The following is a 288,358-nucleotide window of genomic DNA, read 5'->3' as shown; positions in this document are numbered from 1 at the left end:
TGCAGAAGATTAAAACTGGACAACTTCTTTACACTACATACAAAAACTAATTCAAGACAGATTAAAGACTTAAATGTGCAACCTGAAACTATGAAAATCCTGAAAGATAATATAGGAAATAGCACTGTGGACATAGGCCTTGGCAAAACAATTGCAACAAAAACAAAAATTGACAAATGGAAACTAATTAAACAAAAGAGCTTCTGCATAGCAAAAGAAACTATCAACAGAGTGAACCAGCAATGTAAAGAAAAGGAGAAGATATTTACAAACTATGCATCAAAAAAGGTTTAAATTTCATCATCTATAAGAAATGTAAATAAGTTTAGAAAGCAAAAAGCAAACAACTCCATTAAAAAGTGAGCAAAGGACATGAACAGACACCTTTCAAAAGAAGATATACACATGCTCAAAAAACATATGAAAAAATGCTCAACATCACTAATCATTGGAGAGATGCAAATCAAAACCACAATATCATACCATCTCAGACCAGTAAGAAAGGCTATGATTAAAATGTCTAAACATAACAGATGCTGGTGAGGTTGAGGAGAAAAAGGGAATGCTTATACACTGCTGGTGGGAATGTAAATTAGTTCAGCCATTGTGAAAAGCAGTGCAGTGATTTCTCAAAGAACTTAAAACAGAATTACCATTTGACCCAGCAATCCCATTGTTGAGTATATACCCAAAGGAATATAAATTATTCTACCCTAAAGACACATGTATATGCATGTTCTTCACAGCACTATTCACAATAGCAAAGTTATGGAATCAACCTAAATGCCCATCAATGATAGACTAAATAAAGACAATGCGGGAGATAGGGAGCAAGATGATGAAATAGAAGTCCTCCCAGATTGTCTTGCCTGCAAGGACACCAAGTTAACAACTGTTTACAGAGAAAAAAAATATCTTTATGAAAACCATAAATCAGGTGAGCCCTCGTATTACCTTCCTTTATCTTTGTATGAGTGAAAGAGGCACTGAAAAGATAGAACAAAAACAGCCTTGTATTGCTGATGCCACCCTCCCCTACGACAGGCAGTGGGGATTTGGTGCAGAGAGTCTCTCTGGGTGCTGGGGGAGAATGAACACAGCGATTGTAAGCTCTGAACTCAGTGCTATGCTGTTAGAGCAGAAAGAGAAATCAGACCAAATTCAGCTGATGTCCACCCACAGAGGGAGCACTTAAAACAGCCCTAGCTAGAAGAGAATCACTAATACCAGCAGTCTGAACTTGAGTTTCCACAAACCTCATCACCATGGGCTAAACTACTCTGGATGACTAAGTAAACTTAAAAGGCAGTCTAGGCCGAAAGGACTGCAACTCTAAGGCAAGTTCCAGTGCTGAACTGGGCCCAGAATCAGTGAACTGATGTGGTGGGGGGGGCTAGGTAACCTGCTGATACACAGGCTTGGACTGCTAAGGGAGTGCTGGCATCACTCCTACCCAAACCCCAAGCTGCACAGTTCATGGCTCCCAAAAGATTCCTTTCTTCTGCTTGAGAAGGGGAGATGTAAGAGTGTGAAGGACTTTGTCTTACATCTTGACTACCAGCCCAGCCACAGCAGGATAGGACACCAGTATGGATCATGAAACCCAGTTTCCAGGACTTATTTCCTGGATGATATTTCTAAACACACCCTGGGACACAGGGAACCTGCTGCCTTGAAGAGAAATGCCTAGTTCTAGCAGCATTTATTGTCTGCTAACTGAAAAGTTTTAAGGCCCTGAATAACCAGCAGTGATATTAACAGAAAGAGATCCCGATCCAGACACAAGAGAGGTTTTTGGACCTTGCACAAGAAAGAATTCAGGTCCATTCCATAGAGTAAAGTGAAAGCAAGTTTAAGAAAGTAAAGGAATAAACAAAGGCTACTCCACAGGCAGAGCAGCAGCATGAGCTGCTCAAGTGAGTACACTTAGTTACTTCTTGATTATATGCTAAACAAGGGGTGAATTATTCATTAGTTTTCTCGGAAAGGAATAGGCAATTCCTCTAACTGAGGGTTCTTTACCTTTTTAGAAGATATAGGGTAACTTCCAGATGTTGCTCTGGCATTGGTAAACTCTCATGGTGCTGGTGGAAGTATCTTTTGGCATGCTAATGTATTATAATTTGCATGTAATGAGCAATAAGGATGACTAGATGTCACTCTCATTTGCCATCTTGGTTTTGGCAGGTTTTGGCCAGCTTTCTGTTTTATCAGCAAGGTGTTTATGACCTGTATCTTCTGTGAACCTCTTATCTCATTCTGTGACTATGAATGCCTAGCCTCCTGGGAATTCAGCCCACTAGGTCTCAGCCTTATTTTACCCAGTCCCTATTCAAGATGGAGTCACTTTGGTTCAAACACCTTTGACACTGATACCCAGGTACTACATCAAGAATCTTGGGTGAGCCTCTGAGACATGACGACTCCAGGTGAGACTTAGCACACTATCATCTGTGGTGGCTATTCGAGGAAACTCTGCTTGAGAAAAACAAAGGGCAAATTAAAGGGGACTGTGTCTTGCACCTTGGGTATTAGCACAGCAACAGGGCAATAGAGCATCAAGTGGACTCTTGGGGTCCGGAGTTCCAGGACTTGACTCCTAGACAGAATTTCTTTCTTTTTTATTATTTCTTAAAAAAAAAAAAAAAAAAAAAAAAGGATATATGTGCAGAACGTGCAGGTTTGTTACATAGGTATATGTGTGCCATGGTGGTTTGCTGCACCTATTGACCCATCCTCTAAGTTCCCTCCCCTCACACCACCCCCCCAACAGGCCCTGGTGTGTGTTGTTCCCCTGTCTGTGTCCATGTGTTCTCAATGTTCAACCTGACTTATGAGTGAGAACATGTGGTGTTTGGTTTTCTGTTCCTGCATTAGTTTGCTGATTATAATGGCTTCCAGCTTCATCCATGTCCCTGAAAAGGACATGAACTCATTCCTTTTTATGGATGCATAGTATTTCATGGTGTATATGGACCACGTTTTCTTTATAAAGGCTATAATTGATGGGCATTTGGGTTGATTCCATGATAGGCAGCATTTCTGGACCTGCCTTGGGCCAGAGGCAAGCCCACTATCCTGAAGGATGAGTACCAGGCCAGGCAGCATTCACTACAAGCTGACTTAAAATGCCTCAGGTCTCAAAGAAACATTGGTAGTAGTCTGGAAATATTCCCCCTGGCCTGTGGTAACAGTGGCTACCAGATGAGGCTTCTCTGCCTTTGGAAAGGGGAGGGAAGAGTGGAAAGAGCTACGTCTTGTAGGTTGAGTGCCAGCTCAGCCACAGTACAATAGAACACCAGGTAGAATTCTGAAGTTTTTATTCCTAGTTCCTGATTCCTGGAAAGCATCTCTTGACCCACCTAGGGCCTAGGAGAATTCACCACCTTGAAGGGAATGACACAGGACTAGCCGGCTTTGCCCCTGGCTAATTGTAGAGACCCAGGCAAACATAGGCAGTGTCCAGGGAGTGGTTACAGCAGGCCTTGGGTGAAACCCAGTGCTGTGCTGGCTTCAGGTTTTACCCAGTGCAGTCATAGTGCTGGTGGCCACAGTGCTATTTGTGTCACTTCACTCCCAGCTATAGGTGGCTCAGAACAGAGCAAGAGAGACTCTGTTTGTGAGAAAGTAGAGGAAGAAAAAAAAGAGTCTCTGCTTGGTAATCCAGAGAATTCTCCTGGAATTTTTTCAAGATTGTCAAGGTGGTACCTCTATGAGTCTGCAGGAATCACAGTGTTACAGGGCTTGGCATGCCCCCTAAAGCAGACACAATGTAGATCACAACACCCAAGTTCTTTCAAATGTCTGGAAAGCCTTCCAAAAAAGGACAGGGATCAATAAGCCCAGACAGTGAAGACTACAATAAATAACTGAATTTTCAATGCCCACACATCCAAGAACATGTACTAGCATTAACACCAATCAGGAAACATGACCTCACCAAATGAACTAAATGAGGCAACAGGAATCAATTGTGGATAAACGGAGATATGTGACCTTTCAGACAGACAATTCAAAACAGGTGTATTGAGGAAACTCAAAGAAATTCAAGATAACAGAGAAGGAATTCAGAATTCTATCAGTTTAACTTAACAAAAAGATTAAAATAATTTAAAAGAATTAATCAGAAATTCTGGAGCTGAAAAATGTAACTCGCATATAGAAGAATGCATCAGAGTCTTTTAATAGCAGAATTGTTCAATTAGAAGAAAGAGTGAACTTGAAGACAGGTAATTTGAAAATACACAGTCAGAGGAGACAAAAGAAAAAAAGAATAAAAAACAATAGAGGATGCCTACAGAATCTAGAAGATAGCCTCAAAAGGGAAAATATAAGAATCACTGGGCCAGGCACGGTGACTCACGCCTGTAATCCCAGCATTTTGGGAGGCCAAGGCAGGTAGAGCACTTGAGATCAGGAGCTCGAGACCAGCCTGACCAACACGGTAAAACCCTGTCATTACTAAAAACACAAAAATTAGCTGGGCATGGTGGCACATGCCTGTAATCCCAGTACTTGGGAGGCTGAGGCAGGACGATCGCTTGAACCCAGGAGGTGGAGGTTGCAGTGAGCCGAGATCACACCACTGCACTCCAGCCTGGATGACAGAGCAAGACACTATCAGGGAAAAAAAGAAAAAATATTATGTGCCTTAAAGAGGAGGTAGAGAAAAATATAGGGGTAGAAATTGTATTCAAAGCGATAATAACAAAGAACTTCCCAAACCCAGAGAAAGATGTCAATATCAAAGTATAAGAAGGTTGGTTATAAAACACCAAGCAGACTTAACACAAAAAAGACTGCCTCAAGGCATTTAATAATCAAACTCCCAGAGGTCAAAGATAAAGAATCCTACAAGCTGCAAAAGAAAAGAAACAACATACAGTGGAACTCTAATATGTCTGGCAACAGACTTTTCAGTGGAAACTGTACAGACCAGGAGAGAGTGGCATGACTGGGTGCCACGGTAGCTCAGGCTGGTTGCCCTGGCACTTGGGGAGGCGAGGCTACACGTTCGAGGCCAACCTGGTCAACATCGATTTAAAAAGAGAGTGGCATGACATATTTAAAGTACTGGTTAAAAAAAAAAAAAAGAAAAACACTTTAACCCTAGAATAATATATCTGGTGAAATTATTCTTCAAACATGAAAGAAAAATAAAGATTTTGCCTCACAAACAAAAGATGAGGGATTTAATCAACACTAGACATGTCCTACAAGAAATGCTAAAGGCTGTACTTCAATCAGAAAGAAAAGGACATTAATGAGCAATAAGTGATCACTGAAGGTACAAAATTCACTGCTAATAATAAGTACACAAAAAAACTCAGAATATTAGAACACTGTAGCTATGCTGCATAAATGACTTTTATCCTATGTAAAAAGACTAAATGATGAATCAAGTAAATATAATAACTACAACAACTTTTCAATACATAGTACAGGAAGATGGAAATAGAAAAAACAAAAAGTCAAAAAGTGGCGGTGGGGGGGGCAAAGTTGAGGCATAGAGTTTTTCTTACTTTTCTTTTTGCTTGTTTGTTTATGCAAAAGGTGTTGAGTATTTATTAGGTTTAAATAATGGGCTATAAGACAAGCCTCACAGTAACTTCAAACCAAAAAACATATAAGGGATAAAAAAATTACAAGTAAATAAAAAATTAAAATTAAAATTACATTAAAGTTGCAGGTCACAAATCGACATAGAAAATTCAGTAACATTTCTGTATGCCAACAGTAAGCAATCCAAAAAAGAAATTTAAAAAAAAAGTATCCCATTTACAATAGCCATACAAAAAATTAAATACCTAGGAATTTACCAAAGAGAGAGATATCTATAATGAAAACTATAAAACGCTGATGAAAGAAATTGAAGAGAACACCAAAATATTGAAAAATATTCTGGCCAGGCACAGTGGTTCATGCCTGTAATCCCAGAACTTTGGGAAGCTGAGGAGGGTAGATCACCAGAGGTCAGGAGTTCCAGATCAGTCTGGCCAACATGGCGAAACCCCATCTCTACGAAAAATCCAGAAATTAGCCAGACATGCTGGCATGCACCTGTAATCTCAGCTACTCAGAAGGCTGAGGCAGGAGAATCACTTGAACCCATGAAGCAGAGGTTTCAGTGAGCTGAGGTCGTGCCACTACACTCCAGCCTGGGTGACAGAGCAAAACTCCATCTCTCTCTCTCTCTCTCTCTCTCTCTCTCTCTCTCTCTATATATATATATATATATATATATATATATATATATATATGTAAATATATATAAATATATATGTGTAAATATATATAAATATATATGTAAATATATATATATATTCTTTGTTCATGAATTGGAAGAATCCATATTATTAATATGTTTGTACTACCCAAAGCAATCTACAGATTTAATGCAATCTCTATCAAAATACCAATGACATTCTTCACAGAAATAAAAAAGAATCCCAAAATTTATACGGAATCAAAAAAGACCTAGAAGAGTCAAAGCTACCATAAGCAAAAAGAGCAAAACTGGAGCAATCACATTACCTGACTTGAAATGATACTACAGAGCTATAGTAATCAAAACAGCATAGTACTAGCATAAAAGCAGACAGACCAATGAAACTGAATTGAAAACCCAGAAACAAATCCACTCACCTAAAGTGAACTTATTTTCAACAAAGGTGTCAAGAATATACACTAGGGAGAAGACAGTGTCTTCAATAAGTGGTTCTGGGAAAACTAGACATGGAGAAGAGTGAATCTAGACCCCCATCTGTTGCTATATACAAAATAAAATTGAAATGGATTAAAGACTTAAATCTAAGACCTCAAACCATGAAATTCCTACAAGGAAACATTGAGAAAAATCTCCAGGACATTGGCCTGGACAAAAATTTCTTGAGCAATACCCCACAAGCACAGGCAATGAAAGCATAAATGGACAAATGGGATCACATCAAGTTAAAAAGCTGCACAGTAAAGAAAACAGTCAACAAAGAGAAAAGACAACCCATAGAATGGGAGAAAATACTTGCACACTATTTACCTGACAAGAGATTAATAACCAGAATACATAAGAAGCTCAAACAACTGTACAGAAAGAATTCTAATAATTCAATTAAAAAGTGGGCCAAAGATTTGAATAGACATACAAAAGAAAAGATACAAATGGCAAACAGGCATATTAAAAGGTGCTCAACATCATTGGTCATCAGAGAAATGCAAATAAAAACTACAATGAGATATCATCTCACCCCAGTTAAAATGGCTTATATCCAAAAAAAAAAAAAAAAAAAAAAGCAATAACAAATAGTTGCAAGGATGTGGAAGAAATAGAACCCTCATACACTGCTGGTGGGTAAGTAAACAAGTACAACCACTATGTGGTTTTAGTTTCTTTGAACGTTCCTCAAAAAAACAAAAAATAGAGCTACCAATTGATCCAGGAATCCCACTCTTAGGTGTATATTCAAAAGAAAGAAAATCAATACATGGAAGAGATAACTGCACTCCCATGTTTTTTAGAGCATTGTTCACAATACCTCAGATATGGAAGCAACCAAGTATTCATCAACAGATGAATGAATTTTAAAAAACATGGTACATATATACAATGAATTACTATTCAGCCATAAAAATGAACTAGATTTATTCATTTGCAACAATATGAATAGAACTGGAGATCATAAGTGAAATAAGTCAGGCACAGTAAGAAAGACATAGCTTGTTTTCACCTACTTGTGGTATGTAAACATCAAAACAATTTAATTTATGGAAATTGAGAGTAGAAGGATGGTTACCAGAGGCTGAAAATGGTGGTGAGGGCCGGAGGGGATGGTGAGGATTATTAATGGTTACCAAAAATATAGTTGGAAAGAATGAATACAACCTAGTATTTGGCAGCACAACAGGGTGACTATAGTCAATGATAATTTAATTGTACATTTTAAAATCACTAGAAAGAATATAATTAGATTGTTTGTAAAACAAAGAATAAATGCTTGAGGGGATGGATATCCATTTTCCATGATGTAATTATTTCACATAGCATGTCTGTATCAAAACATCTCATGTACCCCCATAAATACATACACTTACTATGTATGCTCAGAAATTTAAAAATAAAAATAAAAAAGAAAATGTGGTAGATGTATACCATGAAATATTATGCAGCCTTAGAAAAGAATGAGATCACGTCCCTTGCAGCAACATGAATAGAGCTGAAGGCCATTATCGTAAGCAAACTAACTCAGGAACACAAAACCAAATACTGCATCCTCATAGTTATAAGTGGGAACTAAACACTGAGAATACATAGACAAAAAGAAGGGAACAACAGACCCCAGGACCTACTGAAGGGTAGATGGTGGAAGGAGGTAGAGAATCAAATAATTACCTATTGGGTACTATGCTTGTTACCTAGGTGATGAAATAATCTGTACATTAAACCCCTATGACAAAATTTACCTACATAACAAACTTGCACATGTACCCCTGAAGCTAAAATAAAGTTAAAAGAAAGAATGAGAATATGCAGGAAGTTCAAACAACTCAACAGCAAAAAAACCCATCTAATCCAATTAAAAAGCGGAAAATATCTACATATACATTTCTCAAAGTTAACATTCTAAAATTGTACCTCAAGAAACTGAAAAAAAAAAAAAAAAAAAAAGAACAAATCAAGCCAACAGCTAGCAGAAGAAAACAAATAACAAAGATCGGAGCAAAGCTAAATAAAATTGTGACCCCCAAAACATCCAAAGATGAATGAAAAGTTGTTTTTTTAAAAAAAGGTAAATAAAATCCAGAGACCCCTAACTAAATTAACCCAAGAAATAAGAAGATTCAAATAAGAACAATCAAAAATGAAAAAGGAAAAATTATGACTAATACAGCAGACACATAAAAAGGTCATCAGAGGTTCGAATGAACATCTCTATGCTCACAAAGTAGTAAACATAGAGTAAATGTATAAATTCCTGAAAGCATATAACCTCCCAAGATTGAACTAGGGAAAAAAAAAGAAATTCTTAAGACAGCAATAATGAGCAGTATGATTGGATCAGGAATTAAAAAAAAAAAAAAAGTCCCCAAAAGTAATAGCCTAGGCCAGAGGAATTCACAGTTGAATTCTATCAGACATACAAAGAAATGGTACCATTCCTACTGAAACTATTCCAAAAAAAAAGTCTGAAGATCAGTAGCAAATCTATATATCAATAACAATCAAGCTGAGAACCAAATTTAAATCTCAATGTTATTTACAATAGCTGCAAAGCAAAAATACCTAGGAATACATTTAGGAAAGAAGATAAAAGAACTTTATAAGGAGAAATACAAAACACTAATGAAAGAAATCATATATGACACAAACAAATGGAAAAACATCCCAGGCTCATGAATTGGAAGAATCAATATTGTTAAAATGACCACACTGCCCAAAGTAATTTACAGATTCAATTCAGTTCCTATCAAATTATCAACATCATTTTTTCACAGAATTAGAATAAACAATCCTAAAATTCATATGGAAACAAAGAGCCCCAACAGCCTAAGCAATCCTAAGCAAAAAGAACAAAGCTGGAAGAATCACATCACCTCACTTCAATTTATACTACAGGGATATAGTAACCAAGACAGCATGGTACTGGTGTGAAAATAGACACATAAATTAATAGAACAGAATAGAGAACCCAGAAGTAAGGTCACATACCTATAACCAACTAATCTTCAACAATGTTGACAAATACATACAATGAATAGATTCTTAGTAAATGTTGCTAAGAAAAGTGAATAGCCAAATGCAGAAGAATGAAACAAACAAACAAACAAACAAACAAAAAAACTCATGACAGATTAAAGACATAAATGTAAATAAAACCATACAAAACCTAGAAACAAATTAGGGAAAGCACTTTTGGACATTGGCCTTGGCAAAGAATTTATGGCTAAGTCCTCAAAAGCTAATGCAACAAAAACAAAAATAGACAAACGGGGCTTAGTTAAACTAAAAATCTCCTACACAGCAGAAGAAACAGTCAACAGAGTAAATGGATAACCTAAAAAATGGGAGAAAATATTTGCAAAGTATCCATCTGACCCAGGACTAATATCCAGAATCTACAAAGAACTTAAGCAACACAGAAAGTAATGTAAATAATAATAATAATCCCTTAAAAAGTGAGCCAAGAACATGAACAGATGTTTTTCAAAAGAAGATATAAAAGCAGCCAACAAACAATACAAAACAAAACAAAAAATAAAATACTCAACATCACTAATCATCAAAGAAATACAAATTAAAACCACAATGATATACCATCTTACTCCAGTCAGAATGGCTATTAAAAAGTCAAAAAGGCCGGGCGCGGTGGCTCAAGCCTGTAATCCCAGCACTTTGGGAGGCCGAGACGGGCGGATCACGAGGTCAGGAGATCGAGACCATCCTGGCTAACATGGTGAAACCCCGTCTCTACTAAAAAATACAAAAAACTAGCCGGGCGAAGTGGCGGGCGCCTGTGGTCCCAGCTACTCGGGAGGCTGAGGCAGGAGAATGGCGTGAACCCGGGAGGTGGAGCTTGCAGTGAGCTGAGATCCGGCCACTGCACTCCAGCCTGGGCGACAGAGCCAGACTCAGTCTCAAAAAAAAAAAAAAAAAAAAAAAGTCAAAAAACAACAGATGTTGGCAAGGATGCTGAGGAAAAGGAACACTTACTCCATGTTGGTGAAAATGTAAATTAGAACAACCTCTCTGGAAAAAAATGCATGGAGATTTCTCAAAGAACTAAAAATAGAACTACCATTTGATACAACAATCCCACTACTGGATATATATCAAAAAGAAAAGAAGTCGTTATATCAAAATGTTACCTGTACTCATGTCTTTATTTCAGCACTATTCACAAAGTCATAGAGTAAACCTAAGTGTCCATCAATGAATAATTGGATAAAGAGAATGTGACATATATATATATACACACACATACATACATGCTATAGAATACTTCTCAGTCATAAAAGAATGAAATCCTGTCTTTTGCAGCAACATGGATAAAAATGGAGGCCATTTTCTTATGTGAAATAACCCAGAAAGTTAAATACTGCATGGACTCATTTATAAGTGGGAGTTAAATAATGAATGCACATGAATACAAGGTGCAATAATAGACAATGAAGACTCTGAAAGGTGGAAGGTTGGGAAGAGGTTAGGAATAAAAAATTACCTACCGGGTATAATGTACATTATTCAAGTGATGGCTAAAAGCCCAGACTTCATCACTACACAATACTGCACTTGTACCCTCAAATCAGTAAAAATTTTTAAATAAAAAATAGAAAATGTTGTATATACATATAATGGAATATGATTTCACCATAAAAAAGAATTAAATCCTGTTGCATATTCTCACTCATATGTGAGTGCTTTTTTAGCTTTTTTAGTATATCATGAACATAGAGGTCAGATTAGTTGTTATCAGAGGCCACAAAGGGAAGTGGAGAGGGTGGATGAAGAAAGAAAAATAATACAAATGTATTTCTGCTAGTAAAAAGTAATAAAAAAAAAAAGTATTTACATGCTGCCCAGTTTTAGCAGGTTGTAATCATTACTTCCTTGTATGGACAATTTTTTCACAAAGTTTGAAAATATAACCATAATTATTTCTAAATAGTAATTATTATAGGGAAAATGTTAAACAAGGATAACAGCATTCTTTTGAATTAGAAATTCATTTTACCATAGACTTGGCTATACTTTGTAAATAATGCACAGAATAATGTAACTCCTAAAAAGCGTTTTTCTTCATGATTAAGTTTAAAAAGCAGTTATTTTGAATTCCTTTTCAGGTAATTCACACATCTCCATTTCAGTCACTGCTATTTTTGTTTGTCCTTTTGATGATGTCATGTTTCCCTGATTGCTCTTGATCCTTGTGGCTGTTCCCTGATGTCTTCACATTTGAAGAAGTAGGTACTGACTCCAGTATTCACAGATTGGCTTTGTTTTGGAAAACCCTTCCACTATCAGCCTGTCCAGAGATTCTGGGCAGGTCATCTTGTGTTTTATTGATGCCCAGGGCCAGTTGGGTGAGCACGGTACTGGGGCATGATGAAACCCTGGAGCCGTTACAGTCAGTGTGGCACTGGGGAATGCCCAAAGCCTGGGTCTGCTCTACCTGTCATGGCACTGGAGTGAGTCAGAGAGCAAGTACACCTCACAGGCCTGAAGTCTGGAGATCTGGGGTCCCACCTGGCACCATGGCAACGCTGGAAGATCAATCTGTGGGTACTGACCTACAGTCTGCAGCCATGGGACCTGTCTTGTGCTGAGTTTTACTGTAGTGGGACTGGAACTGGTCCTAGGTAATTCCCGTACTCATTTCCCTCTCTTTCCTTCAAGCAGATGTTACATATTTTTATACTGTGCTGCCTGCAGTTTTTTTAGAGATGATGTGGATAATGTAAAACTGTCCTTCTTACCCTCTTCAATGCATCTATTCTTATTGTTGTGCTACAACCAGGTACTGTGACATCTCACCTGGTTTTCTTTGTTCTTGTGAAGATATTTTAGTTTGTAAATAGTTCAAATTGATGTTTCTGTGCGGGGACAATCACAGGAGAGCTCTGTCCCACCATCTTGCTCCACCTCTCTCCAACTTTCAGCCAATTTTTCAGCAAAAATCTTAAAGATCAGAAGGCAATTGGATGATAGACTGATGAAGAAAAAAAATCTTTCAACTGAGAATTCAATATCTGGCAAAAATGTCTTTCAAAATCGAAGGAGAAATTAAGATATTCCCGGGCAAACAAAAGTCAGGGAAGTTCATTACCACTACACCTGCCCTATAAAAAATGTTAAAAGAAGTCTTTCAGGATGACAATACTACCCAAAGCTATCTACAGATTCAATGAATTTCCTATCAAAATCTTAATAAGGTTTCAAGGTTTTTAAAGTAATTTAAACACTTTTTATAAAATTCCTATGGAACCACAAGAGACAATAGACAAACAAAAGAAAACAAATTCTTTAAAAAGAACAAAAAGGATTCACACTTCTTGATTTCAAATTTATTACAAAGCTACAGCACTAAATCAGTGTGCTGCTGGTGTAAACACACACACATATAGACCAATGGAATAAAAGAGAGCTGTGAAGTAGACTCTTGCTTATTTATGTAAGTGATTTTTGACAAGAATGCCATGACTATTAAATGAGGAAAGAAAATATTTTTAACAGTCAATGCTGGGAAAACTACATGGACACTTGCAAAAGAAAGATATTGGACCCTTACCTTACATCATATACACCATATACCTTACACTATGCTGTCTTAAATGAACCAAAGACCTAAACATAAGAGCTAAAATTGTAAAACTGTTAGAAGGAAACATGAGAGAAAGCTATTATGAAATAGGATTTTGCAACAATTTATCAGCTATGACACAAAGAGCACAGGAATGGAAACAGGAGATACATTGGACTCTATTAAAATTAAAATAAATGCATCAAGGGACATCAACAGAATGAAATGACAACTCACAGAATTAGACAAAAATTGTGAATTATATATCCAATGAGAAATTAATATCCAGAATATACAAAGAATTCCTACAACTTAATGATAATAAACAAGCACCAACGAAAAAGTGGGCAAATGGATTGAATAGGTATTTCTCAGAGATACAAATGGCCAATAAAATAATAAAAAGATGCTCAATTTCACTAATCATTAACGAAATGCAAGTCAAAAGTACAATGAGGTACCACTGTACATTCATTATGATGACTATTACAAAAATAAATACATAAAAACTGTGAATGAAGATATGGAGAATTTGGAATACTTGTGCATTGCTGATGAGAATGTAAAATGGTACAGCCACTGTGAAAAACAGTTTGGCAGCTCCTCAAAAAGTTAAATTATCATATTATCCAGTAATTCTACTTCTCAGTATATACTCGAATGAAAGGAAACCAGAGATTTGAACAAATATTTGTACACAAATGTTCATAGCATCATCATTCACATAGCCAAAATGTGGAAACAACATTTTGTCTATTGTCAGATGAATTGAAAAACAAAATGTGATATATAGGTGCAGTGGAATATTACTCAGCCTTAAAAAAGAATGAAATTGTGATAAATGCTATAACATAAATGAATCTTGAAGACAGTATGCTAAGTGAAATAAACATAAAAGAACAAATATAGTATGATTTCAGTTGTATGAGGCACCAAGGAAAAGAAGTTACCAGGGACTGAGGGAGGGAGGAATAGGGAATTATTTTTTTAATGGGTACATATTTTATGTTTGGGATAACAAAACAGTTCTGAAAATGGATAATGGTGATTGCACAACAATGTGCATGTACTTACTGCCACTAAACTGTACTCTTAAAGTGGTAATTTTATGTTATAGTATAGTTTACTCCAATTAAAAAATCTTATAAAATTAATAAAAATAATATACCTCAATAGGATGAAGGGAAAAAATGATTATCTCAATTGACACAAAAAAGCATTTGACAAAATCCAACACCCTCTAATAATAATAATAATAAACCTGTCAACAAACTGGGAATAGAAGGTAACTTCTTCAAGATAAGAGACACATGTGACTAAAAAACAGAGCTAAATTCACATTTAACAGTCAAAGGCTGAAACTTCTCCCCCTAAGTATAAGAAGAGGACAAGAATACCCCCTCACTATTTCCATTCAACATTGTACTGCAGTAGGTTCTAGACAGGGCAATTGAGCAAGAAAATAAATAAATACAAGTCACCCATATTAGAAAGGAAAATGTAAAACTATTTTTATTTGCTGATTATACCATTGTATATAGAGATGATCCTAAGGAATCCATTAGTAACTACTGAAACAATTAAAAGGATTCAGTCAAATTTCAGGATATGCTATGGATTGAATGTTTGTGGCCCTGTCCCCTAAATGTATATGTTAAAGCCTAATCTCCAGTGTGATAATATTTGAAGGTGGAGCCTTTGGGATATAATTAAGTCATTAGGGCAGAGCCCCTATGGATGGGATTAGTGCTCTTATACGAGGTGGCCAGAGAACTAGCTCTCTCTCTGCTCTCCACCATGTGAGGGTACAATGAGAAGACAGCCATTTGGAACCAGGAAGAGGGCCTATCGCCGGGAACCAAATTGGCCTGTACTTCTTATCTTGGACTTTCCAGCCTCCAGAACTGTGAGAAATATATGTTTATTATTTCAGCCACTCATTCTATGGTAATTTATTATAACAGCCTGAACTAAGACAAGATACAGTATCAATGCTTAAAAATCATGAGGGAGGAGTTTGAGTTGCTGGGCGGCCACGAGGATCTGCGTCCAAATGCATGTGCCAGTCGAGATGTCGCATCCGTCCCCCCAAGTCAAGCCCTCCAACCCCAGTAACCCTCGAGTCTTCTTTGACGTGGACATCGGAGGGGAGCGAGTTGGTCGAATTGTCTTAGAATTGTTTGCAGATATTGTACCCAAAACTGCGGAAAATTTTCGTGCACTGTGTACAGGACAAAAAGGCATTGGACCCACGACTGGGAAACCTCTCCATTTCAAAGGATGCCTTTTTCATCGAATTATTAAGAAATTTATGATTCAGGGTGGAGACTTCTCAAATCAGAATGGGACAGGTGGAGAAAGTATTTATGGTGAAAAATTTGAAGATGAAAATTTCCATTATAAGCATGATTGGGAGGGTTTACTGAGCATGGCAAACGCAGGTTGCAACACAAATGGTTCTCAGTTTTTTATAACAACAGTTCCAACTCCTCATTTGGATGGGAAACATGTGGTGTTTGGCCAAGTAGTTAAAGGAATAGGAGTGACAAGGATATTGGAAAATGTGGAAGTGAAAGGTGAAAAACCTGCTAAATTGTGCATTATTGCAGAATGTGGAGAATTGAAGGAAGGAGATGATTGGGGAATATTCCCAAAAGATGGCTCTGGCGGCAGTCATCCAGATTTCCCTGAGGATGCGGATATAGATTTAAAAGATGTAGATAAAATTTTATTAATAACAGAAGACTTAAAAAATATTGGAAATACTTTTTTCAAATCCCAGAACTGGGAGATGGCCATTAAAAAATATGCAAAAGTTTTAAGATATGTGGACAGTTCAAAGGCTGTTATTGAGACAGCAGATAGAGCCAAACTGCAACCTACAGCTTTAAGCTGTGTACTGAATATTGGTGCTTGTAAACTGAAGATGTCAAATTGGCAGGGAGCAATTGACAGTTGTTTGGAGGCTCTTGAAATAGACCCATCAAATACCAAAGCATTGTACCGCAGAGCTCAAGGATGGCAAGGATTAAAAGAATATGATCAAGCATTGGCTGATCTTAAGAAAGCAGAGGAGATAGCACCAGAAGATAAAGCTATCCAGGCAGAACTGTTGAAAGTCAAACAAAAGATAAAGTCACAGAAAGAGAAAGAGAAGGCAGTATATGCAAAAATGTTTGCTTAGAAAGCATTCAGTTTTGCTTATTGTGTGTTGTGTAAATGCAATAAGAAAATGTAAAGTTTTTTGTCTATTAATATGATCCCTAATGTGTTTCTTTTGACCCCTTAGTTCCTTATTGTTTACAGTTTAGGAGTACTGATAGGGGTTCATGCTTAATAAACGTGTCACAATACAGTCAATAAAGTGGTTTTGTTTGTTTCTTTGAGATGGAGTCTTGCTCTGTCACCCAGGCTGGAGTGCAGTGGCACGATCTCGGCTCACTGCATCCTCTGCCTCCCGGATTCAAGTGATTCTCCTGCCTCAGCTTCCCAAGTAGCTGGGATTACAAGCATATGCCACCACGCCTGGCTAATTTTTGTATTTTTAGTAGAGATGGGGTTTCACCATATTGGTCACGTCACGCTGGTCTTGAACTCCTGACCTCGTGATCTGCCCCTGCCTTGGCCTCCCAAAGTGCTGGGATTACAGGTGTGAGCCACCATGCCCGATGAAGTAAAATGTTTTTAAAAATGGTTATCTGCATTATTCATAAAGAATAATGGTGTCCAGTCTTTTTAAACTTGTAAAGACACATCTTATTGAATAAAGAGATGACAGTTTAGTTTGTAAAAAAAAAAAAAAAGAAAGAAATCATGAGGGCTCAATCCCACAAGACTGCCCTGCACTTTAGATGCCAATTACAAGTTCCAGGTTATGATCTGTACTTCTAACAGAACAACTATAAATCAGGGTTCTCGTTCAATTAATTTGCTGGAGAAGCTCACAGAACTCAGGGAAACACTTCACTTACATTTACCCATCTATTGAAAAGGATATTACAGAAGATACAGATGAACACCCAGAAGGAAAAGATATATTGGGCAAGGTATGTGGAATGGGGCACCAGGCTTCCATGCCCTGTTCAAGTGAGGCACCCTTCAGGAACCTCCAGGTGTGCAGCTATCCCAAAGCTCTCTTAACCTTGTTATTTTGGGTTCTTATGGAGGCTTCATTATGTAGACATCATTGGCCATTGGTGATCGATTCAACCTTTAACTCCTCTCTGCTCCAATCTTCTAATCATGCCCTGGTCTTTCCAGTGAACAGCCCACATCCTGAAGATATCTAGGGTCTGCCAATCATCAGTCATCTTATTAGCATACAAAAGACACTCTTATCGCTCAGGATACTTCAAGGGTTTTAGGGGCTGTATGCCAGAAAAGGAGATCAAAGAGTAAATATATATTTCACAACATCACAGTGAATAATTCCATTTACCATAGCATCAAAAAGAATAAAATAACTTAGAAATAAATCTAACCAAAACTACAAAACATTGCGGAAATAATTTAAAGAAGATCTAAATAAATTCCAAGATACCCAGTGTTCATAGGAAACTCTGTTCGTGGGAAATTATGTCCTCTGGAAACTCTGTGTTCAGGGATTGTAAGGCAATATTGTTGAGATAACAATACTCCCCAAGTTTATCTACAGAGTCAGTGCAACCCTTATCAAAATCCCAATGGCCCTTTTGTTCAGAAAAGGAAAAGACAATCCTAAAATTCATATGGAGTCGAAAGCGACCATGAAATTAGCTGGGCATGGCGGCACACGCCTGTAACCCCAGTACTCAGGATGGTGAGGCAGGAGAATCGCTTGAACCCAGGAGGCGGAGGCTGCAGTGAGCCGAGATCGTGTCACTGCACTCTAGCCTGGGCGACAGAGCAAGACTCCGTCTCAAAAAAAAAAAAAAAAAAAAAAAGGGACCATGGGTAGCTAATAAAATCGTAATAATATTTTCAGAGAAATCACACTTACTGATTTCAAACACACTGCACAGTTACAGTAATCAAAAAATAAATGTGGCTCTTGCATAAGGATAAATAAAAAACATGGTTTTCGCATACAATTCTATGAGATAGAATTAGGAGTCCAGATATAAGCCTATACATCTGTAGTAAATTGATTTTCAACAAGTATGCCAAGACAATTAAATGAGCTAAGAATTGTCTCTCCAACAGAAGGTGCTGAGACAACTGGATATCCACGTGCAAAAGAATGAATTTGGTCCCCTTTCATCACACCATGTCTTCATCACACCATATGTAATAATTAACTCAAAATGAGTCAAAGACATAAATATAAGAGCTAAAAACAAACAAAATTTTACAAGAAAATATAGGGGTACATTTTCATGAACTTGGATTTGGCAACGTTTAGTTAGATGTGACTCCAAAAGCACAACCAAGTTTTAAGCTTTTGTGCATCAAAAATACTATCAAGAAAGTGAAAAGACACCCCACAAAACGGGATAAAATATTTTCAAATCATATATCTTTTAAGGTTCTCCTATCCAGAATTTAAAAAGAACAATTAACAGCCCTGCTACAAACAATTCAATTAAAAAATGAATAAAGCACTTGAAATAGACATTTCTCCAAAGATACACAAATGTCCAACAAGCACACAAAAAGATGCTCATTCTCATTAGTCATTAGAGAAATGCAAAATAAAACCACAATAAGATACCTCTTCATACCCACTAGGATGGCTGTAACGATAAAAACGACGGAATCATTTCTATAATGTCTTTCTCCACAGATTTATGATCTCACAAAATCCTGTTTTAATTATAGCAATTGTTCTGAGTTATAAGTTTAGTGTCTAGGTTATTCTGTTCAAGTGAACAGAATAACTCATGAGAAAGCACAATTTATAGGTATTTAAAAATTAAACGTCTGAAGATAGGAGGCAACGGCAAAATTATGAAAAATCCTAATGCTGAATTTTATGAAGCTACTACAAAACATGTTCTCAGAAAATATCTAAAAAACTGAGCAAATGTTTATTCTATATGCAAATAGGCAGGGCATGAAAGTGCGTATGCAAAATTATCCAAGCTTTGTAAGAGCTTAGAAAAAAGGAAAAGGAAATCCTGAGTGTTATTATTTCACTGTGAGCCCTGGAAAATGGGAGGCCGGCTTACAGTTATTTTCTCTTCATGCCAATTTTCTGAATTTTACAGTGTCAATATTGTGCATGCAATTATTTTGCAATCAGGGGAAAAGAAAAGAAATCCTCAAGAAGTTAAGTCTGGGAATGACAAGTCAGTAAAAATTACGTAGATTGGGTCAAGATGGCAGCCTGAACACTGAGCACTAGCGCATTTCTCTTGTCCTACAACAAATCCCCTTCAATGGCGGGTGGGGGGACGCGGGGAGGGAGGGAAAAGGAAAGTGCCAATTCCGGAAGGGTGGAAAGCAGATGGGGCAGGGGCGCTGAGAGTTGAGGTGAGGTGGGGGGAGGGGGGAGTGCTAAGCCAAGGGAGGTAAACTTATGCAGTGAGAGAGAGGTGGTTGTGGGATCCCCAGCTTCTGATTTGGGGGAAGCTGAGGGACCAAGAGCCTAAGAGCACCTTCCACGCCCAGGGCTGTGGTAGAGGTTGGTGGGGGAGGAGCGCCGCGCGGTGTTTTGGCAGGAAGAGGAGGCCTCTCTACTGGCCGGAAGCTGCGCTAGAAAAAGAGGGAGGAGACTGCGGCGCGGCAGCGACTAGAGCGAGTCGGATGTGGCAGAGGGGCTGCGGCCGCCGCCACTGCCACCGCCAACAGGAAGGCGGAGGACGCAGGAGCCAAGAGCAAGGGACGCCGCCACGGTCCTCTTCGCCTGCCCCGCCGCCCTCTTAGAGACACTCCTTGCCTACGGATCATCCTCTCCCAGCTTTTGCAAGCACCGGGCTGCTAGCCCGCTGATATTCCTTCTCTATAGGCTCACTGCTGAGGCTACGGCGAGGTGTCCGATTTGGGCACTTGAGGCCCGCAATCCGGGACGGTGGGGAATCTGCGCCTCCTGGCCGGGTAGTGTTGGAAGCAGGGCGAGGGGAATGGGGAAATGCTTACTATTTTACCGAACCGCAGATCTCTTGCTCTAGCTTAGCCAGACTGAGCTGGGGAGGAAGGTTACTGCAGGCATTCAGCCAGGGTGCCTTGATTTCCAGCTTTGCTATGTAGCTTTCGGGAAAAACGGGCGTGGGTGTACGGGGTGCGCTGATTAGGAGAAAAAGGTCTCCGTGTTATGCACTGATTTTGTTAATTTCCTTTCTCGGTCCACCTGGCAACTGTGCTCCTCCACGCAGGCATGAAGACCCCGTTTGGAAAGGCAGCTGCAGGGCAGCGGTCTGGGACAGGCGCTGGCCACGGCAGCGTGTCTGTTACCATGATGAAGAGGAAGGCTGCACACAAGAAGCATAGGAGCCGACCCATCTCCCAGCCTCGGAGGAACATCGTGGGCTGTAGAATTCAGCACGGATGGAAAGATGGAGATGAACCTCTAACACAGTGGAAAGGAACCGTTCTGGATCAGGTACCTGTAAATCCCTCTCTGTATCTTATCAAATATGATGGATTTGACTGTGTTTATGGATTGGAACTTCACAGAGATGAAAGAGTGTCATCACTTGAAGTCCTTCCTAATAGAGTTGCATCATCTAGAATCAGTGATACACACTTGGCAGAAATAATGGTTGGCAAAGCAGTGGAACATATTTTTGAGACAGAGGAAGGTTCCAAAAATGAATGGAGGGGGATGGTCTTAGCTCAGGCACCTGTCATGAACACATGGTTTTACATTACCTATGAGAAAGATCCTGTATTATATATGTACCAGCTCTTAGATGATTATAAAGACGGTGACCTCCGCATCCTTCAAGATTCCAATGATTCTCCTCCCGCAGAGAGGGAGCCAGGAGAAGTCATAGACAGCCTGGTAGGCAAACAGGTGGAGTATGCCAAAGACGATGGCTCCAAGAGAACTGGCATGGTCATTCATCAGGTAGAAGCAAAACCCTCTGTTTACTTCATCAAATTTGATGATGATTTCCATATCTATGTCTACGATTTGGTAAAAACATCTTAGAGATCATCTTGAAATTTGCCAAATATATGAGACTCTAAATCTGTAGACACAAAAAGTCTTGATTGCTTTCCAGTTTGTAAGAACCATCTTCTCCCTTTTTGCACGTTTTGCTTGGCAAAAAATTGGAACTTCTGCCCTCTCATATGTTTTTGGAAGAAACCTTTTGCCCATCTGTCCAACCTTTTCACTGGTTCCTGTCCACAATTTAACTGTTTAGTGAGAAGGATGAAACCTGACATCCATTGGCTCATACTTTTTTTTTTTTTTATCTTGGGTGGTGTTAATAGATTAAAGGTAGCTGAACACCTCTCACCTCATTCTTTTTGGCACTTGGACTCTACACTCATTGAGGTGTGAAGCTTGCTGAGATACCCCATGTGACTGGCTGGGTAAGTGTCTTTGCAATCTCAAATCTCCCCCAGGTGGCTTCAAAAATCTAACTTGGGAAAGAGTGGGAAGCCCATTTTGGTCTCTTGTTCAAGTTGCATTCTCAATTCTAACTGTACTAAAAGTAAGGCTAATAATTTTGCTCTCTTTCTGGTTCTTTCACCTATTGCTCACCTGTTTTAGATTTAAGAAGGTAATTACTTTGCATTTTAGTACCTAAGCATAGGCTGAGAAACTTCGCAAAACTGATAAGAAGACAAGCATTTAGGGACCAAACTCCAAGTGGAGAGATTCAGATTTCTGGTGGAGCTTAAGTGAAAGGTTTTAGTCATCAGTGGCATTAGGGTCTCTCTTGTCTCCAATAGCTCTGGCTGGTATCTGCAGACATGGAGTGGGTTTTAACTGATACAAGCTGTGCAGGCAGACTTTAGCACAAGTAGTCTTTGCCAGCCCAGAGGAGCATTAAGCCAGGCTCTAGCTAGAATCCTCAGTCACAAGGCAAAGGCTGAGTTTGGCAAGGGTTGACAGATCTGTCCAGAACCTCAAAATGAAAGAACAGAAACCTAGAATCAAGCTGAGATACAGATTTCTTTGCTGTGCTAAGAAAGACTCAGAAGTTTTAGATTTGATTCTTAGGAGACTTCAGAGTCCCAGCATATTAAGTGGGCAAGGCACTTGTGAGAACCAAGAATGGCTGAAAGCAGGCTATACTTCCTTGCAGGGACTGGTGGGCTCATCTATTGTGGTATCCCAGCAGAACTTGGAACACAGTCAGTGGTAGGTAATCTGTAGGCTTAATCATGTTTTAAGTGCTGGCATTGGTAGATAGAAATCTAATAGATTTTTGTTAGTGTTTTGATTTTTAACTCTATCCTGTTTCTTGGCTGTCCCTAAGAAACTCATATGCACATGAGGGTGAGTTCTACTGTGGCAGAAAAGAAAACAATGGAAGGGCCTTTGAGCTTTCCATTATTAAAGAGGCATTGGTGGAGGTTAACCAAAGCCTAGGAAAGAAAAGTTGAAATATAAGTATGGTTTTTGAGAGAAGCACCTGGCCAAAACCAATGCTTTCTCACTGGGGTTCTCACAGAAGCTCCATAGGAGTAACAGCCTAATAAGGCCATGGACTTCTGCACATTTGGGGCTGGGACTCAAGGCAGTACAATCATATTGGGACTGTACTGCAAGATATCTTCCAAATTAGTTTAAGTTCACAGGTCATGGAGTCCAGACTACCGGCACAGATTGGCATCCTGCTGAGGATGAAACAAAGAAGATATTCTCTTTTCTCCTATGTTTTATCTGTCTACTTTGGTTATTAATGCCACTAAGTGTCTACTATGATGTTTGACTGACAACAGCAATGTGAGTCTGTATTGCCCTATGTTCTAAGTCCTGGGGTCATACATTTGCTTTAAAAAACTGTTCTAGTGTCTGGGGACTAGTGTGCTTTCTAATTTTTTTGATGTGAGGTTGATATTGTGATAATCTTATGTCTTATTGACCCTTTGGACTCTTTAATATGTATGATATGCAATTGTGGGGTTAGATTAATTCAACTCCTGAGGTCCTGAAGGAACTACACCCAGTCAAGAGGAAGACAGCCAAGGCTGCAGCTGCTGAAGGAACCCCATATCTGGGCAGACATCTTTGTGAGATCTATATGGCTGAAATGCGAAAAACGAGAAATTGGAAAGGCAGAATTTTGGACGTTAATTCTTTTGGACTTTGAATTAGAAATTTAATTTTGAGCAGTCCTTTTTCCCTTGGAGTTTAATAGTTGATGGGGTGGGGGCGAGGTCATACAGTTCAAACTAAGGCATTTTTATTATGTTGTTGATATTGTATTATTTGGAGTATTTTAATGCTATCTTTGGGAGTCATTGTATAATTGTTGTCAGCTATGTCAGGAAATATGGCTGGACATAATTGTAAATTAGGGCTACAATTGTGATCAAATTTTCAGCCTAGGGTGTAATGTAGCCTTGGAGTTAATTTAATTACTGTTCTATTTTGACTTATTTCAGAGCCTGTTGGGGGCAAAAACAGAACTGCTTACCAATCTTACATTGATGGGAGCAGAACTTTTCTAACATACTGTTGGACTCCCTGGAAGGGGACAGCCACAGCCCTGTTTGTTGACCAGAGTCTTGAGCGTTAACCATTGTGGCTTAAGAGAATAAAAATGTACAAGGGTGTGATGGGATCTATCCTCTTCCTCTCTCCATGCTCCTGACTCAAGAAAAGGAAAAGACTTGCATCTCTCAAAAATGTTTGGAAGAAAGTTCCACCTATCTTCTCTTACACTCATTCAATCTTATGCTTGGGAGGAGGAATAACTTGATGAGATTGAGAAAATTGTTATAATGGATAGGCAGCTTAGGCGGCTCTTGGATCTTGAGTTTGTTCCACACAGCAAGATGTGGGAAAAACTGCAGTCCTTCACTACATGGCTGGGTAAACATCTGCTTTGTAGACCCAACTATCTCTCCTTGGGGTGGGGGATCCCAAAGTCCTTAGACTTATGGTAGAAGTTCATTTCAGCCTCAGGTCCAAGCCGTATTCTCCAATCCAGCTCTATCAGCTATAAAGCTGGTATCTATTTTTATTCTTTTTTACAGTTTTAATATATAAATTGTTTTTTAGAAAAATAACACATGCCTATGGTAAAAGTCAAACAGTACAAAAGAGTATACAATTAAAAAGTAAGTTTCTTTTCCTCCTTCTCACCCCTGGCCTCAGTTCCCCTGTCCCATTTTCAAAAAGTAACAACTGTTACCAGTTACTTATGTATCATTCCAGAGATATTCCATGTATTTACAAGCATATTGTGTGTGGGTATGTGTGTATCAGGTTTTTTTTTTTACACAAATGGTGGCATACTATACATGCTGTTCTGAATTTTGCTTTTTTCACTGAACAATATATTAAAGCTGATATCTTAATCCCTATTTGATTTCTGTGTATATTTTTTAATTGGTTCATAATCTGGAAGGGAAGGAGGTATAATTAATTCAAACCTTCAAACCCTAACCCAGTTTAATGAAAACTTACATGACCCTACCAACCCACAATTTCTGCCAGTCCAATTTTTCTCGATAATAGAATGTGAAATATATGTGAACATAATATATTCTGTGAGAGGAACTTCTTGAGAGAGGCCAATATATTTTTACTGAGGGAAGTTAAAAGGAAAACCAATTTATATTGAAGCTGTGGGGAAAGTTAAGGTACTATATAATTAATCCAGAAACGAAATGAACAATTATTTATCTACTGCCATATGCAAATTCATATTTATAGCTTTGATTTGCCTTTTCTAACAGAACTTGCCTGCATGTAACAGGAAACCCATTTCAAACAGGCTTAAACAGTTACCAAGCATTGATCAATATAAATAAAAAAAAAATCCAGAGCTCAGATGGGCTTCAGGCATAGTTTGAATTGGGGCTCAGGATCAGTGTTTATGATTCTTTAGGATTTTCCTTCTGTGTGTCAGTTTCATTCTCAGGCTGTGTTTTCTTATGGTAGCAAAATTGGACCAGCAGTTCCAGGCTACAGCAGTCCAATCTAGAGAAAGATAGATAGCCTGTGTCCTATGATGTATTCTCTGCTGGCTTAGGTCAGATACTTTGACCAATCACTAAAATCTCAGGGATGAAATACACTGATTGGCTTAGCAGGTCATGTGTTCCATCCCTAAACTCTCTACGGCAGTGGTCCCCAATTGTTTTGGCACCAGGAACTGGTTTCATGGAAAACAGTTTTTCCACAGACAGGATGGGTGAGGGGAAGGGGTGGTTTGGGGATGATTCAAATGCCTTACATTTATTGTGCAATTTATTTCTATTATTATGTTCTAATGCATAATGAAATAATTATATAACTCACCATAATGTAGAATCAGTAGGAGCCCTGAGCTTGTTTTCCTGCAACTAGACCGTCCCATCTGGGGGTGATGGGAAACAGCAACAGATCATCAGGCATTATATTCTCATAAGGAACATGCAACCTAGATCCCTTGCATGCACAGTTCACAATAGGGTTCATGCTCCTATGAGAATCTAATGCCACTGCTGATCTGACAGGAGGCAGAGCCCAGGTGTTAATGCAAGTGATGGGGAGCAGCTGTAAACACAGATGAAGCTTCGCTTGCTTACCCACCTGCAGCTCACCTCCTGCTGTGCGGCCTGGTTCCTAGCAGGCCATGGACCTGTATTTGTCAGTGGCCCAGGGGTTGGGAACCCCTGCCCTAGGATGTATCTCTCTGGAACCAGGTGGATTTCCAGTAGAATCAAGGGCTTTGGGGAAATGAAGAATGAATGCTATTCACCAATCACAAATATCTAGTATAGCTTCTTCATTTGAATACCTAGCATCCATGGACACATTTCTTCCTACACATCCTCTTTCAAAAAATGCCACACATAAGTGTGATAAATTCATGTCCCCAAAGGAGAAAAACTTGAAGTCTTATCCAGTTACTGCATTTAGCAGTAAGTTCAAGATCCCTAGTTGATATGCAGCCATCTTTAGATCCATCTTCCTAGCAGTCTGGTCATCTATACTTAAATTATAAACTACTCTTCTCAACACACCCAGTATACAGTAGTGAGGAGATAACCAGAAAAATATAATCAAAACTACCATTTGAAAAAGGGAGGAAATAGGAAACAATGCATAGTAGTTTCTGGTCCAAAGCATATATCATAACCTGTTAGACAAGGACTACCTATCCTAGCAGTTGAGTGACTCTTTTGGTCAAATACCTCTTTGTGTTCTCTGAGACATTCTCCCTTGGAGGCATATCTTGGGTGGATGCCCTTTTTGGGGGTTGAACTGGTCATTCTATTTCATCTTATGCTACTTCTTGCACCTGGGGGTTGAACAATCGAAGGTTTTCTAATTATTGGCTATAATTAGAGATTATTTAGTACAGTAGCTCTCAAACTTTAGTACACATCAGAATCACCTTGAGAACTTGTTAAAATACAAATTTCTGGGGCCCTCTTACAGAGATTCTGATTTAGCAGGTCTAGGATAGGGTCCACGGGCTTATATCTATAACAAGTTCCCACATGAGACTGATGCTGCTGGTCCTGGGACCCCACATTGAAAATCACTGATTTATAGGTGGCAATTGAGTGAGGTCAGAGTTATTATTTCCTATACTTGCCTGATAAGATTTACCTGGAGCAATTGTTAAATATAAATTGCCGAGCCCTATCTTAGATGTAATGAATCAAAATCTCTTGGGAAGGGACCTGGGACAGATGTACAAGATACCCCAGGTGATTCTTTATCATCAGTAATGATTAGGAAACACTGATCTAGAAAATTAGGTTTTTCTTGCCCCTAGTCTTATTTCCTAATATGTCTTCCATCTGCTTGCCCTTGTTCTCACTAAGCTTAATTTGGGGCAAAAAACTTGGCTTTTCAAATCATACAAAGTTCCAAATTATCCATGTCTCTTTCCACTGGGATTTCACGAAACCAGTGACTAAACTAGCAAAGTTTTGTTTTCTTCTTTCACTGTTTTCAAATAAGCCCATTTCAACAATGGAGATGGTATGCTTGATCTTGACCTAAGAATCACAGATCTGAGGGCCACATGCTCCTCAAGAAAGGATGGAATAAGCGAAAAAAAACAATAAAGTCAGCTGATTCGACATTAATTCCAGCTTTTACTAGCTCTGTACTAGCAAGTTACTTAATCTTTGTGAGTCTATTCCTCTTCTTGATAGTGAGGGTAACACTCTTTACTCAGTTCTGTTTAGAGGTATATGAGAAACTATATCCTTAGCATGTAGCATTGTACAGCACAGATGCTTAATAAAGGTGAATTCCCTTTAATTCTCAAGAGGGTAAACCACATGTCCTTTTGGTTAACCTTTATATTTAGCAATGCTCCAGTGACATTTAACTAGTGAATATAGGTCTAGAAATTCTATTACTGAAATGTGAAAGAAATTATTTAAATAATTCTTTGGATGTACATAGCTCTTTTAATCTCTGCTAAGAACTGAGTTTGTTTTCCCAGAGAGCTCGTTAATCTTTATAACATTACTGGACAGTTAAGAGAGCAGGGTTATTATCCTGAATGCAATCATTCATTCATTCATTCATTCAGCTACTTTTTGATGCATTTGCCCAATAGTCACGAATGAGATAGATACTGTCCATTCTGTCAGGGAGCTTACATTCTCATAGAGGGGAGAAAAGCAACAAAGATGTAGACAAATAACCTAAATAACCTGTATGATTTCAGAGAGTGATAAGTTGTATGAAGAACAAAAAGGCAGAGCAATGGATAGAGATGAACTGAAATAAGGGAACTACTTCAGCAAAAGGTTTTCAGAGGAAGGCCTGAGTGGATTAGCAAATAACTAACGAAGCCAGCCCATGCAATGATTTGAGGAAGGAGTGTTCTAGAGAGAAAAAAACAAGTTGAAAGGCTGGAATACCTAATGTCATTTATCCATAGCTATTAATTCAGTAATGTGTTTAACATTGAAACCTAGGGCCTGTGATTCTTCTCTACTGTTCTGCACAGCTAACACTATACCTCTGTTGTTTTCTGGTATTTTTTTTTTTTTTTGGAGTTTTTAAATATGGTTTTTGTTTGTTTGTTTTTGAGTTTCGTTCTTGTTGCCCAGACTGGAATGCAATGGCCCAATCGTGGCTCATTGCAACCTCCACCTTCCGGGTTCAAGCAGTTCTTCTGCCTCAGCCTCCCTGAGTAGCTGGGATTATAGGCAGGCACCACCACACCTGGTTAATTTTGTATTTTTAATAGAGACATGGTTTCACCATGTTGGTCAGGCTGGTCTCGAACTCCTGACCTCAGGTGATCCGCCTGCCTCAGCCTACCAAAGTGCTGGGATTACAGGCATGTCCCACCGTGCCTGGCCTTAAATATGTTTTTCTGTTGCTATCCTAGAAAGCAAGTAAAGTAGCTAAGAGGTCACTGATTAAATGGAAATGGGGCAGATTTCTTCCTCTACCCCAAATCTATGAAACAGGTACATAACATAAAGTTGAAGGTCACATATAATGTAATGAATGTGTATACCTATTTTTCTGGTTACATTTTCAAGCATATACTACAAGACATTTGCATTATTAGTTTAAATCATTTGCCTTTGGAGGATGTCGGGATGTCAGTAAACATTTGTTGGACACCTAGTATGTGCTGGGCACATCTTAATCTTCACAGGATACTGGAAGCTGAGTGTTACTACCTCCATTTTTCAGATAAGGAGATTAAGCTTAAAGAGAAAAAGGAAACCAGGGTCACACAGCTAGTAAGAGTGCTGGACTGAAACTAGGTCCCTTGATGCCAAGTAATGCTCTAATTATCATTTTTTCCTAATATTTGTATAAAGAAATGGGAAAGAAACATTAGCACCAAGGGAGAAGTGATTCATAGCTGTGATTTTTCTCCATGACCCATTCATATTCTTCCCTCTCTATCACCCTCTTTCTACATACACTTTGTTCCTACTGTTAAATTTACTTTATTCATTCATTTGTTCAACAAATGTATTCAGTGCCTACTTTGTTCCAGGCACTTTAACTAGGCATTTGGGATATTTCATGAACAAAGAATTCAGTGATGCCTCGTGGAGCTTACATTCAAGCAAGGGGAGGCTAACACTAAAAAAACCCCCAAACAAACAAACAAACAAAAAACATAGTAAATTATGTGGGATGTCAAAAAGTGATAACTGTTATAAAAAAGAAAATTAGAACAAGGTAAGAGGGAAGGGAAGTGGTAGATCACCACGGTAAATAGGGAGATTGGGGTGGACTTCATGGAGAAGGTAATATTTGAGCAAAGAAATGAAGGAAGTGAGTTAGCCAAGCATATATCTAGAGAAAGAGCATTCTAGGCAAAAGGAACTACTAGAGGAAAGGGCCTAAGAGATAAGTGTGTCTTTGGCATGTTCAAAGACTAACAAGGAGGCTTATTTAGCTAGAGCTACATAGGTGAAGGAGAAAGACACAGGAGAAGTCAGAGAGGAAGTAAGGGTCTAAATAATATAAGGCATTTTTAAGACTTGACATTTACTCCGCATGAAATGGGGAGCCTGTCACAAGTTGGGTTTTCCCAGGAAACAGACCCAGAAACAAAGTTAATCTTGTAGAAAATTTATTAAGCAGTGCCCTTGGGATCAATACCTGGGGAATAAATGGGAAAGCAGCAGGAGCACAAAGAAAGTGAAGCTCTGAAAAAGACTCAGTGACAGTGTCAACCACACCCACAGGAAGCTTTGGAACTAGAATGGCCGTTCAGAGTTGGGGTAATATTTACAGGCCTTTCAACCCCTACACTAATCACTCTTTGGATGTGGGCTGCCCCAGGAAGGGATGTAGCCTTGGGCAAGGTTGCTTTCAGCACCTGAGGCAATCTCTAATGGGGGTGAGAGCTGAAGCAGCATGATAAGTCCATCACTGAAGCATAACCTGGGTGTTGCATCCCATGTCCACAAACCCACTGTGGATTTTCAGCAGATAATTGACCTGATTTATGTTTCTAAAAAATCTCTCTGCTGTTTTAAGGATGGGCTATAAAGGAGAAAGTGAGGAAGCAGGGAAACTAGTTAGAGTATCGCAGTATTCCCATATGTGAGATTATGATATCTGAGAGGTAACAATGGAGGTGGTGAGAGGTATTTAAATTGAGGGTATATTTTGAAGGAAGAGTAAGTAGAATTTTCTCACAAATGTAAGGAAAGAGAGGAGTCATGGATGGCTCCAAAAAAAAACTGGGAAGATGGAGTTGCCACTGATAGAGATGAGGAAGGCTGTGGTTTGGATGGGTTCTAGGAAGAGGAGAGGCTAGGAAATCAGTTTTGGACAAGTTGAGTTTGAAGGTGTTTTTAGGACATTAAGTGGGGCTGTTGAGCAGTTATTGGAGTTTGCAGTTCATGGGAGAGGTCTGACTAAGCTGGATACATAAGTTGGAAATTTCTCCATGTAAATGATACTTAAAACCATGGGACAGTATGAGATCACCCTAGGGAGTAGGTGTACATAGAGAACAACAGATGACCATGCACAGAGCCCTGGGTCTTAAAGAGATCAGAGAGAAGAGGAGACAAAACAAGAGACTGAGAAGTCACCATCAGTGAGGTAGGAGGTAAACGAAGAGTGTGATGTCTTGGAAGTCCTTTTTGGTTTCCCTCCTCCCCGTAAATCTCTTTGTGACAATTTTTTTTTTTTCACTTAACCTGAAATGTCAGCTCCTCCACTGTATTTTTTTGCTTTACAGCTCCTTTGAATAAACCTGCCCACCACCAAGAACCTATACATGACTTTCTTTTCATTGTATCAAAGTAATGTGTCCACCGGTGTGAGCACCAGCAACTCACTTCTTCCTCAGACATCTCTAAAGCTGGAAAGATTTTGAGGGACAGTATGGTTTCCTTCACCCCACCCCAATGTTATGAATGAGACCAGGAGACCAACAGCAAACATCTGGAAGGTAAGAGGTTATTTTTTTAATCTCCTCTTTGCACCCTATAACACAGCAGAAAGCAAATGGAATGGATGGAGCAAGTGTCACAAAACAGTGCCTTCGTGAATGAGAGAGAGGGGAGGTGGGCTCTGAAAGCCTAACTCAAAGCTTGGTTGACTAATTAAAGAAGGAAATTAGAGGGCCGCGCTGGTGTGTGCCTGTAGTTCCAGCTGCTGGGACGGCTAAAGTGAGAGGATCCCTGAGTGCAGGAGTTCAAGTCCCATCTGGGCAACATAGTGAGACCTCCATCTCTAAAAAACTAAAATAAAAGAAGGAAGTCAGGGCCAATGAAAGGAGAGCCCTAGTTAACCTACAGCTCTATTATATCAGTCCTCTATTACACATACATAGCCAAGCACCACCCAGATGCTATCATTCGGTGATCGGCCTCTTCTTACCAGCATTTAGTATGGAACACAAAATATTTCTCGTGCAGATGGCCTCAGCGGGGTCCCCAGTAGTCAAGCCCCACCCTGGCATAGTACTGACCTTGCAGAGCCTTTGCTCATCACACTCACTCAGGTCTATTGAAACTGTTGATTCCCATGGATATCTGTTGATTTATTATTTGCTGAATATTTGTTGATAACTGTGGATGTTCGTTGGCTTTAGGGCCTCCCTTGCTTAAACACTGAAGTAGACAAATCACTGCACACAAACTATCAGATTCACCCACACAGTAATTCAAATGGTACTTGGCCCACTTCTTTCCAAAACCTCAGACACTTGGCATGCTATCAGTTACCCTGTATGAGATTGTGACTGTTTCTTAGGAGATTCCATTCTGCATGGGAAGAGAGAAAAGAACTGAAGAGTAGTGGGATGGCTGGGGGAAGGGTAGAGAATCTCAAAGTTTTCTAATCCTCACCTCTTATTCCTTCTCTCTCACTCTCCTTTTTCCCCTCATTCACTAAAATGTGAGTACCCTGCACACATGAGTACCACCAGCTGGAGGGCACGAAAAGAACAGATGTCTCAAGAGTGACTGTTGAAAACTTATCACCCTGCACAAGGAAAGGCAGGTTTTGGAATAAATATTAACATATCAGTATTGTCTGAAATTGATGATGCCTTTTAAAGTGGATAGTTTCACAGAATGAAAATGCAGTTTGTAATTTTGCATGACAAATGGGGTCACTAAACTGCATGAGAGCATTACATAATTTGCCTGGAATGAAGACCACTTTTTCAGCCCAGCATTCAAGGCCCTTCATGATCTGGCTCTTTTCTACCTTTGTAGCTTAACTATTTACTACTGCATTATTTACTATGACTCCCTGGTCCTTATATTTCAGGCCATTTCCTTCAACAGTCCAAGTTGTTTCAAGTCTCTTGGTTTTTGCACTTGTTTCTCCTGCCTGGAATGCGCTTCCTCTCACTGCGTTACCTGGGTGGAAACAGGACTTACTTAAACATTTCATATCTGAAGTCTTTACTTAATTCCACAGCTTGGTCGATTGATCACTCCTTTGTACTCTTATATCTTTTATCCCTTTGTTACAGTATTTACTGGTACCTCCTGTTTCCCCAGAATGACAGCTTCTCTGTGATCTCTTCAGAGGCAACAGCTGTGTGTTGAATTCCTCTCTATATCCTAGATGTTGCCCAGCACGGACAAGGTTCTTTCTGGGGCATCAGAAAGTACTTTTTGACTAACTGATTGGCTGAGAGAAGCAATGCTGGCCCTGGGTATTTTCTTCTCAAGACAAGTAGAAGGGATTTGCCACGAGGGTCCACAGAAGCACTGGAGAAGAGAACTGAGGTGACAGTAATAATCTTATGGCCATTCTTTCAGATGATAACTTCCAGTGCTTCTGTGAGGTCAGATGTTTGCCTCTCTTTTCTCACAAGAAGAAACTGAGAAGGGAAGTGGCAGGTCTCCCAGATCCCCCAAGCCAATCAGCAGTGGGGCTGGAACTCCAACCTTGGGCTCCCAACACCAGACCCTAAACTTCCTGCTCCAGCTCCCCTGAATCTGGGCAGAAGTTATAGCTCAAGCCTGACCTGGATGCATTCAGGATAAGGGGTTTCTCCATATGTTGCTTCTGGCCCTGAGAATGCCATCATGATCCTGGGTGGTCCGTGATGCTGTCCAGGGTGAGCCCATTTACCCTGAGAGGATGTAGTACCTCTCCAAGTAACCATGGAGTCAAGTGTCCATCTCTGGACAGCCTCAGGACAACAAAGATGTTTTCTCACCTATCACTTAGCTGTACATTGTGAACAAACTCAGAGGGAAGCAACAGATAATGGAGAACCTTCTTGCTCCAATTCTATCACCTATTGCCTGTGAGACATGAGGAAGTCAGTCAACTTATCTTCCTTTTGGATCCATTAATTCCTGAAACAAAATGAAAGGCACAGGGAATTGAGGGTGGGGTATGGTACTGACAAGCCATGCACCTCACAGGCTTTTTGTGATGCTCTAGTCATGTAATGAGCAAAGAAACACTTGTGAAGTGCAATGGGATATTTAAGTGTAAAAAAATGTTACCATAAATCAGTGAGTGAATATTACTCTTGCAGGAAAATGCAGATAGGAAATAAGTATAAAATCCAGAAACCAGTTTAATATCTGCAGTGCTCATCTATGCCATGATAGGAATTATAAGAGAGTTTAGAGCTGTAGTTTTGGGGATTTGAAGCTGAGGAACTTTTTATCCATTGATAAAGTTTACCTTAATAATGTCATAAATCTGGACCTTTAGCTGGCCACCTTTGAAAGTATATAGAGAAGATATGCATAAGAATAAAGGTACCCACAGGGGGAAACCAAATCACAAAATGAAACAAACAAACAAAAACTTTATCATGATTATAACATTTGAATCTGCAGTTTTTTTTTGGTTTGTTTTTTTTTTTTTTTTGGTTTTTTTTTGAGATGGAGTCTCACTCTGTCTCCCAGACTGGAGTGCAGTGGTGTGATCTTGGCTCACTGCAACCTCCATCTTCAGGGTTCAAATGATTCTCCTGTCTCAGCCTTCCAAGTATCTGTGACTACAGATACCAGCCACCACCATGCCCGGATAATTTTTGTATTTTTAGTAGAGACGGGGTTTCACCATGTTGACCAGGCTGGTCTCCAACTCCTGACCTCGGGTGATCCGCCCACCTCGGCCTCCCAAAGTGCTGGGATTATAGGTGTGAGCCATTGTACCAGTCCTGAATCTATGGATTTAGAGAGACTTTAGGCCTCTTCTTCCCTCTGTTTGTCCAGTATTATTAGTCAATATATTGCTTTCATTTTCTGGCACTTACAAAAAAAAAAAAATTAACTAATATGTTTCTTTTTTTTTTTTTTTAATTTTTAATGCCCGTAACATTCTGTACCAGGAGAGGAAATGCCAATTTGTTACTTAGATGTACAGAAGATTGTTAACTGGGTATATGGAAATTAAGAACATAAGCATATACAGACAAGGACTGGTGGTAAGGACAGAAAAACAGAATTTAAGAGCTGTGTGGGCCTTGAGATTATCTAGTCTCCCTCCTCATTTGTACAGAGTATGAAACAGGTCCAGAGAGTGGAAAGGGTTTAAAGTAACTGTAAGGTCCTATAGGAGTCACATCTTAAATCAGTGTGTCTGACTCCCAAGCCACACTGCTACTGCTGCTGCCTCTTCTCCTTCTTTTGTCCCTTTTTTTTGTGAAGGAAATTAAAAAAGAGAGATATTTTTAGTTCTTATTTTATTCCAACCCCATTTTTTTCCATTGTCATTGAACTGTAGTTGATATGTCCTTCCTATTAGTTTATTTTTTCACTATATATGTATCCCCAAAATATATATTGTTTTTGTGTTTTGAATTTTTACCCATATCATGTACTATGCCAGTATTTTTGTATCCTGCTTTTTTCACTCTATTTTTGTGACCTTTTCATATGGATATATAAAATGCCATTTTGTGGCTGTACTACAATGTATATATTCCCAAAGAATGAATATTTAGGTAATTGTCAATTTGGGATTTTTTTTTCTTTTTTTTTTTTTTTTTTTTTTTTTTTAGTTCTTGTTCTAAAATATCCTTAAACATTTCTCCTTTTGCACATGAATTTCTGTTGTGCATATGCCTAGAATTGCTGGGTCATAGGGTGGGCACATCTTTGATTTTGCTAGAGAATACCAAACTTCTCTTCAGAATAGTTACATGGGTGTGTCAGGTGAAACCCGAATCTGCTCTGAGTACGTCACAAGATTTAGTGAGGATCCAAGCAGAACGAGAGTGTGAAAACACATGTGAAGTTGTTGACAGTGCTGTGTCATGAATCGTGAAGGGGCAATTTTAAGTCAGTGTATGGACAACAATGATCATAGGTAGACACTGGATGAATGACCAACTTTTCTTATGAATGAGGTCTTAATTTTATCTACATTAGGACCATGTCCAGAGAATCAGCAAAAATGATTACATTTAATTATGTCTTCATGTTTTGTGAGGGCTTTAGATCTGATATAAACATACAGTACAAAATCCTTTTTAGTAAAGCTGGAAGAGACATAATAGCATCAGTTTCGAAGCAGAAAATCAGCCCTATACAAATTCTAAAGGCCGGTTGTAAACTGGACATGTTTTAGCATGGTTTAGAATGTTTTCAAAGAAAACTAGCACTATGCCTTTGTCTCTGAGAAAAATAGATAAATGAGTCAATTATGTATTTACAGTTTAATTCATATTCAGTTATATTTTGCAACTTAAGAGGCCACTAACAGAAAAATAGAACATAAAAAAATAAATCTCACTTGGAATACTGGTTGTTTTGTTTGCTGGTTGGTTCTTTTAGTGTCCTTTCCTTTTTACTGTGTTTTTGTTTCTAGGTTAAGATGGTGGTAAACTGATGATGCTTCATCTACTTTTACTCTCTCACTGAATAATCCATGATGGACTGGAGAACCTCAATGATTGGTTCACCATACTCTGGCAGAAATTCCTACTGACTGCCATATAGGTAGGGCTTGACTAAGAAACTCTTGGTAACCAATGCAGACTCAGACCTCTTGAAAAAAAAAAAACCAGCAGGGCCAAGCTGGATAAAAGCCAAAATTACTATGTTTGCCAAATTACACTGTCAGGTTTTGTAGAACAGCTAGGACTCTCATATACCTAAAGATTGTGAAAAGATGTATAGAGATTGCTGAGGTTGTAAATATATGTTGTGTTTAATCTAACACTGTAATCTACAATGGCCTTTCAATGAAAGTTTAAGGAATTTGGAATCTATTCTGCAGGCAGAAGGGAAAGTATTGATGATTTTGAGCAGTGACAATAGGATCAGATGCATGCTTTAAAAGGTCTAGAAGTATAAAGGGTATATGTATATTAGGGCTGGAGTGGCTGGAGGCTGGGAGACAAACTTATTGCAAGACTCCACATAAAATCATATTTACCTCACTGAGTCCTGTCCTCAGGTAAATACTGTTAATTAAAAGGGTTTCACCATTTATAGAGCCTTCAGATGATTTATCCTTAATGTTATTACCCCCACATGTGCTCATGAACAAGCCTCTCAGATCTTCTGCTCCCGTCTTGTGATGGTAGCATGTTCCTGCTTCTGGTGGTGCTAAACCCTGGGCAATTATCTGTCCTAGGAACAGGTGTTCTTCATGGGTGACTGCTGTGAAACCAACAGGATGGCCTCTTTTCTATTTAATCCTAAGAGTGGGCATAAGGTAAGCATTTGTAAGATTTTACTGAAAGTATTGGAGTATAAGAAGGAAAATGCTACACTGAATATAATTATAACTATTCAGGCACAGACCAATCCCAGAGTCTCTTACCAAGTTGACTCTCCTGTCTGTCTTCCTTTTCTGCCTTCACTTGGCTTCAGACAGCTCACCTTCCAATCACTGGAAGTGTTTAGAGCATCTCCACATCTCTCCACAAGGTGGAGATCAAGGCCAAATTTTTCACCAGCCCCAGATACTGGAAGGAGTATTTTTTTTCTTCATTCATAATCAATGTAAGGACTGCCTTCTAGGTCTTTATTTCATATTCATACATTGAATCTGACAGTGGCAACATATTACCTTTAGAGGAAATTCTGTCTATGCCTAAAGCAGTGTGGTCTAGCTTTATGGTTTGATTAAAGACAATCACAATATCCAATATATTTCCTATATCACATGTAGGCCATCAACAGTCGGATCAAGGTTTGGCTATGTCAAGTCCAACACAGCTCCTAGGCATCAAATGATCATAAACTCTGGAGGTTCACTCTCACTCATGGCACCTGTCTTAAACCGTTTTCTGTTGCTTATAACAAAATACCTGAAATTTTATTAAAAAAATAAAGTTTATTTCTTACAGTTCTGGAGGCTGGGAAGTTCAAGATTGAGGGGCCACATGTGGTGAGGGCCTTCTTGATGGTAGAAACTCTCTGCAGTCCTGAAGTAGCGCAGGGTATCACATGGCAAGGGGACTAAGTATGCTAACATGGTAGCTTAGGTCTCTTTTTATCTTCTTATAAAGCCACCAGTTCTATTTCCATGATAATCCATCAGTGGATTAATCCATTCACAAGGGCAGAACCCTCATGTTCCAATCACCTGTTAAAGGCCATACCTCTGAATACTGCCATCTTGGAGATAAAGTTTCAACATAAGTTTTAGAGGGAATATTCAAACCATAGCATTTCCTTTCTGTGTATTTGTGTGCACACATGTACACGTTTGTAGAGACACAGAGAGAGAGGACTAGAGAGGCAGAGAACGCATATATACACCTGTACATTAAATCCATCTATGTACACATATATGAAGTTGTAAAAATGGAACCATAGTATATATCCTCCTCTATAAATTTCTCCACTTAATAGAATGTGAACATGTTTGTAGGTTCTTTTATACACAGTTACTTCTTTATATAGTATTCCGTTGTGTGAATAAAGCATAATTTATTTAGCAAATCCTTGTTCATATATATTGGAACAGTTTCCAAAATTTGGTTATTATGAACAATGTCACCAAGAACATTGTCATACACATATAATGTGTACTTATACGTGAATTTCAATAGGGTGACCTGTTAATTCAAATATTTATTTCTTATCTTTCCAGGTAAAATATTGGGTAGGTCCTTTGGAGTTCTAGACTAAGTTTGAGATTACAGAAGATATGCTCAACATCCTCCTTTGACCTGGTCCCAGTTTCACAATATTCAATAGATGCTTTATAGTCTCTGGTAAGGAGGTGTACAATTCTCTGATTTTACTACAGTTTTTAGGGAATTTTATTTTGTTCATTTCAACAAGAAAAATTACATAAATAGGTAACAGCTCCACTCAAAGCTGTGTTTTAAACAAACAAAATATTGGACTTTGTGAACAAATGTGGTACTTTTTCTTTCTGTAATTATTGGCTAGCAATCTTATTTTACTAAATCTATACTGACAAATTTAATTTGGTCCATTTATTTGAGTTTAAAGATTATTTCATACTCTCCCCAGTGAAACAGTCATGGGCCATTGCTATCCTAGCAGCTTCCCTCAAGAACGATGAGATAGTCTTCTTTTCCCTCTAGAGCATAAATTTCAGTGGCAGGTAAAACTGTTTTAGCATCAATATGCTCACGTCTTCCATGATACGTTTTTCTTCCCTACTAAACTGAAAGTTTCTCTAAGTTACCATAGCCACTCACAAGTTTTTCTCTACCTAACTGAAGTTGCCATCTTCTGCTGATCATTAGGACATTAACTTTTAGAATCATTTCTGTTTTAGCCTCTTATTTTGAAGGCAGCTTTTTAATTTCCTCAGAGAAATTGCAATGGAACGAAAATTTGTTCTCTTTTTACATATGTACCCTTTTATAAGAGATGTAATATTTTTCGATAAAATGTTTAATTAATGCAAAACCATGTCTCTAACAGTGTGAAGGTTATAAAGAGTAATAGTAGTAGAAATATCCATGTACCAATCACACAGAATAATTCTAGTCAGATATAGTTTTTGTAAGGACAAAAAAGAAAATAGATCTAAAGATTTACAGTTTAACGAAGGTTATTTAGATAGGACTCGCTCCATACTTATTCAATTCTCCATTTTCCACTGAATTTCCTTTCCAAACAATGTACAGTATTCTCAATATCTATCAAAACTCCATAAAAGTTATGATTCCCAATTTATTCAGACTGTCCACCAAGATGTTTTCTCCCAAGCATCGCATTCTTGAACCAAGCCATTAAAGACTTGGACTGTGACACAGTTTTCATTCTGAGAACTATACACATCAGTGTAATTACCCTCACCTCCCATTTACTACCCTATAAGGGGAATCCCTATGGCGTTAGACTTATATACACATCTAGGAGCTCTAAGGACTAGGAAAAGTTAAAAATGAACCACTCAATAAGGTAGCTCTTCAGACCCTTCAGTGCCTACCACGACGGGGAACAATTCCACAGGAAATGGATTAGGCAGAGTCATCCCAAACCTAAGCTGTCTCTACTGGCTACAAATAAACTGTGGAGTTCCAACCCACACTAACCAGCCAGCCATACCCCGGGCTTTCATTCTCATAAAAGACTAAACTACTGTAAACCCAAAATAAAATTTTAAGGCCCCCCCAACCATCTGAATGGACATCCTCCTCTGCCAGGGCACTCTAAAATTTAACCTGAAAAACTGGTTCAGGATATGACAGAAAGTGAGGGGGTCGGACCTGCATCATTATACCCTCCAACATTAGCATAAACACAGACCTTAAGTATGATAAGAAATATTCTAATGTATTCTCTCTGAAGCCGGGCTCCATCAGGATGATGAAACTTTGGTGTCTACAATCTCTTACTATAACCCAGACATTGCATTTTATTGATAATAACTCAACCAGTTGCCAATCAGAAAATTTTCAAATCTACCTATAAATTGAAAGCATCCCCTGCTTCCAGTTGTCCCGCCTTTCTGGACCGAATCGATGTGTATCTTAAATGTATTTAAATGTCTCATGTCTCCCTAAAATGTATAAAATCAAGCTGCACCCCAACCACCTTGGGCACATGTTCTCAGGATACCCTGAGGCCATAGTCACTCATATTTGTCTCAGAATAAATCTTTTCAAATATTTTACAGAGTTTCACTCTTTTCCTCCACACTCTGCCCCCACTCACCACAAAAGCACAATCTCCCGGCTGTTACTGGAAGGTTCCCCCAATTCCCAGATGGAAGGAGGCCAGGAGAGGCCAAAATTTGAGCTAATTTGTTAGTTCTCACCCATCTGCCCCCATCCCGACCTCTGCCCTATTGGTTGTAAGGCAAATTTTTGTTTGTTTGTTTGTTTTCCTTGTCAGCCTCCTAGAAACCCTGCCCGCTGCCTAGACAGAACCTATTTATCAAGACAAGGGAATTGCAATGCAGAAAGAGTAATTCATGCAGAGAGGCTGTATGGGACACTGGAGTTTTATTATTACTCAAATCTGTCTCCGCAAGCCTTCCCCGGGATCAGAGTTTTTAAGGATAATTTGCTGGGGAGAGGCTCGGGAAGTGGGGTGTGCTGATTGGTTGGGTTGGAGATGGAATCATAGGGGGTAAAAGTGAGTTTCTCTTGCTGTCTTCTGTTCTTGGGTGAAATCGCAGAGCTGGTTGATCCAGATTACCTGACTCAATCTAGTTGAGCCAGATTACCAGACCTGGAGTGCAGGGTCTGCAAAATATCTCAAGCACGGATGTTAGATTTTGCAGTAGTGATGTTATTCCCAGGAGCAATTTGAGGAGGTTCAGACACTTGCAGCCAGAGGCTGCATGGCCCCAAACCATAATTTCCAATCTTATAGCTAGTTTGTTAGTCCTACAAAGAGAGACTCAGACTGGTCTCTAGGCAAGAAGGGGTGATTTGTTTTGTTTTTCTTTCCCCTTCGGGAAAGCACTATTATTAATTTTGTTTCAAAGTTGAACTATAAACTAAATTCCTTCCCAAAGTTAGTTTGGCCTATGCCCAGGAATGAACAAGGCCAGCTTAAAGGTTAGAAGCAAGATGGAGTCGAGTCAGTTAGGTCTGATCTCTTTTACTGTCATAATTTCCTCAGTTACAATTTTTGCAAAGGCAGTTTCAGCCTTGCTGGAACAAAGCCTGTGATTGTTTTCAAGGTACCTGACTTACACGACATTTTTAAACTGACCTGGGCCTGCTTTTCTCCCTCCTCTCTTGTCCTAATAGTTGTATAAGGCCAGACTGTGATAACTGCATTTGCTTTTGTCTTTATCCATTGTCCTTTCTGCTTTTGTGATTAGGATGTGATGAGTAGTTCGAAGCATTCCTTCACATTTATCCAATTGGCTATGCTTACTTTTTATATAAAACCGATATTTGCTCTGCCAGTGCATCTGAAAAATCCACCCGTACATTTATATATCCATTGTGGAGGCACCCTCCGAAAAAGCTTTGACTTATTAATGTATTGGTATTATACTAATTGATATAATACTAATAACTGATGGTGTCACAAAACAGAAGAAAAGAGAAAATGCAACCTGTGAATTCAAATTTTCTAGGTGAGAATGTACCCCGGGAGGTCTCTGATCTATAGGACACTCTTAAAGTACTTCCCTCTTGAATAAAAACCACTTTTTCAGTCTGGCAACTAAAAGCTTTCATGACCTGGCTCCTTTTCCTTTTCCAACTCCACTATTTACTACTCCTGCAGCATTTACTACAGTTTCTAGCTCCTTATGCTTTAGGCCATGCCCCTCAACATCCCAAGTGTTTTAAATCTTCCTTTTGTATTTGTAGTTTCTCCTACCTGGAATTCACTTTCTCCCTTTGCATTTGCTGGGTAAAATCGTGCAGATTATTCTGAACTTACATAACTTGTGTCTGGAGCCTTTCCTTGAAACTGTAGTTAGATAAGTTATGCCCTTTTTTTTTTTCACTCACCTACGCTCTGTGAACCCCAAATATCTGAGACAGGTCTCAGTTTCTTTAGAAAGTTTATTTTGCCAAGGTTGAGGACTGGTGCCCATGACACAGCCTCAGGAGGTCCTTAAGACATGTGCCCAAGGTAGTTAGAGCACAGTTTGGTTGTTATACATTTTGTGGAGACTTGAGACATCAATCGACGTATGTAAGATAACCATTGGTTTGGTCTGAAAAGGCAGGACAACTGGAAGCTATGGCAGGATGACTTGAAGTGGGGAGGGGACTTCCAGCTGATAGGTAGATAAGAGACAAATGGTAGCATTCTTTTCAATTTCTAATTAGCCTCTCTAAAGGAGGCAATCAGATACGCATTTATTTATCTCAGTGAGCAGAGGGGTGACTTTGAATAGAATGGGAGGCACATTTACTCTAAGCAGTTCCCAGCTAGACTTTTCCATTTAGCTTCATGATTTTGGTGCCTCAAGATTTATTTTCCTTTCATATCTCCATCCCTCTGTTACTGTATTTACCACTGGTAGGGTGTGTGTGTGTGTGTGTGTGTGTGTGTGTATTTTACACATATAGTAAATCTTCATTTAATGTCACCTATAGGTCCTTGGAAACTGACTTTAAGTGAAATGATGTATGATGAAACAAATTTTACCATAGAATAATTGATATAAACAACTGTTCCGTTCCTTTGGCATATTTCTGGACAAAAACCTCGCCAAACTTCTAAATGAAGTCCTCAAACACATCTAATATTAAACATTGAAATAAACATGAAGTAACAAGTAAGATTATTATTTACCCAATATGTGGTGAATCAATGAATGATGGTGGTTATAGTGGTCATGGGTTAAATCGGGGAATAAATATTTTCCAAAGGGAAAACTGTAATGAGTACGTTCTACTGTCAGAGGTGTGTGAACCAGAGTGACTCCATCTTTAAAGCAGCTAGCTGAAATGAGGCTGAGACCTACTAGGCTGCATTCCCAGATGGTTAAGGCATTCCAAGTCACAGGATAAGATAGGAGGTCAGCATAAGATACAGGTCATAAATACCTTGCTGATAAAACAGCTTGCAGTAAAGAAGCCAGCTAAAACCCACCAAAACCAAGATGGCAACAAGAATGACCTCTGGTCATCCTCACTGCTATACTCCCACCAGCATCATGACAGTTTACAAATGTCATGGCAATGACAGGAAGTTACCCTACATGGTCTGAAAAGGAGAGGCATGAATAACCCACCCCTTGTTTAGCATATAATCAAGAAATAACAATAAAAATAGGCACCCAGCAGCCTTTTGGGCTGCTCTGTCTATGGAGTAGCTGTCTTTTTTTGTAAGTTCCAGTATACATGTGTAGAACATGCAGGTTTGTTACATAGGTATACATGTGCCATGGTGGTTTTCTGTACCTATTGACCTGTCCTCTAAGTTCCCACCCCTCTCCCCCAACCCACCAACAGGCCCTAGAGTGTGTTGTTCCCTTTCCTGTGTCTATATGTTCTTATTGTTCAATTCCCACTTACGAGTGAGAACATGTGGTGTTTGGTTTTCTGTTCCTGTGTTAGTTTGCTGAGGATGATGACTTCTAGCTTCATTTATGTCCCTGCAAAGGACGTGATCTTATTCCTTTTAATGGCTGCATACTATTCCACGGTGTATATGTACCACAGTTTCTTTATCTAGTCTATCATTAGTGGGCACTTGGGTTGATTTCATGACTTTGGTATTGTAAATAGTGCTGCAGTAAACACACATGTGCATGTGTCTTTATAGTACAATGATTTATAACCCTTTGGGTATATATCCAGTGATGGGATTGCTGGGTCAAATGGTATTTATGGATCTATATCCTTGAGGAATTGCCACACTGTCTTCCATAATGATTGAACTAATTTATACTCCCATCAACAGTGTAAAAACATTTCTATTTATCTACAGCCTCGCCAGCATCTGTTGTTTCTTGACTTTTTAATAATCGCCATTCTGACTAGCATAAGATGGTATCTCATTGTGGTTTTGATTTGCATTTCTCTAATGATTAGTGATGTTAAGCTTTTTTCATATGTATGTTGGCTGCGTAAATGTCTTCTTTTGAGAAGTGTCTGTTCATATCCTTTGCTCACTTTTTGATGCAGTTGTTTCGGTTTTTCTTGTAAATTTGTTTAAGTTCCTTGTAAATTCTGAATGTTAGACCTTTGTCAGATGGGTAGATTGCAAAATTTTTCTCCCATTCTGTAGGTTGCCTGTTCACTCTGATGAGAGTTTCTTTTGCTGTGCAGAAGCTCTTTAGTTTAATTAGACTTCATTTATGAATTTTGGTTTTTGTTGCAATTGCTTTTGGCATTTTTGTCATGAAGACTTTGCCCATGCCTGTGTTCTAAATGGTATTGCCCAAGTTTTTTCCTAGGGCTTTTAGGGTTTTGGGTTTTACATTTAAATCTTTAATCCATCTTGAGTTACTTTTTGTACAAGGTGTAAGGAAGGGATCCAGTTTTAGTTTTCTGCATATGGCTAGCCAGTTTTTCCAGCAGGAGATCCTTTCCCCATTGTTTGTTTTTGTCAGGTTTGTTGAAGATGAGATGGTTATAGATGTGTGGTGTTATTATCTGAGGTGTCTGTTCTGTTCCATTGGTCTATATGTTTTGGTACCAGTACCGTGCTGTTTTGGCTACTGTAGCCTTGTGGTATGGTTTGAAGTGAAGTAACAGGTCTTCTTTGATTTCATATGAAATTTAAAGTAGTTTTTTCTAATTCTGTGAAGAATGTTAATGGTAGTTTGATGGGAATAGCATTGAATCTATAAATTACCTTGGGCAGCATGGTGTAGCTATTCTTTTATTCCTTTACTTTCCTAATAAACTTGCATTCACTTTACTGTATGGACTCTCCTTGTATTCTTTCTTGTGTGAGATCCAAGAACCCTCTCTTGGGGTCTGGATCGGGACCACTTTCTGATAACACTACCACCATAAAGTTCAAAAGAATAACATATATGGGACTCAGTGAACATTTTCATACCTAATTGTTTACTGTCATGCACTTGTATGATTATAGTATAGTCTATAAATTTTTTATTTGCCAACAATTTGTATTCATTTATTTTCCAACTGGCTTATTCCAGTTCAGTCTTGGCTGTCCAGAGCCTATCTCAGCAGTTCAGGGCACAAGGCAGAAAGCAACCATAGACTCAATGCCATTCTATCACAGGGCACACTCACACACACCCATACTCAATCAAACTGAGACAATTTAGACACAACAATTCACCTAATGTGCACATTCTTGGGATATGAAAGGAAGCCAGAGTACCTGGAGGAAACCCATGCAGACATAAGGAGAAAGTACAATCTCCGTAGACAGTGGCCCCCAGACAGGAATTAACTTTTTGTCATCAAAATTATAACAAAAGACATTAAATGAAATGACATTAATGAAGCACCTGCTGTGTTTGCGTGTATACACTTGTCAATCCACATCAAATGGGCAGCAGGTCAGAGGTTGATATCTAGACTGAGAAACGTTTGGATACTTCAATATGGAAAGTAGTTTCCCTTTAATATTTTAAATGCTGCTATCTCGGTATCACTTTTATGTTTCTCTTAAACATTTTTCTTTAAGCCACTACCCAACATCTGCCTTACAAGCAAGGACATATATGTAGTAAAGGGGTTAGCAAGATATAACCATGGAAGCAAATTTAATGACCACTTGTTTTTACAAAGTTTGTTGAAACAGCCACGCTCATTTGCTTACATACTATCTATAGCTGCATTTGCTACCAAAACAGAGTAGTTGGCCAGGTGTGGTGGCTCACACCTATAATCCTAGTACTTTGGAAGGCCAAGACAAGAACATCGCTTGAGCCCTGGAGTTCTAGACCAGTCAGGGCAACATGGCAAAACCCCCGTCGCTACTAAAAATTCTTTAAAAATTAGCCAGGCATGGTGGCACACACTTGTGGTCCCAGATACTCGGGAGGCTGAGGTGGGAAGTTCACCTGAGCTTAGGGAAGTTGAGGCTGCAGTAAGCCAAGGTTCTGCCACTGCACTCCAGCCTGGGTGACAGAGATGCTGTCTCAGAAGTAAAAAGAAAGAAAAAGGAACAGAGTAGTTGTGATTGCAACCATATGGATTACAAAGTCTAAAATATTTACTATTTGACCTTTCACATTAAAAATCTTGCTGACTTCCTGGAACAATCCATGGTGAACACAGCCCCACAGGAGGAGTACCCCCAGATTGAGGCTTGCATGAGAGGCAGAGTCACAATTTCTCCCTACTTGGAACATCAACATTCCTACAAATGATGAGAGGTGCCTGTCTGACCTGAATAGCCAAAACACTGGGACAGGAATGAGCCTGTGGGGTGAAAAGATTTCCTGCTTGCCAGGCAGGGGAGCTGAGGTAGCTCCCACTTTTTACCCTCATAAAACCTTAGCACATCTAACTGAGAGCTCTCCCAGCCACGCTTATCAAGGCTGGGACCTTGTTCCACTGCTGGATATTACATCTACCCACCTGCCTTAGCTACAGGTATACCTTCCCTATTGGCCTAAAGCCTGAATCATCAACTCAGTAAATAAACTACCAGGGGAAAAAAAAATAAATAAATAAAATGTACACCACAAGAGAACGAGATAAACTTCAAGAGATCCCTGCCATTCCAGCCTCACAAGAGACAGTGAACTTGCCGCACGTCAAGAACATAACTACTACAACCAGCATCTGGAAATAGCCAGTGCACAAAGATTCTCTGTAACTAAGGAAATCATAAAGAGCCTTCACCACTAAAAGCACCAAAAATCAAATTAAGCTAAAATTAATGTCTGATGCTTATGAGAGGAAGAAAAAGAAATTAAAAAGAAAAAACACAGTCCAATCAAAAATTCAAGAAATTTGAAGAAAGAGTATACCCAAATGAGAAGGAACCACAAAAGTAATTATGGTAATATGACACAACAGGGTTACATGACATGCTTAAAATATCACACTAGCTCCCCAGCAATGGATCTAACACAATAAAAAATCTCTCAATAGCCACATAAAGAATTCAAAAGGTTGATTATTAAACTTCTCAAGCAGATACCAGAGAAACTTGAAGACCAACTTAAAGAAATTTTAAAAACAATCCAGGATATGGATAAAGAATTTTCCAGAGAAATAGATACCATAAAGAAATCACAATCAGAACTTCTGGAAATGAAAGAAACACGTAGGAAAATACAAAATACAGTGGAAAGTGTCAACAAAAGACTAGAACGAGTAGAAGAAAGAATTTCAGAGCTGGAAGACAAGGCTTTCAAATTAACCCAATAAGACAAGACAAAAAAGAATTTTTAAAAAATGAACAAAGTCTCAAAAAAAAAATGAGATTATATAAGATGGCTAAACCTAAGAATAATTAGTATTCCTGAGGAAGGAGATAAATCTAAAAGTTTGGAAAACTTATTTGAAGGAATAATTGAGGAAAGTTTCCCTGGTTTTGGTAGAGATCTAGACATCCAAATACATGAAGCTCACAAAACTGCTGGAAAATTCATCACAAAAAGTTTATTGCCAAGGCACATAGTCATCAGGTTATCTAAAGTCAAGATGAAGAAAAGAATCTTAAGAGCTGTGAGACAAAAGCATCATGTAACCTATAAAGGAAAACCTATAAGATTAACAGCAGATTTCTCAGCAGAAACCTTACAAACCAGAAAGGATTGGAGTACTGTCTTTACCCTTCTTAAAATAATTGTCTGCCACAAATTTTGTAGCCAGCAAAACTAAACTTCATAAAGTAAAGGAGAAATAAAGTCTTTTTCAGACAAACACTGATAGAATTTCCCAATAACAAATAAGCGCTACAAGAAATGATAAAAAGACTTCTAAATCCTTAAAAAAAAAAAACAAACTCAAAATACACCAAAACAGACACCTTAAAACATAACTCTTACAGGGCCCATAAAACAATAACACAATGAAAACAACAAGGCATTTAGGCAACAACTAACATCATAAATAGAACAGTATCTAACATCTTAATACTAACATTGAAGATCAGTGGCCTAAATTCTCCACTTTAAAAATACAGAATGCTGGCCAGGCGGAGTGGGTCACGCCTGTAATCCAGCACTTTGGAAGGCCGAGGTGGGTGGATCACCTGAGGTCAGGAGTTCAAGACCAGCCTGACCAACATGGTGAAACACCATCTCTACTAAAAATACAAAAATTAACCGGGCATGGTGGCATGCATCTGTAATCCCAGCTACTCGGGAGGCTGAGACAGGAGAATAGCTTGAACCGGGAGGTAGAGATTGCAGTGAGCTGAGATTGCACGACTGCACTCCAGCCTGGGTGACAGAGTGAGACTACATCTAAAAAACAACAACAACAACAACAACAACTACAAAACAGAATGCTTTGGGGGGCCAAGGCAGGTGGATCACCTGAGTTTGGGAGTTCAAGACTAGCCTGATCAATGTGGAGAAACCCTGTCTCTACTAAAAATACAAAATTATCCAGGCATGGTGGTGCATGCCTGTAATTCCAGCTACTCAGGAGGCTGAGGCAGGAGAATCGCTTGAAACTGGGAAGAGATTGCAGTGAGCTGAGATTGTGCCATTGCACTCCAGCCTGGGCAACAAGAGTGAAACTCTGTCTCAAAAAATAAGAAGAAGAATACAGAAAGACAGAATGGATAAAAAATTAAAAAAAAAAAAAAAAAAGTAGACCCAACTAAAACATAATGACTTACATAGACTTAAGGTAAAGGGATGGGAAAAGATATCCCATGCAAATGGAAACCAAAAGTGAGTAGGAGTCACTATTCTTATATCAGACAAAACAGACTTTAAAGCAACAACAGTAAAAATAGACAAAGAAGAATGTTACCTAATGATAAAAAGATTAGTCCAGCAAAAAGATATTACAATTCTAAATATATATGCATCCAACTGTGAAGCTTTTAAATTTATGAAACAATTACTACCAGGCCTATGAAATGAGATAAACAGCAACAATATAATGGTGGCGGACTTCAGTGCTCCACTGACAGCATGAGAAAGATCATCAAAACAGAAGGTCAACAAAGAAACAATGGACTTAACAGATATTTACAGAACATTCTACCCAACAATTGCAGAATATACATTCTTCTCATCAGCACTTGGAACATTCTCTAAGATAGACCATATTGTAGGACACAAAATAAGTCTCAATATATATTAAGAAAATCGAAATCATATCAAGTATCTTCTCAGACCACAGTGGAATAAAACTGGAAACAAACTGCAAAAGTAACCCTAAAGCTACACAAATACATGGAAATTAAATAATCTGCTCTTGAATGATCTTTGGATCAAGAATAAAATCAAAATGGAAATCTAAAAATTCTTTGAAATCAATGATAATAGTGGCACAAATTATTAAAATTTCTGGGATACAGGAAAAGCAGTGCTAAGAGGAAAATTCATAAAATTAAATGCCTACATCAAAAAGTCTGAAAGGGCACAGACGACCTAATGTCGCACCTTAAGGAACTAGACAAGAACAAACTAAATCCAAATTCGGCAAAAGAAAAATAACAAAGATCAGAACAGAGATAAATAAAATTGAAACAAAAAAAAATGCAAAATATAAATGAGACAAAAAGCTGATTCATTGAAAAGATAAACAAAATTGATAAGCCATTAGGGAGATTAACCAAGTAAATAAAAGAGAAGATCCAAATAAACTCAATTAGAAATGAAATGGGAGATATTACAACTACCACAGAAATACAAAAGATCATTCAAGGCTACTATGAACACCTTAACATGCAAAAACTAGAAAATTTAGAGAAGGTGGAAGATTTCCTGAAAATATACAACCCTCCTAGAATACATCCCATCAAAAGAGAAACTCTCAGCAGACAAATAACAAGCAGTGAGATTGAATCAATAATAACAATAATGAACAACAGAAAAAGTTTACAACCAGATGGATTCACAGCTGAATCCTATCAGACCTTCAAGGAAGAATTGGAACTAATCCTACTGAAACTATTCCAAAAGATAGAGGAAGAGGGAAACCTCCCTAAATCATTCTATGAAACCAGTATGACCCTAATACCAAAACAAGGAAATGACATAACAAAAAAATACAGAACGATGAATGTAGATGCAAAAATCCTTAATGAAATACTAGCTAACCAATCCAACGGCATATTAAAAAGATAATACATTATGATCAAGTGGGTTTTACATGAGGGATGCAGGAATGGTTTAACATACACAAGTGAATAAATGTGATATATCACATAAACAGAATTTTTTTTTTTTTTTTTTTGAGATGAAGTTTCAGTCTGTAGCCCAGGCTGGAGTGCAATGGCACGATCTTGGCTCGCTGCAACCTCTGCCTCCAGGGTTCAAGTGATTCTCCAGCCCCAGCCTCCTGAGGAGCTGGGATTACAGATGCATGCCACCACACCCGACTAATTGTTGTATTTTTAGTAGAGACTGGGTTTCACCATATTGGCCAGGCTGGTCTCAAACTCCTGACCTCAGGTGATCCACCGACCTCAGCCTCCCAAAGTGCTTGGATTACAGATGTGAGCAACCACACTTGGCCCACATAAACATAATTTTTTAAAAAATTTTATGATCATCTCAATAGATACAGAAAACACATTTGACAAGATCCAGCATCTCTTTATAACAAAAACCCTCAAGGAAACTGATATAGAGGGGACATACCTCAAAGTAATAAAAGCCATCTATGAAAAAACCACAGCCAACATCATACTGAGTAAAAGTTTAAAACATTTTTCCTGAGATCTGAAACAAGACCCACATGCTCACATTCACCACTTCTATTCAACATAGTACTGGAAGTCCAAGTCAGAGCAATCAGACAAGAGGAAGAAATAAAGGGCATCCAAGTCAGTAAAGAGAAAGTCAAAGTGTTGCTGTTTGCTGATAATATTATTGTATACCAAGGAAACCCCAAAGTATCATCTAAAAATTTCCTAGATCTGATAAATTCAGCAAAGTCTGAGGATAGAACATCAATGTACATAAATCAGTAGCACTGCTATACATCAATGATAGGTAGGCTGAGAATCAAATCAAGAACTCAATCCTTGTTACAACAGCTGCAAAAAATACATAAAATACTTAGGAATATACTTAACCAAGGAGGTGAAAGATCTCTACAAAGAAAACTACAAAATACTGCTGAAATAAGTTACAGATGTCGCAAATAAATGAAAACCCATTTCATTTTCATGGATGGTAGAATCGGTATTGTGAAAATGGCCATAGTGGCCGGGTGCGGTGGCTCACACCTGTAATCCCAGCACTTTGGGAAGCCCAGGCGAGCAGATCACAAGGTCAGGAGTTTGAGACTATCCTGGCCAATATGGTGAAACCACATCTCTATTAAAAATACAAAAATTAGCCAGGTATGGTGGTGGGCACCTGTAGTCCCAACTACTCCGGAGGCTGAGGCAGGAAAATCACTTGAACCTGGGAGGCGGAGGTTGCAGTGAGCCAAGATTGCGCCACTGCACTCCATCCTGGGCAACAGAGCAAGATTCCCTCTCAAAAAAGAAAGAAAAAGAAAAGAAGATGACTGTATTGTCAAAAGCAATCTACAGATTTGTGAAAGGAAACTATCTTGGGGCCCCAAAATCACCAAGGAAAACTCAAGCTGGGAACTGCTTAGGGCAAATCTGCCTCCTATTATATTCAAAGTCACTACTCTGCTCACTGAGATAGATGCATATCTGATTTGCCTCATGTGGAAAGACTAATCAGAAATTCAAAAGATGTAACCATTTGTATATCACCTATCTGTGACCTGGAAGCTCTCTCCCCACTTCCAGTCTTCCTACCTTTGCTTCAAGTTGTCCTGCTTTTCCAGACAAACCAATGTACTTCTTACGTATATTGATTGATGTCTCATGTCTCTCTAAATTTATAAAATTAAGCTGTGCCCTGACTATCTTGGGCACATGTCGTCAGGACTTCCTGTGGCTGTGTCACGAGCGTGTCCTCAACCTTGGCAAAATAAACTTTCTAAATTAACTGAGACCTTTCTCAGATTTTCGGATTTCATGTTTTTGGTAACCACGGGGGGAATTCTGAGTGGAGATGTCCCTGACCTTTGACAAATCTCCTATTACCAGCATGAGCTATCTTTATGGCTGGAATCAATAGGAAAATTTGCTGAGGTTTGTGAGTACCCCCTCCAGAGAATCCCTGATCTCCCAAAATTTGGTCGAGATCCAAAGTCTAATTTGCTGTGCAACTCCTCTTTTGTTTTTTGGAGATTTATTTGCTTCCAACAGGAAGGCAAGTTTTCCTGCTTCCATGACAATGGAAGGTAGGTAACTCTTTTATAGAATTTGAGCTCGCTTCCAACAGGGAAGATGAATTTTGTTTTCCTGCTTCTAGGAGAGCAGTCTACAGCCTGAGACTCATCACTAGGTAAGAAACTGCTTTGGGATTCTGTCTTGCAAATTCCTTTTAGATGACTAAAGTTAGCATTTAACAACCAGCTGGTGTTAATTTCTGCCTACACGTAGAACAGTCAGAGATTGTATAATTTGTGTAATCATTGTTAGTTTGGCAGCATTTTGTCCTAGCTGAAGTATGGTAATAAGATTTTAAAAGTTAGGCCAGGCACGGTGGCTCATGCCTGTAATGTCAGCACTTTGGGAGGCTGAGGTGGGCACATTGCCTGAGGTTGGGAGTTCGAGAGCAGCCTGACCAACACAGAGAAACCCTGACTCTGCCAAAAATACAAAATTAGCCGGGCATGGTGGAATATGCCTGTAATCCCAGCTACTCGGGAGGCTGAGGCAGGAGAATCGCTTGAACCCTGGAAGTGGAGGTTGTGGTGAGCCAAGATCGTACCATTGCGCTCCAGCCTGGGCAACAAGAGTGAAACTCAAAAAAAAAAAAAAAAAAAAAACCCAAAGATTAAAAAAATTGTTTTTAAAGGAGTTCAATGGTTAAAAAGTCAGCTTAATTAAAAGGCTAACATCCAAGAGGTATGTGGGTATGTGTGCATGTTTGTATTTGAAAGGCCTTCATGTTTTCAGGGGTTTTTTGTTTGGTTTTCTCTCCTAAGACCTTGTGTGGTTTTTTTTTTTTTTGAGCAAACTTTTTTTTTCCTTTTTCTTCTCAGTCGACCGAATTTTATGTTCACCTTAGTTTTTTTTTTTTTTTTTTTTTTTTTTTTTAATAAAATAGTTACTGCAACAGAGGCTACCCTTTGGTTTTTAAGGAAGAGCGTAATTTAATTCTGTGTTTAATTTGGCTCAAAGAAAAATAAAAATATCTCCCTCTAGCACCACCAGACTTTTCCTCTCTGTAGTTTATGATGTAAATTTTTTTTTATTTTATTTGCATTTGAGTTGTTTATTTTAATGTGCAAATTTAAGGATATTTAGCTGACAACTGTCTAGGGTTGTGAAACAGGTTATCAAGAATCTGAAAGTCTAAGATTGGAAAAAAAAAGAAGGAGGTAGGCCGGGCGCGGTGGCTCAAGCCTGTAATCCCAGCACTTTGGGAGGCCGAGACGGGCGGATCACGAGGTCAGGAGATCGAGACCATCCTGGCTAACACAGTGAAACCCCGTCTCTACTAAAAATACAAAAAATTAGCCGGGCGTGGTGGCGGCGCCTGTAGTCCCAGCTACACGGGAGGCTGAGGCAGGAGAATGGCGGGAACCCGGGAGGCGGAGCTTGCAGTGAGCTGAGATCCGGCCACTGCACTCCAGCCTGGGCGACAGAGCAAGACTCCGCCTCAAAAAAAAAAAAAAAAAAAAAAAAAAAAAAAAAAGAAGGAGGTCATTATAAATCTGTAAAATGTACTTCCCTCGGCATGTCTAATACATTTTTATGTGTGTTTAGGTATTGTGTACAGAATGTTTCACTACTAAAAATATATAAAAGAACTCTAATTGATTGTCTTTAATAAGTGCTTAAATTAGATACTAAAAAAGAAATGATGAGTTAAATGCTTTTTCAAGTTTACATAACTTAAGTAAAATCTTTAATAAATAAGTTAGTTTTTAAATTATTGGTAAAGTAATATTGGAAGTATCTTAAGAATTGCCCAGCATACATTCTTGTTTGCATTTATCAATCAAGCAATTTTATACTTATCCCTGACAAATAATATAAGGTGTCAACATTTTGGCATAGGGGTTACAAAACTATACACCCAGCCCAAAACAGAATGATCTTTGCTTGTGCAATTTTTAATAAATCAGGCATTGATATGGATTTAATGAAAATAGCTGCATCTTGAATTTAGTAAAATTACCATAACTTCTAATCCTGTGGCTTTAGGCAGTCTAGTTCACAGACAATAAGAAGGTTAGTTTTGGGAAAGGACTGTTACTGTCTTTGTTTCAAAGCTAAACTATAAACTAAGTTTTGCCCAAAGTTAGTTTGGCCTATGCTGAGGAATAAACAAAGACAGCTTGGAAGTTAAGAGCAATATGGAGTCAGGTCAAATCTTTTTTGTTGTCTCAATCATAATTTTGCAATGGTGGTTGTATAACTTTATATCATGACGGTTGCAGTTTTCATAAATAATCTAGGTAAACAATTAAAAAAATTGATAAATGTAATGGGATAAATACATGTAAAACAAACTGGTCATAATTTAGAATATAAAGTTATATTAAATAGTAGATATTTTATTATTTCAGTATTTTTCAATAAATATAGTAGGAAAACATCCTTACTAAAGAAAAAAAAGTGTGTCCTTTAAAAAAAAAAAAAAAAGTGAGATGTTGTTAGAAGATGGCCGAATAGGAACAGCTCCAGTCTCCAACTCCCAGCGTGAGCGACACAGAAGACTGGTGATTTCTGCATTTTCAACTGAGGTACTGGGTTCATCTCACTGGGGAGTGCTGGACGATCGGTGCTGGTCAGCTGCTGCAGCCCGACCAGCGAGAGCTGAAGCAGGGCGAGGCATCGCCTCACCTGGGAAGCGCAAGGGGGAAGGGAATCCCTTTTCCTAGCCAGGGGAACTGAGACACACAACACCTGGAAAATCGGGTAACTCCCACCCCAATACTGCACTTTAAGCAAACAGGCACACCAGGAGATCATATCCCACACCTGGCCGGGAGGGTCCCACACACACGGAGCCTCCCTCATTGCTAGCACAGCAGTCTGTGATCTACCGGCAAGGCAGCAGCGAGGCTGGAGGAGGGGCGCCCGCCATCGCTGAGGCTTAAGTAGGTAAACAAAGCTGCTGGGAAGCTCGAAGTGGGTGGAGCTCACAGCAGCTCAAGGAAACCTGCCTGTCTCTGTAGACTCCACCTCTGGGGACAGGGCAATAACAAACACAGCGGAAACCTCTGCAGACGCAAACGACTCTCTCTGACAGCTTTGAAGAGAGCAGTGGATCTCCCAACACAGAGGTTGAGATGTGAGAAGGGACAGACTCCCTGCTCAAGTGGGTCCCTGACCCCTGAGTAGCCTAACTGGGAGACATCCCCCACTAGGGGCAGTCTGACACCCCACACCTCATAGGGTGGAGTACACCCCTGAGAGGAAGCTTCCAAAGCAAGAATCAGACAGGTACACTCGCTGTTCAGAAATATTCTATCTTCTGCAGCCTCTGCTGCTGATACCCAGGCAAACAGGGTCTGGAGTGAACCTCAAGCAATCTCCAACAGACCTACAGCTGAGGGTCCTGACTGTTAGAAGGAAAACTATCAAACAGGAAGGACACCTACACCAAAACCCCATCAGTACATCACCATCATCAAAGACCAGAGGCAGATAAAACCACAAAGATGGGGAAAAAGCAGGGCAGAAAAGCTGGAAATTCAAAAAATAAGAGCGCATCTCCCCCGGCAAAGGAGCGCAGCTCATCGCCAGCAACGGATCAAAGCTGGATGGAGAATGACTTTGACAACATGAGAGAAGAAGGCTTCAGTCCATCAAATTTCTCAGAGCTAAAGGAGGAATTACGTACCCAGCGCAAAGAAACTAAAAATCTTGAAAAAAAAGTGGAAGAATTGATGGCTAGAGTAATTAATGCAGAGAAGGTCAAAAACGAAATGAAAGAGATGAAAACCATGACACGAGAAATACGTGACAAAGGCACAAGCTTCAGTAACCGACTCGATCAACTGGAAGAAAGAGTATCAGAGATTGAGGATCAAATGAATGAAATGAAGCGAGAAGAGAAACCAAAAGAAAAAAGAAGAAAAAGAAATGAACAAAGCCTGCAAGAAGTATGGGATTATGTAAAAAGACCAAATCTACGTCTGATTGGGGTGCCTGAAAGTGAGGGGGAAAATGGAACCAAGTTGGAAAACACTCTTCAGGATATCATCCAGGAGAACTTCCCCAACCTAGTAGGGCAGGCCAACATTCAAATCCAGGAAATACAGAGAACGCCACAAAGATACTCCTCGAGAAGGGCAACTCCAAGACACATAATTGCCAGATTCACCAAAGCTGAAATGAAGGAAAAAAATCTTAAGGGCAGCCAGAGAGAAAGGTCGGGTTACCCACAAAGGGAAGCCCATCAGACTAACAGCAGATCTCTCGGCAGAAACTCTCCAAGCCAGAAGAGAGTGGGGGCCAATATTCAACATTCTTAAAGAAAAGAATTTTAAACCCAGAATTTCATATCCAGCTAAACTAAGTTTCATCAGTGAGGGAGAAATAAAATCCTTTACAGATAAGCAAATGCTTAGAGATTTTGTCACCACTAGGCCTGCCTTACAAGAGACCCTGAAGGAAGCACTAAACATGGAAAGGAACAACCCGTACCAGCCATTGCAAAAACATGCCAAAATGTAAAGACCATCGAGGCTAGGAAGAAACTGCATCAACTAAAGAGCAAAATAACCAGTTAATATCATAATGGCAGGATCAAGTTCACACATAACAATCTTAACCTTAAATGTAAATGGACTAAATGCTCCAATTAAAAGACACAGACTGGCAAACTGGATCAAGAGTCAAGACCCATCAGTCTGCTGTATTCAGGAGACCCATCTCACACGCAGAGACATACATAGGCTCAAAATAAAGGGATGGAGGAAGATTTACCAAGCAAATGGAGAACAAAAGAAAGCAGGGTTTGCAATACTAGTCTCTGATAAAACAGACTTTAAACCATCAAAGATCAAAAGAGACAAAGAAGGCCATTACATAATGGTAAAGGGATCAATTCAATGGGAAGAGCTAACTATCCTAACTATATATGCACCCAATACAGGAGCACCCAGATTCATAAAGCAAGTCCTTAGAGACTTACAAAGAGACTTAGACTCCCATACAATAATAATGGGAGACTTCAACACTCCACTGTCAACATTAGACAGATCAACGAGACAGAAAGTTAACAAGGATATCCAGGAATTGAACTCATCTCTGCAGCAAGCAGACCTAATAGACATCTATAGAACTCTCCACCCCAAATCAACAGAATATACATTCTTCTCAGCACCACATCGTACTTACTCCAAAATTGACCACGTAATTGGAAGTAAAGCACTCCTCAGCAAATGTACAAGAACAGAAATTATAACAAACTGTCTCTCAGACCACAGTGCAATCAAACTAGAACTCAGGACTAAGAAACTCAATCAAAACCGCTCAACTACATGGAAACTGAACAACCTGCTCCTGAATGACTACTGGGTACATAACGAAATGAAGGCAGAAATAAAGATGTTCTTTGAAACCAATGAGAACAAACATACAACATACCAGAATCTCTGGGACACATTTAAAGCAGTGTGTAGAGGGAAATTTATAGCACTAAATGCCCACAAGAGAAAGCGGGAAAGATCTAAAATTGACACTCTAACATCACAATTAAAAGAACTAGAGAAGCAAGAGCAAACACTTTCGAAAGCTATCAGAAGGCTAGAAATAACTAAGATCAGAGCAGAACTGAAGGAGATAGAGACACAAAAAACTCTCCAAAAAATCAATGAATCCAGGAGTTGGTTTTTTGAAGAGATCAACAAAATTGACAGACCACTAGCAAGACTAATAAAGAAGAAAAGAGAGAAGAATCAAATCGACGCAATTAAAAATGATAAAGGGGATATCACCACCGACCCCACAGAAATACAAACTACCATCAGAGAATACTATAAACACCTCTACGCAAATAAACTGGAAAATCTAAAGAAATGGATAATTTCCTGGACACACACTCTTCCAAGACTAAACCAGGAAGAAGTTGAATCCCTGAATAGACCAATAACAGGCTCTGAAATTGAGGCAATAATTAATAGCCTACCAATGAAAAAAAGTCCAGGACCAGATGGATTCACAGCTGAATTCTACCAGAGGTACAAGGAGGAGTTGGTACCATTCCTTCTGAAACTATTCCAATCAATAGAAAAAGAGGGAATCTTCCCTAACTCATTTTATGAGGCCAACATCATCCTGATACCAAAGCCTGGCAGAGACACAACAAAAAAAAGAGAATTTTAGACCAATATCCCTGATGAACATCGATGCAAAAATCCTCAATAAAATACTGGCAAACCGGATTCAGCAACACATCAAAAAGCTTATCCACCATGATCAAGTGGGCTTCATCCCTGGGATGCAAGGCTGGTTCAACATTCGCAAATCAATAAACATAATCCAGCATATAAACAGAACCAAAGACAAGAACCACATGATTATCTCAATAGATGCAGAAAAGGCTTTTGACAAAATTCAACAGCCCGTTATGCTAAAAACCCTCAATAAATATGGTATTGATGGAACGTATCTCAAAATCATAAGAGCTATTTATGACAAACCCACAGCCAATATCATACTGAATGGGCAAAAACTGGAAAAATTCCCTTTGAAAACTGGCACAAGACAGGGATGCCCTCTCTCACCACTCCTATTCAACATAGTGTTGGAAGTTCTGGCTAGGGCAATCAGGCAAGAGAAAGAAATCAAGGGTATTTAGTTAGGAAAAGAAGAAGTCAAACTGTCCCTGTTTGCAGATGACATTATTGTATATTTAAAAAACCCCATTGTCTCAGCCCAAAATCTCCTTAAGCTGATAAGCAACTTCAGCAAAGTCTCAGGATACAAAATTAATGTGCAAAAATCACAAGCATTCTTATACACCAGTAACAGACAAACAGAGAGCCAAATCAGGAATGAACTTCCATTCACAATTGCTTCAAAGAGAATAAAATACCTAGGAATCCAACTGACAAGAGATGTAAAGGACCTCTTCAAGGAGAACTACAAACCACTGCTCAGTGAAATAAAAGAGGACACAAACAAATGGAAGAACATACCATGCTCATGGATAGGAAGAATCAATATAGTGAAAATGGCCATAGTGTCCAAGGTAATTTATAGATTCAATGCCATCCCCATCAAGCTACCAATGAGTTTCTTCACAGAATTGGAAAAAACTGCTTTAAAGTTCATATGGAACCAAAAAAGAGCCCGCATCTCCAAGACAATCCTAAGTCAAAAGAACAAAGCTGGAGGCATCACGCTACCTGACTTCAAACTATACTACAAGGCTACAGTAACCAAAACAGCATGGTACTGGTACCAAAACAGAGATATAGACCAATGGAACAGAACAGAGTCCTCAGAAATAATACCACACATCTACAGCCATCTGATCTTTGACAAACCTGAGAGAAACAAGAAATGGGGAAAGGATTCCCTATTTAATAAATGGTGCTGGGAAAATTGGCTAGCCATAAGTAGAAAGCTGAAACTGGATCCTTTCCTTACTCCTTATACGAAAATTAATTCAAGATGGATTAGAGACTTAAATGTTAGACCTAATACCATAAAAATCCTAGAGGAAAACCTAGGTAGTACCATTCAGGACATAGGCATGGGCAAAGACTTCATGTCTAAAACACAAAAAGCAACGGCAGCAAAAGCCAAAATTGACAAATGGGATCTCATTAAACTAAAGAGCTTCTGCACAGCAAAAGAAACTACCATCAGAGTGAACAGGCAACCTACAGAATGGGAGAAAATTTTTGCAGTCTACTCATCTGACAAAGGGCTAATATCCAGAACCTACAAAGAACTCAAACAAATTTACAAGCAAAAAACAAACAACCCCATCAAAAAGTGGCAAAGGATATGAACAGACATTTCTCAAAAGAAGACATTCATACAGCCAACAGACACATGAAAAAATGCTCATCATCACTGGCCATCAGAGAAATGCAAATCAAAAGCACAATGAGATACCATCTCACACCAGTTAGAATGGCGATCATTAAAAAGTCAGGAAACAACAGGTGCTGGAGAGGATGTGGAGAAATAGGAACACTTTTACACTGTTGGTGGGATTGTAAGCTAGTTCAACCATTATGGAAAACAGTATGGCGATTCCTCAAGGATCTAGAACTAGAAGTACCATATGACCCAGCCATCCCATTACTTGGTATATACCCAAGGGATTATAAATTATGCTGCTATAAAGACACATGCACACGTATGTTTATTGCAGCACTGTTCACAGTAGCAAAGACTTGGAATCAACCCAAATGTCCCTCAGTGACAGATTGGATTAAGAAAATGTGGCACATATACACCATGGAATACTATGCAGCCATCAAAAAGGATGAGTTTGTGTCCTTTGTAGGGACATGGATGCAGCTGGAAACCATCATTCTTAGCAAACTATCACAAGAACAGAAAACCAAACACCGCATGTTCTCACTCATAGGTGGGAACTGAACAATAAGATCACTTGGACTCAGGAAGGGGAACATCACACACAGGGGCTTATCATGGGGAGGGGGGAGAGGGGAGGGATTGCATTGGGAGTTATACCTGATGTAAATGATGAGTTGATGGGTGCAGCACACCAACATGGCACAAGTATACATATGTAACAAACATGCATGTTCTGCACATGTACCCTACAACATAAAGTATAATAATAATAAATAAATTTTTTTAAAAAGTGAATAAGTTTTGTGTAATTCAAACCTTATTTAAAGGTTATGTATAAAACAAGGTGAAAGAATCCAGGAATAAAAAAAAAGATGTAAAGAAAGTTATAAAAGTAAAGAAGTATTTTTTGAGGTAAAAAAGCTAAACATAAATTATTTTTATGAGAATCTTGTGTGGTAACATTAGTCCTAAAATAAAACAACTGGTTGTTTAAAAAGGAGCGATGTTGTGAACAAATCAGAAAGTCCGACCATGTCATGAACAGTCAGTGTAAGTCACAATAAGAGGATTTATATATATTAAAAAAAAAAAAACTTTTATATAATCAAGTTGTCATACTATTAAGTTTTGCTTTACTTAGGAAAACAAAATGATATATTTCTCTCTCTCTCTCTCTCTTTTGAGACAGTCTCACTCTGTCACCCAGGCTGGAGTACAGCGGCACGATCTCAGCTCACTGCAACATCCATATCCCGGATTCAAGCAATTCTCTGCCTCGGCCTCCCAAAGTGCTGGGATTACAGGCGTGAGCCACCATGTCCGGCCAACTTTTTTTTAATTAAGGTTATTATATTCATGTTCTGTATGTGCTTTTAAAGTCCTTGTAACATTGAGTTACAGGGCGTTAACTCCTGCATTAAAGACACCAAGTCGTGCTAAATCTCAAACACTGACAGCAATTAAAGCCTCCTCAAAGTACACCCCACAGTGTGGGAGTGGGCCTGAGCATAGGGGCTCAAAGGCCCTGTTACAGAGTTTTTGTGAGTTTAAATACCTACACTGGGGTACACCCTATGTAAGTGAAAAGGAGGAAGTAAAGTTACAAAGTCATTTACTCAGTGTACGAACTATGGAGAGGATATTTCCTGTTATAGCTCAAGTGTGAATCAGCCTTATGTTCCCTGCCTCCAGACCCTATTTTCCTGCCTCATCTCTACTATACATTTCGGGGAAACATATAGTGAAATTACAAACATTTCACTATACCAACCTCAGTTCGGGGGCAAAGAGGAATAAATGGGGAAGGGACACAATAAGGGCTACAAATTCATATTGAATATTTTATTTCCTCTGAAAAAAACAGAAGGATATAGTCCCAGCTACTTGGGAGACAGGGGAAGGAGGACCCCTTGAGCCCAGGAGTTTGAGTCCAGCCTAGGCAACATAACCAGATCCCAGTGTCAATCAATTAATCAATGACTGAAAGACAAAAGGAAGAGCAGCAACAGTAGCAACCTGGCCTGAGAATGAGAAAATATTACTTTAGGGCCTGACTTACAGGACATTACTGTAGTACTTTAAATCCCTTCTCTCTCTGGATCTGATTCACACTCTATACAAATGAGAAAGTAGATTAGATAATCTTCAGGCCCACACAGCTCTGGAATTCTATTAATCTGTGTAATCAAAGACCATGGCTTATATAGGTTAAAACCTTAATATGTCATATACCTAGTTAACAATTTTCTATGTATCCAATCAACAAATTGACATTTCACTTACAGGTGCAGAATGAGACAGGGAATTACACAAAAAACAAAAAGGGCCAGACACAATGACTTACACCTGTAATACCAGCTACTCGAGAATTTGAGGTGGAAGGATCACTTGAGGTCAGGATTTTGAGACCAGCCTGGACAACATAGCAAGACACCTGCCTCTAAACACACATACAAGCACACACACACTATGTATCACTATGTAGGTGTGTGCATGTGGGTGTGCATTTGCAGGACAAATCAGCTACGAGATCGACTCTATATATATACACACACATATGTATGTTGAAAATGAGAGTACCCTCCACAGTGTGGGTGTGTCTATATATAGACACACACACATACATATATGTACACATATACATGTATACTTATGCATGCACATATATATGTATACATGTATATACACATATACATATGTGTATAGATATATATATGAAATAAAACCATTGAAACAAAAAGGGATGTTGAGGGACATGACCTGAAGCATAATGAGCTGGAAATTGTACTAAATGCTATAGGAGTAGTAAACAGTGAAGCTGGAAAAGAACCCAGTGTTGCAGAACTTTTCCTTAGTTCAGCTAAAGAAAGAGTCCTTTGTCCTATGGCCATGAAAATTCAGGTTTGCAGACAATTTAAGTGGTGAGTAAAACAGGGTTTTATTGAGTGAAAAAAAGGAAGAAGAGGGGGAAACAGGGACTCTCGAGAGGCCAGAGGCCCTCCGCTAGAGTGCTTCCTGCCCACCATAAATCCCAGGTTCTACCCAGGAAGAGGAGGAGCCTGGCTCCTCCCACTACAAAGGGCGGGAAATTCTGTGGTTCCACTCCAGTGGGCAGGCCGCTTGGAGTTTCTTTAGGGACCCCCTCTCACCTGGCTGTATCATTCCCCACTCTAAAGAAGTACATCTGACTGCCGTTAGATTAAGGATAAGGACAAAGACTGATCTTAACTGCTTTCTACTGACAGCAGGTGCTGTTTTGGGGAAACGGCAGTCAGAGCTCCCTCAGAGGCCTATCTAGAAGTTCCTAGCAGAAAGGGCCATTGTCAGAGGCTTCGGTTGCATGACTGTTTAGAGTTTGATGGCCTAAAGGCAAGAACAAACAAATCAAGTTGTTAGAAAACATATATCAAAACGAAACAAAGGGGAGGTAAGGACAGCTCAAAAATTCCAAGGCCTTTTTCCAGTTTGCACAGGGAGAGGGAGGCCAAAAGCCCGACTGGTAAAAATGACTTTTCCCTTTGGCTAGCATGTTGGGCTTCTGGGTTCCCTTCCCCTGAGTCCAATCCTAAGCCATCCAGTTTAAGGTTTGGGAAATTAACTCTTTCCAGTTTAGAGGATGCATCTGAGGGGAGTCTCTAATAGTATGGAGACACAATTACCAATCAGTGAAGAGAGAACTGAAGAGGAGAAAGGAATAAAAGAAGGCACTTTTTAAAGGAGTCCCAAGGGTTTAGGATGCATTTTAAAGGGGTAGAGACTGAGGCTGAATGGCTACCCATCTAGAAAGAGGGAAGCAGGTGTCTCTGGTTTCCTTCCCTTCCTAGCAGATACCGGGGGTGAGAGAGAGAGAGAGAGAGAGAGAGAGAGAGAGAGAGAGAAGAGCATCCTCTTTCCCTCTTCTATCCTTGCATCCCCGAATCTCAGTGACCTTGGCAGGTCCACCATGAGTACCAAAGCGGCTTGCACCCATGAAGCAGGGGGACTAGAGAATAGAAATTATCTGCTCTGACCTATGTCTCTTTCCCACCTACTGTCAGTAGCCTTGGAGTTCCCTAGACCTCATTTATGCCATGGATGTTATCCATGAAACAAGAAGCTTCGGGTTGGCTTAATCTACAGGAATCAGCCACACTCACCTGTGCTGTGCCTTTTAACCTCTGTTATTGTATGCCTCTGGATTGCTCAGATCCAGTTTTCCTTCCTCGAGTTTTAACCTGAAGGTTGGAATTGAGTTTGGAAAAAAAATGTGTCTCAGGGGAGTGTTGCATTAACTCGTTATTGTAAGCCAAATGCTAAGGTGCACCTGTGGACCTGAGTCTTCCTCCAGCAATGGAGAGAAAAGGATGTCTTGCAACACACCCAGATAACTGCTGGCTATAGTGTTTGCTAAGGTTTCGGTGCATGATGCTTGGCTTTGGTGAGTTCCCTTGGTCTTACTTTCCCAAAAAGGAAAACTTCTCTTGATACGAATCCTATTTATTCTCATCACCTGGCAGGATTTGCAGGATAATTGCTCAGAACTAGAATATTGATCCAGATTTTTACATTGCCCATTCCTCTTGTTCTTTCGGAGGTGCAGCTGGAGATTGCTGGTTGGTTCACAGGAACAAGCAGGGTTAGCCTAAAATGTAGGCGAAAACTTGAAAACAACTAGTGAATTTAGAATTTAATAACAAATGTATGATAAGTTTTGAAACACGATTTCTCCTTCTCCAGTCCTCATTTTTGTTAAAAAATCATTCTAGGACTGAATGGTTTGAAATTTATACTTTAGTCTTATACATGGCCTGATTATCTGCATAAAGTGCAGCAAGAATAATTATTTCTACATAGGCCTTCTAGATTGGCTTTAATGGAATTTTGTTCCACAAGGAATCTTAAATAAGACCTTTTAAAGCTGAGCCCAGCCATGGGTTTATATCCCCAAATACCTGTGAGTTGGGTGATCCTCTTCTCTTAAAGCCCCAAATAAACTTGGAGCTCCTAGACCTGTTAGAATGTGACATTCTTTACTGACCACAGGTCAGGAACCCTTTACAGAGACTGTGTAGATGAGGGTATGAGGCCAGTTTCCCCACTGGGTTTTAGTGGCTCTGCAAGTTGAGATGACCCCTTAAAGGAAAGCATACCCTTCCAGTTAAAGCCTTGGTAAAATTAACAGTTTTTCCAATTGTGTCCTTTTGCAAAAGAAAAATTGACTTTTTTTTTTTTTTTTTTTTTTTTTTTGGAGATGGACTCTTGCTCTGTCGCCCAGGCTGGAGTCCAATGGCATGATCTCAGCTCACTGCAACATCCACCTCCCGAGCTCAAGCAATTCTTCTGCCTCAGTCTCCCAATTAGCTGGGATTACAGTCACCCACCACCACGCCCGGCTAATTTCTGTATTTTCAGTAAAGATGGGGTTTCACCACGTTGGCAAGGCTGGTTTTGAAATCCTGACCACAAATGATCCAATCACCTTAGTCTCCCAAAGTGCTGAGATTACACACGTGAGCCACTGCGCGCGGCCTCAAAAATGGATTCCTATTGCACTGATGCAAACAATTATATTCCCATAAGTTAAGAATACTCACGGAATAGGAACAGCTCCAGTCTCCAGCTCCCAGCGTGAGAGACACAGAAGACAGGTGATTTCTGCATTTTCAACTGAGGTACTGGGTTCATCTCATTAGGGAGTGCCGGACAATTGGTGCTGGTCAGCTGCTGCAGCCCGACCAGCAAGAGCTGAAGCAGGGCGAGGCATCACCTCACCTGGGAAGTGCAAGGGGGAAGGGAATCCCTTTTCCTAGCCAGGGGAGCTGAGACACACAACACCTGGAAAATCGGATAACTCCCACCCCAATACTACACTTTACCAAGGGTCCTAGCAAACGGGCACACCAGGAGATTGTATACCACACCTGGCCGGGAGGGTCCCACACCCACAGAGCCTCCCTCATTGCTAGCACAGCAGTCTGCGATCTAACCGCAAGGCAGCAGGGAGGCTGGGGGATGGGAACCCACCACTGCTGAGGCTTAAGTAGGTAAACAAAGCCACTAGGAAGCTCGAACTGGGTGGAGCTCGCAGCAGCTCAAGGAGGCCTGTCTGTCTCTGTAGACTCCACCTCTGGGGACAGGGAACAGCTAAACTACAACAACAAAAAGCAGCAGAAACCTCTGCACATGCAAACGACACTGTCTGACAGCTTTGAAGGGAGCAGTGGATCTCCCAACATGGAGGCTGAGATCTGAGAACGGACAGATTGCCTGCTCAAGTGGGTCCCTGACCCCTGAGTAGCCTAACTGGGAGACATCCCCCACTAGGGGCAGACCGACACCCCACACCTCACACGATGGAGTACACACCTGAGAGGAAGCTTCCAAAGAAGAATCAGACAAGACACTCGCTGTTCAGCAATATTCAACCTTCTGCAGCCTCTGCTGCTGATACCCAGGCAAACAGGGTCTGGAGTGGACCTCAAGCAATCTCCAACAGACCTACAGCTGAGGGTCCTGACTGTTAGAAGGAAAACTAACAAACAGGAAGGACACCCACACCAAAACCCCATCAGTACGTCACCATCATCAAAGACCACAGGCAGACAAAACCACAAAGATGGGGGAAAAGCAGGGCAGAAAAGCTGGAAATTCAAAAAATAAGAGTACATCTCCCCCTGCAAAGGAACGCAGCTCATTGCCAGCAACAGATCAAAGCTGGATGGAGAATGACTTTGACGACATGAGAGAAGAAGGCTTCAGTCCATCAAACTTCTCAGAGCTAAAGGAGGAATTACATACCCAGCGCAAAGGAACTAAAAATCTTGAAAAAAGAGTAGAAGAATTGACAACTGAATAATTAATGCAGACAAGGCCATAAACGAACTCACAGACATGAAAACCATGACATGAGAAATACGTGACAAATGCACAAGCTTCAGTAACCAACTTGATAAACTGGAAGAAAGAGTATCAGCGATTGAGGATCAAATGAATGAAATGAAGCGAGAAGAGAAATCTAAAGAAACAAGAAGAAAAAGAAATGAAGAAAGCCTGCAAGAAGTATGGGATTATGTAAAAACACCAAATCTACGTCTGATTGGGGTGCCTGAAAGTGAGGGGGAAAATGGAACCAAGTTGGAAAACACTCTTCAGGATATCATCCAGGAGAACTTCCCCAACCTAGTAGGGCAGGCCAACATTCAAATCCAGGAAATACAGAGAACGCCACAAAGATACTCCTCAAGAAGAGCAACTCCAAGACACATAATTGCCAGATTCACCAAAGTTGAAATGAAGGAAAAAAATGTTAAGGGCAGCCAGAGAGAAAGGTCGGGTTACCGACAAAGGGAAGCCCATCAGACTGACAGCAGATCTCTCGGCAGAAACTCTCCAAGCCAGAAGAGAGTGGGGGCCAATATTCAACATTCTTAAAGAAAAGAATTTTCAAGCCAGAATTTCATATCCAGCCAAACTAAGTTTCATAAGTGAAGGAGAAATGAAATGCTTTACAGATAAGCAAATGCTTAGAGATTTTGTCACCACCAGGCCTGCCTTACAAGAGACCCTGAAGGAAGCACTAAACATGGAAAGGAACAACCGGTACCAGCCATTGCAAAAACATGCCAAAATGTAAAGATCATTGAGGCTAGGAAGAAACAACATCAACTAATGAGCAAAATAACCAGTTAATATCATAATGGCAGGATCAAGTTCACACATAACAATATTAACCTTAAATGTAAATGGACTACATGGTCCAATTAAAACACACAGACTGGCAAACTGGATAAAGAGTCAAGACCCATCAGTTTGCTGTATTCAGGAGACCCAACTCACATGCAGAGACATACATAGGCTCAAAATAAAGGGATGGAGGAAGATCTACCAAGCAAATGGAGAACAAAAAAAAAGCAGGGATTGCAATCCTAGACTATGATAAAAGAGACTTTAAACCATCAAAGATCAAAAGAGACAAAGAAGGCCATTACATAATGGTAAAGGGATCAATTCGACAGAAAGAGCTAACTATCCTAAATATATATACACGCAATACAGGAGCACCCAGATTCATAAAGCAAGTCCTTAGAGACTTACAAAGAGACTTAGACTCTCATACAATAATAATGGGAGACTTCAACACCCCACTCTCAACATTAGACACATCAACGAGACAGAAAGTTAACAAGGATATCCAGGAATTGAACTCATCTCTGCAGCAAGCAGACCTAATAGACATCTATAGAACTCTCCACACCAAATCAACAGAATATACATTCTTCTCAGCAACACATCACACTTATTCCAAAATTAACCATATAATTGGAAGTAAAGCACTCCTCAGCAAATGTACAAGAACAGAAATTATAACAAACTGTCTCTCAGACCACAGTGCAATCAAACTAGAACTCAGAACTAAGAAACTCAATTAAAACTACTCAACTACATGGAAACTGAATAATCTCCTCCTGAATGACTACTGGGTATATAACGAAATGAAGGCAGAAATAAAGATGTTCTTTGAAACCAATGAGAACAAACATACAACATACCAGAATCTCTGGGACACATTTAAAGCAGTGTGTAGAGGGAAATTTATAGCACTAAATGCCCACAAGAGAAAGCTGGAAAGATCTAAAATTGACACTCTAACATAATTAAAAGAACTAGAGAAGCAAGAGCAAACACATTCAAAAGCTAGCAGGAGGCAAGAAAAAACTAAGATCTGAGCAGAGCTGAAGGAGATAGAGACACAAAAAACCTGCCAAAAAATCAATGAATCCAGGAGTTGGTTTTTTGAAAAGATAACAAAGTTCATAGACCACTAGGAAGTCTAATAAAGAAGAAAAGAGAGAAGAATCAAATAGACGCAATAAAAAATGATAAACGGGATATCACCACCGACCCCACAGAAATACAAACTACCATCAGAGAATACTATAAACACCTCTACGCAAATAAACTAGAAAATCTAGAAGAAATGAATAATTTCCTGGACACTTACACGCTTCCAAGACTAAACCAGGAAGAAGCTGAATCCCTGAATAGACCAATAGCAGGCTCTGAAATTGAGGCAATAATTAATAGCCTACCAACCAAAAAAAGTCCAGGACCAGATGGATTCACAGCTGAATTCTACCAGAGGTACAAGGAGGAGCTGGTACCATTCCTTCTGAAACTATTCCAATCAATAGAAAGAGAGGGAATCCTCCCTAACTCATTTTATGAGGCCAACATCATCCTGATACCAAAGCCTGGCCAAGACACAACAAAAAAAGATAATTTTAGACCAATATCCCTGATGAACATCGATGCAAAAATCCTCAAGAAAATACTGGCAAACTGCATCCAGCAGCACATCAAAAAGCTTATCCGACATGATCAAGTTGGCTTCATCCCTGGGATGCAAGGCTGGTTCAACATTCACAAATCAATAAACATAATCCAGCATATAAACAGAATCAAAGACAAAAACCACATGATTATCTCAGTAGATGCAGAAAACGCCTTTGACGAAATTCAACAGCCCTTCATGCTAAAAACTCTCAATTAATTCGGTATTGATGGAACGTATCTCAAAATCATAAGAGCTATTTATGACAAACCCACAGCCAATATCGTACTGAATGGGCAAAAACTGGAAAAATTCCCTTTGAAAACTGGCACAAGACAGGGATGCCCTCTCTCACCACTCCTATTCAACATAGCGTTGGAAGTTCTGGCTAGGGCAATCAGGCAAGAGAAAGAAATCAAGGATATTCTGTTAGGAAAAGAAGAAGTCAAATTGTCCCTGTTTGCAGATGACATGATTGTATATTTAGAAAACCCCATCGTCTCAGCCTAAAATCTCCTTAAGCTGATAAGAAACTTCAGCAAAGTCTCAGGACACAAAATTAATGTGCAAAAATCACAAGCATTCTTATACACTAGTAACAGACAAACAAAGAGCCAAATCATGAATGAACTCCCCTTCACAATAGCGTCAAAGAGAATAAAATAACTAAGAATCTAACTTACAAGGGATGTAAAGGACCTCTTCATGGAGAACTACAAACCACTGCTCAGTGAAATAAAGAGGACACGAACAAATAAAGAACATTGCATGCTCATGCATAGGAAGAATCAGTATTGGGAAAATGGCCATACTGCCCAAGGTAATTCATAGATTCAATGCCATCCCCATTAAACTACCAATGACTTTCTTCTCAGAATTGGAAAAAACTGCTCTAAAGTTCGTATGGAACCAAAAAAGAGCCCACATTGCCAAGACAATCCTAAGTCAAAAGAACAAAGCTGGAGGCATCATGCTACCTGACTTCAAACTATACTACAAGGCTACAGTAACCAAAACAGCATGGTACAGTTACCAAAACAGAGATATAGACCAATGGAACAGAACAGAGCCCTCAGAAATAATACCACACATCTACAACCATCTGATCTTTGACAAACCTGAGAAAAACAGGAATGGGGAAAGGATTCCCTATTTAATAAATGGTGCTGGGAAAATTGGCTAGCCATAAGTAGAAAGCTGAAACTGGATCCTTTCCTTACTCCGCATACGAAAATATTTATTCAAGATGGATTAGAGACTTAAATGTTAGACCTAAAACCATAAAAACCCTAGAAAATAATCTAGGTAATACCCTTCAGGACATAGACATGGGCAAGAGCATCATGTCTAAAACACCAAAAGCAATGGCAACAAAAGCCAAAACTGACAAATGGGATCTAATTAAACTAAAGAGCTTCTGCACAGGAAAAGAAACTACCATCAGAGTGAGCAGGCAACCTAAAGAATGGGAGAAAATTTTTGCAATCTACTCATCTGACAAAGGGCTAATATCCAGAACCTATAAAAACTCAATCAAATTTACAAGAAAACAAACAAACAACACCCTGAAAAACGGGCAAAGTATATGAACAGACACTTCTCAGAAGAAGACATTCATACAGCCAACAGACACATGTAAAAATGATCATCGTCACTCGCCATCAGAGAAATGCAAATCAAAACAACAATGAGATAGCATCTCCCACTAGTTACAATGGCAATCATTCAAAAGTCAGGAAACAACAGGTGCTGGAGAGGATGTGGAGAAATAGGAACACTTTTACACTGTTGGTGGGATTGTAAACTGGTTCAACTATTGTGGAAAACAGTATGGCAGTCCCTCAAAGATCTAGAACTAGAAATACCATATGACCAGCCATCCCATTACTGGGTCTATACCCAAAGGATTATAAATCATGCTGCTGTAAAGACACATGCACATGTATGTTTATTGCGGCACTATTCACAATAGCAAAGACTTGGAATCAACCCAAATGTCCATCAGTGACAGACTGGATTAAGAAAATGTGGCACATATACACCACGGAATCCTATGTAGCCATAAAAAAGGATGAGTTTGTGTCCTTTGTAGGGACATTCATGCAGCTGGAAACCATCATTCTCAGCAAACTATCGCAAGAACAGAAAACCAAACACCGCATGTTCTCACTCATAGGTGGGAACTGAACAATGAGATCACTTGGACTCTGGAAGGGGAACATCACACACCGGGGCCTTATGGGGAGGGGGAATGGGGGAGGGATTGCATTGGGAGTTATATCTGATGTAAATGACGAGTTGATGGGTGCTGATGAGTTGACGGGTGCAGCACAACAACATGGCACAAGTATACATATGTAACAAACCTGCACGTTGTGCACATGTACCCTAGAACTTAAAGTATAACAAAAAATAATAAAGATTACTCATCATGACCAAGTGAAATGCTTTTCAGGTGTGCAAGTATAGTTCAACATATGCAAATCAATCAATGTGATGCATCATTTCAGCAAAATTAAGGACAACACTATAAGATCCTTTTAATTGATGCTGAAACAAGTGTTTGATAAAATTTAACATTTTTTATGATAAAAACTCTCAGAAAACTGAATATAGAAGAATCATACCTCAACATCTTAAAAGACATATATGACAGAACCACAGCAAGTGTTGTACTGAATGTGAAAAACCTGAAAGCATTTTCTCTTAGCTCTGTAACAGGACAAGAAAGTCCACTTTCTTTACTGTTATTCAACATAGTAATAAATACCAGATAGAGCAACCAGACAACAGAAAGAAATAAAAGACATCCAAATTAAAATGCAAGAAGTAAAATCATCCTTGTTTGCAGATGACATGACCTTATATTTGGAAAACACATAAAGGTTCCACCAAAAAGCTATTAGAACTAATAAACAAATTCAGTAAAGTTGCAGGATACAAAATCAACATAATAAAATCAGTAGCATTTCTATATGCCAACAGCGAAAAATCCGAAATTGAAAAAGTAATCTCACTTACAATAGCCATAAATAAATATACCTAGGAATCAACAAAAAAGTGCAAAATTTTCATGAAAACCATGAAACATTGAAAGATATTTTATATTCATAAATTGGATGAATAAGTGTTATTAAAATGTTCATACTACTAAAAACAATCTACAGATTCAATGCAATCTCTATTAAAATACCAATTACATTCTTCACAGAATAGAAATAACAATCCTATCTTTTATGTGAAATCACAAAAAAAAAAACAGAATAGCCAAAGCTATCATAAGCAAAAAGAATAAAACTGTAGCAATCATATTACCTGACTTCAAATAATGCTGCAGCTCTATAGTAACCAAAACAGCATAGTATTGGCATAAAACAGACACATAGACCAAGGAACCAGAACAGAGAACCCAGAAACTAATCTACAAGCTTACAGTGAACCCCTTTTCAACAAAGGTTCCAAGGACATACACTTTGGAAAATACAGTCTCTTCAATAAATGGTGCTGAGAAAACACGATATTCATATTCAGAATAATGAAACTAGACCATATATTGCCTTATACCAAAATCAAGTAAAAGTTAAATAAAGACTTAAATCTAAGACCTCAAACTATGAAACTACTACCGGAAAAAAAAAAAAAAAAAAAAAGGAGAAACTCTCTAGGACATTGCTCTAGGAAAAAATGTTTTGAGTAATATCCCACAGGCACAGGCAGCAAAAAATAGAAAAATGGGATCACACCCAGTTAAGAAGTTTCTACACTGCAAAGGAAACAATCAGCAAATAGACAACCTACAGAATGGGAGTAAATATTTGCAAGCTACGCATCTAAAAAATGATGAATAACCACAATGCATAAGGAGCTCAAAAACTCAATAGGGAAAAATCTAATACACTGATTTTGAAATGGGCGAAGGATCTGAATAGACATTTCTCAAAAGAAGACATATAAATGGCAAACACGCATGTGAAAATGTGCTCGATATTGTTGATCATCAGAGAAATGCGAATCAATACTACAATGAGATATCATCTCACCCCAGTTAAAATGACTTTTATACAAAAGTCAGGCAGTTACAAATGCTGACAAGGATTTGGAGAAAAGGGAACCCTCGTACATTGTTAGTGGAAATGTAAATGAGTAAAACCAGTATAGAGAACAGTTTGGAGGTTCCTCCAAATACCAAAAATAAAGCTACCATATGATTTAGTAATCTCACTGCTGGGTATATATCCAAAAGAAAGGAAATTTGTATATTGATGAGATATCTGCACTCTGATGTTTGTTGCAGCACTGTTCACAGTAGCCAAGATTTGAAAGCAATCGAAGAGTCCATCAGCAGATGAATGGATAAAGAAAACGTGATGGTTCAACATACGCAAATCAAGAAACGTAATCCAGCATATAAACAAAACCAAAGACAAAAACCACATGATTATCTCAATAGATGCAGAAAAGGCCTTGGACAAAATTCAACAGGCCTTCATGCTAAAAACTCTCAATAAATTCGGTATTGATGGAACATATCTGAAAATCATAAGAGCTATTTATTACAAACCCACAGCCAATATCATACTGAATGGGCAAAACCTGGAAGCATTCCCTTTGAAAACTGGCACAAGACAGGGATGTCCTCTCTCACCACTCTTTTCAACATAGTGTTGGAAGTTCTGGCTAGGGCAATCAGGCAAGAGAAAGAAATCAAGGGTATTCAGTTAGGAAAAGAAGAAGTCAAATTGTCCCTGTTTGCAGATGACATGATTGTATATTTAGAGAACCCCATTGTTGTGGCTGGGCGCGGTGGCTCAAGCCTGTAATCCCAGCACTTTGGGAGGCTGAGACGGGCGGATCACGAGGTCAGGAGATCGAGACCATCCTGGCTAACACGGTGAAACACCATCTCTACTAAAAAATACAAAAAAAAAAAAAACACTAGCTGGGTGAGGGGGCAGGCGCCTGTAGTCCCAGCTACTCAAGAGGCTGAGGCAGGAGAATGGCATAAACCCAGGAGGCGGAGCTTGCAGTGAGCTGAGATCCGGCCACTGCACTCCAGCCCGGGCAACAGAGCGACACTCTATCTCAAAAAAAAAAAAGAAAAAGAAAAAGAAAACCCCATTGTCTCAGTCCGAGATTTCCTTAAGCTGATAATCAACTTCAGCAAAGTCTCAGGATACAAAATCAATGTGCAAAAATCACAAGAATTATTTTACACCAGTAACAGACAAACAGAGCAAAATCATGAATGAACTCCCCTTCACAATAGCTTCAAAGAGAATAAAATACCTAGGAATCCAACTTACAAGGGATGTAAGGGACCTCTTCAAGGAGAACTACAAACCACTGCTCAGTGAAATCAAAGAGGACACAAACAAATGGAAGAACATACCATGCTCATGGATAGGAAGAATCAATATAGTGAAAATGGCCATACTGCCCAAGGTAATTTATAGATTCAATGCCATCCCCATTAAGCTACCAATGACTTTCTTCACAGAATTGGAAAAAACTGCTCTAAAGTTCATATGGAACCAAAAAAGACCCCTCATTGCCAAGGCAATCCTAAGCCAAAAGAACAAAGCTGGAGGCATCACGCTACCTGACTTCAAACTATACTACAAGGCTAAAGTAACCAAAACAGCATGGTACTGGTACCAAAACAGAGATATAGACCAATGGAACAGAACAGAGCCCTCAGAAATAATACCACACATCTACAGCCATCTGATCCTTGACAAACCTGAGAAAAACAAGAAATGGGGAAAGGATTCCCTATGTAATAAATGGTGCTGGGAATGTTGACGAGCCATAAGTAGAAAGCTGAAACTGGATCCTTTCCTTACTCCTTATACGAAAATTAATTCAAGATGGATTAGAGACTTAAATATTAGACTTAAACCATCAAAACCCTAGAAGAAAAACCTAGGTAATACCATTCAGGACATAGGCATGGGCAAGGACTTCATGTCTAAAACACCAAAAGCAAGAGCAACAAAAGCCAAAATTGACAAATGGTATCTAATTAAACTAAAGAGCTTCTGCACAGCAAAAGAAACTACCATCAGAGTGAACAGGCAACCTACAGAATGGGAGACAATTTTTGCAATCCAATCATCTGACAAAGGGCTAATATCCAGAACCTACAAAGAACTCAATCAAATTTAAAAGAAAAAAACAAACAACCCCATCAAAAAGTGGCAAAGGATATGAACAGATACTTCTCGAAAGAAGACATTCATACAGCCAACATACACATGAAAAAATGCTCATCATCACTGGCCATCAGAGAAATGCAAATCAAAACCACAATGAGATGCCATCTCACACCAATTAGAATGGCAATCATTAAAAAATCAGGAAACAACAGGTGCTGGAGAGGATGTGGAGAAATAGGATCACTTTTACACTGTTGGTGTGACTGTAAACTAGTTCAACCATTGTGGAAAACAGTGTGACGATTCCTTAAGGATCTAGAACTAGAAATATCATTTGACCCAGCCATCCCATTACTGGGTATATACACAAAGGATTATAGATCATGCTGCTATAAAGACACATACACACATATGTTTATTGTGGCACTATTCACAATAACAATGACTTGGAATCAACCCAAACGTCCATCAGTGACAGACTGGATTAAGAAAATGTGGCACATGTACACCATGGAATCCTATGCAGCCATAAAAAAGGATGAGTTCATGTCCTTTGTAGGGACATGGATGCAGCTGGAAACCGTCATTCTCAACAAACTATCGCAAGAACAGAAAACCCAACACTGCATGTTCTGCCTCATAGGTGGGGGAGGGATAACATAAGGAGATATACCTGATGTAAATGACGAGTTGATGGGTGCTGACGAGTTGATGGGTGCAGCACAGCAACATGGCACAAGTATACATATGTGACAAACCTGCACGTTATGCACATGTACCCTAGAACTTAAAGTATAATAATAATAATAAATAAATAAATTAAAAAAAAATCTTTTCTGCCTGCCAGATCTGAAGACAGCAGCTGATCTTAACAAGGAGGATTCTCCAAATACAGAGCTTGAGCTCTGCTAAGGGACAGACTGTCTCAAGTGGGACACTGACCCACATGCCTCCTGCCTAAGAGACATCCCAGCAACGGTCAATAGACACTTCATACAGGAGATCTCTGGCTGGCATCAGGCAAGTGTCCCTCTGGGACGAAGCTCCCAGAGGAAGGAACAGGCAGCAATGTTTGTTGTTCTGCAGCCTTTGCTGGTGATACCCAGGCAAACAGGGTCTGGAGTGGACCTCGAGAAATCTGCAGTAGACTTGCAGAACAGGGGCCTGACTCTTAGAAGAAAAACTAACAAACAGAAAGCAATAACATCATCATAAACAAAAAGGACCCCCTCACACACAAAAACACCATCCAAAGATCATCATCCTCAAAGATCAAAGGTAGATGAATCCACAAAGATGAGAAAATAAAATAGCACAAAAATTCTGAATATTCAAAACACCATAATGCCTCTTCTCCAAAAATTTGCAACTCCTCTCCAGCAAGGGAACAAAACTGGACAGAGAATGAGTTTGATGAATTGGCAGAAGTAGGCTTCAGAAGGTGGGTAATAGCAAACTCTTCTGAGCTAAAGGAGCATGTTCTAACCCAATCCATGGAAGTTAAGAACCTTGATAAAAGGTTACAGGAACTTCTAACTAGAATAACCACCTTAGACAGGAACATAAATGACCTGATGGAGCGGAAAAACATAGCATGAGAACTTCGTGAAACATATCCACGTATCAATAGACAAATCAATCAAGCAGAAGAAAGGATATCAGACATTGAAGATTAACTTACTGAGACAAGGCATGAAGACAAGATTAGAGAAAAAAGAATGCAAAGGAATAAACAAAGCCTCCAAGAAATACGGAACTATATGAAAAGACCAAAGCTACTTTTGATTGGTATGCCTGAAAGTGATGGGGAGAATGGAACCAAGTTGGAAAACACACTTTAGGAAATCATCCAGAGGAACTTCTCCAAACTAGCAAGACAAGCCAACATTTAAATTCAGGAAATACAGAGAAGACCACTAAGATATTACTCTATAAGAGCAACCTCAACACACATAATTGTTAGATTTTCCAAGGTTGAAAAAAGGAAAAAATGTTAAGGGCAGCCAGAGAGAAAGGCCAGGTTACGGACAAAGGGAAGCCCATCAGACTAACAGTGGATCTCTCTGCAGAAACCCTACAAGCCAGAAGAGAGTAGGGGCCAATATTCAACATTCTTAAGGAAAAAAATTTTCAACCCAGAATTTCATATCCAGCCAAACTAAGCTTCATAAGCAAAAGAGAAATAAAAAACTTGCCAGAGTAGCAAATGCTGAGAGAGTTTGTCACCACGAGACCTGCTTCTGAAGGAAGTAATGAGCATGAAAATGAAAAACTGGTACCAGCCACTGCAAAAACACACCAAAATAACCAAAATATAAAGACCAATGACACTATGATGAAACTTCATCAACTAATATGAAAAATAATCAGCATCATGATGAAAGGATGAAATTTACACATAACCATATTAACCTTAAATGTAAATGGGCTAAATGCTCCAATTAAAAGACACAGGCTGGCAAATTGACAGAGTCAAGAACCATTGACATGGTATATTTAGGAGACCCATCTCACATGCAAATACACACAGGCTAAAAATAAAGAAATGGAGGATTGTGTACAAAGCAAATGGAAAGTAGAAAAAGCAGAGTTCAAATCTGTCTCTGATAAAACAGACTTTAAACCAGCAAAGATCAAAAATATGGTAAAGGGACCAATGCAACAAGAAGAGCTAACTATCCTAAATATATGTGCACCCAGTACAGGAGCACCCAGATTCATAAAGCAAGTTCTTAGAGACCTACAAAAAGACTTAGATTCCCACACAATAGTAGTGGGAGACATTAACACCCCACTGTGAATATAAAACAGATCAATGAGAGAGAATATTAACAAGGATATTCAGGACTTGAACTCAACTCTGGAACTGGTGGACCCAAAAGACATTTACAGAATTCTCCACCCCAAATCATCAGAATATACATTCTTATGAGCACCACATAGCACTTATACTAAAATTGACCACATAATTAAAAGTAAAACACTCCTCAGCAAATGCAAAAGAATGGAAATCATAACAAACAGTCTCTGAGACCACAGTGCAATCAAATTAGAACCCAGGATTAAGACAGTCACTCAAAACTGCACAACTACCTGGAAACTGAACAACCTGCTTCTGAATGACAACTGAGTGAATAACAAAATTAAGGCAGAAATAAAGATGTTCTTTGAAACCAATGAGAACAAAGAGACAAGGTACCAGAATCTCTGGGCACAGCTAGAGCAGTGTGAAGAGGGAAATTTAAAGCACTAAATGCCAACATTAGAAAGTGGAAAAGATCTAAAATTGACACCTTCACATCACAATTAAAAGAAAAGAAAAACAAGAGCAAACAAATTCAAAAGCTAGCAGAAGACAAGAAACTGCTAAGATCAGAGCAGAAATGAAGGAGATAGAGACATGAAAAACACTTCAATAAATCAAGGAGCTGTTTTTTTGAAGAGATTAACAAAATAGATGGACCACTAGCTAGACTAATAAAGGAGAAAAGAGAGAAGAATCAAATAGACACAATATAAATGATAAAGGGAATCCAAATACTGATCCCACAGATACAAACAGCCATCAGAGAATACTATAAACACCTCTATACAAATAAACCAGAAAATCTAGAAGAAATGGATAAATTCTTGGACAAATACACCTTCCCAAGACTAAACCAGAAAGAAGTCAGATCACCTAATAGACCAATATGAAGTTCTGAAATTGAGGCAGTAATTCATAGCCTACCAACAAAAACAATCCCAGAAACAGATAGATTCACAGCCAAATTCTATCAGAGGTACAATGAAGAGCTGGTACCATCTCTTCTGAAACTATTCCAAACAATATAAAAAGAAGGACTCCTCCCTAACTCATTTTGTGAAGCCACCATCATCCTGATACCAAAACCTGGCAGATACACACAAACAAAAAGAAAATTTCAAGTCAGTATCCCTGATGAACATCGATGGGAAAATCCTCAGCAAAATACTGGCAAACTAAACACAGCAGCACATCAAAAAGCTTATCCACCATTATCAAGTCAGCTTTATCCCTGGAATGCAAGGCTGGTTCAACATAAGCAAATCAATAAACGTAATTCATCACATAAACAGAACCAATGACAAAAAACACATGATTATTTCAATAGGTGCAGAAAAGGCCTTCTATAAAATTCAACATCCCTTCGTGCTAAAAACTCTCAATAAACTAGTATTGAAGCATATCTCAAAATAATAGGAGCTGTTTATGACAAACCCATAGCCAATATCATACCGAATAGGAAAAGCTGGAAGCATTCCCCTAAAAAACCAGCACAAGGATGCCCTCTCTCACCACTCCTATTCAACATAGTATTGGAATTTCTGGCCAGTACAATCAGGCAAGAGAAAGAAATAAAGCACCTTCAAATAGGAAGAGAGGAAATCAAATTGTCTTTGTTTGCAGATGACATGATTATACATTTAGAAAACCCCAGCATCTCAGCCCAAAAACTTCTTAAGCTGATAAGCAATTTCAGCAAAGTCTCAGGATACAAAATCAATGTCCAAAAATCATAAGCATTCCTATACACCAACAATAGACCAACAGAGAGTCAAATCATGAGTGAATTCCCATTCACAATTGTTACAAAGAGCATAAAATACCTAGGAATAAAACTTATAAGAGATGTGAAGGACCTCTTCAAGGAGAACTACAAACCACTGCTCAAGGAAATAAGAGAGGACACAAACAAATGGAAAAACATTCCATGCTCATGGATAGGAAGAATCAATACTGTGAAAACGGCCATACTGCCCAAAGTAATTTATAGATTCAATGCTATTACCATCAAGCTGCCAGTGACTTTCTTTGCAGAATTAGGCAAAACTTCTTTAAATTTCATATGGAACCAAAAAAGAGCCTGTATATTCTAAGCAAAAGAACAAAGCTGGAGGCATCACACTACCTGACTTCAAACTATGTTACAAGGCTACAGTAACCAAAACACCATGGTACCAGTACCAAAGCAGATATATAGACCAATGCAATAGAACAGAAGCCTCAGAAATAACACCACACATCTACAACCACCTGATCTTCAACCAATCTGACAAAAACAAGCAATCAGGTTGAAGATTCCCTATTTAATAAATGGTGCTAGGAGGGCGGGTGCAGTGGCTCACGCCTGTAATCCCAGCACTTTGGGAGGCTGAGGCGGGAGGATCACCTGAGGTCAAGAGTTCGAGATGAGCCTGGCCAACATGGTGAAACCCTGTCTCTACTGAAAATACAAAAATTAACTGGGCTTGATGGCAGGTGCCTGTAATTCCAGCTACTTGAGAGGCTGAGGCAGGAGAATCATTTGAACCCGAGAGGCAGAGGTTGCAGTCAGCTGAGATTGCACCTTTGCACTCCAGCCTGGGGGACAAGAGTGAGATTTTGTCTCAAAAAAATAAAACTAAATGGTGCTGGAAAAACTGACTTGCCATATGCAGAAAACAGAAACTGGACCCCTTATTTACACCTTATAGAAAAATTAACCCAAGATGGATTAAATACTTAAAAGTACAACCCCAAACCATAAAAACCCTAAGAGAAAACCTCAGCAATACCATTCAGCATATACGCATGGGGAAAGACTTCGTGACCAAAACACCAAAAGCATTTGCAAATAAAAAGCCCAAATTGACATATGGGATCTGATAAACTTAAGAGCTTCTGCACAGCCAAAGAAACTATCATCAGAGTGAACAAGCAACCTTCAAAATGGGAGAAAATTTTTGCAAGCTACCCATCTGACAAAGGTCTAATATCCAGAATCTACATGAACTTAAACAAATTTCCAGGAAAACAAACAAAGAAACAACCCCATTAAATTCTCGGTGAAGTATATGAACAGACACTTCTCAAAAGAAGACATTTATATTTCCAAGAAACATATGAAAAAGAAAAAAAGCCCATCATCACTTGTCATTAAAGAAACGCAAATCAAAACCACAATGAGATACCATCTCATGCCAATTAGAATGGAAATTATTAAAAAGTCAGGAAACAACAGATGCTTATGAGGCTGTGGAGAAATAGGAAAACCTGTACACCGTTGATGGTAGTGTAGATTAGTTCAACCATTGTGGAAGACAGTGTGGCAATTCCTCAAGGATCTAGAACCAGAAATACCATTTGACCCAGCAAGTAAATCATTCTAGTATAAATACACATGCAGATATATGTTTATCGCAGCACTATTTAAAATAGCAAAGACTTGAAACCAACCCAAATGCCCATCAATGATAGACTGGATAAAGAGAATGTGGCACATATACACCATGGAGTACTATGGAGCCATAAAAAAGGAATAAGATCGTGTTTTTTTGAAGGGACATGGTTGAAGCTGAAAGACATCCTCAGCAAACTAACACAGGAACAGAAAATCAAACATCACATGTTCTCGCTCATAAGTGGGAGTTGAACAATGAGCACTTGTTCAACTTGGGCACAGGGACAGTAACATCACACACTGGGGCCTGTCAGGGGTTAGGGGGTAAGGGGAGTGAGAGCATTAAGACAAATACCTAATGCATGCGCAGCTTGAACTCTGGATGATGGATTGATCCGTGCAGCAAACCACCATGGCACATGTATACCTATGTAACAAACCTGTACATTCTGCACATGTATCCCAGAACTTAAAATAAAAAGAAAAGAAAGTATTATCTCCTTGTCTATTTTTTTTAAAGAGTTTGAGTAGAATTGGTATTAGTTATACAACAAATGTTTGGTAAAATTCAGCAGTGTAGCTATTGAGTCCTATGCTTTCCTTTGCTGGAAAACTTTTTATTGCAGCTTCAATCTTAACTGGGTTTTTTTGTTTGTTTGTTTGTTTTGGTTTGGTTTGGTTTGGTTTTTTTTTTGAGACAGAGTCTCACTCTGTTTCCCAGGCTAGAGTGCAGTGGTACAATCTCGGCTCGCCCCAACCTCTGCCTTCCAGATTCAAGCATTCCTCCTGCTTCTGCCTCCTGAGTAGCTGGGATTACAGGTGCACATCAGCACGCCTGGCTAATTTTTGTATTCTTAGTAGAGATGAGGTTTCATCATGCTGGCCTGGCTGGTTGTGAACTCCTGACCTCAAATGATCCCCCCACCTCGGCCTCCAAACATGCTGGAATTACAGGCGTGAGTCACTATGCCCAGCTGATTTCACTACTTCTTATTGGTCTATTCAGATTTTGAATTTTTTTTTTTAATGTTTCAATCTTGGTAGGTTGCATATGTCCGGGAATTTATCTATTTTTTTAGCTTTTCCAATTTATCAGCATATTATTGCTCTTAGTAGTCTCTAAATAATCCACTGAATATCTGTAAGATCAGTTATATGATCCCTTTTTTATCCCTGAGTTTATTTGTTCGGATCTTTATTTTCTTAGTCTGGCTAAAGGTTTATGAATATTTTTATCTTTTCACAAGAAAAATTTTTTATTTTGGTGATCTTTTGTATTTTTGTTTCAACTTTATTTCTGCTCTGATCTTTGTTATTTCTTTTCTTCTACTAATTTTGGTTTTGGTTTGTTCTTCCTTTTATAGTTCTTCAAGATACATTGTTACGTTGTTTATTTAAAGTTTTTCTACTTTTTTTGGTGTAGGTTCTTATTGCTATAAACTTTCTTCTTCCATTGGTTTTGGTAAGTTGCAGTTCCATTTTTTTTTTTTTTTCTTTTTGACAGTCCCGCTCTGTCGCCCAGGGTGGAGTGCAGCGGCGCGATTTTGGTTCACTGCAAGGTCTGCCTCCTGGGTTCACAGCCATTCTCCTGCCTCAGCCTCCTGAGTAGCTGGGACTACAGACGCCTGCCACCACGCCCAGCTAATATTTTGTATTTTTTGGAGAGATGGGGTTTCACCGTGTTAGCTAGGATGGTCTCAATCTCCTGACCTCGTGATCTGCCTGCCTCGGCCTCCCAAAGTGTTGGGATTACAGGCGTGAGCCCGTGAGCCACCGCGTCCAGCTCATTTGTTTTAATTTTTTACTGAAATGTTTCTTCACTTCTTTACTGAGTCACTTGTTATTCAGGAGCATTTTTTTTTTTAATTTCCCTGTGTTTTTGTAATTAGTACAGATACTTTTGTTATTGATTTCTAGTTTTGGTCCATTGTGATCGAAGATGGTTAATATTATTTAAAAAAAAAACTTAAGACTTTTTGTGACCTAACATATAGTCTATTGTTTATATTGTTCTACGTGTTGAGGAGAAGAATGTGTGTTCTGCACCTGCTTGATGAAATATTCTGTAAAGCTCTTAGGGTCATTTGGTCTATAGTGCAGATTAAGTCTGATATTTTTGTTTATTTTCTATCTAAATGACCTGTCTAATGCTGAACGTAGGGTCTTGAAGTCTCCAGCTATTACAGTTTAGGGGCCTATCTCTCTCTTCAGCTCTAATAATATTTGCTTTATATCTGGATGCTTCAGTGTTGGGGGTGTATACATTTACAATTATTATGTCCTCTAGTTTAATTGATATCTTTATAATTATGTAATGACCTTCTTTGTCTCTTTTTATAGTTTTTGTCTTCAAATCAGTTTTGACTGAGAGAGGTATAGATACATCCCTTTATTATCATTCTATGTGTGTCTTTATAGGTGACATGTGTTATTTGAAGGGAACAGATCATTTGGTCTTCTTTAAAATAAATCTATTCAGCCACTCTATGTGTTTTGATTAGGGAGTTTAGTGCATTTACATTCAATGTTCTTATTAATAAGTAAGAACTGGCTGGGCATGGTGGCTCATGCCTGTAATCCCAGCACTTAGGGAGGCTGTGGTGGGTGGATCACCTGAGGTCAAGAATTTGAGGCCAGCCTGATCAACATGGAGAACCCCATCTCATATATATATATGAGTGAGCCGAGATCGTGCCTTTGCACTCTAGCCTGGGCAACAAGAGGGAAACTCCATGTCAAAGAAAAAAAATTAAGAACGTACTCTTGCCATTTTGTTATTTGTTTTCTGGTTGTTTTGTGGTCTTTTTTTTCCTTTCTTCTTTCTTTTCTGTCTTCCTTTTGGTGATGGTGATTTTCTCAGGTAGTATGTTTTATTTTATTTTATTTTTTAACTTTTTGTCTATCTGTTGTAGGTTTGTAGGGTTTTTTTTTATTTGAGGTTACCATGAGACAAATAACATCTTATATCCCATTATCTTAAATGTATCACAACTTAACACTGATTGCAAAAACAAACAAGCAAAGAGGAAGCTAATAAAAACTCTATACTTTTAATTTATCCCCCCTCTACTTTTTAACATTTTGCTTTTTCGACTTAAACATTATTATATTGACTATGTCTTAAAGTTGTAATTATTTTGATAGGTTCATCTTTTACTGTTTCTACTCAAGATATGAGTAGTTCACACAACACAATTTTAGTATTATGAACTTAGTATTACCAGTGAGTTTTGTACCTTCAGATGATTTCTTATTGCTCATTAAGAGCTTTTTTTCCAAATTAAGGAAACATTTGTAGCATTTCTCATAGACATGTCTGGTGTTGATGGAATTCCTCAGGTTTTGTTTGTATGGGAAAGTCTTTATTTCTCATTTGTGTTTGAAGCATATTTTCACTGGAGATACTATTTTATGATAAAAGTTTTCTCTTTTTTTTCTTCAGAACTCTAAATGTCATGCCACTCTTTCCTGGTCTATAAGGTTTTACTGAGAAATATGCTTCCAGATATATTGGAGCTCCTTTGTATGTTATTTTATTTATTTATTTATTTATTTATTTATTTATTTAGATGGAGTTTCACTTTGTCTCCCAGGCTGGAGTGCAGTGGCATGACCTCGGCTCACTGCAACCTCTGCTTACCGGGTTTGAGTGATTCTCCTGCCTCAGCCTCTGGAGTAGCTGAGATTACAGGCACCCGCCACCATGCCCAGCTAATTTTTATATTTTTAGTAGAGGTGGGGTTTTGCTATATTGGCCAGGCTGGTCTCGAACTCCTGACTTCAAGCAATCCACCCGCCTCAGCCTACCAAAGTGCTGGAATTTCACGCGTGAGCCACCGTGTCTGGCCTATTTGTTCCTTTTCTCTTGCTGCTTGTAGGATTTTTTCTTTATCCTTGACTTTTGAGCATGCATTAGTCCATTTTGATGCTGCTGATAAAGACATACCTGAGACTGGGAAGGAAAGGTTTAATTGAACTCACAGTTCCACATGGCTGGGGAGCCCTCAGAATAATGGCCGGAGGTGAAAAGTAGTTCTTACATGTAGGCAGCAAGAGAAAATGAGGAAGAAGCAAAAGCAGAAATCCCTGATAAACCCATAAGATCTCATGAGACTTATTCACTATCACAAGAATAGCACAGGAAAGACCAGCCACCATGATCCAGTTACCTCCCCAAGGGTCCCTCCCACAACATGTAGGAATTCTGAGATATACAATTCAAATTGAGATTTGGGTGGGGAAACAGCCAAACCGTATCATCCCATCCCTGGACCCTCCAAATCTCACATCCTCACATTTCAGAACCAATTATGCCTTTTCAACAGTCCCCCGAAATGTTAACTCATTTTAGCATTAATCCAAAAATCCACAGTCCAAAGTCTCATCTCAGACAAAGCAAGTCCTGTCCACCTATGAGTCTGTAAAATCAAAAGCTAGTCAGTCCCTAGATACAATTGGAGTACAGGTATTTGGTAAATACAGCCATTCCAAGTAGGAGAAATTGGCCAAAACAAAAGGGCAGTTCAATTTTAAAGCTCCAAAAGGATCTCCTTTTCTCCAGGTCTCACATTCAGGTCATGCTGAGGCAAGAGTTGAGTTCCCATGGTCTTGGGCAGCTCTGCCCCTGTGGCTTTGCAGGGTACAGCTCCCTCCCAGCTGCTTTCATGGGCTGGCATTAAGTGTCTGTGACTTTTCCAGGTGCATGGTGCAACCTGTCAGTGGATCTACTATTCTGGGATCTGGAGGACAGTGGCCCTCTTCTCACAGCTCTACTAGGTAGCGAACCAGTAGGGACTCTGTGTGGGGGCTCCACCTCCCCATTTCCTTCCACACTGCCCTAGCAGAGTGTCTCCATTAGGGCCATGCCCCTGCAACAAACTTTTGCCTGGGTATACAGGTGTTTCCATACATCTTCTGAAATAAAGGCAGAGGTTCCCAAACCTCAATTCTTGACTTCTGTGCACCCTCAGGCTCAACACCACTTGGAAGCTGCCAAGGCTTGGGCCTTTCACCCTCTGAAGCCACAGCCTGAGATCTACATTTTCACCTTTCAGTCACAGCTAGAGTGACCAGGACACCGGGCTCCAAGTCCCTAAGCTGCAGACAGCATGAGGACTCTGGCCCTGGCTCATGAAACCACTTTTTACTCCTGGGCCTCCAGGTCTGTGATGGGAGGGGCTGCTGCAAAGGTCTCTAACACGCCCTGGAGACATTCTCCTCATGCTCTTGGGGATCAGCATTGGGCTCCTTGCTAGTTATGGAAATTTCTGCACCTATCTTAAATTTCTCCTCAGAAAATGGATTTTTCTTCTCTACTGCATCATCAGGCTGCAAATTTTCTGAACTTTTATGGTCTGTTTCCCTTTTAGAATGGAATACTTTTAACAGCACTCAAGTCACCTTTTGAATGCTTTGCTACTTAGAAATGTCTTCTGCCAGATATCCTAAATAATCTCTCTCAAGTTCAAAATTTCACAAATACCTAGGGCAGGGGCAAAATGCCATCAGTCTCTTTGCTAAAACATAACAAGAGTCACCTTTGCTCCATTTGCCAACAAGTTCCTCATCTCCATCTGAGACCACCTCAGCCTGGACCTTATTGTTCGTATCACTATCGGCATTCTCGTCAAAGCCATTAAACAAGTCTCTAGAAGGTTCCAAAATTTCTCACATTTTGCTGTGTTCTTCTGAGTCCTCCAAACTCTTCCAGCCTCTGCCTGTTATCCTGGTCTAAAGTCACTTCTACTGAAAGGAGCTGGGCACATTCCTCAGCCCCGGGCTCAAAACTCCCTGAGCCTAGCACAAACACATCCCATCCTCCCATCCCACCACCATATATCTCTCAAACTCCCTGAGCTCAGTACAAACACCACCTGGAAAGTCTCCGATAAGGAGACAGCCGTTCAAGGTTACTGAAAGCGCAGGAGCCAAAAGAATTTCTTTGTTCCCCTACAACTTTCGGGCTATAAAAAGCAAACGCTCGCATTGTTCGGGGCCCTCTTGTATACTGTGTAAAGGAGGGACCAAGTTCGAACTTGTAGTAAAGATCCTTGCCGCTTGGCTTTGACTCTGGACTCTGGTGGTCTTCTTTGGGGAACAAACAGTCTGGGCATAACATCTGGGGGCCCGTCCGGGATTCCCCAAGCCCACCAGACCCCTGGTCAACGGATCTGCTAGGATCGATCTACTGATAGGTGAGCTGGCTCATCTCCGTTTGTCTGTCTGTGTCTGTGTGTCTGTTCTGAATCTGAATCTCTGACTCGCGAGGTCTGAAACTGAGGCTGGCACAGTCCTGGCGGACGCGCTATAGGACAGCCAGTGGAGACCAGTGGGAGACGTCCCCTGGCTCTCTTCTGATTTAAATTGCGATCTGAGTTGCCGGAGCGGGTTCGCAATCCGGGCAACAGCCGAATCTGACCCCGGTCCTCGGGTGCGCGCTTGCAGTCTGAATCTGACCCCGGTCCCCGGGTGCGCGCTCGCCGTCTGAATTGCCCCGGTCCCCGGGTGCGCGCTCGCAGTCTGAATCTGACCCCGGTCCCCAGGTGCGCGCTCGCCGTCTGAATTGCCCCGGTCCCCGGGTGCGCGCTCGCCGTCTGAATTGCCCCGGTCCCCGGGTGCGCGCTCGCCGTCTGAATTGCCCCGGTCCCCGGGCTCCAGGCTTCCGGCGCGCTCCCGGGCCCGGTCCCCGGGCTCCCGGCTTCCGGCGCGCCCCCGGGCCCGGTCCCCGGGCTCCCGGCTTCCGGCGCGCCCCCGGCCCCGGTCCCCGGGCTCCCGGCTTCCGGCGCGCGCTCGCGGCCCCGGTCCCCGGGCTCCCGGCTTCCGGCGCGCGCTCGCGGCCCCGGTCCCCGGGCTCCCGGCTTCCGGCCCGCGCTCGCGGCCCCGGTCCCCGGGCTCCCGGCTTCCGGCCCGCGCTCGCGGCCCCGGTCCCCGGGCTCCCGGCTTCCGGCGCGCGCTCGCGGCCCCGGTCCCCGGGCTCCCGGCTTCCAGCGCGGATTTCCTTTACAGGGATTCCAACCCACATTCCTTTACAAAAAGAGACACAGAAAGTGAGACTGAAAAGAAAAAAAAATAAGTGAGAGAGAGACCATAGAGATGGGAAAAGGAGAAAGTGAGAAGGGAAATCGGAAAGAGAAAGGGGAGAAAACGGCAGACGTGGAGAGTCAGAGAAAGAGACTGAGTATAAAGGAGAAAGGACACGGGATGACAGAGAGACAGAGAGAGAAAGCGCGCGCGAATAAGATAGAAACTTAAAGAAAAGACCCTGTAAGTATGTCAATCAAAGATTTAGACAGAAACGGAAAGATTAGAGAGAGAGATAGAGGGACAGAGCAGGCGGAGGGGAGGCGGGCTCGCTGAAAGGGAAAGTAACTTTAAAAGGCTGGGGGGGCGGACGCGAGGGCGCACTTCGCGGACTAGGCCCCCCCCCCAGCCGCCTGACTCCACGGTGGCTTTACCCCTTCGGGAAATAAAACCCCCAGATGACACAGGAATCCCCAAGCTCCAGTACTGGCCATTCTCCACCAGTGATCTGTATAACTAAAAGGCTCAGAGTGCTCGGTTTTCAGACAACCCCAAAGATTTACTGGCTTTACTGGATAGTGTCATGTTCACCCACCAGCCCATTTAAGATGATTGTCAGCAGCTCCTCCGAATCTTGGTTACCACGGAGGAGCGAGAGGGAATACAGGTAAAAGCTGGAAAGCTGGTCCCGGGGGACGATGGTCAACCGACTGCTAACCCTGACCTCATAAACGCGACCTTTCCTCTGACCAGGCCGGCGTAGGACTACAACACGGCAGAAGGTAAGGGACGGCTACACCTTTATCGCCAGACTCTAATGGCAGGTCTCCGGGCAGCTGCTCGCAAGCCCACTAATTTGGCTAAAGTATATTCTATTCTGCAGGGAAAGACAGAGAGCCCAGCCACCTACTTAGAAAGATTAATGGAAGCTTTTAGACAGTACACCCCCATAGATCCAGAGGCTCCAGGAAGTCAGGCAGCTATTGTAATGTCATTCGTAAATCAGGCAGCCCCAGATATTAAAAGAAAACTCCAGAAATTAGAAGACTTGGAAGGAAAGCGGATTCAAAACCTCCTTCAGATAGCCCAGCAGGTTTATAATAACAGAGATACTCCAGAAAAAAAGGCAATTTAAGGCCACTAAAAAAAATGACCAAGGTCCTGGCAGCAGTAGTACAGAAAGAACATCTACAGCCAGAGTACACCCAACCTAGGCGGCCCCCCCAGGCATAATAATCTGAAAAAAGACCAATGTGCCTACTGCAAGGAGGCTGGCCACTGGGTAAGAGACTGCCTCGCTACTGCCCAACCTGGACCTGGACGCCCCACTCCACGACTGCACCGAGGTACTAGCTCAGGTGCACGGAGTTCGAGAAGACCTGCAGGATCGCCCACTTCCTGACGCCGACCTCGTCTGGTTCACTGATAAGAGCAGCTTCATGCATCAGGGCCAGAGATACGCTGGAGCGGCAGTAACTTCAGAGACTGAGGTAATCTGGGCGGAACCCCTGCCCCCGGGGACATCGGCCCAGAAGGCCGAACTAATAGTGCTCACCCAAGCTCTTACCTTAGGGGCGGAGAAAAAGCTGACGTTATATACAGACAGCCGATATGCTTTTGCAACAGCGCATATACATGGGGCCATTTACAGGGAGCGGGGGTTACTAACGGCTGAAGGAAAAGAAATAAAAAACAAGCAAGAAATCCTAGCCCTGCTAACAGCCCTATGGAGGCCAGAAAAGTTAGCCATTGTGCATTGCCCAGGGCATCAGAAACTAACTACTCCAACTGCTCAAGGCAACTTTCTAGCGGACCAAACTGCAAGAAAGGTGGCGAAGGCTCCCAGCCAACTCCTTGCACTCCAGCTCCCTGACCCGGGCCCCCGGGACTTGCCATATTTCCCTGATTATTCAGAACAAGATCTCCAGTGGATTGACAAGCTTCCCCTGAAACAGATCCAGAATGGGTGGTGGACTGATACTAATGACCAAACCATCCTACTAGAAAAATTAGGACAACAAATGTTAGAACACATCCACCGAACCACCCACCTGGGCGCTCGGCGGATGATAGACCTGATCAGACGCTCTAAGCTCAAATTCAGACATACAGCTGAGATGGCCAGCAACATCGTGACAAGTTGCAAAGTCTGCCAGCTTAACAACGCCTACCCCCAATCCCAGGCTACAACGGGAACAAGGCTTAGGGGAACCAGGCCCGGTATCTACTGGGAAGTAGATTTTACTGAGATAAAGCCAGGAAAATACGGGTATCGGTACTTACTTGTCTTTGTAGATACTTTTTCAGGGTGGACTGAAGCATTCCCCACCAAGAAAGAAACTGCTCAGGTTGTAGCAAAGAAAATCCTGGAAGATATCCTCCCCAGGTATGGCTTCCCTGTCCAGATAAGGTCAGATAATAGGCCGGCCTTCGTCGCTAAGGTAAGTCAGGATTTGGCTTCCATCCTTGGGGCAAATTGGAAACTACATTGCACTTACAGGCCCCAGAGTTCAGGACAGGTAGAGAGAATGAATCGGACCTTAAAAGAGACCTTAACTAAATTAACTATGGAGACTGGCGCTAATTGGGTGGTCCTTCTCCCCTACGCTCTGCTCCGGGCCCGTAATACCCCTTACAGACTGGGCCTTACTCCTTATGAAATTATGCATGGCAGACCCCCACCCTTAGTTCCCGGCCTAAAAGATGATCTGCTCAAGTCCGAAACAGAAAATGTCTCTGAACTCTTGTTTTCCCTACAAGCCTTGCAGAAAATTCATCAAGAAATCTGGCCCAAGCTGAAGGAACTATATGAGACCGGTCCCCCGCCGACACCCCATCCGTACCAGCCGGGAGACTGGGTCCTGGTCAAGCGACACCGACAAGAGACCCTAGAACCCAGGTGGAAAGGACCACTCCAGATACTCCTAACCACACCCACCGCCCTGAAGGTAGAAGGCATCGCATCGTGGATCCACTACACCCACGTCAAGCCAGTGGACCCAACCTCTGATCTTCTGGGACCAATCACGGCGGCGGCTGAAGCACCGGACACGTGGACTGTGGACAGAGCTAGGAACAACCCCTTAAAACTCACCCTGCGCCGGCAGCATAGCTCACTGCAAACATGCAGTTAGGTAGTCTAACCCTAATGTTAGTCGCCCTAGTGGCCGCTGGAGAAATCACAAAACCAGCTCATAATCCCTTTGTCTGGAGATTCTGGCTTTATGAAAACCGAACCCACCCTGGGCAACCTCATAAGCCCGGAAAATTATTGGCCAGTGCTGATTGCCCTTCCTCAGGGTGCAACAGCCCAATTCTACTAAATTTTACTGGTTTTCAAATAGCCAAACCTATGACACCAATAATATGCTTTGAGTTTGATCAGACTAAATACAATTGTAAACACTATTGGTGGCACCAAAATGCTGGCTGTCCTTATAACTATTGTAACATCCACAGACCCCGTTATTGGGGAGACAGAAAACAGTTAGACCCTAAATGGCCCTTCTATCGTAGACGGGATAGAGACTTTCCATATACATGGATAGTTAGAGACCCCTGGAACTCCCGCTGGACCACACCTCAACATGGGGCTGTATACTACTCCCCCTCCTCCACATGGCCTAGCAGTCACCTCTATCTGTGGCGAGGCCTAGTGCAAGTACTGCCCCTGGTCCACGGGAATATCCAACGACAGGAAAACAGACTAACACAAGACTTACGTCCTTTCTCCTGGTTAAAGTTATTACAAGAAGGACTAGAACTTGCTATCCTTACAGGACTTCATAGCCTGTCTGGCTGCTTCCTGTGCGCCACTCTAGGGCGTCCACCGCTAACAGCTGTCCCTCTGCCATGGGGACCCTCTACCTTTGCCCAAGCTAACAACCTCCGAAACCACTCGTATGCTCCTATCCTGAACGTGCCCCTATACCTAAACCCCAGTCAGGAGAAGTTTCCCTACTGTTTCTCAGGAACCAATTCCAGCCTCTGCAGCATCACTGCAACGCCCCCTAATATCACCTTAAGGGCTCCATCAGGCATATTCTTCTGGTGTAATGGAACCTTATCTAAGAACCTACCTAGTCCTTCTGTTAATAACCTACTATGTCTCCCTGTCACATTAGTTCCCCGGTTGACTCTACTAACTGCTGGCGAGTTCCTAGGGTATACCGGTAACTGGACTAGTGCTGTTATTCACCCAGACCCTAGACCAAGACCTGCACGAGCCATATTTCTCCCCCTCATTGCAGGAATCTCCCTCACCGCATCCTTCATTGCGGCCGGACTGGCGGGGGGAGCCCTAGGTCACACCCTCATAGAAAGTAACAAGTTATACCAACAATTTGCCGTTGCTATGGAGGAGTCGGCTGAGTCCCTTGCCTCCCTTCAGCGGCAGCTCACGTCCCTAGCTCAGGTAACCTTGCAAAACCGGAGGGCCCTAGACCTACTCACTGCAGAAAAAGGTGGTACATGTATATTTCTAAAAGAAGACTGTTGTTTCTACATAAATGAATCAGGACTTGTAGAGGACCGGGTCCAACAGTTACGCAAGTTAAGCACTGAAGTAAAAACACGGCAGTTTGCTTCAGCTGCAGACCAATGGTGGAATTCCTCTATGTTTTCTCTGTTAGCCCCCTTCCTTGGACCCCTGCTAAGTCTACTATTTCTGCTTACCGTAGGACCTTGTGTTGTTAACAGAATTTTACAATTTGTTAGGGAGAGATTTGACACCGTACAACTCATGGTCCTCAGAGCCCAATACCAACCTGTAAACGCTGAAACAGAATCAGATCTATAAGACCCAAGATTGGCTCTAAAGATACCTGAAAAGAAGGGGGGAATGAAAGGAGCTGGGCACATTCCTCAGCCCCGGGCTCAAAACTCCCTGAGCCTAGCACAAACACATCCCATCCTCCCATCCCACCACCATATATCTCTCAAACTCCCTGAGCTCAGTACAAACACCACCTGGAAAGTCTCCGATAAGGAGACAGCCGTTCAAGGTTACTGAAAGCGCAGGAGCCAAAAGAATTTCTTTGTTCCCCTACAACTTTCGGGCTATAAAAAGCAAACGCTCGCATTGTTCGGGGACCTCTTGTATACTGTGTAAAGGAGGGACCAAGTTCGAACTTGTAGTAAAGATCCTTGCCGCTTGGCTTTGACTCTGGACTCTGGTGGTCTTCTTTGGGGAACAAACAGTCTGGGCATAACACTACATTTTTGGTTATCTTTTCAGCAACACCCCACTCTACAGGTACCAATTTACTGTGTTAGTTTGTTCTCACACTGCTAATAAAAAAATACTTGAGACTGAGAAGAAAAATAAGTTTAATTGGACTTACAGTTCCACATGCCTAAGGAGGCCTCAGAATCATGGCAGGAGGTGAAAGACACTTCCTACATGGCAGCAGCAAGAGGAAATGAGGAAGAAGCAGAAGCAGAAACCCCGATAAATTCATCAGATCTCATGAGACTTATTCACTATCATAAGAATAGCACAGGAAAGACCAGCCCCATGATTCAATTACCTCTCCCTAGGTCCCTTCCACAACGTGTGGGAATTCTGTAAGATACAATTCAAGTTGAGATTTGTTTGGGGACACAGTCAAATCATATCAGGGAGTTTGATTTTTAAAGCCTTGAAGTAGTCTTATTTTGGTATATCTGCCTGGTGTTCTGTAACCTTTTAATACTTAAATACTGATATCTTTCTTTAGATTTGAAAATTTCTTCATTATTATTTTTTGAATAAATATTCTACCCCATCTCTCTTTCTCTCTGCTTCCTTTTTAAGTCCAATAACGCTTAGATTTACCCTTTTGAAGCATTTTCTAGGTTTTGCAGGCAAGATTCATTTTTATTCTTTTGTCTCCTCTGATTGTGTATTATCAAATAACCTGTTTTCAAGCTCATTAATTGTGTCATCCACTTGATCAATTTTGCTCTTGAGAGACTCTGATGCATTCTTTAGTATGTCAATTGGGTTTTTTAGCTGTACAGTTTCTACTTGATTTTTAAAGTTATTTCAGTGTATTTAAAAAAAATTAATGGGATTCTGAATTTCTTTGCTGTATTATCTTGGATTTTTTGGGGTTTCCTCAACACAGCTATTTTGAATTCTTTCTGTAAGATCACATGTCTCTATCACTCTGGGATCTGTCACTGGTGCCTTATTTAGTTCATTTGGTGAGGTCATGTTTTCCTGGATTGTCTTCATGCTTTGGGATGCTCATCAATGTTTGGGCAGTGAAGAGTCAGATATTTATTGTAGTCTTCACAGACTAGGCTTGCTTTATCCATTCTTTTTGGAAAGGTTTTCTAAGTAGTCATAGGGAATTCAGTGTTGTGATTCAAATCTTTGGTTACCGCAGTTACATTTGCATTAGGGGAGCACCCCAAGCCCAGTAATGCTGTGACCCTTTTGGACTCATAGAGGTACTTCCTTTGTGGTCTTGGGTACAATCTTGGAGAATTCTATAAATTATCAAGCAAAGACTCTTGTTTTCTTCACTTTCTTTCTCCAAAACAAGGGGAGTATTTCTATCTGTGCTTAACTGCCTGGAGCTGGAGAAGCGGTGACACAAACATCCACGTGGTAACAACTACTGGGACTCTGCTGGCCATACCCAAAACCAGCACAGTACTGGGTCTCACTGAATGCCCACAGAGAGCACTGCCTTGCTACTGCTAATGTTCACTCAAGTCCCAAGAACAGGTTGTGAATGCAACTAGGCTTGTGTCTTTCCCTTCAGAATGATGAGTTCCCCCCACTTGCCAACCAACCAAAGATGGTCTAGAAATACCATCCAAGAGTTAGGGCCTGTAGCTGTAAACCTTAGGAATCTGCTCAGCGCTCTATTCTACTGTGGCTGAGCTGGCACCCAATGCCACAAGACAAAATCCTTCTCACTCATTCCTCTCCTTTTCTCATGCTGAAGGTGTCTGTCCTTGTGTTCATCACTGCCCCAGGCCACAGCAAATACTGCCTGGCTACTGCTGATGTTCACTCAAGGCTCATGGGCACTTCAGTGAGCTTCTGGTACATGCCACCAGGCTTGGGTCTCTACCTTCAGAGCAGTGGGCTTCTTTGTGGCCCAGCATGGGTCCAGAAACGTCATCCAGGAGTTGAGGACTAGAATCAGTGACCCCAGAACTCCACTTGGTGCTCTACTCCACTGAGGCAGAGCTGGTGCCCAAACTTCAAGACAATGTCCCCTTTACTCTTCCTACTCCGTTTCTCAAGCAGTAGGATTCCCTTGCTGTGTCCGCCACAACTGGAAATGTGCTGGGTCACACCTGAAGTCAGCAGGGCTCTGGGCCTCACCCAAAGCCCACAATGAGTATAGCTTGGCAAGTACTGATGTTTATTCAAGAATCAAGGCCTCTTTAGTCAACAGGTAATAAATCCTGCCAGGACTGTATCTTTTCCTTCAAGGCAGTGGGTTTCCTTCTGGCCCAGGGTGTGTCTAGAAATGTCATTTGGGAGCTAGGAGCTGGAATGCAGGCCTCAGGACTCTGCCTGGTGCCCTATTATGCTGTGGCTGAGCTAGTATCCAAGTTTCAAGACAAAGTTTCCTATATTCTCCCCTCTCTTCTGCTCAAGCAGAAAGAAAGAGACTCTCCCAGAGTTAGAAGCTCTTCTGCCTAGGGTTATGCATGTACTCCTTGGCTGCCCCAGTTGGTGTCTCAGTAGGTCACATACACCCCAAGTCCACTGGCTATGAGCTCACATGGCACCAGCATTTGTTTGGAAATTGCAGTTATTGTGACCCTGACTATCTTTCAAGATCACTTAGGGCCCAGAGTGCTATTTAGCCCATGGTAGTGGGGATAGCCAGAACTCAGTTTGCAACCACTGAGATAGACAATTTCCCTCTGGCTTGGGTTGGTTTAAATTTTCTCTCCATGAGTGCTGGCTGAATTTTGCCCCATGTTTTTCTCTGTTGTGACAGGGCAGCACTGAGTTCCAATGCAAAATTTCACAGTCACTGCACTCTCTCTCCCTGAAGCACAGGGATTATCTCTTTGTGCCAGGAACCACTGCTGGCTAATCTGAGGGGTGGTGTCAGTAACTTAAGGCTGTATTTTCTACCCTCCTCAGTGTCTCTTTCCTTGATGTGATGTTAAAATCAGGTACTGTGACCAATCACCTGATCTTTGGTTCTTTTTTTTTTTTTTTTTTTTTTTTTTTTGAGATGGAGTCTCGCTCTGTCGCCCAGGCTGGAGTGTAGTGGCCAGATCTCAGCTCACTGCAAGCTCCGCCTCCCGGGTTTACGCCATTCTCCCGCCTCAGCCTCCCGAGTAGCTGGGACTACAGGCGCCCGCCACCTCGCCCGGCTAAGTTTTTGTATTTTTTAGTAGAGACAGGGTTTCACCGTGTCAGCCAGGATGGTCTCGATCTCCTGACCTCGTGATCCGCCCGTCTCGGCCTCCCAAAGTGCTGGGATTACAGGCTTGAGCCACCACGCCCGGCGATCTTTGGTTCTTATGAAGATGCTTTCTTGCATGGGTAGTTGTACAATTTGGTGTTCCTGTGTTGGGGGGTGATCACTAGAGGGTTCTATTTAGCTACGCTGCTTTGCCTCCTCCTTCTATCTGATTGTTTTATAAATGAACATTTGCATTAGCAATTACTAATGAATTTGAGTACATGATACATAGAAAGTGTAAAGTCGCTATAATCCCATCCTCCACTCCCACAATCACTTGTGGTATCTACTATTAATGATTTCCTTATAATTTCCATTGTTTGCAGCTAAAAGGGCAACACTCTACATAATATTCTGTGATTGTTTTTTATTCTATGATACATTAACAAAATCTTTTACTGTTACTACACATCAGTGTATACAGCTCTTTCTCATATCTTTCTAATAGATGTGCCACATTTATTTAATAAATTCTATATTAATGAAAATTTGTATTTTCCCAATACTTTGCTATATCACAGAGATTATAGTGCTTTGTAAGCTGTGCCAGATACTGGACATCAGTAAGTACCATTCAGGACATAGGCATGGGCAAAGACTTCATGTCTAAAACACCAAAAGCAACAGCAGCAAAAGCCAAAATTGACAAATGGGATCTCATTAAACTAAAGAGCTTCTGCACAGCAAAAGAAACTACCATCAGAGTGAACAGGCAACCTACAGAATGGGAGAAAATTTTTGCAGTCTACTCATCTGACAAAGGGCTAATATCCAGAACCTACAAAGAACTCAAAGAAATTTACAAGAAAAAAACAAACAACCCCATCAAAAAGTGGGCAAAGGATATGAACAGACATTTCTCAAAAGAAGACATTCATACAGCCAACAGGCACATGAAAAAATGCTCATCATCACTGGCCATCAGAGAAATGCAAATCAAAAGCACAATGAGATACCATCTCACACCAGTTAGAATGGCGATCATTCAAAAGTCAGGAAACAACAGGTGCTGGAGAGGATGTGGAGAAATAGGAACACTTTTACACTGTTGGTGGGATTGTAAACTAGTTCAACCATTATGGAAAACAGTATGGCGATTCCTCAAGGATCTAGAACTAGATGTACCATATGACCCAGCCATCCCATTACTGGGTATATACCCAAAGGATTATAAATTATGCTGCTATAAGGACACATGCACACGTATGTTTATTGCGGCACTATTCACAATAGCAAAGACTTGGAATCAACCCAAATGTCCATCAGTGACAGACTGGATTAAGAAAATGTGGCACATACACACCATGGAATACTATGCAGCCATAAAAAAGGATGAGTTTGTGTCCTTTGTAGGGACATGGATGCAGCTGGAAACCATCATTCTTAGCAAACTATCACAAGAACAGAAAACCAAACACCGCATGTTCTCACTCATAGGTGGGAACTGAACAATGAGATCACTTGGACTCTGGAAGGGGAACATCACACACCGGGGCCTATCATGGGGAGGGGGGAGGGGGGAGGGATTGCATTGGGAGTTATACCTGATGTAAATGACGAGTTGATGGGTGCTGACGAGTTGATGGGTGCAGCACACCAACATGGCACAAGTATACATATGTAACAAACCTGCACGTTATGCACATGTACCCTAGAACTCAAAGTATAATAATAATAAAAAAAAAAGAAACTATCGTATTATTTGATGGCATTATGGTCAGAGAACATAGGAAATCCTGAACATAGCCTCAAAGTGATTAGTGTAGCAGTATAAGTAACAGTGTGATAAGTGAGATTAAAGCTATTTATCCAAAAGTACTTATCATTTTGGCAATAGACTCCATTTTGGAGATAAATAAGGGGAGCTTGATGTGTGTACCTGCCCCTTTATCAAACTGGTTAGTTTCAGAAAAATGCAGATATGTATAGTTATTTCACACATGCCTTGGGGCCCTAGCTTAATTTCAGCTCTTACCACACTCTTGGTATATGAAAAAAAGTAAATAAAAATGTCCCACCTGTGCAATAATTTTTTTTTGCAGTGGTTGTTTAATGTGCAAGCAGGTGTCTTCAAATCTGATGAATCCATAACAATTTCTTCCCTACTGGTGAAGGTGGGGAGAAGTAATGGAAAAAATATCTAAAGGAATAAAGATTAACTTGGAATCAGAAGTAATCATCCCCCATTATGATTATTTTTCATGCTAATCCATTATGCTAAGATCCACGTATATGGCAGTCATACTAGATAGCAATAACTCAACTTAGCATACTCTGAGAGTGACCTGATGGTCTAAAAAAAAAAAAAAAAAAATGTGTGTTCAAAGTCCCGAGCTAAGGAGTCTGGGAGTGGCTAATCCAGAGATTCACTTTTTTATCTATGAAGGACATCTGAACCCCTGGCCCATTTTTTGAATGCACACTGTACAGGGGGTTGGGGCCCTTTGTTTTGGGTTAAATGTTGGTTATAAGGAGAAGGTCAATAGGTGGAGGCTGCTAAGTGAAAATGCTATATAAACAGCATGCATTTTACAAATAGTTGCAGTCTTCCTGTCCAGCTCACCAGCACTGGACTGCCCTGTATGTAAGTCTCCCCAATAAAACATATGCCTCATTCACTGGCTCTGGGTCTTTTCTTTGTCCTCTTGGACATGGTGCCATCCCTGTTAGAGTTACTAAGGAGTTTGAGGCTCAGCCCAGCAGCCCTTTTGCAGAGAAATTGCAGGTGTCAACCCCTTTAGACTAGGATGAAGGCCAAGGCCCCAGAATCCCAATAAGAGCAATGGTGGCCAGGATGTCTGGAGATTGAAGACCACATTTAGAATTAACTGTATATTGAAAACCTAAGAATAAAGAAACTTCCCTTGTATTAGTGGATACTGGAGTCAAATGCACTCTCATATATGGTATCATTTATCACTTCCAAGGACCTATAACAGCAACAGATGGTTATGGAGTGGGGTCAGACAGGTTGAACTACCATTACAGGTTGGGAGACTGCCACCAAAACCGTATTTAGTATACATAGCTCCCATCCCAGTATACATCTTGAGAAAGGATATCTTATTAGGCTTGACCCTCCAAATAACTATTTTGGAATTCCAACTGAGTTAGGATGGCAAAGCATGTAATCGGGGAAATGTAAAATGGACACTGGAGCTGTTGCCATCCCCTTGGTAATTAGTAGCACTTAATCAGTATCATCTGCCAGGGTTTAGGGGGCATAATGAGATCAATGGGGCTGTTAAGATGTTAACCCTCGTAGGAATAATAACACAGCACACAACCCTGTATGGCCTGTGTGAAAACATGATGGGACATTGAGAATGACAGTAAATTACTGAGAATTAAATAATGTGTTCCTTTCTCAATGTTTGTAGCTGTATCCCCTATCACTTCCCTTTTGATGAGAATAAGGCCCTTGGCACATAACATTTTGTTATCAATTTACCAAATGTCTTCAGCATCCCCATTGCCCCATAGAGTCAAGACTAATTTGCATTCTCCTGGCAAAAAGAAAAATGGACCTTTATCATCTTGCCCAAGGAATATTTATCCCAGTATCTGTCAGGGCCTAGAGACCACAGACCTCAGTTGATGACCACCCTGAAGGAAGTACATGCTTCTCATTGCATTGATGATATTATGCTAACTCCTGAGTCTTTCCAGCTTACGAACTGCATCCTCCACCTTGCTGTCTCAGTTGGTGAACAGAAGATGGGCAGTCAGGGCAAAGTCCAGGGTTCAGGCTTATTGGTCAAATACTTGGGGGTCATATGGTCAGGTAAGACTAGAGTTATTCTGTCTGCCATTATAGATAAGGTGCAAGGCTACCCACATCCTACTACACTAAAACAGTTGCAAATCTTCTTAGGCCTTCTAGGTATAAGTGTCCTTTTATTTCCAATTTAGCACAACTCCTTAGGCCCCTGTAAGTCTTAGTCAAGAAGGGGGTCCATTGAGACTGGTCAACAGAGGAGAATGAGGCCTTTGAATGATTAAAAGTCCCAGTGAAACAAATACAGTTCTTGGGAATTATAATGCACAGACAGCCTTGTGAATTGGACATAGCCAGTTACCTCGAGGGGTTTGGGTTGGGTCAGTGCCAAAGGCAAGGACATAAACATGTGCCTTTGGGATTCTGGTCCCAACTATGTAAGGGTGCTGAAGTTAGGTGTAGTGTCATGTACCAACAACTACATAGTATGCACTACATACTATGCCTTACAAAAAGTGGAAGACATTGCACAGGGGGTCCCAGTGATAATTTGCACTCAATATCTCATAGCAGGTTGGCTGAAGGATAACTTCCCAAAACCAAAGTCTGGGAATGCCCAGACACAGACTGTGGCCAAATGGCAAGCATACCTGCAACAGAGGAGCACGTTAGTTAAAATCCCTTTGAGTGCAGAACTTCATTCAGTGTTTGGCCCTGGCACCTATGTGATGACTAAAACACAGTATTTATTTATTTATTTATTTATTTATTTATTTATTGAGATGGAGTCTTGCCCTGTCAACCAGGCTGGAGTGCGATGCCATGATCTCAGCTCACTGCAACCTCTGCCTCCTGGGTTCAAGCGATTCTCCTGCCTCAGCCTCCCGAGTAGCTGGGATTACAGGCACCCACCACCATGCCCAGCTAATTTTTGTATTTTTAGTAGAGACAGGGTTTTATCATGGTGACCAGGCTGGTCTTGAACCCCTGACCTCATAATCTGCCCGCCTTGGCCTCCCAAAGTGCTGGGATTACAGGCATGAGCCACAGCGCCCGGCCTAAAACAGTCTTTAATGAAGATTACTGGGACTCCAAAAATCTCCTTCATATTGGAGGGACAGGGCCCAATTCCTGACCAGGCCTGGTACACAGATGACTTATCACAAAGTAATTCTTGCACCTGGAACACAGTGTTCACTCAGCTGTCCACTGACAGTATTTGACTTGATACTGGCAAAGGACATAGCAGCCAAATGGGCTAATCTTTCAGTCACTTGGATGATTCTCCTCCAAGAGCTGGACCCAACAGACCTATGTAATGATAGTTGGGCCATTTTTAAGGGACTCACAGTGTGGCTACCACAATGGAAAGCATAGGATTGGATTGTAGCAAGTCACCCACTTTGGGGTGCCAACATGTGAAAGGACATTCTCCATTGCATCCTGGGAATGCATATAATGCTCTAGCATGGGAATACCCACACTGAATCTACATCATTGGAAATCAACAGGCAGACAAAGTAGCCCATAGGAGACTTTGCCTCCTAAAGGGTCTACTGGCTATACAAGAAGACAGGAAATCAGGGACAATATACTTCTTGGTCGGAGCAAAGAATTGGGACCTGCAACTATGATATAAAGGCATAGTACTCATCTGTCATTAATATCCTACTTGTGCACAGGAATGCCATAGGCCTTTATTGCACAATACTGGGCAGATAACCTGGGGCCAGAGCCTAGTGCAATTGTGGCAGGTAGACCACATAGGACCTTTGGCTTTATCTGATGGCTGCCCCTATGACTTGACTCATGTAAACACCTGGACAGGGCTACTGTGGGCATATCCCAGCAAACAAGCCACTGAAAAAGCCACTATCAAAGGTCTAGAGCAGCTGTGAGTAGTCTATGGCATCCCCACCAATATCAACAGTGACCAGGGCTCACACTTTACCAGACACAAAGTGCAGAAATGGCAGGGGCCCTGGGTATACAATGGCATTTCCACCTGCTATACAAACCTACAGCAGCAGGTCTGATTGAATGAGTGAATAGGTTGTTGAAGCAACAACTCTGACAGGACACATGTTCTCTAGCTCTGTGGACATGCTGATGCTGCTTACAGCAGCCATTCACACCTTGAATGAATATGCACATTCTCATTACTCCAGTGTATACACTTTTCTGACGCATGGGCTTGATATCATCTTCAGGATCCAGGTGGACAACATAAGGGATAGTATACTTTATCCCAACCTGGGACTCAGGATAATATGATATGGATATTTGTTCCCTCCAAATCTCATGTTGAATCTCTCACCTCAATATTTGAGGTGGGGCCTAGTGGGAGGTGTTTGGGTCATGGGGATAGATCCCTCATTGGTGCCATCCCCATGTTAATGAGTGAGTTATCACTTTATTAATTCATGTGAGATCTGGTTGTTTGGCCCCTCCTTCTCTCTTTCATTCTCTTTCTCACCATGCGATATGTGCACTCCCCCTTTGCCTCTCACCAGGATTGTAAGTTTCATGAGGCCTGACCAGAAGCAAATTCTGTTGCCATGCTTCTTCTACAGCCTTCAGAACTGTGTGCCAAATAATCCTTTTTTAAAATACATAACCCAACCTCGGGTATTCCTTCATAGCAACACAAAATGGACTAATACACAAGGTAATTTGCTACTGGTTTTGAAACAGGACCTACCCTCTGGGGATCACATCATTATGTGGTGTTGGAAATGACAAACCATCCCCAGAGGGTCTGTTTTTTCTGGTCCATAAGGAAGAACCTAGAACAAGATATAGAGTTAATAACCATTTCATATCCTACCCCCTTTTGTGCTTCTAAAATAAGGAATTCCAGTCCTCCCTTGTGCAAGGTGATGAACACCTTTTCATTAAGGAACATTATAATAACCCTACTGCCTTACCTATCTTCCTGCAATGCATCACAGAGGGGAACAAATCCACTTGGCATTGTAAACCAGACACCAGGCTGCTGCCAGGGGTGGTGCTTTCTCAGAATGACACAACTTCCTGTATCTTGTTCAGTAGCCATGACTTGCCCTTTCTTGTAATCACAAAACATCTCACCTTTTTTTTTTTTTTTTTTTTGAGACTGAGTTTCACTCTTGTTGCCCAGGCTGGCCTCTACTTCCTGGGATCAAGTGATTCTCCTGCCTCAGCCTCCCTAGTAGCTGGGATTACAGGCATGTGGCACCACGCCCGGCTAATTTTGTATTTTTAGTACAGACGGGGTTTCTCCATGTTGGTCAGGCTGGTCTTGAACTCCGGACCTCAGGTGATCTGCCCTCCTTGGCCTCCCAAAATGTTGGGATTATAGGCATGAGCCATTGCACCAGTCAACATCTCACCTTTCATCCATAGATAGAGTGCAGCAAACCTCTTCACTGAATGGATGAAGTCTCCTGAACAAAACAGACTGTTGCATCTGTTTTGCCTCTCTCCTTCCTTGTGGGCCTGCTGTTGTGTATCTGCACTGCTGACCTGAGTACTTGGAGCCACTTCTATACTTGACATAATGACCCTCACCCATTTTCCTATAGTAATAACAGCAGCTCATGCAATGAGTTTCCCACCATCAACGACATAAAATGACATATTTTTCACCTACTACGGGAGCAGGTTAATCTTACCCCACTGTCAGGTTTGCCATACACAATGGGCTCGGGTGGATGATGGGAGTACAGATACAGGTAGTGGGTCGTGCACCCTTATGTATTGAAAGGCATGATAACAACATGCCAAAAGCTAAAATCCATAATATGGGATGGCTACTCATACAGACCAATCTCTTCAGAAAACCGGTGATATATAACTGGGGTGGCAGACTGACTGTCTCCACTTGGGGGCCCACCCCTTCCCTTGAGGATGACGATGGGCATGCTGAACCCATGGCTGGCCTTACTTACCCTATAATTGGACCAGTAGATGCACCTGAGAGCATCCTTCCTTACTTGCTGGGATGGACTGTGTCCTGTTTAGACACTATTCCTACTAACTGGGAGAGTGTGAAAACCAGGCTCCACCAGAAGCATACAATCTGCTGGTTTTACCACTTGGCCACTTTCATCCCCCAAGTCAGGGCAATAAAAATAGAGATGCACATCGAGGCCCTGGGTAAACATATGGCTGCAGCATTCGATGATACCTGCCATGCTATTACTCTTCTTACTGAAGAATCCACTCCAATTAGATGTGTTACTTGGCAAAATCGCATGGCCCTGAACATCTTAATTGTCACCCAGAATGGAACCTGTGCATTAATTAAAACTTAATGTTGTGTCTATATCCCTTATTACTCTCACAATGTAACCCAGACCATATGGGCCCTAGATACCAATATTTCTGCCATAGAATCTCTATCTTTGCACCCTATAATGTCGTGGTTTAATAAACTCCCAAGTGTTTGGGAAAACTTTCCATACAGTATGATTGGTATTGTATTCATTACTTTGTTTTGTTGTTGCAATTGCTAGTGCTGCTGCAGCATCTGGCTGGAATGCTTCTCTGAATACCTGGCCCCAGAGAAGTCATGGAAGAATAGCATGATATGAATGTGAGAAAAAGAAAAGAATGTGAGGGCCATTCAAGGGTATGCTGGAAGGAAGGAGTGTATGACAGATGCACCTGACAGCAATAACTTATCTGAAGCATGCCCAGATAATGAACTTAAGGGAAGAGACCACCCCTCATATCATCTTATGCCCAATTTCTGCCTCCAAAGAAAGAAGAAGTAAAAACTAAAAGGCAGAAATGAAATCCACAGCCAGACAGCCCGGCGCCGCACCCTGGGCCTGGTAGTTAAAGATCAATCCCTGACCTAATTGGTTCTGTTATCTATAGTTTACACACATTGTGTAGAAATGCACTGTGAAAATCCCTATCTTGTTTTGTTCCGATCTAATTACTGGTGCATGCAGCCCCCAGTCATGTACCGTCTGCTTGCTCAATCAATCACGACCTTCTCACATGCACCCCCTTAGAGTTGTGAGCCCTTAAAAGGGACAGGAATTGCTTACTTGGGGGTAATTGCTCTTGAGACAGAAGTCTTGCCGATGCCCCCAGCCAAATAAACCCCTTCCTTCTTTATTTCGGTGTCTAAAGAGTTTTGTCTGTAGCTTGTCCTGCTACAATCTTATGTTATAAAAATAATCCCAAGCTAAAGAATCCCGAGCTAAAGAATCTGGTTGTGGGGCTGGGAACAGTGCCTCATTCCTGTAATCCCATCACTTTGGGAGGCCACGGTCAGTGGATCATGAGGTCAGGCACTCAAGACAAGATTAACCAAAGTAGAGAAACCCCATCTCTACTAAAAATACAAAAAAATTAGCCAAGCTTGGTGGTGGGCACCTGTAGTCCCAGCTACTCTGGAGGCTGAAGCAGGAGAATCGCTTGAACGCAGGAGGCGGAGGTTGCACTGAGTCGAGGTCGCACCATTGCACTCCAGCTGGGGTGACAGTGCAAGACTCCGTCTCAAAAAAAAAAAAAAAAAGAATCTGGGAATGGCCAACCCAGAGATTCACTCCTTATCTATGAAAAACATCCAAACCCCTAGCCTATCTCTCGGAATGCAGGACAAACAGGGGGTTGAAACCCTTTGTTTCAAAAGCAAGCTTTAGATTGTAACTTTAAGCCACTCTTTGAGAAGAATCAAAGTAAAACAATAATTGTGGATGCCAAAAGTCTTAGAATAGCCATTATTAAACATAAAAATAACAAAAAAATTTGGTTGTTTCTGTGACATATAACAACTTAACATAATAATTATAATTATTACAGATAATGTATGCTAAGGCATATCAGAACACTAGAAATTTCATACAATCCTGAAACACATATTAATAATACATTTATATAAATATACCCCCAAAAGATTAAACACAATTTCATGTTTGAAAATGCTTCCTATACATTTTTGTTTAAATTTTAGTTTTTGTGGGTACATAGTAGGTGTATATATTTAGGAAGTACATGAGATATTTCAGTACAGATATGCAATGTGTAATAATCACATTATGGAAAATTGGGTATTCATCTCATCAAGCATTTATCCTCTGTGTTACAATCAATCCAGTTACAATCTTTCAGTTATTTTTAAATATATGATTAAATTTTAATGGACTATAGTCCCCTTATTGTGCTATCAAATACTAGATCTTATTCATTCTCTGTTTTTTGTACCTATTTCCACTTTTTTCCTATTGTCCTACCACCTTTCCTAGCTTCTAGTAATTATCCTCCTACTCTGTATCTCCATGAGTTTAATTATTCCCATTTTAAGATTCCACAAATGAGAAAATATAAAGCTTACATTTCTGTGCCTGACTTATTTCACTTAACATAATCATAACCACCCAAGGGGTTCATCTTGCCTGCTGCCTAGACAGAGCTGATTTATTAAGACAGGTGAATTGCAATGGAGAAAGAGTAATTCATGCAGAGCCAGTTGTGTGGGAGACCGGAGTTTTATTATTAGTCAAATTACTCTCCCTGAGCATTTGAGGATCAGAGATTTTAAAGAAAAATTGGTGGGTAGTGGCTTGGGAAGTGGGGAGTGCAGATTGGTTAGGTTGGAGATAAAATCATAGGGGGTTGAAGTAAATTTTTATTTCTGTCTTCTGTTCCTGGGTTTGATGGCAGAACTGGTTGAGCCAGATTACTGGTCTGAGTGGTATCAGCTAATCCATTGAATGAAAGGACTGCAAAATATCTTAGGCACTGATCTTTGGTTTTACAATAGTGATGTTATTCCCAGCAGCAATGTGGGGAGGTTCAGACTCTTGGGACCAGAGACTGCATGACCCTTAAAGTGTAATTTCTAATCTTGTAGCTATTATTTTAGTCCTTTAAGGCAGACTGGTCCCCACAAAAGAAGGGAGTCTTTTTGAGAAAGAGCAATAATCAATTTTGTTTTAGAGTCAAACCATGAAGTGAATTCTTTCCCAAAGTTAGTTCAGTCTATGCCCAGGAATAAACAAGGACAACTTAAAGGTTAGAAGCAAGATGGAATTGGTTAGGTCTGATTTCTTTCACTGTCATAATTTCCTCAGTTATTTGGTAAAGGCAGTTTCATAATGACCTCCAGTTCCATTCATGTTCTTGCAAATGACATAATCTAATTCTTTTTTATGGATGAAGAGTACTCCATTTTCTATATGTATCACGTTTTCTTTTTTTTAATCATTACTATTTTTTTTACTATACTTTATGTTCTAGGGTACATGTGCGAAACGTGCAGGTTTGTTACATATGTATACATGTGCCATGTTGGTGTGCTGCACACATTAACTCGTCATTAACATTAGGTATACCTCCTAATGCTATTCCTCCCCCCCCCACCCACAATAGGACCCTGCATGTGATGATCCCCTTCCTGTGTCCAAGTGATCTCATTGTTCACTTCCCGCCTATGAGTGAGAACATGTGGTATTTGGTTTTCTGTTCTTGTGATAGTTTGCTGAGAATGATGATTTCCAGCTGTATCCATGTCCCTACAAAGGACATGAACTCGTCCTTTTTTATGGCTGCATACTATTCCATGGTGTATATGTTCCACATTTTCTTAATCCAGTCTGTCACTGATGGACATTTGGGTTGATTCCAAGTCTTTGCTATTGTGAATAGTGTGCAAATAAACATACATGTGCATGTGTCTTTATAGCAGCATGACTTATAATCCTTTGTGTATAAACCCAGTAATGGGATGGCTGGGTCACATGGTATTTCTAGTTCTAGATCCTTGAGGAATCGCCACACTGTTTTCCACAATTGTTGAACTAGTTTACAGTCACACCAACAGTGTAAAAGTGATCCTATTTCTCCACATCCTCTCCAGCACCTGTTGTTTCTTGATTTTTTAATGATTGCCATTCTAACTGGTGTGAGATGGTATCTCATTGTGGTTTCGATTTGCATTTCTCTGATGGCCAGTGATGGTGAGCATTTTTTCATGTGTCTGTTGGCTGTATGAATATCTTCTTTTGAGAAGTGTCTGTTCAAATCCTTTGCCTACTTTTTGATGGGGTTGTTTGTTTTTTTCTTGTAAATTTGATTGAGTTCTTTATAAGTTCTAGATATTAGCCCTTTGTCAGATGAGTAGATTGCAAAAATTTTCTCCCATTCTGTAGGTTGCCTGTTCACTCTGATGGTAGTTTCTTTTGCTGTGCAGAAGCTTTTTAGTTTAATTAGATCCCATTTGTCAATTTTGGCTTTTGTTGCTCTTGCTTTTGGTGTTTTAGACATGAAGTCCTTGCCCATGCCTATGTCCTGAATGGTATTACCTAGGTTTTCTTCTAGGGTTTTTATGGTTTTAGGTCTAGCATTTAAGTCTCTAGTCCATCTTGAATTAATTTTCGTATAAGGAGTAAGGAGAGGAACCAGTTTAGGCTTTCTACTTATGACTAGCCAATTTTTCCAACACCATTTATTAAATAGGGAATCCTTTCCCCATTTCTTGTTTCTCTCAGGTTTGTCAAAGATCAGATGGCTGTAGATGTGTGGTATTATTTCTGAGGGCTCTGTTCTGTTCCATTGGTCCATATCTCTATTTTGGTACCAGTACCATGCTATTTTGGTTACGGTAGCCTTGTAGTATAGTTTGGAATGAGGTAGTGTGATGCCTCCAGCTTTGTTCTTTTGGCTTAAGATTGTCTTGGCAATGCAGGTTCTTTTTTGGTTCCATATGAACTTTAGAGCATTTTTTTCCAATTCTGTGAAGAAAGCCATTGGTAGCTTAATGGTGATGGCATTGAATCCATAAATTACCTTGGGCAGTATGGCGATTTTCATAATAAGTTGGATTGCTAGGTATTTTATTCTCTTTGAAGCTATTGTGAATGGGAGTTCATTCATGATTTGGCTCTCTGTTTGTCTGTTACTGGTGTATAAGAATGCTTGTGATTTTCGCACATTGATTTTGTATCCTGAGACTTTGCTGAAGTTGCTTATCAGCTTAAGAAGACTTTGGGCTGAGATGATGGGGTTTTCTAAATATACAATCATGTCATCTGCAAACAGGGACAATTTGACTTCTTTTCCTAACTGAACACCCTTGATTTCTTTCTCCTGCCTGATTGCCCTAGCCAGAACTTCCAACACTATGTTGAATAGGAGTGGTGAGAGAGGGCATCCATGTCTTGTGCCAGTTTTCAAAGGGAATGCTTCCAATGTTTGTCCATTCAGTATGATATTGGCTGTGGGTTTGTCATAAATAGCTCTTATGATTTTGAGATATGTTCCATCAGTACCGAATTTATTGAGAGTTTTTAGCATGAAGGGCTGTTGAATTTTGTCAAAGGCCTTTTCTGCATCTATTGAGATAATCATGTGGTTTTTGTCATTGTTTCTGTTTATATGCTGGATTATGTTTATTGATTTGCATATGTTGAACTAGCCTTGCATCCCAGGGATGAAGCCCACTTGATCATGGTGGATAAGCTTTTGATGTGCTGCTGGATTCGGTTTGACAGTATTTTATTGAGGATTTTTGCATCAGTGTTCATCAGGGATATTGGTCTAAAATTCTCTTTTTTTGTTGTGTCTCTGCCAGGCTTTGGTATCAGGATGATGTTGGCCTCATAAAATGAGTTAGGGAGGATTCCTTCTTTTTCTATTGATTGGAATAGTTTCAGAAGGAATGGTACCAACTCCTCCTTGTACCTTTGGTAGAATTCGGCTGTGAATCCATCTGGTTCTGGACTTTTTTTGGTTGGCAGACTATTAATTATTGCCTCAATTTCAGAGTCTGCTATTGGTCTATTCAGGGATTCCACTTCTTCCTGGTTTAGTCTTGGGAGAGTGTAAGTGCCCAGGGAATTATCCATTTCTTCTAGGTTTTCTAATTTATCTGCATAGAGATGTTTAGAGTATTCACTGATGGTAGTTTGTATTTCTGTGGGGTTGGTGGTGATATCCCCTTTATCATTTTTTATTGTGTCTATTTGACTCTTCTCTCTTTTCTTCTTTATTAGTCTTGCTAGCAGTTTATCAATTTTGTTGGTCTTTTCAAAAAACCAGCTCCTGGATTCATTGATTTTTTTTGAGGGTTTTTTGCATCTCTGTCTCCTTCAGTTCTGCTCTGATCTTAGTTATTTCTTGCCTTCTGCTAGCTTTTGAATGTGTTTGCTCTTGCTTCTCTTGTTCTTTTAATTGTGATGTTAGGGTGTCAATTTTAGATCTTTCCAGCTTTCTCTTGTGGGCATTTAGTGCTCTAAATGTCCCTCTACACACTGCTTTAAATGTGTCCCAGAGATTCTGGTATGTTGTATGTTTGTTCTCATTGGTTTCAAAGAACATCTTTATTTCTGCCTTCATTTCGTTATGTACCCAGTAGTCAACTCATCAAAGTCATTCTCCATCCAACTTTGTTCTGTTGCTGGCGATGAGCTGTGTTCCTTTGGAGGGGGAGATGAGCTCTGATTTTTTGAATTTCCAGCTTTTCTGCACTGCTTTTTCCCCATCTTTGTGGTTTTATCTGCCTTTGGTCTTTAATGATGGTGATGTACTGCTGCTGTTTTGGTGTGGGTGTCCTTTCTGTTTGTTAGTTTTCCTTCTAACAGTCAAGACCCTCAGCTGAAGGTCTGTTGGAGTTTGCTTGAGGTCCACTCCAGACCCTGTTTGCCTGGGCATCAGCAGCAGAGGCTGCAGAAGATAGAATATTGCCGAACAGCAAGTGTTGCTGTCTGATTCTTGCTCTGGAAGCTTCGTCTCAGGGGTGTACCCAGCTGTGTGAGGTGTGAGGTGTCGCCTAGTGGTGGAAGTCTCCCAGTTAGGCTACTCAGGGGTCAGGGACCCGCGTGTGCAGGCAATTTGTCCGTTCTCAGATCTCACTCAACCTCCGTGCTGGGAGAACCACTGCTCTCTTCAAAGCTGTCAGACAGGGACTTTTACATCTACAGAGGTTTCTGCTGCTTTTTGTTTAGCTATGCCCTGTCCCCAGATGTGGAGTCCACAGAGGCAGGCAGGCCTCCTTGAGCTGCCATGGGCTCCACCCAATTCAAGATTCCTGGTGGCTTTGTTTACCTACTTAAACCTCAGCAATGGTGGGCGCCCCTCCCTCAGCCTCGCTGCCGCCTTGCAGTTAGATCTCAGACTGCTGTGCTAGCAATGAGGGAGGCTCCGTTGGCATGGGACCGTCCGGGCCAGGTGTGGGATATAATCTCCTGGTGTGCCATTTGCTAAGACCCTTGGTAAAGCGCAGTATTAGAGTGGGAGTTACCCAATTTTCCAGGTGTTGTGTGTCTCAATTTCCTTTGGCTATTAAAAGGAATTCCCTTCCCCCTTGTGCTTCCCAGGTGAGGTGATGCCTTGCCCTCCTTCAGTTCTCGCTGGTTGGGCTACACCCGCAGACCAGTACCAACTGTCTGACATGCCCCAGTGAGATGAACCTGGTACCTCAGTTGAAAATACAGAAATCCCCCATCTTCTGTGTCATTCATGCTGGGAGCTGGAGGCTGTAGCTGTTTCTATTCGGCCATCTTGGGCACACCTGGCTTTTCCTATTTCTTACTGCCGTATGTTTATTTCTACAAATCTGAAGTAAGGGCTTATTCCAGTTCTTGCAGACTGGCTTTAGCAGGTAAAACCCTTCAGCAGTCAGCCTATCCAGGGATTCTGAGCAGGCCATCTGGCAACATTTGAGAATGAGCTTGCTTCCAGAGTCCTCAGGCATGTAGGTCTTGTACCTGGGTCAGCAGGCAGCTGAGTATGGTGTCAACATCTGTGGTATCGGACCTGACACCTGGATCCAATGGAGTAGACTTCAACAAGGGTGAGGTTTGCAGGGATGAATCTGAAGACTGGGTACATGAGTGAAGGCCTAGAGCCTGTATCTATGATGGCCAACCTCAAGCCTAAGTCCACAAGGGCTGACCTGGAGCTGGGTTGAGACTTGACCCTGAGTCTGCAGGAGCTGGCCAGGCACTTTGGCATCTGTTTCTACTAGGATGAGTTTGAAGTCTGAGTCCACAGGAACTGGACTGACACTGGGCCAGCCAGGAACCTAAGGATGCAGGAGTGGCTCTGGATCTTGGATCCACAAAAGCTGACCTGGATTCTGAGTCTACAGGGGTGTTCTTGGAACTTCAGTCCACGTGGCATGGAGTATACAGGAATAGGCCTGAACACTGGGTCTCCTGAAACAGGCCTGGACTCTGAGTTCTCTGAAGTGTAAGCCCACAGGGACCAACCTGGAGCCTGAGGATGGTCTACTGCTAAGTCTAGTGTGGCGCCTGGGTCTGTAGGGGCTAGTCTGGAGCCTGGGGGCCCACTGGGCTGGCTTGAAGCCTGGGAATATGGGGACAAGCTTAGAGTCTTGTCCATTGATGTCAGCCTTGAGGCTGAGTATACAGTTGCTGGCCTAGATTCTAGGATAGCAAAGTCTGGTCTAGATCCTGGGGCCTTGGATACTGGTCTTGTATATGGGTACACAGGGACAACTCTGGAGTCTAAGTCTATGAGAACCTGCCGAGCACTGAGGTCTATTTGGGAGGGCCTAGACCCTGGGTTAGCTGAAAGGTGGGACCATGAGACCATTCTGGCACTGGGAAGGCATTGAGCATATATTCATGGGTCCCCACCTGGTGTTTGAGGCCAGTGTTAACCTGGCACTGGGACAGGCCTGAGGTCTGGTACTGGTACCAGTTTGAAGCCTGGGGCCACTGGAGCCAACCTGCTCCTGGGGCAGTTTTGGAGTCCAAGTCTATTGTGCAAGCCTAGAGCCTGGGTCTGCAGGATTCTTCCTGGTGTCAAGATGGGCCTGGAAGTTCAGTCCACATGTACCAGCCTGTAACCTGGGGTTATGGCGGCCTCTCTGGTGCAAGGTTTTACTGGAATGGGCCGAGTTTGGGGGTTAGAGGCAATCCAGTACTAAGTTTTTTCTTCTTCCCCTCATAGCTGGGTATCTTTCTCCATGCTGTGCTACCTAGAGTTGGGGGAGGGGTGATGTGGGTAATGTAAAACTGTCCTTTTCCCATTCTTTTTCTTTCCCCTTTGGAAACGGAGTCTTGCTCTGTCGCTCAGGCTGGAGTGCAGTGGGGCAATCTTGGCTCACTGCAAACTCCGCCTCCCAGATTCAAGCAAATTTCCTGCCTCAGCCTCCCGAGTAGCTGGGATTACAAGCACCTGCCACCACACCCGGCTAATTTTTGTATTTTTAGTAGAAACGGGGTTTCACCATGTTGGCCAGGCTGATCTCAAACTCCTGACTTCAAATGATCCACCCTTTCTCTTCTCTTAAATGCATCTTTCTTTATTTGCTACACCCAGGTGCTGTAATCTCTCACCTGGTTTCTTTAGGTCTTGTAAAGGTAATTTTGTGCATGAATAGTTGTTGTTCAAATGGATACTTCTGCAAAGTTATGAGTTCTGAAGAGTTCCATTTTGCCATCTTGCTGCATAGGAATTTAATAAGTTGGGAGAGGCTGACTTGGGAGGTGCTAGCCAGACACCTATTGTTTTAAACAACTTGAGATATGCACATATAGTACAATCCATGATTTAAAGTGTACAATTCAATGGTTTTGGATATTTATAGATATGCATAGATATGTGTAAATATCACTACAGTCAATTCTTATACATTTTCACTAACCCTGAATAAAATCACACAGTCCTTAGACATCAATTCTCAATCATAACTTAAGGGAAACTCCATTCTTAAGCAAATAACAATTTTTCTGAACCTATAGACTTGCCTCTTGTGGAAATTTTATGTATATGAAATTATATAATATATGCTACTGTATGACTGGCTTTTTTCACATAGCATAATACTTTTGCTTTTCCCGGACCACCAGGCAAGAATTTTTTTCCTTTTTTTTTTTTTTTTTTTTTTTTTGGCATAATGCTTTCAAGGTTTATTCTGGCAGTATCTATACTTATTTCCTGTATATGACCAAATTAATATTCCATTGTGTGAATATACATTTTGTTTTCTATTCACCAGTTGATGGGCATTTCAATTGTTTCCACATTTTCCTAGTACAAATATTTCTGCTGTAAATGGTCCTGTACAATTTTTGTTTGAACACCTGTTTTTTAGTTATTTTGACTATGTATCAGGAGTAAAATTGCACGGTAGCATGTTGTTTCTTTCTTTTTTTTTTTTTTCTTTTTTTTTGAGACGGAGTCTTGCTCTGCCACTCCCAGGCTGGAGTGCAGTGACGAGACCTCATCTCACTGCAACCTCTGCCTCCCAGGTTCAAGGAACTTCCTGCCTCAGCCCCCTGATTAGCTGGGCTAATTTTTTGTATTTTTTAGTAGAGACGGGGTTTCACCATGTTGGTCAGGCTGATCTGGAACACCTGACCACAGGTGATCCATTCACCTTGGCCTCCCAAAGTGTTGGGATTACAGGTGTGAGCCACCATGCCTGGCCGTTATTTCTATGTTTAACTTAGAGAGGAACCACAAAATTGTTTGCCCAGTGGCTGCACCATTTATCATTACCAGCAACAATGCCGCATGTTCCTGTTTTCCAACATTCTCTCTAACATTTATTATTTTGCTATTTTAAAAAATAGTAAGTATCCTACTGGGTATCAATTGCTATCTCTCTGTGATTTTGATTTGCATTTCCCTGATGACTTATAGTGTTGAGCATCTTCTCATGTGTAATTTGTGATTTGTATGTCTTCTTTACAGAAGAATCTATTCAGATCCTTTCATCATTATAAAATTGGTTTATTGTTTGTTTTATTATTTAGCCATAATTAGTATATTTCATTTTATTTTATTATTCTATTTTATTTTATTTTTTGAGATGGCATCTCGCCCTGTTGCCTAGGCTGGAGTGTGCATTGGTGCAATTTCGGCTCACTGCAACCTCTGCCTCCCGGGTTCAAGCAATCATCCCACCTCAGCCTCCTGAGTAGCTAAGATTACAGGCATGCACCACCACACCCGGCTAATTTTGTTTGTTTGTTTGTTTGTTTTTGTATTTTTAGTAAAGGTAGGGTTTCAGCATGTTGGCCAAGCTGGTCTCAAACTCCTGACCTCAAGTGATCTGCCCGCCTTGGCCTCCCAAAATGCTGGGATTACAACATAAGCCCCATGCCCAGCCTTATATATTTTAGATACAAGTCACTAATGAGACATATTGTATGCAAAAAATATTCTTGCTGTGGCTGTCTTTCAAATTTCTTTACTGTGTTCACTGAATCAAAAGTTTTTTAAAAAAATTTTAATTATGTCCAGTTTATCTATTTTTTCCTTTATTAACTTGTGCTTTTGGTGTAAGAACTAAAAATCCAATGCCTAATTCAAGGTCACAAAAATTTATTCTGTATTTCCTCCTAGGAGTTTTATAGTGTAACACTTATATTTGAGTCTTTGGCCTATTTTGAGTTAATTTTTGTATTTTGCATTTCTTTCTCTTTTTTTTTTTTTTTTTTTTTTTTTTTTTTTTGCATGTGGATACCACGTTGTCCCAGGACAATTTGTTGAAAATAGTTATTTCCCCTTTTAATTGTCTTGCCTCCCTTGTTAGAAGTTAATTGGCTGCAAATTAACTTTTGTGAGGGCTTATGTCTGGACTTCGGATTCTATTTCATTGATCAATATTTATATCCTATGCCAGTACCACATAGACTTGTTTATTGTAGCTTTGTAATAAGTTTTAAAATTTGGTAATGTGACTCTTCAAACTTTGTATACTTCAAGATTGTTTTGGCTATTCTGGGTCCATTACATTTTCATATGAACTTTAGAATCAGGTTATAAATTTCTTCAAAGTAGACAACCTTATTTTTGATGAGGATTTCATTGAATATTTTGATTATTTTGAAGAGTGTCATCATCTTTATAATACTATGCCTTCTGATGCATAAAATGCCTTTCACCAGATGTCAGTTTAAAGAAGTCTGTGATTACTGTTTGTGATGTTCAGGCTGGCTCAAAAGTTTTAAAACTCTAATGTGTGATTAGTAATATTATACTATCTTTAAAATAATTGTCTATAATTTATTAAGTGTGCATAACATAACTCTAGAATATACGTAAATGTCACCATACCTCCATTTGTGATTTTTCAGATTCTTTAATTCTGACACTAGGGACTAATTTCAGAGGACTGTGTAAAATATTCAGGTTTCACCATCTCCCTAAATATTCATTTTATAATGTCAGCTTTAATTACTTATTTGAACAAATTGTATTATTATTTTATATTTTAATTTATAGGCCAAGTTTATCCGACATTTTCAGATATAATATATGCTTTTGAATCTGTTTATCTTTTATTACAATTCGGAGGTAGAAGTTTTATTTTTTATATCCCTGGTAATTATTATAGTCTATAAATTTTTTTCTATAACCCTCTAATTCCTGAAAAATTTATGAACTATATGAAATATTGAAAGCTGCTATCTAATGTTTTTCCAATTTACTTGTATTTTTTCACCATAATATTTATTACTGTTTTTAATTAGGATATTCTATCTGTTCAATACTAAGCATTTTAGAAGGAAAGTAGAAAATTATAAAAAAACAAGACCACTAACCATTTTAGTAAGAAAAAAATAGTTAAGATGTAAAACAATATGATGAGGATTAGCATAAAAAGATGTAGATTCCATGAAAAAATTGACAGCAAGGTAAAGAAAGTGTACTGGAAACTTAATTCTTTTCTTGGATTTGACCTTCCTCTCTTTTCTTGTATTTTTCACTGAAACAAATGAACAAATAGACATAAATAAATGAAAAAATGTAGGAAGAAGGTCATATTTCAACACCAATTTTAGTAAAGCTTTATATATATGGAGTTCTTATAAAATATTTACTTAAATTTCACAATTTACTACATGTAGTCATATAGATTTAACACAGCACTTAGAGACAAACTTTATTGGGGCCTTAATGGATTTATAGGAATATAAAGTTATACAACAAGAACTGGATGTCACCAAAAGAGCGCACTGGTTGGCTGCTGCAGTACCATCTCACAGGCATTATTTGCTTTGGTAAGTTCACCATGATCCAGGCCATGGCCTTAAATCGCAGAGGTCTTACAACCCGATCTTGCCCATGTCTTATAATTCATCGAAATTCAGGAAGTGAAATCATGCTTGTTCATAAGACTGAAAGATACAGAAAGAGAACAAAAGTTTATTGACTTATAATGAGAAATTCCATGATCATACAGGTCAGATATGTCTGTTGAGCAGAAAACACCCCACTTTCCCTATTAAGCAGGTTAAAGAGAATGCAAAATTATTCGATGAGTGCTTAATAAATATTAAATCAAAGGCATACAATGCTGATAACCTGCATCTTGTTGGTATCTAATGTATTTGAATGCAAAATAATTTATGTGTTAGGTGGACTAGATGTTTCTATTATCCTAGGCATATTTCTCCCCCAAAAAGTACAGGGATGTCTACTGCTGTTACTCGTGTTTTATTAGGCTTCCAAAACTGATCAGTCAGGCTTATTGTTCCCTCATAGCCCCTTGACAAACTGCTATATTCCTTGGAAATTTTATATTTATTTATTTACACAAATAATACATGAATAAATACATGAATAAAATCTGTATATAATTCAAACAACATAGACAGAATTCTTCTTACTGCTGAACTTTTACCATTCCTCAGTCTTTCTCCTATTTCCATAAGAAAACATAGGTATCACTTCTTTCTAGACCTTTTTATTTCTATTTAAATGTACACATACATAGTATTTATAATTATATAATAATTTAGATTTGGAGTTTATAATATAAATTAGATCATCCTAGCATGCACTTCTGCAATTTGTTTTTATTTTTATAAATGTCTTAATAAATTTTTAATATAAAAATAGATCAGTCTCAACATTTCAATGGTTTCAAAATATTGCATTGTATTACAGTATAATTTTAAAATCATTCTGTTGAAAGATATTTAATATGATTGCAACATTTTTATTACAAACAATAAAGCCAATTTGTTCATCTGTAGAATTATTTCCATATATTCTACAAATAAAACACAAGTCAAAACTTACAAACATTAAAATTATGATACAGATAAAATACTTTAGAAATGTATAATTTTATAGAGTATAGATATTTAACCAAATCCTTTCTAAAACTGAGAATTCTGGAGACTTTCAATTGTGGCAAATATGATGACCTAATATTAAAGTCAACTATATTTATTATTATTATTGGCCATATATTTTTTGTCTTCTATGAATTGCCTGTTCTTTGACTATATTTCTATCAGGCTTTGTTTCTGTATTAACATAAAAAAGTGTATTATATATTCTAAGAATTAATGACATCCATTAACTGTCTTTTAAATGGAACCATACTGTATATAGTCTTTAAGTTTACTTATGATGTTTTTCTTCATATAAAGTTTGCATGTTTTATAAAAGAAAATTGTATTTAGAAATATAATACAAAGGCATTAAAATGAGGAAAACAATATAAAATGTATAAAAGAGAAAATTAACAATTTCTTCCAGAAAAACAATTCGAAATCTGTGGAAGTTAAAAGATGTTAAAAGTATGGAATAAATGCCTAATAATTTTTTCCATAACCAATCAAAGACATATATACTTACCAACATGTAACTCTTTCTGTGTGTTGTTACACAAAATAAGTTTGTATTATACACATTACTCCAGACATGTTTTATTTATTTAATAATATCTCATAGTAACCACATAAACTTAAATATTTTTAAAATATCTGCACAAAATTCCACCAGATGGGTCCACCAAAACATAGTATTTCTCAAAATGAACAGAACTGAGACAGTTTCCAATTGTTTTCACAACTATGCAAATATATTATCAGCTGGTATAATAAAAAAGTTAAACAATTTGTGGATTACTATTTCAAATGTTGTAGTAAACAATTTTTCAAACACCAATCATAACAGGAGCGTGTTGTCATACTTTAAATTTCTACAAAAGATAAAGAAAATATGGCATATGTTTGATTTATTGTACCTTAATAGAATTATAAAAGTGAACAATTTTTTAAGAATTTAGTAATCCAAAATTTCTTAGTCATGATTATCTCCTCATTTTGATGCAGAAAAATAAAATTTCATTTAAATGAATCTCTATAAAGGGTCATTGTATATGAATGATTTTAATAATCTTTGCAACATAGGTTTAAATCTCTTTACCAGATGCTATACTGTGTTTTGGTTTAAAATTAAGTGTTTTTAGCATTTTTATTAAAATATTTTCATTATCAAAGCATAATTTATTGATGATTTTCAAACTTTCCTGATTTCTCAGAAAGATCTATTTAAGCCAAGTCATATAATCTATAAAATCATGAATTTATATTAAAATGAGTTGATTTATCACTACTTTAAGAATAAATTTCTCAATGTAGTAAAAATTGTGTATAAGATAAGACAGAAATATAAAAAGTATTATAGAATGAGGTAAAGGTTAAATATATATTACAAAAATATATTCTCTATTAGCTATTAATGACACATAAAATATGACATTTCTTACTATCACATTTGATCAAATTAAAAAAAAAGAAATACCCCAAAATATGATCAAGAGTCTAAGGTGAACAGCAAAAGAAAAGATGTGGTTCGTCACTTGCAGTGGTTCACGCCTGCAATCCCAGCACTTTGGGAGGCCGAGGTGAGCAGATCACGAGGTGAAGAGATGGAGGCCATCCTGGCCAACATGGTGAAGCCCCATCTCTACTAAAAGTACAAAAAAATCAGCTGGACATGGTGGCATGCACCTGTAGTCCCAGCTACTCAGGAGCCTGACACAGGAGAATCGGTTGAACCTGGGAGGTAGAGGTTGCAGTGAGTCGAGGTCACACCACTGCACTCCAGCCTGGGCAATAGAGTGAGGCTCCTTCTCAAAAAAATAATAATAATAATAATAATGTGGTTCATAACTTGGGTCACTTAAACAATAAGCAAAAGAAAATTAAAACATACAATGCAAAAGAGAAATGATCTTTCCAAAATAACAACTTAATAATCCCTCATTGATACATAATCAACTTTAATAAAACTAAGTTCCTTAAATGCCCTGAAAAGCCATGAAAAAAAAGTTAGAGTAAAATAAATGGAGAAAAATATTTCATATAACACTCAATAAAGCCATTCAGTAACCACTAAAAAACAACTCAATAAAAAAAGACTCAAAAACCACGAAATTAAAAGAAGATAAAATATCACTATGAATCCACCACTGGGAAGAAAAATTCATCACCTAAAATGACTACCTTTGGTCCAGAAAAAATGATAGAAAGAAAATACAAAAATCGATTACAATCTGAAAGTACTAAATAAAATAGTAAAAGAAGAAATTGAAAAACACGAAAGAAAAAAACTGAAACTGATACCAATTATGTTAAGATCAATGTAAAGCAGTGAATGTAAAAAAAGAAAAACAAAAAAGAAAGACAAAAGAATCAGACTGAGAAGAAGCAATGACAATGAACAGGAGTGGCAAAGAGACACCAGTGACATCCCCACGAGAAAACACACAACCAAGAAGCTTTGTGACAATGGGATCCTTTCTGAGTGTAAGTTTTTAAGCAGTTTGACCAAGGAAGCTCCAGTTTCACACCCACTGCTGGGGCCTATCTGATAACAGACTTCCTGCATTCATTCTCAAAGGAAGGCCCAAGTTACCCCATCAATGGCATGATGACCCAGTCTTGGAGACAGAAAAGCATGCCCATCGCAAGTGGTGATTCGGAGCCTGTATGGGAGAGTTTGTGGGCAGTCTTATGCCAGTGGTGGTGTGTTTACGTGCATGTCTGTGTGGGGGAACACTTGGGCCCACACCCTTGTGCCCCGTGTGAGGTTTCTTGTGTCTCTGCTTGTGTGTTTGTGGTTACGTTTCGGGGTGTGGAGTCCCTTCAGAGTGCGTGTGTGTGTGTCTCTGTCTGTGGTCTGTGGGCGTCTGCCTGTATGAGTGAGAGTGGGCAAATGGGCACATGGCAGAGACAGCCTGCCTGTACACACTGAAATGTGAATCGTTGTTGTGTTCACATGGCTGGACTGGAAAGAAAGGCAACAGGACACAACTTGCCAAGGCTCCCACTGGCTCAGGATTGGACATTTACAGAGTCCACAAGGAGAATGGGGACAAACAACGAGCCAAGAGGTACTGGAAAATTCATGAATTCACGATGATATTGAACTTAAAAGTAACACCTGGGTGGCTTTCTCTTTCTCTCTTTTTTTTTTTAATACTTTAAGTTCTAGGGTACATGTGCACAACGTGTAGATTTGTTACATATGTATACATGTGCCATGTTGGTGTGCTGCACCCGTTAACTCGTCATTTACATTAGGTATATCTCCTAATGCTATCCCTCCCCCCTACCCCTACCCCACAACAGGCCTCGGTGTGTGATGTTCCCCACCCTGTGTCCAGCTGTTCTCATTGTTCACCAGAGAAACTGAACTGGTGACTTTCATCTCTGCTCCTTTAAGAATGAAAGGGAAGCCTCCCTCCAGGCCTGGTGCTGCAAGGGGACACTCCCATCACCAATGAGCGGAAGCAGCAGCAGTCTGGATAGAACATTTGTCCCGCAGAGAGCTGAAAGTGAAAGGAAAAAGGAAGAAGAAGAACAAAGAAATAGAAGGAGAAAAAGAACAAGTGGCAGCTTCATGCCACCACAGCTGTCCTGAAGGATCTAGTTCAGGGGTGTATCACTGCATGATGACATACACAACAAGTGGCAAAGAAACACGAGTGACATCCAGGTGAAAAGACACACCACTGAAAAGCTTCTCATCGATGGGGTCCTTTCTGAGTGGGATCAAGGGCTCTGATCCACAAGTAGGCCTGCAGGAGCAAAAGAGAACAAAGGTGCAGGCAAAATCTTGCCCTTTGAATGTCATCAGCACACTTCAAGTGGCCACCAAGTCCCTAGTACACAAGCCAAGGTAGGGAAGGACCCTGGAAATGGGAGGAGAGATGAAAAGGGGCAGAAACGAGACCCCCCAAAAAAGAGGTAATCAGCCACCTATGGCAAATAGGGAGAGAGGGCAGAAAGAGGAGGGAGATTCTGATTATGCACTTCAGGGGTCAGACAGGGTCCATCTAATTTTCTTAGGAAAAGTAAGCAAGTTCTCCCTGGTGATGTGTCCGTGCCCATTCAACCCTCCGCAAACCACAAGTGGACTAAAAGTAAAGACAGTGAAGATAAAAAAAAAAGTGGGAGGCTGGCAAGATGGCGGAATAGGAACAGCTCCAGTCTGCAGCTCCCAGCGAGATCAACGCAGAAGATGGGTGATTTCTGCATTTCAAACTGAGGTACCAGCTTCATCTCACTGGGACTGGTTGGACTGTGGGTGCAGCCTAAGGAGGGTGAGCCAAAGCAGGGTGGGGGTGTCACCTCACCAGGGAAGTGCAAGGCATCAGGGAATTCCCTCTTCTAGCCAAGGGAAGCCATTAGGGACTGTACCATGCACTCCAGCCCAGATACTGCACTTTTCCCATGGTCTTCACAACCCGCAGACCAGGAGATACACTCCGGTACCCATGCCACCAGGACCCTGGGTTTCCAGCACAAAACTGGATGGCCATTTGGGCAGACACCAAGCTAGCCACAGAAGTGGTTTTTTTTTTTTTTTCCATACCCCAGTGGCACCCAGAAGTCCAGTCAGACAAAACCATTCACTCCCCTGGAAAGGAGGCTGAAGCCAGGGGGCCAACTGGTCTGGCTCGGCGGGTCCCAACCCCATGGAACCCAGCAAGCTAAGATCTACTGGCTTGAAATTCTCGCTGTTAGCACACCAGTCTGAGTTTGACTTGGGATGCTGGAGCTTGGTGGGGGGAGGGGCATCTGCCATTGCTGAGGCTTAAGTAGGCGGTTTTACCCTCACAGTGTAAACAAAGCTGCCAGGAAGTTTGAACTGGGTGGAGCCCACCGCAGCTCAGCAAGGCCACTGCGGCCAACCTGCCTCTCCAGATTCCCTCCTCTCTACACAGGGCATCTCTGAAAGAAAGGCAGCAGCCACAGTCAGGGACTTATAAATAAAACCCCACCTCCTTGGGACAGAGCACCTGGGGGAAGGGGCAGTTGGGGGTGCAGCTTCAGCAGACGTAAACATCCCTGCCTGGTACTTCTGACTAGAGCAGCAGATCTCCCACCACAACATTCAAGCTCTGATAACGGACAGACTGGCTCCTCAAGTGAGTCCCTGACACTCGTGTATCCTGACTGGGAGACACCTCCCAGCAGGGGCCGACAGATACCTCATACAGAAGAGCTCTGGCTGGCATCTGGCAGGTGTCCTTTTGGGACAAAGGTTCCAGAGGAAAGAACAGGCAGCAATCTTTGCTGGTCTGCAGCCTCCACTAGTGATACCCAGGCAAACAGGGTCTGGAGTGGACCTCCAGAAAATTCCAGCAGACCTGCAGCAGAGGGGCCAGATTGTTAGAAGAGAAACTAACAAACATAAAGGAATAGTATCAATATCAACAAAAAGGACATTCAATCAGAGACCTCAGCTAATGGTCACCAACTTCAAAGACCAAAGGTAGATAAATCCATGAGGACGGGGAGAAACCAGCACAAAAATGCTGAAAATTCCAAAAACCAGAACATTTCTTCTCCAAAGAATCACAACTCCTCGCCAGCAAAGGAACAAAACTGAGAATGATTTGGAAAAATTAACAGAAGTAGGCTTGAAAAGGTGAGTAAGGCCGGGCACAGTGGCTCAAGCCTGTAATCCCAGCACTTTGGGAGGCCGAGACGGGTGGATCACGAGGTCAGGAGATCGAGACCATCCTGGCTAACACGGTGAAACCCCGTCTCTACTAAAAAATACAAAAAACTCTAGCCGGGTGAGGTGGCGGGAGCCTGTAGTCCCAGCTATCCGGGAGGCTGAGGCAGGAGAATGGCGTAAACCCGGGAGGCAGAGCTTGCAGTGAGCTGAGATCTGGTCACTGCACCCCAGCCTGGGCGACAGAGTGAGACTCCATCTCAAAAAAAAAAAAAAAGAAAAGAAAAGGTGAGTACTAACAAACTCCTCCAAGCTAAAGGAACATGTTCTAACCCAATGCAAGGAAGTTAGTTTAGATGAAAAAAGATTACATGAATTGCTAACTAGAATAACCAGTTTAGAGAGGAAGATAAAGGACCTAATGGCACTGAAAAACACAGCACGAGAACTTTGTGAAGCATACACAGGTATAAATAGCTGAATCAATCAAGCAGAAGAAAGGATATCACAGATTGAAGATCAACTCAATGAAATAAAGCAAGAAGACAAAATTAGAGAAAAAAGAGACCAAAGAAATGAGCAAAGCCTCCAAGAAATATGGGACTATGTGAAAAGACCAAAACTTCATTTGATTTGTGCAACTGAAAGTGACGGGGAGAATGGAACCAAGTTGGAAAAGATTCTTCACGATATTACCCAGGAGAACTTCCCCAACCTAACAAGGCAGGTGAACATTCATATTCAGAAAATACAGCAAACACCAAAAAGATACTCCTTGAGAAGAGCAACCCCAAGACACATAATCATCAGATTCACCAAGGTTGAAATGAAGGAAAAAATATTAAGGGCAGACAGAGAGAAAGGTTGGGTTAGCCACAAAGGGAAGACAATCAGAATAATAGCAGATCTCTCGGGAGAAATCCTACAAGCCAGAAAAGAGTGGGGCCAATATTCAACTTTCTTAAAGAAAAGAATTTTCAACCCAAAATTTCATATTCAGCCAAACTAAGTTTCATAAGCAAAGGAGAAATAAAATCCTTTACAGACAAGCAAATGCTGAGAGATTTTGTCACCACCAGGCCTGCCTTACAAGAGCTCCTGAAGGAAGCACGAAACATGGAAAGGATCAACCAGTACCAGCCACTGCAAAACAATGTTAAATTGTAAAGACTTTCAACATGCTGAAGAAACTGCATCAATTAACAGGCAAAATAACCAGCTAGCATCATAATGACAGGATTAAATGCACACACAATAATATTAACCTTAAATGAAAACGGACTAAATGCCCCAAAGAAAAGACACAGACTGGCAAATTGGATAAAGAGTCAGGACCCATTGCTGTGCTGTATTCAGGAGACCCATCCCATGTGCAAAGACACACATAGGCTCAACATAAAGGGATGGAGGAATATTTACGAAGCAAATGGAAAGCAAAATAAAGCAGGGAAAAAAAGCAAAAAAAAAGCAATCCTAGTCTCTGATAAGACAGAGTTTACATGAGCAAAGATCAAAAGAGACAAAGAAGGACATTACATAATGGTAAAGAAATCAATGCAACAAGAAGAGCTAACTATACTAAATATATGTGCACCCAATACAGGAGCACCAAGATTCATAAAGCAAGTTCTTAGAGACCTACAAAGAGACTTACACTCCCACACAAAAATAGTGGGAGACTTTAACACCCCACTGTCAGTATTAGACAGATCAATGAGAAAGAAAATTTACAAGGATATCCAGGACTTGAACTCAGCTCTGGACCAAGTGAACTTAATAGACATCTACAGAACTCTCCACCTCAAATCAATGGAATATACATTCTTCTCAGCAGCACATTGCACTTATTCTAAAACTGACCACACAGTTGGAAGTAAAACACTCCTCAGCAAATGCAAAACGGAAACTATAACAAACAGTCTCAAAGACCACAGTGAATTAAATTATAACTCAGGATTAAGAAACTCACTCAAAACTGTACAACTACATGAAAACAGAACAATCTGCATCTGAATAACTACTTGGTAAATAATGAAATGAAAGCAGAAATAAAGATGTTCTTTGAACGAATGAAAGCAAAGACACAACGTACCAGAATCTCAGGGACACGTTTAAAGCAGTGTGTAGAGGGAAATTTATAGCACTAAATGCCCACAAGAGAAAGCAGGAGAGATCTAAAATCAACACCATAACATCACATTTAAAAGAAACAGAGAAGCAGAAGCAAACAAATTCAAAATCTAGCAGAAGGCAAGAAATAACTAGGATCAGATCAGAACTGAAGAATACAGAGACAGGAAAAACCCGTCAAAAAATAATCAATGCATCCAAGAGCCGGTTTTTTGAAAAGATCAAAAAAATAGACTGCTAGCCAGCCTAATGAAGAAAAGAGAGAAGAATCAAATAGATGCAATAAAAAAATGATAAAGGGGATATCACCACTGATCCCACAGAAATACAAACTACCATCAGAGAATACAGACACCCTGCCCGACTCCCTTCTGCTAGAAGGTTCAACAATCTATGGACACCTGTTGGACCTGGCTGCTTTGATCCAAGCTTTTGTCTCTTCCCCAAGAAAGAGTGTGCTGCCTATTGACAAGTGTGCTGCGCACAAGCAGGCAGCCTGGTCTCCTTATGAGGCTTGTGCAAATTCAGAGAAGCAATCAGCAGTGGCCCACAAGCAGCCCACGCACTCACACACCCCTTCCACTGTACCTTCACACTGCCCCCTGTGTGACCTATCCCCACCATACCACAGTCCCAAGGGTGGGATTTCTTGAGGATAGGCTCCTCTAATTCACTGGGACCACTGCCCGAGAATCCAGAGGGAAGGAGGGAGGCAGAGAGCCTTTCGATTGTTGCGGGTTTCCCCAAAGAGACCAGGTAGGTGGGGAGTCCTGCTGTAGGTGAGGTGAGTGCTCCTTGGCCGGTTTCTTTGTTTCTTTTCTTTTTGTTTTATTTTATTTGATTGTTGTTTGTTTTGTTTTGTTGGAAGCAAAAGGAGAAAGAGAAAGGCAAGGGAAATAAGTGACTGCCATTTCTGGAGCCACACTGCCATCCAGAGGCAGTTGTTTCTGAACACGACAGGCTGCAGGAACACTTGCCTTCTGACAGGAACAGACTTCAGCGAGAATATGTCGGGTTGGGTGGACTCTGACTAAACCAGGGTTTCCCCCTTCGTGGTTCCGAGCCCTTGAAGGAAGTCTGCCTGCCATTTGGACCCCATGGAGAAGCAGCTAATCTAGAGGCCCAGGGACAGAGCAGCCAGGCAGCCCCAAGACCAGTCAGCTCAGGCGGCGGAGGTGCCCCGGCAGCCATCTTGAGGTGGGCTTAAGAGAAGCCACTGACTAGTGACGGCTGAGACTGGGGTCGCTTACACGGGTCTCTTTTGTGGGGAGTTCTGGGGTGCTCTTGCCTGGAATCACGCTGGGGCCAGAGGTCCCCTGTCCTCCCAGTGAACCAAGGAGCTTTGGGGTGCTGTGCGCGGGACGACTCCTGCCCGGCAATTCCTGGAGATGGACAGGGGAACCCATGGAGGGCCGCCCCTTCCTGCCCTTTTTTCGGAGAGGGCTGTGGAGCCCGGGCGCCATCCTGGTAATGAGAAAAGGCAAAGGGCCAGCCAGGAGTTCCTCTCTCGTCCGGCTTCAGCCTGGGGGCCCCACGCCGCCACCATCTCTATCGTGCTCCCGGGATTTCTCCAGCACTAGTGCCCAGCTGCCTCCGGTTTCCAGAAACAGATTCCGCTCGATGGCAGTATGGCTCTACAAACACGAACTACAAGCTTAACTCTGCCCCTGCAGTCCGACAGCCTCCACCCTTTCCAATGTGAAAAAAGAAAAGGGAAAGAGAAACAAAAAAAGACAGGGAGGACAAAAGGGAACCAGCCACCTGGTCTCAGGTTGACCACCAAACTTAAGGGACCCTATGACCTAGGACCAGTAGGCCCGAGACACTGCGGGAATCCTCTTTATGCAGCCAGCCTTTGCTTTTCCTTTGGCGCTCTCCAGGTTTCATGGCTCATGCTCATGCATAAAAATAGAAGACAAATGATACGTAATCATGGCCACTGGGAAACCACAGGAAGACTGGGATCATGGGGCTGCCGCCCCAGGACAAGGTGCTGGTCACCCAGTTGAATTAACCAAGGTTTTGCTGCAGGACTGGTGGCTCTCCCAGGGCCAGGAGCTCCAGGTAGAGTTTACCACCTTGGGCTGGCACATGGAGGTCACCAAAACCGGCGAATGACTCAACAGGCAGTCACAAGGCATGTGGCAGGAGTCTCCTTCAGAGGGGATACTCAGCAACTGACTCAAGTTGGACTCTGTGCAGGCTGTCCTGGCTTTCACACGGGGTGTGAGGGGGAATGGAGTGACAGGAGGGTGGTTTAGCGGAGCTGGTGAAGGCCACCATGCAACACAGATTCCCATGGCATCACAGAGGGCCAAGGGTCCCAAGGGGACTCTCTGCCTCTACCCAAAGTGTGGTCCCTTTTTAAACAGGTTGACCCAGGAGGCTCCAGATTCACACTGGCTGCTGGGGCTTATCTGATAACAGACTTCCGCATTCATTCGCAGGAGAAGGCCCTAGTTGCCCAATCAACAGTATAGTGACCCAGGCCTGGAGCCACGAATCCTCACCCATAACCCATTGCCTGGGGCCGACAGACAGCCTTTATGGGAGAGTTCGTGGGCAGTCTCGTGCCTGTGGCGACGCATGTGTGTTTGCATCTGTGTGGGAGAATGCTTGGGCCCACGACCCTGTGCCTGTGTGAGGATTTGTGTGTGTGTGTGTGCATGTGTGTCTATGAGTTTGTGCGTGTGTGTGTGCATGTGTTAGTGTATGTGTTTGTGTCTGTGTATCTCCCTGTGCATGTGTGTTTGTGATTATATTTGTGGTTGTTGGGGGGTTCCCTTTGAGCGCCTGTGATTGTGTCTGTGTCTGTTGTCTCTGGGTACCTGCCTGTGTGAGTGAGAGTGGGCAAATGGGCACGTGGGAGAGACAGCCTGCCTGTACACACTGAAATCTGGATCGTTGTGTTCACATGGCTGGATTGAAAGAAAAGGCAAAGGGGGACAACATGCTGAGGCTTCTACTGGCTCAGGATTACACATTTAGAGCATCCACAAAGAGAATAGGAAAGAACGGTGAGCCACGAAGAACAGGTTAAGGAGTGGGTTCATGGTGACATTTCATGAAAAGTAACACATGGGCATCTTTGTGGAGCACCAGAGGGACTGAACTGGTGACCTTCATCTCTGCTCCTTTAAGAACAAAAGTGAGGCCTTTCTCACTTTCATTCTGCAAAGGGGCATCCTGCATCACCAGGAGCAGAGGAAGAAGCAGTCTCAGCGTAATGCTTGACCCGCCAAGAGCCAAAAGTAAAAGGAAAAAGAGAATAAGAAGAAAGAGGAGAAAAATGAGAAGGAGAAGGAGAAAGAGAAGAAAGAGAAGAAAAAGACAAAGAAAAAAGAGGAGAAAGAGGAAGAAGAACCAGAAAGACAACAAGAACAAGAAGTGGCAGCTTCATGCCACAGGAGCTGTCCTGAAGGATCTAGTTCAGGGGTGTCTCACTGCATGGTGACATACACAACAAGTGGCAAGGAGAAACCAGTGATGTCCCGGTGAAATGACACAACACCAAGAAACTTCTTGTTGATGGGTTCTCTTCCGAGTGGTATCAAGGGCTTTGATCTACAAGTAGGCTTAGAGAAGCTACAGAGGACAGAGGTGCAGGCTGAGCCATGCCCTCCAGATGTCATCGCACTGCAAGGGGCCACGAGCTTCTAGTCTACAAGGCCTAGGCAGGGAAGTACCCCAGAAATGGGTGGGAGGAGAGATGAAAAACGGGGAGGAAATGGATACCAGAGAAAGGAGGTAATGAGCCACGTATGGCAATACTGAGAGAAGGAAGATAGGGGAGGAGGATGCTACTTACACCCCCAGGGATCAGCCAGGGTCCTTCTGATTTCCTTAGGAAAAGGCTTACTCTCCCTAAGGGCATTCCTGTGCCCACCCGACCCTGATTTTGCAGGCTGATCCTGACCTCCCCAAACCAGAAATTGATGAAAAGCAAAGACAGTGAAGAAGAAAAAAGTGAAGGAAGAAAAACTACAAAAGTACACAAAGAATCAGGGTACGCAATGAGGATGAGAGTGAACAGAAATGCTGGATGTCCCAGGTGGAAAGGTGACTGCCCAAATGGCCTTTTGTGCCATCATACAAGAAGAGTCACCTGCCAGAAAAAAGCATCAGACCCTTGGGCCAGGGTTTGTACTGGGTCCACACAGAAGCCAGTGGAGTCAACAGACTGCCCTGCTCCCCACTGCCTCCACCCCCACACCATCCCACACATTCCGCCAGCAAATATTGGGAAGCCAGACAGAAAGGGAGAACAAAAATGAACAAGAGAAAACTGGGAATCTGAAGAACCCTGCCCATTGAGAGTTACCTAGATGGGGGGAGCTGAGTGTGAATGGAGATGCCTAGGCAGACACCTTTTAGTGAGTATTGGGGATACAAGTATGTGCGTGAGAACATATAGAAGCACAGATGAAGACAGGAAAAAAGTTAGATGGGATGGGAGTTAAATGTTAAAAACGAGGACTTCTGACACTCAGAGTCACCTTCCCACCTCTAAGGACATGGTCCAGATCTTCCTGCATTCTTTTCTTCCTATGTTTTCCCTAGGCAGGCACCGGTCTCCTTCTGAGGAGGCCTGTGCAGATTCATAGAAGAATCTGCAGTGGCCCACACACAGGCCTAAACACCCACACACCCCTCCCACCGTACCCGCTCACACTGCCCCCAGTGCTACAAATCCACAGCAAAAGTGGCTCCTCTGGATTACTGGGACCCCCTGCCCAGAGAAGAATCCAGAAGGTAGGAGAGAGGCAGAGATCACTCCTACTGTTACAAGTTTCCCCAAAGTAACCACATAGGTGGGGAGCCCTGCTGAAGATAAGGTGGGTGCTCCTAGGGCAGTTTCTTTGTTTCTTTGTTTTTTGGTGTTTGTTTTGTTTGGTTGGCAGCAAAAGGAAGGAAAGAAAGGCAAAGTGGAGGAAGGAAAAGGGGTGATTGACATTTATGGAGCCACAGTGCCATCCAGCGGAAGGTGTTTCTTAACATGACAACAGGTTGCAAGTACACTTGCCTTCTTCCAGGCACAGATATCAGTGTGGATGTGCTGGGCTGGGTAGACTAGGCCCAAGCCAGGATTTTCCCCACCGGGGTTCAGAGCCCTTAAAGAAGTGTACCTGCTATTGGAACTCTGTGAAGCAGCAGCTAATCTAGAGGCCCGGGGACAGAACAGTCTGGCAGCCCCAAGACCAGTCAGCCCAGTGGGCGGAGTTTCCCCATCTTGAAATGGGTTTTAAGAAAAACCACTGTTCACTGATGGCTGAGACTGGGGCCATTTACTCTGGTCTCTTTTGTGGAGGGTTCAGGGGTGCCCTTGGCTGGGACCACGCAGGGGCAAGGGGCACCCTATCCTCCCTGGGAACAAAGAAGTTTTGGGATGTTGGGGTGGGGCAACTCATGCCAAGTAGTCTCTGGGGGCTGCCAGGGGAACCCATGGTGGGCCGCCACTGCCTGTCCATTCTTACAAAGAGAGCTGTGGAGCCAGGGCTCTATCCTGGGAATGAGCATAGACCATGGGCCAGACAGGAGTTCTCTCAGTTTCAGACTTGGGGGCCCCACACCAACATCTGTCTGGCACTCCTGAACTTTCCTCAGCACATGAGATCAGGTGCCTCCCATTTCCAGAAACGATTTCCACTTGATGGCAGTATGGCTCCACAAATGCCAAGTACAATTGTAACCCTGCTCCCCCACTCTGAAGGCCTCTGTCTTTTCCAATGTGAGAAGAGCAAATATGAAGGAGAAAGAGAAAAAGACAGGGGGGAGAGGAAAGAACCAGCCACCTGGTCCCAGGTTGACCACCAAACTCACAGGTCCCAATGACCAAGGACCAGTAGGCTGGAGACCCTGAGGGAATCCTGTTTAGACAGACAGTCTTTGCCCTTCCTTTGGCCTTCTACAGGTTTCACGTCTCCTGCTCCTACAGAAAGTAAAAGACAAATGACACATAATCATGGGCACTGGGACACCACAAGAGACTTGGGATTAAAGGGCTGCTGTTCCAGGACAAGGGGCTGGTCACTCAGCTGGCTTACACAAGGTTTTACTGCAGAACTAGGGGTCCTCTCGAAGGCTGGAGCTCTAGGTAGAGTTTACCTCCTTGGACTGGCAGATGGAGGTCACCAGAATGGGCAGACTGTTCAACCAGGAGCCACAGGACCTGAGGCAGGTGCATCCCTTAGAGAGCACACTCAGCAACTCACACAAGTCTGACGCTGCACAGGCTGTCCTGGCTTTTACATAGTCAGGGGTGGGAGGATGGTGGCTTAGAGGGACTCAAAAAGGCCACCACGCACTACAGATTCCCATGACATCACAAAGGGCTAAGGCTCCCAACAGGACTCTCTGCCTCTACCTGAAAGGGGAGTCCGTTTTTAAGCAGGTTGACCCAGGACACTCCAGTTTCACATCCACTGCTGTGGCCTTTCTGATAAAAGAATGCCCACATTCATTTTCAGGAGAAAGCCAAGTTGCCCAATCAACGGCATGAGGACCCAGGCCTGAAGCCACAAATGCTTGCCCATGGCCCGTTGCTTGTCAGCGATTGAGAGCTTGTATGAGAGAGTGCATGCAGTCTCATGCTGTGGCTTTGTATGTTTGTTTAGCTCTAAGTGTGAGAATGCTTGAACCCGAACCCCTGTGCCCATGTGAGGTTACCTGTTTATTTGTCTGTGTTGTGTATGTGCGACTTTGTGTGTCAGTGTGCCCGCATGTGTGTGTCTGCATGTGTGTTTGTGTCTGCATCTGCGTGTATCTCCATGTGTGTATGGATTTGTGATTTCATTTCTGGTTGTGGGGTTGCTTGTGAGTGCGTGCATGTGTTCTGTGTCTGTGGTCTGTGGGTTCCTGCTTGTGTGAGTGAGAGTGGGCAAATTGGCATGTGGCAGAGACAGGCTGACTGTACACACTGAAATACGTATCGTTTTGTTCACCTGACTTGACTAGAAGGAAAGGCAATGGGGGAACAACATAACGAATTGCTGAGGCTCCTACTGACTCAGGATTACACATTTAGAGAGTCCACAAGGAGAACAGGAAAGAACGGTGGGCGATAAGGTACTAGGTACAGGGTGTGTTTGCCATGACATTTCACTTAAAAGTAACACGAGGGCAGCTTTTTGGTGGAAAAGAAGGACTGAACTGGTGACCTTAATCGCTGTTCTTTTAGGAAGAAAAGTGAAGCCTTTCTTGAGGCCTAGAGCTGAAGAGGGACATCCCCCATCACCAAGGAGAAGAAGAAGCAATCTGCTAGAACACTTGCAAGCAGAAATCCGAAAGTGAAAAAAAAAATTAAAAAAAAAGAAAAGAAAGAAAGAAGAACAAGTAGTAGAAGAAAAAGAAAAGTAGAAAAAAAGATGTAGAAGGAGAAATAGAAAAGAAGGAGAGAAAGAAAAAGAAGGAGAAAAAGAAAAGAAGAAGGAGAAAAAGAAAAGAAAAAGGAGAAAAAGAAAAGAAGAAGGAGGAGGAGGAGAAGGAGGAGGAGGGGGGGAGGAGGAAAAGGAAAGAAGAAAGAGAGAAGAAGAGGAAGAGGAAGAAGAAGGAGAAGGAGGAGAAGGAGGGGAAGGGGAAGGAAAAGGGGAAGAAAGAAGAAGGAGGAGGAGGAGAGGAGAAAGAATAAAGAAGAGGAGCAGGAGTAAGAAGAGAAGAAGAACCAGAAGGAGAAAAATAATAGAAAGTGGGAGGTCCATGCCACTGTATCTCTCCTGAAGGATCTAGTTCAGGGGGCCTGAATGTGTGAAGACGTACACAACGAGTGTCAGGGAGCCACCGGTCACATCCCACTTAAAGGACACACAACCGAGAAGCTTCTTGTCAATGGGATCTTTCCTGAATGTGATCAAAAGCTTTGATCCACAAATAGGCCTGCAGGAGCTACAGAGGACACAGGTGCAGGCTGAACAGTGCCCTGAGGATGTCATCAGCAGATTGCAAGGAACCACTGAGCCCCAAGCCTACAAGGCCAAGGCGGGGAAGGACCCCCCAAAAGAGAGGAAGATGAAAAACGGGGAGGAAATGTACATCAGGGAAAAGAGATAATCGGCCACAAATAGCAATATGGAGAGAGGGCAGAAAGGGGAAGCAAATGTCAATCACTCCTTGCAGGGATCAGCTGGGGTCCTTCTAATTTCCTTAGGAAAAATAAGTCTGTTTTCCCTAAGGGTGTTCCCTAGCCCAGTCGACCCTGACTTCCAGGCTGATCGTGACCTCCCCAAACAAAAGTGGATGAAAAGTAAAGAGAGTAACGAAGAACAAAGTGAAGGGAGAAAACCTCCAAAAGTACACAAAGAATCAGAGTGAGCAATGAGGTTGAGAGTGAACTGGAATGCAGTGTGCCTCAGGTGGACAGCTGGCAGCCCAAGTGGCCTCCTGTGGGCTCACAGAGGGGGCCATCAGCCAGGAGAAAGAGTCAGTCCCATAAGCCCAGATCTCCACCGCGTCTGCACAGAGGCCTGTTAGGCCAGGGGGCTGCCCTGGTCCCCGCTGCCCACACCCTAACCCCATCCTGAACATTATGCCAGCAAATACTGGGAAGTCAGACAGAAAGGGACAAGAAAGATTAAGAGGGAACCGGAAACCTGAAAAACTGCCCACTGAGAGCAGCCTAGAAGACCAGACACAGGTGTGAATAAAGGTGTCTGGGCAGACACTTGTGAGTATGGGTAGGGATACATGGATGTGCCTGAGGACCTATACAAGCACAGACGAAGACAGGAAAAACTTCAGACATGAAGAGAGTTAAAGGTTAAAAATGAGAACCTCTGAAACTCAGAGTCTCAATGCCAACCCTAAAGACACAGTCCAGATCTTCCTGCATTCTTTTCTTCTCATGTTTTCCCTAGGAAGGGCCAGAGGCACCCCACGATGCTACCTACATATGAAAAAAGGACCTACATTTGTTGACAATTGAAAGAAACGGGGTGATGCCTGTTCCATGGTCATGTGAGTCTTCTTCATATAATGCACAGAGAGTGCAGGCCCACACACGAGATTGACCTTCCTCTTGTGAGAGTGACTCACACACACCTGATGGTGGGAATCATTACCCATGGGGTAAATTTTCTGTCCTATGAAACTCTGTCTGTTCCCAGTGCAGCCTACACATCCAGAAAGATTTGTAACAAGCAAAGACAGAGAACAGTTGCAGTATTCAGAGAGCATTGTGATCCAAGCTGCTGCCCAGAAACCGAGCGGCATGGATAGATTATGTAACCTTTAGAGCAACACGGACATGGCTTTGCATCCCAACGTGGGCTCTGTATGATAGCCCATGTCAGGCTTTCTTATGTCTGAATGGAGACCCTAAAGGGCAGGAATAATTTGTCCTCGACTGTCTCATTCATTTTTCTGGATGAATATCCAGCAACCACCAGAGTTTAACTTGAGGACCCCAGAGAGCTCTGTATCAAACCAAGGCACAGTTGCCCAATCACCAATTAAAACACTCCATGTGAAACCTCTCCTTCCACACGCAGCACAGGAAAACAGATCGGGCCCAGGTGAAAGCGAGCACAGACTGCGCCCTAGCTACGCATGCACTTTGACAGAATGAACAAGATGCCAAAACAACAAACTGGTGAACCACCATGTTTCAGTAAGCATGCATGCTCCATCAGACATGCCAAGTGGCTTTCTCTCCAGAACAGTCAACTCAGAACTTCGCCGGAAATACCCATACCACTTCTGGGCACAAATGTGTGCCTGGGCTCCAGTGACAGAAGTCGCTGAAGGCCTCAGTCCATCTCATCCAGTCCCGTCGCAAGAAACATCCTGCCCAAATCCCTGCAGCTGAATGGGTTAACAATGTGTGGATACCTGTTGGAATTGGCTGCTTTGCATCTAAGATTTTATACGTTCCACAAGAGAAAGACTGCTGCCTAGAGACAAGTAATCTCCGCAACAGGATTGGGCCTGCCCTACACATCCAGGAAGATTTGTAACGAGCAAAGACAGAAAACACTTGCAATATTCGGAGAGCGTTGTGTTCCATGCTGCTGCCCAGGCACCCAGCGGCCTGAGTAGCATATGTAACCTTTAGCGCAACGCGGTCACGGCTTCGCATCCCAACGTAGGCACCGTATGATGGCCCGCCTCAGGCTTTCTTCTGTCTGCCTGGAGACCCTAAAGGGGCGGCGGAATTTGTCCTTGACCGTCTCGTGCGTTTTCCCGGCCGAATATCCGGCAAGCACCAGAGTTTAGCTTGAGAGCCCAGTGAGCACTCCATCAAACCAAAGCACAGCACCCCCTCCCCCCCCCCCCCCCGCCCACAAGCCCCTTCTCCCCCCAAAACACTCAAGGCTCAACCTCCACCTCCACACGCAGCACAGGAAATCAGACGGGCCCAGGCGAAAGGGGGCAGTCGGGGCCCTGGCTACCCATGCACTTGGGTAGAATGACCAAGATGCCTGGCAACTAAGTGGTGAGCCACCAGCTTCCAGGGAGCACGCATGCTCCGTCAGATACGCCAAGAGGCTCTCTCTCCAGGAGAGCCACCTCTGAAACCCACCCGGAATGCTCCTCCTAACCCTGTGCACGGATGAGTGCCTGGGTTCCAGAGAGAGAGAGGTAGCTGAAGGCCTCGGCCAGGACTCCGTCCCCTCCAGTCCCATCCCAAGAAACACCCGGCCCGACTCCCTGCAGCTCGATGGGTCAACAATGTGCGGATGCCTGCTGGACCTGGCTGCTTTCCATCCAACTTTGGTCGCTTCCCCAAGAGGAAGAGTGCTACCTAGGGACAAGTGTGGTGCGCACAAGCATGCAGCCTGGTCTCTTGCTCAGGCGGCCTGTGCAGATTCCTAGAGGAATCTGCCGCGGCCCGCATGCAGACCCACACATCCGCATATCCCTCCCCCTGTACCCCCTCGCACTGCCCGCAGTGCGACCTACCCCCACCATGCCACAGCCCTAAGGGTGGAATTTCTTCAGGTTCTCTGGTTCACCGGGAACCCTGCCCAGGAGAAGAATCCAGAGGGAAGAGGGGAGGCAGAGAACCCTCCTACTGTTGCAGGTTTCCCCAAAGTGACCACGTAGGTGGGCAGCCCTGCTGTAGGTGAGGTGGGTGCTCCTCGGCCGGTTTCTTTCGTTGTTTCTTCGCTTTGCGGGTTTTGCGTTTGTTTTATTCCGTTGGCAGCAAATGGAGAAAGACCAAGGCAAGGTGGGGGAAGGAAAAGACCTGACCGCCATTTGTGGAGCCACAGTGCCATCCAGCGGAAGGTGTTTCTGAACATGACAGCAGGCTGCAGGGACACTTGCCTTCTGCCAGGCACCCAGAAGAGCGAGGACTGCCGGGGCTGGGTGGACTCTCTCTAAGCCAGGGTTTCCCCGACCGGGGTTTAGAGCCCTAGAACGAAGCGTACCCGCCATTGGGACCCCTTGGAGAAGCAGCTACTCTAGAGGCCCCGAGACAGATCAGCCAGGCATCCCGAAGACCAGTCAGCCCACAGGGTGGAGCTGCCCCGGCAGCCATTTTGAGATACGCATAAGGGAAGCCACTGGCCGCTGACAGCCAGAGAATGGGGCCGTTTGCTCTGGTCTCTTTTGGGGGCAGTTCCGGGATGCCCTTGGCTGGGGCCACAGGGGGCCCAGAAAGCCTCTATCCCGTCTGGGAAATAAAAAAAGTTTCGGAGCGCTGAGTGTGGGGCGACCCATGTCTGGCAGTTCCTGGAGACTGCCAGGGGAAGCCATGGCGGGCCGCCCCGACTGCCCTTTCTTACATACAGCTGTGGAGCCAGGGCGCCATCCTGGGAATGAGCCCAGGCCAAGGGCCAGCGAGGAGTTCCTCTCCCGTCCGGCTTGAGTCTGGGGTCCCACACCACCCTCTCTTTTGCGCTCCTGGGCTTTCCCCAGTGCTTGTGCCCTACAGCCTCCGGTTTCCAGAAACAGTTTCCGCTTGATGGCAGTATGGCTCCACAAATGCCAACTACAACCACAACCCTGCCCCTCCAATCCGAGGGCCTCCGCCCTTTCTCTGTGAAAAAAACGAAAGAGGAAGGAGAAATAATAATAACAACAATAATAATAATAATAATAATAATAATAATAATAATATGAAGAAGAAGAAGAAGAAGAAGAAGAAGAAGAATTAAAAGACACGGAGAAGAGAAAGGAACAAGACACCTGGTCCCAGGTTGACCGCCACCAGACTTAGAGGACCCTAGGACCAAGGACCAGTAGGCTGGAGACCCTGCGAGAGTGCTGTGGAGGCTGCCAACCTCTGCCCTTCCTTTGGCCCTCTTCAGGGTTTTTGGCTCCCGCTGGTGCAGAAAGTAAAAGACAAAGGACACGTAATCATGGCCTCTGGGAAGGCACAGGAGGACTGGGATCACAGGGGTGCCGCCCCAGGACAAGGCGCGGGCCAGCCAGCTGACTTACACGAGGATTTGCCCCAGGACTGGGGGGCCTCCCAAGGCCCGGAGCTGCAGGTAGTGTCTACCACCTCGGGATGGCACATGGCTACAGGCAGCCACAGGGCTGTGGCAGGAGGCTCCCTCACAAGAGACACTCAGCAACACACTCAAATCTGAGTCTGCTCAGGCTGACCTGGCTTTCACACAGGGGAGGGTGGGAGGAGGGAGGCTCAGGGAGGCCTGAGAAGGCCACCCCGTGCCACAGATACTCATAGCATCACACAGAGCCAAGACTCCAAGGGGACTTTCTCTGTCCCTACTCCAAAGTGGGGTCCCTTTTCAAGCAGCATGACCCAGGATGCTCCAGTTTCACACCTGCTGCTCGGCCCTATCTGATAACAGACTTCCGCATTCATTCTCAGGAGAAGGTCCTAGTTGCCCAATAAATGGCATGAAGACGCAGGACCGCAGGACCGGAGCCAGGAATGCTGGTCTGTCTCCCGTTCCGCTTTGCACGTTTAGAGCCAGTGCAGAATCTGAGATCGTGGGCACTTTCGAGCCAGTGGTGGTGTGTACGTGTCTGTGTCCGATAATGCTTGAGCTCACACCCCTTTGGCAGTATGAGCTTACGTGTGTGTGCGTGCGCGCGCCCGAATGTGTTTGTGTATGTATGTGTGTGTCCACTTGGGCGTGTTTAACTTGTGTGTTTGTGTCTGCGTGTGCATGTGTCTCTGTGTGCGCGTGTATTTCAGTCTGGGTTGCGGAATCGCTCATGATTGCGTGCACGTGTATCTGCGTCTGCGGTGTGTGGGTGCCTGCCCGTGTGACTGACAGTGGGCAAATGAACACGTGGCAGAGACACCTGCCTGCACACACTGAAATCCGGATCGATGTGTTCACACGGCTTGACTAGACAAAAAGGACACAGGGGGAAACTTGCCAAAGCTCCTAATGGCTCGGGAAGGCACACTCAGAGCATCCACAAGGAGAATAGGGAATAACGGCGACGCACGAGGTACTGGTGAAGGGTGGGTTCACCACGACATTTCACTGAAAAGTAACACGTGGGCAGCTCTTTGGTGGACCAGAGGGACTAAACTGGTGACCTTCATCAGTGCTCCTTTGAGAACAGAAGTGACGCTTCCTCTAGGCCTAGTGCTGCAGAGGGCCATGCCAAATCATCAAAAAACAAAAGAAGCAGTCTCCTAGAACACTTGCCCGAACACATCTGAATGTGAAGGGGGAAAAGGAAGCAAAAGCAGAAGCCAAAGGAGAAAAAGAAGAAGAGGCAAACAAGGAGGAGGAGGAAGTGGAGGAGGAGGAGGAGAAAGAGGAGGAAGAGAGAGAGGAGGAGCATGAGGAGGAGGAGGAGGAGAGGAAGTTGGAGGAGGAGGAGCAAGAGGTAAAGTAGAGGAGAAAGGGAAGAATAAAAGAAGAGAAGAAGGAGGAGGAATAGGAAGAAGAAACAGAAGGAGAACAAGAAAAGAAAGAGGGAGGTCCATGCCACTGTAGCTGTCCTGGAGGATGTAGCTCAGGAAGACCTCAATGGGTGGTGACACACACAACGAGGGAGAAGGAGCCACCTGTCACCTCCCGATTAAAGGACAAACAACCAGGAAGTTTCTTATTGATGGGATCTTTCCTGCATGGGATCAAAACTTTGATCCGCCAACAGGCCTAGAGAAGCTACAGAGGACACAGGTGCAGGCCGAGCCTTGCCCTGAGGATGTCATCCGCCGACTGCAAGGGTTACCGAGCCCCAAGTCTGCAAGGCCAAGGCAGAGAAGGACACCTACCCCACACACACCACCCCCGCCCCCCCAAAAAAAAGAGCAAGGGAATAAACGCGGAGGAATTGGACACCAGGGAAAAGAGGTAATCAGCCACCCACGGCAATAGGGAGACAGGGCAGAAAGGGGAAGGGAAATGCCACTTTCTCCTCTCAGGGGTCAGCTAGGCTTTTCCTTAGGAAAAGTAATCCTGTTTTCCCTAACGGTATCCCGGCGCGCAGTCGACCCTGCCTTCCAGGCTGCTTCCGACCTCCCCAAACAGAAGTGGACGAAAAGTGAAGAAAGTGAAGACGACAAAAGTGAAGGGAGGAAAACTCCGAAAGCACACAAAGAATCAGAGTGAGCAATGAGGTTGAGAGCGAACCAGAATGCAGAGTGCCCCAGGTGGACAGCTGGCAGCCCTGTGAGTGGCACACGGGAAAAGAGCCACCAGCAAGGAGAAAGCGTCAGCCCCTTAAGCCGGGGTCTGCACCGTGTCCGCACAGAGGCCTGTTGGGCCAGGAGGCTGCTCTGCACCCTGCTGCCCACACCTCAACCCCATCCCGCACACTCCGTCAGCAAACATGGGGAAGCAAGGCGGAAAGCAACAAGAAAGGTGGACAAGAGGGAAGCCGAAAGCTGAAAAACTGCCCCCCCCCCCCCCGAGACGACCGGCCCCGGGTGTGAATGAAGGTGTCTGCGCAGAAGCCTGTGAGTATGGGTGGGGATACGTGTATGTGCCCGAGGCCCTATGGAAGCACAGATGAAGACAGGAAAAAGTTGAGACGTGATGGGAGTTAAAAGTTAAAAACGAGGACCTCTGACACTCAGAGTCCCAATGCCAACCCTGAAGATGCAGTCCAGATCTTCCTGCATTCTTTTCTTCTCGCGTGGTCCCTAGGCACGGCCGGAGGCGCACCCTGGTGCATGCTACCTACATATGAGAACAAACATCCGCATTTGTTGACAAGTGACAGAAAGGGGGTGACTCCTGTTCCATGGTCACGTGGGTCTTCTTCCCGGAAGGCCGTGAGAGTGCAGGCCCACGCACGACAATGACATTCCTCTTGTGAGAGTGGTTCACACACCCCTGAGTGTGGGAATCATTACCCGTGGGGTGAATTTTCTGTCCTGTGAAGCTCTGCTCATTCCCAGTGTGGCCTACACATCCAGGAAGATTTGTAACGAGCAAAGACAGAAAACACTTGCAATATTCGGAGAGCGTTGTGTTCCATGCTGCTGCCCAGGCACCCAGCGGCCTGAGTAGCATATGTAACCTTTAGCGCAACGCGGTCACGGCTTCGCATCCCAACGTAGGCACCGTATGATGGCCCGCCTCAGGCTTTCTTCTGTCTGCCTGGAGACCCTAAAGGGGCGGCGGAATTTGTCCTTGACCGTCTCGTGCGTTTTCCCGGCCGAATATCCGGCAAGCACCAGAGTTTAGCTTGAGAGCCCAGTGAGCACTCCATCAAACCAAAGCACAGCACCCCCTCCCCCCCCCCCCCCCCCGCCCACAAGCCCCTTCTCCCCCCAAAACACTCAAGGCTCAACCTCCACCTCCACACGCAGCACAGGAAATCAGACGGGCCCAGGCGAAAGGGGGCAGTCGGGGCCCTGGCTACCCATGCACTTGGGTAGAATGACCAAGATGCCTGGCAACTAAGTGGTGAGCCACCAGCTTCCAGGGAGCACGCATGCTCCGTCAGATACGCCAAGAGGCTCTCTCTCCAGGAGAGCCACCTCTGAAACCCACCCGGAATGCTCCTCCTAACCCTGTGCACGGATGAGTGCCTGGGTTCCAGAGAGAGAGAGGTAGCTGAAGGCCTCGGCCAGGACTCCGTCCCCTCCAGTCCCATCCCAAGAAACACCCGGCCCGACTCCCTGCAGCTCGATGGGTCAACAATGTGCGGATGCCTGCTGGACCTGGCTGCTTTCCATCCAACTTTGGTCGCTTCCCCAAGAGGAAGAGTGCTACCTAGGGACAAGTGTGGTGCGCACAAGCATGCAGCCTGGTCTCTTGCTCAGGCGGCCTGTGCAGATTCCTAGAGGAATCTGCCGCGGCCCGCATGCAGACCCACACATCCGCATATCCCTCCCCCTGTACCCCCTCGCACTGCCCGCAGTGCGACCTACCCCCACCATGCCACAGCCCTAAGGGTGGAATTTCTTCAGGTTCTCTGGTTCACCGGGAACCCTGCCCAGGAGAAGAATCCAGAGGGAAGAGGGGAGGCAGAGAACCCTCCTACTGTTGCAGGTTTCCCCAAAGTGACCACGTAGGTGGGCAGCCCTGCTGTAGGTGAGGTGGGTGCTCCTCGGCCGGTTTCTTTCGTTGTTTCTTCGCTTTGCGGGTTTTGCGTTTGTTTTATTCCGTTGGCAGCAAATGGAGAAAGACCAAGGCAAGGTGGGGGAAGGAAAAGACCTGACCGCCATTTGTGGAGCCACAGTGCCATCCAGCGGAAGGTGTTTCTGAACATGACAGCAGGCTGCAGGGACACTTGCCTTCTGCCAGGCACCCAGAAGAGCGAGGACTGCCGGGGCTGGGTGGACTCTCTCTAAGCCAGGGTTTCCCCGACCGGGGTTTAGAGCCCTAGAACGAAGCGTACCCGCCATTGGGACCCCTTGGAGAAGCAGCTACTCTAGAGGCCCCGAGACAGATCAGCCAGGCATCCCGAAGACCAGTCAGCCCACAGGGTGGAGCTGCCCCGGCAGCCATTTTGAGATACGCATAAGGGAAGCCACTGGCCGCTGACAGCCAGAGAATGGGGCCGTTTGCTCTGGTCTCTTTTGGGGGCAGTTCCGGGATGCCCTTGGCTGGGGCCACAGGGGGCCCAGAAAGCCTCTATCCCGTCTGGGAAATAAAAAAAGTTTCGGAGCGCTGAGTGTGGGGCGACCCATGTCTGGCAGTTCCTGGAGACTGCCAGGGGAAGCCATGGCGGGCCGCCCCGACTGCCCTTTCTTACATACAGCTGTGGAGCCAGGGCGCCATCCTGGGAATGAGCCCAGGCCAAGGGCCAGCGAGGAGTTCCTCTCCCGTCCGGCTTGAGTCTGGGGTCCCACACCACCCTCTCTTTTGCGCTCCTGGGCTTTCCCCAGTGCTTGTGCCCTACAGCCTCCGGTTTCCAGAAACAGTTTCCGCTTGATGGCAGTATGGCTCCACAAATGCCAACTACAACCACAACCCTGCCCCTCCAATCCGAGGGCCTCCGCCCTTTCTCTGTGAAAAAAACGAAAGAGGAAGGAGAAATAATAATAACAACAATAATAATAATAATAATAATAATAATAGGAAGAAGAAGAAGAAGAAGAAGAAGAAGAAGAAGAAGAAGAAGAAGAATTAAAAGACACGGAGAAGAGAAAGGAACAAGACACCTGGTCCCAGGTTGACCGCCACCAGACTTAGAGGACCCTAGGACCAAGGACCAGTAGGCTGGAGACCCTGCGAGAGTGCTGTGGAGGCTGCCAACCTCTGCCCTTCCTTTGGCCCTCTTCAGGGTTTTTGGCTCCCGCTGGTGCAGAAAGTAAAAGACAAAGGACACGTAATCATGGCCTCTGGGAAGGCACAGGAGGACTGGGATCACAGGGGTGCCGCCCCAGGACAAGGCGCGGGCCAGCCAGCTGACTTACACGAGGATTTGCCCCAGGACTGGGGGGCCTCCCAAGGCCCGGAGCTGCAGGTAGTGTCTACCACCTCGGGATGGCACATGGCTACAGGCAGCCACAGGGCTGTGGCAGGAGGCTCCCTCACAAGAGACACTCAGCAACACACTCAAATCTGAGTCTGCTCAGGCTGACCTGGCTTTCACACAGGGGAGGGTGGGAGGAGGGAGGCTCAGGGAGGCCTGAGAAGGCCACCCCGTGCCACAGATACTCATAGCATCACACAGAGCCAAGACTCCAAGGGGACTTTCTCTGTCCCTACTCCAAAGTGGGGTCCCTTTTCAAGCAGCATGACCCAGGATGCTCCAGTTTCACACCTGCTGCTCGGCCCTATCTGATAACAGACTTCCGCATTCATTCTCAGGAGAAGGTCCTAGTTGCCCAATAAATGGCATGAAGACGCAGGACCGCAGGACCGGAGCCAGGAATGCTGGTCTGTCTCCCGTTCCGCTTTGCACGTTTAGAGCCAGTGCAGAATCTGAGATCGTGGGCACTTTCGAGCCAGTGGTGGTGTGTACGTGTCTGTGTCCGATAATGCTTGAGCTCACACCCCTTTGGCAGTATGAGCTTACGTGTGTGTGCGTGCGCGCGCCCGAATGTGTTTGTGTATGTATGTGTGTGTCCACTTGGGCGTGTTTAACTTGTGTGTTTGTGTCTGCGTGTGCATGTGTCTCTGTGTGCGCGTGTATTTCAGTCTGGGTTGCGGAATCTCTCATGATTGCGTGCACGTGTATCTGCGTCTGCGGTGTGTGGGTGCCTGCCCGTGTGACTGACAGTGGGCAAATGAACACGTGGCAGAGACACCTGCCTGCACACACTGAAATCCGGATCGATGTGTTCACACGGCTTGACTAGACAAAAAGGACACAGGGGGAAACTTGCCAAAGCTCCTAATGGCTCGGGAAGGCACACTCAGAGCATCCACAAGGAGAATAGGGAATAACGGCGACGCACGAGGTACTGGTGAAGGGTGGGTTCACCACGACATTTCACTGAAAAGTAACACGTGGGCAGCTCTTTGGTGGACCAGAGGGACTAAACTGGTGACCTTCATCAGTGCTCCTTTGAGAACAGAAGTGACGCTTCCTCTAGGCCTAGTGCTGCAGAGGGCCATGCCAAATCATCAAAAAACAAAAGAAGCAGTCTCCTAGAACACTTGCCCGAACACATCTGAATGTGAAGGGGGAAAAGGAAGCAAAAGCAGAAGCCAAAGGAGAAAAAGAAGAAGAGGCAAACAAGGAGGAGGAGGAAGTGGAGGAGGAGGAGGAGAAAGAGGAGGAAGAGAGAGAGGAGGAGCATGAGGAGGAGGAGGAGGAGAGGAAGTTGGAGGAGGAGGAGCAAGAGGTAAAGTAGAGGAGAAAGGGAAGAATAAAAGAAGAGAAGAAGGAGGAGGAATAGGAAGAAGAAACAGAAGGAGAACAAGAAAAGAAAGAGGGAGGTCCATGCCACTGTAGCTGTCCTGGAGGATGTAGCTCAGGAAGACCTCAATGGGTGGTGACACACACAACGAGGGAGAAGGAGCCACCTGTCACCTCCCGATTAAAGGACAAACAACCAGGAAGTTTCTTATTGATGGGATCTTTCCTGCATGGGATCAAAACTTTGATCCGCCAACAGGCCTAGAGAAGCTACAGAGGACACAGGTGCAGGCCGAGCCTTGCCCTGAGGATGTCATCCGCCGACTGCAAGGGTTACCGAGCCCCAAGTCTGCAAGGCCAAGGCAGAGAAGGACACCTACCCCACACACACCACCCCCGCCCCCCAAAAAAAAAGAGCAAGGGAATAAACGCGGAGGAATTGGACACCAGGGAAAAGAGGTAATCAGCCACCCACGGCAATAGGGAGACAGGGCAGAAAGGGGAAGGGAAATGCCACTTTCTCCTCTCAGGGGTCAGCTAGGCTTTTCCTTAGGAAAAGTAATCCTGTTTTCCCTAACGGTATCCCGGCGCGCAGTCGACCCTGCCTTCCAGGCTGCTTCCGACCTCCCCAAACAGAAGTGGACGAAAAGTGAAGAAAGTGAAGACGACAAAAGTGAAGGGAGGAAAACTCCGAAAGCACACAAAGAATCAGAGTGAGCAATGAGGTTGAGAGCGAACCAGAATGCAGAGTGCCCCAGGTGGACAGCTGGCAGCCCTGTGAGTGGCACACGGGAAAAGAGCCACCAGCAAGGAGAAAGCGTCAGCCCCTTAAGCCGGGGTCTGCACCGTGTCCGCACAGAGGCCTGTTGGGCCAGGAGGCTGCTCTGCACCCTGCTGCCCACACCTCAACCCCATCCCGCACACTCCGTCAGCAAACATGGGGAAGCAAGGCGGAAAGCAACAAGAAAGGTGGACAAGAGGGAAGCCGAAAGCTGAAAAACTGCCCCCCCCCCCCCCCGAGACGACCGGCCCCGGGTGTGAATGAAGGTGTCTGCGCAGAAGCCTGTGAGTATGGGTGGGGATACGTGTATGTGCCCGAGGCCCTATGGAAGCACAGATGAAGACAGGAAAAAGTTGAGACGTGATGGGAGTTAAAAGTTAAAAACGAGGACCTCTGACACTCAGAGTCCCAATGCCAACCCTGAAGATGCAGTCCAGATCTTCCTGCATTCTTTTCTTCTCGCGTGGTCCCTAGGCACGGCCGGAGGCGCACCCTGGTGCATGCTACCTACATATGAGAACAAACATCCGCATTTGTTGACAAGTGACAGAAAGGGGGTGACTCCTGTTCCATGGTCACGTGGGTCTTCTTCCCGGAAGGCCGTGAGAGTGCAGGCCCACGCACGACAATGACATTCCTCTTGTGAGAGTGGTTCACACACCCCTGAGTGTGGGAATCATTACCCGTGGGGTGAATTTTCTGTCCTGTGAAGCTCTGCTCATTCCCAGTGTGGCCTACACATCCAGGAAGATTTGTAACGAGCAAAGACAGAAAACACTTGCAATATTCGGAGAGCGTTGTGTTCCATGCTGCTGCCCAGGCACCCAGCGGCCTGAGTAGCATATGTAACCTTTAGCGCAACGCGGTCACGGCTTCGCATCCCAACGTAGGCACCGTATGATGGCCCGCCTCAGGCTTTCTTCTGTCTGCCTGGAGACCCTAAAGGGGCGGCGGAATTTGTCCTTGACCGTCTCGTGCGTTTTCCCGGCCGAATATCCGGCAAGCACCAGAGTTTAGCTTGAGAGCCCAGTGAGCACTCCATCAAACCAAAGCACAGCACCCCCTCCCCCCCCCCCCCCCCCGCCCACAAGCCCCTTCTCCCCCCAAAACACTCAAGGCTCAACCTCCACCTCCACACGCAGCACAGGAAATCAGACGGGCCCAGGCGAAAGGGGGCAGTCGGGGCCCTGGCTACCCATGCACTTGGGTAGAATGACCAAGATGCCTGGCAACTAAGTGGTGAGCCACCAGCTTCCAGGGAGCACGCATGCTCCGTCAGATACGCCAAGAGGCTCTCTCTCCAGGAGAGCCACCTCTGAAACCCACCCGGAATGCTCCTCCTAACCCTGTGCACGGATGAGTGCCTGGGTTCCAGAGAGAGAGAGGTAGCTGAAGGCCTCGGCCAGGACTCCGTCCCCTCCAGTCCCATCCCAAGAAACACCCGGCCCGACTCCCTGCAGCTCGATGGGTCAACAATGTGCGGATGCCTGCTGGACCTGGCTGCTTTCCATCCAACTTTGGTCGCTTCCCCAAGAGGAAGAGTGCTACCTAGGGACAAGTGTGGTGCGCACAAGCATGCAGCCTGGTCTCTTGCTCAGGCGGCCTGTGCAGATTCCTAGAGGAATCTGCCGCGGCCCGCATGCAGACCCACACATCCGCATATCCCTCCCCCTGTACCCCCTCGCACTGCCCGCAGTGCGACCTACCCCCACCATGCCACAGCCCTAAGGGTGGAATTTCTTCAGGTTCTCTGGTTCACCGGGAACCCTGCCCAGGAGAAGAATCCAGAGGGAAGAGGGGAGGCAGAGAACCCTCCTACTGTTGCAGGTTTCCCCAAAGTGACCACGTAGGTGGGCAGCCCTGCTGTAGGTGAGGTGGGTGCTCCTCGGCCGGTTTCTTTCGTTGTTTCTTCGCTTTGCGGGTTTTGCGTTTGTTTTATTCCGTTGGCAGCAAATGGAGAAAGACCAAGGCAAGGTGGGGGAAGGAAAAGACCTGACCGCCATTTGTGGAGCCACAGTGCCATCCAGCGGAAGGTGTTTCTGAACATGACAGCAGGCTGCAGGGACACTTGCCTTCTGCCAGGCACCCAGAAGAGCGAGGACTGCCGGGGCTGGGTGGACTCTCTCTAAGCCAGGGTTTCCCCGACCGGGGTTTAGAGCCCTAGAACGAAGCGTACCCGCCATTGGGACCCCTTGGAGAAGCAGCTACTCTAGAGGCCCCGAGACAGATCAGCCAGGCATCCCGAAGACCAGTCAGCCCACAGGGTGGAGCTGCCCCGGCAGCCATTTTGAGATACGCATAAGGGAAGCCACTGGCCGCTGACAGCCAGAGAATGGGGCCGTTTGCTCTGGTCTCTTTTGGGGGCAGTTCCGGGATGCCCTTGGCTGGGGCCACAGGGGGCCCAGAAAGCCTCTATCCCGTCTGGGAAATAAAAAAAGTTTCGGAGCGCTGAGTGTGGGGCGACCCATGTCTGGCAGTTCCTGGAGACTGCCAGGGGAAGCCATGGCGGGCCGCCCCGACTGCCCTTTCTTACATACAGCTGTGGAGCCAGGGCGCCATCCTGGGAATGAGCCCAGGCCAAGGGCCAGCGAGGAGTTCCTCTCCCGTCCGGCTTGAGTCTGGGGTCCCACACCACCCTCTCTTTTGCGCTCCTGGGCTTTCCCCAGTGCTTGTGCCCTACAGCCTCCGGTTTCCAGAAACAGTTTCCGCTTGATGGCAGTATGGCTCCACAAATGCCAACTACAACCACAACCCTGCCCCTCCAATCCGAGGGCCTCCGCCCTTTCTCTGTGAAAAAAACGAAAGAGGAAGGAGAAATAATAATAACAATAATAATAATAATAATAATAATAATAGGAAGAAGAAGAAGAAGAAGAAGAAGAAGAATTAAAAGACACGGAGAAGAGAAAGGAACAAGACACCTGGTCCCAGGTTGACCGCCACCAGACTTAGAGGACCCTAGGACCAAGGACCAGTAGGCTGGAGACCCTGCGAGAGTGCTGTGGAGGCTGCCAACCTCTGCCCTTCCTTTGGCCCTCTTCAGGGTTTTTGGCTCCCGCTGGTGCAGAAAGTAAAAGACAAAGGACACGTAATCATGGCCTCTGGGAAGGCACAGGAGGACTGGGATCACAGGGGTGCCGCCCCAGGACAAGGCGCGGGCCAGCCAGCTGACTTACACGAGGATTTGCCCCAGGACTGGGGGGCCTCCCAAGGCCCGGAGCTGCAGGTAGTGTCTACCACCTCGGGATGGCACATGGCTACAGGCAGCCACAGGGCTGTGGCAGGAGGCTCCCTCACAAGAGACACTCAGCAACACACTCAAATCTGAGTCTGCTCAGGCTGACCTGGCTTTCACACAGGGGAGGGTGGGAGGAGGGAGGCTCAGGGAGGCCTGAGAAGGCCACCCCGTGCCACAGATACTCATAGCATCACACAGAGCCAAGACTCCAAGGGGACTTTCTCTGTCCCTACTCCAAAGTGGGGTCCCTTTTCAAGCAGCATGACCCAGGATGCTCCAGTTTCACACCTGCTGCTCGGACCTATCTGATAACAGACTTCCGCATTCATTCTCAGGAGAAGGTCCTAGTTGCCCAATAAATGGCATGAAGACGCAGGACCGCAGGACCGGAGCCAGGAATGCTGGTCTGTCTCCCGTTCCGCTTTGCACGTTTAGAGCCAGTGCAGAATCTGAGATCGTGGGCACTTTCGAGCCAGTGGTGGTGTGTACGTGTCTGTGTCCGATAATGCTTGAGCTCACACCCCTTTGGCAGTATGAGCTTACGTGTGTGTGCGTGCGCGCGCCCGAATGTGTTTGTGTATGTATGTGTGTGTCCACTTGGGCGTGTTTAACTTGTGTGTTTGTGTCTGCGTGTGCATGTGTCTCTGTGTGCGCGTGTATTTCAGTCTGGGTTGCGGAATCTCTCATGATTGCGTGCACGTGTATCTGCGTCTGCGGTGTGTGGGTGCCTGCCCGTGTGACTGACAGTGGGCAAATGAACACGTGGCAGAGACACCTGCCTGCACACACTGAAATCCGGATCGATGTGTTCACACGGCTTGACTAGACAAAAAGGACACAGGGGGAAACTTGCCAAAGCTCCTAATGGCTCGGGAAGGCACACTCAGAGCATCCACAAGGAGAATAGGGAATAACGGCGACGCACGAGGTACTGGTGAAGGGTGGGTTCACCACGACATTTCACTGAAAAGTAACACGTGGGCAGCTCTTTGGTGGACCAGAGGGACTAAACTGGTGACCTTCATCAGTGCTCCTTTGAGAACAGAAGTGACGCTTCCTCTAGGCCTAGTGCTGCAGAGGGCCATGCCAAATCATCAAAAAACAAAAGAAGCAGTCTCCTAGAACACTTGCCCGAACACATCTGAATGTGAAGGGGGAAAAGGAAGCAAAAGCAGAAGCCAAAGGAGAAAAAGAAGAAGAGGCAAACAAGGAGGAGGAGGAAGTGGAGGAGGAGGAGGAGAAAGAGGAGGAAGAGAGAGAGGAGGAGCATGAGGAGGAGGAGGAGGAGAGGAAGTTGGAGGAGGAGGAGCAAGAGGTAAAGTAGAGGAGAAAGGGAAGAATAAAAGAAGAGAAGAAGGAGGAGGAATAGGAAGAAGAAACAGAAGGAGAACAAGAAAAGAAAGAGGGAGGTCCATGCCACTGTAGCTGTCCTGGAGGATGTAGCTCAGGAAGACCTCAATGGGTGGTGACACACACAACGAGGGAGAAGGAGCCACCTGTCACCTCCCGATTAAAGGACAAACAACCAGGAAGTTTCTTATTGATGGGATCTTTCCTGCATGGGATCAAAACTTTGATCCGCCAACAGGCCTAGAGAAGCTACAGAGGACACAGGTGCAGGCCGAGCCTTGCCCTGAGGATGTCATCCGCCGACTGCAAGGGTTACCGAGCCCCAAGTCTGCAAGGCCAAGGCAGAGAAGGACACCTACCCCACACACACCACCCCCGCCCCCCCAAAAAAAAGAGCAAGGGAATAAACGCGGAGGAATTGGACACCAGGGAAAAGAGGTAATCAGCCACCCACGGCAATAGGGAGACAGGGCAGAAAGGGGAAGGGAAATGCCACTTTCTCCTCTCAGGGGTCAGCTAGGCTTTTCCTTAGGAAAAGTAATCCTGTTTTCCCTAACGGTATCCCGGCGCGCAGTCGACCCTGCCTTCCAGGCTGCTTCCGACCTCCCCAAACAGAAGTGGACGAAAAGTGAAGAAAGTGAAGACGACAAAAGTGAAGGGAGGAAAACTCCGAAAGCACACAAAGAATCAGAGTGAGCAATGAGGTTGAGAGCGAACCAGAATGCAGAGTGCCCCAGGTGGACAGCTGGCAGCCCTGTGAGTGGCACACGGGAAAAGAGCCACCAGCAAGGAGAAAGCGTCAGCCCCTTAAGCCGGGGTCTGCACCGTGTCCGCACAGAGGCCTGTTGGGCCAGGAGGCTGCTCTGCACCCTGCTGCCCACACCTCAACCCCATCCCGCACACTCCGTCAGCAAACATGGGGAAGCAAGGCGGAAAGCAACAAGAAAGGTGGACAAGAGGGAAGCCGAAAGCTGAAAAACTGCCCCCCCCCCCCCCCCGAGACGACCGGCCCCGGGTGTGAATGAAGGTGTCTGCGCAGAAGCCTGTGAGTATGGGTGGGGATACGTGTATGTGCCCGAGGCCCTATGGAAGCACAGATGAAGACAGGAAAAAGTTGAGACGTGATGGGAGTTAAAAGTTAAAAACGAGGACCTCTGACACTCAGAGTCCCAATGCCAACCCTGAAGATGCAGTCCAGATCTTCCTGCATTCTTTTCTTCTCGCGTGGTCCCTAGGCACGGCCGGAGGCGCACCCTGGTGCATGCTACCTACATATGAGAACAAACATCCGCATTTGTTGACAAGTGACAGAAAGGGGGTGACTCCTGTTCCATGGTCACGTGGGTCTTCTTCCCGGAAGGCCGTGAGAGTGCAGGCCCACGCACGACAATGACATTCCTCTTGTGAGAGTGGTTCACACACCCCTGAGTGTGGGAATCATTACCCGTGGGGTGAATTTTCTGTCCTGTGAAGCTCTGCTCATTCCCAGTGTGGCCTACACATCCAGGAAGATTTGTAACGAGCAAAGACAGAAAACACTTGCAATATTCGGAGAGCGTTGTGTTCCATGCTGCTGCCCAGGCACCCAGCGGCCTGAGTAGCATATGTAACCTTTAGCACAACGCGGTCACGGCTTCGCATCCCAACGTAGGCACCGTATGATGGCCCGCCTCAGGCTTTCTTCTGTCTGCCTGGAGACCCTAAAGGGGCGGCGGAATTTGTCCTTGACCGTCTCGTGCGTTTTCCCGGCCGAATATCCGGCAAGCACCAGAGTTTAGCTTGAGAGCCCAGTGAGCACTCCATCAAACCAAAGCACAGCACCCCCTCCCCCCCCCCCGCCCACAAGCCCCTTCTCCCCCCAAAACACTCAAGGCTCAACCTCCACCTCCACACGCAGCACAGGAAATCAGACGGGCCCAGGCGAAAGGGGGCAGTCGGGGCCCTGGCTACCCATGCACTTGGGTAGAATGACCAAGATGCCTGGCAACTAAGTGGTGAGCCACCAGCTTCCAGGGAGCACGCATGCTCCGTCAGATACGCCAAGAGGCTCTCTCTCCAGGAGAGCCACCTCTGAAACCCACCCGGAATGCTCCTCCTAACCCTGTGCACGGATGAGTGCCTGGGTTCCAGAGAGAGAGAGGTAGCTGAAGGCCTCGGCCAGGACTCCGTCCCCTCCAGTCCCATCCCAAGAAACACCCGGCCCGACTCCCTGCAGCTCGATGGGTCAACAATGTGCGGATGCCTGCTGGACCTGGCTGCTTTCCATCCAACTTTGGTCGCTTCCCCAAGAGGAAGAGTGCTACCTAGGGACAAGTGTGGTGCGCACAAGCATGCAGCCTGGTCTCTTGCTCAGGCGGCCTGTGCAGATTCCTAGAGGAATCTGCCGCGGCCCGCATGCAGACCCACACATCCGCATATCCCTCCCCCTGTACCCCCTCGCACTGCCCGCAGTGCGACCTACCCCCACCATGCCACAGCCCTAAGGGTGGAATTTCTTCAGGTTCTCTGGTTCACCGGGAACCCTGCCCAGGAGAAGAATCCAGAGGGAAGAGGGGAGGCAGAGAACCCTCCTACTGTTGCAGGTTTCCCCAAAGTGACCACGTAGGTGGGCAGCCCTGCTGTAGGTGAGGTGGGTGCTCCTCGGCCGGTTTCTTTCGTTGTTTCTTCGCTTTGCGGGTTTTGCGTTTGTTTTATTCCGTTGGCAGCAAATGGAGAAAGACCAAGGCAAGGTGGGGGAAGGAAAAGACCTGACCGCCATTTGTGGAGCCACAGTGCCATCCAGCGGAAGGTGTTTCTGAACATGACAGCAGGCTGCAGGGACACTTGCCTTCTGCCAGGCACCCAGAAGAGCGAGGACTGCCGGGGCTGGGTGGACTCTCTCTAAGCCAGGGTTTCCCCGACCGGGGTTTAGAGCCCTAGAACGAAGCGTACCCGCCATTGGGACCCCTTGGAGAAGCAGCTACTCTAGAGGCCCCGAGACAGATCAGCCAGGCATCCCGAAGACCAGTCAGCCCACAGGGTGGAGCTGCCCCGGCAGCCATTTTGAGATACGCATAAGGGAAGCCACTGGCCGCTGACAGCCAGAGAATGGGGCCGTTTGCTCTGGTCTCTTTTGGGGGCAGTTCCGGGATGCCCTTGGCTGGGGCCACAGGGGGCCCAGAAAGCCTCTATCCCGTCTGGGAAATAAAAAAAGTTTCGGAGCGCTGAGTGTGGGGCGACCCATGTCTGGCAGTTCCTGGAGACTGCCAGGGGAAGCCATGGCGGGCCGCCCCGACTGCCCTTTCTTACATACAGCTGTGGAGCCAGGGCGCCATCCTGGGAATGAGCCCAGGCCAAGGGCCAGCGAGGAGTTCCTCTCCCGTCCGGCTTGAGTCTGGGGTCCCACACCACCCTCTCTTTTGCGCTCCTGGGCTTTCCCCAGTGCTTGTGCCCTACAGCCTCCGGTTTCCAGAAACAGTTTCCGCTTGATGGCAGTATGGCTCCACAAATGCCAACTACAACCACAACCCTGCCCCTCCAATCCGAGGGCCTCCGCCCTTTCTCTGTGAAAAAAACGAAAGAGGAAGGAGAAATAATAATAACAACAATAATAATAATAATAATAATAATAATAATAATATGAAGAAGAAGAAGAAGAAGAAGAAGAAGAAGAATTAAAAGACACGGAGAAGAGAAAGGAACAAGACACCTGGTCCCAGGTTGACCGCCACCAGACTTAGAGGACCCTAGGACCAAGGACCAGTAGGCTGGAGACCCTGCGAGAGTGCTGTGGAGGCTGCCAACCTCTGCCCTTCCTTTGGCCCTCTTCAGGGTTTTTGGCTCCCGCTGGTGCAGAAAGTAAAAGACAAAGGACACGTAATCATGGCCTCTGGGAAGGCACAGGAGGACTGGGATCACAGGGGTGCCGCCCCAGGACAAGGCGCGGGCCAGCCAGCTGACTTACACGAGGATTTGCCCCAGGACTGGGGGGCCTCCCAAGGCCCGGAGCTGCAGGTAGTGTCTACCACCTCGGGATGGCACATGGCTACAGGCAGCCACAGGGCTGTGGCAGGAGGCTCCCTCACAAGAGACACTCAGCAACACACTCAAATCTGAGTCTGCTCAGGCTGACCTGGCTTTCACACAGGGGAGGGTGGGAGGAGGGAGGCTCAGGGAGGCCTGAGAAGGCCACCCCGTGCCACAGATACTCATAGCATCACACAGAGCCAAGACTCCAAGGGGACTTTCTCTGTCCCTACTCCAAAGTGGGGTCCCTTTTCAAGCAGCATGACCCAGGATGCTCCAGTTTCACACCTGCTGCTCGGCCCTATCTGATAACAGACTTCCGCATTCATTCTCAGGAGAAGGTCCTAGTTGCCCAATAAATGGCATGAAGACGCAGGACCGCAGGACCGGAGCCAGGAATGCTGGTCTGTCTCCCGTTCCGCTTTGCACGTTTAGAGCCAGTGCAGAATCTGAGATCGTGGGCACTTTCGAGCCAGTGGTGGTGTGTACGTGTCTGTGTCCGATAATGCTTGAGCTCACACCCCTTTGGCAGTATGAGCTTACGTGTGTGTGCGTGCGCGCGCCCGAATGTGTTTGTGTATGTATGTGTGTGTCCACTTGGGCGTGTTTAACTTGTGTGTTTGTGTCTGCGTGTGCATGTGTCTCTGTGTGCGCGTGTATTTCAGTCTGGGTTGCGGAATCGCTCATGATTGCGTGCACGTGTATCTGCGTCTGCGGTGTGTGGGTGTCTGCCCGTGTGACTGACAGTGGGCAAATGAACACGTGGCAGAGACACCTGCCTGCACACACTGAAATCCGGATCGATGTGTTCACACGGCTTGACTAGACAAAAAGGACACAGGGGGAAACTTGCCAAAGCTCCTAATGGCTCGGGAAGGCACACTCAGAGCATCCACAAGGAGAATAGGGAATAACGGCGACGCACGAGGTACTGGTGAAGGGTGGGTTCACCACGACATTTCACTGAAAAGTAACACGTGGGCAGCTCTTTGGTGGACCAGAGGGACTAAACTGGTGACCTTCATCAGTGCTCCTTTGAGAACAGAAGTGACGCTTCCTCTAGGCCTAGTGCTGCAGAGGGCCATGCCAAATCATCAAAAAACAAAAGAAGCAGTCTCCTAGAACACTTGCCCGAACACATCTGAATGTGAAGGGGGAAAAGGAAGCAAAAGCAGAAGCCAAAGGAGAAAAAGAAGAAGAGGCAAACAAGGAGGAGGAGGAAGTGGAGGAGGAGGAGGAGAAAGAGGAGGAAGAGAGAGAGGAGGAGCATGAGGAGGAGGAGGAGGAGAGGAAGTTGGAGGAGGAGGAGCAAGAGGTAAAGTAGAGGAGAAAGGGAAGAATAAAAGAAGAGAAGAAGGAGGAGGAATAGGAAGAAGAAACAGAAGGAGAACAAGAAAAGAAAGAGGGAGGTCCATGCCACTGTAGCTGTCCTGGAGGATGTAGCTCAGGAAGACCTCAATGGGTGGTGACACACACAACGAGGGAGAAGGAGCCACCTGTCACCTCCCGATTAAAGGACAAACAACCAGGAAGTTTCTTATTGATGGGATCTTTCCTGCATGGGATCAAAACTTTGATCCGCCAACAGGCCTAGAGAAGCTACAGAGGACACAGGTGCAGGCCGAGCCTTGCCCTGAGGATGTCATCCGCCGACTGCAAGGGTTACCGAGCCCCAAGTCTGCAAGGCCAAGGCAGAGAAGGACACCTACCCCACACACACCACCCCCGCCCCCCAAAAAAAAAGAGCAAGGGAATAAACGCGGAGGAATTGGACACCAGGGAAAAGAGGTAATCAGCCACCCACGGCAATAGGGAGACAGGGCAGAAAGGGGAAGGGAAATGCCACTTTCTCCTCTCAGGGGTCAGCTAGGCTTTTCCTTAGGAAAAGTAATCCTGTTTTCCCTAACGGTATCCCGGCGCGCAGTCGACCCTGCCTTCCAGGCTGCTTCCGACCTCCCCAAACAGAAGTGGACGAAAAGTGAAGAAAGTGAAGACGACAAAAGTGAAGGGAGGAAAACTCCGAAAGCACACAAAGAATCAGAGTGAGCAATGAGGTTGAGAGCGAACCAGAATGCAGAGTGCCCCAGGTGGACAGCTGGCAGCCCTGTGAGTGGCACACGGGAAAAGAGCCACCAGCAAGGAGAAAGCGTCAGCCCCTTAAGCCGGGGTCTGCACCGTGTCCGCACAGAGGCCTGTTGGGCCAGGAGGCTGCTCTGCACCCTGCTGCCCACACCTCAACCCCATCCCGCACACTCCGTCAGCAAACATGGGGAAGCAAGGCGGAAAGCAACAAGAAAGGTGGACAAGAGGGAAGCCGAAAGCTGAAAAACTGCCCCCCCCCCCCCCCGAGACGACCGGCCCCGGGTGTGAATGAAGGTGTCTGCGCAGAAGCCTGTGAGTATGGGTGGGGATACGTGTATGTGCCCGAGGCCCTATGGAAGCACAGATGAAGACAGGAAAAAGTTGAGACGTGATGGGAGTTAAAAGTTAAAAACGAGGACCTCTGACACTCAGAGTCCCAATGCCAACCCTGAAGATGCAGTCCAGATCTTCCTGCATTCTTTTCTTCTCGCGTGGTCCCTAGGCACGGCCGGAGGCGCACCCTGGTGCATGCTACCTACATATGAGAACAAACATCCGCATTTGTTGACAAGTGACAGAAAGGGGGTGACTCCTGTTCCATGGTCACGTGGGTCTTCTTCCCGGAAGGCCGTGAGAGTGCAGGCCCACGCACGACAATGACATTCCTCTTGTGAGAGTGGTTCACACACCCCTGAGTGTGGGAATCATTACCCGTGGGGTGAATTTTCTGTCCTGTGAAGCTCTGCTCATTCCCAGTGTGGCCTACACATCCAGGAAGATTTGTAACGAGCAAAGACAGAAAACACTTGCAATATTCGGAGAGCGTTGTGTTCCATGCTGCTGCCCAGGCACCCAGCGGCCTGAGTAGCATATGTAACCTTTAGCGCAACTTGCGGTCACGGCTTCGCATCCCAACGTAGGCACCGTATGATGGCCCGCCTCAGGCTTTCTTCTGTCTGCCTGGAGACCCTAAAGGGGCGGCGGAATTTGTCCTTGACCGTCTCGTGCGTTTTCCCGGCCGAATATCCGGCAAGCACCAGAGTTTAGCTTGAGAGCCCAGTGAGCACTCCATCAAACCAAAGCACAGCACCCCCTCCCCCCCCCCCCGCCCACAAGCCCCTTCTCCCCCCAAAACACTCAAGGCTCAACCTCCACCTCCACACGCAGCACAGGAAATCAGACGGGCCCAGGCGAAAGGGGGCAGTCGGGGCCCTGGCTACCCATGCACTTGGGTAGAATGACCAAGATGCCTGGCAACTAAGTGGTGAGCCACCAGCTTCCAGGGAGCACGCATGCTCCGTCAGATACGCCAAGAGGCTCTCTCTCCAGGAGAGCCACCTCTGAAACCCACCCGGAATGCTCCTCCTAACCCTGTGCACGGATGAGTGCCTGGGTTCCAGAGAGAGAGAGGTAGCTGAAGGCCTCGGCCAGGACTCCGTCCCCTCCAGTCCCATCCCAAGAAACACCCGGCCCGACTCCCTGCAGCTCGATGGGTCAACAATGTGCGGATGCCTGCTGGACCTGGCTGCTTTCCATCCAACTTTGGTCGCTTCCCCAAGAGGAAGAGTGCTACCTAGGGACAAGTGTGGTGCGCACAAGCATGCAGCCTGGTCTCTTGCTCAGGCGGCCTGTGCAGATTCCTAGAGGAATCTGCCGCGGCCCGCATGCAGACCCACACATCCGCATATCCCTCCCCCTGTACCCCCTCGCACTGCCCGCAGTGCGACCTACCCCCACCATGCCACAGCCCTAAGGGTGGAATTTCTTCAGGTTCTCTGGTTCACCGGGAACCCTGCCCAGGAGAAGAATCCAGAGGGAAGAGGGGAGGCAGAGAACCCTCCTACTGTTGCAGGTTTCCCCAAAGTGACCACGTAGGTGGGCAGCCCTGCTGTAGGTGAGGTGGGTGCTCCTCGGCCGGTTTCTTTCGTTGTTTCTTCGCTTTGCGGGTTTTGCGTTTGTTTTATTCCGTTGGCAGCAAATGGAGAAAGACCAAGGCAAGGTGGGGGAAGGAAAAGACCTGACCGCCATTTGTGGAGCCACAGTGCCATCCAGCGGAAGGTGTTTCTGAACATGACAGCAGGCTGCAGGGACACTTGCCTTCTGCCAGGCACCCAGAAGAGCGAGGACTGCCGGGGCTGGGTGGACTCTCTCTAAGCCAGGGTTTCCCCGACCGGGGTTTAGAGCCCTAGAACGAAGCGTACCCGCCATTGGGACCCCTTGGAGAAGCAGCTACTCTAGAGGCCCCGAGACAGATCAGCCAGGCATCCCGAAGACCAGTCAGCCCACAGGGTGGAGCTGCCCCGGCAGCCATTTTGAGATACGCATAAGGGAAGCCACTGGCCGCTGACAGCCAGAGAATGGGGCCGTTTGCTCTGGTCTCTTTTGGGGGCAGTTCCGGGATGCCCTTGGCTGGGGCCACAGGGGGCCCAGAAAGCCTCTATCCCGTCTGGGAAATAAAAAAAGTTTCGGAGCGCTGAGTGTGGGGCGACCCATGTCTGGCAGTTCCTGGAGACTGCCAGGGGAAGCCATGGCGGGCCGCCCCGACTGCCCTTTCTTACATACAGCTGTGGAGCCAGGGCGCCATCCTGGGAATGAGCCCAGGCCAAGGGCCAGCGAGGAGTTCCTCTCCCGTCCGGCTTGAGTCTGGGGTCCCACACCACCCTCTCTTTTGCGCTCCTGGGCTTTCCCCAGTGCTTGTGCCCTACAGCCTCCGGTTTCCAGAAACAGTTTCCGCTTGATGGCAGTATGGCTCCACAAATGCCAACTACAACCACAACCCTGCCCCTCCAATCCGAGGGCCTCCGCCCTTTCTCTGTGAAAAAAACGAAAGAGGAAGGAGAAATAATAATAACAACAATAATAATAATAATAATAATAATATGAAGAAGAAGAAGAAGAAGAAGAATTAAAAGACACGGAGAAGAGAAAGGAACAAGACACCTGGTCCCAGGTTGACCGCCACCAGACTTAGAGGACCCTAGGACCAAGGACCAGTAGGCTGGAGACCCTGCGAGAGTGCTGTGGAGGCTGCCAACCTCTGCCCTTCCTTTGGCCCTCTTCAGGGTTTTTGGCTCCCGCTGGTGCAGAAAGTAAAAGACAAAGGACACGTAATCATGGCCTCTGGGAAGGCACAGGAGGACTGGGATCACAGGGGTGCCGCCCCAGGACAAGGCGCGGGCCAGCCAGCTGACTTACACGAGGATTTGCCCCAGGACTGGGGGGCCTCCCAAGGCCCGGAGCTGCAGGTAGTGTCTACCACCTCGGGATGGCACATGGCTACAGGCAGCCACAGGGCTGTGGCAGGAGGCTCCCTCACAAGAGACACTCAGCAACACACTCAAATCTGAGTCTGCTCAGGCTGACCTGGCTTTCACACAGGGGAGGGTGGGAGGAGGGAGGCTCAGGGAGGCCTGAGAAGGCCACCCCGTGCCACAGATACTCATAGCATCACACAGAGCCAAGACTCCAAGGGGACTTTCTCTGTCCCTACTCCAAAGTGGGGTCCCTTTTCAAGCAGCATGACCCAGGATGCTCCAGTTTCACACCTGCTGCTCGGCCCTATCTGATAACAGACTTCCGCATTCATTCTCAGGAGAAGGTCCTAGTTGCCCAATAAATGGCATGAAGACGCAGGACCGCAGGACCGGAGCCAGGAATGCTGGTCTGTCTCCCGTTCCGCTTTGCACGTTTAGAGCCAGTGCAGAATCTGAGATCGTGGGCACTTTCGAGCCAGTGGTGGTGTGTACGTGTCTGTGTCCGATAATGCTTGAGCTCACACCCCTTTGGCAGTATGAGCTTACGTGTGTGTGCGTGCGCGCGCCCGAATGTGTTTGTGTATGTATGTGTGTGTCCACTTGGGCGTGTTTAACTTGTGTGTTTGTGTCTGCGTGTGCATGTGTCTCTGTGTGCGCGTGTATTTCAGTCTGGGTTGCGGAATCGCTCATGATTGCGTGCACGTGTATCTGCGTCTGCGGTGTGTGGGTGCCTGCCCGTGTGACTGACAGTGGGCAAATGAACACGTGGCAGAGACACCTGCCTGCACACACTGAAATCCGGATCGATGTGTTCACACGGCTTGACTAGACAAAAAGGACACAGGGGGAAACTTGCCAAAGCTCCTAATGGCTCGGGAAGGCACACTCAGAGCATCCACAAGGAGAATAGGGAATAACGGCGACGCACGAGGTACTGGTGAAGGGTGGGTTCACCACGACATTTCACTGAAAAGTAACACGTGGGCAGCTCTTTGGTGGACCAGAGGGACTAAACTGGTGACCTTCATCAGTGCTCCTTTGAGAACAGAAGTGACGCTTCCTCTAGGCCTAGTGCTGCAGAGGGCCATGCCAAATCATCAAAAAACAAAAGAAGCAGTCTCCTAGAACACTTGCCCGAACACATCTGAATGTGAAGGGGGAAAAGGAAGCAAAAGCAGAAGCCAAAGGAGAAAAAGAAGAAGAGGCAAACAAGGAGGAGGAGGAAGTGGAGGAGGAGGAGGAGAAAGAGGAGGAAGAGAGAGAGGAGGAGCATGAGGAGGAGGAGGAGGAGAGGAAGTTGGAGGAGGAGGAGCAAGAGGTAAAGTAGAGGAGAAAGGGAAGAATAAAAGAAGAGAAGAAGGAGGAGGAATAGGAAGAAGAAACAGAAGGAGAACAAGAAAAGAAAGAGGGAGGTCCATGCCACTGTAGCTGTCCTGGAGGATGTAGCTCAGGAAGACCTCAATGGGTGGTGACACACACAACGAGGGAGAAGGAGCCACCTGTCACCTCCCGATTAAAGGACAAACAACCAGGAAGTTTCTTATTGATGGGATCTTTCCTGCATGGGATCAAAACTTTGATCCGCCAACAGGCCTAGAGAAGCTACAGAGGACACAGGTGCAGGCCGAGCCTTGCCCTGAGGATGTCATCCGCCGACTGCAAGGGTTACCGAGCCCCAAGTCTGCAAGGCCAAGGCAGAGAAGGACACCTACCCCACACACACCACCCCCGCCCCCCAAAAAAAAAGAGCAAGGGAATAAACGCGGAGGAATTGGACACCAGGGAAAAGAGGTAATCAGCCACCCACGGCAATAGGGAGACAGGGCAGAAAGGGGAAGGGAAATGCCACTTTCTCCTCTCAGGGGTCAGCTAGGCTTTTCCTTAGGAAAAGTAATCCTGTTTTCCCTAACGGTATCCCGGCGCGCAGTCGACCCTGCCTTCCAGGCTGCTTCCGACCTCCCCAAACAGAAGTGGACGAAAAGTGAAGAAAGTGAAGACGACAAAAGTGAAGGGAGGAAAACTCCGAAAGCACACAAAGAATCAGAGTGAGCAATGAGGTTGAGAGCGAACCAGAATGCAGAGTGCCCCAGGTGGACAGCTGGCAGCCCTGTGAGTGGCACACGGGAAAAGAGCCACCAGCAAGGAGAAAGCGTCAGCCCCTTAAGCCGGGGTCTGCACCGTGTCCGCACAGAGGCCTGTTGGGCCAGGAGGCTGCTCTGCACCCTGCTGCCCACACCTCAACCCCATCCCGCACACTCCGTCAGCAAACATGGGGAAGCAAGGCGGAAAGCAACAAGAAAGGTGGACAAGAGGGAAGCCGAAAGCTGAAAAACTGCCCCCCCCCCCCCCGAGACGACCGGCCCCGGGTGTGAATGAAGGTGTCTGCGCAGAAGCCTGTGAGTATGGGTGGGGATACGTGTATGTGCCCGAGGCCCTATGGAAGCACAGATGAAGACAGGAAAAAGTTGAGACGTGATGGGAGTTAAAAGTTAAAAACGAGGACCTCTGACACTCAGAGTCCCAATGCCAACCCTGAAGATGCAGTCCAGATCTTCCTGCATTCTTTTCTTCTCGCGTGGTCCCTAGGCACGGCCGGAGGCGCACCCTGGTGCATGCTACCTACATATGAGAACAAACATCCGCATTTGTTGACAAGTGACAGAAAGGGGGTGACTCCTGTTCCATGGTCACGTGGGTCTTCTTCCCGGAAGGCCGTGAGAGTGCAGGCCCACGCACGACAATGACATTCCTCTTGTGAGAGTGGTTCACACACCCCTGAGTGTGGGAATCATTACCCGTGGGGTGAATTTTCTGTCCTGTGAAGCTCTGCTCATTCCCAGTGTGGCCTACACATCCAGGAAGATTTGTAACGAGCAAAGACAGAAAACACTTGCAATATTCGGAGAGCGTTGTGTTCCATGCTGCTGCCCAGGCACCCAGCGGCCTGAGTAGCATATGTAACCTTTAGCGCAACGCGGTCACGGCTTCGCATCCCAACGTAGGCACCGTATGATGGCCCGCCTCAGGCTTTCTTCTGTCTGCCTGGAGACCCTAAAGGGGCGGCGGAATTTGTCCTTGACCGTCTCGTGCGTTTTCCCGGCCGAATATCCGGCAAGCACCAGAGTTTAGCTTGAGAGCCCAGTGAGCACTCCATCAAACCAAAGCACAGCACCCCCTCCCCCCCCCCCCCCCCCGCCCACAAGCCCCTTCTCCCCCCAAAACACTCAAGGCTCAACCTCCACCTCCACACGCAGCACAGGAAATCAGACGGGCCCAGGCGAAAGGGGGCAGTCGGGGCCCTGGCTACCCATGCACTTGGGTAGAATGACCAAGATGCCTGGCAACTAAGTGGTGAGCCACCAGCTTCCAGGGAGCACGCATGCTCCGTCAGATACGCCAAGAGGCTCTCTCTCCAGGAGAGCCACCTCTGAAACCCACCCGGAATGCTCCTCCTAACCCTGTGCACGGATGAGTGCCTGGGTTCCAGAGAGAGAGAGGTAGCTGAAGGCCTCGGCCAGGACTCCGTCCCCTCCAGTCCCATCCCAAGAAACACCCGGCCCGACTCCCTGCAGCTCGATGGGTCAACAATGTGCGGATGCCTGCTGGACCTGGCTGCTTTCCATCCAACTTTGGTCGCTTCCCCAAGAGGAAGAGTGCTACCTAGGGACAAGTGTGGTGCGCACAAGCATGCAGCCTGGTCTCTTGCTCAGGCGGCCTGTGCAGATTCCTAGAGGAATCTGCCGCGGCCCGCATGCAGACCCACACATCCGCATATCCCTCCCCCTGTACCCCCTCGCACTGCCCGCAGTGCGACCTACCCCCACCATGCCACAGCCCTAAGGGTGGAATTTCTTCAGGTTCTCTGGTTCACCGGGAACCCTGCCCAGGAGAAGAATCCAGAGGGAAGAGGGGAGGCAGAGAACCCTCCTACTGTTGCAGGTTTCCCCAAAGTGACCACGTAGGTGGGCAGCCCTGCTGTAGGTGAGGTGGGTGCTCCTCGGCCGGTTTCTTTCGTTGTTTCTTCGCTTTGCGGGTTTTGCGTTTGTTTTATTCCGTTGGCAGCAAATGGAGAAAGACCAAGGCAAGGTGGGGGAAGGAAAAGACCTGACCGCCATTTGTGGAGCCACAGTGCCATCCAGCGGAAGGTGTTTCTGAACATGACAGCAGGCTGCAGGGACACTTGCCTTCTGCCAGGCACCCAGAAGAGCGAGGACTGCCGGGGCTGGGTGGACTCTCTCTAAGCCAGGGTTTCCCCGACCGGGGTTTAGAGCCCTAGAACGAAGCGTACCCGCCATTGGGACCCCTTGGAGAAGCAGCTACTCTAGAGGCCCCGAGACAGATCAGCCAGGCATCCCGAAGACCAGTCAGCCCACAGGGTGGAGCTGCCCCGGCAGCCATTTTGAGATACGCATAAGGGAAGCCACTGGCCGCTGACAGCCAGAGAATGGGGCCGTTTGCTCTGGTCTCTTTTGGGGGCAGTTCCGGGATGCCCTTGGCTGGGGCCACAGGGGGCCCAGAAAGCCTCTATCCCGTCTGGGAAATAAAAAAAGTTTCGGAGCGCTGAGTGTGGGGCGACCCATGTCTGGCAGTTCCTGGAGACTGCCAGGGGAAGCCATGGCGGGCCGCCCCGACTGCCCTTTCTTACATACAGCTGTGGAGCCAGGGCGCCATCCTGGGAATGAGCCCAGGCCAAGGGCCAGCGAGGAGTTCCTCTCCCGTCCGGCTTGAGTCTGGGGTCCCACACCACCCTCTCTTTTGCGCTCCTGGGCTTTCCCCAGTGCTTGTGCCCTACAGCCTCCGGTTTCCAGAAACAGTTTCCGCTTGATGGCAGTATGGCTCCACAAATGCCAACTACAACCACAACCCTGCCCCTCCAATCCGAGGGCCTCCGCCCTTTCTCTGTGAAAAAAACGAAAGAGGAAGGAGAAATAATAATAACAACAATAATAATAATAATAATAATAATATGAAGAAGAAGAAGAAGAAGAAGAATTAAAAGACACGGAGAAGAGAAAGGAACAAGACACCTGGTCCCAGGTTGACCGCCACCAGACTTAGAGGACCCTAGGACCAAGGACCAGTAGGCTGGAGACCCTGCGAGAGTGCTGTGGAGGCTGCCAACCTCTGCCCTTCCTTTGGCCCTCTTCAGGGTTTTTGGCTCCCGCTGGTGCAGAAAGTAAAAGACAAAGGACACGTAATCATGGCCTCTGGGAAGGCACAGGAGGACTGGGATCACAGGGGTGCCGCCCCAGGACAAGGCGCGGGCCAGCCAGCTGACTTACACGAGGATTTGCCCCAGGACTGGGGGGCCTCCCAAGGCCCGGAGCTGCAGGTAGTGTCTACCACCTCGGGATGGCACATGGCTACAGGCAGCCACAGGGCTGTGGCAGGAGGCTCCCTCACAAGAGACACTCAGCAACACACTCAAATCTGAGTCTGCTCAGGCTGACCTGGCTTTCACACAGGGGAGGGTGGGAGGAGGGAGGCTCAGGGAGGCCTGAGAAGGCCACCCCGTGCCACAGATACTCATAGCATCACACAGAGCCAAGACTCCAAGGGGACTTTCTCTGTCCCTACTCCAAAGTGGGGTCCCTTTTCAAGCAGCATGACCCAGGATGCTCCAGTTTCACACCTGCTGCTCGGCCCTATCTGATAACAGACTTCCGCATTCATTCTCAGGAGAAGGTCCTAGTTGCCCAATAAATGGCATGAAGACGCAGGACCGCAGGACCGGAGCCAGGAATGCTGGTCTGTCTCCCGTTCCGCTTTGCACGTTTAGAGCCAGTGCAGAATCTGAGATCGTGGGCACTTTCGAGCCAGTGGTGGTGTGTACGTGTCTGTGTCCGATAATGCTTGAGCTCACACCCCTTTGGCAGTATGAGCTTACGTGTGTGTGCGTGCGCGCGCCCGAATGTGTTTGTGTATGTATGTGTGTGTCCACTTGGGCGTGTTTAACTTGTGTGTTTGTGTCTGCGTGTGCATGTGTCTCTGTGTGCGCGTGTATTTCAGTCTGGGTTGCGGAATCGCTCATGATTGCGTGCACGTGTATCTGCGTCTGCGGTGTGTGGGTGCCTGCCCGTGTGACTGACAGTGGGCAAATGAACACGTGGCAGAGACACCTGCCTGCACACACTGAAATCCGGATCGATGTGTTCACACGGCTTGACTAGACAAAAAGGACACAGGGGGAAACTTGCCAAAGCTCCTAATGGCTCGGGAAGGCACACTCAGAGCATCCACAAGGAGAATAGGGAATAACGGCGACGCACGAGGTACTGGTGAAGGGTGGGTTCACCACGACATTTCACTGAAAAGTAACACGTGGGCAGCTCTTTGGTGGACCAGAGGGACTAAACTGGTGACCTTCATCAGTGCTCCTTTGAGAACAGAAGTGACGCTTCCTCTAGGCCTAGTGCTGCAGAGGGCCATGCCAAATCATCAAAAAACAAAAGAAGCAGTCTCCTAGAACACTTGCCCGAACACATCTGAATGTGAAGGGGGAAAAGGAAGCAAAAGCAGAAGCCAAAGGAGAAAAAGAAGAAGAGGCAAACAAGGAGGAGGAGGAAGTGGAGGAGGAGGAGGAGAAAGAGGAGGAAGAGAGAGAGGAGGAGCATGAGGAGGAGGAGGAGGAGAGGAAGTTGGAGGAGGAGGAGCAAGAGGTAAAGTAGAGGAGAAAGGGAAGAATAAAAGAAGAGAAGAAGGAGGAGGAATAGGAAGAAGAAACAGAAGGAGAACAAGAAAAGAAAGAGGGAGGTCCATGCCACTGTAGCTGTCCTGGAGGATGTAGCTCAGGAAGACCTCAATGGGTGGTGACACACACAACGAGGGAGAAGGAGCCACCTGTCACCTCCCGATTAAAGGACAAACAACCAGGAAGTTTCTTATTGATGGGATCTTTCCTGCATGGGATCAAAACTTTGATCCGCCAACAGGCCTAGAGAAGCTACAGAGGACACAGGTGCAGGCCGAGCCTTGCCCTGAGGATGTCATCCGCCGACTGCAAGGGTTACCGAGCCCCAAGTCTGCAAGGCCAAGGCAGAGAAGGACACCTACCCCACACACACCACCCCCGCCCCCCAAAAAAAAAGAGCAAGGGAATAAACGCGGAGGAATTGGACACCAGGGAAAAGAGGTAATCAGCCACCCACGGCAATAGGGAGACAGGGCAGAAAGGGGAAGGGAAATGCCACTTTCTCCTCTCAGGGGTCAGCTAGGCTTTTCCTTAGGAAAAGTAATCCTGTTTTCCCTAACGGTATCCCGGCGCGCAGTCGACCCTGCCTTCCAGGCTGCTTCCGACCTCCCCAAACAGAAGTGGACGAAAAGTGAAGAAAGTGAAGACGACAAAAGTGAAGGGAGGAAAACTCCGAAAGCACACAAAGAATCAGAGTGAGCAATGAGGTTGAGAGCGAACCAGAATGCAGAGTGCCCCAGGTGGACAGCTGGCAGCCCTGTGAGTGGCACACGGGAAAAGAGCCACCAGCAAGGAGAAAGCGTCAGCCCCTTAAGCCGGGGTCTGCACCGTGTCCGCACAGAGGCCTGTTGGGCCAGGAGGCTGCTCTGCACCCTGCTGCCCACACCTCAACCCCATCCCGCACACTCCGTCAGCAAACATGGGGAAGCAAGGCGGAAAGCAACAAGAAAGGTGGACAAGAGGGAAGCCGAAAGCTGAAAAACTGCCCCCCCCCCCCCCGAGACGACCGGCCCCGGGTGTGAATGAAGGTGTCTGCGCAGAAGCCTGTGAGTATGGGTGGGGATACGTGTATGTGCCCGAGGCCCTATGGAAGCACAGATGAAGACAGGAAAAAGTTGAGACGTGATGGGAGTTAAAAGTTAAAAACGAGGACCTCTGACACTCAGAGTCCCAATGCCAACCCTGAAGATGCAGTCCAGATCTTCCTGCATTCTTTTCTTCTCGCGTGGTCCCTAGGCACGGCCGGAGGCGCACCCTGGTGCATGCTACCTACATATGAGAACAAACATCCGCATTTGTTGACAAGTGACAGAAAGGGGGTGACTCCTGTTCCATGGTCACGTGGGTCTTCTTCCCGGAAGGCCGTGAGAGTGCAGGCCCACGCACGACAATGACATTCCTCTTGTGAGAGTGGTTCACACACCCCTGAGTGTGGGAATCATTACCCGTGGGGTGAATTTTCTGTCCTGTGAAGCTCTGCTCATTCCCAGTGTGGCCTACACATCCAGGAAGATTTGTAACGAGCAAAGACAGAAAACACTTGCAATATTCGGAGAGCGTTGTGTTCCATGCTGCTGCCCAGGCACCCAGCGGCCTGAGTAGCATATGTAACCTTTAGCGCAACGCGGTCACGGCTTCGCATCCCAACGTAGGCACCGTATGATGGCCCGCCTCAGGCTTTCTTCTGTCTGCCTGGAGACCCTAAAGGGGCGGCGGAATTTGTCCTTGACCGTCTCGTGCGTTTTCCCGGCCGAATATCCGGCAAGCACCAGAGTTTAGCTTGAGAGCCCAGTGAGCACTCCATCAAACCAAAGCACAGCACCCCCTCCCCCCCCCCCCCCCCCGCCCACAAGCCCCTTCTCCCCCCAAAACACTCAAGGCTCAACCTCCACCTCCACACGCAGCACAGGAAATCAGACGGGCCCAGGCGAAAGGGGGCAGTCGGGGCCCTGGCTACCCATGCACTTGGGTAGAATGACCAAGATGCCTGGCAACTAAGTGGTGAGCCACCAGCTTCCAGGGAGCACGCATGCTCCGTCAGATACGCCAAGAGGCTCTCTCTCCAGGAGAGCCACCTCTGAAACCCACCCGGAATGCTCCTCCTAACCCTGTGCACGGATGAGTGCCTGGGTTCCAGAGAGAGAGAGGTAGCTGAAGGCCTCGGCCAGGACTCCGTCCCCTCCAGTCCCATCCCAAGAAACACCCGGCCCGACTCCCTGCAGCTCGATGGGTCAACAATGTGCGGATGCCTGCTGGACCTGGCTGCTTTCCATCCAACTTTGGTCGCTTCCCCAAGAGGAAGAGTGCTACCTAGGGACAAGTGTGGTGCGCACAAGCATGCAGCCTGGTCTCTTGCTCAGGCGGCCTGTGCAGATTCCTAGAGGAATCTGCCGCGGCCCGCATGCAGACCCACACATCCGCATATCCCTCCCCCTGTACCCCCTCGCACTGCCCGCAGTGCGACCTACCCCCACCATGCCACAGCCCTAAGGGTGGAATTTCTTCAGGTTCTCTGGTTCACCGGGAACCCTGCCCAGGAGAAGAATCCAGAGGGAAGAGGGGAGGCAGAGAACCCTCCTACTGTTGCAGGTTTCCCCAAAGTGACCACGTAGGTGGGCAGCCCTGCTGTAGGTGAGGTGGGTGCTCCTCGGCCGGTTTCTTTCGTTGTTTCTTCGCTTTGCGGGTTTTGCGTTTGTTTTATTCCGTTGGCAGCAAATGGAGAAAGACCAAGGCAAGGTGGGGGAAGGAAAAGACCTGACCGCCATTTGTGGAGCCACAGTGCCATCCAGCGGAAGGTGTTTCTGAACATGACAGCAGGCTGCAGGGACACTTGCCTTCTGCCAGGCACCCAGAAGAGCGAGGACTGCCGGGGCTGGGTGGACTCTCTCTAAGCCAGGGTTTCCCCGACCGGGGTTTAGAGCCCTAGAACGAAGCGTACCCGCCATTGGGACCCCTTGGAGAAGCAGCTACTCTAGAGGCCCCGAGACAGATCAGCCAGGCATCCCGAAGACCAGTCAGCCCACAGGGTGGAGCTGCCCCGGCAGCCATTTTGAGATACGCATAAGGGAAGCCACTGGCCGCTGACAGCCAGAGAATGGGGCCGTTTGCTCTGGTCTCTTTTGGGGGCAGTTCCGGGATGCCCTTGGCTGGGGCCACAGGGGGCCCAGAAAGCCTCTATCCCGTCTGGGAAATAAAAAAAGTTTCGGAGCGCTGAGTGTGGGGCGACCCATGTCTGGCAGTTCCTGGAGACTGCCAGGGGAAGCCATGGCGGGCCGCCCCGACTGCCCTTTCTTACATACAGCTGTGGAGCCAGGGCGCCATCCTGGGAATGAGCCCAGGCCAAGGGCCAGCGAGGAGTTCCTCTCCCGTCCGGCTTGAGTCTGGGGTCCCACACCACCCTCTCTTTTGCGCTCCTGGGCTTTCCCCAGTGCTTGTGCCCTACAGCCTCCGGTTTCCAGAAACAGTTTCCGCTTGATGGCAGTATGGCTCCACAAATGCCAACTACAACCACAACCCTGCCCCTCCAATCCGAGGGCCTCCGCCCTTTCTCTGTGAAAAAAACGAAAGAGGAAGGAGAAATAATAATAACAACAACAATAATAATAATAATAATAATAATAATAGGAAGAAGAAGAAGAAGAAGAAGAAGAAGAATTAAAAGACACGGAGAAGAGAAAGGAACAAGACACCTGGTCCCAGGTTGACCGCCACCAGACTTAGAGGACCCTAGGACCAAGGACCAGTAGGCTGGAGACCCTGCGAGAGTGCTGTGGAGGCTGCCAACCTCTGCCCTTCCTTTGGCCCTCTTCAGGGTTTTTGGCTCCCGCTGGTGCAGAAAGTAAAAGACAAAGGACACGTAATCATGGCCTCTGGGAAGGCACAGGAGGACTGGGATCACAGGGGTGCCGCCCCAGGACAAGGCGCGGGCCAGCCAGCTGACTTACACGAGGATTTGCCCCAGGACTGGGGGGCCTCCCAAGGCCCGGAGCTGCAGGTAGTGTCTACCACCTCGGGATGGCACATGGCTACAGGCAGCCACAGGGCTGTGGCAGGAGGCTCCCTCACAAGAGACACTCAGCAACACACTCAAATCTGAGTCTGCTCAGGCTGACCTGGCTTTCACACAGGGGAGGGTGGGAGGAGGGAGGCTCAGGGAGGCCTGAGAAGGCCACCCCGTGCCACAGATACTCATAGCATCACACAGAGCCAAGACTCCAAGGGGACTTTCTCTGTCCCTACTCCAAAGTGGGGTCCCTTTTCAAGCAGCATGACCCAGGATGCTCCAGTTTCACACCTGCTGCTCGGCCCTATCTGATAACAGACTTCCGCATTCATTCTCAGGAGAAGGTCCTAGTTGCCCAATAAATGGCATGAAGACGCAGGACCGCAGGACCGGAGCCAGGAATGCTGGTCTGTCTCCCGTTCCGCTTTGCACGTTTAGAGCCAGTGCAGAATCTGAGATCGTGGGCACTTTCGAGCCAGTGGTGGTGTGTACGTGTCTGTGTCCGATAATGCTTGAGCTCACACCCCTTTGGCAGTATGAGCTTACGTGTGTGTGCGTGCGCGCGCCCGAATGTGTTTGTGTATGTATGTGTGTGTCCACTTGGGCGTGTTTAACTTGTGTGTTTGTGTCTGCGTGTGCATGTGTCTCTGTGTGCGCGTGTATTTCAGTCTGGGTTGCGGAATCGCTCATGATTGCGTGCACGTGTATCTGCGTCTGCGGTGTGTGGGTGCCTGCCCGTGTGACTGACAGTGGGCAAATGAACACGTGGCAGAGACACCTGCCTGCACACACTGAAATCCGGATCGATGTGTTCACACGGCTTGACTAGACAAAAAGGACACAGGGGGAAACTTGCCAAAGCTCCTAATGGCTCGGGAAGGCACACTCAGAGCATCCACAAGGAGAATAGGGAATAACGGCGACGCACGAGGTACTGGTGAAGGGTGGGTTCACCACGACATTTCACTGAAAAGTAACACGTGGGCAGCTCTTTGGTGGACCAGAGGGACTAAACTGGTGACCTTCATCAGTGCTCCTTTGAGAACAGAAGTGACGCTTCCTCTAGGCCTAGTGCTGCAGAGGGCCATGCCAAATCATCAAAAAACAAAAGAAGCAGTCTCCTAGAACACTTGCCCGAACACATCTGAATGTGAAGGGGGAAAAGGAAGCAAAAGCAGAAGCCAAAGGAGAAAAAGAAGAAGAGGCAAACAAGGAGGAGGAGGAAGTGGAGGAGGAGGAGGAGAAAGAGGAGGAAGAGAGAGAGGAGGAGCATGAGGAGGAGGAGGAGGAGAGGAAGTTGGAGGAGGAGGAGCAAGAGGTAAAGTAGAGGAGAAAGGGAAGAATAAAAGAAGAGAAGAAGGAGGAGGAATAGGAAGAAGAAACAGAAGGAGAACAAGAAAAGAAAGAGGGAGGTCCATGCCACTGTAGCTGTCCTGGAGGATGTAGCTCAGGAAGACCTCAATGGGTGGTGACACACACAACGAGGGAGAAGGAGCCACCTGTCACCTCCCGATTAAAGGACAAACAACCAGGAAGTTTCTTATTGATGGGATCTTTCCTGCATGGGATCAAAACTTTGATCCGCCAACAGGCCTAGAGAAGCTACAGAGGACACAGGTGCAGGCCGAGCCTTGCCCTGAGGATGTCATCCGCCGACTGCAAGGGTTACCGAGCCCCAAGTCTGCAAGGCCAAGGCAGAGAAGGACACCTACCCCACACACACCACCCCCGCCCCCCAAAAAAAAAGAGCAAGGGAATAAACGCGGAGGAATTGGACACCAGGGAAAAGAGGTAATCAGCCACCCACGGCAATAGGGAGACAGGGCAGAAAGGGGAAGGGAAATGCCACTTTCTCCTCTCAGGGGTCAGCTAGGCTTTTCCTTAGGAAAAGTAATCCTGTTTTCCCTAACGGTATCCCGGCGCGCAGTCGACCCTGCCTTCCAGGCTGCTTCCGACCTCCCCAAACAGAAGTGGACGAAAAGTGAAGAAAGTGAAGACGACAAAAGTGAAGGGAGGAAAACTCCGAAAGCACACAAAGAATCAGAGTGAGCAATGAGGTTGAGAGCGAACCAGAATGCAGAGTGCCCCAGGTGGACAGCTGGCAGCCCTGTGAGTGGCACACGGGAAAAGAGCCACCAGCAAGGAGAAAGCGTCAGCCCCTTAAGCCGGGGTCTGCACCGTGTCCGCACAGAGGCCTGTTGGGCCAGGAGGCTGCTCTGCACCCTGCTGCCCACACCTCAACCCCATCCCGCACACTCCGTCAGCAAACATGGGGAAGCAAGGCGGAAAGCAACAAGAAAGGTGGACAAGAGGGAAGCCGAAAGCTGAAAAACTGCCCCCCCCCCCCCCGAGACGACCGGCCCCGGGTGTGAATGAAGGTGTCTGCGCAGAAGCCTGTGAGTATGGGTGGGGATACGTGTATGTGCCCGAGGCCCTATGGAAGCACAGATGAAGACAGGAAAAAGTTGAGACGTGATGGGAGTTAAAAGTTAAAAACGAGGACCTCTGACACTCAGAGTCCCAATGCCAACCCTGAAGATGCAGTCCAGATCTTCCTGCATTCTTTTCTTCTCGCGTGGTCCCTAGGCACGGCCGGAGGCGCACCCTGGTGCATGCTACCTACATATGAGAACAAACATCCGCATTTGTTGACAAGTGACAGAAAGGGGGTGACTCCTGTTCCATGGTCACGTGGGTCTTCTTCCCGGAAGGCCGTGAGAGTGCAGGCCCACGCACGACAATGACATTCCTCTTGTGAGAGTGGTTCACACACCCCTGAGTGTGGGAATCATTACCCGTGGGGTGAATTTTCTGTCCTGTGAAGCTCTGCTCATTCCCAGTGTGGCCTACACATCCAGGAAGATTTGTAACGAGCAAAGACAGAAAACACTTGCAATATTCGGAGAGCGTTGTGTTCCATGCTGCTGCCCAGGCACCCAGCGGCCTGAGTAGCATATGTAACCTTTAGCGCAACGCGGTCACGGCTTCGCATCCCAACGTAGGCACCGTATGATGGCCCGCCTCAGGCTTTCTTCTGTCTGCCTGGAGACCCTAAAGGGGCGGCGGAATTTGTCCTTGACCGTCTCGTGCGTTTTCCCGGCCGAATATCCGGCAAGCACCAGAGTTTAGCTTGAGAGCCCAGTGAGCACTCCATCAAACCAAAGCACAGCACCCCCTCCCCCCCCCCCCCCCCCCGCCCACAAGCCCCTTCTCCCCCCAAAACACTCAAGGCTCAACCTCCACCTCCACACGCAGCACAGGAAATCAGACGGGCCCAGGCGAAAGGGGGCAGTCGGGGCCCTGGCTACCCATGCACTTGGGTAGAATGACCAAGATGCCTGGCAACTAAGTGGTGAGCCACCAGCTTCCAGGGAGCACGCATGCTCCGTCAGATACGCCAAGAGGCTCTCTCTCCAGGAGAGCCACCTCTGAAACCCACCCGGAATGCTCCTCCTAACCCTGTGCACGGATGAGTGCCTGGGTTCCAGAGAGAGAGAGGTAGCTGAAGGCCTCGGCCAGGACTCCGTCCCCTCCAGTCCCATCCCAAGAAACACCCGGCCCGACTCCCTGCAGCTCGATGGGTCAACAATGTGCGGATGCCTGCTGGACCTGGCTGCTTTCCATCCAACTTTGGTCGCTTCCCCAAGAGGAAGAGTGCTACCTAGGGACAAGTGTGGTGCGCACAAGCATGCAGCCTGGTCTCTTGCTCAGGCGGCCTGTGCAGATTCCTAGAGGAATCTGCCGCGGCCCGCATGCAGACCCACACATCCGCATATCCCTCCCCCTGTACCCCCTCGCACTGCCCGCAGTGCGACCTACCCCCACCATGCCACAGCCCTAAGGGTGGAATTTCTTCAGGTTCTCTGGTTCACCGGGAACCCTGCCCAGGAGAAGAATCCAGAGGGAAGAGGGGAGGCAGAGAACCCTCCTACTGTTGCAGGTTTCCCCAAAGTGACCACGTAGGTGGGCAGCCCTGCTGTAGGTGAGGTGGGTGCTCCTCGGCCGGTTTCTTTCGTTGTTTCTTCGCTTTGCGGGTTTTGCGTTTGTTTTATTCCGTTGGCAGCAAATGGAGAAAGACCAAGGCAAGGTGGGGGAAGGAAAAGACCTGACCGCCATTTGTGGAGCCACAGTGCCATCCAGCGGAAGGTGTTTCTGAACATGACAGCAGGCTGCAGGGACACTTGCCTTCTGCCAGGCACCCAGAAGAGCGAGGACTGCCGGGGCTGGGTGGACTCTCTCTAAGCCAGGGTTTCCCCGACCGGGGTTTAGAGCCCTAGAACGAAGCGTACCCGCCATTGGGACCCCTTGGAGAAGCAGCTACTCTAGAGGCCCCCAGACAGATCAGCCAGGCATCCCGAAGACCAGTCAGCCCACAGGGTGGAGCTGCCCCGGCAGCCATTTTGAGATACGCATAAGGGAAGCCACTGGCCGCTGACAGCCAGAGAATGGGGCCGTTTGCTCTGGTCTCTTTTGGGGGCAGTTCCGGGATGCCCTTGGCTGGGGCCACAGGGGGCCCAGAAAGCCTCTATCCCGTCTGGGAAATAAAAAAAGTTTCGGAGCGCTGAGTGTGGGGCGACCCATGTCTGGCAGTTCCTGGAGACTGCCAGGGGAAGCCATGGCGGGCCGCCCCGACTGCCCTTTCTTACATACAGCTGTGGAGCCAGGGCGCCATCCTGGGAATGAGCCCAGGCCAAGGGCCAGCGAGGAGTTCCTCTCCCGTCCGGCTTGAGTCTGGGGTCCCACACCACCCTCTCTTTTGCGCTCCTGGGCTTTCCCCAGTGCTTGTGCCCTACAGCCTCCGGTTTCCAGAAACAGTTTCCGCTTGATGGCAGTATGGCTCCACAAATGCCAACTACAACCACAACCCTGCCCCTCCAATCCGAGGGCCTCCGCCCTTTCTCTGTGAAAAAAACGAAAGAGGAAGGAGAAATAATAATAACAACAACAATAATAATAATAATAATAATAATAATAGGAAGAAGAAGAAGAAGAAGAAGAAGAAGAATTAAAAGACACGGAGAAGAGAAAGGAACAAGACACCTGGTCCCAGGTTGACCGCCACCAGACTTAGAGGACCCTAGGACCAAGGACCAGTAGGCTGGAGACCCTGCGAGAGTGCTGTGGAGGCTGCCAACCTCTGCCCTTCCTTTGGCCCTCTTCAGGGTTTTTGGCTCCCGCTGGTGCAGAAAGTAAAAGACAAAGGACACGTAATCATGGCCTCTGGGAAGGCACAGGAGGACTGGGATCACAGGGGTGCCGCCCCAGGACAAGGCGCGGGCCAGCCAGCTGACTTACACGAGGATTTGCCCCAGGACTGGGGGGCCTCCCAAGGCCCGGAGCTGCAGGTAGTGTCTACCACCTCGGGATGGCACATGGCTACAGGCAGCCACAGGGCTGCGGCAGGAGGCTCCCTCACAAGAGACACTCAGCAACACACTCAAATCTGAGTCTGCTCAGGCTGACCTGGCTTTCACACAGGGGAGGGTGGGAGGAGGGAGGCTCAGGGAGGCCTGAGAAGGCCACCCCGTGCCACAGATACTCATAGCATCACACAGAGCCAAGACTCCAAGGGGACTTTCTCTGTCCCTACTCCAAAGTGGGGTCCCTTTTCAAGCAGCATGACCCAGGATGCTCCAGTTTCACACCTGCTGCTCGGCCCTATCTGATAACAGACTTCCGCATTCATTCTCAGGAGAAGGTCCTAGTTGCCCAATAAATGGCATGAAGACGCAGGACCGCAGGACCGGAGCCAGGAATGCTGGTCTGTCTCCCGTTCCGCTTTGCACGTTTAGAGCCAGTGCAGAATCTGAGATCGTGGGCACTTTCGAGCCAGTGGTGGTGTGTACGTGTCTGTGTCCGATAATGCTTGAGCTCACACCCCTTTGGCAGTATGAGCTTACGTGTGTGTGCGTGCGCGCGCCCGAATGTGTTTGTGTATGTATGTGTGTGTCCACTTGGGCGTGTTTAACTTGTGTGTTTGTGTCTGCGTGTGCATGTGTCTCTGTGTGCGCGTGTATTTCAGTCTGGGTTGCGGAATCGCTCATGATTGCGTGCACGTGTATCTGCGTCTGCGGTGTGTGGGTGCCTGCCCGTGTGACTGACAGTGGGCAAATGAACACGTGGCAGAGACACCTGCCTGCACACACTGAAATCCGGATCGATGTGTTCACACGGCTTGACTAGACAAAAAGGACACAGGGGGAAACTTGCCAAAGCTCCTAATGGCTCGGGAAGGCACACTCAGAGCATCCACAAGGAGAATAGGGAATAACGGCGACGCACGAGGTACTGGTGAAGGGTGGGTTCACCACGACATTTCACTGAAAAGTAACACGTGGGCAGCTCTTTGGTGGACCAGAGGGACTAAACTGGTGACCTTCATCAGTGCTCCTTTGAGAACAGAAGTGACGCTTCCTCTAGGCCTAGTGCTGCAGAGGGCCATGCCAAATCATCAAAAAACAAAAGAAGCAGTCTCCTAGAACACTTGCCCGAACACATCTGAATGTGAAGGGGGAAAAGGAAGCAAAAGCAGAAGCCAAAGGAGAAAAAGAAGAAGAGGCAAACAAGGAGGAGGAGGAAGTGGAGGAGGAGGAGGAGAAAGAGGAGGAAGAGAGAGAGGAGGAGCATGAGGAGGAGGAGGAGGAGAGGAAGTTGGAGGAGGAGGAGCAAGAGGTAAAGTAGAGGAGAAAGGGAAGAATAAAAGAAGAGAAGAAGGAGGAGGAATAGGAAGAAGAAACAGAAGGAGAACAAGAAAAGAAAGAGGGAGGTCCATGCCACTGTAGCTGTCCTGGAGGATGTAGCTCAGGAAGACCTCAATGGGTGGTGACACACACAACGAGGGAGAAGGAGCCACCTGTCACCTCCCGATTAAAGGACAAACAACCAGGAAGTTTCTTATTGATGGGATCTTTCCTGCATGGGATCAAAACTTTGATCCGCCAACAGGCCTAGAGAAGCTACAGAGGACACAGGTGCAGGCCGAGCCTTGCCCTGAGGATGTCATCCGCCGACTGCAAGGGTTACCGAGCCCCAAGTCTGCAAGGCCAAGGCAGAGAAGGACACCTACCCCACACACACCACCCCCGCCCCCCAAAAAAAAAAGAGCAAGGGAATAAACGCGGAGGAATTGGACACCAGGGAAAAGAGGTAATCAGCCACCCACGGCAATAGGGAGACAGGGCAGAAAGGGGAAGGGAAATGCCACTTTCTCCTCTCAGGGGTCAGCTAGGCTTTTCCTTAGGAAAAGTAATCCTGTTTTCCCTAACGGTATCCCGGCGCGCAGTCGACCCTGCCTTCCAGGCTGCTTCCGACCTCCCCAAACAGAAGTGGACGAAAAGTGAAGAAAGTGAAGACGACAAAAGTGAAGGGAGGAAAACTCCGAAAGCACACAAAGAATCAGAGTGAGCAATGAGGTTGAGAGCGAACCAGAATGCAGAGTGCCCCAGGTGGACAGCTGGCAGCCCTGTGAGTGGCACACGGGAAAAGAGCCACCAGCAAGGAGAAAGCGTCAGCCCCTTAAGCCGGGGTCTGCACCGTGTCCGCACAGAGGCCTGTTGGGCCAGGAGGCTGCTCTGCACCCTGCTGCCCACACCTCAACCCCATCCCGCACACTCCGTCAGCAAACATGGGGAAGCAAGGCGGAAAGCAACAAGAAAGGTGGACAAGAGGGAAGCCGAAAGCTGAAAAACTGCCCCCCCCCCCCCCCCCGAGACGACCGGCCCCGGGTGTGAATGAAGGTGTCTGCGCAGAAGCCTGTGAGTATGGGTGGGGATACGTGTATGTGCCCGAGGCCCTATGGAAGCACAGATGAAGACAGGAAAAAGTTGAGACGTGATGGGAGTTAAAAGTTAAAAACGAGGACCTCTGACACTCAGAGTCCCAATGCCAACCCTGAAGATGCAGTCCAGATCTTCCTGCATTCTTTTCTTCTCGCGTGGTCCCTAGGCACGGCCGGAGGCGCACCCTGGTGCATGCTACCTACATATGAGAACAAACATCCGCATTTGTTGACAAGTGACAGAAAGGGGGTGACTCCTGTTCCATGGTCACGTGGGTCTTCTTCCCGGAAGGCCGTGAGAGTGCAGGCCCACGCACGACAATGACATTCCTCTTGTGAGAGTGGTTCACACACCCCTGAGTGTGGGAATCATTACCCGTGGGGTGAATTTTCTGTCCTGTGAAGCTCTGCTCATTCCCAGTGTGGCCTACACATCCAGGAAGATTTGTAACGAGCAAAGACAGAAAACACTTGCAATATTCGGAGAGCGTTGTGTTCCATGCTGCTGCCCAGGCACCCAGCGGCCTGAGTAGCATATGTAACCTTTAGCGCAACGCGGTCACGGCTTCGCATCCCAACGTAGGCACCGTATGATGGCCCGCCTCAGGCTTTCTTCTGTCTGCCTGGAGACCCTAAAGGGGCGGCGGAATTTGTCCTTGACCGTCTCGTGCGTTTTCCCGGCCGAATATCCGGCAAGCACCAGAGTTTAGCTTGAGAGCCCAGTGAGCACTCCATCAAACCAAAGCACAGCACCCCCTCCCCCCCCCCCCCGCCCACAAGCCCCTTCTCCCCCCAAAACACTCAAGGCTCAACCTCCACCTCCACACGCAGCACAGGAAATCAGACGGGCCCAGGCGAAAGGGGGCAGTCGGGGCCCTGGCTACCCATGCACTTGGGTAGAATGACCAAGATGCCTGGCAACTAAGTGGTGAGCCACCAGCTTCCAGGGAGCACGCATGCTCCGTCAGATACGCCAAGAGGCTCTCTCTCCAGGAGAGCCACCTCTGAAACCCACCCGGAATGCTCCTCCTAACCCTGTGCACGGATGAGTGCCTGGGTTCCAGAGAGAGAGAGGTAGCTGAAGGCCTCGGCCAGGACTCCGTCCCCTCCAGTCCCATCCCAAGAAACACCCGGCCCGACTCCCTGCAGCTCGATGGGTCAACAATGTGCGGATGCCTGCTGGACCTGGCTGCTTTCCATCCAACTTTGGTCGCTTCCCCAAGAGGAAGAGTGCTACCTAGGGACAAGTGTGGTGCGCACAAGCATGCAGCCTGGTCTCTTGCTCAGGCGGCCTGTGCAGATTCCTAGAGGAATCTGCCGCGGCCCGCATGCAGACCCACACATCCGCATATCCCTCCCCCTGTACCCCCTCGCACTGCCCGCAGTGCGACCTACCCCCACCATGCCACAGCCCTAAGGGTGGAATTTCTTCAGGTTCTCTGGTTCACCGGGAACCCTGCCCAGGAGAAGAATCCAGAGGGAAGAGGGGAGGCAGAGAACCCTCCTACTGTTGCAGGTTTCCCCAAAGTGACCACGTAGGTGGGCAGCCCTGCTGTAGGTGAGGTGGGTGCTCCTCGGCCGGTTTCTTTCGTTGTTTCTTCGCTTTGCGGGTTTTGCGTTTGTTTTATTCCGTTGGCAGCAAATGGAGAAAGACCAAGGCAAGGTGGGGGAAGGAAAAGACCTGACCGCCATTTGTGGAGCCACAGTGCCATCCAGCGGAAGGTGTTTCTGAACATGACAGCAGGCTGCAGGGACACTTGCCTTCTGCCAGGCACCCAGAAGAGCGAGGACTGCCGGGGCTGGGTGGACTCTCTCTAAGCCAGGGTTTCCCCGACCGGGGTTTAGAGCCCTAGAACGAAGCGTACCCGCCATTGGGACCCCTTGGAGAAGCAGCTACTCTAGAGGCCCCGAGACAGATCAGCCAGGCATCCCGAAGACCAGTCAGCCCACAGGGTGGAGCTGCCCCGGCAGCCATTTTGAGATACGCATAAGGGAAGCCACTGGCCGCTGACAGCCAGAGAATGGGGCCGTTTGCTCTGGTCTCTTTTGGGGGCAGTTCCGGGATGCCCTTGGCTGGGGCCACAGGGGGCCCAGAAAGCCTCTATCCCGTCTGGGAAATAAAAAAAGTTTCGGAGCGCTGAGTGTGGGGCGACCCATGTCTGGCAGTTCCTGGAGACTGCCAGGGGAAGCCATGGCGGGCCGCCCCGACTGCCCTTTCTTACATACAGCTGTGGAGCCAGGGCGCCATCCTGGGAATGAGCCCAGGCCAAGGGCCAGCGAGGAGTTCCTCTCCCGTCCGGCTTGAGTCTGGGGTCCCACACCACCCTCTCTTTTGCGCTCCTGGGCTTTCCCCAGTGCTTGTGCCCTACAGCCTCCGGTTTCCAGAAACAGTTTCCGCTTGATGGCAGTATGGCTCCACAAATGCCAACTACAACCACAACCCTGCCCCTCCAATCCGAGGGCCTCCGCCCTTTCTCTGTGAAAAAAACGAAAGAGGAAGGAGAAATAATAATAACAACAACAATAATAATAATAATAATAATAATAATAGGAAGAAGAAGAAGAAGAAGAAGAAGAAGAATTAAAAGACACGGAGAAGAGAAAGGAACAAGACACCTGGTCCCAGGTTGACCGCCACCAGACTTAGAGGACCCTAGGACCAAGGACCAGTAGGCTGGAGACCCTGCGAGAGTGCTGTGGAGGCTGCCAACCTCTGCCCTTCCTTTGGCCCTCTTCAGGGTTTTTGGCTCCCGCTGGTGCAGAAAGTAAAAGACAAAGGACACGTAATCATGGCCTCTGGGAAGGCACAGGAGGACTGGGATCACAGGGGTGCCGCCCCAGGACAAGGCGCGGGCCAGCCAGCTGACTTACACGAGGATTTGCCCCAGGACTGGGGGGCCTCCCAAGGCCCGGAGCTGCAGGTAGTGTCTACCACCTCGGGATGGCACATGGCTACAGGCAGCCACAGGGCTGTGGCAGGAGGCTCCCTCACAAGAGACACTCAGCAACACACTCAAATCTGAGTCTGCTCAGGCTGACCTGGCTTTCACACAGGGGAGGGTGGGAGGAGGGAGGCTCAGGGAGGCCTGAGAAGGCCACCCCGTGCCACAGATACTCATAGCATCACACAGAGCCAAGACTCCAAGGGGACTTTCTCTGTCCCTACTCCAAAGTGGGGTCCCTTTTCAAGCAGCATGACCCAGGATGCTCCAGTTTCACACCTGCTGCTCGGACCTATCTGATAACAGACTTCCGCATTCATTCTCAGGAGAAGGTCCTAGTTGCCCAATAAATGGCATGAAGACGCAGGACCGCAGGACCGGAGCCAGGAATGCTGGTCTGTCTCCCGTTCCGCTTTGCACGTTTAGAGCCAGTGCAGAATCTGAGATCGTGGGCACTTTCGAGCCAGTGGTGGTGTGTACGTGTCTGTGTCCGATAATGCTTGAGCTCACACCCCTTTGGCAGTATGAGCTTACGTGTGTGTGCGTGCGCGCGCCCGAATGTGTTTGTGTATGTATGTGTGTGTCCACTTGGGCGTGTTTAACTTGTGTGTTTGTGTCTGCGTGTGCATGTGTCTCTGTGTGCGCGTGTATTTCAGTCTGGGTTGCGGAATCGCTCATGATTGCGTGCACGTGTATCTGCGTCTGCGGTGTGTGGGTGCCTGCCCGTGTGACTGACAGTGGGCAAATGAACACGTGGCAGAGACACCTGCCTGCACACACTGAAATCCGGATCGATGTGTTCACACGGCTTGACTAGACAAAAAGGACACAGGGGGAAACTTGCCAAAGCTCCTAATGGCTCGGGAAGGCACACTCAGAGCATCCACAAGGAGAATAGGGAATAACGGCGACGCACGAGGTACTGGTGAAGGGTGGGTTCACCACGACATTTCACTGAAAAGTAACACGTGGGCAGCTCTTTGGTGGACCAGAGGGACTAAACTGGTGACCTTCATCAGTGCTCCTTTGAGAACAGAAGTGACGCTTCCTCTAGGCCTAGTGCTGCAGAGGGCCATGCCAAATCATCAAAAAACAAAAGAAGCAGTCTCCTAGAACACTTGCCCGAACACATCTGAATGTGAAGGGGGAAAAGGAAGCAAAAGCAGAAGCCAAAGGAGAAAAAGAAGAAGAGGCAAACAAGGAGGAGGAGGAAGTGGAGGAGGAGGAGGAGAAAGAGGAGGAAGAGAGAGAGGAGGAGCATGAGGAGGAGGAGGAGGAGAGGAAGTTGGAGGAGGAGGAGCAAGAGGTAAAGTAGAGGAGAAAGGGAAGAATAAAAGAAGAGAAGAAGGAGGAGGAATAGGAAGAAGAAACAGAAGGAGAACAAGAAAAGAAAGAGGGAGGTCCATGCCACTGTAGCTGTCCTGGAGGATGTAGCTCAGGAAGACCTCAATGGGTGGTGACACACACAACGAGGGAGAAGGAGCCACCTGTCACCTCCCGATTAAAGGACAAACAACCAGGAAGTTTCTTATTGATGGGATCTTTCCTGCATGGGATCAAAACTTTGATCCGCCAACAGGCCTAGAGAAGCTACAGAGGACACAGGTGCAGGCCGAGCCTTGCCCTGAGGATGTCATCCGCCGACTGCAAGGGTTACCGAGCCCCAAGTCTGCAAGGCCAAGGCAGAGAAGGACACCTACCCCACACACACCACCCCCGCCCCCCAAAAAAAAAAGAGCAAGGGAATAAACGCGGAGGAATTGGACACCAGGGAAAAGAGGTAATCAGCCACCCACGGCAATAGGGAGACAGGGCAGAAAGGGGAAGGGAAATGCCACTTTCTCCTCTCAGGGGTCAGCTAGGCTTTTCCTTAGGAAAAGTAATCCTGTTTTCCCTAACGGTATCCCGGCGCGCAGTCGACCCTGCCTTCCAGGCTGCTTCCGACCTCCCCAAACAGAAGTGGACGAAAAGTGAAGAAAGTGAAGACGACAAAAGTGAAGGGAGGAAAACTCCGAAAGCACACAAAGAATCAGAGTGAGCAATGAGGTTGAGAGCGAACCAGAATGCAGAGTGCCCCAGGTGGACAGCTGGCAGCCCTGTGAGTGGCACACGGGAAAAGAGCCACCAGCAAGGAGAAAGCGTCAGCCCCTTAAGCCGGGGTCTGCACCGTGTCCGCACAGAGGCCTGTTGGGCCAGGAGGCTGCTCTGCACCCTGCTGCCCACACCTCAACCCCATCCCGCACACTCCGTCAGCAAACATGGGGAAGCAAGGCGGAAAGCAACAAGAAAGGTGGACAAGAGGGAAGCCGAAAGCTGAAAAACTGCCCCCCCCCCCCCCGAGACGACCGGCCCCGGGTGTGAATGAAGGTGTCTGCGCAGAAGCCTGTGAGTATGGGTGGGGATACGTGTATGTGCCCGAGGCCCTATGGAAGCACAGATGAAGACAGGAAAAAGTTGAGACGTGATGGGAGTTAAAAGTTAAAAACGAGGACCTCTGACACTCAGAGTCCCAATGCCAACCCTGAAGATGCAGTCCAGATCTTCCTGCATTCTTTTCTTCTCGCGTGGTCCCTAGGCACGGCCGGAGGCGCACCCTGGTGCATGCTACCTACATATGAGAACAAACATCCGCATTTGTTGACAAGTGACAGAAAGGGGGTGACTCCTGTTCCATGGTCACGTGGGTCTTCTTCCCGGAAGGCCGTGAGAGTGCAGGCCCACGCACGACAATGACATTCCTCTTGTGAGAGTGGTTCACACACCCCTGAGTGTGGGAATCATTACCCGTGGGGTGAATTTTCTGTCCTGTGAAGCTCTGCTCATTCCCAGTGTGGCCTACACATCCAGGAAGATTTGTAACGAGCAAAGACAGAAAACACTTGCAATATTCGGAGAGCGTTGTGTTCCATGCTGCTGCCCAGGCACCCAGCGGCCTGAGTAGCATATGTAACCTTTAGCGCAACGCGGTCACGGCTTCGCATCCCAACGTAGGCACCGTATGATGGCCCGCCTCAGGCTTTCTTCTGTCTGCCTGGAGACCCTAAAGGGGCGGCGGAATTTGTCCTTGACCGTCTCGTGCGTTTTCCCGGCCGAATATCCGGCAAGCACCAGAGTTTAGCTTGAGAGCCCAGTGAGCACTCCATCAAACCAAAGCACAGCACCCCCTCCCCCCCCCCCCCCCCCGCCCACAAGCCCCTTCTCCCCCCAAAACACTCAAGGCTCAACCTCCACCTCCACACGCAGCACAGGAAATCAGACGGGCCCAGGCGAAAGGGGGCAGTCGGGGCCCTGGCTACCCATGCACTTGGGTAGAATGACCAAGATGCCTGGCAACTAAGTGGTGAGCCACCAGCTTCCAGGGAGCACGCATGCTCCGTCAGATACGCCAAGAGGCTCTCTCTCCAGGAGAGCCACCTCTGAAACCCACCCGGAATGCTCCTCCTAACCCTGTGCACGGATGAGTGCCTGGGTTCCAGAGAGAGAGAGGTAGCTGAAGGCCTCGGCCAGGACTCCGTCCCCTCCAGTCCCATCCCAAGAAACACCCGGCCCGACTCCCTGCAGCTCGATGGGTCAACAATGTGCGGATGCCTGCTGGACCTGGCTGCTTTCCATCCAACTTTGGTCGCTTCCCCAAGAGGAAGAGTGCTACCTAGGGACAAGTGTGGTGCGCACAAGCATGCAGCCTGGTCTCTTGCTCAGGCGGCCTGTGCAGATTCCTAGAGGAATCTGCCGCGGCCCGCATGCAGACCCACACATCCGCATATCCCTCCCCCTGTACCCCCTCGCACTGCCCGCAGTGCGACCTACCCCCACCATGCCACAGCCCTAAGGGTGGAATTTCTTCAGGTTCTCTGGTTCACCGGGAACCCTGCCCAGGAGAAGAATCCAGAGGGAAGAGGGGAGGCAGAGAACCCTCCTACTGTTGCAGGTTTCCCCAAAGTGACCACGTAGGTGGGCAGCCCTGCTGTAGGTGAGGTGGGTGCTCCTCGGCCGGTTTCTTTCGTTGTTTCTTCGCTTTGCGGGTTTTGCGTTTGTTTTATTCCGTTGGCAGCAAATGGAGAAAGACCAAGGCAAGGTGGGGGAAGGAAAAGACCTGACCGCCATTTGTGGAGCCACAGTGCCATCCAGCGGAAGGTGTTTCTGAACATGACAGCAGGCTGCAGGGACACTTGCCTTCTGCCAGGCACCCAGAAGAGCGAGGACTGCCGGGGCTGGGTGGACTCTCTCTAAGCCAGGGTTTCCCCGACCGGGGTTTAGAGCCCTAGAACGAAGCGTACCCGCCATTGGGACCCCTTGGAGAAGCAGCTACTCTAGAGGCCCCGAGACAGATCAGCCAGGCATCCCGAAGACCAGTCAGCCCACAGGGTGGAGCTGCCCCGGCAGCCATTTTGAGATACGCATAAGGGAAGCCACTGGCCGCTGACAGCCAGAGAATGGGGCCGTTTGCTCTGGTCTCTTTTGGGGGCAGTTCCGGGATGCCCTTGGCTGGGGCCACAGGGGGCCCAGAAAGCCTCTATCCCGTCTGGGAAATAAAAAAAGTTTCGGAGCGCTGAGTGTGGGGCGACCCATGTCTGGCAGTTCCTGGAGACTGCCAGGGGAAGCCATGGCGGGCCGCCCCGACTGCCCTTTCTTACATACAGCTGTGGAGCCAGGGCGCCATCCTGGGAATGAGCCCAGGCCAAGGGCCAGCGAGGAGTTCCTCTCCCGTCCGGCTTGAGTCTGGGGTCCCACACCACCCTCTCTTTTGCGCTCCTGGGCTTTCCCCAGTGCTTGTGCCCTACAGCCTCCGGTTTCCAGAAACAGTTTCCGCTTGATGGCAGTATGGCTCCACAAATGCCAACTACAACCACAACCCTGCCCCTCCAATCCGAGGGCCTCCGCCCTTTCTCTGTGAAAAAAACGAAAGAGGAAGGAGAAATAATAATAACAACAATAATAATAATAATAATAATAATAATAATAGGAAGAAGAAGAAGAAGAAGAAGAAGAAGAAGAAGAAGAATTAAAAGACACGGAGAAGAGAAAGGAACAAGACACCTGGTCCCAGGTTGACCGCCACCAGACTTAGAGGACCCTAGGACCAAGGACCAGTAGGCTGGAGACCCTGCGAGAGTGCTGTGGAGGCTGCCAACCTCTGCCCTTCCTTTGGCCCTCTTCAGGGTTTTTGGCTCCCGCTGGTGCAGAAAGTAAAAGACAAAGGACACGTAATCATGGCCTCTGGGAAGGCACAGGAGGACTGGGATCACAGGGGTGCCGCCCCAGGACAAGGCGCGGGCCAGCCAGCTGACTTACACGAGGATTTGCCCCAGGACTGGGGGGCCTCCCAAGGCCCGGAGCTGCAGGTAGTGTCTACCACCTCGGGATGGCACATGGCTACAGGCAGCCACAGGGCTGTGGCAGGAGGCTCCCTCACAAGAGACACTCAGCAACACACTCAAATCTGAGTCTGCTCAGGCTGACCTGGCTTTCACACAGGGGAGGGTGGGAGGAGGGAGGCTCAGGGAGGCCTGAGAAGGCCACCCCGTGCCACAGATACTCATAGCATCACACAGAGCCAAGACTCCAAGGGGACTTTCTCTGTCCCTACTCCAAAGTGGGGTCCCTTTTCAAGCAGCATGACCCAGGATGCTCCAGTTTCACACCTGCTGCTCGGACCTATCTGATAACAGACTTCCGCATTCATTCTCAGGAGAAGGTCCTAGTTGCCCAATAAATGGCATGAAGACGCAGGACCGCAGGACCGGAGCCAGGAATGCTGGTCTGTCTCCCGTTCCGCTTTGCACGTTTAGAGCCAGTGCAGAATCTGAGATCGTGGGCACTTTCGAGCCAGTGGTGGTGTGTACGTGTCTGTGTCCGATAATGCTTGAGCTCACACCCCTTTGGCAGTATGAGCTTACGTGTGTGTGCGTGCGCGCGCCCGAATGTGTTTGTGTATGTATGTGTGTGTCCACTTGGGCGTGTTTAACTTGTGTGTTTGTGTCTGCGTGTGCATGTGTCTCTGTGTGCGCGTGTATTTCAGTCTGGGTTGCGGAATCGCTCATGATTGCGTGCACGTGTATCTGCGTCTGCGGTGTGTGGGTGCCTGCCCGTGTGACTGACAGTGGGCAAATGAACACGTGGCAGAGACACCTGCCTGCACACACTGAAATCCGGATCGATGTGTTCACACGGCTTGACTAGACAAAAAGGACACAGGGGGAAACTTGCCAAAGCTCCTAATGGCTCGGGAAGGCACACTCAGAGCATCCACAAGGAGAATAGGGAATAACGGCGACGCACGAGGTACTGGTGAAGGGTGGGTTCACCACGACATTTCACTGAAAAGTAACACGTGGGCAGCTCTTTGGTGGACCAGAGGGACTAAACTGGTGACCTTCATCAGTGCTCCTTTGAGAACAGAAGTGACGCTTCCTCTAGGCCTAGTGCTGCAGAGGGCCATGCCAAATCATCAAAAAACAAAAGAAGCAGTCTCCTAGAACACTTGCCCGAACACATCTGAATGTGAAGGGGGAAAAGGAAGCAAAAGCAGAAGCCAAAGGAGAAAAAGAAGAAGAGGCAAACAAGGAGGAGGAGGAAGTGGAGGAGGAGGAGGAGAAAGAGGAGGAAGAGAGAGAGGAGGAGCATGAGGAGGAGGAGGAGGAGAGGAAGTTGGAGGAGGAGGAGCAAGAGGTAAAGTAGAGGAGAAAGGGAAGAATAAAAGAAGAGAAGAAGGAGGAGGAATAGGAAGAAGAAACAGAAGGAGAACAAGAAAAGAAAGAGGGAGGTCCATGCCACTGTAGCTGTCCTGGAGGATGTAGCTCAGGAAGACCTCAATGGGTGGTGACACACACAACGAGGGAGAAGGAGCCACCTGTCACCTCCCGATTAAAGGACAAACAACCAGGAAGTTTCTTATTGATGGGATCTTTCCTGCATGGGATCAAAACTTTGATCCGCCAACAGGCCTAGAGAAGCTACAGAGGACACAGGTGCAGGCCGAGCCTTGCCCTGAGGATGTCATCCGCCGACTGCAAGGGTTACCGAGCCCCAAGTCTGCAAGGCCAAGGCAGAGAAGGACACCTACCCCACACACACCACCCCCGCCCCCCCAAAAAAAAAGAGCAAGGGAATAAACGCGGAGGAATTGGACACCAGGGAAAAGAGGTAATCAGCCACCCACGGCAATAGGGAGACAGGGCAGAAAGGGGAAGGGAAATGCCACTTTCTCCTCTCAGGGGTCAGCTAGGCTTTTCCTTAGGAAAAGTAATCCTGTTTTCCCTAACGGTATCCCGGCGCGCAGTCGACCCTGCCTTCCAGGCTGCTTCCGACCTCCCCAAACAGAAGTGGACGAAAAGTGAAGAAAGTGAAGACGACAAAAGTGAAGGGAGGAAAACTCCGAAAGCACACAAAGAATCAGAGTGAGCAATGAGGTTGAGAGCGAACCAGAATGCAGAGTGCCCCAGGTGGACAGCTGGCAGCCCTGTGAGTGGCACACGGGAAAAGAGCCACCAGCAAGGAGAAAGCGTCAGCCCCTTAAGCCGGGGTCTGCACCGTGTCCGCACAGAGGCCTGTTGGGCCAGGAGGCTGCTCTGCACCCTGCTGCCCACACCTCAACCCCATCCCGCACACTCCGTCAGCAAACATGGGGAAGCAAGGCGGAAAGCAACAAGAAAGGTGGACAAGAGGGAAGCCGAAAGCTGAAAAACTGCCCCCCCCCCCCCCCCCGAGACGACCGGCCCCGGGTGTGAATGAAGGTGTCTGCGCAGAAGCCTGTGAGTATGGGTGGGGATACGTGTATGTGCCCGAGGCCCTATGGAAGCACAGATGAAGACAGGAAAAAGTTGAGACGTGATGGGAGTTAAAAGTTAAAAACGAGGACCTCTGACACTCAGAGTCCCAATGCCAACCCTGAAGATGCAGTCCAGATCTTCCTGCATTCTTTTCTTCTCGCGTGGTCCCTAGGCACGGCCGGAGGCGCACCCTGGTGCATGCTACCTACATATGAGAACAAACATCCGCATTTGTTGACAAGTGACAGAAAGGGGGTGACTCCTGTTCCATGGTCACGTGGGTCTTCTTCCCGGAAGGCCGTGAGAGTGCAGGCCCACGCACGACAATGACATTCCTCTTGTGAGAGTGGTTCACACACCCCTGAGTGTGGGAATCATTACCCGTGGGGTGAATTTTCTGTCCTGTGAAGCTCTGCTCATTCCCAGTGTGGCCTACACATCCAGGAAGATTTGTAACGAGCAAAGACAGAAAACACTTGCAATATTCGGAGAGCGTTGTGTTCCATGCTGCTGCCCAGGCACCCAGCGGCCTGAGTAGCATATGTAACCTTTAGCGCAACGCGGTCACGGCTTCGCATCCCAACGTAGGCACCGTATGATGGCCCGCCTCAGGCTTTCTTCTGTCTGCCTGGAGACCCTAAAGGGGCGGCGGAATTTGTCCTTGACCGTCTCGTGCGTTTTCCCGGCCGAATATCCGGCAAGCACCAGAGTTTAGCTTGAGAGCCCAGTGAGCACTCCATCAAACCAAAGCACAGCACCGCCCCCCCCCCCCGCCCACAAGCCCCTTCTCCCCCCAAAACACTCAAGGCTCAACCTCCACCTCCACACGCAGCACAGGAAATCAGACGGGCCCAGGCGAAAGGGGGCAGTCGGGGCCCTGGCTACCCATGCACTTGGGTAGAATGACCAAGATGCCTGGCAACTAAGTGGTGAGCCACCAGCTTCCAGGGAGCACGCATGCTCCGTCAGATACGCCAAGAGGCTCTCTCTCCAGGAGAGCCACCTCTGAAACCCACCCGGAATGCTCCTCCTAACCCTGTGCACGGATGAGTGCCTGGGTTCCAGAGAGAGAGAGGTAGCTGAAGGCCTCGGCCAGGACTCCGTCCCCTCCAGTCCCATCCCAAGAAACACCCGGCCCGACTCCCTGCAGCTCGATGGGTCAACAATGTGCGGATGCCTGCTGGACCTGGCTGCTTTCCATCCAACTTTGGTCGCTTCCCCAAGAGGAAGAGTGCTACCTAGGGACAAGTGTGGTGCGCACAAGCATGCAGCCTGGTCTCTTGCTCAGGCGGCCTGTGCAGATTCCTAGAGGAATCTGCCGCGGCCCGCATGCAGACCCACACATCCGCATATCCCTCCCCCTGTACCCCCTCGCACTGCCCGCAGTGCGACCTACCCCCACCATGCCACAGCCCTAAGGGTGGAATTTCTTCAGGTTCTCTGGTTCACCGGGAACCCTGCCCAGGAGAAGAATCCAGAGGGAAGAGGGGAGGCAGAGAACCCTCCTACTGTTGCAGGTTTCCCCAAAGTGACCACGTAGGTGGGCAGCCCTGCTGTAGGTGAGGTGGGTGCTCCTCGGCCGGTTTCTTTCGTTGTTTCTTCGCTTTGCGGGTTTTGCGTTTGTTTTATTCCGTTGGCAGCAAATGGAGAAAGACCAAGGCAAGGTGGGGGAAGGAAAAGACCTGACCGCCATTTGTGGAGCCACAGTGCCATCCAGCGGAAGGTGTTTCTGAACATGACAGCAGGCTGCAGGGACACTTGCCTTCTGCCAGGCACCCAGAAGAGCGAGGACTGCCGGGGCTGGGTGGACTCTCTCTAAGCCAGGGTTTCCCCGACCGGGGTTTAGAGCCCTAGAACGAAGCGTACCCGCCATTGGGACCCCTTGGAGAAGCAGCTACTCTAGAGGCCCCGAGACAGATCAGCCAGGCATCCCGAAGACCAGTCAGCCCACAGGGTGGAGCTGCCCCGGCAGCCATTTTGAGATACGCATAAGGGAAGCCACTGGCCGCTGACAGCCAGAGAATGGGGCCGTTTGCTCTGGTCTCTTTTGGGGGCAGTTCCGGGATGCCCTTGGCTGGGGCCACAGGGGGCCCAGAAAGCCTCTATCCCGTCTGGGAAATAAAAAAAGTTTCGGAGCGCTGAGTGTGGGGCGACCCATGTCTGGCAGTTCCTGGAGACTGCCAGGGGAAGCCATGGCGGGCCGCCCCGACTGCCCTTTCTTACATACAGCTGTGGAGCCAGGGCGCCATCCTGGGAATGAGCCCAGGCCAAGGGCCAGCGAGGAGTTCCTCTCCCGTCCGGCTTGAGTCTGGGGTCCCACACCACCCTCTCTTTTGCGCTCCTGGGCTTTCCCCAGTGCTTGTGCCCTACAGCCTCCGGTTTCCAGAAACAGTTTCCGCTTGATGGCAGTATGGCTCCACAAATGCCAACTACAACCACAACCCTGCCCCTCCAATCCGAGGGCCTCCGCCCTTTCTCTGTGAAAAAAACGAAAGAGGAAGGAGAAATAATAATAACAACAACAATAATAATAATAATAATAATAATAATAATAGGAAGAAGAAGAAGAAGAAGAAGAAGAAGAATTAAAAGACACGGAGAAGAGAAAGGAACAAGACACCTGGTCCCAGGTTGACCGCCACCAGACTTAGAGGACCCTAGGACCAAGGACCAGTAGGCTGGAGACCCTGCGAGAGTGCTGTGGAGGCTGCCAACCTCTGCCCTTCCTTTGGCCCTCTTCAGGGTTTTTGGCTCCCGCTGGTGCAGAAAGTAAAAGACAAAGGACACGTAATCATGGCCTCTGGGAAGGCACAGGAGGACTGGGATCACAGGGGTGCCGCCCCAGGACAAGGCGCGGGCCAGCCAGCTGACTTACACGAGGATTTGCCCCAGGACTGGGGGGCCTCCCAAGGCCCGGAGCTGCAGGTAGTGTCTACCACCTCGGGATGGCACATGGCTACAGGCAGCCACAGGGCTGTGGCAGGAGGCTCCCTCACAAGAGACACTCAGCAACACACTCAAATCTGAGTCTGCTCAGGCTGACCTGGCTTTCACACAGGGGAGGGTGGGAGGAGGGAGGCTCAGGGAGGCCTGAGAAGGCCACCCCGTGCCACAGATACTCATAGCATCACACAGAGCCAAGACTCCAAGGGGACTTTCTCTGTCCCTACTCCAAAGTGGGGTCCCTTTTCAAGCAGCATGACCCAGGATGCTCCAGTTTCACACCTGCTGCTCGGCCCTATCTGATAACAGACTTCCGCATTCATTCTCAGGAGAAGGTCCTAGTTGCCCAATAAATGGCATGAAGACGCAGGACCGCAGGACCGGAGCCAGGAATGCTGGTCTGTCTCCCGTTCCGCTTTGCACGTTTAGAGCCAGTGCAGAATCTGAGATCGTGGGCACTTTCGAGCCAGTGGTGGTGTGTACGTGTCTGTGTCCGATAATGCTTGAGCTCACACCCCTTTGGCAGTATGAGCTTACGTGTGTGTGCGTGCGCGCGCCCGAATGTGTTTGTGTATGTATGTGTGTGTCCACTTGGGCGTGTTTAACTTGTGTGTTTGTGTCTGCGTGTGCATGTGTCTCTGTGTGCGCGTGTATTTCAGTCTGGGTTGCGGAATCGCTCATGATTGCGTGCACGTGTATCTGCGTCTGCGGTGTGTGGGTGCCTGCCCGTGTGACTGACAGTGGGCAAATGAACACGTGGCAGAGACACCTGCCTGCACACACTGAAATCCGGATCGATGTGTTCACACGGCTTGACTAGACAAAAAGGACACAGGGGGAAACTTGCCAAAGCTCCTAATGGCTCGGGAAGGCACACTCAGAGCATCCACAAGGAGAATAGGGAATAACGGCGACGCACGAGGTACTGGTGAAGGGTGGGTTCACCACGACATTTCACTGAAAAGTAACACGTGGGCAGCTCTTTGGTGGACCAGAGGGACTAAACTGGTGACCTTCATCAGTGCTCCTTTGAGAACAGAAGTGACGCTTCCTCTAGGCCTAGTGCTGCAGAGGGCCATGCCAAATCATCAAAAAACAAAAGAAGCAGTCTCCTAGAACACTTGCCCGAACACATCTGAATGTGAAGGGGGAAAAGGAAGCAAAAGCAGAAGCCAAAGGAGAAAAAGAAGAAGAGGCAAACAAGGAGGAGGAGGAAGTGGAGGAGGAGGAGGAGAAAGAGGAGGAAGAGAGAGAGGAGGAGCATGAGGAGGAGGAGGAGGAGAGGAAGTTGGAGGAGGAGGAGCAAGAGGTAAAGTAGAGGAGAAAGGGAAGAATAAAAGAAGAGAAGAAGGAGGAGGAATAGGAAGAAGAAACAGAAGGAGAACAAGAAAAGAAAGAGGGAGGTCCATGCCACTGTAGCTGTCCTGGAGGATGTAGCTCAGGAAGACCTCAATGGGTGGTGACACACACAACGAGGGAGAAGGAGCCACCTGTCACCTCCCGATTAAAGGACAAACAACCAGGAAGTTTCTTATTGATGGGATCTTTCCTGCATGGGATCAAAACTTTGATCCGCCAACAGGCCTAGAGAAGCTACAGAGGACACAGGTGCAGGCCGAGCCTTGCCCTGAGGATGTCATCCGCCGACTGCAAGGGTTACCGAGCCCCAAGTCTGCAAGGCCAAGGCAGAGAAGGACACCTACCCCACACACACCACCCCCGCCCCCCAAAAAAAAAAGAGCAAGGGAATAAACGCGGAGGAATTGGACACCAGGGAAAAGAGGTAATCAGCCACCCACGGCAATAGGGAGACAGGGCAGAAAGGGGAAGGGAAATGCCACTTTCTCCTCTCAGGGGTCAGCTAGGCTTTTCCTTAGGAAAAGTAATCCTGTTTTCCCTAACGGTATCCCGGCGCGCAGTCGACCCTGCCTTCCAGGCTGCTTCCGACCTCCCCAAACAGAAGTGGACGAAAAGTGAAGAAAGTGAAGACGACAAAAGTGAAGGGAGGAAAACTCCGAAAGCACACAAAGAATCAGAGTGAGCAATGAGGTTGAGAGCGAACCAGAATGCAGAGTGCCCCAGGTGGACAGCTGGCAGCCCTGTGAGTGGCACACGGGAAAAGAGCCACCAGCAAGGAGAAAGCGTCAGCCCCTTAAGCCGGGGTCTGCACCGTGTCCGCACAGAGGCCTGTTGGGCCAGGAGGCTGCTCTGCACCCTGCTGCCCACACCTCAACCCCATCCCGCACACTCCGTCAGCAAACATGGGGAAGCAAGGCGGAAAGCAACAAGAAAGGTGGACAAGAGGGAAGCCGAAAGCTGAAAAACTGCCCCCCCCCCCCCCCGAGACGACCGGCCCCGGGTGTGAATGAAGGTGTCTGCGCAGAAGCCTGTGAGTATGGGTGGGGATACGTGTATGTGCCCGAGGCCCTATGGAAGCACAGATGAAGACAGGAAAAAGTTGAGACGTGATGGGAGTTAAAAGTTAAAAACGAGGACCTCTGACACTCAGAGTCCCAATGCCAACCCTGAAGATGCAGTCCAGATCTTCCTGCATTCTTTTCTTCTCGCGTGGTCCCTAGGCACGGCCGGAGGCGCACCCTGGTGCATGCTACCTACATATGAGAACAAACATCCGCATTTGTTGACAAGTGACAGAAAGGGGGTGACTCCTGTTCCATGGTCACGTGGGTCTTCTTCCCGGAAGGCCGTGAGAGTGCAGGCCCACGCACGACAATGACATTCCTCTTGTGAGAGTGGTTCACACACCCCTGAGTGTGGGAATCATTACCCGTGGGGTGAATTTTCTGTCCTGTGAAGCTCTGCTCATTCCCAGTGTGGCCTACACATCCAGGAAGATTTGTAACGAGCAAAGACAGAAAACACTTGCAATATTCGGAGAGCGTTGTGTTCCATGCTGCTGCCCAGGCACCCAGCGGCCTGAGTAGCATATGTAACCTTTAGCGCAACGCGGTCACGGCTTCGCATCCCAACGTAGGCACCGTATGATGGCCCGCCTCAGGCTTTCTTCTGTCTGCCTGGAGACCCTAAAGGGGCGGCGGAATTTGTCCTTGACCGTCTCGTGCGTTTTCCCGGCCGAATATCCGGCAAGCACCAGAGTTTAGCTTGAGAGCCCAGTGAGCACTCCATCAAACCAAAGCACAGCACCCCCTCCCCCCCCCCCCCCCCCGCCCACAAGCCCCTTCTCCCCCCAAAACACTCAAGGCTCAACCTCCACCTCCACACGCAGCACAGGAAATCAGACGGGCCCAGGCGAAAGGGGGCAGTCGGGGCCCTGGCTACCCATGCACTTGGGTAGAATGACCAAGATGCCTGGCAACTAAGTGGTGAGCCACCAGCTTCCAGGGAGCACGCATGCTCCGTCAGATACGCCAAGAGGCTCTCTCTCCAGGAGAGCCACCTCTGAAACCCACCCGGAATGCTCCTCCTAACCCTGTGCACGGATGAGTGCCTGGGTTCCAGAGAGAGAGAGGTAGCTGAAGGCCTCGGCCAGGACTCCGTCCCCTCCAGTCCCATCCCAAGAAACACCCGGCCCGACTCCCTGCAGCTCGATGGGTCAACAATGTGCGGATGCCTGCTGGACCTGGCTGCTTTCCATCCAACTTTGGTCGCTTCCCCAAGAGGAAGAGTGCTACCTAGGGACAAGTGTGGTGCGCACAAGCATGCAGCCTGGTCTCTTGCTCAGGCGGCCTGTGCAGATTCCTAGAGGAATCTGCCGCGGCCCGCATGCAGACCCACACATCCGCATATCCCTCCCCCTGTACCCCCTCGCACTGCCCGCAGTGCGACCTACCCCCACCATGCCACAGCCCTAAGGGTGGAATTTCTTCAGGTTCTCTGGTTCACCGGGAACCCTGCCCAGGAGAAGAATCCAGAGGGAAGAGGGGAGGCAGAGAACCCTCCTACTGTTGCAGGTTTCCCCAAAGTGACCACGTAGGTGGGCAGCCCTGCTGTAGGTGAGGTGGGTGCTCCTCGGCCGGTTTCTTTCGTTGTTTCTTCGCTTTGCGGGTTTTGCGTTTGTTTTATTCCGTTGGCAGCAAATGGAGAAAGACCAAGGCAAGGTGGGGGAAGGAAAAGACCTGACCGCCATTTGTGGAGCCACAGTGCCATCCAGCGGAAGGTGTTTCTGAACATGACAGCAGGCTGCAGGGACACTTGCCTTCTGCCAGGCACCCAGAAGAGCGAGGACTGCCGGGGCTGGGTGGACTCTCTCTAAGCCAGGGTTTCCCCGACCGGGGTTTAGAGCCCTAGAACGAAGCGTACCCGCCATTGGGACCCCTTGGAGAAGCAGCTACTCTAGAGGCCCCGAGACAGATCAGCCAGGCATCCCGAAGACCAGTCAGCCCACAGGGTGGAGCTGCCCCGGCAGCCATTTTGAGATACGCATAAGGGAAGCCACTGGCCGCTGACAGCCAGAGAATGGGGCCGTTTGCTCTGGTCTCTTTTGGGGGCAGTTCCGGGATGCCCTTGGCTGGGGCCACAGGGGGCCCAGAAAGCCTCTATCCCGTCTGGGAAATAAAAAAAGTTTCGGAGCGCTGAGTGTGGGGCGACCCATGTCTGGCAGTTCCTGGAGACTGCCAGGGGAAGCCATGGCGGGCCGCCCCGACTGCCCTTTCTTACATACAGCTGTGGAGCCAGGGCGCCATCCTGGGAATGAGCCCAGGCCAAGGGCCAGCGAGGAGTTCCTCTCCCGTCCGGCTTGAGTCTGGGGTCCCACACCACCCTCTCTTTTGCGCTCCTGGGCTTTCCCCAGTGCTTGTGCCCTACAGCCTCCGGTTTCCAGAAACAGTTTCCGCTTGATGGCAGTATGGCTCCACAAATGCCAACTACAACCACAACCCTGCCCCTCCAATCCGAGGGCCTCCGCCCTTTCTCTGTGAAAAAAACGAAAGAGGAAGGAGAAATAATAATAACAACAACAATAATAATAATAATAATAATAATAATAGGAAGAAGAAGAAGAAGAAGAAGAAGAAGAATTAAAAGACACGGAGAAGAGAAAGGAACAAGACACCTGGTCCCAGGTTGACCGCCACCAGACTTAGAGGACCCTAGGACCAAGGACCAGTAGGCTGGAGACCCTGCGAGAGTGCTGTGGAGGCTGCCAACCTCTGCCCTTCCTTTGGCCCTCTTCAGGGTTTTTGGCTCCCGCTGGTGCAGAAAGTAAAAGACAAAGGACACGTAATCATGGCCTCTGGGAAGGCACAGGAGGACTGGGATCACAGGGGTGCCGCCCCAGGACAAGGCGCGGGCCAGCCAGCTGACTTACACGAGGATTTGCCCCAGGACTGGGGGGCCTCCCAAGGCCCGGAGCTGCAGGTAGTGTCTACCACCTCGGGATGGCACATGGCTACAGGCAGCCACAGGGCTGTGGCAGGAGGCTCCCTCACAAGAGACACTCAGCAACACACTCAAATCTGAGTCTGCTCAGGCTGACCTGGCTTTCACACAGGGGAGGGTGGGAGGAGGGAGGCTCAGGGAGGCCTGAGAAGGCCACCCCGTGCCACAGATACTCATAGCATCACACAGAGCCAAGACTCCAAGGGGACTTTCTCTGTCCCTACTCCAAAGTGGGGTCCCTTTTCAAGCAGCATGACCCAGGATGCTCCAGTTTCACACCTGCTGCTCGGCCCTATCTGATAACAGACTTCCGCATTCATTCTCAGGAGAAGGTCCTAGTTGCCCAATAAATGGCATGAAGACGCAGGACCGCAGGACCGGAGCCAGGAATGCTGGTCTGTCTCCCGTTCCGCTTTGCACGTTTAGAGCCAGTGCAGAATCTGAGATCGTGGGCACTTTCGAGCTAGTGGTGGTGTGTACGTGTCTGTGTCCGATAATGCTTGAGCTCACACCCCTTTGGCAGTATGAGCTTACGTGTGTGTGCGTGCGCGCGCCCGAATGTGTTTGTGTATGTATGTGTGTGTCCACTTGGGCGTGTTTAACTTGTGTGTTTGTGTCTGCGTGTGCATGTGTCTCTGTGTGCGCGTGTATTTCAGTCTGGGTTGCGGAATCTCTCATGATTGCGTGCACGTGTATCTGCGTCTGCGGTGTGTGGGTGCCTGCCCGTGTGACTGACAGTGGGCAAATGAACACGTGGCAGAGACACCTGCCTGCACACACTGAAATCCGGATCGATGTGTTCACACGGCTTGACTAGACAAAAAGGACACAGGGGGAAACTTGCCAAAGCTCCTAATGGCTCGGGAAGGCACACTCAGAGCATCCACAAGGAGAATAGGGAATAACGGCGACGCACGAGGTACTGGTGAAGGGTGGGTTCACCACGACATTTCACTGAAAAGTAACACGTGGGCAGCTCTTTGGTGGACCAGAGGGACTAAACTGGTGACCTTCATCAGTGCTCCTTTGAGAACAGAAGTGACGCTTCCTCTAGGCCTAGTGCTGCAGAGGGCCATGCCAAATCATCAAAAAACAAAAGAAGCAGTCTCCTAGAACACTTGCCCGAACACATCTGAATGTGAAGGGGGAAAAGGAAGCAAAAGCAGAAGCCAAAGGAGAAAAAGAAGAAGAGGCAAACAAGGAGGAGGAGGAAGTGGAGGAGGAGGAGGAGAAAGAGGAGGAAGAGAGAGAGGAGGAGCATGAGGAGGAGGAGGAGGAGAGGAAGTTGGAGGAGGAGGAGCAAGAGGTAAAGTAGAGGAGAAAGGGAAGAATAAAAGAAGAGAAGGAGGAGGAGGAATAGGAAGAAGAAACAGAAGGAGAACAAGAAAAGAAAGAGGGAGGTCCATGCCACTGTAGCTGTCCTGGAGGATGTAGCTCAGGAAGACCTCAATGGGTGGTGACACACACAACGAGGGAGAAGGAGCCACCTGTCACCTCCCGATTAAAGGACAAACAACCAGGAAGTTTCTTATTGATGGGATCTTTCCTGCATGGGATCAAAACTTTGATCCGCCAACAGGCCTAGAGAAGCTACAGAGGACACAGGTGCAGGCCGAGCCTTGCCCTGAGGATGTCATCCGCCGACTGCAAGGGTTACCGAGCCCCAAGTCTGCAAGGCCAAGGCAGAGAAGGACACCTACCCCACACACACCACCCCCGCCCCCCAAAAAAAAAGAGCAAGGGAATAAACGCGGAGGAATTGGACACCAGGGAAAAGAGGTAATCAGCCACCCACGGCAATAGGGAGACAGGGCAGAAAGGGGAAGGGAAATGCCACTTTCTCCTCTCAGGGGTCAGCTAGGCTTTTCCTTAGGAAAAGTAATCCTGTTTTCCCTAACGGTATCCCGGCGCGCAGTCGACCCTGCCTTCCAGGCTGCTTCCGACCTCCCCAAACAGAAGTGGACGAAAAGTGAAGAAAGTGAAGACGACAAAAGTGAAGGGAGGAAAACTCCGAAAGCACACAAAGAATCAGAGTGAGCAATGAGGTTGAGAGCGAACCAGAATGCAGAGTGCCCCAGGTGGACAGCTGGCAGCCCTGTGAGTGGCACACGGGAAAAGAGCCACCAGCAAGGAGAAAGCGTCAGCCCCTTAAGCCGGGGTCTGCACCGTGTCCGCACAGAGGCCTGTTGGGCCAGGAGGCTGCTCTGCACCCTGCTGCCCACACCTCAACCCCATCCCGCACACTCCGTCAGCAAACATGGGGAAGCAAGGCGGAAAGCAACAAGAAAGGTGGACAAGAGGGAAGCCGAAAGCTGAAAAACTGCCCCCCCCCCCCCCCCGAGACGACCGGCCCCGGGTGTGAATGAAGGTGTCTGCGCAGAAGCCTGTGAGTATGGGTGGGGATACGTGTATGTGCCCGAGGCCCTATGGAAGCACAGATGAAGACAGGAAAAAGTTGAGACGTGATGGGAGTTAAAAGTTAAAAACGAGGACCTCTGACACTCAGAGTCCCAATGCCAACCCTGAAGATGCAGTCCAGATCTTCCTGCATTCTTTTCTTCTCGCGTGGTCCCTAGGCACGGCCGGAGGCGCACCCTGGTGCATGCTACCTACATATGAGAACAAACATCCGCATTTGTTGACAAGTGACAGAAAGGGGGTGACTCCTGTTCCATGGTCACGTGGGTCTTCTTCCCGGAAGGCCGTGAGAGTGCAGGCCCACGCACGACAATGACATTCCTCTTGTGAGAGTGGTTCACACACCCCTGAGTGTGGGAATCATTACCCGTGGGGTGAATTTTCTGTCCTGTGAAGCTCTGCTCATTCCCAGTGTGGCCTACACATCCAGGAAGATTTGTAACGAGCAAAGACAGAAAACACTTGCAATATTCGGAGAGCGTTGTGTTCCATGCTGCTGCCCAGGCACCCAGCGGCCTGAGTAGCATATGTAACCTTTAGCGCAACGCGGTCACGGCTTCGCATCCCAACGTAGGCACCGTATGATGGCCCGCCTCAGGCTTTCTTCTGTCTGCCTGGAGACCCTAAAGGGGCGGCGGAATTTGTCCTTGACCGTCTCGTGCGTTTTCCCGGCCGAATATCCGGCAAGCACCAGAGTTTAGCTTGAGAGCCCAGTGAGCACTCCATCAAACCAAAGCACAGCACCGCCCCCCCCCCCCCGCCCACAAGCCCCTTCTCCCCCCAAAACACTCAAGGCTCAACCTCCACCTCCACACGCAGCACAGGAAATCAGACGGGCCCAGGCGAAAGGGGGCAGTCGGGGCCCTGGCTACCCATGCACTTGGGTAGAATGACCAAGATGCCTGGCAACTAAGTGGTGAGCCACCAGCTTCCAGGGAGCACGCATGCTCCGTCAGATACGCCAAGAGGCTCTCTCTCCAGGAGAGCCACCTCTGAAACCCACCCGGAATGCTCCTCCTAACCCTGTGCACGGATGAGTGCCTGGGTTCCAGAGAGAGAGAGGTAGCTGAAGGCCTCGGCCAGGACTCCGTCCCCTCCAGTCCCATCCCAAGAAACACCCGGCCCGACTCCCTGCAGCTCGATGGGTCAACAATGTGCGGATGCCTGCTGGACCTGGCTGCTTTCCATCCAACTTTGGTCGCTTCCCCAAGAGGAAGAGTGCTACCTAGGGACAAGTGTGGTGCGCACAAGCATGCAGCCTGGTCTCTTGCTCAGGCGGCCTGTGCAGATTCCTAGAGGAATCTGCCGCGGCCCGCATGCAGACCCACACATCCGCATATCCCTCCCCCTGTACCCCCTCGCACTGCCCGCAGTGCGACCTACCCCCACCATGCCACAGCCCTAAGGGTGGAATTTCTTCAGGTTCTCTGGTTCACCGGGAACCCTGCCCAGGAGAAGAATCCAGAGGGAAGAGGGGAGGCAGAGAACCCTCCTACTGTTGCAGGTTTCCCCAAAGTGACCACGTAGGTGGGCAGCCCTGCTGTAGGTGAGGTGGGTGCTCCTCGGCCGGTTTCTTTCGTTGTTTCTTCGCTTTGCGGGTTTTGCGTTTGTTTTATTCCGTTGGCAGCAAATGGAGAAAGACCAAGGCAAGGTGGGGGAAGGAAAAGACCTGACCGCCATTTGTGGAGCCACAGTGCCATCCAGCGGAAGGTGTTTCTGAACATGACAGCAGGCTGCAGGGACACTTGCCTTCTGCCAGGCACCCAGAAGAGCGAGGACTGCCGGGGCTGGGTGGACTCTCTCTAAGCCAGGGTTTCCCCGACCGGGGTTTAGAGCCCTAGAACGAAGCGTACCCGCCATTGGGACCCCTTGGAGAAGCAGCTACTCTAGAGGCCCCGAGACAGATCAGCCAGGCATCCCGAAGACCAGTCAGCCCACAGGGTGGAGCTGCCCCGGCAGCCATTTTGAGATACGCATAAGGGAAGCCACTGGCCGCTGACAGCCAGAGAATGGGGCCGTTTGCTCTGGTCTCTTTTGGGGGCAGTTCCGGGATGCCCTTGGCTGGGGCCACAGGGGGCCCAGAAAGCCTCTATCCCGTCTGGGAAATAAAAAAAGTTTCGGAGCGCTGAGTGTGGGGCGACCCATGTCTGGCAGTTCCTGGAGACTGCCAGGGGAAGCCATGGCGGGCCGCCCCGACTGCCCTTTCTTACATACAGCTGTGGAGCCAGGGCGCCATCCTGGGAATGAGCCCAGGCCAAGGGCCAGCGAGGAGTTCCTCTCCCGTCCGGCTTGAGTCTGGGGTCCCACACCACCCTCTCTTTTGCGCTCCTGGGCTTTCCCCAGTGCTTGTGCCCTACAGCCTCCGGTTTCCAGAAACAGTTTCCGCTTGATGGCAGTATGGCTCCACAAATGCCAACTACAACCACAACCCTGCCCCTCCAATCCGAGGGCCTCCGCCCTTTCTCTGTGAAAAAAACGAAAGAGGAAGGAGAAATAATAATAACAACAACAATAATAATAATAATAATAATAATAATAGGAAGAAGAAGAAGAAGAAGAAGAAGAAGAAGAAGAAGAAGAATTAAAAGACACGGAGAAGAGAAAGGAACAAGACACCTGGTCCCAGGTTGACCGCCACCAGACTTAGAGGACCCTAGGACCAAGGACCAGTAGGCTGGAGACCCTGCGAGAGTGCTGTGGAGGCTGCCAACCTCTGCCCTTCCTTTGGCCCTCTTCAGGGTTTTTGGCTCCCGCTGGTGCAGAAAGTAAAAGACAAAGGACACGTAATCATGGCCTCTGGGAAGGCACAGGAGGACTGGGATCACAGGGGTGCCGCCCCAGGACAAGGCGCGGGCCAGCCAGCTGACTTACACGAGGATTTGCCCCAGGACTGGGGGGCCTCCCAAGGCCCGGAGCTGCAGGTAGTGTCTACCACCTCGGGATGGCACATGGCTACAGGCAGCCACAGGGCTGTGGCAGGAGGCTCCCTCACAAGAGACACTCAGCAACACACTCAAATCTGAGTCTGCTCAGGCTGACCTGGCTTTCACACAGGGGAGGGTGGGAGGAGGGAGGCTCAGGGAGGCCTGAGAAGGCCACCCCGTGCCACAGATACTCATAGCATCACACAGAGCCAAGACTCCAAGGGGACTTTCTCTGTCCCTACTCCAAAGTGGGGTCCCTTTTCAAGCAGCATGACCCAGGATGCTCCAGTTTCACACCTGCTGCTCGGCCCTATCTGATAACAGACTTCCGCATTCATTCTCAGGAGAAGGTCCTAGTTGCCCAATAAATGGCATGAAGACGCAGGACCGCAGGACCGGAGCCAGGAATGCTGGTCTGTCTCCCGTTCCGCTTTGCACGTTTAGAGCCAGTGCAGAATCTGAGATCGTGGGCACTTTCGAGCCAGTGGTGGTGTGTACGTGTCTGTGTCCGATAATGCTTGAGCTCACACCCCTTTGGCAGTATGAGCTTACGTGTGTGTGCGTGCGCGCGCCCGAATGTGTTTGTGTATGTATGTGTGTGTCCACTTGGGCGTGTTTAACTTGTGTGTTTGTGTCTGCGTGTGCATGTGTCTCTGTGTGCGCGTGTATTTCAGTCTGGGTTGCGGAATCGCTCATGATTGCGTGCACGTGTATCTGCGTCTGCGGTGTGTGGGTGCCTGCCCGTGTGACTGACAGTGGGCAAATGAACACGTGGCAGAGACACCTGCCTGCACACACTGAAATCCGGATCGATGTGTTCACACGGCTTGACTAGACAAAAAGGACACAGGGGGAAACTTGCCAAAGCTCCTAATGGCTCGGGAAGGCACACTCAGAGCATCCACAAGGAGAATAGGGAATAACGGCGACGCACGAGGTACTGGTGAAGGGTGGGTTCACCACGACATTTCACTGAAAAGTAACACGTGGGCAGCTCTTTGGTGGACCAGAGGGACTAAACTGGTGACCTTCATCAGTGCTCCTTTGAGAACAGAAGTGACGCTTCCTCTAGGCCTAGTGCTGCAGAGGGCCATGCCAAATCATCAAAAAACAAAAGAAGCAGTCTCCTAGAACACTTGCCCGAACACATCTGAATGTGAAGGGGGAAAAGGAAGCAAAAGCAGAAGCCAAAGGAGAAAAAGAAGAAGAGGCAAACAAGGAGGAGGAGGAAGTGGAGGAGGAGGAGGAGAAAGAGGAGGAAGAGAGAGAGGAGGAGCATGAGGAGGAGGAGGAGGAGAGGAAGTTGGAGGAGGAGGAGCAAGAGGTAAAGTAGAGGAGAAAGGGAAGAATAAAAGAAGAGAAGAAGGAGGAGGAATAGGAAGAAGAAACAGAAGGAGAACAAGAAAAGAAAGAGGGAGGTCCATGCCACTGTAGCTGTCCTGGAGGATGTAGCTCAGGAAGACCTCAATGGGTGGTGACACACACAACGAGGGAGAAGGAGCCACCTGTCACCTCCCGATTAAAGGACAAACAACCAGGAAGTTTCTTATTGATGGGATCTTTCCTGCATGGGATCAAAACTTTGATCCGCCAACAGGCCTAGAGAAGCTACAGAGGACACAGGTGCAGGCCGAGCCTTGCCCTGAGGATGTCATCCGCCGACTGCAAGGGTTACCGAGCCCCAAGTCTGCAAGGCCAAGGCAGAGAAGGACACCTACCCCACACACACCACCCCCGCCCCCCAAAAAAAAAAGAGCAAGGGAATAAACGCGGAGGAATTGGACACCAGGGAAAAGAGGTAATCAGCCACCCACGGCAATAGGGAGACAGGGCAGAAAGGGGAAGGGAAATGCCACTTTCTCCTCTCAGGGGTCAGCTAGGCTTTTCCTTAGGAAAAGTAATCCTGTTTTCCCTAACGGTATCCCGGCGCGCAGTCGACCCTGCCTTCCAGGCTGCTTCCGACCTCCCCAAACAGAAGTGGACGAAAAGTGAAGAAAGTGAAGACGACAAAAGTGAAGGGAGGAAAACTCCGAAAGCACACAAAGAATCAGAGTGAGCAATGAGGTTGAGAGCGAACCAGAATGCAGAGTGCCCCAGGTGGACAGCTGGCAGCCCTGTGAGTGGCACACGGGAAAAGAGCCACCAGCAAGGAGAAAGCGTCAGCCCCTTAAGCCGGGGTCTGCACCGTGTCCGCACAGAGGCCTGTTGGGCCAGGAGGCTGCTCTGCACCCTGCTGCCCACACCTCAACCCCATCCCGCACACTCCGTCAGCAAACATGGGGAAGCAAGGCGGAAAGCAACAAGAAAGGTGGACAAGAGGGAAGCCGAAAGCTGAAAAACTGCCCCCCCCTCCCCCCCCCAAGACGACCTCACACCGTTCCCAGTGCGACCTACCCCCACCATGCCACAGCCCTTAAGGGTGGGATTTCTTGAAGATTGGCTTCTCTTGTTCACTGGGACTCTGCCCAGAGAAGAATCCAGAGGGAAGAGGGGAGGCAGAGAACCCTCCTACTGTTGCAGGTTTCCCCAGCGTGACCACATACGTGGCCTGCCCTGCTGTAGATGAGGTGGGTGCTCCTTGGCCAATTTGTTTCTTTGCCTTGTGTTTTTTGTGTTTATTTTATTATGTTGGCAGCAAATGGAGAAAGACAAAGGCAAGGTGGGGGAAGGAAAAAATGTGACCACCATTTGTGAAGTCACAGTGACATCCAGCGGAACGTGTTTCTCAACATGACAACAGGCTGCAGGGACAAATGCCTTCTGCCAGGCAGCAAGATGAGCAAGGATGTGCGGGCATGAGGGACTCTGCCTAAGCCAGGGTTTCCCTGACTGTCATTTACAGCCCTAGAACAAAGCGTACCTGCCATTGAGACCCCTTGGAGAAGCGGCTACACTAGAGGCCCTGAGACAGATCAGCCAGGCATCCCGAAGACCAGTCAGCCCACAGGGTGGAGCTGCCCCAGCAGCCATTTTGAGATGCACATATGGGAAGTCACGGGCCACCCGTGACCAAGAATGGGGCCGTTTGGTCTTTTTTGTGGCGTGTTCCAGGATGCCCTTAGCTGGATCCACGGTGGGCCTAGGAAGCCCTTATCCTCCCAGGAACCAAAGGAGCTTCAGGGTGCTGAGTGCGGGGCTACTCATGCCTGGCAGTTTCTGGAGACTGACATGGGGAAGTCAGACAGGGGAAGCCATGCCGGGTAACCTGGTCTGCCCTTTCTTAAAGACAGCTGTGGAGCCAGGGCGCCATCCTGGGAATGAGCCCAGGCCAAGGGCCAGCGAGGAGTTCCTCTCTCGTCCCGCTTCAGTCTGGTGGCCACACTCCGTCCTGTATTTTGCACTCCTGGGCTTTCCCCAGCCCTTGTGCCTAGTTGCATCCCATTTCTAGAAACAGTTTCCGCTTGATGGCAGTATGGCTCCACACATGCTGACTACAACTATAACTTTGCCTCTCCAATTCAAGGGCCTCCGCCCTCTCCCATGTGAAAAAAGTAAAGTAGAAGGAGGAAAAAAAAAAAAAAAAAGAAAAAAAAGACAGGGAAAAGAGAAAGGAACCAGCCACGTGGTCCCAGGTTGACTACCAAAGTCAGGGGACCCAAGGACCAAGGGTCAGTAGGCTGCAGACCTTGTGGGAATGCTGTGGAGGCAGCAAGCCTTTGCCCTTCCTTTGGAACTCTCCACGTTTCATGGTTTTCACCGGTGTAGAAAGTAAAAGAGAAAGGAGACATAATCATGGCCACTGGGAAACCGCAGAAGGACTGCCACCCAAGGACAAGGCTCTGGCCACCCAGCTGGCTTACATAAGGTTTTGCTGCAGGAGCGGGGGTCCTCCCAAAGCCTGGAGCTACAGTTAGAGTTTACCACCTTGGGATGGCACATGGTCAGAATAACGGGTTGACAGCTCAACTGGCAGCCACAGGGCCTGAGGCAGGAGTCTCCCTCACAGGGGACACTCAGCAACTCACTCAAGTCTGACTCTGCTCAGGCTGTCTTGGCTTTCACACAGGTAGGGGTGGGAGGAAGGTGGCTCAGGGAGACTAGGGAAGGCCACCACGCACCACAGTTTCTAATGGCATCACACAGGGCCAAGGCTTGGGGGCCCTTTATAAGCAGCATGACCCAGGATGCTCTAGTTTCACACCTGCTGCTTGAGCCTATGTGATAACAGACTTCCCACATTCATTCTCAGGAGAAGGCCCTAGTTGCCCAATAAATGGCATAATGACCCAGGCCTGGAGGCAGGAATGCTCACCTGTCTCCCTTTCCCCTTTGCATATTTAGAACCCGTGTGGGAGAGAACGTGGGCAGTCGCGTGCCTGTGGTGATGCGTGTCTGTGTCCGATAATGCTTGGGCCGGTACCCTTTTGATTTTGTGAGCTTACTTTGTGTGTGTGTGTGTTTGGGTGGGTATGTGTAAGTGTGTGTGTTTTTGTCAGGGTGTGCATGTATCTCTGTGTGCGTGTGTGTTTGTGATTTTATATCTTCTTGTGGGAGTCTCTTGTGAGTGCTTGCATGTGTGTCTGTGTGTGCCTGACTGTGTGACTGACAGTGGGCAAATGAATAAGTGGCAGAGACATCCTGCCTGCATACACTGAAATTCGGATCAATGTGTTCACATGGCTTGACTAGAAAAAAAAGGAGTCAGGAAACAACTTGCCAAGGCTCCTACTGGCTCAGGATTAGAGCATCCAGAAAGAGAATGGGAAATAACGACAAGCCATGAGGTACTGGGTAAAGGGTGCATTCACCATGACATTTCACTTAAAAGTAACACGTGGGCAGCCTTTTGGTGGACCAGAGGGACTAAACTGGTGACTTTCATCTGTGCTCCTTAAAGAATGAATGTGAAGCTTTCTCCAGGCCTAGTTCTGCAGAGGGACATCCCACATCACCAAGGAGCAAAAGAAGCATCAGTCTCCTAGAACACATGCCCACCCAGATCCGAAAGTGAAAGGAAAAACAGAAGCAGAATCAGAAGCAAAAGCAAAAGCCAAAAAAGAAAAAGAGGCAAAGGAGAAGGAAGCGCAGGGGGAGGAGTAGGAGGCGGAGGAGGAGTAGGAGGAGGAAAAAAAAGAAAAAGAAAAAGAAGGAAGAGGAGGAGAAGGAAGAGGAAGAACCAGAAGGAGAAGAACAGGAAGTGAGAGGTCCATGCCACTGTAGCTGTCCCAAAGGATCTAGTTTAGGGGGTCCTCAATGCGTGGTGATATATACAACGAAGGGCACGGAGCCACTTGTGACTTCCCGCTTAAAGGACACACAACCAGGAAGCTTCTTGTTAATGGGGTATTTCCTGAGTAAGATCAAAAACTTTGATCCACAAGTAGGCCTGCAGAAGCTACAGAGAACACAGGTGCTGGCTGAACCTTGTCCTGAGGATGTCATCAGCCGACTGCAAGGGGCTACCAAGCCCCAAGGCTACAAGGCCAAGGCAGGGAAGGACTGCCCAAAAAAGAATAAGATGAAAAACGAGGAGGAATTGGACACCAGGGAAAAGAGGTAATCAGCCACCCACGGCAATATGGAGACAGGGCAGAAAGGTGAGGAAATGCCAATTTCTCCTCACAGGGGTCAGCTGGAGTCCTACTAATTTCCTTAGGAAAAGTAAGCCTGTTTTCCCTAACAGTGTCCCCAAGCGCAGTTGACCCTGCCTTCCAGGCTGCTCTTGACCTCCTCAAACAGAAGTGGAGAAAAAGTAAAGAAAATGAGGAAGAAAAAAGTGAAGTGAGGAAAACTCCAAAAGTACACAAAGAATCAGAGTGAGCAATGAGGTTGAGAGTGAAGTGCAACGCAAAGTGCCTCAGGTGGACAGCTGGCAGCACTGTGAGTGGTCTCTTGTGGCCTCACAGAGGAAGAGCCACCAGCCAGGAGAAATCAGCCCCTTAGGCCCGGGTCTGCACTGAGTTGGCACAGAGGCCTTTTGGGCCAGGAGGCTGCCTTGCTCCTTGCGGCCCCCACCCCTATCCCATCCTATTGTTGCCAGTTCCCCCAAAGTGACCACATAGATGGGAAGCCCTGCTGTAGGTGAGATGGGTGCTCCTCGGCCAATTTCTTTCTTTTTTTTTTTTTTTTTTTCCCTTCTTGTTTTTTTGTGAATGTGTGTGTTTGTTTTGTTTTTTGGCACCAAAAAAAGAAAGAGGGAAAGGTGGGGAGGGGAAAAGACAAGACTGCTGTTTGTGGAGCCACATTGCCATCTAGCGGAAGTTGTTTCTGAACAGGGCAGGATGCAGGGACACCTGCCTTCTGCCAGGCACAGAGATCAGCGAGGATGTGACGGGCTTGGTGGACTCTGCCAATGGCAGGATTTGTCCCACTGGGTTCAGAACCCTTCAAGAAAGAGTACCTGCTATTGAGACCCCTTGGAGAAACAGGCACTCTAGTGGCCTGGAGGCAGAATAGCCAGGCAGCCTCAAGACCAGTCAGCCCACAGGGTGGAGCTGTCCCGGCAGCCATTTTGAGATGGGCATAAGGGAAGCCACTGGCCTCTGACGGCCAAGAGTGGGACCATTTAATCTTTGGGGAGTTCCGGGGTGCCCTTGGATGGGGCCACCCTGGGGCCAGGGGACCCCTATCCTTTCGGGGAGCAAAGTAGCTTCGGAGTACTGGAGGGGGGGTGACTCATGCCTGGCTGCTCCTGGAGACTGCCAGGGGAACCCATGGAGGGCCACCTCTGCCTGCCCTTATTTTCGGAGTTAGCTGTAGAGCCAGAGCCCATTCCTGGGAATGAGCCCAGGCCAAGGGCCAGTGAGGAGTTTTTATCTCGCCCAGCTTCACCCTGGGTGTCCCACGCCGCCTTCTTTTTCATACTACTGGGCTTTCCCCAGCAATTGTGTCTAGCTGCCTCCCGTTTCCAGAAACAGTTTCCACTTGATGGCAGTATGGTTCAACAAACGCCAACTACAACCATACCTTGCCCCTCCAAGCTGAGGGCCTCCACCCTTTGCCATGTGAAAAAAGAAGGAGAAGGAGAAAAAGACAGGGAGAAGAGAAAGGAACCAGCCACCTGGTCCCAGGTTGACCACCAAACTCAGGGGACCCTATAACCAGAGACCAGTAGGCTGGAGACCCTGCGGGAATGCTGTTTAGGCAACCAGCCTTTGCCTTTCCTTTGGTCCTCTCCAGGTTTCATGGGTCCTGCAGGTGCAGAAAGTAAAAGACAAAGGACACATAATCATGGCCACTGGGAAACCACAGGAGGACTGGGATCATAGGGATGCTGCCCCAGGACAAGGCGCTGGCCACCCAGCTGGCTGACACAAGGATTTGCTGCAGGTTCCTCCCAAAGGCTGGAGCTCCAGGTAAAGTTTACTACCTTGGGCTGGCACATGGAGGTCACCAGAATGGGCCGACGGCTCAACAGGCAGCCACAGGGCCTGATGCAGGAGTAGCCCTCAGAGGGGATGCTCAACAACTCACTCAAGTCTGACTCTATGCAGGCTGATCTGGCTTTCACACAGAGTGGGGTAGGTGGAGGGTAGCTTAGGAGGGCTGGGTAAGGCCACCATGCTCCACAGATTCCCATGGCATCACAAAGGGCCCAGGCTCTAAAGGGAACTCTCTCTGCCTCTACCCTGAAGTCAGGTCCCTTTTTAAGTCCTTGACTCAGGAAACTCTATGTCAGGGCCTATCTGGTAACAGACTTCCTGCATTCATTCTCAGGAGAAGGCCCACATTTTCCAATCAATGGCATGATGACCCAGGCCTGGAGCCAGGAATGCTCACAGGTTACCCACTGCCCATTGCATCTCACCAATTGAGAGCCCCTAAGGCAGAGTTTGTGGGTAGTCTCCTGCTTGTGGCAGTCTGTGTGTTTGCATCTGTGTGGGAGAATGCGTCCACCCGCAACCTTGTGCCGTGTAAGGTTTCTTGTGAGTGTGTGTATGTCTATGTGTGTGTGTGTCTGCATGTGGGTGTGTCTCCGTGTGCATTTATTTCTGTGTGTATATGTATCTCCGTGTGCATGTGTCTCCGTGTGCACGTGTGTTTGTGATTATGTTTCTGGTAGTAGGAGTCCCTCGTGAGTGCGTGCGTGTGTGGTCTCTGGGAGCCTGCCTGTGTGAGTGAGAGTGGGCAAAAGACATGTGGCAGAGAAAGCCTGCCTGTACACACTGAAATATGATCATTGTGTTCACATGGCTGGACTGAAAGGATATGCAACAAGGACAACTTTACTTGGCTCCTACTTGCTTAGGATGACACATTTAGAGCATCTACAAAGAGAGCAGGGAAGAGCGGTGAGCCATGAGCTACTGTGTTAAGGGCTGCGTTCACGATGACATTTCACTTACAAGTAATACATGAGTGGCTTTTTGGAGCACCAGAGTAATTTAAGTGGTGACCTTCATCTCTATTCCTTTAAGAATGAAAGTCAGGCCTTTCTCCAGGTCTAGTGCTGCAAAGGGGCATCTCCCATCACCAGGAGCAGAAGAAGCAGTCTCTATGAAACACTTATCCCTCCAAGAGCTGAAAGTAAAAGGAAAAAAAGAAGAAGATGAAGAAGGAGAAAAAGGAAAAGGAGAAGCAAGGAGAAGGAAAAAGGAAAAGAAAAGGAGAATGAGATGGAAAAATGGAGGAGGAGGAGAAGAAGAAGAGGAGGAGGAGGAGGAGGAGGAGAGGAGAAGGAGGAGGAAGAGGAAGAAATACTAGAAAGAACAAGAAAAAGAAGTGGCAGCTTCTTGCCACAGCAGCTGTCCTGAAGCATCTAGTTCAGGGATGCCTCACTTTGTGATGACATACAAAACGAGAGGCAAGGAAACACCAGTGACATTCCAGTGAAAGAAAAAACCACCGAGAAGCTTCTTGTCCATGGGATCTCTTCTGAGTGGGATCAAGGACTTTGAGCCACCAAGTAGGCCTGCAGAAGCTACAGAAGACCAAGGTGCAGGCTGAACCATGCCCTCCAGATATCATCAGCACACCGTAAGGAGTCACAAGCCCCTAGTCTTCAAGGCTGAGGCAGAGAAGGACTCCAGAAATGGGAGGGGAGATGAAAAGCAGGGAAGAAATGGACACCAGAAAAAAACAGGTAATGAACTACCTGTTTGGAGTAGAGGTAGAGAGAGGAGAGAGAGGAGAGAGGGCGGGGGGATGCCGCTTACTCTCCCCAGATGTTAGCCTAGGTCATTCTGGTATCTTTAGAAAAGTAGGCTTCTTCCCCCAAAGGATCTTCCTGCACCCACCCGACCCTGCCTTCCATGCGGATCCTGACCTCCCCAAACCAGAAGTCCACTAAAAATAAAGAAAGAAGAAAAAGGGAAAAAAGAAAAACTCCAAAAGTACACTAAGAATCAGAGTAAGCAATGAGGATGACAGCGAACTGGAATGCAGAGTGTCTCAGGCGGACAGCTGGCAGCCCAGTTGGCCTCCTATTGCCTCACAGCAGAAGAGCCATCAGCCAGGAGAAAGCATCAGCCCCTTAAGCCCAGGTCTGCACCGTGTCCACACAGAGGCCTGTTGTGCTAGGAGGCTGCCCTGCTCCCCGCTGCCCCAACCCGCAGCCCATTCTGCACACTCCGCCAGCAAATATTGGGAAGCCAGACAGGAAGGGACAGGAAAGATGAACAAGAGTGAACCAGGAAGCTGAAGAACCCAGCCCACTGAGAGTCGGCTAGACAATGGGACGTGGGTGTGAGCAGAGGTGCCTGGTCAGATGCTTGTTAGTGAGTATGGGTGGGGATACATGTATGTGCCTGAGGACGTATGGAAGCACAGATGAAGACAGGAAAAATGTGAGAAGAAATGGGAGTTAAATGTTAAAAACGAGGACGTCTGACACTCAGAGTTGCAATGCCACCCCTAAAGATGCAGCCCAGATCTGCCCGCATTCCTTTCTTCTGGCGTTTTCCCTAGGCAAGTGCTGGAGTTGCCCCTGTGGTGTATACTACATATGAGGAAAGGATCTGCATTAGTTGACAAGTGACAGAAAGGAGATGACTCCTGTTTCATGTTAATGTTGCCCTTCTTCCTGGAATGCCCTGAGAGTGCAAGCCCACGCACGAGATTGACATTCCTCTTGTGAGACCCCTGAGTGTAAGAATCATTACCTGTCGGGTGAATTTTCTGTCCTATGAAGCTCTGCCCATTCCCATTGTGGCCTACACATCCAGGAAGACTAGTAATAAGGAAAAACATAAACATTTGCAATACTCTGAGAACATTAAGTTCCATGCTGCTCCACAGGCAATGAGTGGCATGGGTAAGACATGCAACCTTTAGAGCCATGCGGACACTGCTTTGCATCCCAACAAGGGCTCTGTGTGAAGTCCCCGCACCAGGCTTTCCCGTGTCTGCCTGGAGACCCTGAAGGGGCGCCATAATTTGTCCTCCACCGTCTAATTATTTTTCCTGGTGAATATGCGGCAAGCACCAGAGTTTAGCTTGAAGAAACCAGAAAGCTCCGTGTCAAACCAAGGTACAGCCGCCTCATCAACCCCAAAAACACTCCAGGCTCAACCTCCACTTCCACACCCAGCACAGGAACACAGGCAAGGCCCAGGGGAAAACGAGCACAGTCAGTCAGGGGCCTGGCTACCCATGCACTTCGGCAGAAGGACTAAGATGCCAGGGCAACTAACTGGTGAACCACCACATTCCAGTGAGCATGCATGCTCAATCAGACATGCCAAGTGGCTTTCTCTAGGAGAGCCGCCTGTAGAAGCCACCCAGCACACCCCTGCCACCCCTGGCCACAGATGAGTGCCTGGGCTCCAGGAGGAGAGGTAGCTGAAGGCCTCAGACAGAAGTCCATCCTGTTCAGTCCAGCCCCAACAGATGCCTGATCCTACTCCCTTTTGCTGGATGGGTCAACAATGTACGGACACCTGTTGGACCTGGCTGCTTTCCATCCAAGCTTTGATCCCTTCCCCAGAAGGCGGTGTGCTGCCTAGGGACAAGTGCGGTGGCACAAACAAGCGGCCTGGTCTCCTGCTTAGGAGGCCTGTGCAGATTCATAGAGGAATCTGCAGTGGCCTGCACACAGGCCCACAGGCCCACACACCCACACACCCACACACCCACACACCCTTTCCCCTGTACCCCCTCACACTGCCCCAAGTGTGACCTAACCTCACCATGCCACAGCATTAAAGGTGGGATTTCTTGAGGACAGGCTCCTCTGGTTCACTGGGAACCCTGCCCAGAGAAGAATCCAGAGGGAAGGAGGAAGGCAGAGATCCCCCCTACTGTTACAGGTTTCCCCAAAGTGACCACGTAGGTGGAGAGCCCTGCTGAAGGTGAGGTGGGTGTCCCTTGGCCAGTTTCTTTATTTATTTCTTTGTTTTTTTGTTGTTTGTTCTGTTTTGTTGGCAAAAGGAGGAAAGAGAGCAAGGCCCAGTGGGGGAAGGGAAAGAACTGACTGCCATTTCTGGAGCCACAGTGCCATCCAGCAGAAGTTGTTTCTGAACACGAAAGGCTGCAGGAACACTTGCCTTCTGCCAGACACAGAGATCAGTAAGGATGTGCTCAGACTATGTATAAGCCTGGGTTTCCCCCACTGGGGTTCTGAGCCCTTGAAGGAAGTGTACCTGGCATTGGGACCCCTTGGAGAAGCAACTACTCTAGGGGCCCCGGGACAGAGCAGTCAGGCAGCCACAAGACCAGTCAGCCCAGGGGGCGGAGCTGGCCCGGCAGTCATCTTGAGATGGGCATAAGCAAAGCCACTGGCCAAGACGGGGGCCGTTTAATCTGGTGTCTTTTGTGGGGAGTTCCGGGGTTCCCTTGGCTGGAGCCACTTGTTGGCAAGGGGGCCCCTATCCTTCCAGAGAACAAAGGAGCTTCAGGATGCTGGGGACATGGCAGTACCTGGAGATGGCCAGGGGAATCCATGGAGGGTCACCCCTGCCTGCCCTTTTTTTCGGAGAGAGCTGTGGAACCAGGGAGGCATCCTGGGAATGAGCATAGGCCAAGGGCCAGCTTCCTCTCTTGAGTTCCTCTCTTGTCCTGCTTCAGCCTGGGGGCCCCATGCTGCCATCTCTTTTGCGCTCCTGGGCTTTCCCCAGCACTTGTGCCCAACTGACTCTGGTTTCTAGATACAGTTTCCACTTGATGGCAGTATGACTCCACAAACGTCGACTAAAACTATAACCCTGCCCCTCCAACTTGAGGGTCTCTGCCTTTTTCCATGTGAAAAAAAGTAAAGAGGAAGGAGAAACAAAAGAAAGACAGAGGAGTGAAAGGAATCAGTCACCTTGTCCCAGATTGATCACCAAACTCATGGGACCGTGTGACCAAGGACCAGGACAGTAGGCTGGAGGTCCTGTGGGAATCTTGTTTAGGGAGCCAGCCTTTGCCCTTCCTTTGGCTCTCTGAAGGTTTCATGGCTCCTGCCCGTGCAGAAAGTAAACAACCAAAAACATTATGATCATCATCACTGGGACACCACAGGAGGACTGGGATCATAGGGGCTGCTACCCCAGGACAAGGTGTTGGTCACCCAGCTGGCTTACACAAGGTTCTGCTGCAGGACTGGGGGTCCTACGAAAGCCTGGAGCTCCAGGTAGAGTTTACCACCTTGGGGCTGGCACTTGGAGGTCACCAAAATGGGTGGACTGCTCAACTGGAAACCACAGGGTCTGTAGCAGGAGTATCTCTCAGAGAGGACACTCAGCAACTCACTCAAGTCTGACTCTACTCAGGCTGTCCTGGGTTTCACACAGATGGAGGTGGGAGGAGGGTGGCTCAGGGGTGCTGGGGAAGGCCACTACACACCACAAATTCTCATGGCATCATACAGTGCCAAGGCTCCCAAGGGAACTCTCTCTGTCTCTAACACAAAATGAGGTTCCTTTTTAAGCAGCTTGACCCAGGATGCTCCAGTTTTACACCGGCTGCTGGATCCTATCTGATAACAGACGTCCCGCATTCATTCTCAGGAGAAGGCCAGAGTTGTCCATCAACCAATGGCATGATGGCCCAGGCCTGGAGTCAGGAATGCTCCCTGTCTCCTGTTCCCTTTGCACATTTAAAACCTGTGTGGGAGAGATTGTGGGCAGTCTTGGGCCTGTGGTGGTGTGTATGTGTCTGTGTGGGAGAATGCTTGGGCCTGCACCCCTGTGCCCCTGTGAGGTTTCTTATTTGTGTGTCTAGGTGTGTGTGTGTGTCTGCATGTGTCTCTGTGTGCAGGCATGTTTGTGATTTCATTTCTGTGGTTACTAGTGAGTGCGTGTATGTGTATCTATGTCTGTGGTCTGTGGGTGTCTTCCTGTGTGAGAGTGGGTAAACTGGCACATGGCAGAGACAGCCTGCATGTATACACTGAAATTCGGATAGTTGTGTTCACATGGCTTGATTGGAAGAAGAAGAGATGGGGGACACCTTGCTGAGGCTCCTCCTGGCCAAGATTACATTATTAGATCATCCTCAAGGAGAACAAGGTAGAAGGACGAACCATGAGGTACTGGTAAGAAGTGCATTCAGAATGACATTTCACTTAAAAGTAACACATGGGTGGCTTTTTGGAGGACCAGAGGGACTGAACAGGTAACCTTCATCTCTGCTCCTTTCAGAACAAAAGTGAAGCTTTCTCCATGCCTAGAACTGCAGAGGGACATCCCCCATTACCAAGGAGCAGCAGAAGAAGCAGTCTCCATAGAACATTTGTCCCACCAAGATCTGAAAGTGAAAGGAAAAAGGAGGAAGAGGAGGAGGAAAGAAGAAAAAAAGAAGGAGGAGGAGGAAAGAAAAAGAGAAGAAAGTGAAAGAAAAAGAAAGAAAGAGAGAGAGAGAGAAAGAAAGAAAAAGAAAGGAAAGAAAAGAAAGAAAGAGAGAAAAAGAAAGAAAGAGAAAGAAAGGAAATAAAAGAAAGAAAGAGGACGAGGAGGAAGAGGAAGAAGAACCAGATGGATAACAAGAACAAGAAGTGGCAGCTTCATGCCACCTCAGCTGTCCTGAAGGATAGAGTTCATGGGTGCCTCAATGTGTAGTGACATACATAACTAGTGGCAAAGAGACAACAGTGACGTCCAGGTGAAAGGACACACCATCGAGAAGCTTCTTGTTGATGCTATCCCTTATGAGTCAGATCAAAAGCTTTGATCCACAAATAGGTCTGCAGGGGCTACAGAGGACAAAGAGGCAGGCTAAACCATACCCTCCGGATGTCATCTACAAACCGCAAGGGGCCATAAGCCCCTAGTCTACAAGGTCAATGAAGGGTAGGACCCCAGAAATGGGAGGAGAGAGGAAAAACGGAGAGGAAAAGGAGACCAGGGAAAAGAGGTAATCAGCCACCTATGGCACTAGGGAGAGAGGGCAGAAAGGAGAGGGGCACTCCAATTACACCTGGCAGGAGTCAGCTGAGGTCTTTCTAATTTCCTTAGGAAAAGAAGGCATGTTCTCCCTAAAGATGTTCGCTTGCCAACCCGACCCTGCCTTCCAGGTGAATCCTGACCTCCCCACACCAGAAATGGATGAGAAGTAAAGACAGTGAAGAAGGAAAAAGTGAAGGAAGAAAAACTCCAAAAGTATACTAAGAATCAGAGTGAGCAACGAGGATGACAGTGAATTAGAATACAGAATGTCCCAGATGGACAGGTGGCAACCCGAGTGACCTTCTGTGGCTTCATAGATGAAGAGCCACCAGCCAGGAGAAAGTGTCAGCCCCTTATGCCCAGGTCTGCACTGCGTGTGCACAGAGGCCTGTTGGGCCAGAAGGCTGCCCTGCTCCCTGCTGTCCCCACCCCCACCACATCCTGCACCCTCCGCCAGCAAATATTGGGCAGTCAGACAAAAAGGGATGAGGAAGATGAACAAGAGGGAACTGGGGAGCTGAAGAACCCTGCCCTCTGAGAGGTGCCTGCACAACAGGACTCGGATATGAGTGGAGGTGCCTGGGCAGATGTTTGTGAGTGAGTATGAGTAGGGATACATATAGGTGCCTGAGGACATTTGGAAGCACAGGTGAACACAGGAAAAATTTGAGATGTGATGGGAATTAAACGTTAAAAACAGGGACCTCTGACAGAGTCATAATGCCACCCCTAAGGATGCAGTCCAGATCTTCCCGCATTCTTATCTTCATGCTTTTTCTCTAGGCACGCACCAGTCTGCTTCTTAGGAGGCCTATGCAGATTCATAGAGAAATCTGCAGTGGCTCACACGCAGACCTACACACCCACACACCCACCCCCCTGTACCCACTCACACCTTCCCCAGTGCAACCTCCCCATATCATGCCACAGTCCCAAGGGTGGGATTTCTTGAGGATAGGCTGGTTCGCTGGGACCCCCTGCACAAAGAAGAATCCAGAGGGAAGGAGGAAGGTATAGAGCCCTCCTACTGTTGCAAGTTTCCCCAAAGTGACCATGTAGGTGAGGAGCAGTGCTGAAGATGAGGTGGGTGCTCTTTGGCCAGTTTCTTTGATTTTTTTTTGTTGTTTGTTTGTTTGTTTTTGAGACAGAGTTTCACTCTTATTGCCCAGGCTGGAGTGCAATGGTGCAATCTCGGCTCACCGCAACCTCGGCTTCCTGGGTTCAAGTGATTCTCCTGTCTCAGCCTCCCCAGGGATTACAGGCATGTGCCACCACGCCTGGCTAATTTTGTATTTTTAGTAGAGACAGGGTTTCTCCATGTTGGTCAAGCTGTTCTCGAGCTCCGGACCTCAGGTGATCTGCCCGCCTTGGCTTCCCAAAGTGCTGGGATTACAGGCGTGAGCCACCGCGCCCGGTCCCAGTTTCTTTGTTTTATGGTTTTTGTTTTGTTTGGTTGCCAGCAAAAAGAGGGAGAGGAAAGCAAGGTGGGGGAAGGGAAAGGGGTGACCATCATTTGTGGAGCCACAGTGACATCCAGCAGAAGATGTTTCTGAACAGGACTACAGGCTGCAAAAAAACTTGCCTTATTCCAGGCAGACATCAGTGAGGATGTGCCCGACTGGGTAGACTCAGCCCAAGCCAGGGTTTCCCCCACCAGGGTTCAAAGCCCTTGAAGGAAGTGTACCTGCAATTGGGACCCCATGGAGAAGCAGTAACTCTAGAGGTCCCAGGACAGAACAGCCCAGCAGCCTCAAACCAGTCTACCCACTGGGTAGAGACGCCCTGTCTTGTGATAGGCATAAGGGAAGCCACTGGGTACTGATGGTCGAGACTGGGGCTGTTTACTCTGGTCTCCTTTGTGGGGAGTTCCGAAGTGCCCTTGGCTGGGTCCAAGCTGGGGCCAAGAGGTTCTTATTCTTCCTGGGAACAAAGGAACTTCAGGGTGCTGGGGGCGGGGTGACTCATGCTTGGCAGTCCCTAAGACTGCCAGGGGAGCCCATGGTGGGGTGCCCCTGCCTGCCCTTTCTTTCGGAGAGAGCTGTGGAGCCAAGGCGCCATCCTGGGAATAAGCACAGGCCAAGGGCCAGTCAGGAGTTCCTCTCTCCTCCCGCTTCAGCCTGTGGACAGCTTGACGCCATCTGTTTAGCGCTCCTGGGCTTTCCGCAGCACTGGTGCTCAGCTGCATCCCGTTGCCAGAAACTGTTTCCGCTTGATGGCAGTATGGCTCCACAAACACCAACTATAACTGTAACCCTGCTCCTCCACCCCGAGGGCCTCCACCTTTTCCGAAGTGGAAAAAAAAAAAAAAAATAGAAAGGAGAAAGAGAAAAAGTGGGAAGAAAAAGAAAACAGCCACCAGGTCCCAGGTTGACCACCAAACTCAGAAGTCCCAATGACCAAGGCCTGGTAGGCTAGAGACCCTGCGGGAATCCTGTTTAGGCATCCAGCCTTTGCCCTTCCTTTGGCCCTCTCCAGGTTTCATGGCTGACTAGTGCAGAAAGTAATGACAAAGGACACATAATCATGGCCACTGGGACACCACAGGTGGACTGGGATCATAAGGCTGCCATTCCAGGAGAAAGTGCTGGCCACCCAGCTGGCTTACATGAGGATTTGTCCAAGGACTGGGGGCCTACGTAAGCCTGGAGCTCCGGGTTGAGATTACCACATTGTCCTGGCACATGGAGGTCACCAGAACGGGCCGATGGCTGAATAGGCAGCCAGAGGGCCTGAGACAGGAGTATCCCTCAGTGGAGACACTTAGCAACTCACTCAAATCTGACTCTGCACAGGTTGTCCTAGCTTTCATAGACGCGGGGGTGGGAAGAGGGTGGCTCAGGGGGCCTATGGAAGGCCACCATGCACCACAGCTTCTCATGGCATCACACAGGGCCAAGGCTCCCAAGAGAACTCTCTCTGCTTCTACCACAAAGTGGGGTCCCTTTTTAAGCAGCTTGACCCAGGATGCTCCATTTTCACACCTGCTGCTTGGGCCTATCTGATAACAGACTTCCACATTCATTCTCAGGAGAAGGCCTGAGTTGCCCAATCAATGGCATGATGACACTGGCCTGAAGCCAGGAATCCTCACCTGTTGCCTGTTGCCTGTTGCCAGTCGCTGACTGAGAGCCCGTATGGAGAGTTTGTGGCCAGTCTCGTGCTTGTGGCCATGTGTGTGCATGTGTGTCTGTGTGGCAGAATGCTGGGGACCACACCCCTGTGTTGGTGTGAACTTGTGTGTGTGTGTGTGTGTGTGTGTGTGTGTGTGTCCGCATGTGGGTGTGTCTGTTTGTTTCTGCATTTGCTTGTATTTGTGATTACATTTCTGATCGTGAGGTCCCTTATGAATGCGTGCATGTGTGTCTGTGCCTGTGGTCTCTGGGTGCCTACCTGTGTGAGTCAGAGTGGGCAAATGGGCAGGTGGCAGAGACAACCTGCCTGTACATACCAAAATCCAGATCGTTGTGTTCACATGGCTGGACTGGAAAAAAAGGCAACAGGGGACAACTTGCCGAGGCTCCTAGTGGTTCAGGATTTGACATTTAGAGTGTTTATAAGGAGAACAGGGTAGAATGACAAGTCATGAGGTGGTGGCTAAGGAGTGAGTTCATGATGACATTTCATTTAAAATAACACCTGAGCAGCTTTCTGGAGCAGCAGAGGGACTGAACTGGTGACCTTCATCTCTGCTCCCTGAAGAAGAAAAGTGAAGCCTCCCTCCAGGCCTACTGCTACAAAGGGACATCGCCCATCACCAAGGAGCAGCAGTCTCCATAGAACACTTTTCCCACCAAGAGCTGAAAATGAAAGGAAAAAGAGAAAAAAGAAAGAAGAAAGAAGGAAGAAGTCAAAGATGAAGACGAAAGAAAGGAAGAAAGAAACAAGGGAGGGGAGGGGAAGGAAGGGAAAAAAGAGGAGGAGGAGGAAGAGGAAGAGGAAGAAGAACCAGAAAGAAAACAAGAAGTGGCTGCTTCATGCCACCACAGCTGTCCTGAGGGATCTAGTTCAGGGGCACCTCAGTGCATGGTGACATACACAATGAGTGGCAAGGAGACACCAGTGACATTCCAGTTAAAGTACACACCACCAAGAAGCTTCTTGTTGATGGGGTCTCTTCTGAGCGGGATCAAGAGCTCTGATCCATAAGTAGGCCTGCAAGAGCTACGAAGGACAAAGGTGCAAGCTGAATCATGCCCTCTGGATGTAATCAGCACACTGCAAGGGGCCACCAAGTCCCTATTCAACAAGGCCAGGGAAAGAAGGATCCCAGAATTGAGAGGAGAGATGAAAAACAGAAATGAAACAGACACCAGGGAAAAGAGGTTATCAGACACCTATGCTCTAGGGAGATAGGGCAGAAAGGAGAGCAGGACGCCAATTACTCCCTGCAGGGGTCAGGCGGGGTCTTACTAATTTCCTTAGGAAAAGTAAGCGTGTTCTCCTTAAGGATGTTCCCATGCCCACCTGACCCTGCCTTCCAGACGGATCCTGACCTTCACAAACAGAACTGGACTAAAAGTAAAGAAAGTGAAGAAGAAAAAAGTGAGGGGAGAAAAACTCCGAAAGCACACAAAGAATCAGAGTGGGCAATGAGGTTGAGAGTGGACTGGAATGCAAAGTGCCCCAGGTGGACAGCTGGTAGCCCGAGTGGCCTCCCGTGGCCAGACAGAAAGGGACAAAAAAGATGAATGAGAGGGAACCTGGAAGCTGAGGAACCCTGCCCACTCAGTTACTTAGACGATGGGACCCAGATTTTTCTACATTCCTTTCTTCTCGCCTTTTCCCTAGGAAGGGCTAGAGGTGACCCTGTGGTGGATACTACATAGGAGGAAAGGATCCACATTAGTTGACAAGTGACAGAAAGGCGGGTGACTCCTGTTCCATGGTAATGTCGCCCTTCTTCCTGGAATGTCCTGAGAGCACAAACCCACACATGAGATTGATGTTTGTGAGAGTACGTCACACACCTGAGTGTGGGAATCATTACCCACAGGATGAATTTTCTGTCCTATGAAGCTCTGCCCATTCCCAGTGTGGTCTACACATTCAGGAAGACTTATAACAAACAAAGACTGAAGACACTTGAAATATTCTGAGAGCACTGTGTTCCATGCTGATCTCCAGGTACCAGGCGGTATGGGCAGGACACGAAACCTTTAGAGCAACGGAGTCATGGCTTTGCATCCCAACATGGGCTCTGTATGAAGGCCCTGCACCAGGCTTTTGCATGTCTACCTGGAGACCCTAAAGGGGCAGAATAATTTGTCCTCCACTGTCTCATTCATTATCCGGGCTGAATATCCGGCAAGCACCAGAGTTTAGCTTGAGGAGCCCAGAAAGCTCTGTATCAAATCAAGGCACAGCTGCCCCAACACCCTCAAAGACACTCTAGCCTCAACCTCCACTTCCACACCCACCATGGGAACACAGAGGGGCCCAGGAGAAATGAGCATGGCCAGGGGCCTGGCTACCCATGCACTTCCGCAGAATGACCAAGATGCCGGGGGAACTAACTGGTGAGCCGTCACGTTCCAGTGAGCCTGCATGCTCCATCATCAAATATGCCAAGTGGGTCTCTCTAGGAGAACCCATCCGGAATATCCCACCCATTCCTGGGCACATATGAGTGCCTGGGTTCCAGTCAGAAAGGTAGCCGAAGGCCTCGGACAATAGTGTGTCTTGTCCTGTCCTGCCCCATCCCGACAGATGCCTTTCCCAATCCTGTTCTGCTGGATGGGTCAACAATGTGCAGATGCCTGTTGGACCTGGCTGCCTTTCTTTTTTTCTTTCTTTTTCTAAAATTTTTTTTTCAAGACAGAGTCTCACTCTGTCACACAGGCTGGAGTGCAGTGGCACAATCTCAGCTCCCTACAACCTCTGTCTCCTGAACCAATTCTCTTGCCTTAGCCTCCCAAGGTAGCTGAGATTACAGGCATGTGCCACCACACCTGACTAATTTTTGTAATTTTAGTAGAGATAGGGTTTCGCCATATTTGCCAGGCTAGTCTCAAACTCCTGGCCTCAAGCGATCTGCCCACCTTGGCCTCCCAAAGTGCTAGGATTACAGGCATTGGCCACCGTGCCTAGCGGACCTGGCTGCTTTTGATCCAAACTTTGATCTCTTTCCCAGAAGGGAGTGTGCTGCCTAGGGACAAGTGTGGTGCACACAAGCAAGTGGCCTGTTTTCCTGTTTATGAGACCTGAGCAGGTTCATAGAGGATTCTGTAGCCACCTCCCTCCAATACCCACACACACCTCCCCTGTTTCCTGGCAATACAAGCTCCCCCTACCATACTACAGCCCCAGTGGTTGTATTTTTTGAAGACAAGCATTCCTTCCTTCCTTCCTACAAGCTCCCCCCACCATGCTACAGTCCCAGCAGTTGGATTTTTTTAAGACAAACCTTCCCTTCACCCCTCCCTCTCCCCTCCCTTCCCCTCACCTCACCTCCCCTTCCCTTCTCTTTCTCTTCTCTTCTTTTTCCCTTTCCGAGAGAATAATCTAGAGGGAATGATGGAAGCAGAGAATCTTCCTACTTTTGCAGGTTTCCCCAATGTGATCAAGTCGGGGGAGCCCTGCTGAAATGAGATGGGTGTTCCTTAGTTGGTTCCTCATTTTGTTTTTTAGGTTTTGTTTCGTTTTTTCGGATGTCAAGTGCTCACTGCAAAGGGCCACTGAATTGATGGTGCATGAAGCGAATGAAGAGATGTCCAGAATTAGAGTTTGTTGAGTGGCTACAATTTCTGTTGTTTATGAAACCACAATGAATAGTTATATATAGTTGCTGTGAAATCAATGCTGCCTTCTTATTTAATCAACATGAATTGTAAAATTATTCCAATTAACCCTGAGTTCATTTGTCATCCTATTCCTCTGCAGAGTACAAGATGCACTTCTACAAACCTTCAGAAAAATCTAATATAAGGAAATATATTAATGTATTATGAAGTAGAACATGTCTCTTGTGGACACTGAATTCTCATAATTAGAATTTTCAATTAACAACTTCCTAAAGTTCTTTAGCAATATATTCTAATTCTGATCATATTTGAGAATTACATTTATCAAAAGTCAGTCTCATTATTATTTATCATTGCTATTACACAGTTTAATCAGTACCGTTGTATTAAATAATTTACATTATGTAAATACTAAAAGGTGTCTAGGGTCATTTTCTTTTCTTTTCCTTTTTTTTTTTTTTTCAGAGAGTGTCATTGGAGTGCAGTGGCGCAATCTCGGCTCACTACAACCTCCGCCTCCTGGTTCAAGTGATTCTCATGCCTCAGCCTCCAGATTCACCGGGATTACAGGCATGTACCACCAAGCCCATTATTTTTTTGTAGAGACAGGGTTTCACCATGTTGGACAGCCTGGTCTCGAACTCCTGACCTCAAGTGATCTGCCCACCTTGCCCTCTCAAAACACTGGAATTACAGGAGTGAGCAACTGTGCCTGGCCATTTTAGTTTTCCTATATTTATTTATTAAATCTTACACATTTTTTTCCTATTCATCTGTTGCCTTCCTTAATGCACTTTGCTAATATGTTATTCTTTTTTTTCATTGACAGAGGCAATGTTTTTATGTACATCATACACTAACTCTTTTTTTACAACCTGATCTCGGTCTGTTTACGCTTGCTTTCAGTATAAGTATTTTCTTTATTTAGTTTGTCAATTGTGTTCCTTTTTTTTTCTTTTTTAGCTTTTGTCTCATGTACCAGGCTTACTTTAATAGGGTGTATCCCTTTCCAAATGAATCTTTTAATTGTTTTTTATTTAGCTGTGGAGAAATTAATATATTATAAATTTATCCATTTTAAAGTGAACATTTCAGTAGTAATTAGTGCATTTACAATGTTGTGGAGCCACCACCTGTATGTAGTTCAAAGGCATTCTATTTATCACTCCAAAAGGAAACCCTGTATTCTTTAAGAAGTCTCTAACATTTCCATACTGTGTCGCAGCCCCTAGCAACCACTTATCTAATTTCTGTCTGTATGGGCTTACCTAATTTGAATATTTCATAGCAACAGGTGCTTACCTAATTTGAATATTTCATAGCAATAGAATCACACAATATGTAACCCTTTTCGTCTTTTTTCAAGTAGCATAATGTTTTCAAGGTTAATCCACAGCAGAGCATGTACTTCATTTCCCTTTTGGCTGGATATCAGAAGAACTAACTTTATGTATACACCTCAATTTTTGAATCAAGTAATCCATTTCTCTGGGCTGCTTTGACATTTTGGCTATCGCAAACAGTGCTCCTATGAAGAGTAGTCTACAAGTATTTGAGTCCCTGTTTTCAATTCTTTGGAGTATGTACCTAGGAGGGAAATGGTTGGATCATGTGGTAATTCTATGATAACTCTTTAAGGAACCATCAAACTCTTCCATTGCATCTACACCATTTTACAGTCCCACCAGTAATGTATCAGAATTCCACTTTCTCCATATCCTCACCATCACTCATCTCTTGTTATTTTTAATTATAGTCATCTTAGTGGGTTTGTGGGGTTTGCATTTAAATTTGCATTTCCCTAATGATTAATGATGCCCAGAATGTTTTCATGTTTTTGTCGGTCATTGTTATGCTTTTTCTTTTGCTTTTTTTTTTTTTTTTTTTTTTAAACAGAGTTTCACTCTTGTCACCCAGGCTGAAGTGCAGTGGTGCAATCTCGGCTCATTGCAACCTCCGCCTCTGGGGTTCAAGTGATTCTCCTGCCTCAGCCTCCCAAGTAGCTGGGATTACAGATGCTTGCCATCATGCCTGGTTAGTTTTTGTATTTTTAGTAGAGACGTGGTTTCACCATGTTGGCCAGGCTGGTCTTGAACTCCTGACCTCAGGTGATTCACCACCTCAACCTCCCAAAGTGCTGGGATTACAGGCGTGAGCCAATGTGCCTGGCCTGTTATGCATTCTTTAGAAAAATATTTGTTCATATTATCTAACCTTAATTGGATTTTTTACCTTTTTGTTTTTGAATTGCATGTCAGATATGGACCCTTATCATATATATAATTTGCATGCATTTCATCCCAGTTCTCTATGTTTTCACTTTCTTGATAATATCATTTGGTACACAAAAGTTAATTTGATGAAGTCAAGTTTATCTATATTTTTATTTTGTTGCTTGTGTTTTGGGGGTAATATTTAAACATCATTGTAAATATTTACATTTTTGATTTATTTAAGCTTTATGGTTCTAGGTCTTGTAATTAGGCCATTAATCCACTCTGAATTGATTTTTTCATAGCGTGAAGTAAAGGTCTAACTTCATTCTCTTGCATGTGAATATCCAGTTTCCTCAATATTATCTGTTCAAGAGACTGTCCTTTACCTATTGAGTGGTCTTGATACCCTCGTTAAAGATAATCTGACCATATATGGGCAAGGGTTTATTTCTACACTCTCTATTCCATTCCATTGTCTATTTGTCTGTTTTTATAACAGTACCACACTGTTTTCATTATTGTAGCTTTGTAATGTGTTTTGAAATCAGGAAATGTTGAGTCCTCCATTTTTGTTCTTCTTTTCCAAAATTGTTCTGGCAATTGTGGGTCTTTTGAGGTTCCATATGTGTTTTAGGATAAATTTTCCTATTTCTGCATAAAAAGTGCCATTGGGATTTTAACAGGGATTGTGTTGAATCTACAGATTGCTTTGCATAGTGTGGACTTCTTAATAGTATTGTCTTCCAATCCATGTACACAAACTTTCTTTGCATTTATTTGTATCTTTCCTTTCTTTCAGCAATGTTTTGTAGTTTTCACTGTACAAATTTTTGCCTTCTTGGTTAAGTTTATTTCTAAGTATTTTATTCTTTTTGATGTTACTGTAAATGGAATTATTTTCTTAATTCCCTTTTTCAGATTGTGAGTGTACAGAAATGCAAGTGATTTTTGCATGTTGATTTTGTACACTGTAACTTTGCTGAATTCATTTATTAACTACAGTGTATTTTTTGTGAGTCTTTGGGTATTTTATATATATAGGATCATGTTATCTGTGAATATAGTTTTGCTTCTTTTCCATTTTGAAAACTTTTTATTTCTCTTTTCTTCATAATTGCCCTGTCTAGAATTTCAAGTACAAGCAGTGGTGAAAACAAACATTCTTTCTTTGTTCATGATCTTCCAAAGAATGCTTCAAGCCAATCAACATTAAGGATGATTTAGTTGTTTGCTGTTTGTTGCTCATAAATGCTGTTAATTATGATGAGGAAGTTCTCTCTTTTCCTACTTTTCTGAGTTTTTAAAAAATAATGAAATGGTGTTGAATTTTGTCAAATACTTTTTTTGAATTTATATGGTGCATTACATTGATTGATTTTCATATGTTGAGTCACCCTTTTATTCCTGAGATAAATCCTACTTGGTCATAATGTATAATCCATGTATACATATTCACGTATAATATGCTGTTGAATTCTATTTGCTCATATTTTAATACATTTTTTATATTTACATTCATAAGGAAAATTTATCTGTAGTTTCCTTTTCCTGTGGTGTCTTTGTCTGGCTTTGGACGTGTTCCCTCCTGTTCTGTTTTGTGGAAGACTCTGAGAATGACTAGTGTTAATTATTCTTTAAACGTTTGATAGAATTCACCAGTGAAGCCACCTGTTCCCAGTCTTTTCTTTGTTGGTAGGTTCTGATTCGATTACATTTGTAATAAGTCTGTTCAGATTTTCTGTTTCTTCTTGAGTCGGTTTCAGTAATTTTTGTACATCTAAGAAGTTGTCCATTTCATTTAGGTTATCTAACCTGTTTGTCTGCAATTGTTCATACTATGCTCTTATAATACTTTTATTGTTGTAAGGTAATCACATCTCCATTCTCATTTATGATTTAGTTATTATTTTAGGTATTTGGTAACATTTTGTCAGTTTTGTTGATATTTTCAAAAAATCAACTTTTGGTTTCAGTTTTCCCCTTTATTGTTTTTCTATTCTCTATTTTGTTTATCTCCACTCTAATCTTTATTATTTCCTTCCTTCTTCTACCTTTGGGTTTGTTTGGCTATTACTTTTCTTGTTCCTCTAGGTGTATAGTCAGGTTTCAAGATCTTTCTGCTTTTCTAATGTTGACATTTACAGCTACAAATTTCCCTCTGAGCACTGATCTTACTGTGTCCCTTAAGTTCTGGCATGTTTTCATTTTCATTTATTTCACAATTTTATCTAATTTCCCTTAAGATTTCTTCTTTGAACCATTTATTTAGAATGTGTTATATGATTTTCCAGTTTTCCTCTGTTATTGATTTTTAGATTCATTCCATTGTGGTTATAAAAGATATTGTATGACTTCCATCATTTTAAATTTATTGAAGCTTGTTTTGTGGCCTAACATATGGCCTATCCTGGAGAATGTTCCATGGCACTTGAGAAAAATGTTATATTCCTGTTGTTAGATGAAGTGTTCTATACATGTTTATTAGGTCTATGGGACAGTGCTGTTAGGTCTATACAATCTGTCAGATCTACTGGGTTACAGTGCTGTTCAAGTCCACTATTGCTTTATTGATCTTCTTACATGTCCTATCCATTATTGAAACTAAGGTATTTAAGTTTCCAACTATTATTGTGGAACTGTTTATTTCTCCCTTCAATTCTCCTCCTCTCCTAAGGCATACTCTTCCATCTCTGCTCTGGATCCCATAGAATCTTCGCTTCCTTCAAACTATTCATTATACCCACTTTTTCCTCTCTCTTCAGCTACTCCTCTCTATTTAATCTTTCCCACTGACATTTGAACAAGTTTAAGTCTTTTCCATCTTAAAAGATGATTCCTTTAACCTTGTTCCCCTCCCATTATAACTCTCTTCCCCTTTTGCTACTCATCACAGCTCAAATTCCTGGAAGCAATGTCTTCCCTATCTTTACCCACTTCCTCATACTCCTCCATGCACTCTTCAATCCACTACAATCTTTTTTCTGTCCCTTCTACTCCAATAAATCTTCTCTTACCAAAGTCACTAATAAAGGACCTCCTTTGATAGACTCAGTGCTTTTTTCCTTCCCTTCTGTCCCCATCACCAATGGATGCTTTTAAATCCCTGTCTTACAAAAATATTTGACACTGTTAACCACAACCTTTTTCTTGAGATAGTTTCTTCCCTTAGGTTTCAGGACACCTCATTTTCTGCTTTCCTTTTTCACTATTTTTGGCAATCCAGTTTCCTTTCCAGGACCCACTTCCTCTCCCAGTCATTTTAATGTTTGGGTTCTTCAAAATTTTCTTCTTGACCACTTTTTCTTCTCACAATATACACTTTCCCATGGCTTCAACTCTCATCTATATGATGACAGCTCTCATCTATATGCTGATTGCCATTCAAGTCTGCATTCTTTATTTATATTTCTGACATTCTAGTGGACATCTTCACTTGAATATCTCACAGGTACCTCAAATTCACATGACTGAAAACTAAATACCTTGCCAACTTTCTTCACCTGAATGCCTCCCACTTATAATGTAAGTTTAATTCAAGCACTATATCTTCCAAGAAGCCTTCTCTGTCTGGGATCACTATTCATCCTTTGTGCTTCCTAGCTTTAGCTTCTTCCTTACAGAATGATTTTGTCTCCAGCACCAGACTGAGTGGTCTTCAAGAACAGGTGCATGGTTTAGTAATCTGGGTGTGCCCTTTGTCTCATATAGTGCCTGACACATCAAGTTTTCAGTAAGTGTTGACTGAATAGAACTGAGTTAATTTCAAATTAACACCCTTTCTTTCTTTGAACTGTTTTAAGATCTCTTCCTCCACAGTCCCTTCAAATTTCTGGATATTTCATTTCATCTGATAACACATTAGATAAACATTCTATTTCACTGTGAGGATGCCCATCCAAATAATCATAGACTTTCTGATTTTTATGATTCAAGAGTTGTTGGTCGGGTACGGTGGCTCATGTCTGTAATCCTAGCCTTTTGGGAGGCCGAGGCGGGTGGATCACTTGAGGTCAGGAGTTCGAAACCAGCTTGGCCACCATGGTGAAACCCCCATCTCTACTAAAAACACAAGAAATTATCTGGGCATAGTGGTGCACACCTGTAATCCCAGCTACTCAGAGGCTGAGGCAGGAGAATCGCTTGAACACAGGAGGTGGAGGTTGCAGTGAGCTGAGATCGTGCCATTGCACTCCAGCCTGGACAACAGAACGAGACTCCATCTCAAAAAAATATAATCATAATAAATAAAATAAAAATAAGAAGAGTTGTTGAAGCCTTGCCTTCCTCTTGGAGCATCCCCTCAAGAGCTGTTTCCATATCTCTTTTCTCACAGATACCATTAGGGTGCCGCAGAGTTCTAAGGTACTGATAAGGCTTCAAATAAAAACCTATCTGACAAAAGAGTACAATCTTGTGAAGTGCAAATCAAAACCACAATAAAAAAAATCTCACACCAATCAGGATGGCTGCTATAAAAAGTCAAAAAACACGGTGGCTCACACCTGTAATCCCAGCACTTTGGGAGGCCGAGGCCAGGCGGATGGATCACGAGGTCAGGAGATCGAGACCATCTTGGCTAACACGGTGAAACCCCGTCTCTACTAAAAATGCAGAAAATTAGCCAGGCGTGGTGTTGGGCGCCTGTAGTCCCAGTTACTCAGTAGGCTGAGGCAGGAGAATGGCGTGAACCCGGGAGGCGGAGCTTGCAGTGAGCCGCACTCCAGCCTGGGTGAAAGAGCAAGACTCAGTCGGAAAAAAAAAAAAAAAAAAAGTCAAAAAAACAATAGCTACTGTTGAGGCTGTGGAGGAATGGGAACACGTATACATTGGGGGTGTGAATGTAAATTAGTTCAGCCACTGTGGAAAGCAGTTGAGATTTCTCAAAGAAATTTTTAAAACAGAGCTACCAATTGATCCAGCAATCTCACTACTGTATACATAACTGACGATAAATAGATCATTATACCAAAAAGACACAAGCTCTCTGTGTTCACTCGTATGTTCACTACTGTACTATTCACAATAGCAAAGACATTAAATCAACTTAGGTGCCCATTAGTGGTAGACCAGGTAAAGAAAATGTGTTTCATGTACGCCATGGAATACTATGCAGCCACAGAAAACAATGAAATCATGTCCTTTGCAGCAATATGGATGGAGCTGGAGTACATAATCCTAAATTAATTAATGCAGAAACAGAAAATCTAATACCACATGTTCTCACTTACAAGTGGGATCTAAACATTGAACACATATGGACATAAACATGGGAGCAATAAACACTGCAGATTACTAGAAGCAGGAGGGAGTGGATGTCAGTGCAATATATCCATGTAATAAACCTGTGTATGTAGCCCCTACAAGTAAAATAATAGTTAAAATTTTAAAAAGAGTACATATTCTGTGATTTCATTTATATAAAGTTCAAGAATATGCGAAACCAATCAATGGTGACAGATGTGAGAATAGTGGTTACTTTTTGTGGATGTTAACTTGAAAAGGACACAAATGTGCTTTCTAGGGTATTGGAAGTGATGTATATTTTGATCTAGGTGTTGATTACACTAGTATATACTTATATGTACAAATTCACTGAACTATATATTTAAGATTTATGTACTTTACTATGACTCATACCACAATAAAAAGCAAAAACCTAAAAACAAATGAAGTAACTTCTGTTGTGCATTGTAATTCTTTTTAAAATTCCTAATCAACCAGATGGAAAGGTACCACACTGAGAATTCAATGTACATTCATTCACCAAGTCATTGTTTGACATGTGCAACAGCAGACAAATACCAGGCATAGAAATAGTAAAGAGGAAGCAATTATTTTTAGAGGCTGAAGACATAGGATGAGGAAAAAAATTATTGAGGCTATAACAAATGAGCAGGAATTTGAAGAATGAAGTTCACTAGGTAAACAAGGGTGTAAAGGTGTTAGAGGGAGTCAAATGTGCAAAGAAATCTGCATGAAATAACAGTATGTTCAAGAAAACCCCAGTGGCGCATAAAATACAAAAAAAAAAAAAAAAAAAGAGTTGTGTGAGTTTGGGATGAGGTGTAGGAATTGGTGGCAACAGATAAGGCTTGAGTAAGAGGTATGCCACAGAGAAACTTTTAGGTCATGCTAAGACTTTAGACGTTATCATAGAAAGCAAGAAATCATTAAAGGATTTTCATAGAAAGCAAAAAATCATTAAAGGATTTTAAGTAGGGGAGCAATGTGATCAGATATTTATTTTAGAGGCTATTCTAAAGGCTGTACCAAGAGTCAGTATGCAGTACTGGAGGCAGGAGATCAGTTAGAAAACTATTATTGTCATTCAGGAGAAAAATGTTGAGGGTCCAAACTGGGGAATGGGACTAGAGTTTTGGAAATGAAAAACAGAAGAAAAAATCGTGGAATATTTTGAAGAAATAACCATTATGACTTGGTGACAGATTAAAAAGAGGAAGTGAGAGACAGAAGAAACATGATATATGCCCTAGTTTTTGCCTTAGGAGTACTAGTACCAACAATAAAGAATAAAGAGGTTTGTAGTGCTGCTGGTGGGGTGATGAAGAGTTCAGTTTTGGTCACATTCAGTCTAAGGTGATAAGGCAATCACACAGAAAGAGTCAGCAGGCAGGTGGCTGCACGAGTTTGAGCCTGGCAGAAAGTTTGTGCTAGAAATACAGATTTGGAGGCCATCTGCATATATCTTTTTTATTTAACCCAGGACAGTGGGTGAGACTGCCAAGCAGAAGTGAGGATTGAAATAGGAAGATTCAGAAACCACTCAATTTAAGGATCTAGGCTGAGGAGGTATTCAGAAAAAAATAGAAACAATGGTCAAATACATAAAAGAAGAACTAGAAGAGGAGAATGTTGTAGAATGGAAGAAAGCAGAGAATTTTAAACGTTGCAGAAGGATCAAGATAAAGCCTGAAATCTAGTCATTGGATTTGGGAATTAGAGCTATGGTAACCTCTTCCACAAAGTATAATGCATTAGCCATTCTCACAAATCTCTTCATTGTTGTTTAAAACATCGGCATTTTCACTCATTCTTATCTTATTTCTTCTGTGCCAATGGTTTCCAATTCCATCTGACTCCCTTTCTTAAATATTTTAATGCTTACTTTATTATATTAAAATGAAAATTTCAAAAAATCTATAATATGAAATAGAAATGACAAGAAAGTAATTTATAATAAAATACAATGTATTTTAAGATGTAAATGTGCAGCCAGGCACGGACGTTCATGCCTGTAATCCTAGCACTTTTGGGAGGCTGAATCGGGCAGATCACTTAAGCTCAGGAGTTTGAGACCAGCCTGGGTAATATGGCAAAACCCTATTTCTACAAACAACGCAAAAATTAGCTGGGCATGACGTCATGTGCCTGTGGTCCCAGCTACTTGGGGGGTTGAGGCAGGAGGATTGCTTGAACCCGGGAGGTCAAGGCTGCAGTGAGTTGGGATTGTGACACTGTACTCAAGCCTGGGTGTCAGAGAGAGACCCTGTCTCAAAAAAAAAAAAAAAAAAAAAAGGATGTAAATGTGGGGACATGACAACACTAAAAAACAATGAAGTATGCAAAAAATAAAGAGAGAATGCCTGTAAATGTGGCAGCTCCAATTACTGACTGATGCATGTGTGTTGTCATCTGGATTTCAAACAGCCAAGAGCAGCATTTTTGTAGGTATCATGATTTCCCAAAATGATAAACATTCTTGATAAGATTCTGAACAAAACAAAGGTTTTTACCTTGGATTACATGGTAGTTACATTCCTGGAAATGTCAGTGTGTATTAAAAACTTGCTTATTTATATATAGAATGGAGTTCAATTCAAGGTCTAGATTAACAAAAATAGGTGTTCAATCCGATGATATAATTCAAAAGTTGTATGGGATATAGAAAAAGCTAATTGTGCAGGCTGTCTTGCATATTGCAGGTTATTTAGCAATATTGACCCTGCCCACAATATGTCAGGAAGCCCTTCCATAATGATTATCTTAAATGTCTTTCACAAACTTTCCAATCACCCTCTCAGGAAGATACTACCTCCACTGAGTACAAATACCCTAGTCTTATCCAAAGAATAAAACAAGTCCTTCTCTTGGCACTGCACCCTCTCTAACAACCAGGCCTATTTCTTTTCTTTCTCAGTAACTTTGAATTCTCTTCTGTCCTATATCTTCAATCTCTACCCTTTTTCTTGTTACTTTAAGTCAATAAAACTGTGCAAGGTCCTACCATTATTTTTTAATACTCACTTGGCTCTTAATCTTCTCACAGTTATCATTTAATTATAAATATTGTCAGATTTTTATCCTCCATTCTCATCCCATCTTGTATGCCAGCTACCCTCAATTTGGCACTTCCTAGTAACTCTTCAACCCACTGTAATCTGGCCTCTGCTCTCACAACACAGAAACCATTAATGCTAAATTCACCAATAAACTTAATTTACAAATTAATAAGTATTTTTCAGTACTGAACGCTCTAATGTATTTAATGCTGCTGTTCACTACATTTTTCTTAATTGGCATCAAACTTTTTCAGGTTTTCCCCTCACCCTATTACTCCTTTATCTGTTCATCTTTCTCTAGATAATCCTTAAATGTTAGTGGTCCCCAGAATTTCCTTCTCAATCCACAACTTTTTCTCTATATATACCTTCTTCTAGATTATTTAATTTACTCTCCCGGTTTCATCTATCACCTTTATGCTGACAGTTTTCTAAATATATTTATATGGACAACACCTCTCCTGCAATGTCAGATCTTTACCTGCTTGCCAGGAACCTCCATCTAGGTATCTTACCGAAAATGTTGAAAACCTGCTCCTTCTCTTGTGTTCTGTAACTCAGTTAGTGATTTCACGTAATACTCGAGCCACATACTTGAGAACTACCCTCTATTATTCTGCTTCCCTTGACATCCCATCTGTGATTGTCTTTTGATGTGTCAATTTGGCTAGGCTAGAGTCCCCAGTTATCAATTTAACTAGGTTTTGCTGTGAAGTTATTTTGTAGGTGTGATTACTGTCTATAATCAGTTAGCTTTAAATAAAGGAGATGATCCTAAATAATTTGGGTAGACCTGATTCAATCAGCTGATAGATCTTAAGACCAGGCTAAGGCTTCCCTGAATAAATTTAACCTGCGGACATCAGCTTCAGCCCATATCCAAGAGTTCCAGTTTGTCCTTCCTGAAAGCCCACTCTCCTACACAGCCCCCACAAGCCAATTCTTTACAATACATTTCTTAATATATATCTCCCACTGGTTCTATTTCTCTGGTTGAACCCTGATTAATATACCATCTAATCAATAATATTTCATAAAACTTTCTCAAATCCACTGATCTGTGCTCCATCCCAACTACCATTGCCTGAGTTCAAGCCTCCATCACTTTTTGTCAGGATTTTCATACAAGCATCTTAAATGATCTTCTTACCCCAATCTTGTTCTACTATACTATCCTCCACATGGCCACTAGTATGACCTATATAAAATATAAATGTGAACACAGCACTCCCTTTCAAGATCGTCAGTCACTTCCCACTTCCTGCAGATCTATCTTGAGCCTTTGTAGCGCACAAAGTCTTCATGTTTATGCTTCAGCTTGCTGATCTAGCTCCATCTCTCCACTCCAGGAAAACTACCTACCATACATCTCCACCTCCTCCAAAAACCAGCCTACCTCGAACTCTGTAACTTTGGTCATTATTTTCTCACTGCTTGAAGTTCTTTACCCATCTGCAATCATCCATCCTTACTTAATACCTTATTTCATTTCAAAGACTGAGCTTAGATACTGATTAATACAGGAGGCCATTCCTGGTTTTTCTAGTCTTGCTCATATGCCTTCTTGTGTTCTCTTACAGAACTCTGTGCCAATCTCTATCTACAGAACTTACCAAACCAGTTTATGAACTCCTTGATGAGTTACATGCTGTAATTTTGTAATCCTCGCACATAAAACAATGCCTGGAATTTAATACATGCTCAATTTAATAGGTATTCTTTAATATTTGTGTTGGTTGAATAAAAAAATGGATGAATCATACACTGGGTGTCAGGTTATGGCTTGCTGCTATAATAAAATCTGTGGTAGGCAAAGTGATGGCCACCCAAAGATGTCCACACCGCAATTCCAAGAATCCATGACTATATTATTTTACAAGGCAAAAGGAACTTTACTGATGTGATTAAGTTAAAGATCTTGAGATGGGGGAGAATATTCTGAATTATTTGGGTGGGCATACTCTAATTGCATGTATCTTTAAAAGCAGAGAACCTTTCCCCAGCTAAGTGAGTGAAAGATGTAATGACAAAAGAAAATGGAGAAATTCTAAGTATGAGAGGGACTCAATTTGCCATGGTTGGCTTTGAAGATGGAGAAAAGAGATGACAATCTAAGGAATTCAGGTGGCCTCTGGAAGCTAGGAACAGCTCTTAGCTCACAGCCAGCAAGAAAGGTATCTCAGATCTACAGATCTACAGTGGCAAGGAACCGAATTCTGCCAATAACCAAATGAGCAGGACACAGATTCCCTCCTAGAGCCTCTAGAAGGGAATGCAGCCAGCCAACAGCTTGACTTCTCATCAGGTCTGATGAGACCCATAGCAGGCTTCTGGCCTCCAGAACTGTAATAAATATGTTGTTTTAGATTTCTAAATTTGTGATCATTTTGTTATGGTAGAAATATAAAACTAATACAGAATCCATGCAATAAAATCTGGCTTATTTTTCCAAAGAGACAAAAGACCCAGATGCTATGATAACATGTCAGGAGGTAAGAATAACAGGAGAGGAACTTGATCATATCACATTTGCCTCTTAAAAATGATCAATATAGAGTAGTATGAGAAAGTCTTCATACAATGAGAGGGGGAAAAGTGACCAAGTCATAGGAAGAAGTACTTAAGGAGACGGCACATGAAGCTGCTGAAAAAAAAAACTTTATTTCCTATTGAGTTGATTGTGAAAGTTTGTGAACATACAGACAGACAACCAGCTGGACTAAGTAAATGCTCTGAGGTAGGAAAATGTGATGGCAGAATAGATACACAAACTCCTCTTAATGCTCAGCATTTCTGTACACAGGTAACCTAGACAGGGAATATGGTGCAAATTATAAACCATAATTTGACCTGTGTCCAGAAAAGTAACTTTTTTAATGGGCAAGTAAAAAATACCTCCCTAGCTATCTGTAAAATCCCCAAAAGTATCTATGATCTTGGGATAAACTGGCATTTTGTGCCTAAGAAGGACAGAACATCACCCATGTAGTCTTCTTGCTAAAAATGCTTAAACTAATCACGGGAAAACAATCAGACACATTTCATACTGTGAGACATATAGAGGAAAACTACCTGGACTCATCAACAATGCCAATGTCACAAAAAAAAGGACAAGAAAAAAAGGGAGGGTGCTGTTCTAGATTTAAAAATACTAAAAAGGAGCATGACAACTAAATACAATGCATGACCCTTGACTGGATCCTGGACCAAAACAAATAAAAAGCTATAAAGGATATTGTTAGGAAAATTGTGGGAATTTGATATGGATGGTATATTAGATAATAGTATTGTATCAGTGTTAAGTTTCTCTGGGTGTAATAGTAATTTAATTGTTCTTAAGAGATATATGATTTAGTGTTTAGGGTTGAAGTGTCATGATATCTGCAAGCTACTTCCCAATGGTTCAGCAAAAAAATGTGCGTATGTATGTATACATATATGTATATAGTATTTAGAAAGAGAGATAGGCCATATGTAGCCAAATTGATGCACTGATGAATCTAAAGTAGTCCCCCTTCATCCACGGTTTCAGTTACCCATGATTAACTGCAGTCTGAAAATATTAAATGGAAAATTCCATAAATAAACAATTCATAAGTTTTAAATTTCACACCATTGTGAGTAGTGTGATGAAATCTCATGTTTGCTCTAGACGTGAATCATCCCTTTGTCCAGCATATCAATGCTATATTCCTTACCCACCCTTCAGTCACTTGCTAGCCATCTTGGTTATCCAATAAACTGTTGCAGTATCACAGTGCTTGTGTTCAAGTAATCATTATTTCACTTAATAGTAACCCCAAAGTGTAAGAATGATAATGCTGGCAGTTCACATATGCTAAAGAGAAGCTGTAAAGTGTTTCCTTTAAGTGAAAAGGAGAAAGTTTTCAACTTAATAAGGGAAGAAAAAAATCATATGTTGAAGTTGCTAAGACCTGTTGTAAGAATGAGTCTTCTATCCATGAAACTGTGAATATTGTAATAATTGTTCTATTTTATTATTGTTGTTGTTAATCTTGTATTGTACCTAACTTATAAATTTAACTTTATCATACATATATATGTATAGGAAAGAAACATAGTGTATATAGGATTAATTACTCTCCATGTCAGGCATCCACTGGGGATTTTGGAAAGTATCCGCCTTGGATAAGAATGGTGCTACAATATATGAAAGATATCTTTTGACTTTTCTGTAGAGTTTAAATTCTATAAAATAAAAAATTAGTAAAGAAAGATAATGTTTGGATATATAAAGCTTATCCTTAATACTAATTATAAATTCTATCGGTAAATTCAGAAACAAACAAATTCATGCATTGATTTTTTTGGCAGAACATTTTGTAAAAGATAAAAGAAAGAAAAAAAGTGAGTAAGTAAAAGAATGGAAAAAGAAATGCCACCAAAAAAGGAAAGGTGGAGTAACTATGTTAACAGCAAGGAAACATTGGACAGGTCTTCCAAACAGAAAATCAACAAAGAAACATCAGACTTAATCTGTACTATAGACCAAATGAACCTAACAGATATTTATAGAACATTTCATCCAATGGCTGCAGAATATGCATTCTTTTCCTCAGCACATGGATCATTCTCTAAAGCCACTATGTTAGGTCACATGACCATATGTTAGGTCACGATACAAGTCTTAAAACATTCAAAAAAAAATGAAATAATATCATGCATCTTTGATCACAATGGAATAAAAATAGAAATCAATAACAAGACTTTTGGAAACTATACAAATACCTGGAAATTAAACAATATGTTCCTAAATAAGCAGTGGGTCAATGAAGAAACCAAGAAGAAAATTGAAAAATTTATTGAAACTAATGATAATGGAAACACAACATACAAACACCTATAGGATACAGCAAAAGCAGGGAAGTTTATAGCTATAAAGTTTAGTTATATATAAGTTTAGTTATTTAGTGCCTAAATAAAAAAAAGGTAAAACTTAAAATAAAGAACCCAATAATGAATCTTAAAGAACTAGAAAAGCAAGAGCCAACTAAACTCAAAATTAGAGAAAGAAAAGAAATAATAAACACCAGAGCAGAAATAAATGAAATTGAAATGAAGAAAACAATACGAAATAAAGTAAGTAAATAAAATTAAAAGTTGGTGTTTTGAAATGTTAAACAAAATTAACATACCTTTAGCCAGACTAAGAAAAAAAGAGGGAAGATCCAAATAAATAAAACCAGAGATGAAAAGGAGAGATTACAACTGATACTGCAGAAATTCAAAGGATCATTAATGGCAACTATGAGCAACTATATGCCAATAAAGTGGAAAATCTAGACTAAATAGAGAAACTCCTCTACACATATGACATATCAAGACTGAACCACAAAGATAATCCAAAACCTGAGAAGACCAATAACAAGTAACAAGATTAAAGCTGTAATAAAAAGTCTCCCAGTAAAGAAAAGCCTGGGACCTGTTGGCTTCACTGCTGAATTCTACCAAATATTTAAAGAACTAATACCAATCCTACTCACACTATTCTGAAAAATACAGGAGGAAGGGATACTTCCAAACTAATTCCACGAGGCCTGATACCAAAATCAGACAAAAACAAATTTAAAAATACAGGCCACTAACTCTGATAAATATTGATGCAAAAATCTTCAACAAACTACTAGCAAATCAAATTCAACAACACATTAAAAAGATTATTCATCATGACCAAGTGGGATTTATCGCTGGGATGGAAGGATGGTTCAACAATGGTTATATATAGTATCAACAGAATGGAGGACAAAAATCATATGGTCATTTCACTTGATGCCGAAAAAGCATTAGATAAAGTGCAACATGCCATCATGATAAAAACCTTAAAAAATCGGTATAGAAGGAACATACCTCAACATAATAAAACCCATATATAACAGACCCACAGCTAGTATCATACCAAATGGGGAAAAACTGAAAGTCTTTCCTCTAAGATCTGAAACATGACAAGGATGCCCATTGTCACCATTGTTACTCAACATAGTACTGCAAGTCCTAGTTAGAGCAATCAGACAAGAGAAAGAAATTAAGGGCATCCAGATTGGAAAGGAAGAAGTCAAATTACCCTTGCTTGCAGAGGATTTGATCTTGTGTTTGGAAAAGCATAAATATTTCACAAAAAACTATAAGAACTGATAAATTCAGTAAAGTTGCAGGATACAATGTCAACATACAAAAATCAGTAGCATTTCCCTATGCCAGCATTGGACAATCTGAAAAAGAAATTTAAAAATAATTCCACTTACAATAGTCAAACATAAAATTAAATACCTAGCAATTAACTCAACCAAAGAAGTGGGAGATCTCTGTAATAAAAACTGTAGAACACTGATGAAAGAAATTGAAGAGGACACCAAAAAAAAATGGAAAGATAGTCCATGTTCATGAATTGAAATAATCAATATTGTTAAAACGTCCATACTGCAAAAAAGCAATCTACAGATTCAATGCAATACTTATCAAAATACAAAAAAACATTCTTCATAGAAATAGAAAAAAGAATCCTAAAATTTATACGGAGCCACAAAAGACCCAGAATAGCCAAAGCTATCCTAAGCAAAAAGAACAAAACTGGAGGAATCATATTACCTGACTTTAAATTATACTACAGAACTACAGTAATCAAAACAGCATGGTATTGTCACAAAAATAGACACATAGACGAATGGAAGATAATTGAGAACTCAGAAACAAATCCACACACCTAAAGAACTCATTTTCCACAAAGGTGCCAAGAACATCCACTGTGGAAAAGACAGTCTCTTCAATAAACGGTGCTGGGAAAACTGGATATCCATATGCGGAAGAATGAAACTAGATAGCTATCTCTTGCCATATACAAAAATCAAATCAAAATGTATTAAAGACTTAAGTCTAACACCTCAAACTATGAAACTACAACAAAAAAATACAGGAAAAAGTCTCCAGGACATTGGTCTGGGCAAAAAATTCTTAACTAGTACCCCACAAGCAAAGGCAATCAAAGCAAACATGAACAAATGGGATCATATCAAGTAAAAAGTGTGTGCACAGCAAAGGAAACAGTCTACAAAGTAAAGGTGCAATGGGAGAAAATATTTGCAAACTACCCTTTTGACAAGAAATTAATAACCAAAATATATAAGGAGCTCAAACAACTCAATAGGAAAAAAATCTAATAATTTGATCAAAATTGAGACAAAGATTTGAATAGACATTTCTCAAAAGAAGATATACAAATGGCAAACAGGAATGTGAAAAAGTACTCAATGTAGTTGATCATCAGGGAAATGCAAATCAAAACTAAAATGGAATATTACCTCACTTCAATAAAACGGCTTATATCCAAGTGACAGGCAATAACAAATGCTGGCGAGAATGTGAGGAGGAGGGAATGCTTGTACACTGTTGATGGGAATGTAAATTAGTGCAACCACAATGGAGAACAATTTGGAGATTCCTCAAAAAACTAAAAATTGAGCTACCATATGATCCAGCAATCCCACTGCTGGGTATATACTCCAAACAAAGGATATCAGTATTATCAAAGAGATATCTGCACTCCCATGTTTGTTGCAGCACTGTTTACAACAGCTAAGATTTGGAAGCGACCAAAGTGTTCATCAACAGATACATGAATGAAGAAAATATGGTACATATACACAGTGGTGTACTAATCAGTCATAAGAAAGAATGAGATCTAGTTATTTACAACAGCACGGATGGAACTAGAGATCATTATATTAAGTGAAATGGGGCAGGCACAGAAAGACAAACATCACATGTTCTCACTTATTTGTGGAATCTAAAAATCAAAACAATTGAACTCATGGAGATAGAGAGTAGAAGGATGGTTACCAGAGACTGGGAAGGGTACTGGGTGGTGGGGGAGAGTGGGGATGGTTATCGGGTAGGAAAAAAGAATGAATAAGACCTATTATTTGATAGGACAGCAAGGTGACTATAGTCAATAATAATATAACTGTATAATTAAATTGTCTGTAACACAAAGGATAAATGCTTCAAATAATGGACACCCCATTGTACATGATGTGATTATTACACTTCGCATGTATCAAAACATCTCATATATCCCATAAATGTATACAACTACTAGGTACCCAGAAAGGTTTAAAAAAAATTTAAAAGACCCAGCAAACAAAAAATTTTACATTCAAAAAGATAAAAAGAGTTCCTAAAATTGTAAAATATGTACCTATTCTAGACTTGTATGTACATACTAACAATGCCTCAAGTGTACAAAGCAAAAATTGTCAAAAGTGTAATAATTTGACAAATCCATAAATACAGTGGGAGATTTTAACTCTCTCGGTAACTGATAGGTCCAGCAAACAAAAAACTTAGGAATAGAGAAGATTTAAACAACACAATTAAATTTAATGAACAGAACACTACATGCAAAAATCAGATACACAGTCTTTCCAGGCACACATAAAACATTAGTTGATCATGTTCTCTGGGACATAAAGCAAGTTTCAACAAACATTAAATAATCATTATCACATAAGCAATATTGTCTCTTAAATGGAAAATAACAAAACGTTAAGCTAAAACACAGCTATATACAATGACTTAGTTTCTAAATACTGTCTCCAGAAAGAAATGATTAATGGGGTAGGAAGTAAAACACAAGCCTGAAAGTAAGGAAGTAAAAAAATTTTAAAGTAAGTAAAATGTGTGTTTAAGAATGATGAGACATGTCAAAAGACAGGTGAGCCAACTTAAATGGGCAGCCAGTCACTAAATCTGAGACAATTTGGGTATTAAAATAAATAATAACAACAGGGTATTTTAAAAATAAAGTAAAAATCTATGTGTCCAAAGTAATTAATAAACAAATAAATGGAGAAAAAGCTCTACATTGATGTAGAATATAAACTAATAAATGTAATAAAAATGATGGAGTTTGAAAATCACCATTTTGCATTCATCATAGCAATATCTGATTCAGTCAAGAATTATCAATGGATTTGAAAACTAGTGGATGATAGTTAATGAGGAACAGGATATTTACATAGTCTCAAAGTATCCCCAGCAAAATCATTAATTATAAAGAGGAAAATTGTAACTGTAAAGTGGATTAATCTAGCAACTATTCACAATGTTAACCAAGTAATCAAAGTTAACTTTACTACTAGAGGGTCAAACCAGCATCATGTGCCACCAATATGATGCCCTGAGAACAACACTTCACTTCTGTGGTGCTTTTGCTAATATGCGTACTCTAAATAATGGGGAAATGGCAAACAAATTTAAATTAAAGGACAATCTATGAAATAAGTGTCCTATATTTACACAAGTGCCAATTGCCAATGTGTGATATTGTGATATATATATTGAAATTGTCCATGGTTCCTGGCTCATAACTCCCAAATCTCTTGTTATTTCCTAAGCGACTAAAATAATAAGCACATCTTTTGTTAAAGTATTTGGTCTTTTGTCTTTGGTTCCTGAAGCAGCTTTGAAACAGCTTCAGAGAAATAAAAGTGAGAGACAGTCTATATATATACATACATATGTATATATATGTATAATGTTGGGGCACTTTAGGATTCAGAAAACAGAATCTCTCTCTTTCTCCTGCCCTCCTTCTACCTGCTTTTTTTTCTCCCAAAGGCAAGCCATAGAAACTAAAAATACACTCTAATCTTCACCCGGCTTTCTGTCTTGGAGCTGGATGTAAAGAAATTCTCTGACCTATCTAGTTTGACTGTGGGTCATAAGACCCCCATTTCAGAAAGAGTCCTGCCCCATACCCAGGAGGAAGGAATGCTGCACAAAGAAGCCAAGAAGAATCTGAACAGGCAAGCCTTGCTGGGTTTCTCCACCAAGTCTATTGGTATTAGATCATACCCTTTAGTCCAGTCACATTTCTACATGGCTGTTCATGTTTCATTAGTGCCTATCGAATGAAGTCTTCATGAAAAGCACAAGAGGACAAAGTACAACTGAATTTGTGGAGGATTGTAGAAAGGTGAAAAATAACTCATCCACATGCCAGGAGGGTGGCACACCCCAACTCCACAGGAATGGAAGCTCCTGTACTCAGTACCCTTCGAGACCTCACTCTATGTATCTCTTCATCTGGCTGTTTATATGTAGCCTTTAAAATACCCTTTATGAATAAAGGGGTAAATGTAAGTAAGTGTTTCCCTGAGTTCTGTGTGTTTTTCTAGCAAATTATTTGAGCCTAAAGAGAGGGGTTGCGGGAACCCTAACTTGAAGCAGGTCAGTTAAAAGTTCCAGAGGCCCAGATTTGAAACTAATGTCTAAAGTTGAGGCAGTCTCGTGGGACTAAGCCCTCAGTCTGTGGGATCTGATACTTTCTGCAGGGAGATAGCTTCAGAATTGAATTGGATTGGAGAACACTCAGCTGGTGTCCACTACAGAATTGTTTACTTGCTTGTTGGTGAGAAGAAATCCCAATACATTTGGTCACAAGTTTTCTGTGTTGGTTGTTGTGGTACAAGAGCCAAAGAAAAACTGTTTTTTTTCCACACAATCAGCGTCAGAAGTGGGGTTGTGAGAATATAATGACAGAAGCTGAGTTTGTTTTTCTACACACATAAAAGACAAAGAAAGGTCAAGGAATTGTTCCATATTAAAAACTGGAGAGACATGACAAGTAAATGCAATGCATCATCTTGGATTAGCACTTTGACCAAGGAAAGAAAATAACCATAAAAGACATTATTGGGACAACTGATAACATTGGAATATGGCGTAGATTACAATATTGAAACAATGTCAAATTTCTTGATTGTGACACATTTACTGAGGAAAGTAAAGGAATAAGATATGGAATATGATAAGAGGAAATCATCACTCTGAGGAAATACATACTGACATATTAAGAGGTAAAGGAGAATGATATTTGCAAATTACTATCAAATAGGAGAAGGAGAAGGAGAGGAAGAGAAAAACAGAATGATAAGGCAAACGTGATAAAATGTTAATTGGTGAATTTGGGTAAAGGGCACTTTGGGAGTTCTTTGTAATATTCCCAGTTTTTCAAGTGTGAAATTAAATAAAAATAAAAAATTTAAAAACATGAATACAAAATTCAATAATAACTACATCAATATCAATAACCATACTTTTTCTATGTATTTAATGAAAGAAAATGTTTTCTATTGCCAAATTCTGTTGGGATGAGCAGCCAATGTATAATTTTTGTATCTTGTTATAAGAAGGATTAAAAAAAATTAAAGCAAGTCAAAATGGCTGGCAAGTCAAAATGGCTGGCAAGCAGGCCATTTCAGCATCAGGCAAGTGGCTGGATCGTATTCAAAAATGGTATTACAATGCCGCAGGATTCAATAAACTGAGGTTAATGCGAGATGATACAATATATGAGGATGAAGACGTAAAACAAGCCATAAGAAGGCTTCCTGAGAACCTTTATAATGACAGGATGTTTCACATTAAGAGGGCACTGGACCTGACCATGAAGCATCAGATCTTGCCTAAAGAGCAGTGGACCAAATATGAAGAGGAAAATTTCTACCTTGAACTGTATCTGAAAGAGGTTATTTGGGAAAGAAAAGAAAGAAGAATGGGCAAAGAAGTAATCAAGTAGTTGAAGTCTGTGGATGCAGCTGTTATGAAGATGGTCAAACCTGAAACAATGTTAAGAATTATTTGGTCTGCAGATGTTTTACTTTAAATAAATGTCTATTGTAATGGCTGGAGTTTTTGAATTCCAAACCTTATACTGAATAACTACTGAATCCATTTACTGTTAAATTTTTTTTCCAAACTTTCAAGATATTTTCAGTTGTGTTTAAGTGCTTTCTGGAGCTCAGAGGCCACTTTATCAGTTTTCCTCACTGGTTAGATAGCCTATCAGTTTATGGAAGGATATAACTTCCGTAAGTTACATCCTTATGGAAGCTACTAAATAAAAGAAGGGGGTATGCATCCCCTAGTTTGCCAGGATTCAGAAACAGCCTCTTCACTGCTATCTGAATAGATTTGATTTTGCATCCTATCATTTAAAAAGAAATTATGTATGCACCCCAACATAGGTATACTTAAGTAATATATATACTCCTGTGCTAACATGTAGACTAGAAAACAAAAAGTAGACACTAGAAAAACAGAAGTACAAAGACAAATCATACTTGTCCCCATATCCCAGTGACTTTTCCACTTTGGAAATGATTGTTATAAAGTTTAAGGGTTGCATACTAATCAGTTAAAAGTTTTAAGATTGTAAGGTAATTTTAAAAAATATAAATTAGAATCACTGGCCAGGTGCGGTGGCTCATGCCTGTGGTCCCAGCGCTGTAGGAGGCTGAGGCGGGTGGATCTCCTGAGGTTAGGAATTCGAGACCACCCTGGCCAACATGGTGAAACCCCATCTCTACGAGGGATGCGGAAAATTGGCCGGGCGTGGTGGCGGGCGGTCCCAGCTGCTCGGGAGACTGGGACAGGAGAATTGCTTGACCACGGGGGGTGGAGGTTGCAGTGGGCCTAGATCGCGCCACTGCACTTCAGCCTGAGCGACAGTGGCTCCATCTCAAAAAAAAAGAAAAAATTAGAATTATTCAATGTTGTCATCATTTCCACTCCTAAATTCTGAAATGCTTTCTTTGGTGGAGGTGAGAGTCTGGAGCCACAGCTAGTAGAGAAGGAACAGTAGGACCTGCAGCCTCCCTGGTTTTCCAGGACAAGTCATTGCTGTTTGCGGCAGGAATGCCTTACACCTCAAATAACCAAACGGTGTGAAAAACAAATTTGAGTTACATTTAAAATTTGTAAAGCAATGAGAAATGTGTGTATCATAAAGAGCATCTTTAAATTTTTGCTAAAATATTAAGCCTCTTAAGTTCCCTAAGAATCCCACCCTCCCCCCCTTTTTTTTTTGCTAGTCAGATTATTTTTCTAAACCTATCTTGAAATCATGTCAATTTTCTTCTGTCTGGTTCAAGATGACTAGATCACTTGATAATGGTTTTGCTCAGGTCACACTGTGACAAGGTTTTAGTGTAGTCCTACTTTGCAGAAGGAGGCAGAGAAGATGGACTGTCTAGAATCCCCTTTAAAAGCATTTGTCTATTCAGAAAATTTTCCTGAGTAGATCTCTCCAAAGGTTCTTTTAATTGTGATTTCAAGATCACTTTTGCAGGACTCTGGTCTATTTGTTCAGACATGTACTGTGCACAATTACAAGGAGACTAGAACTGAGGCATCTCAAAAAGCACTGTCAAGATGTGTAGGGAGCTGGGTGGGTGGAGGGAGGCTGGGTTCTGACCCTAGAAACCATGCTTACGAATGCGATTAATGTTTAAAGCAAGTCTAAGGGCACTGCTGAAGGACAGGGGAACAAATAGAATGGACTAAGATGTAAATGACGAGTTGATGGGTGCAGCACAGCAACATGGCACAAGTATACATATGTAACAAACCTGCACGTTATGCACATGTACCCTACAACTTAAAGTATAATAATAATAAATAAATTAAAAAAAAAAAAAAAAAGAAAACATGTAAATAGGAAATTTTTTAAAGTACCATAAAAAGCACAGACATTTACCTGGGTGAGAAAAATAAAACATTGAAAGACAAAAAAAAAAAAAAAAAAAAAAAGGTATAACGGAACCCCCAGGCTATCTACCTGCTCAAGGTAAAAAGTGTGGTATTATGTAGGGCAACCTCTGATTTTGTGAAAGTCCTTCCTAAAGCCAAAGTGAATGCCTATTCTATGTCTCCAGATTACTTCACTCGTCTAAATGAGAACAAGTGTGCAAAAGTTCTTTGAACACTAAATCAATGTTTTGTATTCATTATAAATTACGGTTATCGTCCTGCTTGTTATGAAGACTAAGAAAGTAGATCTAGTATTTCACTCACATAGGTGAATGGGTGAGAATTTGTTAATCCATCAGTGAAGTCCTTTCATTTGAAAGAGAGGGCCTTTCTATTATCAAAAGCTGTCCCGTGTGAAAAATCACCATGAGAGTGCCTGAAACACACAGGCTTGTCGTCCTGTAGACAGAATGGTAGAGTGATTCAGAGCTAATTCTGGGTTAGATTGCACAGGTCTGAATCTATTTGCTAACTGTGTAGTGCTTTAGGAATACAATTTAACCTCTCTGTGCTTCCGTTTCTTTGGCCCTAAGATAGAGCTAATGATAGAAACCTACTTTACAGAGTTGTGAAAATTAACTGACTACATGTCAAGCACTAACAGTCTCTGGCACATAGTATGCATAATGTAAATTATGTGATGAGAAGCGAGAAAGAGTAACTTGGGAAAACGCTGAATATCATCAAAGTTGAATAGCTAACCAGTAGCTAAGGTTCAAGGTCCCCTCTCTTCTTCCTTCTATGTGGCACTCTTGTTTCTGGTCCGTCTGCTCCCCTTGGGTGTCACCTGCTTGAGTGAAGTACCTGCTGGAGATGAGAAGAGTGGAACTGGATCTGCATGACAGCTTTGATTAGGATGGAGCTAAGACTTGGCTATCTCCCTGTTTTGTGTTTTGGATAGGTGACATTTTAAAACTGCCAACATTAAAATCTTGCTAATTTGCTTTGTACAGTTTAAAATGTTTGATATCTTTTATTGTTTAAAGTTTGAGATTGGTTTTGAATGTACGGTTTTCCTAAATCTTGAAGAAGGATATGTTTGTACTCTGAAGTGGTCTATGTTCTGTTTTTCTATTTTACTATACTTTGCGAAAAACAGATGGCTGGCTTACGTTCACTGTTGTAGTGCACTACCTAGCATCACTCAGCTTTCCTGTTGTCAAGGTGTAGGAAGCAGCATAAGGGATGTTGGGACTTCAGACCCCCAATTGCCAACTCTGGTCCTATTTCCAGATTGCATGGAAATATTTGGTAACATTCCTGCACCGAGCTATCATGGTCTGAATATTTATGTGATGCTCTACAAGTGGTACCAAAAGGTTAGTGATGGAATTTTCACTAATGGGACCTTTTCCTGTTTTTAAATTCTAGAATCTTAATACATCCAAAGTGTACATTTTGGTAATTATTTCATTTAGCTATTTACTTTAAGGACTCTCTTTTACAGCATTAACTCTGCACTAATTTTGACTTATGAAAAGATTCAGCAGTAAGAATAAAAACTGGGCCAAAGCCCAAAGTAATGATCCTTCACAAATAGGATGGAGTTTTAAAAATATGGGCATCCTGTGTGTAGCTTTGAAAATAACCAAAGTACTTGGAATTAAAAAGTTAGGTGAACATAAAAATTGGCATAACCAAATCCTTGACAGACTGATGGATGAAAAGCAGATGGGTTTACACTGTGTGGGAAGAGGCATGGATTTTAGGAAGGACAGCATCAGAGAGGGATGGTTAGAAAGTGAACAAGACACATTGCTCCTTGGAAAACAAGGAAAGTCCCTTTAAGGCATGAAATTCTGCCACTAGGTGGCGATGCCCTATAACTTTACAACTTAGGATACATCACACCAGCACTATGGAAGATTTCTCCATTTAGCATCCCAACAACTCTCTCTCCTCCTTCATTTTTCAGGATGACAACACCTTAGAGGTTTATGGCCATTAGGAGACCTTACTACTAAGCTGTATACTGATGTAATGAAATCTAATATATGTTGTGCAATTAATTATGAGTTATTTAGTTTCAGGATTTTATTACTTCAATCAGTTATGACCATATTTCCTTTTATATGATTGCTCACTCTTTAAACATACCAGATGACTATATAAGGAGCATATAATAAAGTCTATAGATATCAAAAAAATTAAAGCAGAAAAAAAGATAAAATTAAACTAGAATGGGAGTAATGATTTCATAATATAATTTTAAAAAAAGGAATCCCATATGATTAGAAATTGAAAAAAAAAAACTCATGGGTCAAAAAAATTATAAGAGAAATTTAAAAATAATAAATGTTGAATGATAAAAATACTATATATAAAAGCCTGTGAAATATTTCTAAAGTGGTAGAAGAAAATTTATAGTTCTAAATTCTTATTTTACAGAAGAACATTGAAAATTAAGAAGCTAAAGATCCAACTCAATAAATTAGAAAAAGAACAACAAAAGCAAAGTAGAAGAAAGTTCAATATAAAAATAAAAGTCAAAATGATTAAAATAGGAAACAAAATATCCAATGATGAGGCTTGATGAAAGCAAAAGCAAGAAATACATTAGAAAATTGATTACTGTAATTTATCTCATGGTCACAGTGTGATATTAATGGTGAAAAAAAGGATATGAACATGGCAGTACATATAGACGGGAAAAAACTTCATAATATTTGTAATAAAACCTCTCAGCAAACTAGGAATATAACAAAAGTTCTTAACTTGAGAAAGACAATCTACTAAAAGAGGTGAAACTTTTGTAGAATTTAGGAACAAAATAAGGAAATCCTCTACCAATGATATTGTTCCTCTTTGTACCGAAGATCCTAGCTAGCACAGTAATACAAGCTAAAGAAATATTGGAAAGAAACTGTCATGATTTAAAACATAATTAATTAACAGATAATCCAAGAAAATCTATAAATTATTAGAATAAATAGAATTTAAGAAGGTTACAGCATATAAAATCAATATACAAAAATATTAATCATATTCCCATTTACTAGAAGCAATTAGAAGATATAGTTAAAAAGATGGCATATTTCACAGTAATAATAGAAACTATAAGGTAATTACAAGTGAATCTAACAAAGCATTTCTTCAGATTACACTATTATTATGAATATGTTTTCATATAATGTAGAATACAGTTTCAATTTTATCATTTGCTGCTATCTTTTTATGTTTTGTTTGGCTACTTTTAAATGTGTCAAAACCAACTATTTTTTTTCTCTTCCTCCTCTGAATAATTTTTGGCAAAGAGATTACCTTAAAAAGCACAACTTCCAGGTGCAGGACATCAGAAAAAGCAGGGTAGCATTGTAAATAGTCTTCATTATTTTCACCAGGTGAACTATTATATGAATGCACCAGGGAAATGGAGTCATACTGCAATCGCTCAAAGACTGAAAAATAATAAAAAATATTGTGACATCATTTTTTCTGTTTTTGTCCATCTCTTTGTCCTCTGGTCTCCTCAAATCATTATCCTTCCCCTACCTCAATTTCAATGATATATTCCTATAAAACAGTTGTATACATAGTATTAGAAAGGATGTATTATATAGTAGTTTAGAGCATAAACTCTGGAATCAAATGTTCTGGGTTCAAAGCTCAGCTCAGCCACTTTGTGCTGTGTAACTTGTGGCAAGTCATATGACTTCCCTTGGCCTATACAAACTTCTCTAGTAGAGTTGTGATTAAATAAATGATAACACTCAAAGCCCTTTAGAAAATTGGCACATAAATCTTTAGTAAATATTGGCTATTATTACAATTTTCAGTGATTTGAATCACTTGGAGGGGAAATTACGTAGTTCTTGCACTTATTGTTTTGTTCTTTTATTTTCTTTTTTTCTTTATATTTTTAAAAATTGTTTATTTATTTATTTATTGCACAGAGTCCTGCTCTGTCACCGAGGCTGGGGTGAAGTGGCACGATCTCGGCTCACTGCAACCTCCACCTCCTGGGTTCAAGCGATTCTCCTGCCTCAGCATGCCGAGTAGCTGAGATTACAGGCACACACCACCATGCCCGGCTAATTTTTTTTTTTTTTTTACTTTTAGTAGAGACGGGTTTCGCCATATTGGCCAGGCTGGTCTCGAACTCCTGACCTCAAGTGATCTGCCCATCTCGGCGTCACAAAGTGCTGGGATTACAGGCGTGAGCCACTGCGCCGGGGGTTGCTCTTTTGTTTTCTATCTGCGCAATATTCTCCCTACACCCTGCAACCCTCCACTCCACCACCCCTTTGAATAGAGTTTGTAAACATGTGAGCAGTAAAGCTGTGTGGAATGACAGGGAGATGCTTTCAAGTAAAATAGAGCTCTATTTTTTTTTTTTTTCTATGCATTACCAACGAACCCAATGTCTAAAACTTCTTTGGTCACCAATGCTGTCCCATCATTCATTGATTTATTTATTGAAATATCTGTTTCACTCCTATTATGTACTAGGCCTTGGCCATCCATCCCCTATAGCTCTCAGAATAATTCCTACCCATTGCAAGGGCTTCCTAAAGGTTTACTGCACGAATGAAAAAAAGATGCTTCTCTCCTTTGAATTAAAAGGATCTATAAAACTTGGGTCAGATTCAGTTTTATATTTTGCGTTCTATAAAGTTCATCTAAATATCAGAGATTCCTTTTCTGATAGTAAGAATAGGAATCTTAAAATACAAATAGTATCGCCTGATGGATATTGGAATGAAGTATACGCTCAGCATAATATTTAAGGCCCTGAAGCACTTTATCTTCACCTCCTAAGTCCTTCTTGTAGATTCAAAATTATAGCCAAGCTGTTTCCAGAAGAACTCTGCCTTTTCTCTGGAAACCCTCAGACTGAAAAGCATTCCCTGCCCCTCCACATGGCAGATGTCACTCAACCTTTAAGGTCCACCCAAAGTTCCTCCTTCCTTTTTTTTTTTTTTTTTTTTTTTGAGACGTAGTTTTTTGCTATTGTCTCTCAGGCTGGAGAGCAATGGCGTGATCTCGGCTCACTGCAACCACTGCCTTCCAGGTTCAAGCGACTGTCCTGCCTTAGCCTCCAGAGCTGCTGAGATTACAGGTGTCCACCATCACGCCTGGCTAATTTTTCTAACTTTAGTAGAGACGAGGTTTCACCGTGTTGGCCAGGCTGGTCTCGAACTCCTGACCTAATCTGCTCGCCTCGGCATCCCAAAATGCTAGGATTATAGGCGTGAGCCACCGCGTCTGCCCCACCCCCTCCTTTTTGATAGCTCATGATTACTACCAGGCAGTGACTTGTCCATCCTCCACCCTTCCTGAATACCTTGAACAAGCAAACATTATGGCACTTGGATTTGACTATCACATTGTTGCTTTAAAAAAAAAAATTATTCAACTCTCCTGCCTTACACAGAGAAAGACATACACTTCGGAAGGCTGGCCTTCAATAGATGCTTGTTATTGGTCTTGAACCAGGCATTGTTTTTTTAAATAAAAAATTTCTCCAAGGCACGCAAAAGTAGAGAGAATAATACAATAAATCCCCACATATACATCATCCAGCTTTAAATTATCAACTCATGAACATTTTTATTACACCTTCCCTCCACCTTGGCACCAATGACTTACTTTCAAGCAAATCAGAACATTCAAGTCTATTTCTTAGAAAATGTAACTACAAGTATTTCATCTAAAATATTAAAAATAATTATTTAATGTCATTAAATATCCACCATTTCACTCAAGCGTATTTTGTGAAAGAGCTGCTTAATCCCTGCATGTTCTTCTTTCTATTTTGAAATCATGGAAAAAACAGGGAAAAGGGGAAGGATATCTGTGAGAATGCACAAATAAGTTTCAAAGAGCCTAGATGACCTAGATGAGAAAGAATCTGACCTGGTTTACGGTGGGAGAAATTTATTTCTCTACTTCTCCGGAGGAGGAGGGTGCGACTTCAGGCCGGCTGATGCAGGAGGAGGTGCGGAGGGTAGAGTGGTACTACCTCCGTTGGGAGTTCCTTCCGGATAATCCCAACGCGGAGCGAGGAGGCAGCGCTTTTTTGGAGGCTTGGCTTCCCGTGCGTTTCCAGGTGGGAGAGTGGATCTCCCGGAGGCACAAGGTTGGTCTCCCATAAGGATTATAGAAACGGGGCCTCAGTTTTCTCCGGTGGGCCCTGGCAAAGCCAAGAGACCTGAGATGGCGGCGGGTCCCCTCCAGGCACAGAGCTGGCTTCCTCCTGTTTCGCTCTTACCGTATTTCCTGTATCCTGAGACGTACATCCCTTCTCCGCCTCCACCCCTCCTCCCTACCCCATTCTATTTTAACGTTTCTATTAGGATGGGTGTTAAAAACCGATGTTATTATTTAATATAGTGTTTTTACATCGCGCCCCACCCCCACCAAATGTAAATAAATTTATTGAGAATTTCATATAATTTATGCAATTTTAAGATGAGAAGAAATTCAAGTTTACCTTTAAGTAGTAAACTCTGAATGGCTTATATGAGTGGGAGGGATGCAGGGGTGGGCGGTAACCAAAGAAATTATTGAAGAGCTTTACAAGCCAGCTGCAGATGCATATCACAGAGCTATGAAAATAGCTACAAACATTTAAAAAGAAATATGCAAACATGTAAGTTGACTAAAGTGCAGAATAGCACACTAGCACTACATGGAAATTGAATGTGGAAAACGAATTCACCGTATGTCATAGAATCTAAGATCATTTTTTCTTTGTTTTTTAAGCAAATTTGTAATTTTTGAAGGCTTACTATATTTTTCCCCAAATTTGAATATCTAGGAAATCTCTGCGACCTAACAATTCATGGTACACTATACTTTAGTTGACAGCTTTTTTTTCCTTTCTTGTAGGTATGGAAAATAATGACCCATCTTACCATTGATGATATGTTGTATTCTATGATTTATGGTAACCAGAAGAAAGTACCACGTGTCTCAGAAGAAAAGGCTTCTGGAACTTCTTAGACCTTCATTATTAAAATAGCCTACACATCCGTCTCCCTTTAGCTATGGACAAACTAGATCACACTTTTTCAGCTTTGTCCTCAGTGTTTTTTGTTTGTTTGTTTTTTGTTGTTTTAAATGGAGAGAGCTTAGTCCTTAATGCGAGTAGAAGTGCCTATTAAACTCTGCTGTTTACAAGCTCTGAGCTCTTTAAGTAATTATTTAAATTCCTGGAACTTTGGTTTCCAGGCCATAATTTTTTCCTTGCAAAAGTGTTTCCATAACCAGGGTTAATACATGTAAAGCATTTACTACTATAACTATCTTATCTCCACCCTTCTACCTTCCTCCAAGTAACCAGCACAGCCCTTTACACAAATTAGGTACTCTAAAAATTTGGGAAATAAATGACCCCGTGGTTTTGTACCAAATGCTACTAATAAAGACAGAAAAGTCAGATGTAGCTGTAGCTTAATGAAAAGATGTGAGGGAGGTATTGAGAGAGGCAATATTTTAGAGCTAGAAGAGTAGTTGGAACTAGACATACTGATGTGGGAGTCAGCAACATAGAGGTGATAGTTAAAGACAAGAGAATGGATGATATTCCCAAGAGAAAATCTAAAGAAAAGATAATTGAGCTAAAAACAGAATATTGAATAATTAGAGACAGATAGAAGAAAAGAAGTCTGCTGCAAATGCTGAGAAAAAGTGGTCAAAGTCAGCAAAGAAGATTCTAACCCAGTTTCTCAACCTTGGTGCTATTGACATTTGAGGCCAAATCTATCTTTGTAGTGGTGGCCAGAGTTTACCATTTAGCAATGTCCTAAGCTAAGCCTCTACCAACTATATGCCAGTACTACTCCCTACTCCTCGAGTTGTGATAACCAAAAAGATTTCCAAACATTGCCAGATGTCCCTGGGGTACACAATTGTCCCCAGTTGAGAACCATTGGTCTATCCTTAATCCACCAAATTTGCTCCTTTCCTAGTTTTTTTTTTTTCTTTCATCTCAGTGAAATGTTATGCCTTCCACTCAGATATACAAGTCAGACCTTGGAGTCTTCATTTTTTAGAAACTGAAGAATATTTTATTATTTATTAAAGTAAATGAAGTAACAATTTCACAGTCTTTTTACATAGGTCTCTAAATCTTCAAGACTAAAGACATTAAGAGTTGCAATTAAGTTGTTCAGTAGCGATAATTTTAGCAAATTTAGAGAAATATGCGCCTACTTAGTAAAGTAACAGGAATTAAAAATTTTATCAACTCCAGCTAGGTTTAATTTATGGTAAACATTTGACTTGAGGTGAAAACAGTCCCAACTTAGAGCTGCTTCTATCAACATGGACTATTTATACCACAGTTAGATTTATTTATTTATTTGTTTGTTTGTTTTTATGCTTTGTGGTAAAGCATACATAATATAAACTTTACCATCTTAACATTTTTTAAATGTACAGTTCAATAAGGTAAAGTATATTCTCATTGTTGTACAACCAATCTCCAGAGCTTTGCCATACCTATCAAACAACTCCATTTTACCCTCCTTCCAGCTGCTGGAAATCACTATTATACTTGCAACTGGAATTTTGTTTGTTTTCATTATATTAAAAAGGAGACCTAAAACCTTTGTTATTCCAGGTTTCAAAACAGGTTTTTTTCCCATCATCTTCACGTTAAACATTTTTCCAACATCAATAAATCAGCTGAATGTGAATCATGAAGCCAGAAGAGGGCACTGTTAGGTTGAAGGAACATAGAGGCCTATGTGAGAAGTGCTATAGATCCAACTCTCTTTCATAACTTACAATGCTCAAAAGATGACAATAGAAAATAAAACTAAACCCACCTCTGAGTGATAGTAAACTGTTTTCATTTAGTTTTTTAAATTGAGAAGTTGGTTGATTAATTTGATTTCTTTTGAAAATTAGCTTTTCTTTTTAAAGTTTTTTTAATTTTTAAATTTTTTTATTTCTATAGGTGTTTTGGGGAACAGGTGGTATTTAGTTACATGAGTAAGTTCTTTAGTGGTGATTTGTGAGATTTTGGTGCACCCATCACCCAAGCAGTATACACTGAATCCAGTTTGTAGTCGTTTATCCCTCATGCCCCTCCCACCCTTTCCCTGAATTCCCAAAGTCTATTTTATCATTATGATGCCTTTGCGTCCTCGTATCTTAGACCCCACTTATGAGTGAAAACATACGATGCTTGGTTTTCCATTCCTGAGTTATTTCACTTAGAATAATACTCTCCAGTTCCATCCAGTTTGCTGTGAACGCCATTAATCCATTTGTTTTTATGGCTGAGTTGTATTCCATCATATATATATAACAATTTTGTTAACCATTCGTGTGATGGGCATTTGGGCTGGTTCCATAGTTTTGCAATTGTGAATTGTGCTGCTATAAACATGCATGTGCAAGTATCTTTTTCATATAATGACTTTTCCTCTGAGTAGATGTGTAGTAGTGGGATTGTTGGATCGAATTGTAGTTCTATTATTAGTTCTTTCAGGAATCCTCACACTGTTTTTCATATTGTTTATACTAGTTTACATTCCCTCCAGCATTGTAGAAGTGTTCCTTTTCAATGGCATCCACAACAACATCTATTATTTTTTTGAGTTTTTGATTATGGCCATTCCTGCAGGAGTAAGGTGGTATAGCATTGTGGTTTTGATTTGCATTTCCCTGATCATGAGTGATGTTAAGCAGTTTTTTATGCTTGTTGGTCATTTGTATATCTTCTTTCGAGAACTGTCTATTCGTGTCCTTAGCCCACTTTTTGATGGGATTGTTTGTTATTTTTTCTTATTGATTTGTTTGAGTTCATTGTAGATTCTGGATATTAGTCCATTGTCAGATGCATAGATTGCGAAAACTGCCTCCCACTCTGTGGGTTGTCTGTCTACTCTGCTCACTCTTCCTTTTGCTGTGCAGAGGCTCTTTAGTTTAATAGTCCCACTTATTATCTTGGTTTTTGTTTTAATATTCCCACCTATTATCTTTGTATTTAGTCCAACCTATTTATCTTTGTTTTTGTCACATTTGCTTTTGGGTTCTTGGTCATGAATTCTTTACCTAGGCCAATGTATAGACGGGTTTTATAGATGTTATCTTCTAGTTTTTTTTTTTGTTTTTTTTTTTTTTTTTGAGACGGAGTTTTGCTCTTGTTGCCCAGGCTGGGGTGCAATGGCACGATATCGGCTCACTGCAACCTCTGCCTCCCGGTTTCAAGCGATTCTCTTGCCTGAGACTCCCAAGTAGCTGGGATTACAAGCATGCGCCACCACCCTCGGCTAATTTGTATTTTTAGTAGAGATGGGATTTCTCCATGTTGGTCAGGCTGGTCTCAAACTCCCAACCTCAGGTGATCCACCCACCTTGGCCTCCAAGGTTCTGGGATTACAGGCATAAGCCACCGCACCCGGCCATCTTCTAGAATTTTTATAGTTTCAGGTCTTAGATTTAAGTCCTTGATCCATCTTAAGTAGATTTTTGTATAACCTGAGATGAGGATACAGTTCCACTTTCCTACATGTGGCTTGCCAATTATCCCAGAATCATTTGTTGATTAGGGTGTCCTTTTCCCACTTTATGTTTTTGTTTGCTTTATTGAAGATCAGTTGGGTGTAAGTATTTGGGTTTATTTCTGGATTCTCTATTCTGTTCCATTGGTCTATGTGCCTATTCTTATACCAGTACCATGCTGTTTTGGTGACTGTGGCATTATAGTATAGTTTGAAGTCAGGTAATGTGATGTCTCGGGATTTGTATTTTTTGCTTAGTCTTGTTTTGGCTATGTGGGCTGAATTGTTTTTTCTTTCTGTGAAGAATGTTGGTGTTATTTGGATGGGAATTGCATTGAATTTGTACTTGCTTTGGCAGTACAGTCATTTTCACAATATTAGATTTTACCCATCCATGAGCCTGGGATGTGTTTCCATTTATTAGTGTCATCTATGATTTCTTTCAGCAGTATTTTGTAATTTTCCTTGTAAAGGTCTTTCACCTCCTTGGTTAGGTATACTTCCAAGTATTTTGTTTATTTATTTATTTTGCAGCCATTGTAAAGAGGGTTGAGTTCTTGATTTGGTCCTCAGCTTGGTCACTGTTGATGTATAGCAAAGCTACTGATTTGTGTACATTAATCTTGTATCCTGAAACTTTGTTGAATTAATTTATCAGTTCTAGGAGCTTTTTGGAGGAGTATTTAGGGTTTTCTCAGTATACAATCATATCATCAGCAAACAGTGACAGTTCAACTCTCTCTTTACGGCTCTGGATGGCCTTTATTTCTTTATCTTGTCTGATTGCTCTGGCTAGGACTTTCAGTACTATGTTGAATAGAAGTGGTGAGAATGGGCTTCCTTGTCTTGTTCCAGTTCTCTCATGGAATACTTTCAACTTTTCCCCATTCAGTATTATGTTGGTTGTGGGTTTGTCATAGATGGCTTTTATTACATTGAGGTATGTCTCTTGTATGCTGATTTTGCTGAGGGTTTTAATCACAAATATGTGCTAGATTTTGTCAAATGCTTTTCCTGCATCTATTGAGATGATAATGTGATTTTTGTTTTTAATTCTGTTTATGTAGTGTATCACATTTATTGATTTGCCTATGTTAAAGCATCCTCCTGCATCTTTGGAATGAAACCCACTTGATCATGGTGGATTATCTTTTTGACATGTTCCTTCCTTCCTTCCTTCCTTCCTTCCTTCCTTCCTTCCTTCCTTCCTTCCTTCCTTTTCTCTCTTTCTATCTTTCTATCTTTCTTTTTCTTTTTTTTTTCCTGAGGTGGAGTTTCACTTATGTCATCCAGGCTGGAGCGCAATGGCACAATCTTGGCTCACTGCAACCTCCTCCTCCTGGGTTCAAGCGATTCTACTACCTCAGCCTCCTGAGTAGCTGGGATTACAGCCATCTGCCACCTTGCCTGGCTAATTTTTATATTTTCAGTAGAGACGGGGTTTCTCCATGTTGGCCATTCTAATCTCAAACTCTGACCTCACGTGATCTGCCCGCCTCGGCCTCCCAAAGTGCTGGAATTACAGGCATGAGCCACCGCACGCAGTTGGTTAACTAGTATTTTCTTAAGGAATTTTGCATCTATGCTCATCAGAGATGTTGGTATGTAGTTTTCTTTTTTTGTTATGTCCTTTCCTGGTTTTGGTATCAGGGTGATACTGACTTCATGGAGTGATTTAGGGAGGAGTTTCTCTTTATCTTGTGGAACAGTGTCAATAGATTGGTACCAATTCTGTTTTGAATGTCTGATAGAATTCAGCTGTGAATCTGTCTGTTCCTGGACTTTTTTTTTGTTGTTGGTAATTTTTAAAATTACCATTTCAATCTCTCTACTTATTATTGGTCTCTTCAGGGTTTCTGATTCTTCTTGATTTAAGCTTGGAGGGGTGCATATTTCCAGAAATTTATCCATCTCCTGTAGGTACTCTAGTTCATGCACGTAAATGTTTGCATAGTAGTCTTGAATGATCTTTTGTATTTTTGTGGTGTCAGTTGTAATATCTCTCATTTTTGTTTTTAATTGAGCTTATTTGAATCTTCTCTCTTCTTTTCTTGGTTACTCTTGCTAATGACCGAACAATTTTATTTATTTATTTTTTTAAAAAAACAGCTTTTTATTTCATTTAATCTTCTGAATTTTTTTGTTTCAATTTCTTTTAGTTCTGCTCTGATCTTCATTATATTCTTTTCTCCTACTAGGTTTGGGTGTGGTTTGTTCTTGTTTTTCTGTTCCCTTGAGGTGTGATCTTAGATTGTCTATTTGTACTTTTCAGACTTTTTGATATAGGCATTTAAGGCTATAAACTTTTCTCTTAGCACCATCTTTGCTGTATCCCAGATGTTGCAATAGATTGTGCGACTATTACTGTTCAGTTCAAAGAATATTTTAATTTCCGTCTTGATTTCATTGTTGACCCACTGATCATTCAGGAGCAGGTTATTTAATTTCCATGTATTTGCATGGTTTTGAGGGTTCCTTCTGGAGTTGATTTTCAATTTTATTTCACTGTGGTCTGAGAGAATACTTGATTTAATTTCAATTTTCTTAAATGTATTGAAACTTGTTTTGTGGCCTATCATGTGGTCTAGCTTGGAGAAAGTTCCATGTGCTGATTTATAGAATGTATATTCTGTGGTTGTTGGGTAGAATGTTCTGTAAATATATGTTCAGTTTATTTATTCTGGGATATACTGTAAATTTATTGTTTCTTTGTTGACTTTCTGTCTTGATGACCTGTCTAGTGCCATCAGTGAAATATTGAAGTTCTCCACTGTTATTGTGTTGCTCTCTACCTCATTTCTTAGGTCTAATAGTAATTGTTTTATAAATTTGGGAGCTCCAGTGTTAGATGCATACATATGTAAGATTGTGATATTTTCCTGTTCGACAAGGCTATTATATAATGTCTCTCTGTCTTTTTAAACTACTGCTGCTTTAAAGTTTGTTCACTTTTGGTGTCCATTTCCATGGAATATCTCTTTCAATCCCTTTACCTTAAGTTTATTTGTTTCCTTATGTGTTAGGTGAGTCTCCTGAAGACAGCAGATAGTTGGTTGGTGAATTCTTATCCATTCTGCAATTCTATATCTTTTAAGTGGATCACTTAGGCCATTTACATTCAATGTTAACATTAAGATGTGAGGTACTATTTTCTTAATTGTGCTATTTGTTGCCTGAATATCTTGGTTATTTATTTATTTATTCATTTATTGTATTTTTGTTTTTTAGGTCCTGTTGAATTTGTGTTTCAAAGAGGTTCTGTTTTGATATGTTGCCAAGATTTGTTTCAAGATTTAGAGCTCCTTTTAGAGTTCTTGTAGTGCTGGCCTGGTGGTGGCAAATTCCATCAGCATTTGTTTGTCTGAAAAAGACTGTATCTATCTTTCATTTATGAAGCTTAGTTTCACTGAATAGAAAATTTTTGGCTGATAATTGTTTTGTTTAAGAAAGCTGAATAGAGGGCCCCAATCCCTTCTAGCCTGTAGGGTTTATGCTGAGAAACCTGTGGTTAATCTTATAGGTTTTCCTTTATAGATTACCTAGTTCTTTTGGCTTACAGCTTTTGGGATTCTTTTCTTCATCCTTACTTTAGATAAACTCATGACTATGTGCTTAGGCAATCATCTTTTTGTGTTGAATTTTCCAGGTGTTCTTTGAGCTTCTTGTATTTAGACATCTAGATCTCTAGCAAGGCTAGGGAAGTTTTCCTTGATGATTCCCTCAGATATGTTTTTCAAACTTTGAATTTCTCTTCTTTCTCAGGAACACCAATTATTCTTAGGTTTGGACATTTAACATATTCCCAAACTTCTTGGAGGCTTTGTTCATTTTTTAAAATTATTTTTCTTTGTCTTTGTAGGATTGGGTTAATTTGAAAACCTTGTGTATGAGCTCTGAGGTTCTTTCTTCTGATTGTTTGATTCTATTACTAAGACTTTCCAGTACATTTTGCATTTCTCTAAGTTTTTCCTTTATTTCTGAAGTTGTGATTGTTTTATATTTATGCTATCCATTTCACTGAAGATTTTCTTAAGTTGGACTTCACCTTTCTCTGGTATCTACTTGATTAGCTTAATGATCGACCTTCTGAATTCTTTTTCTGACAATTCAGGGATTTCTTCTTCATACCATTTCTTCTTGGATCCATTGCTAGTGAACTAATGTGATTTTGGGGGGGTTGTTAAAAATCTTGTTTTATCTTACCAGAATTTTTCTTCTGGTTCCTTGTCATTTGGGTAGGCTATGTCTGAAGGAAGATCTGAGATTTGAGGCTGGCGTTCGGATTCTTTCGTCCCATGGGGTGCTCCCTTGATGTAATACTCTCCCCCTTTTCCTAGGGATATATCTTTTTGAGAGCTGAACTGTAGTAATTTTTATTTCTCTTGTGGATCTAGCCACCCAGCAGGGCTACCATGCTCTGGGCTGGTACTGGGGGGTGTCTGCAGAGTCCTGTGATATGAACCATCTTCAGGTCTCTTAGCTGTGGATACCTGCATCTTCTCCAGTGGAGGCGGCAGGAGAGTAAACTGGACTCTGTGAGGCTCCTTAGTTGTAATTGTTTAATGCACTAGTTTTGTACTAGTTGGCCTCCTGCCAGGAAGTGGTGCTTTCAAGAGAGGATCAGCTGTGGTAGTATAGGGGAGGATCCGGTGGTGGACAGGTCCTTAGCACTCCCAAGAGATTATGACCTTGTCTTCAGCTACTAGCATGGGTAGGGAAGGACCATCAGGTGGAGGCAAGGTTAGGCCTGTCTGAGCTCAGATTCTCCTTGGGCAGGGCTTGATGTGGCTGCTGTGAGGAATAAGGTTGTGGTTCCCAGGTCAATAGAGCTATGTTCCCAGAATTATGGCTGCCTCTGTTGTGTCATACAGGTTGTCCAGGAAGTGGCGGACAGCTGGCAGTTATAGGCATCACCTAGGATCCACACAACCCAAAAGGCTGGTGTCACTCTCACTGTGCCCCCTACCCTCCACAGCACTGAGTTTGTTTCTAGGCAGTGGGTAACGAAGGCTGAAAACTTGTCTCCTTTGGCAGGGCTTTCGTGCTTCCTCACCTGTCAAGTCTGCACAACAGATTCATGCCCTCTTCTACGTTCTGGCCAGGAAACTTAATTTGGTTGGAATTGTCACGAAGTCCAGCTGGAGATTTTCTTCTTCCTGTGTTTTTTTCCCAGTTTCTCTGGCAGTCCTCCCCAAGGACCCCTGTGAGACAAGTTAGAAATGGCTTCCCTGGGTACCCAGAGAGCCCACAGGGCTTTTCCTGCTGCCTCCTCTAACCCTGTATTTTGCTAAGCTCTTCAAATTGTCTCAGCTCCAGGTAAGGTCAAGTCCTTCTGTTATTTGGACCTTCAGGTTCCCCAGTGTGGGTGTGTATTCGAGGGTAAACAATTCCCATTTCCCACTCTCACAGTTTGGGCACTCAGAGTACTTGGGCTGTCTCCAGGGTCCTGCAGAAGCAATCTGCTTTCTTTCAAAGGGTCTGTTAATCCTCACAGCTTTCCTGGTATATTCCCACAGTAGTTCTTGGAGCAAAAGTTAACAATGTGAGTCTCCACACGCTGCTCTGTCCATCCAACTGGGAGCTGCAATTTAGTCCACCCTTCTGTCTGCCATTTTTATAAATCTTTTGTTGAGCTTTAAAAAATATGCTTGCTGGCCACATGCATGTCTTTTTTTGAATAGTGTTCCTGTCCTTTGCCCACTTTTTAATGGCATTGTTTGTTTTTTCCTTGTAAATTTGTTTAAGTTCCTCAGAGATACTTAATAGAAGACATTTGTCAAAAGCATAGATTGCAAAATTTTCACTCATTCTGTGGGTCATCTGTTTGCTGATAGCTTCTTTTGCTGTGCAGAATCTCTCTAGTTTAATTGGATCCCATTTGTCCATTTCTGTTTTATTGCAATTGCTTTTGTCATCTTCGTTATGAAAACTTTGCCCATTTCTATTTCCAGAACAGCATTAGTCTGTCCTCATGCTGCTGGTAAAGACACACCCAAGATTGGGTAATTTATGAGGAAAAAGAGGCTTAATAGACTCACAGTTTAACGTGGCTCAGGAGGCCTCACAATCATGGTGGAAGATGAAAGGCAAATCTTACATGGTGGCAGGCAAGAGATAAATGGAAACAAGTGAAAGGGGTTTCCCCTTATAAAACCATCAGATCTTGTGAGGCTTATTCACTACCACTACCAGGCTTATTCAGTATGGGGGAAACTGCCCCCACCACTGGGTTCCTCCCACAACATGTGAGAATTATGGGAGCTACAATGTAAGATGAGATTTGGGTTGGGACACAGCCAAACTATGTCAGTTGTTTTCCAGGTTTGTTATGGTTTTGGGTTTTACATTTAAGTCTTTAATCCATCTTGAGTTAATTTTTGTATATGGTACAAGGAAGGGCTCCAGTTTTCATCTTCTGAATATGACTAGCCAGTTATCCCAGCACCATTTATTGAATAAGGAATCATTTCCCCATTGCTTGTTTTTGTCAGGTTTGTCAAAGATCAGATAGTTGTAGGTGTATGGTCTTATTTCTAGGTTTTTTTATTCTGTTCCTTTGGTGTGTGTATCTGTTTTTGTACCAGTACCATGCTATTTTGGTTACTGTGACCCTGTAGAATAGTTTGAAGTCAGGTAATGAGATGCCTACAGCTTTTTTCCCCCTAGTTTTGTGAAGAAAGTCAGTGGTAGTCTAATAGGAATAGCATTGAATCTATAAATTGCTTTGGACAGTATGGCTATTTTAATGATATTAATTATTCCTATCCATGAGCATGGAATGTTTCTCCGTTTGTTTGTGTCATCTCTTATTTCTTTCAGCAGTGTTTTGTAGTTCCTCTTGTAGAGACCTTTCACTTCTCTGGATTGCTGTATTTTTAGACATTATATTATTTTTGTGGCCATTGCGAATGGGACTGCATTCCTGATTTGGTTCTCAGCCTGATTGTTGTTGAGGTATAGAAATGATAGTAACTTTTGCACATGCATTTTGTATCCTGAGACTTTGCTGAAGTTTTTTATCAGCTGAAGAAACTTTTGGGTCAGGGCTATGAAGTTTTCTACATATAGAATTATGTCATCTGGAAACAGGCATAATTTGACTTTCTCTATTTCTATTTGGATGCCCTTTATTTTTTAATCTTGCCTGATTGCCCCAGCCAGGGCTTTCAAAATTATGTTGAATAGAATTGGTGAGAGAGGATATTCTTGTCTTGTGCTACTTTTCAAGGAGAATGCTTCCAGCTTTTGCTCACTTGGCATAATTTTGGCTGTGGGTTTGTAATAAAAGGTTCTTATTTTTTTGAGGTATGTTTCTTTAATACCTAGCTTATTGAGAGTGTTTTTTTTTTTAACAAGAAGGGTGTTGAATTTCATTAGAAGACTTTTCTGCATCTATTGAGATAATCATGTGGTTTTTTACTTTAGTGCTGTTTATGTGATGAAATACATTTATTGATTTGCATATTTTGATATGTTGAACTGACCTTGCATCCCAGGGATAAAGTTTACTATATCATGGTGGATAATCTTTTTGATGTGCTGCTGGATTCGGTTTGTGAATACTTTATTGAGGATTTTTGCATTTAGGTTCATCAAGGTCTAAAGTGTTTTTTTGTTTTTGGTGTCTGTGTGTGTCTGCCATGCTTTGGTATCAGAATAATGGTGGCCTCATAGAATGAGTTAGGGAGGAGTCCCTTCTTCTCAATTTTCCAAAATAGTTTCAGCAGAAATGATACCCGCTCTTCTTTGTACATCTGGTAAAATTCATCTGTGAATTCATGTGTTCCTGAGCTGTTTTTGGTTAGTAAACTATTTATTACTAATTTAATTTTAGAGCTTGTTATTGGTCTGTTGAGGGATTCTGTTTCTTCCTGGTTCAGTCTTGGGAGGGTGTATGTGTTCAGGAACTTATTTTTTTCTATATGTTTCAGTTTATGTGCATAGAGGTGTTCATAGTATTCTCTGATGGTTGTTTTTATTTTGGTGCAGTCAATGTTTGTATTTTCTTTTTTATTTCTAATTTTGCTTGTTTGAATTTTCTTTCTTTTCTTATTTAATAGTCTAGCTAGTGGTCTACTTATTTTTATTTTTATTTTTTCAAAACAAACCTTCCTGGATTCATTGACTTTTTAAATAATTTATTGTGTCTCAATCTTCTTCAGGTCTGAGTTTGGTTATTTCTTGTCTTCTGATAGCCTTGAGGTTGGTTTCCTCTTGGTTTACTAGTTCTTTTAGTTGTGATGTTAGCTTAGTAAATTGAGATCTTTCTAACTTTCCGATGAGGACATTTTGTGCTATAAATTTCACCCTTAACACTGCTTTATCTGAATCCAGAGATTCTGGTATGCTATTTTGTTTGTCTCATTAGTTTCAAAGAACTTGATTTCTACCTTAATTTCATTATTTACTCAAAAGTCATTGAGGAACAGGTTATTCAACTTCTATATAACTATGATTTTGAGTGTATTTCTTTTTTTTTTTTTAGTGTATTTCTTAGTGTTGATTCCTAATTTGTTTGTGTCTGAGAGATTGGTTGTTATAATTTCAGTTCCTTTGCATTTACTGAGGAGTTTTTCATGTCTGATTATGTAATTGATTTTGGAGTATTTGCCATGTGGCAATGAGAAGAATGTGTATTCTGTTCCTTTTGGGTGGTGAGTTCTGTAGATGTCTATCAGGTCCATTTGATTCAGTGCTGAGTTCAGGTCCTAAATATCTTGGTTAATTTTCTGCTTTGATAATCTGCCTAATACTGTCTGTAGGGTGTTGAAGTCTCTTATTATCATTGTGTTGGAGTTTAAGTCTCTTCAAAAGTCTCTAAAAGCTTGCTTTATGAATCTGGGTGATCCTGTATTTGGTGCATATGTATCTAGGATAGTTAGGTCTTTTTTAATTGAACTATTTTCCATTACGTAATACCCTTCTTTGCCTTCTTTGATCTTTGTGGATTTAAAGTCTGTTTTAGAATGGCAACCCCTGCTTTGCTGTTTTCCATTTGTTTGGTAGATTTTTCTCCATTCCTTCATTTTGAGCCTGTGGGTCCTATTGCATGTGAGATGGGTCTCTTAAAGACAACATACCAATGGGACTTGGTTCTTTATCCAGCTTGCCACTCTGTGCCTTTCAATTGATGCATTTAGCCCATTTACATTCAAGGTTAGTAATGATGTGTGTGGATTTTTTCCTGTCTTCATGATGTTTGCTGGTTATTATGCACACTTGTTTATGTGGTTGCTTTATAATGTCACTGGTCTGTGTACTTGAGTGTGTTTTTGTAGTTGCTGGTAATGGGCTTTCTTTTCCATATTTAGTGCTCCCTTCAGGAACTCTTGTAAAGCAGGTCTGGTGGTAACAAATTCCCTCAGTATTTGTTTGTCTGAAAAAGGTCTTAATTATCTTTTACTTATAAAGCTTAATTTAGCTGGATGTAAAATTCTGGTTTGGAGTTTATTTTCCTTAAGAATGTTGAATATCAGCCCCCAATCTCTTCCGGCCTGTAGGATTTCTTCTGAGAGGTCTGCTGTTAGTCTAATGGGCTTCCTTTGTAGGTGTCCTGATGTTTATTTCTAGCTGCCTTTAACATTTTTTCTTTTATTTTGACCTGGGACAATCTGATCATTATTTGCGTTGGGGATTATCTTCTTGTGTATTAGGTTGGTGCAAAAGTAATTGCAGGTTTTGCCATTACTTTCAGTGGTAAAACCTGCAATTATTTTTGCACTAACCTAGTAGTATTTTACTGGGGTTCTCTGCATTTCTTGAATTTGATTGTTGGTTCTTTAGCTAGTTTGGCAAAGTTCTCGTGGATTATATCCTGAAATATTTTCCAAGCTGATTACACTCCCCTGTCTTTTTTCAGGGACACCAATGAGTCATACGTTTGTCTCTTTACATAACCCCATATTTCTTAGAGGTTTTGTTCTTTTCCTTCTTTTTTTCTCATTTCTTTTCTTGCTGTCTTATTTTAGACAGCCAGTCTGCAAGCTCTGAGATTCTTTCCTCCACTTGGTCTATTCTACTATTAATACTTGTGATTGCATAATGAAATTCTTTTAGTGTGTTTGTCAGCTCTATCAGGTTAGTTATGTACTTTTCTAATTCTGGCTATTTTGTCTGTCAGCTCTTGCCTCATTTTACTGTAATTCTTAGCATTTTTGGATTGGGTTTCAAGGTACTCTTGCATCTCAATGACCTTTACTTCTCTCCATATTCTGAATTGTATTTCTGGTATTTCAGTCTTTTCAGCCCAGTTCAGAATTCTTGATAGAGAAGTGGTATGACCATTTGGAAGAAATAAGTGATTCTGGCTTTTAAAGTTTTCAAGATTCTTGGACTGGTTCTTTCTCATCTTTGTGGACTTATGTTCCTTCAATCTTTAAAGTTGCTGACCTTTGGATGGGCTTCTTTTTTGGTCCTATTTGATAACCTTGAGAGTTTGATTGTGGTGTAAGGTAGATTCAGCTGACTAGCTTTATTTCTGGGAGATTTTATGGGGGCAATGCTGAGTTCCCAACTCTTGGACTGCATGCTCTAACTCTAGAGGAGTTGTATTCGTCCCCCACTTTGTTATTTGGCTTCTCTAGTTTAAAAAATCATGGTCCTGTGTGGACTGAGGTGTTACCAGATCATTGGTGAGAACACTCTGATGGATGGTATCACCCAAAGCATTTCACAGTGCAGTGACAGCAGGATCTGTCCTTGTTCACACAGGTCATCAGCACAGCCTTAGAAGCGCAACATAATGCACACTCGTTGGCTGTGGCAGGGTGCTAGTGGGTGCCAGGGTGCTTGCCTCTGTGCAGGATAAAGCTGCCTCAAAGTACATTTACAGAACTGGGTATTTATAGGCATTGAAAAAATAATGTTAAAATAAATCTGTTGTGTTAAATACAACACTGTATAAAATCCTACAGAGCAATAAACTATACTCTTTGGGGCAATGTTTATAATCAGACAAAAGTCTGCAAGTTAACATGTAACCTCACAGAGTCTAGGCTCTAACTAACATCAAATAGCAGAGGCAAAGTTATCTACATTCTCTGAGAGAATTAAATAATTTGGTGGGCCTATTTAACAATGCTTTATTTAAAGAATGTATCTTCTTTTTATTGTTAAGTTTTATTTTTTTTTTTTTACTAACACATGTATCACCACAAGGCAGGCTTTTTGCCTGATATCGTTTTGTTTGCTCTATCAATTCTAGAGCTGCAATCTCTGAATGATATTAAAATGCAGCATCTCAGAGGCTAGCATTGGTGATGGTTTCATGGATCAGAATGTAGCCCTCATCTTTCTTTATTTTTTTTTTAATTATACTTTAATTTCTAGGGTACATGTGCACAACGTGCAGGATTGCTACATATGTATACACGTGCCATGTTGGTGTGCTGCACCCATTAATTCGTCATTTACATTCCATATACTTCCTAATGCTATCCCTCCCCTCTACCTGCTCCCCACAATAGGACCCGGTGTGTGGTTTTCTTTTCTTTCTTTTTTTTTTAAATTATACTTTAAGTTCTAGGGTACATGTGGATAACGTGCGGTTTTGTTACATATGTATACCTGTGCCATGTTGGCGTGCTGCACCCATCAACTCGTCAGCACCCATCAACTCATCATTTACATCAGGTATAACTCCCAATGCAATCTCTCCCCCCTCCCCCCTCCCCATGATAGGCCCCGGTGTGTGATGTTCCCCTTCCCGAGTCCAAGTGATCTCATTGTTCAGTTCCCACCTATGAGTGAGAACATGCGGTGTTTGGTTTTCTGTTCTTGTGATAGTTTGCTGAGAATGATGGTTTCCAGCTGCATCCATGTCCCTACAAAGGACACAAACTCATCCTTTTTGATGGCTGCATAGTATTCCATGGTGTATATGTGCCACATTTTCTTAATCCAGTCTGTCACTGATGGACATTTGGGTTGATTCCAAGTCTTTGCTATTGTGAATAGTGCCGCAATAAACATACGTGTGCATGTGTCTTTATAGCAGCATGATTTATAATCCTTTGGGTATATACCCAGTAATGGGATGGCTGGGTCATATGGTACTTCTAGTTCTAGATCCTTGAGGAATCGCCATACTGTTTTCTATAATGGTTGAACTAGTTTACAATCCCACCAACAGTGTAAAAGTGTTCCGATTTCTCCACATCCTCTCCAGCATCTGTTGTTTCCTGACTGTTTAATGATTGCCATTCTAACTGGTGTGAGATGGTATCTCATTGTGGTTTTGATTTGCATTTCTCTGATGGCCAGTGATGATGAGCATTTTTTCATGTGTCTGTTGGCTGTATGAATGTCTTCTTTTGAGAACTGTCTGTTCATATCCTTTGCCCACTTTTTGATGGGGTTGTTTGTTTTTTTCTTGTAAATTTGTTTGAGTTCTTTGTAGATTCTGGATATTAGCCCTTTGTCAGATGAGTAGATTGCAAAAATTTTCTCCCATTCTGTAAGTTGCCTGTTCACTCTGATGGTAGTTTATTTTGCTGTGCAGAAGCTCTTTAGTTTAATGAGATCCCATTTGTCAATTTGGGCTTTTGTTGCCATTGCTTTTGGTGTTTTAGACATGAAGTCCTTGCCCATGCCTATGTCCTGAATGGTATTACCTAGGTTTTCTTCCAGGGTTTTTATGGTATTAGGTCTAACATTTAAGTCTCTAATCCATCTTGAATTAATTTTCGTATAAGGAGTAAGGAAAGGATCCAGTTTCAGCTTTCTACTTATGGCTAGCCAATTTTCCCAGCACCATTTATTAAATAGGGAATCCTTTCCCCATTTCTTGTTTTTCTCAGGTTTGTCAAAGATCAGATGGCTGTAGATGTGTGGTATTATTTCTGAGGACTCTGTTCTGTTCCATTGATCTATATCTCTGTTTTGGTACCAGTACCATGCTGTTTTGGCTACTGTAGCCTTGTAGTATAGTTTGAAGTCAGGTAGCATGATGCCTCCAGCTTTGTTCTTTTGACTTAGGATTGTCTTGGCAATGCGGGCTCTTTTTTGGTTCCATATGAACTTTAAAGCATTTTTTTTCCAATTCTGTGAAGAAACTCATTGGTAGCTTGATGGGGATGTCATTGAATCCATAAATTACCTTGGGCAGTATGGCCATTTTCATGATATTGATTTTTCCTATCCATGAGCATGGTATGTTCTTCCATTTGTTTGTGTCCTCTTTTATTTCACTGAGCAGTGGTTTGTAGTTCTCCTTGAAGAGGTCCTTTACATCCCTAGTAAGTTGGATTCCTAGGTATTTCATTCTCATTGAAGCAATTGTGAATGGAAGTTCATTCATGATTTGGCTGTCTGTTTGTCTGTTACTGGTGTATAAGAATGCTTGTGATTTTTGCACATTAATTTTGTATCCTGGGACTTTGCTGAAGTTTCTTATCAGCTTAAGGAGATTTTGGGCTGAGACAATGGGGTTTTCTAAATATACAATCATGTCATCTGCAAACAGGGACAATTTGACTTCTTCTTTTCCTAACTGAATACCCTTTATTTCTTTCTCTTGCCTGATTGCCCTGGCCAGAACTTCCAACACTATGTTGAATAGGAGTGGTGAGAGAGGGCATCCCTGTCTTGTACCAGTTTTCAAAGGGAATGCTTCCAGTTTTTGCCCATTCAGTATGATATTGGCTGTGGGTTTGTCATAAATAGCTCTTATTATTTTGAGGTACGTTCCATCAATACCGAATTTATTGAGAGTTTTTATCATGAAGGACTGTTGAATTTTATCAAAGACCTTTTCTGCATCTATTGAGATAATCATGTGGTTTTTGTCTTTGGTTCTGTTTATATGCTAGATTACATTTATTGATTTGTGTATGATGAACCAGGCTTGCATCCCAGGGATGAAGTCCACTTGATCATGGCGGATAAGCTTTTTGATGTGCTGCAATACACCATTATTAACTAACATCACCATTTTGTACCTTAACACTAAAGAAATTATTCATCTTATAATTAAACATTTATTACCTTTGATTAATAATTCCCCTTTTCACCTGCTCCTTAGCCCCTGGTAACCACTATTCTACTCTGTATTACCATGAGGTTTTTATTTTTTTAATTAAGATTCCATTTGGGTGTCAAGATGGCTGAGTATGAACAGCTCTGGTCTGTAGCTCCAGGTGAGACCAACAGAGAAGGCAGGTGATTTCTGCATTTCCAACTGAGGTACCCAGTTCATCTCATTGGGACTGGTTAGGCAGTGGGTGCAACCCATAGAGAGCGAACAGAAGCAGGGTGAGTGGGGTGTTGCTTCACCTGGCAAGTGCAAGGAGCCAGAAAACGTCCCGTCTGGAGCCAAGGGAAGCTGTGAGGGACTGTGCTACCCAGCCTGGGTTCTACGCTTTTCCCATGGTTCTTGCAATCCACAAACCAAGAGATTCCTTCGTGTGCCTACACCACCAGGGCCCTGGATTTCAATCACAAAACAGGGCAGTTTTTTGGGCAGACACTGAGCTAGCTGCAGGAGTTTTTATGTCCCTCAGTGGTGCCAGGAATCCCAGTGAGGCAGAATTATTAGCCCCCCTGGAACGGGGTATGAAGCCAGGGAGCCAAGTGGTCTCACTCAGCAGGTCCCAGTCCCACAGAGCCCAGCAAGCTAAGAACCATAGGCTTTAAATTTTCACTGCCAGCACAGCAGTCTGAAGTTGACCTGAAATGATTGAGCTTGGTGGGGCCTCTGCCGTTACTGAGGCATTAGTAGGCAGTTTCCCCCTGACTGTGCTAAGCAGGCTGGAAGGTTTGGATGGGGTGGAATTCACCACAGTGGAGCAAAGAATCTGAGGCCAGACTGGTTCTCTAGATTCCTCATCACTGGGCAGGACATCTCTGAAAGAAAGACAGCAGCCTCAGTCAGGGGCTTACAGATAAGACTCTCATCTCCCTGGGACAGACTGCTCCTCAAGTGGGTCCCTGAACCCCGTGTCTCCTGACTGGGAGAGACCTCCCAGCAGGGGTTGACAGACGCCTCATACAGAAGAGCTCTGGCTGGCATCAGGTCAGTGCCCCTCTGGGATGAAGCTTCCAGAGGAACAGGCAGGCGGCAATCTTTGCTGTTTTGAAGCCTCCACTGGTAATATCCAGGTGAACAGCGGCTGGAGTGGACCTCCAGCAAACTTCAGCAGATCTGTAGAAGAGGGCCCTGACTGTTAGAAAAAAAATTAACAAATAGAAAGCAACAACACCAACATCAACAAAAAAGACCTCCACACAAAAGTCTGATCCAGAGTTCATCAGCCTCAAAGATCAAAGGTAGATAAATCCATGAAGATGAGGAAAACAGGCACAAAAACAGAAAATTCCAAAAACCAGAATGCCTCTTCTCCTCCAAATAGTCACAATTCCTCTCCAGGAATAGCAGAAAACTGAATGAAGAATGAGATTGATGAATCGACCGAAGTAGGCTTCAGAAGGTTGGTAATAACAAACTCCTTTGAGCTAAAAAAGCATGTTCAAACCCAATACAGAAAAACCTAAGAACCTTGACGAAAGATTATAGGAACTGCTAACTAGAATAACCAGTTTAGAGAGGAGCATAAATGACCTGATGGAGCTGAAAAACACAACATGAGAACTTTGTGAAGCCCACAGAAGTATCAATAGCCGAATTGATCATGCAGAAGAAACGATATCAGAGACTGAAGATCAACTTAATAAAAGAAGGTGGAAGAGAAGATCAACTTAATAAAAGAAGGTTGAAGACAAGCCTCCAAGAAATATGGGACTATGTGAAATGACCAACCTATGACCGATTGGCATACTTGAAAGTCATGGGTAGAATGGAACAAAGTTGGAAAACACACTTCAGATTATTATCCAGGAGAACTTCCCCAACCAAGCAAGACAGGCCAACACTCAAATTCAGGAAATACAGAGAACACGACTAAGATACTCCTCGAGAAGAGCAACCCCAAGACATATAATCGTCAGATTCTCCAAGATTGGAAAAAAGGAAAAAATGTTAAGGGCAGCCAGAGAGAAAGGTCAGGTTACATACAAAGGGAAGCCCATGATACTAACAGCGATCTCTGCAGAAACTAGAAGAGAGTGGGGGCCAATATTCCGCATTCTTAAAGAAAAATATTTCGAATCCAGAATTTCGTATCCAGCCAAACTAAGCTTCAGAACCATAGGATAAATAAAATCCTTTCCAGACAAGCAAATGCTGAGGGATTTTATCACCACCAGGCCTGGATTACAAGAGCTTCTGAAGGAAGTACTAAATATGGAAAGAAAAAACCAGTACTAGCCACTGCAATAACACACCAAAATATAAATAGCAATGACACTATGAAGAAACTGCTTCAACTAATGTGCCAACTAACTAGCTAGCATGAGGACAGGATCAAATTTACACATAATAATATTAACCTTAAATTTAAGTGGACTAAATGTCCCAATTAAAAGACAAAGATTGGCAAATTGGATAAAGAGTCAAGAGCCATTGGTGTGCTGTATCTAGAAGACCTATCTCATGTGCAAAGATACACATGGGCTCAAAATTAAGAAATGTAGAAATATTTACCAAGTAAATGAAAAACAAAAAAAAAGCAGGAGTTGAAATCCTGGTCTCTGATAAAACAGACTTTAAAGCAACTGAGATTAAAAAAAAAAAAAAAAAAAGACAAAGAAGGGCATAACATAATGGTAAAGGAATCAATGCAACAAGAAGAGCTAACAATTCTAAATATATATTCACCTAATACAGGAGCACCCAGATTCATAAAACAAGTTCTTAGAGACCTACACAGAGGCTTAGATTCCCACACAATAGTAGTGGGAGACTTTAACACTCCACTGTCAATATAAGACAGATCAATGAGACAGAAAATTAACAATATTCAGGACTTGAACTGAGCTCTGGATGAAGTGGACCTAATAGACATCTACAGAACTCTCCACCCCAAATCAACAGAATATGCATTCTTCTCAGCACCTCATCAGACGTTTTCTAAAATTGACCACATAATTGGAAGTAAAACTCTCCTCAGGAAACGCAAAATAACAGAAATCATAACAGTCTCTCAGAACACAGTGCAATCAAATTAGAACTCAGCATTAAGAAACTTTCTCAAAACTGCACAACTACATGGAAATTGAACAACTCACTTCTGAATGACTACTAGGTAAATAACAAAATTAAGGCAGAAATAAAGAAGTTCTTTGAAACCAGTGAGAACAAAGAGACAACATACCAGAATTTCTGGGACACAGCTAAAGCAGCTTTAAGAGGAAACTTTATAACACTAAATGCCCACATTAGAAAGCTGGAAAAATCTGAAATTGACCCCTAACATCACAATTAAAAGAACTAGAGAAGCAGGAACAAACAAATTCAAAAGCAATCGGAAGACAAGAAATAAATAAGATGAGAGCAGAACTGAAGGAGTTAGAGAAACAAAAAAGACTTAAAAAAAAATCAATGAATCCAGGAGCTGGTTTTTTGAAAATATTAACAACATAGATATGTCACTAGCTAGCTTAATAAAGAAGAAAAGAGAGAAGAATAAAATAGACACAATAAAAAATAATAAAGGGTATATCATGACTGGTCCCACGGAAATGCAAACTAACATCAGAGCATACTATAAACACCTCTACGCAAATAAACTAGAAAATCTGGAAGAAATGAATAAATTCCTGAACACACACACCCTCCCAAGACTAAACCAGGAAGAAGTCGAATTCCTGAATACACCAGTGACAAGTTCTGAAATTGAGGCAGCAATTAATAGCCCCCCAACCAAAACCAAAAAAAGTCCAGGACCAGACAGATTCACAGCTGAATTCTACCAGAGGTACAAAGAGGATCTGGTACCATTCCTTCTGAAACTATTCCAAACAACAGAAAAAGAGGGACTCCTCCATAACTCATTTTATTAGGCCAGCATCATTCTAATACCAAAATCTGGCAGAGACACAACAAAAAAAAGAAAATTTCAGGCCAATATCCACGATGAACATCAGTGTGAAAATCCTTGATAAAATACTGGCAAACTGAATCCAGCAGCACATCAAAAAGCTTATCCACCAAGATCAAGTTGACTTCATCCCTGGAATGCAAGTCTGGTTCTATATATGCAAATCAATAAACATAATTTATCATACAAACAGAACCAATGGCAAAAACCACATGATTATCTTAATAGATGAGAAAAGACCCTCAATAAAATTCAACATCCCTTCATGCTAAAAGCTCTCAGTAAACCAGGTATTGATGGAACATATCTTTAAATAATAAGAGATATTTATGACAAACCCATACCCAATATCACACTGATTGGGCAAAAGCTGAAAGCATTCCCTTTGAAAACTGGCTCAAAACATGGATGCCCTCTCTCACTACTCCTATTCAACATAGGATTGGAAGTCTTGGCCAGGGCAATCAGGCAAGAGAAAGGCATAAAGTGTATTCAAATAGGAAGAAAGGAAGTCAAATTGTCTCTGTTTGCAGATGACATGATTGTATATTTAGAGAACCCCATCATTTCAGTCCCAAAACTCTTTAAGCTGATAAGCAAATTCAGCAAAATCTCAGGATACAATATCAATGTGCAAAAATCACTAGTATTTCTATACACCAACAATAGACAAGCAGAGAGCCAAATCATGAGTGAACTCCCATTCACGATTGCAACAAAGAGGATAAAATACACAGGAATATAACTTACAAGGGACCTGAAGGACCTCTTCAAGGAGAACAACAAACCACTGCTCAAGGAAATAAGGGAGGACACAAACAAATGGAAAAACATTCCATCCTCATGGATAGGAATAATTAGTCTCATGAAAATGGCCATACTGCCCAAATTAATTCATATATTCAATACTATTTGCATCAAAATACCATTGACATTCTTCACAGAATTAAAAGAAGCTACTTAAAAATTTATATGGAAATAAAAAGAGCATGAATAGCCAAGACAATTCTAAGCAAAAAGAACAAAGCTGGAGGCTTCACCCTACCTGACTTCAAACTATACTACAAGGCTACAGTAACCAAAACAGCATGGTACTTGCACCAAAATGGACACATAGACCAATGGACCAGAATAGGGACCTCAGAATTAAAGCCACACATCTACAACCATCTGATCTTTGCAAAACCTGGTCATATACAGAAAACTGAAACTGAACCCCTTCTGTACACCTTATATAAAAATTAACTCAAGATGGAATCCAAGTTCTTCAGTTTTGGAACTCAGACTGACTCTCCTTGTTCCTCAGCCTGCAGATGGCTTATTGTGGGACCTTGTGATCATGTGAGTCAACACTTAATTATATATTTTATATATCCCATTAGTTCTGTCTCTCTAGAGAAACCTGACTAACACAGGGTGTCAGGCATGAATCTTTCAACTGGTGAGAAAAACATGTCACTTATTTTCCCTACATAACCATCACGGTATCTTATGTATAATTCACATTTTTATCACTTATATATGCTCAAATGGGTTTGTGGAAAACTATAAACCTACCAAAAATAAAGTATGAACTATAAATTTATCATAAATTATTTCAATCTCTTTTTTTTGGGGGGGGGGCAGGAAGGATCCAGTATGGGAGAAAGATGTAAGCTGGGAGGCTAGGCCAGTCTCTCTTTTCACATTTTTCTGCCTGCTTATATTCTAGCCAAGCTGGCAACTGATTAGATTGTGCCCATTCCAGATTAAGGGTCGGTCCGCCTTTCCCAGCCCACTGACTCAAATGTTAATCTCTTTTGGCAACACCCTCACAGACATGCCCAAGATGAGTACTTTGCAACCTTCAATCCAATCAAGTTGACATTCAGTATTAACCATCACACACACCTATAACAAAAGACAGATTGACAAGAGAAAAAGATACCATATTTATTTGACCAAAGTAAATGTGATATAGGAGGCTTCAGAAATGAAGACCCAAAGACCCAGGAAAAACTGTAATTTTAGGCCAAATCTAATGAAAGAAGTGGATAATTGTGGAGAAATATGAACAGACAAAAAAAAGAGGATGATCTAATGGTGTAGGGCAGGATATCTGTCACATGAAATTCTTATGACCTACTTTTAGGGGAGGAAGGTCAGAGAATTTTCATGAACAGCTCTCACACAGAAAGGCTCACAGGTGGAAGAAACTGGCCTTGTTTCAGATAAGTCTTTGGACTTGGACTTTTGAGTTAATGCTGGAACAAGTTAAGACTTTGGGGGACTGACGGAAGGGCATAATTGTGCTTTGAAATGTGAGAACATAAGATTTGGAGGGACCAGGGGTGAAGTAATATAGCTTGACAGTGTCCTCACCCAAATGTCATATTGAATTGTAGTTCCCATAATCCCCACGTGTCATGGGAAGGACCAGGTGGAGATAATTGAATCATGGGGGTGTTTTCCCCCATCCTGTTCTCATGATGGTTAGTTCTTATGAGATCTGATGGTTTTATAAGGGTCTTTTCCCCAACTTTGCTCTGCACTTCTCCTTGCTGCCACCATGTGAAGAAGAATGGATGTGTTTGCTTCCCTTTCTAATATGACTGTAGGTTTCTTGAGGCCTCCCCAGCCATCCTGAACTATGGGTCAATTAAACTTCTTTCTCTTATAAATTAAAAAAAAAAAAAAAAAAAAGATGGACTAAAGGCTTAAATGAAAAACGCAATATCATAAAAATCCCAAAAGAAAATTGAGGCAATGCCATTTAGGAAATAGCCATGAGCAAAATTCTATAATGAAATCACCAAAAGCAATTGCAGCAAAAGCTAAAATTGACAAGCAGGATCTAATTAAACTTAACAGTTTATGTACAGCAAAAGAAACTGTCATCAGAGCAAACAGGCCACCTACAGAATAGGAGAAAACTTTTTCAATATACCTGTCTAACAAAGGTCTAATATCCAGAATTTTTAAGAAACTTGGGCTGCATGTGGTGGCTCACGCCTGTAATCCCAGGATTTTGGGAGGCTGAGGAGTGTGAATGACCTGAGGTCAGGAATTTGAGACCGGTCTGGTAAACATGGTGAAACCCCATTTCTACTAAAAATATGAAAAATTAACTTGATATGGTGGCGCCCCTGTAATCCCAGCTACTCTGAAGGCTGAAACAGGAGAATCACTTGAGCCCAGGAGGTGGAGTTTGCAGTGAACCGAGATTGTGCCACTGTACTCCATCCTGGGCGACAGACCAAGATCCTGCCTCAAAAAAATAAAATAAAAATAAAAATAAAATAAAAAATGGCATTTACAAGGAACTTTGCCAATTTAGAAGAAAATGACAAACCCTATCAAAAATTGGACAAAGGACATGAACAGACACTTCTCAAAAGAAGACATTTTTGCAGCCAACAAACATGAAAGAAAGCTCAACATCACTGATCATTAGAGAAATGCAAATCAAAACCACAATGAGATACCATCTCAGTCCAGTCAGAATGATGATCATTAAACAGTCAAGAAACAACAGATCCTGGGAGGCTGTGGAGAAATAGGAACGCTGTTACACTCTTGGTGTGACTGTAAATTAGTTCAACCACTGTGGAAGACAATGTGGTAATTCCTCAAGGATCTAGAACCAGAAATACCATTTGACCAAGCAATCCCATTACTAAGTATATGCCCAAATGAATATAAATAATTCTTATTAAGAAACATGCACATGTATGTTTATTGCAGCAGTATTCACAATAGCAAAGACATGGAACCAACCCAAATGTCCATCAATTATAGACTGGGTAAAGAAAATGTGGTACTTATACATCATGGAATACTATTCAGCCATATAAAGAAATGGGATAATGTCCTTTGCAGGGACACAGGAAAAGCTAGAAGCCATCATCCTCAGCAAACTAACACAGGACCAGAAAACCAAACACTGCATGTTTTCACTTGTAAGTGGGAGCTGAACAATAAGAACACATGGACACAGGGAGGGGAACAACATACACCAGGGCCTGTTGGGGCCCAGGAAGAGGGAGAGCATCAGAACAAATAGCTAATGCATGTGGGGATTAATACTTAGCTGATGGGTTGATAGGTGGAGCAAACCACCTTGGCACACGTTTATGTATGTAACAAACCTGCATGCTCTGCACATGTATCCTGGAACCTAAAATAAAATTTAAAAAATTATTCCAGGCATGCAAGGATGGTTACACATATGCATTCCTATGAGTGTGATATATTCCATCAACAGAAAAAAATGACAAGAAGTGTATAGTCATTTCAATAGATGCAGAAAAAGCATTTGGTAAAGTTTGACACCTCTTCATGATGAAAAACTTTCAATAAACTAGGCAACGAAGAAACATATCTTAACATAATAATGGCTATATATTACAAACCCACAGTTAACATCATACTGAATTGAGAAAAAACTGAAAATCTCTTTTTTAAATTTTTATTTTAGGTTCAGGAGCACAAGTGAAAGTTTGTTATATAGGTATACTGGGTGTCATGGAAGTTTGGTGTACAGATTATTCTACCAACCAGCTAATCAGCTTGGTACCCGATAGGTAGGTTTGTTTTGTCCTCATCCTCCTCCCAATTTCAACCATCCAGTAGGTCCCTGTGTCAGTCATTTCCTTCTTTGTGTCCATGTGTACTCAATGTTTAACTTCCACTTACAAATGAGAACATGCAATATTCAGTTTTCTGTTCCTGTGTCAGTTGCTTAGAATAGTGGCCTCCAGTTTCATTCGTGTTGCTACAAAGGACATAATCTCATTCTTTTTTATTGCTGTGTAATATCCCATTGTGTATATATACCACATTTTCTTTATCCAGTCTACCATCGATGGGCATTTAGGTTGATTCCATGTCTTTCCTATTGTGAACAGTGCTTCAATGAACATATTCATGCATACATCTTTATGGTAGAATAACATATTTCTTTCAGTATATACTCAATAATATAATTGCTGGGTTACATGGTAATTCTGTTTTAAATTTTTTGAGAAATTAACAAACTGCTTTCAAAAATGACTGAACTGATTTACATTTTCATCAGCAGGGCAACAAGTGAGCTCTTGTCTCCAAAACCTCACTAGCATCTATGATTTTTTGACTTATAATTAACAGCCATTCCTACTGGTGTGAGACAATACCTCACTGTGGTTTTGATTTGCATTTCTCTAATAATTATGGATGTTGAGCATTTCTTTATATGCTTGTTGGCCACATGTAGGTCTTGCTGAAGATCAAATGTTTTTAAGTTTTTGGCAGTATTTCTGGGCTCTGTATTCTGTTCCATTGGTCTGTAAGTCTTTTATTGTACCAGTCCCATGCTGTCTTGAATACTGTAGCCTCACAGTGTGGTTTGAAGTCAGGTGATGCGATGTCTCCAGCTTTGTTTCTTTTGCTTAGTATTGACTTGGCTATTCAGGCTTTTTAAAAGGTTCCACAGGAAATTTAAAATAGTTTTTTTTTCTACTGTTTCAAAATCAATCATAACCAATCTTAACTTATTTCAGCATCAACTCAAAAGTCCAAGTTCAATGTCTCATGTGAGGCATCCTTCTACCTAGGATCCTGTAAAATAAAAGACAAGTTTTTTTCTTCCAAGATACGATGGGGGAAACAGGCATTGTGTAAATGTTTCCTTTTGAAAAAGGAGAAATTGCTCAAAACAAAGGGACTATAGGCCCCATGCAAGCCCGGTATCCGGCAGAACAGTTATTAAATCTTAAATCTCCAACATGATCTCCTTTTACTCCGCATCTTACATCCAGGCCACATTGATGCAAGGGATGGGCTCCAGGGCCCTAGGCAGCTCCTCTGCCCCTCTCCTGTGGCTCTGCAGGGTACAGCCCTTGTGGTTGTTTTCCCAAGCTGGTTTTGAGTGCCTGTAACTTTTCCAAGTGCATGGGGCAATTTGTCAATGAATTTACCATTCCGCTGTCTGGAGGATAGTGGCCCTCTTCTCACAGCTCTACTAGGAAGTGCCCCAGTGTGGACCCTGTGGGGGAGCTCCAACCCCACATTTCCCTTCTTCATGGCCTTAGTAGAGGTTCTCCATGAGGGTTCAACCCCTGCTTCAGACATCTGCCTGACATCCAGATGTTTCCATACATCCTCTGAAATCTCGGCAGAGGTTCCTGTGATGGTTAATATTGAGAGTCAACTTGATTGAATTGAAAGATGCAAAGTATTGTTCCTGGGTGTGTCTGTAAGGGTGTTGCCAAAGGAGATTAACATTTGAGTTAGTGTACTGGAGAGGCAGACACATCCTGAATCTGCGTGGGCACCATCTAATCAGTTATCAAGCATGGATAGAATAAAGCAGGTAGAAGTTGGATGGACTCGACTTGCTCAGTTTTCCAGCTTTCATCTTTCTCCTGTGTTGGATGCTTCCCACCTTTGAACATCAGACTCAGTGTTCTTCAGGTTTTGGACTCTTTGACTTGCACCAGTGATTTTTCCAGGGCCGTCAACCCTGGGCCTTTTCTTGGGCCTTCAGTCACAGGCTGAAGTTTACACTGTCCATTTCCCTACTTTTGAGGTTTTGGGACTCAGACTGGCTTTCTTGTTCCTCAGATTGCAGACAGCCTATTTTGGGACTTCACCTTATGATTGTGTGAGTCGATCATCCTTAATAAATTTCCTTTCATATATATATCTATCCTATCATATATACATCTATCCTATTAGTTCCTATTAGTTCTATCCTATTAGTTCTGTCCCTCTAGAGACCCTGACTAATACAGATTTTGGTACCAGGACAGAATTTTAAAAATGGATTTTTCATTGATTGTGGGGGTTTTGGAGTTGGCTGCTTAATAGCATTACACCCCAAAATGTTAACGCCTCTACTTTAAATAGTGTGGAGACCACTGATAGTCCTTGTCATTAACTGTTTAGAGAGTTATAAAAAAATGCCCTTGATACTTTTGATTCACCACTCATGAAAGGCAATGAGTTTACTGACTCTCTATATAATACTATTGACCATATGTATCAAACCAAGAAATATAATGAAGTTGGTTGGTTGCTCCTATATTTGCTGAACAAAATGAAGAAAGGAAAGGATAAGCTAAGCAATTCTAACTTCTGGCTTCAGAAGCACATACTGAGCTCCAAGTCTTCTAAGATTGTCCTTAGTGAGGGTCTTATCTCCTATGGACAGAAAGCTGAAATTGTGGAAAATCAGATACAAGCTCCTATCATTAGAGTGGCTGACCTACAACAAAAGGTACACACTCAGTCTTGCCAGGTGTCTACTTTTAAAGTGAGAACATTAATTGGGAAAGAACGAGACCCTGAAACTTGGAATGGGGACCTGTGGAAAAACCCTGACAAAGCTGGTGACAACATTCCCTGCCCTACCTATGCTGATATTAGCCTATCCACCTTTGTCTGAGAACAATTTAATCATGCACTGCCCAGTGAAACAGTGATGGCCTACCCTGAGGCAATTGCCAAGTAAGAAAATGCTGATTCTTTTCAGGACCCACCCCAATACCCCTGTTTGCTTCTAGACCTATAACTAGACACAAGTCCTGGCATTCCCCTAGAGGTAAGGTTCAGAGTGTGACCCACAAGGAGGTTTACTACACTTCAAAATAACTGCTTGAGTTTTCTAATTTATTATTTTTAAATTATACTTTAAGTTCTGGGTTACATGTGCAGAATGTGCAGTTTTGTTACTTAGGTCCTTTGCAGGGACATGGATGAAGTTGGAAACCATCATCCTCAGCATACTATCACCAGATCAGAAAACCAGACACCTCATGTTCTCACTCATAAGTGGGAGTTGAACAATGAGAACACACAGACACAGGGAAGGGATCATCACACATCGGGGCCTGTGGGGGGCAGAGGCTAGGGGAGGGATAACATTAGGAGAAATACCTAATGTAGATCACCTACAAAGGGAACCCTCATCTAACAACAGATCATTCAGCAGAAACACTACAAGCCAGAAGAAACTGGAGGCCTATATTCAGCATTCTTTTTTTATGGTTTTTTATTTTTTTAATACTTTAAGTTCTAGGGTACATGTGCACAACAGGCAGGTTTGTTACATATGTATATATGTGCCATGTTGGTTGCTGCACCCATTAACTCATCATTTACATTAGGTATATCTCCTAATGTTATCCCTCCCTGCCCCACCCCATGACAGGCCCCAGTGTGTGATGTTCCCCTTCCTGTGTCCAAGTTTTCTGATTGTTCATTTCCCACCTATGAGTGATAACATGCAGTGTTAGGTTTTCTGTTCTTGTGATAGTTTGCTGAGAGTGATGGTTTCCAGCTGCATCCATGTCCCTACAAAGGACATGAATTCATCCTTTTTTATGGCTGTGTAGTATTCCATGGTGTATATGTGCCACATGTTCTTAATGCAGTCTATCATTGATGGGCATTTGGGTTGGTTCCAAGTATTTGCTATTGTGAATAGTGCCACAATAAACATACGTGTGCATGTGTCTTTATAGCAGCATGATTTATAAGCCTTTGGGTATATAAGCAGTAATGGGATGGCTGGGTCAAATGGTATTTCTGGTTCTAGATCCTTGAGGAATCGCCACGCTGTTTTCCACAATGGTTGAACTAGTTTACAGTCCCACCAACAGTGTAAAAGTGTTCCTATTTCTCCACATCCTCTCCAGCACCTGTTGTTTCCTGACTTTTTAATGATTGCCATTCTAACTGGTGTGAGATGGTATCTCATTGTGGTTTTGATATGCATTTCTCTGATGGTGAGTGATGATGAGCATTTTTTCATGTGTCTGTTGGCTGTATGAATGTCTTCTTTTGAGAAGTGTCTGTTCATATACTTTGCCCACTTTTTGATGGGGTTGTTTGATTTTCTCTTGTAAATTTGTTTAAGTTCTTTGTAGATTCTGGATATTAGCCCTTTGTCAGATGGCTAGATTGCAAAAATGTTCTCCCATTCTATAGGTTGCCTGTTCACTCATGATAGTTTCCTTTGCTGTGCAGAAGCTTTTTCATTTAATTAGATTCAATCTGTCAATTTTGGCTTTTTTGGCCATTGCTTTTGGTGTTTTAGACATGAAGTCTTTGTCCTTGCCTATGTCCTGAGTGGCATTGCTCAGGTTTTATTCTAGGATTTTTATGGTCCTAGGTCTTACATTTAAGTCTTTAATCCATCTTGAGTTAATTTCTATACAAGGTGTATAGAAAAGGTCCAGTTTCACTTTTCTGCATATGGCTAGCCAGTTTTCCCAACACCATTTATCAAATAGGGAATCATTTCCCCATTGCTTGTGTGTGTCAGGTTTGTCAAAGATCAGATGGTGGTAGATGTGTGGTGTTATTTCTGAGACCTCTGTTCTGTTCCATCAGTCTACATATCTGTTTTGGTACAAGTACCACGCTATTTTGGTTACCGTAGCCTTCTAGTAAAGTTTGAAGTCAGGTAGCATGATGACTCCAGCTTTGTTCTTCTTGCCCAAAATTGCCCTGGCTTTGCGGGCTCTTTTTTGGTTCCATATGAAGTTTAAAGTAGTTTTTATCAATTCTGTGAAGAAAGTCAGTAGTAGCTTGATGGGAATAGCATTGAATCTTTAAATTACTTTGGATAGTAAGGCCATTTTCACGGTATTGATTCTTGCTATCCATGAGCATGAAATGTTTTTCCATTTGTTTGTGTCCTCTCTTATTTCCTTCAGCAGTGGTTTGTAGTTCTCCTTGAAGAGGTTCTTCAGATCCTTTGTAAGTTGGATTCCTAGGTATTTTATTCTCTTAGTAGCAATTGTGAATGGGAGTTCACTTATGATTTGGCTCTCTGTTTGTCTGTTATTGGTGTATAGAAATTTTTGTGATTTTTGCACATTGATTTTGTATCCTGAGACTTTGCTGAAGTTGTTCATCAGCTTAAGGAGATTTTGAGCTGAGACAATGGGGTTTTCTAAATATAAAATCATGTCATCTGCAAACAGAGACAATTTGACTTCCTCTCTTCCTATTTGAATACCCTTTATTTCTTGCTCTTGCATGATTGCCCTTGCCAGAACTTCCAATACTATGTTGAATAGGACTGGTGAGAGAGGGCATCCTTGTCTTGTGCCGGTTTTCAAAGGGAATGCTTCCAGGTTTTGCCCATTCAGTGTGATATTGGCTGTGGGTTTGTCATAAATAGCTATTATGTTGAGATATGATCCATCAATACCTAGTTTATTGAGAGCTTGTGAAAGGCTGTTGAATTTTGTCAAAGGCCTTTTCTGCATCTGTTGAAATAATCATGTGGTTTTTGTCATTGGTTATGTTTATGTGATGGATTCCATTTATTGATTCGAGTATGTTGAACCAGCCTTGGATCCCAGGGATGAAGCCAACTTGATCGTGTTCGATAAGCTTTTTGATGTGCTGCTGGATTCTGTTTGGGCCAGTATTTTATTGAGGATTTTTGCATCGATGTTCATCAGAGATATTGTCCCAAAATTCTCTTTTTTTATTGTGTCTCTGCCAGGCTTTGGTATCACATGGTGATGGCCTCTTAAATGAGTTAGGGAGGATTCCCTCTTTTCATATTGATTGGAATAGCTTCAGAAGGAATGGTACCAGCTCCTCTTTGTACCTCTGGTAGAATTCAGCTGTGAAGCCATCTGGTCTTGGACTTTTTCTTTTTCTTTTTCTTTTTTTTCGTTGGTAGGCTATTAATTACAGCTTCAATTTAAGAACCTGTTAATGATCTATTCAGAGATTTAACTTCTTTCTGATTTAGTCTTGGGATGGTGTATATGTCCAGGAATGTATCCATTTCTTCTAGATTTTCTAGTTTATTTGTGTAGAGGTGTTTATAGTATTCTCTGATGGTAGTTTATATTTCTGTGGGATTGGTGGTGATATCTCCTTTATCATTTTTATTGCATCTATTTGATTCTTCTTTTTTCTTTTTTAGTCTTACTAGCATTTTATCTATTTTATCTTTAAAAAAACAAACAGCTCCTGGATTCATTGATTTTTTGAAGCATTTTTTTGTATGTGTCTCTATCTTCTTCAGTTCTGCTGTGATCTTAGTTATTTCTTATCTTCTGCCGGCTTTTGAATTTGTTTGCTCTTGCTTCTCTAGTTCTTTTAATTGTGATGTTAATTGTCAATTTTAGATCTCTCCTGCTTTCTCTTGTGGGCATTTAGTGCTATAAATTCCCCTCTACACACTGCTTTAAATATGTCCCGGAGATTCTGCTATGTTGTGTCATTGTTCTCATTCGTTTCAAAGAACATCTTTATTTCTGCATTCATTTCGCTATTTACCCAGTAGTCATTCAGGAGCAGGTTGTTCCGTTTCCATG

General features: G+C 44.4%; 2 protein-coding genes, 1 long non-coding RNA gene and 2 pseudogenes across 12 annotated transcripts; 4 read left to right on the top strand and 1 right to left on the bottom strand.

The window, feature by feature from the left end:
• The first annotated feature begins 15,363 nt into the window (after positions 1-15,363).
• On the top strand, positions 15,364-16,476 carry LOC705500 (peptidyl-prolyl cis-trans isomerase D pseudogene; annotated as a pseudogene).
• Positions 16,477-19,981: 3,505 nt separating this feature from the next.
• SPIN3 (spindlin family member 3) lies at positions 19,982-39,231 on the top strand. 8 transcript variants are annotated; one of them, XR_013412572.1, is made up of 5 exons: positions 19,982-20,280; positions 20,585-20,811; positions 31,025-31,237; positions 36,085-36,215; positions 36,856-39,231. XR_013412572.1 is itself a non-coding variant. In XM_077987806.1 (3 exons), the coding sequence occupies exons 2-3, from the start codon at positions 20,587-20,589 to the stop codon at positions 21,361-21,363; spliced, it is 474 nt and encodes a 157-aa protein (XP_077843932.1). In that variant the 5' UTR covers positions 19,982-20,306; positions 20,585-20,586; the 3' UTR covers positions 21,364-24,701. The 8 variants fall into 8 exon arrangements, 3 of the variants coding, with proteins under 3 accessions (XP_077843932.1, XP_014983039.1, NP_001247910.1); XR_013412571.1 differs by having other exon boundaries at positions 36,085-39,231; XR_003725743.2 differs by lacking the exons at positions 31,025-31,237; positions 36,085-36,215; positions 36,856-39,231 and adding exons at positions 22,472-22,527; positions 22,955-24,701 and having other exon boundaries at positions 19,982-20,306; positions 20,585-21,752.
• Positions 39,232-53,302: 14,071 nt separating this feature from the next.
• Positions 53,303-54,808, top strand: LOC144338693 (uncharacterized). The gene is made up of 2 exons (XR_013412987.1): positions 53,303-53,620; positions 53,945-54,808. It is a non-coding gene; the product is annotated as an uncharacterized LOC144338693 (long non-coding RNA).
• A 63,111-nt stretch (positions 54,809-117,919) lies between these two features.
• NBDY (negative regulator of P-body association) lies at positions 117,920-254,849 on the bottom strand. Of its 3 annotated transcripts, XR_013412985.1 has the most exons (4): positions 254,519-254,849; positions 251,924-252,060; positions 124,284-124,442; positions 117,920-118,164 (listed from the first exon to the last, which is right to left on the bottom strand). XR_013412985.1 is itself a non-coding variant. In XM_077989151.1 (2 exons), the coding sequence occupies exon 1, from the start codon at positions 254,752-254,754 to the stop codon at positions 254,548-254,550; it is 207 nt and encodes a 68-aa protein (XP_077845277.1). In that variant the 5' UTR covers positions 254,755-254,849; the 3' UTR covers positions 251,905-252,060; positions 254,519-254,547. The 3 variants fall into 3 exon arrangements, 1 of the variants encoding a protein (XP_077845277.1); XR_013412986.1 differs by lacking the exon at positions 124,284-124,442; XM_077989151.1 differs by lacking the exons at positions 117,920-118,164; positions 124,284-124,442 and having other exon boundaries at positions 251,905-252,060.
• On the top strand, positions 246,303-246,754 carry LOC114675069 (cytochrome b-c1 complex subunit 7 pseudogene; annotated as a pseudogene).
• Positions 254,850-288,358: the final 33,509 nt, after the last annotated feature.

Source organism: Macaca mulatta, chromosome X (genome assembly GCF_049350105.2).
Source record: "Macaca mulatta isolate MMU2019108-1 chromosome X, T2T-MMU8v2.0, whole genome shotgun sequence".
Classification (NCBI taxonomy): domain Eukaryota; kingdom Metazoa; phylum Chordata; class Mammalia; order Primates; family Cercopithecidae; genus Macaca; species Macaca mulatta.
The sequence above is the reverse complement of the archived record's forward strand: the minus strand, read 5'-3'. Positions and strand labels throughout refer to the sequence as shown.

Coding starts and splice junctions, on each gene's coding strand:
- SPIN3 (XM_015127553.3), top strand. CDS start 20,587: ATGAAGACCCCGTTTGGAAAGGCAGCTGCAGGGCAGCGGTCTGGGACA.
- NBDY (XM_077989151.1), bottom strand. CDS start 254,754: ATGGGAGACCAACCTTGTGCCTCCGGGAGATCCACTCTCCCACCTGGA.